This window comes from Corvus moneduloides, chromosome 2, assembly GCF_009650955.1.
Source record: "Corvus moneduloides isolate bCorMon1 chromosome 2, bCorMon1.pri, whole genome shotgun sequence".
In the NCBI taxonomy this organism is placed as follows: domain Eukaryota; kingdom Metazoa; phylum Chordata; class Aves; order Passeriformes; family Corvidae; genus Corvus; species Corvus moneduloides.
Window position 1 is genome coordinate 80,518,560 of NC_045477.1, and position 243,793 is coordinate 80,762,352.

The following is a 243,793-nucleotide window of genomic DNA, read 5'->3' on the forward strand; positions in this document are numbered from 1 at the left end:
CATGGCAGGCTGGTTGAAGCCAAGAGAGCTGTGACTTCCACAGTCCTTATGAAGTAGGCTAAAGAGATGTGCAATGAGTTTTGCAATGTGTTTGTGTGTTGCAATTTTAAAGAGCTGTATTATCAGATGAAATACTGGGAAGGCACAAAAATCTTTTCTGGTATGCAAAACAGGGTATTAGGAAAGTAATTCAGTAGCTTCTTTTCATTATTAATTTTCATTACATCATTACATTATGTCACAATATTCTAGGCAGTTTGGGTTACTTTGGCACAGTTGGACCTTCAAAATTTATAACATTCTTGCAGGTATATTCTTCATGTCAAGCTGTTTTCCCTCTGTCTGTACTCAATAACATGGCACAGTACTCAGAGAGAGTTATTTGCAAGTACTTTTAAATACACTCATTCAAAACTATTAATACAATTAAATAACATGAACTATGCATAGAGGGGGTTTGTGATTCCTCAGTTCTACCATGGTTTCTGCCCTTAATGCCCTGACATTTGGATAATGGCTCCTTTGTGTCAGGGCAGGACCTGGCTTCCAGGGCCCCTCCCATCCCCATGTCCAGGAGAAGGGCAGCCAGGGGCACCAGAATGGCTCCAGTCCTGGGCATTGGTCACCTTCCTAGGGATGGGGACAGGCTGTGGCCAGGCTCAGGCACTGGCCCATGGGCACAGATTGGGGTCAGGATCAGCAGGGCCCACAGGCAGGTACAGGCTGAGCTGCATCACAGTGGGGTGCGTGGCTCTTCTAAGGATCCAGAACCAAAGTTTTGTCTTCAGAGCAGCTCCCATGGGATGGGATGAGCCCTGGACATGGACCCCTCAATAAGGGATGTTGTAGACTCATAGAACCAGTAACATTGGAAAAGACCTCCAAGATCATCAAGTCCAGACTTGACTGACCACCACGTTTGTCAACTAGATCATGGCACCAAGTTCCACATCCGGGTATTTCTTCAACACCTCGAGGGACAATGACTCCATCAGCTTCCTGGGCAGACCATTCCAATGCTTGACCACCCTTTCTGTTAAGAAGTTCTTTCTGATGTCCAACCCGAACTTCCCCTGGCACATTTCCTTTCATACAGTCCCTAGTTGCCTGGGAGAACAAGCCGGTCCCCACCTGGCTACAACCTCCTTTCTGGTATCTGTAGAGAGTGATAAGGTCACCCCTTTTCTCAAGGCTAAACACCCTCAGCTTCCTCAGCCGCTCTTCTTACAACATTCTAGAGCCTTCACCAGCTCCATTGTCCTTCTCTGGACCTGCTCCAGCACCTTATTGTCCTTCCTGAACTGAGGGGCCCAGTACTTGAGGTGGGGCTTCACCAGTGCCAAGTACAGAGGGACAATCACTTCCCTAGTCCTGCTGGCTACACTATTTTTGATATAGGCCAGGATTATGTTGGCCTTCTTGGCCACCTGGGCCCACTGCTGGCTCAAAAGTGTTCTCACACTTTGCACAAACCTGAGGTCATACATGTTGGATGTGAGATGCCTTGGCCACGAGGGTAGGGTAGGGGATCCTGGACAATGTCTGATGGGTCCCAGGCCAAGCTGGGGGTCCCCATGGAACTGTTTCCAGGGTCCATGCGCATTACAGTATCCTGCAGTGGTAGGGAGGAGAAAAGAGATCCAGCAGGGAGGAATTGTGCAGCAAGATTGATTTATTTAATTATTTTACAAACTCTTTTATAGACTTTTTTCTTTATAGGCTAATTGGACAAAGGATCAGCCATCCCCTGGGTGGATTGGCTAGAAATCCTAAACATCCATTGTCAAAATATTTTTCTACTGTACCATAAACATAGTTCTACAAGGTTGAAGGTGTTCATAGTTTATAGAACTTCTGCTAATCTCTTCATGAGAGAGAAAAGTATCCCACGGGTTTAGGAAGAAGCAAGAAAATTCTTGCTAGCAGCAATATTGTACCCACACATGCATCTCCCAGGCTTGGAGTGGGGTAGGTGATATATATCCATTCCCAGTGGCCAGCTGGGCTGATATTGCTGGGGCATCAGTATATGGTCCAGGTCAGACAGTGGAGCAAGGGCCTCAGAACATCCCTGAAGAGCTCCAGGGGCATGGAGGGAACTGGAGCTGCCCCAGGTTAGTTTCTGGGCTGGGTGGAGGTGTTCAGATGCCACTGAGGAGGTCAAGACCTGGGCCCAAGCTGGAGAGGAGTGTGTGGAGAGTGAACACTCGGGGCAGGTGTGCTGCACTCAGAGAGGAAGGGTCAGCAGGTCCCAGGTCCCACAGTGCTGGAGCTCATGGTGGCCTGAGTTGGCCAGAGGGCAGCTGGGGCTCCCCATGGGGGTGTCAGGGCAGGCCCTCATCCAGGAAATGGGACAGCCCTGGGAGGGAGAGTGCCCAGTGTTAGACACAGCCCAGTGATCACTGGGGTCCAAGGTCAAGCTGGGAAGTCAAGACAGCAGGTCAGGGACAGGGTCCAGCTCTGGATCAGCAGCTCATGGCCCAGGACAACCTGGGCTGCCAGGCAGCAGGCACCGTAGCTCCATCGAGGACCAAGCTTAAAAGCAGATCCCATAGGGCAGAGAGGGACACCTGCCATGGTTTTCCCACAGCACCATGCTGGCTTTGAATCTCTTCCCAGTGGAGGAAGGGAGATGTGCACCATCAGCTGCACAGTTTGTAAGCTTGCCTTAAGCCCCGGCAGCCAAACCTCTGGGAAAGGTGGATGTGAATGCACTCAGGGCACTTACACAGGTTTTCTCAATGTTGAGTTCACTTTTATGACAAACTAATTATTTTTTCAGCGTTGTGCTGTTTTTCTTCAGTGTTTGTGTATGTCTGTAGCACTTATATCACAATATTTCTGTTACTTCCCTCTTTCCCAGCCTCCTTGCTTCTTTATCTGTGTTGCAATCTTTTAACTTGGCATGTGTCATCTATCACCTTGGCATCTGTCATCATTCAAAACACTGAACCATGGCACCCTGGAGCTTGTTCATGTCTAACACTACAGCTTCCAGTAATGCTATTGGTATACTGTAGCATAGGCTTATTCTAACAGCAGCTGGGTTTGATCAATTCATTCTATAAAAAACATGATCTCTTCATTGAGCCTATCACTTCATCTATGACTGTTTGGAAATTCTCAGCAAAGCACGATGACTTTGAATTTCACCACAGCTTTCAGCACTGATCAAATACATGATTTGTCCTATCATTCTAACTTCACTGCATTGTAGCTCTTTGCATTTCATATTTTTATGTAGACAAAGCCATTTTGGCTTTTTGCCGCTTTCCGCAAGTCTAGGTTGAGTGCCAACAGCAACAATACACTTAGTGACAGCAAATGTCTTTAATCCAAATAAGTTTGCTAGTGCCTAGTGTCAACAGCATAAAATAAGGAGCATAATATATATCATCCTAAAGTAGCATTTTCAAATCCATCTCTTATCTTTAGTGCCCAGTTAAGGAACATGATGAGAAAAACAAAGTTAATCCTGTGTGGTTTTATTCCCATACCAAACACTGATATGAATCAGTTGTTCAAAATCCCATACATTCTTAGACAAATATTCAAGAAGTACTCACGTAAATAATGCACAAGTGAGCAATTTGTCCTTTAAACAAGTAACAGAAAATGCTTTAAAATGTAACCAAGCATAGTTTGTACCTGCATAGGTATTAGATACATATATACATACATACATACATACATATATATATATATATAGTTATGTATTTTCCTAAATACATGTATACCTGAATTGTATAAAGTTAGTGTAAACCCTGAATAGTGTTACCTGCTGTATCCATATATTTGCAAATCAATCCTCCTAGTGACAAGGATATGAAGTTTTTCTTTCTCTTCTACAGCAGTATCATAGAATCATGTAATAGTTTGAGTTTAAAGGGTCCTTATCTAGTCCAAACTCTCTATAATGAGCTGGGACATATTCAATTAGAGCAGATTGCTCAGAGTCCCATTGAACCTGACCTGGAATATTTACAGGAATGGGAATATAAAAACTCTACTATTAGTAATGGGATGCTATAGTACAGAACACTAACATATTATTGTATTGTGACTGCAGTGCTCAATAAAAAGCAATAAATTTGGGATGAATATAAAACTGAGTTTCCCTTCTCTGTTTATGTCACCCAGCACTTCATGGTTAACAAGGTGAACAGCAAACATCTCAAACTGCAACTGTTTCATATCACTATAACCTCATGTTACCCTTCTGTTACAGTATATTATCAAATTGGTTTTTTCCTCAACTTTCCCAATTCCAGTGATTTAATTTTTCCATGAAATTCCTCTCTCTAGGTGGTGCCCCTTCAGCCTGTGCCTGCTTGCTTGGTTTCTGGGTTGCATGCATCTGGCAGAGACAGCAGAGCTTGGTGCTCATCTGGAATGCACCCTTCCTTCTTTCAACACCATCTCGTACTGCACTGCCAGTTCTCAGGAACTCTTTTTGTGTTTGTGTAATAGGACCAGTCATATTGCCATACAGCTGATCCCTTGCCTGACTGAATTTAGTAGAGATGTCTCTGGGCATTTGATTTCTTCACAACTTTGTACAATGTTTGCATTTCTTTGACTTCTCCAGAAGTTAAGTCACTAATTCTGTCTCTATAACTTCTAGTTTTACTGCTTGTCCAACTTCTCCCTGGTTGTTTAGGCCTCTCATAACTTCCTGGCAGTGCTCAGGATCAATTTGCATGGTCCACCCACTCTGCAGAGAACTTCTTTGGCATAACTCATTATTTATCTCATACATTGTTGTGTCCATGTTTCCTTAGGTACCTCCTTTGTAGAGCTCTCTTTTCTCTTATCCAGATAATATCAGGATTTATTTACACTTAGTTTTTTGGTTTTTTTTAAATTTTACCATAACTTTCTCCACAACTAGTTCAGTTTAGCTGTTTGCTCTAGCTGTGTTTGTCTTCACGAGGGAAATATATAGCCAGCAGCCAGATCTGTATCAGCATTGGGAACTCATCCAATTAAAAGTTTACAACAATTGACATAGGCTGAAGTAGAATTCACAAACTGAAAGCTACAGCTTACCTGTGTAAACATTCTTGCCCTGCTGCAGAGGTGTCAACTATATTTAAGAACTGGAATTGGACAGATTTTAAAAGATAGTAGTAAAAGGAATAGTGTATGTTACTGGCACAGTGTTCAGTTAAACAGAGACAGCAGTATGTCACATAATCAATTAGTGTATTTGTGGAGTTTGGGGAAAATGGTTTGACAAAGGCCTGTAGCAAAATGTTTTCCTTTTTCCACTTCGTATTTAAACAGTCCTTAAACTCCTGGCTGTTTTCCAATTTTTGTCTGTTCAGTAACAGAGGAAAAAGTTGTGATAAAATGAAAAACAGCATTAACAGGTTAACTTTCAACTTTGCCTTGAACTTCTTAAATGACTGATTAACTTATTTCCTGACAGTTTATAGAAGAAATGAGGGTTGTAAACAGGACTGCTTACTTCTTTCTTATCACTTAAGTATCTGTTTAATTTATTCATCACTCACACACTAACTCTCTAGAAACAATGCAGGGTGAAGCGCTTGTGACCATGAACTCCACAGTCATGCGCTAGAAAAGAATCAAGATAAAGGCCAAGAAACCACTAAGTCCTCCTTAAGCCATGAAAGTGTAGTCTACAGTTCAAGTGGTGTCTACAGGCACTTTCCACTAAAGTAAGCAGCCTTCAGTGTCCCACCAGAATGACAGTCATGAGTGTGTACTGGATGGGACCTCGGTAGAAAATGATCTAAGAGTGAGAAGGGGAATAGATTTAGGAATTTGTATTGCATTTTAGACATAGAAATGTGAGAGCCCTTCCCATGATAATAGCAAGATAATAAGTTTAAAAGAGCAGGGTTTTACTGAGAAGGCACCTCTGCCTTAGACCCAGGGCACTAAGAAAAAGACAAGCAGCCCTTTTCAGCTGAGCCTGAGTATCTCCTCACAGGCTATGTTGATAAGGAACATTACTGTGAATAGTGAAAAAGAAGAGTGGAGAGGGAGGGGAGAATGTTTGCATACAGTCATCCTTGCTTTTCCAGTCCAAATAAAAAGCTTCTGAGTTTGGGGGTTTTTTTGGTCATTCTGTTTGGTTGGCTTGGTTTTTTGGTTTGTTTGTTTGTTTCTTTCTCAGTAACAACAGTCAGGGAAAGTCCAGAACAAGGCCTGAATTTAGCATCAGATGTAAAACATGTCTTTGAGCTACTCTGGGTGCTCAGCCAATGTCACTGTCACTGGGAAGGTTTAAGAAAGAAACAAGATACCTAATGAAATGTCTTCTCAAGTATTCTGTGTGAATTAGCATAGTCTTTGACAAACAAACAAACGAACCCAAACCCACCTTTTTGTGTGGTAGATATATAACAAAAAGTAATCTCAGCTCTCAGGAATCTGCCTCAAAGCTGGACCCATTTCTGTATTCTCCTCTTTCAAATTCAATGAAAATATGTATGAAAGACTCCATGAAGTTTGACCCCTAGCATAAGAAAAATGTTACTGTGTTATTTGACAGCAATGCAAAATTGCTTCCTTCCTGTGTAATATTGTCCTCAACATTAAAACAACCTGCTATATTATAATGATGCTCTGTAGCAAACCCACTTTCCATGTCTTTCAAGCTGTCTGTGTTAATAAAAAATTTTCTATTCACTCTAGATGTGTGGGAGGTGAGCCTTCTAACTAATCTGAGAAGAAATTCCTTCTTGTAGCGTAATTTTCTGGCCTGTACAATCATCCTTTTGGGTCCTCCTTCTCAGTGCTGAGCCGAAGGCTGGTTAAAGTGGAAATATCAGATGACAGGACAGTCTCAGTGAAACTCCTCTTGCTCTTTACATGGAATGTTAATGATGTTTTAGCATTCTTGTTTAACCCTTCTAAGAGCTGTGAAAAGTCTACAGAAAAACTCCAGTGCCAAAGTTCAGCATGGCATTTTATCACAGCTGTAACAGGGAGAATCAACACTAGAAGTACCCAAAGGGGGGAAAAAATAGACCACTGTTATCGTCAAAAGTGAAGGTGTACACTCAATATTCAGGGTGATTTCATGTCACCAAATGGCATACACTAGCACCAAAGAGAAAAAGTTTGCTCCTTCTTTAGTGAGGAGGCCGAAACTACCAGAGAATCAGGAAAGGTGTAAACAGAGCTGGAAGCTGGAATTTTAAAGGAGGGAAGGCCGCACATGTCTGCAAAATTGTGTGTGGGTCCCACAGCAGTAATGACAGCATACTCAGGAACTGGAATTAGAATAGCTGTTTCAGTGTGGTGCTGTCAGTCCCAGCTGCTTTAAAGATGACATTTTATTAAGTCAGTTGCATACTTTGAGGTTTCTTCACGGCATGAGGTTGCAGGAGCTCAGTCAGTGGTGGGACAGATGTTTCTGCATTATGTACTTCATGCAGAGTGTAAGAAGCAGTACATTTTCTTCACTGACCAAGGAAAAAATCTCAGTGGGGGCTGCATGAGGCTCTTTCTGCTGACTGCTGCAGCTGCATCACTGCTCAAGGACCACTTGCTGTTTCTGTTTTTGCTCTAGATTTGCTATTCTACAAATATACCCACAGACACTACCTCCTCCAGTTTTAGAGCTGCTTGCATGGTGGCTGGTTATGCCTGAATTAATTTCACAGCCTTTCAATGAGTTATTTTTCAAGTGTTGTGTGATCCTCCTAAAATGTTATGGTAATCCGTTAAATAGCGCTGTACAGTTTGGACTCTGAACCTATTTTGCTAGACGAAATGGTTGTAAGTTTCCAATTAACTAAAAATTAAGCATTAACTGGAATACTTTAATTGAAAAAAAAAAGAAAACAATTAATTTTTACAATTAGAAATTAGTAAGTACTAGTAATTAGCTCCTATAAAGTTGTACCTTGACTTTCTTTCTAAACATTCGTAATGCCTAGGGCCTTTCTTAAATCACTCAAGCATGACAATTTCTTTCAGCCACATTAACTTTCTGTAGCAAGTGGTACTGAACTTGTTCAAGTATAATTTGCTTATGTTATGCCTTTTTGCTTACACACGTGACTGAAGTACTTCTCTCTCCACGCAGTGGCATTAGTAAGCCCCTGGTTTACAGAGAAACATGCTGGGAATACAGATTATAGCTTTCATATTTTGTTTCTGTGGGCTGGGAGCTGCTATTGCTGCTACTGCATCAAATGAGTGGAAAGTCACTAGTCGAGCATCATCTGTTATCACTGCAACCTGGGTCTTCCAGGGTCTTTGGATGAACTGTGCTGGCAACGCACTGGGTGCTTTTCACTGCAGACCTCACCTTACTATCTTCAAAGTAGAAGGTAAGGAAGCATAATTTAACTGGAACTTATGGAAAGCCATGTGTGCTGCAGGACATGAGCCTGAGGAGTAAAAGATTCTTTTGGCTCATGCAAGAGATTATGTTTAAAGCATTGTGACGAATATAAGTAAAGGATCTTCTCGGCAGAATATCAGAAACAGCTTTGTAAGAATGATATGTATTCCAAGAAAGACAGTAAGCTCTACTCTGTGGTTGGTAATATGTGATAAGTATGCTGGACATAGTGCTGGTAATACACTGTCAGTATCAAACCACTGTTAGAAGAGAAATGGACTAAACTGTCTTGCGGCTCTAATTTCCATGCCAAAAGGAGCGTCCTGCTTGCTGGATGGCGGGAAGGGGAAAGACAGTGAGGTCTGTGACAGCTATCGGTGCTCTTTTTAGTATCTGAATAAATCAGAGAGCAAATAACCATATCCATGAATACTGTGCAAATACTCATACTGGGAATTAAGTGCTAGTGTATATACTTGCTTGTACAACAGGCTAATATTTTATTTTAAAGAGAAAAGTGTGCTGTTTCAGAATGTCCATTTTAATGGAAAGTGTTGGATTTGTAAGCCATCTATCAGAATGTAAAAGCAAATGGAGGCTTCTTGCCTTATGTCAGAAACAGCTTTTCTCAGAGACAGGGGCTGACCATAAGTGTGCTGTGCAATGTGTTTTGTGTTCCTCTCTATGTGTAAAGCAGTAAATGAAGAGGTTTGATTTTTATTTGCTGCTAAGCCTTCTGACAGTAAGCAAAAGAGTATTTTCTGTGAAACTGTGTGTAAGCACTCGTGAGGGCCTGGGCAGAGGTACTGCTCTCCCTGGGGTGGACAGCACACAAGCAAGATGAAGTCAGACTAGAGTAGGAAAAAATGCATTAAGACACCCGTATTTTAGGGAGCCAGAAAGCACAATTCTGTTAAGATATTAACAGCGAGTGACTGAATGAAATATAAAATGTAGCATTGCGTGGTTGTTACCATATGGTATATTACATAGACATAGACTCACACATACATGGAAACATGGAAGCTGGGGGATGTTCCAGATCCTTACCTTTTTTTGCCTTTCATGCCCCTGACACATCAGACTACATGCTGTGACATACAGATCAACTCATACAGATGATTTTGAGATAAAATTCAGCATCATTTTTCTACATGTTTTGTGACGCCCTGTTTCAAATCATCACAAATCACACAGCAGATGTGAATGGATAAGAAGAGCTTTACTTCTGTTAAAGAATGCTGTTCGTCAAAAATTACTTAAAAGGCACAGAAACTCACAGATACTTTTGAAAAGTGAATATTATATTTTGAAAATAACCATTTATGTATTATTTCTGCCAAGATTTAAAGAAAGAAAATCAGCTCTTCTTCTCTGGCATTGTTTAAAGCAATGTCAAGTAACTAGAAAGTACCATTATTGCTATTGTTAGTAGCACAAAATCTGCTTTCAGAATAATCAGATGTAATCTATTTGCCACTTTGTATTGTTACTATTATTTTGATCACTGGCTGATTGAAACTTGAATAAACAGAATATGCATGTTATGCGTGCATCCTTTAAATATATACTTAAGCATCTGAGTAAGATTTTGCGTATTTGTTTTTTAGAGGAACATAGACAAGATGCTCACAAATTAAAGTATCACACTCTTGTTCAAGCAAGAGAGTAACAAGCTGCTGTAGTGACATTTAGGAAGTCTAATTTTAACTTGCCAGTGCATGCACCAGCAAAGGGTAATGTTACATGTAGCACGAACACTACTGGGAAAGAGTGAAGTATTCAGTTTGGAAAACCTGCTAAACATAAACTCCTGATAATCCAAGGAAAACAAGAGTTCAACAGGGAAAGGGCTTTGTACTCTCACTCTGTCATAGATTGTAAAACAATAAAATGCTCAGATTAAAGAAGTAATGAACTGTCATCTCTGTCCTCAGAGCTTCAATGTATCATTATAACTGACATACTGAGGCCAGGGAGGGCTGGCAATATAACTTTTCTTCTGCACGTTCATCTTTTTATGGAATCTATTTGCAATTTTTCCCATAGCCAAAGACAACTTACACAAGTTCCTCATTCCATTCCTATCTTTCCATTTTCTGTAGGTTACCCTACAGAAAGTATTAGCAGTAACAGCAACACTAGCAGTAACAGTATTAGGTTAGTGTAGTTAGTCACTTCTACTCCAAAGCAGATTCATTTGATTGTTAAAGGTTTAATTGCAATTTTTGTGAGGATTTTGCAGGAGAGGCTTATAAATGGGGTCTATGAAGTTTTAGGGGGGTTTTTTTCTGTTTTTCACAACAAACAAACCCAGATTCCAGAGGCCTTTCTCTGAGCAGGATTACGCTGCAGTCACAGGCAGTATGTAGATATTTACCGGAAGTGACTTTCAGCTCAAGGACTAGTCGTGCTGATAGGAGCATAGCCAAGGCAGTGAGAGCTCAGCTTCTGCAACCCAGCCCAAGTACAGTTGCTGAGGAGTTCATGTTTCTGGAAGTCTGGGTTAGCAGGGCCACACTGCTCATGGTATCCAAAGCTGGCTGGGCTGTTGCCAAATGTACATGTCCGTTCACGTGTACAGCCACAGTGTGCTCTGCTGCAATGACTGAAACATTCAGATGAAAGATCTTAGAGGGAGCTCCTAAACAGTAAAAGCATTGTAGCTGCAGTCATTTAAGGCAATGTTTATGGGAATAAGCAGTATCTTTTATTAAATCTACTGCTTTGGGAAAAGTATGCAACGAAGTCATTCATCAGATCTGACACAAATACAACAAGCTTCAAGCTAAATATTATCTGGGAACATTGTCTCTTCAGTTAACCTGGTTATGGTTATCAGAGCATCAGATACACACATGGAAATTGTATGATTAAAACCAAGGGACCCTTACTCACAAGCATAAACTCACACAGTCAATAAATGCCAGTAATTAAAATTAGCAGTGAGACAATATTGTTTCAAGATCAGTAACCTATGATTAGCCACTCAGTCCTTATCAGTAAGAAAGATCCACAAAGATCCTTCAAAGTGTGAGCCTGACAACTGAAAGTCTGGAACTCCAGAAAGATACTGACTTTTTACAGCAGAGTTTCCACCCACTCTGCCGCCTGCTAATTCCCCAGTGCTCCACAGGCAGTAGCTAACCTCTCTTCTCATTCCTCTCATGTATATAATTTTGAATTTTTACCATCACAGAACTATCCAAGAACGGTCTATTAGCTATCTAGAATGGCTTAGACACTTTATTTAGTTATTTTGACTTTGGTGATGTTACAGAGAGCTGTTTCTTTCACATAAAATACAGAATTGTAACTAGCCAACTGAGCTGTGTCCACATCTCTTTCCTACAACACTTCCTCAATCTGTCAGGACAGCTGCTAGCTTCTTCTATTACCGTGGGCCTAGGCCCTAGGGTATATCACCATGTCCCGCAGCCATAGGGAGGAGGAGGAGGGAAGATCCAGCAGGCAGGAGTTGTGCAGCAAGATTGATTGATTGATTTAATTATTTTACAAACTCTTTTATAGACTTTTTTCTTCGTAGTCTAACTGGACAAAGGATCAGCCACCTCTTGGGGTGATTGGCTAAAATCCTAAAACATCCATTGTCAAAATATTTTTCTACTATACCATAAACAAGACTTTTCAAGGTTGCAGGTGGCTTGGTTGTTTACATTCCCTGCTACCTCTTCTGTGAGAGAGAAAAGTCTCTCACGGACTTTGAAAATAGCAAGAAAATCCTCGCTAGCAGCATTTTTGTATCTACATTCTTCAAAAAGTTAGTTTGGCATTTTGCATGCCTTGCCTACAGCACTGCATCATGACTCCTCTGTATGTTCTGGTTTTCCATGCCATGAGTTCAGGGAGGTGTACCAGAAACTAGGAGAAATCTTCTTCCTTGAACCTTTTCTTTTTTGAGCCTCAGATCCCCTGCTGGCATCTTGTCAGTGCCTGTTTTGGCAGAGCCTGATGGGGCAAATAGTGCTTTCTTGAGGGTAGCCAATACAGAACAGGCAGTGCCCAGCCGTTCTGGGTCACAACAGCAAACAGATTCAGAGCTGCTTTTTATGACACTGCCACTGCAATGCAACTAAGCAGTGGAAGGAAGTTGATACAAGACAACTGCTGTTGCAGCACCTGTACCCAGAACAGCCTTGCGCAGTCAAACACCATTTGGGTTCACCAGGGTGTGGAGAGCAGTTCCAGTTGGGTTTCAAGGTGACGCTAGCAACTTTCCCAGAGAATTCAACCTTGAGCAAGAAAGGACTGACATGAGAGTGCCAGGGAAAATGCACTATCCATTTGAGTGGTGCGAGTCGACGAGCCAGCCAGATATACACATAGCAGCCAAGGCCGAAGAGGAGGGCACTTAGTGCTAGATCCCGCAGCGGCCAGCACCACCCTAAGTGGGCTTGCAGGGGTTCAGGCTGCATGAGGGCTGGGCACAGAGACTGTGCTCCTGCTCCCCGCTGCTTGACAGCCCCCCATGCCCTGCCCGCTGCCCCGGCCCGCTCCGGCCCGCTGGGCCCGCTCCTCTCTCCATGGTGCTGCAGGAGCGGCCCCGGGGAAGCGCCGGCCGTGCCCGGGGCTGGTGCCGCCCCGCCCGGCTGGGGACAGCCGGCTCCCAAGCTCCCTGGAAAGGCGGCGTGCCTCGCCCCGGCTTCCCCCGGGGGAGCAGCCGCAGGAGAGGAGAGGTTTAACTGTACCCAGAGCCCGGGCAAGCAGCAGCGCTTCTGGAGGTCGCAAGAGAGGGGGCCGGGCCGTCAGCCAGGGGTTAGTGACTTCAGCTATCATCAGGAAGGGAGAAATCACCGGGAAGGCTTTTTCTGGCTGATGGTCAGCCACAGGGGACTCTGCTGAAGGATGATCCCCGTAGTCAAAGGGACGGGGGTCGTGATTTGCAGCTGGTCGCTCACTCCCCAAACAGCCTCGGGGGGATGGGGAGGAGAATTGGGAAAAAGTAAAACCCGTAGGCTGAGGTAGGAAAAATTTAATAATTGAAATAAAACAAAATATAACAATAACAATAATAATAGCAGTAACGATAATAACAATAGGAAAAAGAGAGAGGAATAAAACCCCAGACAAAGAAGTGATGTACAGTACAAATGCTCACCGCCCGCTGACTGATGCCCAGCTCATCTCTGAGTAGTAATCAGTCCCTCCCAGATAATGCCCCCCAGTTTATATGCTGAACATGATGGTCTGTGGTATGGAATGTCCCTTTGGCTATTTTGGATCAGCTCTGCTTTCTCCCAGCTTCTTGTGCACTTCCTCACTGGCAAAGCATGGGAAATGGAAAAGTCCTTGACCTAGGGTAAGCACTACTTAGCCACAACTACAACATCATCGTGTTATCAACATTATTCTCATTCTGAATCCAGAACACAGCACTGTACCAGCTACTAGGAAGAAAAGTAACTCTATTCCAGCCAAAACCAGATTGTGAGATCCAATATTAAGGTTAGAGGAAAACGGTGCCAAAGAACCTTCCTGTAGCAACCAAATCCTTCTAGGAACAGTGCAAACTGAAGGGAGGTATGATTGATTTGTGTTCTTAGGCTGAGCCACCCCTCTGTTAAGCTTTTCTGCCTGGTGAGTACAGCATCCATTTGGTGACTTAGAAAACCAAAGTCAGAACAGCATTGGCAAACTTGTGTCAGTATGAAAGGAAATATACACTAGGATCAATATCTCAAATTTGGGAAAGGTGTCCATGAGACATAGACAGAACTCCTCTCAGACTTCTTTTAATGGCTTAATTCCCATGGCTTAATTTCTTAAAGTACTCTCCATTTTTCAGCAGGCAGAAGGATCACTGTTTGGACTGATTGAAATGCTGATTTCAGCAAGGGGTCTTTTGTACATGCGTAAGAATAGGATGTCAAATCTTGGTAATGAAAGGTTCTCCACTCTCACAGGTTCCCTCTCCATTGTAGCAGGTTATTTCCAAGCTCATGGCCTCTCTTCTGACATTAGATGACTGAGTCTGCTCTCCACTCAAACAAGATAGCCTAAAGCACGCTTGGCTCCTAGAGGAGGCTGGTAATGCACTAGAGGTCATGAAATGTCATGACTGTGTACAGCAAATACTTTTGGAGTCTGTTATATTGCATCTCACTGCCCCCACCCCAAAAATTAATGCATAAGTAAATTAAACAGTTCAGCCTAGGTAGTAGCTAGTCAGAGACATACTGTGCCTTATTATTAGGCTGGTTTCAAGTAAGAAAGGGAATTGATTCATATGCAGCAGAGCCATTCACGAAGTAGCCCCTGGCAGAACAGATATGAACTGAAGGAGGTGGCTAACTCCCATGTATCCAAGAGGTTTTTCCCACAAGGAGCTCCAGCAACAGCTTTGTGGTAGATACAGCACAAAATCCAGGGCTTTCATGGGACGCTAAGTTCCAGAGGAAGCATCCAGAGCCCAAGAAACCTCCCAGAGGCAGAACAACTTTGTGAAACCTGGATTTGTGGATCTCAGAGTTGACATATAGGTTAAAGATTTCGAGGTTTTCAAGGATTCCTGCTGCCATATACTGTCTTCTGTTTGAGCTCTTTGATTCCAAGATTTTAATCTGTACACTCTGAAAATCCATGAATCTAAACCACAATGAATCACTGTTTACTGCTGTTTACTGTGAAGAGTGTCTGGCTCTGGCCAATTACTTGAACAGAGCAGTCCAGAGCTGTGGGCAGACTGGAAAGAGATGTGCCTACTGGGGGATATGCAGCCAGAAAGATACAGAAAGGGTGTCCAAGAACTAGGTCTAGACTGCATGGGGCCAGATGGAAAACACTGAGGGTGGAGCCTCCACAGACTGCTGTCAGTTTTGGAGAATCTGATGGTAGGTTACAAAGCACAGATTCTGACCCTGCTTTAAAATCTTCAGGGTTCCAGGAAGACACAAGACCTTGCAGACCAGTCCTCCTTTTTAGCTCATTTACACCTGGCAATTTGACAGCATCTCTGCAATCCTCTTTTTGTGCTCTGAGCCTTTTGTCTTCTCACTGCACAAGGACGGAGGTTACAGTGCTGAGATTTTTTTCACTTTTGTCTAGATCTGGTATCTAGACAAGAGTAATGTTGCTTTTGCTTCTTTTCACTCATCTTTGTGATTTTTGCCACCCATTTGAAGAAAATCACTGAGGAAATGTGAAAGGTGGAAAGTGCTGCTGTTTGTTGATGTGGTGCAACAGTTCCCATGCAGCTGGTGCAAGGACAGGAATGCAAAGCTTGTTATTGGGGCATTAATAACAAAGCTCTTTCATCTTCTAATACTCACATCAGGATAGATTGTTATCTCCACTTTGCTTTTAGCTTTCTTTGATTACTGCTACATAGCAGCAGAGAGCATACAGCAAAAATGAATAGGACTCAGCAGTAATTGGTATGCAGCCAATCTCTTAAAATATCTCTGTTAAAACAGGTTTTGTACCCTGGTCTGCCTTGTGAGCACTGAGGTGGGTGAGGGGAGCTTTCCTCTGGCATATGTTGAGGAGCCAAAGGCCAGTGTACCTCTTCTTATCTTTTTAGCAGTCATGCTACAACCAGAGCTTCATTCAAAGTTCAGAGATACAATCCATTTAATTTTCACAAGTCCCTGCAGCAGGAGGGGAAAGGACACCTGGCAAAACCAGCTGTGATAGGCAGAGGGTAAGAGAAGGAGACTGAAGTGCTGAATTTGTAAATCATTAAAGCTGGTGATTTTGAAATTCACACTGCTGAGATTTAAGCTCTTAAATATTTAGTTTTCCATCATGGAGAGGTGCAAGGCAGAGGAGAGAAGCTAAGCAAATACCTTGAGAATAAGTATGGGGAAATGTAGGAAAAAATATATGTACATAAAAATCTCTCTTATGGTTGCTACACGGAGTTGGCTAGGCAAGTAAGAGTCACATGCCCATTGGTAGAGAAAATCACTCCACAGTCAATAGGGGTATTAAATCCCCCAATGCGTGTTACCCCATCTCTCATAGTACTTACACGTAGCTTTGCAGTGTAAAGCAAGATGCCAGATGAGCACAGCCATTTTGTTAGAGATGTGCACATGGGATTGCTCCCCACATCCCGCATGCATCAAGTCCTGCAGTGTCTGGTTATCCTTATAAGCCTTCTCTGGAGTGGGTGCCATGGAGCTCTGTGCTGGCTTAGAGGCTGGTTGATGTATGCTCTTTGGTGTTTCATTGACTCAAACTAAATCAAATGCTTGGAGCAGAGGTGCTGCGTAGGGCAACTTGGGGCTTCAGAACCCCACACTTTCAGGGTATTTATTATTGACTCAGTCCTGGTGTCAGTACTGTGAGGAATCTCTGGCTGTGCCCAGTAGATTCCTATAATCCATCCAATATTCTCTCTACAGATGACATTGAAGCCTGGGTCTCCTGTATGACTTTCCTCTTCAGGGATGCATTTCCTAAAACAGGAGAGAGCACATCACCCCAGATGTCTGTGCCTTACTGTAGGACATCCTTAAGTGCCAGAGCACTTCTCAGTTGCTGAATGGAAAACATTTATATTTTCAGTTTGGCAAAGCACATGCTGAAATTCAGCTACATGCAAAGTCCCCTTCGAACATTTCATTTCTATTTCCCCTTAAATACCTTGTGCCACTTACATTTCTAAAAAATTACCTGAAACAGTTAAAAAAGCAGAGGTACCAAACACTTCTAAAGACGATGCCCAAGTCTACTGACACATTCCTTTGGCAGTTATGTTTCTTTTTTACTGTTAGCTTTTCTAAAGATAATGTGTGTTAGTCTGGAGGTAATTAACCGAGCTCTAGTAAAACACCTCCTGAGAATTAACCTGTTTAAAGATAGACTTTTTAAACTCCACATCCTGAGCTATGTTGTACTATTGAACAGTTTTCTATAATCAAGGCTTCCCTGTGCTAGATTTTAAAACTGTACACCATCAGAAGGATATGTCACTAGTATTATTTTATAAGATTATTTTACTCCAAATTTTTAGTTCTAGCCCCCCAAAAAGTTAACCATACAGACTCTACTGGTGTTTAAAAGAGTACAATTGCATAACCTGACAGTCAAAATGAGAAGCAAAACTGAATACTTGAAGATTCTCATTCATGTGCTTTCATAATAATATATAATGGTTTTCTACCAGGTCCACTCTAACAATTTTTATATTCTCTATTACTTTGTTATCCAGCTAAGATGTGAGGCTACTCTTCTGCAGACACCAATCAGAAACAAAAATGTGTCTAGGGCTCATATTCAGGGCAACACGCACTGAACCATATTTCCAAAGGAAACGAGAAGTCAGAAGGTCTAAGTTTCCTCTGTAGATGGAAATCTGCCAAAATCTTATGTTGTTTGGAGACTGCCTTTTCCTTCTTCACAAATGAATTTCTAAACAATAACACAGAATGTCACATAAAAGCCTTTCTATTGATATTTCATCCTGTAAGCTGCAAAAGCAGAAACCAAACCCCAGCCAGTGAGAAAGAGTGAAAGTAACTCCCTGTCCATATCCCTGTGCGGTGTTTATTGGGTGATCAGGAGAACAGGACTCTCAGGATGTATGAACAGCTTCTCCACTGCAAGCTCGCCACGTGCCCGAGCTGCCCCAGGCCGGCATCCCACCCCAGCAAACATCACATCACATACTGGGCTCTGAGTCAGCCACCTTTGGATAATTACAGAAATAGTTATCTGACAAAGTGGGGAAAAGAGGTAACTAACTAACTAACTAACTAATTAATCATTAATGGCATTTGGCTTTTCCATATAATATTTTAATGGAAATGTTCCACCTTACAAAACAGATGATACAACTATAATCCAGCAAAATTAATGCAATAGACAATTTAACTTACACCACCTTTCAACATCTTCATGCCACACGTAATTTTGTTTTACTCAGTGGCTACTGCAAAACCTCCAATATCATGCCTATTTAATATTGTCCCTAGAAACTCAGTTCTTCACAGAAATGCAGCATTTTCAAGTGTCAGTGCCTTTGTACCTCAAAGCTCTGATTCCCTCCATGGCCAGGACACCCTGCACTGCCATAGCCATACTTTGGCCTGGGCTTCACTGAGGGTGCAGACACCCCCAACCCATGGCTCAGCTAACTTCCTTCAGAGCAGTAAAGCCCCCCTGCCCTGGCTGGTGGTGGTGGTCCCTCTTGAGGGGCTGTGCTTTGCAGACCAGGGAAGGAGGTAGAAGGAGAGGTGGCAGCTGAAGCCAGCAGGTTGCAGTGCCTGTCTGCAGGCAAACTGCTGCCCAGACGTGTCTGAGGGGTGCAGTGGGCTGCGAGAGGGACGGCTACACTGTGTGGTGACTCCTTCCCATCTCTCCCCTCGGCACACATGGAGCAGAATATGTGTTAACAGAAACAAGCCAACATTTCCAGCCAAGGTACTTGACTCAAGTCTGTTTGCCAAGTGGCTTCACTACCTTCTTTGGTTGAGGTTAAGAGAAATGTTGTTGTTCAAAGGAGAAAACAAGTGAAGGTGTTTTCCCCCCTCACCCTTCCTGTCTGCAAATTCAGGCATCTCTGGTCTGCAGTTCCTTATAAACAAATGAAGGAGCTTTTGTGGAGCCTGTTGATAAGGGGTACTCCACACCACTCCACATCCCACTGATTTTTATTATTATTTTTTTGTATGCAGTAATATGCAAATGTTTGAGTGCTTCCTAAGGTCACTCACTACTTGTGCTGCAGTGTGCTGATTGCTCTGGTTACTGCAGAGGCCTAAGGGCAAGCTCAAGGCAGCACAGGACATGACAGGTTGTCAGGGCCAGCTGATAAGATTTTCACCTATCAGCAAGGTCTATATGTGCAAGACTCAGATACAACCCAGTGAGAGGACAGTCAGGGAGATAGGAATGGCTTTCTCCTGGGAACAGTTTGCAAGGAGATAAAGCCCTTGCAGACAAGGAAAGCAAGTCTGGTGTACAACAGCTGGGTCGTGGGGCAGGAAGAGGGCTCATGAAAAAAATACAGGGACTGCAGCCGTCCAAAACACATCAGATCATTAGGAAAGCAGAAAATGAGCTTGTGAGGTGCCAGGCTCTGCCTTGACCAAATGGTGACAATTTGGCCATCACTTTTAGTACAAGAGGGATTGGACCCAAGTTCTCAATTTCAGCAAAGTCTACCCACTCATCTGGGAGAAATTAGATGATTTCAAAAAACTTGTAGCAGTTTAAGCAACAGAATGAGTGAGAGCTCTTGTCTAAGGACTCTGAGTGCTTTCAACCACCTGTTCTTTACAGTTTCAAACCTTGGATAATCTCAAAAATCTTTATCTAGCAACAGAGATCCATGTTGTGCCCCCTTGCTCATACACACTCACAGCGCATGGTTATAGTCCTTAATACTTGAAGAGAAAGCACTGCTGAACAAGGGACAGGAACTAGGAAGCAAAGAAAGGTATTTAAGACCTGAAACACTCCTGAGAAAGATCTTTAAAAGAAAAAGGAATTATGAGGAAAAGTCTGCTCCCAACCAAGAGTTATTTCTATTATGCAGTAGTCATTCAAAGTGGATTTTAGAGCCAGAGATTTTTTTCACTGGCATTGCTCACTTTTCTGAGTAAGTGAAAGGAATAACATTACTTCAGGGTCTAAAGTTCACTGTGTTACATCTGCTTTCACTCAATTCTACCAACAGCAGTATTTTTGAAATGGATTTATTTCTTTTTGTTTTCCTTTTCCCTCAACATCCCTGCAGCCTTACTGTCTCCTTCATGCCGCTACAGAGACAGGATCATAAATTAGGTCAGTGCTGTGTCTGACCTGGTAGTTACTTAGGTAACCTTAAATTTTTATAATCTATCCTCTCCTTTGCCTCAAAACATCTACCTTCTTTCTAAATAGCTAACTGGAAACTCAGCAGAAAAGGAATTCCCTCAAGCTTCCGGTCAGCTATGGGGGCTGTGTAGATGGACCAGCAGGGATCAATCCAATATCCAGGATCCTCTCAGTTGAAATCAGTCAATGCATACACATTGTATACACTGTTTCACAAAAGAAAAAAACAAACAACAAGCCTTTTTAAAATTAGTTTGTCTGTAAGATGTGAGATGGCTTCTGGTTGGCCCAAGCAAAGCCTCTGCTGCTGTTGTGTGTCCACTTTGGGTACTACACTTGAAGCATGATGCAGAACACTTGGAAAAGGCACACAGATAAAAGCATCTAGAATCCCTCAAGTTTATGAAACATGACCTATGAAGAACGACTGGGAGAATTGAAACTGTTTAGTCTAAAAAAGAGTAGACTAGCTGTAGGCACAGAGATAGTCTTCAAGTACGTAATAAGTGGCTGCAAACAGGAAGAGTATAACCAGTTCCCCATGTCCAGTGGTAATACCACAGGAAATGGTGAGACTGGATTACCACAAAGAATTAAAAATTAGCAGTTTTATCATTCTCCCCTAAAAGCAACTGCCTTTCTTGTCTGTCTACGGACAGCCTGCCTCTAACCCTTAGCTTACTTTTGTTACTCTGCAGTTGTTTCACTCTGTGATTACCTCCATTACCTGTGATATTTGTGATACCTGAATCAGCTCAGCCTTATACCCCATGTTCAGTTTTAGCTGCGAGAAGTGAAATGTTCCCCTTGATGTCCTCATCTCCTCTCTCCGGGACTCCTCCTTGCAGCCTGTTAAGGTGGAAAGCCATGATTCAGAAAATAAATTTATAAAGTATCTAATGCCCACTTGTCAGTAGCCTTTGGTTTACAAAGGTCTTTTAGTGAACTTCTGATCTGCAAAAACCAGTTGGTAGGAAATACTCTTGCACTTTTAAAATAAGTATTTCCTACTTTTTTTCTGAATTTGGAATGGGCATTTTGCTCTGTGATTGTCAAGCACTGAGCTCTGTGTACCACATTCGTTGTCCATGATTTGGCCTAGATGTTGCTGAGAGATCTACAGCCCTAAACAAAGGTGGCAAACTCACACTCATCCTATTTCACTTCTTTGTGCTAGTTTTACTGACAAACAATATTCTCCTAGCATATCTGAAAGAGTCCAAAACAGAAGGGGGGCCCAGGGGGCAGGGAAAGACAATATAAGCCAAACTCCTTGAAGTACTCAAGCTGTACTCAAGCTGTATCCTCCTTCTATCACATACAAGAATCTTGGATGGTATGGGTCCTACAGTTCTCCTTTCTTCCTGTCTGGGAAATGTTGTCCTGGTTCATCAGGCACCTGAAGCTGGATATAGATGAGGTGCTAAAATTGTAGCACTGGATCTTAAGCAGAGGTTTAGGACTTATCCCAGACCAATTTAAACAACAGTGATGTAAAATATTGTGTGTTAGCTAATCACCCTGTTATCCCCTTATAGTCAACAGGAACAGGGAATCCTGTCTCCTTCTGTAATATGTCTACAGCAGGTCAGAGGAGCGATCTAGACATGCCAATTGACAGTAAAGTAGGTGGATGGTTAGTGAAAGTATGCACATACTGGGCAGGATTCAAATGAATCCTATCCTGACTCAGAAGACGCCTGCAGGTGGATCCCCGTACCTCAGATCGGGTGGATGTAATTAATTCCTAGAACTTCCAATCCAAACCTGAGTGCATATGGAAGGCAATTTCCTTCTCTCCTTCTGCAGCTAATTTTGCCATGTTTCACATCTCTCCTAGTCTGTGCCTGAAGGGAGCAACACTTTCACCAAGAGCTGCTGCAGGGGCAAAACACTGTAGCCTTTAAATTGTCACCTCAGATCAAGGAGCCCCTCTTCATCCCACATCATTCAGTCTTCACTGAATACACCTTTATCTCACCAGGACTCAGACTCTCCCTGATGTGCAAAGCCTTGTCACCCCCTCTTTCCCCACAGCCCAGGTACGCCACTGAAATCCTTGTTCTTCTTTAGCTATAGTGTGGTGACGGGTGTGAGTATGGAAAGCATGTCTCTGACAGGCATTTGCTGAGACCTGGCATCTCACTCACGCAAGAGGTAGTGCCAGCTGTTCCAAAAACAGCCAGCCATGTATTCCTTTGATCAAGCGTTTACATAAAACATACTCTCTGTGCTCATGCGTGCACACAAATTCAAATTATCCCTTGCTTCCCTTGTTAAAGACGCTTCACTTCTTGAAAGGTCCTCCACAAATCCCAGACTGGTGGAGAAGTAGTTATAGTGGGCAAAAAGGCTAATCAAGAGGAAGAGCTGGTTAAGCTCAGTTTTTAAGGCTATATCATTACCAGGCAGCTGTTAGGAGTCAATGGACATTTTCATCAAGTGTTTAATAGTTAGAGTGAACTGAAACGCTATAAACCCTTTCCAAAAGAGCCCTTTGTTGAGATGTTGGCAGTATGTGTCTGGCTGGAGTCAAATAAAATTAGTCATCAGATAAACCAATCATGCCAGCTATGAGAGTGACACCAAAATAAACAAAATGTTTTAGTCAAATCCATGAAACAAAAGGAACAGCAAATCTCATTTAAAATTCCCCCATGTAATTGATGCATAATTAAGCTTCTAAACATGAATGCAAGTGTGCTGGTCCAGAGTATGTGACGATGAAGATTGTATCCTTGAAAGTAAATGGGGATCTCTGGATGCAATTAAAAGTAATTTTTGAGTTGCTAGTTCCAAGTTCCTACTGGCAAAATCCAAGAAATTCAAAGCGTGAGTAATTCCTAAATTACTGCAGTTTTGATGCCAGGGAAACTCCACAGATTTTGATGGAGTTACATCAGACTCAGGCTTCATGAGGCCAATGGAATTTACTCCTTTTAGAAACAGATTGTAAAATACTTTAAAAAGAAAAGGTCAGAAAAAGTTTATTGAAATACCATTCTACTGATACAACAACAAAATTTGGGGGATGTGCAACATATGGCAACATAAGTTGGGATAAGGTAACATGGGTGCTTTATCCCAAATGTGTTGCCTGAAGTAATCTACCTTCCTAGTCTAAAACACACAAACAGTCTGAACTCTTTTAAATTTTTCTTGTCCTAAAATACAGACAAAATAATAACAGCAATGTTCTTATAATTAGTCCACTTATCCTTATGATTAGCTCAATATATTAATCATTACTGTAATATAAAATATTTTTTTAAAGCTACTTCTTTTACCTGTGTCCTTATACCACTCCTCTGAATGCCTGTTAGTCTAGCAAAGGACACAAGTCCTGGAAAGGAAGAAGCAGGACATGTAAAAAACAAGCAGCGCAGCTGGGCAGCAGCTTGTGGGAGAGAAGAAGCACTGCTTTTAATTGTCTTGAGAAAGTTAAAAATGTTGTGAGAAAGCTTTTCTTATCTGCTTAGTGTTTGTTTCCCAATAGCTGCTATTTCAGCCCAATATACTACAGTTTGGGTGCTTAATTTCAGGTAAGTAAGCATTGCTGGCCTTGTGTATAGAGGATTCAATTCTCATGGGCTTCAGATGTCTGCACTGAGATGTGGCAATGGGACCAGTAGTAGTTCTTAATGGCTTCTTTTTTAGAGTAATTCATATACTATTGAATTCCATATCTAGGTTTTAATTCCAGCAATAAAATTATATTCTGTCTCTTGGAGGACAAAATCATATTTACATTGGAAAGTCTATGCCACTCTCATTTTTGCCATAAACCACAGAGACTTTAGAACTGACAAGGACTAGAAGGAAAATATAGCTCTGTAGGGTGCTTAGGACATTTATGAATCTGATTCTGCTTCCTGAGATATTTTCACTGCTCTGCTGTCAGCTGTATTCACATGTTTGGGGCTATACATCTCTCTGATGCAGTGTTCTGCAAAGGAACCAACCAGAGGCATTGTGCTTTATTTGCACTTATCAGGAACCACTGAAACCTGAACAAAAGCTGATTACATATTATTGGCTTCTAGGGCTACGTCCTGTAATTGGCACTGTGCAAACACAGAGCACAAAACAGCTCTGTCCCAGAGTATTTATAATCTAGGGAGCAAACTTCAAAAGAAATTGGTAGGTTTATGCCATAATGGAGGAGGAGGAAGGAGGTAGAAGAAGAGGATCAAGCTTGTTTGATCACAGTGCTTCACAAAAAGCAAAAGAAAAAAATTCTTTAGGATTGTTGGGGTTTGTAGGCTTGTTGTAAGGCTGTTCCTCCAGGGCACTGGGAGTTACTCCACCAGGCACTGATGCATCTCTTGCCTTGGAAAAATTTCTGTCAAAATCAAGAAGGTACAGCACCCCTCCTCTCCTCTTGAAATGTTTTATGGCTTATTGCTCTTTGTCATCTTGAAGAAAAGGATGAAAATATCCAGTTAGACTTCACTCAGAAATGAGGCAGAAGCCAGAATCCTTTGCCACAGCCGGACCACAGGATAGCAAATCACAGCTGTGACTGCAGCAGCTGGGGGCTTGGTGAAACCCCCTTCTCTCCAGTGCCCACAGGACTTGTGGACCTACTGGAAGGAGTCCAGAGAAAGGCCAGCCACTAAGCTGATCAGAGGGCTGTGTGGTGGTTGGCTGGAGTACCTGTCCTATGAAAACTGGAAGAAACAGTTGAGGTTGTTCAGCCTGGAGAAGGGAAGGTTCCAGGGAGGCATTACAGGAGCTTTCCAGTACCTAAAGGAGGGCTACAGGAAAGCTGGAGAGGGACTTTTCATAAGAGCATGAAGTGATAGGAAAAAAGGGAATGGCTTTAAGCCGATTGAGGGCAGGTTTAGATATATATCTAAAGAAGAAATTCTTTATGGTGAACTTCTTGAGGAGAGGACATTAGACAACAGAGATTTTCTGGGCGAAAGACGTCTTTAAATTTTATTCTATTCAAACAACAAATTCAAGGTTGAGAAGAACATGTGCAGGGAACATTTTTATAACTGTATAAAAACTAACATCTTGATCATACAAATTCTCAGTAACTATCACAAAGGCAAAAAGTCTCAGTGGAGGAGATTCCTCATATGCTGTCCCTTCCAAAATTTTTTGGGAGGTTGTCAGTTGATACAACTGGGGAAATGGTAAAGGTAGTTGTCCTCATTAGTAACACGCTCTTAATTGCATAATTTGAGACCTCTATACCATAAAACAATTTGGATTTTCCCCTTTGGTACAGTTCATGCATTTCACACTGTTCTTTTCTTTTTTGGAAAGTATGTTTTGATGTAGACACTGCTCTGGTCCTAATTATCTGAACAGGAATGAGATGACCTGGCCACTTATCCAAGCTTCTGTGTTATACCTAGGAAGAGACAGATAATTTCTTTGAGCTTGTATGTTGCCTTCTACTAATAATTAATTTATAGTATCATAGAATTATTGAGGTTGGAAAAGTACTCCATGATCGTCAAGTTCAATCTTCAACTTTTATCATCATCCATTACATGTGTATGACAGAAGCTCTTACATAGCCAGTTACAGCAGAAACTAGGGTCCAAGAAACAACTATTAGGGGAAGAACTTTATGTAAATACATCAAGAATTGCCCTCCTGGAAGGATTAAAAAGTTTGATGTGGTCCTCTAGGATAAACATTCCTAAAAATTTCATTTGGGGATCCAAAAATTACTGTCCACACAGAAAATCAAATCTTTCTCACCTACAGAGAAAAAGGAGAGGGAAGTGTCACTTTACTCAGGCACAGGTGTATCTTCTTTCTCCTGTTCCCTTTGCTGTTTATGCTGGCATGATCAATTGGACTTTATTTGGAAAGAGGAGTGGTTTTACAGTGGCTAATCCTTTTTGTCCTTGAAATGCCTAAGAACCTTGTTTATCTGTGGGGTTTTTTCCATGGATTTATTCCTATTTCTAGTGATTCAAAACATCACTGGTAAAAACCTAAAATCGTATTATTAGGATATTCCATCCAATTATGGCTGAGACATGTAAGAGTATACAAACCTGGTAAGGTTTCCACAACATGTAAAACATTATGAAGGTTTCTTTCCATGTTTCATTTGAAATGCTACCTTGCACAACCCTTGGATGTTAATGTATGTGATTGAAGTTTAAACTTCTACTCAGCACTCTTTAATCTGCTTGTAGCTTCCCTCAGCAATATAAGTGAAAAGGTATACACTGATATATACCTGATATAATTAACCATGTTTATGTAAGTTTGGAGTATAACATCTCATTTAAAAGGGCAATGCACCTCCCTTTATATGCCTGGGAACTCCGGGGGAGCCTTCCTTGGAGCACTGTGACCCATCATGTCTGGGGCAGCACCTGCTCTCAGAAGGGCACACAGGGGCTGCCAAGGAGCTAGGTGTAAATATAAAAATCATCTTACAAATAATGTGACAGAATTGGGAATAGTTTAATTTACATGCACATTGTTTCAATAGCTTGTGCTGTAGCTCTGCTAGCAATAACAGGGTTCCTATTTGCTTGCTGTGCTAACGAAGGATGAAAAGCAGCAGGTTCAGCACAGATCCCTGCAGACCACTCTGAGGGCATTGTGGCCAGGAAGGTACTGATGATTCAGTGAGTATGCCTTAGGGTGTTTTCAGCAAACCTCATATTGTTTTTATTGAGTGTGAAAACTCACGTTATACAACATTAAAGTACACCTTTCTACCTAACTGTCCTTCTAATCTTTTAGGAAAGAAATTAGATTGATTTGACATAGCTAATCTGTACTGATTTACACATCTCATCGTTGTTTTAAAGGTACTTACAAATAGTTAACTTCACTACCTGTTAAAAAAAAAATCCAATCATTGGTGCTTGGTGTTTTGGGATTTTTTTAAAACATTTGGCCCTATTTGTCTTTCTCTATGCTTCTGCCATCTAAAAATCCTCCATGAACCTGTGAAGGCTCCATCTGTGGCACAAAATAGAGCAGGGCAGGCTGGTAATCAGGATTGCTCAGGGCACACTCCAGAGCAGATATATGCTGGAGAGAAACAGTTGGTCTCAAACTGAGCCATAAAGTTTTACAACTGGCAACCAAGGTCCAATGCCTGAGGTCATTGCTCGGACCCTCTTTACAGAGAAGTATGCACGTGCTGAAAATGGCATTAACTTCTTTAAGACTACTTCAAACTCATTATCTCATTCCAAGCTGTATATAGGACATCTGCCTTGTCCTCATAAAACAACATCTCTGGTCTGCCAGAAGTGCAGCACATGAGCAAGCTGCCTTGGCAAGTTGCCCACTGAATAATTCCTGCCCCATCAACGTGCCCCCAAGATATAGAGAACGTAGCAAGGGCAGAGAACTTTACCCATAGAGATTTTGCTGCCATTTCTGATCTCCAAAGACCTTTAAAATAATTTTCTGCCTTTAAAACACTTTTTAGTGTGAAAAGAATGCTGCAAACAGGTGGAATTACACGGTCACACATACCACAGCCCTTCAAATATGTAGTATTTAGAAATCACCCTCTGAGATTTTGGCTCTATGCCTGTATGTAGGTATTTCTCAGACAACATTTTTGCCAGATCCCTCACAAGAGAGCAGACAGAAGTCAGGAACCAACAGGTCACATATTTACTTCGACTCATAGCTTATAACATGAGATAGAAAGGTCTCTCTTTCCAGACTTGCTGAATACCACTTGCATACTGTCCCAGATGCTCCCGTGGTTCTCTTTCATGCCCAACTCCTACTTGCACGATAACTTTTGAAGACTAAAGGAAGACTCCCTAGAAAACAAAGCAGCAAAGTCTCCAGACATGAGCAGATTAAGACAAAATAGCCCCGGTATCCTTCACTGTATGAGAGGATTCAGACTGGAATAATGTGAGTGATGTTCAAATCATACCCAGTACTGCATAGAGACATAGAGAACGAGCCAACTCACTCAGCTTCAGGTTTTGTTTAATAAGATCTGGCAGCTTGTTTTTGCTAAAAGCTTGCTCTTGATCTCTCCATGGATTCTTTGGATCTGCTTCCCTCTAAAGGCCATTCAGTGAATTACTGTATTGTCCTGAATACCAAGTCTTAATGTTAAATCAATTCTCAGATGTATTCCTTATCTGGAAAGGTGTTTGAGCTCTATGAAGGAGAGAAAGAAATACTTTCAGGGTTGTTTCTTGTTGTAAGACAGCAAAAAAGAAATAATGCATAAGCAAAGACAGATTTATATCAGCAAGCAGAGGTTTTAATGATAAAATCTATCTAAAAATGAGTGTCAAGCATACATGCTTTTGTAGTCTTTTACTACACAGAAAAGTGAACTGCGAAAGTGAACTGGTTTGTCCCAGGCAGCAACTGGGATCTGGCCATCCTTGCTCCCAATCCCATGCTCAGAGAAGTGATTCTTTCCAGATGGGCTGAGGCGTTTGACCTCTCGGGCATAGCTGCAGTATTGCTGCAGCTTCATGTGATTCCACATAAGGAATTTTGTCGTGTAGTAGAGCTTGGGCAGACTATGTCTTATATTAAAAGGTGAATTTTTCCTTCAGCTGAGAGGTTCAGATGTGCCATGAAATCTGAGACCTTTAATTGAGGTGTTGGACTTCCATTGAGCTCCGTGGGTAAAGAGAATCCCAAGCTGGAGTGGCATGCTAAGAAATTGGTCGTTTTGCCTGCTCAGTTAAGGGGAAAAAAAAAAAAAAAAGTTTAAAGTATACCTGTTTGTTATTTGGGCAGATCGTGGGAAACAGGACAATCCCTAAGTATACTAGTAATCTGAGTAATAATCATTGTCAACCAGCATTTTTACACAGCTTAAGCACTGTATAGTCATCTCTGGAGAGGAGAGGATCAAATTTTAGGTAACTGGAGTAAATGTCTCCAGTCCTCTCTGCAGAGGGAGCACAGGAAGTTACACTCCTGAATTAAATTGAATTAATCAGGGCCTTAAAGAAAGGTTCATACAACTTAGGCAGAAGGGAAGAATTGAGGTATTTAAACACAGGACATGTTAAAAGTCCTTAAAAGACCTGAAACTTCTGCAGGCCTGGCAAATATGGTAGAGAAGACACACATCCCCCTGTCAGGGCACTGGGAGGTGCTTTAGGACAATTAAAATGGCACTAGCCTTATATGCTTATGTACCTGAATTGATCGTTAGCTGTTTTGTCTACTGTAATTGCCCTAACCAGAGAAGAAATTATCCTTTGGGACTGCCTCTTCTCTCTCTGCAAGCTGTAAGAACCTGCACAACAAATTTGAGGCAAATCTTTTTGCTAAAGCTGGCTAAGCTGCATCCTGCCCTGTTATAAAGAAGTAGCAGTAGGGCTCTGTACTAGTTTGAAAACAAACCAGTGGGAGGCACCAAGTCAGAATAACAATTTAGTGGGGAAATTAAAGAAAAGGAAAAAAAACTGAAAGAAAACACTGGTTCAAACTGACAGAGTCAAGATACAACCTGAGTCCCTGTTAGGCAGGGTGGTGGTAGCAGTCTGGTAGAATGGTGGTTGCAGTCCTCTGAAGTGGTGATCCTATTAAAAAAATGGTCTGCTCTTTCTCAGAAGGTCCAGTGGTGGCTGTGTAGCTCCTATCACCTGGAAATCCAGTGGAAAAGTTGCCTCTGGTGTTCAGTCTCAGATTATATCCATGATGGAATGCTTGGTTCCTCCCTCTGGGTGGAGCATCTCACAATGGGGTAATGAGTCATGAGGCCAGGTGTTGATTAAGCTCATTAACAGAAGATAGTCCGGAGGGAGTTATCTCTGAGTCATGTGGCAGGACAATGATGAACCATTAACAGAAAGATAGTCTGGGGGGAGGAGGCAAGGAAACACTGCCCCACCTGATTTCAACAGCTCATGAGGATGGTAATAGAATACACTGCAACCCAGGACAGGCTCCTTATTAGTGTTTTAGCCCGCTCCAGGTGTAATATGAATTCAGGTGGCTCCCAGCTATCTGAGGTCAGGTTTTTAGAGACTGAAGTGTCCAGGTACCTTTGCCAACTGGCTGGGTCTTCATCAGGCCCTTCATCAACCTTGCCCTCGTTGTCCACTCTATGTAAGTTATTTGACTTACAGCATTTGTTTTGGATGTAATTAATTCGTTTGACCAAAATATAAATTGGCATGTGTTTCTGAGGACAGCAAGCTCCATAGATTAGCTTTTCCAATAGACAACACCCTTTTTTCATCTTCAAGCTGGTCCTAAACCCAGTTTTAGTGTTTCTTAAGACAGCTCACCTCTCCTTTATGTATCCGTGCAGCCTGCCCTGCAATATTCTGCTTGATGCCTGCTGTAAACAAGAGTACTGCCACGTATCTCACTCTTTCCGAGGTCAGCTCAAAGCTATAAAACCTATACAACTACCATTGCAAGGTTCAGATGTGAAAAACAAAATTGTATTGTATGAGGAAAACAAATGCTTTCATGTACTGTAAAGCACCACCAACCAGGTCACTTACTTTGATTTACATTTAGTTCTCCTGAAAGGCTGAAAATTTAATAGTATCTGGAGAACTGATGCTTGGAAAGTCAAGTAGACTCATTCCGCAATTCTAAATAATACAAGTGGAGTTTACAGTGTACCATCAAGGAGATCAGGCAAATCCATAGGGAAAAGTGAGCATGTGTAACAAATCAGTACCGTGTAGGCTCATTTTTTTATAAAGGCATGGAAAAAGTGGCAGAAGATCTCTCACATACCCAGGTCTCTAACCTGAAAGAGCAAACATGTAGCTCCTGCCCAGGAAGCAATGCACTACTGACTGTCAGTGGGAATGGAACTTGCCTTAGGAAGGACAGCTTTATGGGACCTTGTGAGAGTGAGGCAGATGGCCATTTTATGCTCTTGCCAGCACGTTTGCTCCTGTGTTCCTCCCTCTCATCAAAATGGGAATGAATCCCCATACCCAAAAATCTCCTGCAGTAATTTACAATTGTGGCGCCATTGAGAGATGTGAATCCTCAAAGAAGAAAACACTGTTCCTTGAAATAGAAGGTGAACTATTAGAGGGGACATTTAATTTGCCCCATAACATCTGAAACTCTTCAACACAACACAGAGATAGCTGAGGTATCTAAAAGAGAAAAAATGAAGAGTAAGTGGGTGGGACAAAGTTGAATGAGTCAGTAAAGGGGGAAGAAGTGATCCATTTTTTTTACTTCAGCCTGTGAAAAGGAAAGAAAATAATATGCAAGAAAACAAAAGCGATGGCAGAAGAGTAAAGCGTAGCAAAGGATTTTAGGTAGGAAGTTAAGCAGGTGAAAAACCTCTCCCTGCCCCACAGAGATGCCATGAAATGCAAATGAATACATGTAAAAGCCCATCAGATAGCTCAAGAGCACCATCATGGTTTGACCAACAAATGCTGAGGCCTACTCACATGGCAAATTTGCAGTAGACCTTGCCTGGGAAAAGCATTACCTTTAGGACAAAACCATTCACATTGGAACTTCCCTACTACCCCACCAAATGCCAAAGAACAGAACAGAACAGACATTTCCATACAGATCACTTTGGACAGAATACGTTTGTCTCAAAAAATTCCGACCAACTCCTTCCATTCCACACACTAAAACGTAGCAGTCTTGTAACAAGAACAGATCCAGAGCTACTCCCAGTGGTCACGTTAGAAGTAAGTGTTAATTAGCTCCCAGTTCTGCAAGTGCTGAGTAGTAAAGTTCTCACTCACCTGCCTCCCTCACCACCTGCCAAGTGTGAACAGCCCAGTACCACAGACCAGAGTGGCATCATCCCGCCAGCTCTGCCTCCCAAGGGTAGTAAATGATTCAGTGAACAAGAGCTGCCTGAATAGATACCTGAAGAGATGCCTGTAATTCAGTTGAGGGCAGTAAAAGGACATGCCAAGGCAAACACATTCCAGGTGACTTGCAACACCGTGTGAAATTTCACCCTATCATAAATAACACAGTAAATGTGAATGTTGCATTTCCCAAGGTACAGGTCAGACACAACCTTTTCCTTAAAGAGCAGACATGGAGGAAACGTATCACTGCTGCTTCTTAGCCCTGAAAGGCAGATCAGATGGATTCCTGCAGCAAGGATGACAACGTTATCCACTCATCCCACCTGCTGCCTCTGGGGTAAAGAAGGATGCTTTAAAAGCCATGCACTCTGGCTGTCAGGGCACACACAGTGCATTAATACCTGGGAAGACAATGAACAAAGGTGTATGCCTTCCTCTTTCCTGATGTGACCTTCTCACTGTGTTCTAGCTGTGCACAGTACGATAACTCCATTTCACCATAATTTGAGGCCATACCCTACCACAGGCATGAAAGCCAACCCACTTGGTATGATGAAAGCAGATTTTTTTGTTTGTGTCTCTACCTTATTTGTCAGCAATCAGGTTCAACCATCCATGGATGAAACAGGCATCACCTAAGAGGAGAGTGGCCACTGGGGCTGTTCACAGATAGGAGATGATGCAGGCAGTTGCCAAATTGTGGGTACTATGTGCAGTTCACCACTGGTCTAGAAAGTTGCTTTTCCAGAGGTGCACAGCCAGTCGCTCATTTCAACAGCACTACCTCTTGAGTTGAGCAGTGTTTAGAAGGTGGGGCTCACGTCACTAATTTTAGCAGTCTAAAGAGGATCAGAGGTAATCTTAGAGGAGACCAAGGCAATAATCTCAAACTCCTTCTGCGATAAGTGAAAGGAGACAGGGATTCCCAGAGAAATCTGTATGAGGTCAATGGACTGGATCACCCTCTGGAAGCATCCATCTACCAGACATGGAGTTTAGAGTCAGTGACTTAGGCTAATTCCTAGACCTGAGACAATGATGCTAAGACAGAGAGATCCCATTCAAAATGGTGGCTCAGGCTTGTGGTTCATAGGTGAGACCCATGTTTGTACTAAATTTCTTCATGGATTCCTCCCTATCCATAGCCCTGTTACTGAAGAGTAAGTCTCTCTTATAAAATGACCATATATCTCATTTTGCTGTGCCTTCCTTCCTTCATGCCAAAACACTCCTAAGAGCTGAGAGGTTCTTCCTCAGAGCTTGTTACTACTTCTCATGCCTGTATTTTCTGTGCCCACAGGCAGCGTATTCTGTAGTGCCAGACATTTCCATATCTCTTGGGTCCACAGGAGACAGATTCCTTTCCTCCAGGCTTGAGACAGGTTTGTTCCTCTCTTCTGCTTTCTCACTTTTTTCACCATCCACTCCTGTTGCAGCCTGTTCATCCCCATGCCTTCATGTTGCTTGCATGGAGTATTGGAGTGTAACAGACCTATTCCTCTGCCACTGTGCAGAGTTTGGGAACTCACAGGAAATTCAGTCCCCAAAGAACAGATTTTTCCCGTCCTTAGAAAGCAAGCCTACGTGCCCTGTTGCTGCAAGATCCCAGTAGCAAAATGTGTTCACTTCCAAGATCATCTAGAGTGCAGGAGGCCACACTGCCTTTCAAATTGGCAGGAGATGGGTCCCACCATTAGTTTGCACAGGCATGGCTGGGAGTGAGGAGCAGTCAAGGCTCCCTGGATGTAGAGCACAGGCAGATCTGCAAGCTCTCCATTTCAGGGGAACAAAAGATGCTTCTATGGATAGTGGGGGCTATTGGAGCTCTGTTAACTCTTGTCTTATTCAGTGCATCACACGTGGAATGCTGGTGGTTGCTGTAATACCCAGCACTGAGCAGGACCTGCATATAGGACCCCAGCTTTTGCTGATGCAAAAACATTGGGCATATCTATAGTTATTTTTGTGTAGTTGTGAGTAAGAGCAGCTCAGACCCAGCCTGCTCTTTGTGGAATGGCAAAAGAGTTGGACACAAAATGTTTATATTTTATTCCAGTGTTAGTCGTTTATTACAGCTGGGTGATGGGGGTCAGCCGCTCTGACCCAGGAAGAGATGACCGGTCCGGGGAGATGGTCCCAAAAGGAATCGCCTTCCCGAGGTCCAGTGTCTTCCCTCAGCTGCTGGCAGGGGAGCCCTTGCAGAAGCTGTCAGCTTTTTAGTGATATCAGCTCGTGATTTCAGCTCAGCTCTGCGGGGCAGCCTCCAGGCCAGACCAGGGAGAGAGACGAGAAGGCCCGTGTGGCTGGTTCCACACGAAGGTGGCTTTATTGTGGGTCCCCTCCGGCAAAGGGCAGAGCCAGGGACGAGAACCCTCTCTGAGCCACAGGGGCCCATTGGGCTTGCTTTTATAGGGATACAGGGAATCAGCAAGGGACCAATGGATTACAGAGGATCTGGGACAGACCAATGGGTTACAGAATGATCTGCATAGTGTCTCCCAAAGGATTGTGGGTCTGCCTTTCCTCGCAGTGACCACAGAAGTGGTTGCCTTTCCAGGGAGTCCTGTTGGGTGATTGCTCAATCTCCTTATCTCAGCAGAGGTCCCTCCAGGGCAGTGGCTGGGCGTACCCCACAGTCCTTTCTGCCAAATGATATGTTGGGTCTACATCTTTTCATATCCATGTGCTGCTCCATTGCTCCTCCCTTTTCAAGGACAGTTAGCAAAGGTAACGCCTGACAGCTCAGCAAAGCAAGGCTAGCTGTCAGTACCTTATCCAAGCTAGGGAGGAGAACTGGCCTGAAGAGCAGCTCATTTCACAAAACAGATCTCATTTTCTATTCCTGGCAAAGCACCTTTTCTTTCTGAGGCTCAGAATGCCTGGAGGGAACTGATTATTCCGGTGATCCTTTTCACACCATTGGCCAAGACTCTGTCAAAGATGTTATGACCAGGGTTAATACATATTATTGGTCTGTCAGCAGTGGAAAGAGTAGTTTGTGATCTTTGCAATTTTAACACAGAAAATCCATCTGATGGTGTAAGTCTTTATGTGCTATTCACTTACTGATACCTAGCCAGCATCCAGTGAGCTCCTGAGTGATCACACATCTCCACATGTGACCATGTCATATCAGTGGAAAGCAGATTCCCTGCAAACACTTCTGCTCAGAGTGTACAGACTCATTATATCAGACTCTGGTAACTACCTGCTCTTTTTTACTGTACCCTGCTTAAATTAGAAGATCGGAAGAAATGTCATTCAGCTGAATTGGATGAGACAATTCAGAGACAGGAATGTGCACATCCCACCTGGAAAGATGTCCACACTCCTTTCATCCTCCTTTTCACACATTTCATGTTTCAGACAATGAACCTCTCATATAGAGGGCAAACTATGAGCTCTCTCTTTTTTGATAGCCGAAATTACCGTTCTTCCAAGGTCAGACTCTCTGGGTCCAATCATTTTTTTCACTTGCATTATCCGCCTGCCACATTTGCTTGTTCAGGGAGATAAGGCATGTGATGTAACCCTGAAAAGAGCTTTTTCTTCTCACAAGTGAAATAATAATTGCTGTTTGCTTTCCTGTGACTGGGTAGAGGGTCTGATTGTGAACTCAGAGCTTCATGAATCTTAACAGTAATCGAGAAATGTCAGTGTAAAACTGCCATAATTGAGCTTGTATTTGGACTTCCCATGTTGTTTTCTGCTCTGGACTTTGCAGGTGAATAGATACCAATGTAAATTTGAAAAATAATAGAAGTCTTTATTTTCCTTAAGCTTCAGTGTATTCACTTGGAAATCATATTTCACAAGAGGCCACAGTCCGCAGTAAATTCACAAATCAAGAACCACATGTTCCAGTACTTGTAAGTGATCAGAAATGAAGGATTAGTCAGCATTTATCAACTCTGCTCTAGGGCAGTGAGGAGAGGACTTCACTGTACAAATGTCCTTTCTCCATATTTTATATGTACCAAACTTATTTTCCAGTAGAAGGTGCAAAATTCATCTCCAGCAATACAAAAGCACTACGTTCCTGCCAGCCTATATTTGTAAATGACAAAACCTTTTCTGACTGTTTCTATCTCCATTTGTAAATATGGGATTCGACATTAAAATATTTGACAGTAAAAAATCCCATCCCATGACATTTGCAATATAGATGACTCCATAAGAATCTGTCAATTTTGCTTCCTTTTACCGTCAGTAAAATGAAACAGGCACTCCCATTTCATCCTATATTTGTCAGCTGAGTAGCTCTCTAGACTCCTTTGACTATGGTGCATGGAGCTCCAATGACTAGCCCAGATGTGGACATCTGCACTTTGGCCATGCAAGTTAAACAGAATCCCACCTCTTGCATTTGCCAGGAAATGCTCTACAGTGACAGTGTGGAACAGGGTTACCTATAATGTGCTTATTGCCAAGCACTACTTGTCATATTGCATCATGTTCACTTCAAATTTAAATGAACTTGTGGAAAGTTATGATTACTTTGTTTGTGGGGCTACTATCAATGTTGCAATGCAGAGCAGAATGAAGGGTCATTTGCATTGAAGAAGTCTTGGCTGGCAAGGGAAGGGAGAGGAACAGAGGTGTCACTGTAGTTAGACCACATTGTTACCGATGCCAGCTGTCACACAGATCAATAACTCTGTTTATTCAAGTGTCATCAATCCATGTTACCATTTCCCATGGCCTTAGTCAGTGATCTTTAAACTTCACAGACCAGTGGATCTTGAGGAAGGGTTTGAAACGCAAAGTAAATCCTTCTTGCTAAGTTTTCCTCATAATTGTTCACATGAAAATGAACAAGCATGGATCATTATTCAAAATAATGACTCATTTCAAAGATGCAAATGCTGTGGAGTTTGTATCACCTCCACTGGATATGATACAATCTTCAAACACAGTTCTTCTGTGATTTATGCACTCACAAAGAGTTGCTTTCAGCTCGAAGATGTAACCCTGCCCCTTAAGCATATATGAAACAGTTGTCACACAAAACCACTTCTGTTAAAGTGTCTCTGCATGCTCAGGTGCAAAGCCAGTGTCACATTTCTAGCCATGGTTCAGCCAAATGGGGAGGTTACACAGTGAGCCCTCCATTGTCTCAACCTACAAATTTTGCATTTCTCTGGAGTCTCTGATTTGAAGATTGCTTCCCAGGCACAAAGGCATCTCAGCCTCCCCCTTGCTGCCAGTAGTATTGTCTTAATTTAAGAAGCAGCAGGAGTCCAAAAAAAGGCAGGGTCAAACCTCACCATCAGCATTTAGAGATCCTTTATGACATAGGCATCAGAAAATTGTTTGGGAGCTGGAGAAACAAAGTTCACATCTTCTTCACACCTTCAATAAAATACTCCACCATTAAGAAAGTAAATCTCTCATTGACTTGCCTCTTCTGGTGCTGATCCTTCACTTCTCTCATAAAAATAATAAAACCCACCAGGACTGAGCTCATAATCATAGCATCATAGAATCATAGAATCATAGAATCATGAAATATTCCGAGTTGGAAGGGACCCATCAGGATTATCAAGTCCATCTTCTGGCTCTGCACAGAGCCATCCCCAAGAGTCACACCATGTGCCTCAGAGCGCTGTCCAAAGGCTTCTTGAACTCTGTCAGGCTGGTGCTGTGACCACTTTCCTGGGGTGCCTGTTCAGTGCCCAACCACCCTCTCAGTGAAGAACCTTTTTCCTAATATCCAACCTAAACCTCCCCTGACACAACTTCAGGCCATTCCCTCAGGTTCTGGCACTGGTCAAGAGACAGAAGAGATCAGTGTCTGCTCCTCCACTTCCTCTTGTGAAGAAAATACTACTGGCAGTTGGTTTTGGATGTGAACTATTTAGGAAGCTGGTCATGAGCAGACATAATTTAAATAAGACTGCAAGTTTCTGGATGCACAGTGCAGAAATAATTGTGCAAACAAGCACCTGGCTGTTCTGAAGGAAGACACTAGGCAGAACAGGACTAGAGCACGCTGACATAAGCTGGCAACATCATCCTTCTAATAGAAAATCTGGCAAGCTCTACTGATGAGTACAAATTACTCCAAAATTAATCGCCTGAGAGGGTGATTATACAGGGCCATCATCAAAGCTCTGGCTATTCCCTAGCTTGCAAATATATTGGAAGAATAGAGCCAAGTCTCTCAAGGTGATGGAACACTAAAGTGAAAAGTATTGTGTTGCAACAGCACAGAGTATGCCCACAGAAATGCTAAACACTACCCTCAGTGCTCATCTGAGGATCAGGAAGGGCTTGAGATGACTTATCTCACCAGGCTGACTGCTGCCTTACAAGAAAAGAAGTGAAATCGGCTTCAAATGCTGTAAGTCATCAGGGAAAAAAACCTCAGAAACTCCTCTCTGTTCAGGGCTACTGCAGCCCTATCAAATACAAATGGACATGACTCAAGTACCTTACTTCCCTATTGCAAAAATCTCAGCTGTTGCACAAACAAACCAACACAGAACATCATACTTCTTTGTAAACCACTGTTTGAGTGAAGCTGACAAAAGATAGCAACCTGCAATTCCCAGCCAGCTCGTTTGGGAAATCTTCTGTCATGGATTACACACTGAAGCAAGTTCTAAACACAAACAGCGTGGAAGAAAAAAAAAGGATGAAAAACAAAATCCTAATGAAATTATTGTCCTGGTGGGCATTTTCAGGCCTGCAAAGCAAAGCTATAAAGGGATTACAAAGGAAGTACCTCTCTATTTTGCAAGTAAATCTAGATAATTCCTGATAAGGCTAATGAATATCTGTAATTATTACATGCTCATCCCACTTCTAGTAATGAATTTTCCTAGGGATACACAGGTAGTGGAAAGTAGTATGCAAGAATATCTATTGCAGAAGAAATTCTGGGGATAAAGAGAAGCCCTGTCATAGACACCATGAGTAGTGTTCTGTTGTAGATTTCTGTAAGGAAAGGGAAAAGAACAATTTCATCTGCTAAGGGGAGGGAGGGTGTATGTGCTGGATTATTTTAGTCTCTGCTTACCCTAAACCCTTATTTCTCTCTTGCTGTTTTATGAATTGGTTTCATCAGTTTGTAGCGGTAATGCTTATGTATAGACATGTGTATGTGTTTAATATCATTAAGAAAACATGAAACTGTGACTGGTGGGGTTGTTGCCAAATAATTTTTCTCCAATATCTAGGAAATAGCAGTTTTGATAAGAGCCTGATCTCTTCTGAGACTTAGTATAAGGCAGGGATATATAAAAATATTTGTATCAGATCCTTTCAATATAAATTAATAAATATATATATGAGTGTTCTTGTTTGCTGTGTTCTAACACGTGAGATTTTCTTTGTGAAAGACCAGTGGTTGGTGTTTCAGCCTGTTTGAAAACCTGCAGTGCAAATTCTTCTCTCAGAGATGTGCATCCTAGTCTAATGGCTCTATTTTATTTACTTGTGCATATTAATGTCTTCAATGATGCCTGTGCCACATAAAGGACTTGCGATAATTTCTTGGCATGATGAGTATGTGGCATAAATCTTTCCCTAAGCACAGGTACAAGCTTTGATGTACTCAAGGAAAGGCTTCCTCCGCTGAGTTCAAAGTTCAGAAGTTCAAAGGCACTTCTGATTAGAAATTAACCACAACACTTTACAAATGAGAAGGGAACAACCTATTCCACGCCTGAAGAACTTGGCAGGGGCCATTCCCACAAGTCAATAGACCACCAGCATGCCAAGAAATGTCTCACTGAAGAGAGGCCGAGTTCAGGGGCAGCACAAGCAGGAGAGTGACCTCTTACAGTCCTGCCTTGGAAAACACAGCCCCTTGGCTTCTCCACACCTTGTTTGGAGAGCACGTCCGCAACACAAGCTGTTACGTGCCTTTATTTACAGCGCTCTGTATCGCTCCAACCACACGGTAGATATCAAGCTGAATATCCAGATGGGTGCCCACCCTTGGGACATCATACTGGTCCCAGCGAGCTCAAGGAAATCTAACCTTCCTATCTTTTCTCGTGTGGCATAGAAACCCCTAAGCTGACAGACAGAGGCAGCGGGTTAATCACTGAAATGCACCTGGGCAAGGAGCCTGTTAGCAGACAGGCATGCATCCAAGGATGCTGCTGCTCCCTGCCGAACTCCAAGAAACACATCAGCACTTGTGAGGTTCTCAGGGCAACTGGGCAGTTTCTGCTTGCACAAGACAATTGCTGGGGGAGCCACTGAGGAAGATGTGAGAGGGGCAGAGGGCTGAGTGCTTCAGACCCGAGGATGCCCATATGCTGAGCCACTCATACCATGACTCACTGTGATGAGAACAGGCAGCCAACGTGTGCAAGTTAGGTGGAAGGCCTTGAAGAACCCAGGACAATACTGGGCTGGTGGAGCGGGCAAGCAGAGGCTGCTCAGTCAGCTCTCCAGGCATGAGAGAAATTTTTTGCTGAAAAAACACAGAATTAATTTTTGTTGAACACAGGGGAGGATTGCACTTTCCCTTTGATTTAACTGTGTCTTTTTATTTCAATGCTTTAAACTCAGCCCTCAAAACCCATCACGTCTTCCATTTCTCTGGTCACCCTGTGTAAAGCTGGAGAGTCACACATGCCTGAAGCTGACAACCTTTGGCCATCATTCCCACAGAAACAGTGGATTGACATAGAGAGAGCCTGCAAGCAGGAGAGCGGTGCTTGTGCCTTTGGTCTTACTTAAGCCAACCTCAGCCTGCAGAAATGTCCAGCACTGAGGCTTGTGCTGCCAGAGCTGGAGAACAGTTGTGGCAGAGGTGGGTAAAACCTCCTGCAAAGTGTAGGCAGGCAAAGGATTTAGAGCAGCCTCCGGGGCATACACCTGCTCAACAAGGATCCCAGCTTGAGTTTAGATCCTGTTTGGGATGGGAAGAAAATTGAAACTTGCTCAGGCATGTGATCCCAAAATCAATATTTTCACAGCTCAGGGCATGTGACGTGTCACTGGAAGGTGCCTGGTGAGGACAATGGCTGGCACAAAACTGCAGCTCCACACGGCTCCAGTGCACTCTGCCACTGACCAGGCTGCACACAGGCATCTAGGAGCTGATGGCTCTAGGTTTCCTTTATGGGCAGGAAAATTCCTCCCACAGATCTGCACACTTCCCAAAGCTGCCCTGTATTTAATGGGACTGGAGGGGGTAGGGTGGGATTTTTGACTGGCAATAGAATTTCATTTTTGTATTTTACATTGTATACTAAAGCACAAAACTTCACATGAACAGTATATCCAGCGATAGCACAAACACTTCCTCCAGCTAAATTTTAACATTTGTGTTCAGTTCTCTAATGGATGCAGCAAGCCTGTAGCTTTTGCATGCCATGTCCTAACTGTCTTACAAAATCAGGTTTTCTTGTGTGTATTTAGAAAAGTTAACAGTTCCCAGAATACCACATGAACAAAATGCTCTGGGCCATCTTTCCAAATAAATCCTTAATCCTCAGACATTACTGGAAGTAATTTTTGTCAATAGTGCACCATCCAGGAGAAAAACAAAGAGCAGTCATTAAAAAACCGAACATACTGGTGTCTCCAGTCTCAGTGTTTGGCATCTGCTGGCATTTTTATTTTGCTGGTATTTGTCAAGCAATTTACAATCAAAATCCACCACTTTGTTAACTGGAGACTTCTGAAACATTAATTTGCTGTTGAAAGATTTTCTGATTCCTGTCTACATAAAATAACTACACCAAATATTGGAAAAGAAAAGGAAACTGAATTTTCCCAGAGCTAGCACCAAGTAAAGAGGTTGCTGCATTATCCCATTTTCAAACACTATACAACTTTTTTGAAAACAAGAGTGTAGTGCAATATTTAAATCCATATAAAACCACCAAAATCAGAAACATGCTCAGTTTCCCACCATCGGCATGAGGCACCATCCAGTGCTGCAAACTTTCCTCATAAACTGCAACTTAAGCCAAAACTGTTTAAGAATTTCTCCTTTTCTAAAAGACAAAATGCATTTCTGATATGAAAAAAAGAGACTTTACATAGTTCTAATGCTGAATTCGCAAAAGTGTTTCTGCCCTTCTTCACCCGGCTTGCAGCTAAAGTGAATTAAAAAGCTGCAATGAGCACATAAATGAGCCAGTAAAATCAACAATCAGCTAAGAAAAGACACTTGAACAAAGAGGAAAACAAAGAGGAAAACAGAAGAAAACCCCACAGTGCATACCTGGATCTCTATTATCAGTGGAAAAGGCTTTATTTCTTTGCAAGGGCAATGACAAGGTAGAGCTACTGCAAAGTAATGAAAGAAAAATACTTTCCGTATGGGACCATGAAAACATTAACATAACAGGCAAAGCACATTATGTCCTGCCCTTGGCAAATGTCTTGTTGGCTACTCTGGACTGTGACCCAGCAAAAATAAGCAGTCCAAATGAATTTTTTCCTAGGTAATATAGTGCTTCATTTACTACACACAGTAGTGGACTGTTTCCTCAAGAGTCAGCATGGAGGCTGACTGAACATTGCACTGAACAAATAGGAAAACCCTGTGCTGGACCCAGATTGCACACAAAAATGAGCTGAAGTGTTGCTTGGTGCTCTAGAAAACTTCCAAGTACTTTTGATCCATTTGATTTTTGAAAATGCAGTGGTTTCAGTAGATGGGAAGACAAGGGGAACTTGATTGTGTCCCTCAGCACAAATGTGCTGACATTGACACCTATGGTTTAGGATATTTTTTTATGCTCATATCTCATTACTGCCACTTTTATTTGTGATTTCTTAAGCTTTGAAAATTTAAATTGGACTTTAAACCCGTTCTCTTTATCCAGGAGCCTCTACACATGGAGGCAATCCCCCCTTTTACTGAAGGGTTTTAACCACTTCTCTTTCAAATACACACACCACGTCAGAAACCAAATCAAACCTGAAGGATCAAAAGAAGCAGTATTGATGATGAATCAAATGCACACTAACCACAACCGGTTTATTGATTTTTGAATCTGTCACATATTATTTCCTTATTCCCTTTGTTTCTGAATTGCTTGAGCATGTTGATCTAAGACAGCTTTTAACTCCGCTTTGTCACCGTGACCTTTTTTGATCCTAGTCCATTTGCTCTCAAATTAAGTTACACTACAGAAGCTGCTTTGCTCTAGGTTGTGGTTTTCATGGTCTCAGTTAAATTAAATCTTTCTATTTGTCCCACCAGCTGAGACAACTGGTGCTTGACAAACAGTGGGGCCAGGGACAGCAAACCACAACACCCTCTTCATGGCACAACCATTCCCTGAGTAAATAAGGAGCCTTGTGGGAACTGGGGAGATAAACCAGAGGAAGGCATGTGGAAGAGCTTCCTTGCAGATAGAGACGCTGGTGGGAAGGTATGAGGCAGACGCTCATCTTCACCTGTCTCCCCTTCCTTCAAATTGGAAACTGGCACAAATGTGTGTTGAGGGCCAGGCTGCACCGAAGCAGGGCTAGGTGCAAAGAGCCTAGAGAGTAAATTATCACACCTCACTCATGCTCTGCTGCAGCTTATTTCTTCCTCCTCCAGGGTCTTTGCCAGTCACCTCACATCTCCTCAACCGCTCACCCCCTGTTTGCTGAAGCACACACTGAACAGCTTTGCTCCTGCATCCACTTGGGAAATGAGTCCCTCTTTCCCAGAAGCTCATCTCTTCTTCTCATCCCTGCTCTGATGTCTCAGGAAGGGTATTACACTGGCAGAGCTAGAGGTCTCTGTGGTGTGCCTCTCTTGGGGTTTTCTTTAGCATATCCAGAGGCATCCTAAAAAAATAACTAAAAGAAGAGGATGGCCATGGAAAAAAATTCCCTATGGGTAAACAGCTGATAAAGTAGTTAAATGTACTGCTGTTATGAACTGAAATACGCATATCTGTGAAAAGAAGATTTCAGCATGTGTGCTAAATAACAGGGTAGCAGGGACCACATGGAATCATGTTCTGGGCTTAACATATAATCTGTGATCATTAGAGCACCTGGGCGCCACTTAGAGCTATAATAAGCCAAATGCAGCCCAGTGCTACTCTATCTGCTCCAGCGAGGTAACAAAATCACAGGGTAGTAGAGTAAGCCAGGTTAGGAGGGACCTCCAGGGGTCATCTAGTCCAAAACACATCTAATCAGATGGGCTTGTTCAGGGCCATGGCAGTTAAGTCTTGAGCACCTCCAGGGAGGGACATGCCTCTCTGGGCAGCCCGCTCCCAGTGCTTGACCATCCTCCTGGTAAACAATTTGTTCCTAATACCTAATGGGAATTGTCTGCCTTCCGACTCGTGCCCCTTGTCCTGTTGCTGTGCTCCCCCCAGAGGGTCAGCTCCTGCTTCTGCGTGTCCTCCATCCGGGAGCTATCCTGATGCCTGTAAAAAATGACAGACTCCTGGATCTAGGTGCTCAGGAAACAGCCGAGGCCGGCTGTGGCACACATTGGCAGAGGACACACGCAGCGGGAAAGCATTCCCACTTCAGGAACACCAGTATCCAAACACTGTCCTGCTGCTCAGACACTGGTCAGGACTCAACTTCTTTGTCTTTATGGCTCACTGGCAAGGATCGCTTCTGAATACCGACCGCTCTGGAAAGGCATTTGCCTCTCTGCCTCCCACCTCAGTTAAATCCTTTTAAATTCCATTAGATACAATATAGTTTTATTTTGAAAACTTTCTAAAATTTTGCAAACTTTCTAAATTGCATTACATAGGGCCTCATGTTCTAAAAATCCACCTGGAGGTCTCCTGCCTTTTCACAGCAACTGCCTGTGCTTAGCGAAACTTAATTTGATGTGGAGGCCACTTCTGAGTGACGAGAGCTGCACCTGTGCTGTTGGCCAGGAGGAATGCACCTCCAGGAAAGTAGGAGATTCACTTCTTCACATTTCCTGCTGAGTTTGTTAAACAGGTTATATCTATTTTTGAAAGCATTGTATTACAAACTTTCAGGGACAACACAGGCTTTTCTCAACAAAATTGTGGTGAGCTGGAAAAAAAAGAAACAATACATTAATCACAGTGTCAAGAAACAAAGTCTGTAATGTCCAAATGCACTGAACAGAGAGAGAGGGAGAGGGGAAAGTTTATTGGCTTGCAGAATGCAATTTTTCACTCCTTTAAAATGCTCTGGATTGTCAGTTCCTATTAATTTTTTACTTTTTGTTATGTAATATATGAACTGCATATCTAAAAATCATTCTTGTCCTGGCAGTTTACAAAAGACATGCAGTAATTTAATTTAATTCCTTTTCCCACTACTTAAAAAAATCAATGATGGCAACCTCAGCAAGGACTGGTGATTATTAACTGATGTTCCCAATATGATGGATTTTTTTTTTTTAGGTGACACTGAAATGTTTCTTTGTTTACTCTCTTTTGAGGAAGAGGATCTGGTTGCTCATTTTTTAGGTGACACTTTGTTCTGCACAACGCAGAGCACCGTGCAAGCTCCTCACTTACAGCTGTGTTAATCTCCTCGAGTGTACGTGCCCGTTTGGGGTGCCTTCCCCAGACCTAGCACTGCCAACAGACCTGACCTTGCCCAGGTGATGACATTCTTATGAGCCTGTCTACGTTCTCCCCATGCCTGCCTACTTCTTCAATATTCAGATCCTCAGGGGAACCCTAGCAAACAAGGAAGTTGTCCTTCAGCCTAAGAAAAATTAAGTTGGGGCTTTTTCCTTTTGCACAAGTGCTCTAGGCACCCTGGAAATCATAACAGGGCAAAGCCAGGAAAGAGTCTCAAGTTGCCCAACCTATGCATGGTAAAATTACAAGAAAAATTACTCCAGGACAAAGGCATGACGACCCTAGCCTGCTTATCCTGGCTGCAGAACAAATGCTGTTGTCATCTGGTGTTTAACTTATGAGGCAATAAAGATTACTTGTGATTTTGATCCTGCAAGAGCTAAAATAATGTCTTGTATTTCAGACTTGAGCACAGAACCCTCTCTGAAGGGTTCTTCTGTACATGGCAATATAATAAAAGTTTGCACATTATAAAAACTCAGCTATTTATTAATATTCCGTCCTGATTTGTAAAATGTATGTAGTTCAAAAATCTCACTAGCTTGAGGTTGGTCCCTGCTGACTGGAAGCTAGCCAGTGTTATTCCAATCTACAAGAAGGATGTGAGGGAAGATCCAGAGAACTACAGACCTGTTAGTCTAACTTCAGTTCCTGGAAAAATTGCAGAGAAGATCACACTGAGTACTGTCAAAAGGCATTTAAAGAACAATGCAATCCCCAGGCACAGTCAACATGGGCTCACAAAGGGAAAATCCTGTTTAACTAATTTCGTATCCTTCTACGATAAGGTCACCCACCTAGTGGATGAAGGGAAGGTGGGGATGGAGTTCTTCTGGATTTCAGTCAGGGTTTCCGTACTGTCCTTCACAGCATCCTTCCACACAAGTTGTCTAGCTGTGGGATGAATGGATTCATGGTGTGCTGGCTGAAGGGCAGAGTCCAAAGGCTTGTAGTGAATGGGGCTACATCTGGCTGGTGAACAGTCACCAGTGGTGTTCTATACTCCTCAGTCCTGAGGGCCAGATCTGTTCAATATCAGCAATCTGGATGCGCAGGACTTGAACACACCATTAGCAAGTTTGCTGATGACACCAACCCGGGAGGTGCTGTTGACACTCTTGAGGGACAAAAGGTTTTGCAGAGTGATCTGGATACATTGGAGCATTGGGCTATGACTAATGGGATGAAATTTAACAAGTCCATGTGCTGGATTCTGTACCTAGGACAGAGTAATGCTGGGAACAAGAATAAACTGGGAGAACAGAGGCTGGAGAGCAGCCCTGCAGAAAGGGGTCTGGGGTTGCTGGTTGGCAGCAGGATCAGTGTGAGTCAGCCGTGTGTCCTGGCAGCCAGGAGGGCAAATCCCATCCTGGTGTGCATCAAAAGCAGCATCATCAGCCTGTTAAAAGAGGGGATTATCCCTCTGTATCCAGCATTGGTGCAGCTTCATCCAGAGCGCTGTGTGCAGTGCTGGGCCCCACAACTTAAGACCGAGGTTGACGTCTTTGAATGCATCCAGAGGAGGGCAACAGCTGGTGGAAGGGCTGGAAGTCATGTCCAGTGAGGAGTGGCCGAGTACTCTGGGCTTGTCTAGTTTGGAGAAAAGGAGGCTGAGGAGTGATCTCATTGCTCTTTGCAGCTTCCTGAGGAGGGGAGAAAAGGAGAGGGATGTGCTGATCTCTTCTCACTGGGATCCGGCAATAGGATGTGTGGGAATGGTTCAAAGCTGCACCAGGGAAGGTTCAGACTGAATATTAGGAAGCACTTCTCTACTGAGAGCATGTCAAACCCTGGAAGAGGCTTCCTAAAGAGATGGTTAATGTCCCAAGCCTGTCAGTGTTTAAGAGGTATTTGAACATACCCTTAGTACCATGCTTTAACTTTGGGTCAGTTCTGAAGTGTCAGGCAGTTGGACTAGATGATCATAACAGGTCCCTTCCAACTGAAATAGCATATTCTAAACACATACTAATATTTCTCCCCTGAATGTCATATTTATGCCCACGAGTCAATGAAACTTGCCACAAAAAATGAACCACAGGGATTGTTTTTATTAAAAAAAGACAGGAGCACCTTTCTTAAGTCCAAGGGAATAAACCCCATACTCAGCCAAATGACCCAGCACAAAACTGTGCTATTGCATTGACCTGATCAACTTAGGAACAGAAGAAAATGGAAATCAGTCTGACAGTGGTCTGAGAAACTTTCAAAAACTTCTGAAGCCATAACTTGTCCCAAAACACAGGAACTAAAAAAAAAAAAAACACCAAACCAAAACAAACAACAAAAAAGCAAAGCAAAGGCCAAGTCTTTCACACAAATCCAAAGGCAGAGCTATGGTGGCAGGAAGACAGAGGTTGAAGTGAGATACAGAAATGTCTTCATATGGATGTTAAAGTTCCTACCACAACAACAGTGAGAAAAGAGACCATTGTATCCTGGAAAATTGGAACATGTATTAGTTAAGCTCACGGTAAAGGGACTTGCAGTGGCACAAGAGAAAGAAGCTGAAAAAATTAGACAGCCTCACAGGTGAATGTTGTCCAATGTCTTATCCCTGCAGATTCTAGCCAGCATGAAGAAAATGCCACAGGGGAAGAGTATCTCTTGCAACTTCCCTTACTCTTCAGCCTGGGGTGAGCACTCAGCTGTGCATTACGTCATTTTGGGTTTGCATCACCAAAGATGAGATCAGAAGTGCAACATCTTGCTTTGATTTTACATGAGGAAGATGGTGACAACTGGACTAGTAACATAAAACATCCTCAAAAGCAACAGTGTCAGGAGATGAAAGGAGGAGCCTTTTCCTGAAGCTAACGCAAGTCTGGTACTCATGTGTACTGAGGCCACTTTTCAACATCCTGGATAGAACAGGGTTTACAAGGGAATTAATGTATAAATTAGCCCTGCTTGAAGGGTCCTTATGGACAAGCAGAGAGTGGGTTTGAGGTTGAAATAACTTCATCTGTCCTAAGCCACCTGCATGGGCTCCCCCTGAAGTCCCTGGCAGCAAACAGGTAGCCATCAGAGAGATGTGGATCCACAATGCACGTGGCAGCTAAGTCAGGCTCTGTTGAAAGCAGCATGGTCTGGGACAGCACAAATTGTTGTTGGACATCACAGCCAGAGGCTACAGCAGCTTCAGCAGGACTACCCACCCTCAGCGGGGGCACTCACCAGCCTGCCACTTCTGCTGGCCCTCTGGGAAGCGCTGCCTATGCTCTTCAGGAAGATCCTCTTCCTCTCCTTCCCAGACTCAGAGGCTCAGAATCAGAGGCTCAGACTCAGACCTAGAGGTATCCTGGATATGTTCCTATCCTTCAACACTCACTCCAGCCTTCTGGTTATTGCATGGCAGCACATCAAAAAGTTCTGATGGGCCCTGGTCAAAATTTGCCCAAATGCTACTCCCTGGATTCACCAAGCAAAGCAGTGTTATCAACAAAAGAATAGGTGAGCTTCCTATGTCAAGAAAACACGATGACCCAGGTTTGGACTCAAGTCTCCTGCCTCAAACTTGATTAGATACTAGTTGATAGCTTGGATTGATCTACTTTACCACCACCAACATAATTCCAGTCTGCAAGATATCAAAGTGAGATGATAGGAGAAAATATTCAAAAAATCTTTCTTTTCTTTTTCCCTTCTGCTGCCATGCCCACGATAACTAGACTATAACATCATTGAAATGGGACTTGGATCTATGGTCATCCTGGTATTCCAAAGTGAGCTCTGGCTACAGCCTGACACCGCACTGGAGGGTGGCTCACCTACTTGATGACCCTGCTTCTTTGCCCTCCTGGAGAGAGAAGAGGGCATCTTGGCACGGAGGTTGAATGGAGCTGTAGCACGCTCCATGCCCAATGCTGCTGTGCAAACAAGCCTCCTGCCTGCTTTCCCCTCTCCCTCTTCCCTGCCAATGCTGCTGTGCGTCACCTGCAGGTCAGAGAGTACCAAGGAGGCAGAGGGCAGGCAGAGAACCACTACGTCAGTAAATGCATCTGTGGACCCCCCTTTTATCCTGCTGGAGCATTAACAGATCAACAAACACCCTGTTCACACCTTGGATGTGTGTGAGCTCTGACACACATCCAAGGGTACACCTAACTCTGAGGGTTTTTTCCTTTTTTTTTTTTCAATCTAGGTCTGTAAGGTGATTACATCCGGGTTTGTGTCCACACGGCAAAACCAAAGACCATTCATCAGAAGAATAATGATGCAAATATGGCTTCTTATCCTCCAGTGATTGCCCATCTGGCAAAAAGTTTTAGAAAATGTAACAATAGTTTTGAAATAAATAGGAGGAAAGTAAAGACCGGCAGTGTACTTTCCACATCAATGGCAAATATACTACTGATGTGGAAAGCAAACAGCTTCAAACAAGAGGAGAAACCACTGTGGATAACTCTCTCGACCTGTGAGCTGCAGGCTCAAATGCCACTGCATTAAAACTGAGGTAGAAAATCCCAAGTTCATCACCTCACATTGCAAAAACAGGTATCAAATGCTGTATCATCTATGGCTGGATAATATCAGGGGGTCAACTGAAATTCAGAGGATTAAAAAACCTTGCAATGCATTTCTAAATCTTACGTCCCTGTAGGAATATGGAGCGCTCACGGTCGGCACACCTGTATTCTGCAAGCATTCCTCAAAGACACCCCCCTGGCAAGGCTGTTTGTGGCGAGGATGGCGGGGGGCCATACGGAAACAGATGCAAACCTGCAGCTACGGAGGAGATGCTAAGGACGCACCTTTCCCGCTGCTGCCACTCCCTCCCGACCCCCGCACGAGCACCTGCAGGGGAAGGGGAATCTAACCCCAAATTACAGGTCACGCCGCTGTTTGTTTGTTTGTTTGTTTTCGGGTCTGGTTCATATCGCCACCCCGGGGAGCGCCCCGCCGGACCGTGCTGGGGTCCGCTCCGGGGACCCCGGGGCGATGCCGGGGCCGGGCGGGGCGGGGGCGGCCCCGGGGCGATGCCGGGAGCTGCCGGTGCTGATTGGGCTGCACGGCCGCGGCCCCCGCCCCGCCGCGCTCGGCTCGGCTCGGCCCCGCTCCGCCCGCTGCTGCCGGGATCCCCCGCCCCCGGGCTCGCCGGGATCCGCCGCGGCTCCGCGCCGCCCGCCGCCTGCTGCCGGGCCCATGGCGAGCACGTCGGCGGAGATCATCGCGTTCCTGCTGACCATCTCGGGATGGGTGCTGGTCTCCTCCACGCTGCCCACCGACTACTGGAAGGTGTCCACCATCGATGGCACGGTCATCACCACCGCCACCTTTTGGGCCAACCTCTGGAAGACCTGCGTGACCGACTCCACCGGCGTCTCCAACTGCAAGGACTTCCCATCCATGCTGGCGCTGGACGGTCAGGCTCCCGCTGACCCCCACTCCGACACCTCCCCGGTGTCCCGTGTGCGGGAGCTCCCGGGGCCGCTCCCGGGCCGGCCTCGGCGGGGCGGGCGGGCAGCGGGGGTTCGGGGTGCGCCGAGCGGGGCCGGGGGCGGCGGGGACCCTGACGGAGGCGGCTCCCCCGCGGGCTCATGGGCAGGTGCCCCGTGTCCCCAGGCAGGTGGCAGCGTGCTGCTTGTGCACACCTGTGGAAGTGGGGTTTTTTCCTCCCAAAAACCTACTGGTTGAGATTTGTGCCCAAGTGTCCGTTTTGGCCTCTCGTGCTGTCACTACCTGCCTTTTTGTCCCCATCAGAAGAGTGTGTGTGTGGATTTGACACGAGAAGAATGCAGGCAAATTTTTCTTGCCGATTTATTCTCCGACTGTCGTGACATTCCTCTTTTTTATGGTTTTGCCAGCCATGCAACGGTCAGTGGAGAAGAACAAGCCTTGGCGTAGTTTTGTTTTAATTAATGTTCCTTTGCTGGTTTTGCTAAGCGGTTATTAACTCAGATGTAATTGCTTCATTGATAAATGACAGTGTAAAAGCTCGGGGCAGTCAGGGATGCAAAAGTATGCAGAAGGGATGCATAGCTTTGCTCAGCTTTAGGGCAGTATTATTTTGAAGCAAAGCTAAGAGTTTTGCTATAGGCCTTGAAACCAAAGATTGAGTTGGTGCTGTTTTTTTTCCCTGATTAAGGGGAAACATTTTTGCCCTTTAAGGAAGCTGTACTGAGAAGCTGGTTCACTGCAGGAAATCTTTACAATTAAACGTTTAGTTGATAAATGCACACCGATTATGGCTGGTAGAAACAGGAGAAGTGTGTATGTCATCCGTTTATAGGTTCAGCAGTGACTGTAAAGAAAGGGAGAAAGGTTTCTAAAATTATGGCACCTTTTCTAAGTTTTTATAATTATAAATTAATGCAATATGCAGTGTTCCAGTGGCTTTGATACTCACAAAAGATCATGCCTGCTGTTCACAGTTTGGCAAGACATCCCCTTTGCACTGGAGTCTGAGAAGGTATTTTGGTGTTAAAAGCTCTGATTAAGAGGAACGGAAGGTCTGTTAATCTAATCACTAACAGAGATTAATACTATTGTAATGGGGATTAATATGAACATGACGTTAATACCAATATCAGAAAACCTTTAACCTCTGTATATAGAAAGGGCTGAAAGAAGTCAAGATACCAAAAAGAGGTAACACAGGCAACCCTTAAGCATCACTATTGCAGGATGTTTCCCTCGGGTGAAGTGCTGTTCCCCAGACCTTCTTTTGACCCAGCCCCATGGAGGCAGAGGGATTTGCCAGTTCCTCCAAAGGGATAGGAGAGCTGGCTGGCCTCCATTGACATCAGTCACTCTGTGGCCAAGTGTAGCAGCTGAGAATGTAGTTTCCAGGACTGGGCAAGGAGCTGTGGTCTCTGTGCAGGCAGGCACGGAGTGATCGTTGGTGCGAAACCGTTTGGATCCCTTGAATCTATTGTTTAGCTGTTCTTTTAGGTCTGGTTGAATCTGTTTTCAGAGTAAGAAAAGCATAGTTACAAAGTATGCAGAATTGGGAACATTTAAATTATCAAGAAGACAACGACACTTGACAGCAAGGTCCTTACCACCCATTCCCCCAAATGCTTGTGCATTGAAACTTTGTGTGTTGGGTAGCATGTTCCACTTGGCCAAGGAATGAGTTTTCAACGTGCCTTGTGCACAGTGAAAGAGCCATCAGGTCATTTTGGACAGAAGTGAATCTGAAATGCACATCTGGAAGAGCCCTGTCCTAATCCTTCTGGCCAGGTTGTTTATCAGTAGTGGAAAGTTCTCAGCTTCAGTGTTTCTCGATAGCATCTCTAAATGCTATGGGGCCAGCTTCTGGTACCCAGGCACAAAATGAACGAAAGGCAGGCTGGAGGGAGGGTGATGTACCCCCCCAGCACAGACCAGGCACGCTGGGTTGGGTCAGAGGGGCAGCCACCGCAGTCAGGGGTGCTTTCAGTAGGTAGCCTAGCCCAGACTCCCCTCCTTGTGGTTACAGCTCTGCAGGGAACCTGTTAGCAGCTGACTGTGGGTGTGTATGTCCCCTCTTCACCCTAAACCTTCCCCTGTGGGGGAGTGCACTTCAGGACTGCAGTGTGTCACTCGTGGCTTAAAGAATTTCTGTCTCAACAAGTAGACAAATCTGCCTCAGCCCTTGTCTAGCCTCTCCCTTCGCTGCTCTTCCTCTTTGGCCAGACTTACATGTCTAAGGTGGATCTCATTCCCTGTGATTGGGAATGTGGGAATTTCCTGACTCCATCCTCAGGTGGGGAACTCAGAAGACACAAAACGGCAGATCTGGTTTCCTGTTTTCAGTGAAGTGTTTGTGAGCAGAAACAATAACCCTATAAAGATATATGTAGTGACAATATGTTGCTCTCCTCAAAATGGTAGAGCATGAGTGGGAAATTACTAAAAATATTTCTGTTCTCCCACGGAAATGTGGCTCTGTTCCACTTCTCCCTCACACAGATGGAGAGGATGTGCCTCACAGAGCAGTTCCTCTTCTACGGAAATATTTTTTTTTGGTCAAATCAGAAACCTCCAAGTGTTTCTGGACTTCTTATCCACAGAGACTGCTCAGGTCTTCCAGGGGATCAGAGGCAAAATGAGGGGGAAACAAATCAGGGTGTCACTGTGCTTTGAGCAACCCTGTCTATGCGAGGTGTCCCTTCCCATGGCAGGGGTTAGGAACTAAATGACCTCTGAGGTCCCTCCCAACCCAAACCACCCGATGGCTCTGTCATTCTACGCCAGTTGCTGGAGTTCTCCTGTGGAGTGCAGGAGAAGTCCTTCGTTCTTCAGAAGCAGTGTCATAGTTCAGGTCAGGGGTGCTCAGGAGATAGTTCCTCTTTACCCTTGTTTTGGTTTGTATCATGGAGTGGGCTTGGGCTGTCCTCTCCAGATTGCTGTGGCATGGCACAGCAGCAGGGCTGCCCTGATGGCTTTTAGGCCATCACTCCACATGAACAGTGTCCAGAGAAAATTAATTGTGGTCCCCTTCCACCTTTATGCCCTCCTGTAGAAGAAATCAATTTGGCCAGCTGTCATTAAGTGCTAAGCCCCACATTCTGTATGCAAGCAAAAATGTTCTTCCTGTCCATGGGACTTAAAGTCATTTCGGGTCTAGTTTTTGTGCCACTGTTCATGGGTGGAAATTTACTGATGAAACCACCTCCCCAAAAGAGGACCTATCAGTTTCCATGTTTCCAACAGTGGATCTGATGACCTTTTGCAAGATCAGAGCTGAACAAAAATTCAATTATGAGCTAAAAGAGGGTATTAGAGCTTAGAAAGACGTACAAAAGCAATGGGTGTGTACTTTTGGAAGGAATCTGTGCTGTATCTGTAAGGTAACCTCTTACACTTCACGTGATGCAGACTGCAAAATGCCACCAGAGGCATTTATTGTGAAAGTGGCAGTCCCCAGAACTTTGCATATATATTTTTTTGCATTGTGTCATATGATATGAGTATATGAATGCCTCCTAACTCTTTGTAAGCATGAGGCAAGTGTGAGAGCAGTGAGGCAAGAAAGATGAAGCTCTAACAAGATTAATTTGAATGCAAGACAAAACACATTTGTTTAAAAAAAAAAAAACAACCCACCTTGAAATAGGTTTCTCTTGGAATGCTGCTAAACATGACTTTATGAGTAATGCATGTTTGTCTGCTTGTCTGTTTAAAACACATGGCTTTTTGCTGGTTGGGAGCTTCATTTGGGTGGTTGGTATGTACATGACAAGTTTCCTGCAGGAGCTGGTGCAAATACAGTCAATAAAGGACAGGTTTTAGTCTTGAGTGGAGGACTGTGAAGAAATCCCTTTTACAGTCCTCTTCATTATCATAGAATCACAGAATGGTTTGGGTTGGAAGGGACCTTAAAGACCATCTAGTTCCAACCCCCCTGCCATGGGCAGGGATACCTCCTACTACAAAGGTTGCTCAAAGCCACATCCAGCCTTCAACACTGCCGGGGATGGGGCATCCACATCTTCTCTGGACAACCTGTCCCAGTGTCTCACCACCCTCACAGTAAAGAATTTCTTCCTAATATCTAATCTAAATCTCCCCTTTTTCAGTTTAAAGGCATTTCCCCTTGTCCTGTCACTACACACTCTTGTAAAAAGTCCTTCTCCACTTTTCCTGTAGGCCCACTTTAGGTTCTGGAAGGCTGCTATAAGGCGTCCCCAGATCTTTTTCTTCTTCAAGCTGAACAAGCCCTACAGGTCTTGGTGACCAATATAATCTTGCTTTCTTGAAAGCAGGAAAGAGGTTTAGTTCCTCCTACAGGCAAATGTTATACAGAGTTTGAATCTAGGATCTAAGCAATAGGAGGTTAGATTTGGTGAAAATGTTGATTTCAACTTTTCATGCTTCCTAATGCTCCTGTCAACCTAATGGGACTAATAGAGCCTTTTGCTTTTCCACAGTACTAGTGTAAACTGTGAGGTTTTTTCCCGTATATTTTGTTTTAAAAGTGTGTGCCAGTTGGCTGATTGCTGTGTGAACTGAAACAAGCTGTGCTGTAGCTGGCCTGCCGAATTCGGTGAATTATTTAGTGAGAAAGGTTATTCATTCAGCAGAACTGAGCAGTCCTCCAGTTCGTGCTGTTTATAATTGAAAATGATTTCTGAGTGAGCAAGTTAATTATTTCTTGCTGTCTCACTACCCTCTACCTATTTTAAAACTGTGTATTGACCTTCAGGAAAAACTGAATTTCAGCCCTGTGGTTACTTGCAAATGCTGGATATTTTGGTTGGGGTGAATATTTACTGGTTTTCCTAGGAGGTTCAGACATAAATAAAAGTTTGGAGGACCTCCAGGTAAACACGTTCATGGTTCAGCACTTTAATGTGTCAATTAGCTAACTAACACTGTCAATAAATTGGACCTGTCAAAAATAATAGCTTCCTTTCCAGTCTTCATCTCGTGCTTTACCTGTCTGCTACAAGAAATACATTACACACCACCTAAAGCAGCATAAGCCAACTTTTCCATGCCTATAGCAAAAATTAACAAAGCAAGGCTGCTGTCTTCAAACCTGGGTCTCACACAAATTCCTCTCTCTCTTCCATTCCAACATGTGAGCCATATGACAGTCACACTTATTTCATTGACTGTGTATTTCTTTAGCAGGTGGGCTACAGAAGCATGTTGCAAATGAAAGAAGTCCACCTGTGTGCCAGCAGATGTAGATAAATGCAGTAGGTTGTGTTCACAGATGGGCACCATAGCTCACAGGTTCAGTAGGCCTGCTAAAACGGAGTGTTGTGTGCTACAAATGGCTTTGTTGCACAAAGCTGTGAATCAGTGGGGGATTTAAAACATTGTTCAAGCATGGGGCAGTTGTCCTGTAGCTGATACGCCTTCAGCAGTGGCTAAAGGAGGTGGCAGTAAGGATAGCAAAAGGTGGCCAAGTGTCTGTGGTAGCCATCTGCATCTCAAAGCAAAGCCCTGCCAGCCAGACACAGATTTCTCTGTCATGAACGTATCCAATCTCTTTTTGTGTCTCTGTAAACCCTTAGTGTCCACACATCCTGTAGAAGGGAGTTCCACAGCTTCATTTTACAAACAAGCACACCTTTTGTTTTGAATCTCTGCCTTCTGTTTTCATTAGATGTCCTCTAGTTCCTGCTTTAATATATTGTTTTCTTACATATTAAAACTTTTATGCAGGGTTTGGTGGGGGTTTTTTGTTTATTTATTATTACATAAAATTTGGTGTAATAGGCAATGACAGTGTGGTTTAGCTCTCAACATTTCCACCCACTGGAGATCAAAGCAAAAAGAATGAATACCCTAATAGTGGGAGTTCACTTTCATTTTAACTGAGATGTAACAACAAGTTATGAAGAAAAACATCTTGTGATGGTTATTCAGCTGTGTAAGATTGCAGCGTTCCACCCTGTAAGCAGCGATATGAGATTATCACAGTCTTTCAATTACAAGATATTCCCGGAAGGGAGAAGAGGCCAAGCAGCCCATTGTCCCATTGAACAGCCCTGCCCTGGGAGGTCCCTCTGGGGGTGGTCTCGGGCAGCACAGCCAAATTGTTTGTGGCTGAAGCCAGGTGCAAGCCCTTTGTCCAGGTTTAAATATGTCAGTGATTTGCTTTATCCCAAGGGACTACTGCTGTCCATGGAGCTGAGTGCATGGCTGACTTCCTTGCAGAATGAGGGCCTTCTTGGCACATCCAAATCAAATCAGTGGCACATCCAGACAAGCCCAGGAAGGCCCAGGACCCCAGCCAGGGTCACTGCTGCCAGCCTCAAGGCTAGTCATATTATATCTGCAGCACACATGCACAACAAGGCTGATGTAAGACTTGCTTTGTGTGCACGGGGTGGCTCTGCAACCTGTGACAGCCCCTCATCAGACCATGTGGAGTTTCTCTTCTAAACCTCATGGGTACAACCTCTTGCAGATGCTACACCCGGTGTCATGGGATTATATTTTGGAGCCCTGAGTGTCACAGTATGTTTCTTACAAGCTAGACTCAGGTGATGATGCCCTGTGAAGGGCACACATCACCTAGAAGAACACACCCAGTAGTACAGTGATGCTGTTCCAGCCAAAGTCTGATTCCATTAACAATAGTGAGTGCCTGATGCTGCACAGAGAAAGGGGAACTATAGCAAAACCCGTCATGGTCCCAGTTCTCATATTAGCCTTGCTCTTTCTCTCACAGGTTACATCCAAGCCTGCAGAGGATTGATGATCTCTGCTGTCTGCCTGGGCTTCTTTGGTGCCGTTTTTGGACTGGTTGGGATGAAATGTACAAAAGTCGGAGGCTCTGATCAGACTAAAGCAAAAATAGCTTGTTTAGCTGGACTGATTTTCATACTCTCTGGTAAATATATACTTTATTTCTATCAGTTTGCATATTTGAAGTCATACCGGAGCCGCTTCTTTTCCACAGAAACCCGTGCACAATCCTCCATGACTTCGTTGACTTCAGGGTCAGGCCCAAACCTCTGCTGCCAGCTCCACTGAATGGTTTGTCTTATGCTTTTCAGGGCTGTGCTCTATGACTAGTTGTTCCCTGTATGCAAACAGGATTACGTCTGAGTTCTTTGACCCTTCTTTTGTTGCACAAAAGTAAGTACTTTCCTATACCCGTAAATCTTTCAAACAAGTAGACCTTACATTTCCGACTGTGCACCAGCGCCTGTTTAGGTAGAGAGCAGCTGCTTCTTCCCTTGGGCAGAGGAGGAGAGTGGGCTGCAATTTTACTTAATCACAATTTCTAACTGGAGTAACCAGGTGCTGAAATTCAATGAACAAACACTTTGCTGTGCAGTGACTGCTCTGCAATCCGTGTGCCCAGCTCTACTGCGGGCTGGCAGGGCAGCTGGGGTTAATTGGGAGTGAAGCCTGACTGGATGCCAAAGGTGCAGCAAAAGGATTGCACAAGACAGAGGGGCTCGTTAGGTGCATCATTTGATAGGGAAGGGAGAAAAGTATTTCCTTGAGCCTTTGATAGAAGTGGTTTCCATAAAGGTGTCAAGCACTGCGCAATCTTGATTCCTCGGGAGGAGAGGTTTCTGCAGGCTTGGTGGAATTTTGCTGGCAGATTTTCAAATCCAGGTGACTGAAATTTGGATCATAAACATTATCAGAACCCATGCTCTTATAAGCACGAACATAAATGCTTTGCCTACACTTGCAATTAAATTTGAGGGAGTGAATATTTATAGAATTTTAGGATCCATATCAAAAATAATGAGCATCCCTAAAGACTCCCTTTAAAGCTGTGCAAGTTCTCAGGACCTGCAAAGGAAGCAATCCACAAACCAGCGCTTGCATTTTGGATTGACATCTTAACTAACAAGTCTGAAAATGTTGGCTGTAAATTATAGCATCATAGACTTTCCTGTTTTACCTTCATACATGATGGAAACTCTTCTTTAAAGGCAAGGATTTTCAAGTTTTCTTGGCAGTGATTCCAGTATATGTCAAACACTGGGTATACGTTTCCCTGAAACCCAAGTAAGGGATCAGAAAGGAACCCTGAGCCTTTATGTTTCTCTTCGATAGAAAGAAAATAATCTGAATAAATAAAGAAAGAAAATAGTCTTAATAAATAACACTAAAGGGATCTACATTTGCAGTAGGGTTGATACTGCTTTTCCTGTGTTGAAAACAAGTTTGTATTCATTTTCTCCATAATTCTCCTATCGTTTCTGTTTATTTGATACAGTGAAGAGAGGATGAAAAGGGGTCCAAAAGAAAGAAGGATGTGAAGCTCTGTGAAGAAAATGGAGCCTGGCTATATAGACAGAAGTTAATTATTCATCAGGCTTACTGTTCTTAGTGAAAAATACCATGGTTGTTGCCAGAAAGTCCTTTTCCTACACTGTATTCCTACACTTGTTTGCTGCAAAAAAGCAGGCAGACCTCACAGTGGAATTTTACTGTGAAGGAATGAGAAATCCAGTTTAAATATTGAAATAATGGTAGTAAAACATCCTCTCCAGAAACTACCTTTTTTTCTGGAAAACCAGCACAACTCAGCTGTGGGCAGACATAATCATGACTGCAAAGATAAAGGCAGAGAGGAAATCTAGAAGTTTTAATTTGAGTTGTGCACAATGCATGTAGCTCATGCCATGACCTTGCCTCAGACTGAGCTAATGATGGCATTCAGCTCCTTCCTCTCTCAACCAATGTAAAATTTCCTTTTTGTTGCCATCTGTGAACCCTTTCTTTGTTACACATTGCAGGAGCATTTAATATGCTTTGCTGGTATATTATGGAAATTTGGTATTGTCTCTTCACTGAGAGAGGATTTCGGCCTTTTGCCTTTTACTGCACATTTCTCTCCTGAAGTTATTCTGGCAGTGTCAAAGACAGGCTTGAGATACTGTTGGTGGGAAACAAATGACACAAGATGTTCAGCATCTTGTTTCAGCCATCAGGATTTCCCTCCAGCCTTCTTTACTACTTTTAATTAATAGAACACTAACTCTTACAGTCTTTATCATTTTTGTCCCTTGCCACAGTTTGAACTCACATAATCATGATCATTCTTATTGATAAATGGCGTTGTTTATCCAAATTATCTGACCAACTTCCCATTGTCTCTTATAGAGAATTGCTTCCCTTCAGCTTTCTTGTCCCTGAATTGATGGTGCATAGTTCACAGTCTCCATTTTGATAGATTTGAATCTGTTCTTTATTTTCAAAGGATTGTAAAAATCAGACAATCAAAGTGTTCGTTTCCCCTGGGTATTTGTACTGATTTGGAAGGAAGGTATGAAGGTCTGCTCTTTATGTAAGCTGATATCCAGTCAGCTGATGAAGCTTCCACTGGTTTGCTTGGAAGTTTACTTCATGGTCTTAATGTGTGTGACAACTAGAATATTTTTCTTCTGTACTGATATTGTACTTCAGTTCTTTCACTGAATTATGCCTCCCCAGATTTGGGAAGAATTAGAAGAAAATCTTCTTTTAGCCTGCTTGGTTAGTGCAGCTGAAGGTGGCTTTCAGTTCTCTGCAATTGAATTCACATGGTCCTGAGTGGTCACCACCTCAAAGCCTCTTCATCAACTTCTCGCTCCCGCCTGAGCTGCCAGTGATCTCCAGTCAGATGGATTTCACAGACTGGAGACAGTGGATATGCAGCCACAGACTTCAGACAGTGACTGCTTTGGTTCTTGCAGCCTAGAGTTTTAAGACTAGAGGAGTATGTTTCCTGCGAAGTTTTCCATGATAAAGGGGGAAAGGGGAAACAGCAAGTGCAGAAATTTATTCTAAAAAAGCCTATCTTCTCCTTTTTCTCTTTTTCTGGAGGTACCAATGTTTATAAGGGTTTCTTTGTAGGGTAAGGTTTTTTTACGTATTAGATTTTGGTGGGCGGTTTGCATTGGCTTTTTAAATGCTGAGAAGATCACAGAATCAGAGGATGCCAGGTTGGAAGTGACCTCAAGGAGCATCAGATCCAGTCTATCTTGGCCACAGCATGGTCTAGATAAGATGGCCCAGCACCCTGTACAGGCAGATCTTAAAAACGTCCAGTGTTAGGGAATCCACCACTTCCCTGGGAAGGTTATTCCAATGGCTGATTGTTCTCACTGTGAAAAATTGTCCTTATGTGTCCAGTTGAAATCCCCAGGGGTAACCTGTACCCATTACCCCATACCTTTTCCATGTGACTACTTGTAGAATGGAGTCTCCATCTCCTTTTTAGCCACTGTTCAAATATGGAAACATGATGATAAGATCTTCCCTAAGTCTTCCTTTCTCAAGGTTGAACAAACCCAGTGCTCTCTGCCTTTTCCCACATGACAGGCTTCCCAGTCATCTTTGTGGCCCCTCTCTGGACTCTCTCCAGCTTGTCCACATCTATTTTGCACAGCAGAGACCAAAACTGAGCACAATATTCCAGGTGTGGCCTGACAAGCACTGAGTAGAGTGGGTGTCTTGGGGTGACTTCACCCCAAGACAGTGGGATAATGATTTCTTGATCTCTTCTTGATCATCTACCCAGGTGTTCCTGCAGGGTGGCTCTCCCTTCTGAAGTGTCCCCCTCCCCACTCACTTTGGTATCATCGGAAAACTCCATCAAGGATACACTTGATCCCATCATCCAGATCACTTGCAAAGATTTTTAATAGTCCAATATTAATCACTGGGGAAGTGTACTTGTGACATGTCGGTTTTAACAGGAGTCAAAAGACAGGTTGGATAAAACCCAGGGAGCCATACAGATGTTGATACTCAATTTAGAATCTTGTGTTTTTCTCCTAAGTACGAGTATAAATATCAGAAGGGTTGTTTTCTCTGTTTGAAGATGTGGAGGAAAGACCAGTTAGGTCAGCTCTGCAACTCATTGTCCTGGCAGTCACCCAAGATGGGTCGTATACACAATCTGTTTAATCATGGTATAGTAAAAAATGTTGCTTCGAAAGGTCAAACAATACTAACTACAAAGGCCGAATCCCAGGTCTTCTGTCTCAACTAGTAGGCACCAGTCAGGTACCCCTTTTCTACCCAATTCTATCAAATCTAGTCTTGGTTTCTTTTCTGTATGACTGAAGAGCTTCAGGAAGGGAAGATGGTGCTTTGTCTCCTTAAATCCCTCAGCCTCTGGCCAACCCTTTAGTGTTGTTAGATAAAAATGTGGAAACTTGTGTTTCTCACTTTCTAGGCAAATGATCTTGGCAAATAAGCTGTTACTGCAACAGCCTTCCTGGACCTTGGTCCAGTTCTGTTCTCCAGCACTGTGGTGATCTGCATCGACTTCTGTGGGGAGCCTAATCCTGGTCCACATACCTTAGGTGTGCTCTGGCAGTCCTATAGGGATGAAGGGATCCCCAGGATGGGGCTTACCTCACACTGAGCTAGTCCCTTTGGTCTGCCTTTGCAGATCAATAAAAGAGGTGCCTGGAAGGTGTTTCAGAAGTGCACTTTGAGTGTATTTCTGACATGTTGACTATAATGGGATCTTGGGTGATGAGCTCTGATGCAGATCTCTGCTTCTAATCAGAGAAACCCCTGTACTTGGACAGACAGAAATCTTGAATAACGTAAAAACTGTAGCACATGGTTGGAAATTAGAGCATAGGTAGAATTAAAGCTTTAGGGCTTTGGCAGATTTTGAAGTGAAACAGGACTGGGTGCAGGGTTTTCCAGGGTGAAAGGAGCTATGGTTCCCAGCAGTTTAAGTTGGGGTTTGGGTCCATAAGCCCCACACTGATGTTGAGGAAAGGTTCTGAGTCAGTTTCAGCTTAAGCTTGGTGTCTCCAAAAAGGAAGCCTGAACAAAGAAATCCCTGGGCCTTTATCCCCTCACAGTCTGTGCACCTGATCCTCACGTGCTCTTCACGAATCTTGCATGTGCCTCTTGGTCCACTGCTGATTTATGGTCTGGGGTCTTCTAACACCTCACTGGATTCTTTCTCCATGTCCATGTGGGCAGACCATTCATTGTTCTTATCTTCCAGCTTGGGCCAGCCTTGGGGCCCTCCAATGTCAGCCTGGTTATCTTCAGATAAGGGTTTTCTCTGTTTATTCCCCTGCTTGGCCTTTCCTGCTGACAAACACAGTTCATTTAAAGTTCACCTACTTTTTGTGAACAGGGCACACTTCATGCTGAGCTGTAAGCAAATTACAATTAAACTTAAGCCTACACAATTAATTGCTAATATTCTATAAGTAAACTTAATTTAATCCCCAGTAGCTGGGTATGGAGAATATTTGGGGGAATCAAATCCTTTTGTTAGCAAAGGATAATAAATAAAAGCTCTATTTCAATGATGTGAACAGAAAAGGAAAAAAGAGCCTAGAAGTTGAAGCAGTAGTGAGGCCATGAAGAGTCAGGTGCAAGTCCCATGGAGTGTTCTACCTCTGAGCTCCAATGTTTCTATTGCTTTTTGGCACTAAACCCCTGGGTCACAAATTACTCAAGCCTGGGTGCCCATAGCATGTAGCAAAGATATCATAAGTGTAGATTTTTGTCCCTGTGTGACTATTTCTTTTTTTCCAAAGTCTGTGCTTTACCTCTGGCTAGGCTCTCAAGAAAACATGGGAAAGTGATTTTATAGTTCCTCAGCCACTGCTCACCCTCTTGTGACCTATTATATAAATCACTGTGTCATTTTTTGGGTGTCTGGGCAATTTTTGAGTGTTTCTGCAGTGCCATTTTGTAAAGATACAAGTTTTTCAGAACAGCTGAGGTATTTTCAGTTAGATATTATGGTAATGTGGAACTGGGGCCTGTGCATGAACATGGAAATGTTCAGAACTAGCTGAGAAGCAAAACTACACAGTGTTGCAGTTGCACAGGCAAGCTTTTAATTGGCTGCCTCACCACAGTTCACAACAAATCAATTTAGTAGCATCTGCTCAAACAGTATGGACACCTGTTTGATAACAGTGGGTGGATGGGGGACAGGGGCCTGTGTTTTCCGTGCAGGATCCAGAAGTCTGGAGCAGATAAAGGTCTCCTTAAGGGGAAACTGCAGCAGAGAAAGAGCAAGAGACACACTGTGTGTTCTAAAGGTGAGGCATAAGAGACTCTGGAGACTGTTGGGCTGCAGCCCAATGTGGGTTATCCTAAAAGTGCTTTAAGAGTGGTACTCAGGCAAAGAGCTGGGGAATGAAGCAGACAAGGGGCAGCCATGGTTTGCTGCACATCTTGAAGCTCCAGCGTTAAGGGGAAAGAAAAGAATCTCTTCCTGATGCCCTTCTTTCCGTTCATTTACTACTGTTGCTTTAGAAATGTGGACTTAGCTTTGTGGGATAATGCTCCCAAAGCACCACTGTCTCCTCTTAGAGACAAAGAGCAGTTCCTGGCAGCAAACAGTTTGTGGCTGGCTCAGGCAGCAGAGGGGACCATTGCTGGTGACAGGGAGCTCTGCCCACAGACGTGTGGGGGAGCAGTTTCTTCCAGATAGAATCCAGCCACAGGGACTGGAGAAGGAGAAAGATGCTGGAACCTGTGTGTGCATATGCTTGTACCAGACACACCTGCGTATGTATATTCATATATTGCACATATGTGCATATATATTGCATGTGCTTATTATGTGCACGTATAAAATCCTCATGTTTCAAGCAGGCTGGTGTGTGGATAACGAGGGAGGGAGTCAAACAGATCCTGAGAGGGAAGCTTAAGGAGAGTTGTAGGCAGAATTTGTAGTCTCTGGCTCAGCAAAAGCCCCAGTCCAGCTTGGCTTGGGAGCCAATGGGAACAAAACTGAAACGGAGGAGCTGGTGCTGTAAACAGGCCAAAGAAAGATGTAACCCCACAGCAGAGCAATCCAGGAGGAGACGTGCAAAGGCCAGGCCTTTCCCTAACCCTAACCCCTAACCCTAACCCTGGCTGTGCAGGGAGAGAAGCATTGCCCAAGCATACTGCAGGGACAGAGTCTGCCTCCCGAGTCAGAGGGAAATAATGACAAGAACGTGGGTGAATGGCAGAGCTGCCGATTTTGTGGTGGATAATGTATGTGTCAATGGAAAGTTATTAGAGAAAAATAAAATATTTACTTATTGTATTCTGGAAATAACCCTGTTAAATGCATGCTCTCTTTTGTTAAATATATTTATTGACTTCTTGTAGGTATGAATTAGGAGCAGCTTTGTTCATTGGATGGGCTGGAGCTTCACTCTGCATAATTGGTGGCATTATATTCTGCTTCTCAATAGCTGAAAATAGTAATTCTGCAAGGTAAAACACAAGTTGTACTTACTGAAAGAAATCAATACCTATGCATTTGTACCTGCTATGTGTATGCAGTTTGATTACTGTTCCAAAACACTTTGTAATGAGATTCAGAAAGAGATTGTGTGGATAAAAGAAAATAAGGGGATTTAAGGATAATGCTCTGTCCATCATTAATGTAATTAAGAGCTATTGACTCAGAACAAATACTTGTGATATATATATGTATTTCATAAATTTACTACAGCTGGAAAACAGTGCATTCACTGATGTAGGAAAAGTGGTCAGGTCACTTTAGAGGCATGAATAGACAAGTTTCTTTGATCTCAAATCATCATATCGAAAGTGAGCAGTGGTGGCAGTGGGCCCTCCAGCAGCTGATGAGGGGTAATAACAAAGAGGAACAGCTGCAGGGAGTAACTGTTCACCTAGGATCTGCCACAGCTTTAATTCTTTCATGATTGTGCCCTAATTTACTTAGCTGTGAACGAGGGATATTGCAAAGACAGATGGCTGGAGTGGCCATGTCAAACTAGAATGGGAGCACAGAGACCAGGAATGTGCCCCCTCCTCTGAGATTTGCAGGTACATTCACATGCATTTCTTCTAGCTTTATTACTATAATGCCTGGATGCAGAGATGTCACTTGTCTGTGGGATGAGGTGTAAATGGTTGTTTTTTTTCTCTTCAGGAGGGGGTATGCCTATAATGGAGCCACATCTGTGATGTCATCTCGTACAAAGGTCCACAACAGTGTCCCTGACAAAACCCCACCCAAGCACTTTGACAAGAACGCTTATGTTTAGTTGCACTCTTGGAAGACTCAAAGCGTTTTAAACATGATTTTGTACGTTTCATTCAGAGTGATTCTCCCCACCCCAACCCCAATGTACTTACCACTAAGTCAATGACTTTTAAAAATATTAACTTGCAGCTTTTTACATATTGATGTAAATTTTATTATATAATATTTTAAGATTGATGTTGGTCTTGTAAAGTTTATACCTGGAAATCATGAGCTGATGTTGCATTCTTGAAAAAAAATAAATGATGTATTTACTAATTCAGTCTGTCATGTCAGCTGCTTATGGGAAGGGCATCACACCCATCATATTGGCATATTGCAGGAATTTCTGACATGGGTTCAGTGCTGGACAGAACAGTCAGTTGGAATAAGAAGAATAAGAAGAGGAGTAAGAAGAGACTGCATGAAAATAAGTATGGGATTTGGGGAAGCAGGAGAAAGTAGTCGGAGTCAATTGTTAACAAAACCAAACCTGTCACACGGGAGGGTCTCGGATGGCCTCAGCAGAGCGTGTGCTGAAAAGGACGATGACACGCCCTGCTGGTGACAAGGCACCTCCAGGGGTTGTTTTCCTTCCCTCCCGCCAGGCAGGCTGCTGGGACACCTTCGGCTACAAAACATCTCAAAGCACCGACCTGCAAAAGGGAAGGAAAAACCCCACGCAATTCCAGCGGGTCAGCTCTGCCAATGGCATTCCTGAAGGGCCGACCGAATAAAAGCAGGCAATACTGAACAGCACAGTTTTAGATAATCCAGATTGAATTACAACAGTTCAAAAATTCATGTAGTATTTTTGCTTTGTCTGTCCATAGAAATGTGATGGCTTTTGAGGGAGTATTTGTACAAGTCTATAAAAGAGAACAGATTACAAATAACCACAAAATGCTTTCTAGACCGAGTCCCTAAAATCAGACACAAACACAGGTTTGTCGTGAAGTTTAACTGATGGATCTTTGGAGTTTCAATAAAAATTGGTTATTTTGGGACAACACTGGAAATATGAAAAATGAATAGACCTATTTATAATGACACAGTAATGAAAAAATTTTGTATCTGATGTTATCTAAATTACGTCAGAACTAAAAAGTCTCTCAAGGTTCTTTTTGTTTTACATTATTTCTGTACTTCATTTCAGTTGAAACACTATTGTGTTTTTTTAAGAAGGCAGCCAATATGGACAAACCAGAAATATCAAGTACTTCTGCAACGGCAGATCAGTACTTTCCTTACTGCAGCTTGACATTTAATTTTTTTTCCCATTGTTGTCCTTTTATACTAAAAAAGACTCAACTCCAATACAAAGAAAACCCCAACAAACTAACTTCCCCATATAGGAGGCATTTAATGATGATCAGTTTTAGAGCTGAGGCTTTTTTATTTTCATTTGGTGTTTATTGTAAACCATGGTAGAAACTTAACAGTTTAATACATGGACAAATTTTCTTTAAAATGTTGGCAATTTTCTATAAAGTTCATGATAAAATACAAGAAAATATGCATTAAAAATTGTATAAAGTAATACTCTGCAGTATATTCTGTTCATTGGTTAACAGGCTTTCTTGCAAGACCAGTTTCAATCTTTAATGTAAACATTAGAGGCAAAATCTTCACCTCAGTGAAATGAGAGAAACTTTCACCACTGAACTCATGAGTGTGCTGGTTTGGGCTGGGGTAGAGTTGATTTTCTTCACCGTGGCTGGTATGGGGCTGCGTCTTGGATTTGTGCTGGACACAGAGTTGATAAAAAAGAGATGTTTTTGTTATTGCTGAGCTGGGCTTGCACAGAGCCTTTTCTGTTTTTCATACCTCCACACTGGTGAGGATATTGGGGGTGCATGGGAGGTTTGGAGGGGACACAGGTGGGACAGGTGACCCAAACAGACCAAAGGGATATTCCAGACCATATGACATCATGCTCTGTATATACAATGGGGGAAGAAGGAGGAAGAGGAAGACATTTGGAGTGATAGAGTTTTGTCTTCTCAAGTCCCCATTACATGTGATGGGGCCCTGCTCTCCTGGAGGTGGCTGAACACCTGCCTGCCCATGGCGGGCAGTGAATTAATTCCTTGTTTTGCTCTGCTTGTGTGTGTGGCTTTTGCTTTTCCTTTTGAACTGCCTTGATCTCAACCCACAAGTTTTCTCACTTTTACTCTTTCAAGTCTCTCCCCAGTTCCACTCACGAGGGAGTGAGTGAGCAGCTGTGTGGGGTTTGGCTGGGTTAAACCACCACAAAGAGAAAGAAGTTTGTCACTTTGTTTCCGAGTAGACATGGCCAGTAATGCATATTTCAATACTCTTTTTCAGAGTCAGACTGAAAGACACAAGAGCTCTGTATAGAGTATTCTTTGTTATTACAGGACCAATGAGAAAAATTACTGGGAAACACTTGAGGTTTTTGCCTGCATTTTGAAACCCAGCAGAGCCAAAAGCAGGATGTCCCATCAGGAGTGGAACAATCATATATCTGAAGAATCACTCCAGTCTGTTACAGTGACTAAGCTGCTTTTTAACGTGCTTGTATTATCAGCTTCATGAAGGCCTGTTAAAACAAAGAGACAAAAAAATTAATAGTTATTAATACTCTTTTGGGGATATTTTTACTTTGTCTATGAGACAAAATGACATGGTACGTGAGCAAACACCTGTGGACTTCAGGAAATCCCAAATTTCAACCAGTGAGGAAATGACAGGTGTTGATAATATGTAGACAGTTTCTCTCACAGAATATAAAGCACAGTACAAGCAGTCAGTGTCAACCTTACTTTCCATTCAAAAATAACCAGCAGTATCTTTATGTGACTGACACAGCTTTAACCTTTACATACATTGAAACGTTGGGGTTAGAAACTACTATATAAATTTTATGTAAGATTGAGGCTTTTACTTCAGCACTAGTTCAAATATTTATCTCAGCCTGGTAGGTCAGTTAAGTATCTTGAACAAACTTGAAATGTTGTTATTATTCTCAAGACAAAGCAAGTTCCCTTTTCCCTTGAATTTGGGAAGAAAAAAATTCCTGAATGATTTATTTTTAAGCTGAGGTTGAACTCTGATAATATTATGTTTTAAAATCTCAAATTTAAGTTGGCATCTCTGTATATTTACGTGTATGTGGTGTACCTATCACTAAGTATCATAAAAGTATGATATTTATATGGCAAAAAACCAAACACAGAGTTTTTCTTACTTATTCTTTTCTTACAAAACACCATCTATTGAATTACAATGTGTAATAAACTGTACTTAATCCTCCTCTAGGTGGGTCAGTCACTTGTGAATATGTTACCTTCCTCCTTTGGTGAACTCTTCTTGGGAAGACCCCATGCATGTACCACAGACGCAGCATTGGGCTCATTTTTCTGAACTGTCAATGCCTTCTGACTTCTATCATCTTTCATCAATAAAATGTCTTCCTCTACTGATGATATATCCCAATCATCTTCATCAGGTTCTGTGAGCTAACCAGGACAAGAAAAAACAGGCATTTTTCCTCTGTCTGTTCAAGCTGCGCTGAGATCTTTCCTAAACTCAACTATGTGAAACTGCTAAAGAAAAATGCACTGGCACATGGCCTTTATGACATCTATCACCACACTTTTAAAATCCACATTAATTCAACTACCTAAATGATATTAATTCACTGTTACCATTCCAAAACTAAAAATAGTTTGGTTTTTTTTTTCTAAAGTCAGGAACTGCAAACATTTGAAGTTCTGCCAGTTCTTTATCTGGCATAAACCTCTTTTTCATGTATTACGTGCCAGCCTTAAAAAAGGATTATCTTTTCTGGGATATTCCAGTGAGATGAAAATCCTTTAAGCATTAGAATGTGTATTACTTACATGAAAATAAAGATATGATATGCAAGGTGGCAGTTTACAAGCATTCTGTAGTCAAACGAGGAAAAAAATAATTTGGTAAAGGCCTTTTTAATTTAAAACTAATTTACTTAAAAAGAAAATGAAACAAGGAAAATTAAAAAAACCACATGGTGCTCAAACTTTAAATATACATTCTCCTCAAGATTCAGTGTCAGCATGTACAAACATTTTAATTAAGTGGTGGATTTGTATATTCAGTTCACAAAATGAGAGTCCATTCGAACAGATGAACCTGAAGGCAATGAGTCCATGGTCCTTCTTACCTCATCTGTCTGAGAACTAAGTATCTTTATTCAGCTTTAGAAAGAAGAGCTACAGCATTTCCCTATTTGTCAATCAGATGTGGCTTGATGAATTTGAGCTATTTTTAGAGAGTTTAAATATGGAAAGTGAACGATGGTTTCTCACAAAGCTAAAACCTTATTTCACTGGAGTCTCCCAGTATTAGAGTAAGGATCTACACGGTGCTTCCATTGCACAGAAGGAAGGTTCAGATGCTACTAGAAAACAATGTAAGGTATGTACACACTAGAGAAAAATCAACAAATATGAACATGTCGCATGTCTTGAAAGAAGGGAAGAGACTGAAGTAATGCTTTATCTTGCAACATAATTCCATTTTAACACTGCAAACTGTTTTTCAAAAACTGACAGATCTGCTCAGTGTGCTGTATTATTAACATACCAGGATTCACTATTGTGCAGTTTCAAATTATCTGCATTTGGAGGGTGTGGTAATGGGAAAGTCAGAGTCACATATATTGAGAAATGCTGGAGGAAGAGTTTCCGTGAACATTCACAAAGTCCCTAATTATTTTTAAAGTAAAAAATAGAGATAAACAAGTCAACCTTAAACAAAGTTCAGTTTTGATCGAGTGTAAATACACAGCACCAATCAAAACTACTAAATAGTTTTATTAACTCAAAGACTTATATAAAGATGTCTACATTGAAACATATAAATATGGGCATAGATATATGCATATATAATTACCAAAGCATACAAGATGGTGTGTTCTTCCAGGAAGATTCCAGAAACAAAGTAGCAATGCCTGCCCTGGTTTCATGAACTTATTTTAAACTCATCATGTCCATACAGGATACATCAGGGACACAATGTATTCTAAATTAATTATAGCAACAACATTTTTCATAAAATGATAGAAAGGTTTGGGTTGGATGGGACCTCAAAAGATCATCCAGTTGAACTCCCTCACCATGGGTAGGGACACCTTCCACTAGACCAGGCTTTTCAAAGCCCCCTTCAACCGGGCCTTGAACACTTTCAAGGACGGGGCATCCACAGTTTCTTTGGGCAACCTGTTCCAGTGCCTCACCACCCTCACAGTAAAGAATTTCCTCCTAATATGTAATCTAAACCTACTGTCTTTTCATGACAGTCTAATTTTCTGTCCAGAGGGATCTGTTCCATGATCTTTCCAGGCACAGAAGTGAGACTAACAAGTCAGTAGTTCCCAGGGTCCTCTTTCTTTCTTAAAAAATGGGTTTATTTTTTTTTTTTCAGTCAGAGATTACACCCAACTGCGATGGCTTTTCAATTATCATGGAAAAGTGGCTTGGTGACTATATCAACCAATTTCCTTAGGACCCTGGGAAGCATCTCACTGGGTCCCACGGACTTACGTAAGTTCAGGCTTCTCTGGGGGTCTCAAACTCGACCTTCTACCACAATAGGAGGGATTTCATTCCCCCAATACTTATGCTAAGGTTCAGGGGTTTGAAAGATGTGGGAAGGGAGATTATCAGTGAAAACCAGAGCATTTTTAAAACATAGATTTTAAGGCTTATTTTGCTACAGGTCTTTGCTCTTGAAGCCCAAATTCCTGAACACAATGGCCCACCATCTAAAGATCTTCACAAAATCCAGCCAATTTAACTGTGAACATTTTACAGTCTTATAAAATCTGACATTACAAAGAATTTGGAAGTAACACTGGATAGAAAATTGCACTGTAATAGTCATGTCTGAATTGATAATTTTGAGTCCAGTGTGATTTGCAGCTCCCACACAGTCAATGGACAACTTAGGTGTCATCAATGGCAATTACAAGGACACAGGCTAAATGTGATTATGCTACCCTCACTGCCAAAGTTAATTAAGACAATCACTCTTTTCTGGAAACTGAAATAGAAGTGTCACTGGTTTTGGGGGGAGTGATGAATTTCAGATTTAACTCACAGTCAGGAAGCCCTAAGGTATCAGTTTTATTATGGATAACAGGATTCTCAGTAATTATTATTTGCTAATTTAGTGAAAAAATGTTGTATTGAATGCTAGAACTAGTACCTGTCTGTCTACTTCAATCTAGTAACAATTACTCAGAGTGAAATAAAATCACTAGCTGCTGTTGACTTTGCATTTGGAGTAACTTTTGTTCCTTTTAAAAATTGTTCAGGCAAAGACACCAGATTGTGGCAAAATGCTTCACCAATTACAGAACTGTAAACTGAGGAGAATATGGGGACCTTAGGAGCCTGAGGGGTGAAGAATACATTGTGTTAGTATTCTGTTGGTGAACATAGGCCATACTCAATGGACAGCAACAGATTTGAAGTAGTCTGAAAGCAGTAGGTGATTGTGGATTGATGCAGAAGACCAATGGAATTTCTCCTCTCATTAAAATGTATTTATGAGATCCATATTAGATAAAGCTCTAGAAATAATGTTTTTAAATGTTAGATATACAAATTCCTTTATTCTTCCATCAAAACAAGACACTAGGAAAAAAAGTAAAGAAGGGCTCTCTATGCTGCTAGAATAGAAGAATGGTACTGATTGTGCCCAAACTTTGAGCTGTAGAGATCCAAAACAATCAAGGCATCAGCTAAATAAGCAGTGTGAATGAAGTCACTTGCCACTGGTCACTTGCTAGTACTTTTCTGTACACCAGTGCAGATGTACCCAAAAAGACTACTTAGCTGTAATTCCAAAACTGTCTCAGAGAATTAAGTTCTTTGCTGCATCAAGATGATTTCAGCATGAAAAGAAAAAGTAACATACATATAGTTCAATTGCTTAATGTAATAATGCTGCATACTAAAAGTGATACCTTCAGTTCTTTCACCTCTTCTTTCTTAATAAATGCCTGTGCAACATTAATTCCTCCAGCCGGTTTGTTCTTATTTCCATGGTTAGAAAGAGTCTCTCCAACTTGTTTGGCCAGTTTTTGAATAAATGTTCCTAAAATTCAGAAAAAAATTAAATTGACAGTTTCCATTCACAAGGAGGGACTTTATTATAAACCCCCTAGAAATCTTCCCCAAAGTAAAAATGAGTAAAAGAAGTCTCTCTGAGACAAAGATTGTCTCTTTTCCTGCATTTATATAGAAGAGCATGATACACATTTCTAAGTAATACACTAATAGAAACACATTAGCAAAAACATAAAGTGTACACTTATATATATATATATATATACACTCAAGACTAGGTAGTCTGCCTTCATTATGTTTTCTAACACAGAAATATTACCACGAAATGCAAAACCATGCACACTTGTTGAAACATCCATATACAAATGCAGTAAAAACCTTTAGAAGTTTTGGCAAGTGTTACAGTTTCTTCAGTTTTGTTTTCCTCCATCCCATCCGCATGGCTTTTGCCAGAAGTCTTCTGAAAAGCATGGACTGTGCTGCTTGATGGTTTTGACTGCTTTTGTAGTATCTCTGGTGTTCTATAAGGCTGTTTAACGTCATCTTCATCAGCTTCTTCCTCTGAACTGAATGGTGGTGTTCTAAGCAAAAGCACATACAACACGAGCACTTACTGGGTTTCAGGGGGTGCATCACCACACACGTTTAAGCTTCCTTGTATTTTCTTTTCTAACAAAGTGCATTTTGCTTAGTGAAAAAAAACAGAATCTCCCCTAAATTCTAACTGTCCAAAAAAAAAAAAACAATTTAAAAGAAAAATGACACTGCTAATTAAACTCAGAAAGTTATCCCAAAATGGTCTCTTATACACACAACTCTTTCCATTTACTCAACCATCTTTACAAAACAAGAGACCAATATAAAACAAGTCTTGCCAGGCAAACACAGATAGGCTTTCATGGATCAGCAGGTAAAGCAAATTTCAGGGTCAAGGAATCTGTGCCACAAAACGTCTGTTGTGACATCAGTTAAATGAAAACAATGTGGGAATTTTTCTTTGCAGGCAGTTGCAAAGTAATGTACCTGATGTGAATGGAACATGGCATATTGTATTTAATTTTGGTTGCAGTATGAAAATAGCAATAAACTGAAAAAATTAGGTCATCAAAGTCTTCAAATGCTTTTAACTCAGAAAAAGCATCTAAGAAAGAAACTAAAAGAAGTTATTGATCTTATTGAATATCTCTTTCTCGATCACAACAAAGAATACATATGCTGAAAGAAAAACATGTTATCTTTCAGGGATTATAATAAGACACTCAAATGGAGTAATACTTTAAACCAAAACATGAAATATGCAGCCCAGAGAGTGTTTATGATTTTAGCTTAATAATAGTTTTTGTGTGGCAAACATGAATATTCAGTCACCAAAAATGTCTTCTTCAAAAAGGCAAGGGAACAAAACATACGTGATGCTAGGCGTCTTTCTGGAAATTCCTCTTCCAAGAATCTTCCTGGATCTAAAAATAATGAGACAAGTTATTTCAAGACTGACAGTCCACTAAGCAAGCATAAAGTTTATATAGAAGTGTTGGGGAAGATGAAATAGGAAAGACTTATAAATATGATTGCCTGACAAAAGATTTTGGGAATATGAAAACTACAGGCAACATCGAAATGAAAGCCGCTTTTGAAATACCAAGTCTTAGTTATTGAACAACTGGAAAACAATGGTATGGCCGACTGAAGGTAATCCCCTCTTGATGGAACAATACCCTCTGCTTGCAAACAGGTCCAAGGGTCAGAGCAGACCCTACTAGCTCAGCAGAAGGGGTCCAAAGAGTAGTTTTTGGAAGTTAAGATGTAACACTCTATGGTAATATAAGAACTCTTATAGGCTGTATGTAAATGCTATAGGATTTGTATCTTGTATTAGATTGGTTAGTGACAATTAGAATATTCAGTACAGAAGATGATTTATTGTATTGTAACCAGGACTTCAGACATTCCTCACTACTTACACTTCCATTCTATTCTCTTGCTCTTACTTCCACTCTCGCTCTTACACTCTCTCTCTCTCTCTCTCACCCACTTACTCTCTTGCTTTCTTGGGCCTGCTCAGAGCTGAGTCTGGCAGCTCTGAGCAGTGCCCCAATACCCACGTCCTTTGCAATAAACCGCATGTGTCCCAAGACCTGCCTATAGAGATCTCTCGTCACCATCCGTCTCCGTCCCGCCCGTAACCTACATAGAAGTTATGTGAATTCTTTCCTCAATTCTTACAATTTAGGAAAAGTTCACATCAGCCACAAAAAACCCAAACCCACAGGACTGTTATCTGAGGTATGAGTGTTTTTAGAATGGCATCTCTTACTTTGGTTTAGAAACATACTCAGGGATGATTGGTCTTTGTCCAGGTGGGCGGAGAGCTGATGGAGAAAACTTTGTTGGCTTTTGTGGTGCGGCAGATGAGGAAACTCCCAATTGATTGAACTTGTGTCTTTCTACAAGAAAAGTTATCTATGTCATTCTTGCAAACAGTGTTTGGTATCTTTCATATTTAATTTCTACAATTAGAGATGTCTCTGCTGCAGGCTATAGTTTTACAAAAAAAGAAGAAAAAAAGTAATTCTCTTCTTCCAAGCTGTTCAGAGTTACCATGTGTTGGGTTAAAAAGTGTAGCAATTTGGCAGAAAATAAACCCCCTTGCTTTCTGTGATTACAATTGTATTGTTAGTGCTATGAACAGCTACTCTGCAGTTAATGTTTAGATAGATAGACAGATAGATAAAATGTGTATATATATATTTCTGGCAATCCAAAAGAAACACATATGTTGCATTTAATAGGCTGGCTCTTTAGAATGTGGCCAGACCTAGGGTTAATGGACTCTTCAAGCACCTGGTGTGGGGCCTGTAGTTACACGGTTTTTTTTGTAGTTACACAGGTAACAGGTGGAGAAGACCCCACAGAGGTTATGTGTGCAACAGAAAATGGGAAGAATGGGTTAATAACCTTAGGCTTAGACATTCCTACATCCAAGTGTCAAGGGCCCAAAGGTGGTTAAGTTCTTCAGAGACTGATAGATTAAAGGAGCCGCTTCTGACACCTTGGAAAAATAGTGCATGGCCAGAATCTCTCTAGTCTTAAAGAATTACAACAGTTAATGGGAACTTTAGGATATTGGTGCAAACATCCCTGGTTTCTCTATTATTGCCCATCCCTTATACAGTTTGCTCAAAAAGGGAAAATCATGGGAGTGGACTGAGCAACCCATGAAGCAGTTCCAACAGCTCGGTCCCACACCCCCCCATTGGCCCTACTAGAGCAGAATGCGGTTCTGTTGAGAATATGGCACTTACTGCAACTGGTTTCACACTGGCCCTTATGGACCAGAGAGATTGAGCCCCACTGCATTGAAAGACCCAGAACAGAGATATTCTGAGTTGGAAAAGGGACTTTAACCATTAGTCCAAGCAGTTAAACAAGTTGAGCCACTAACGGATAACCTGTCTGGACAAACCCTGATGAAACCTGTATTGTCTTCCCTTTCCAGGAATGATACTGGGAATGATGCCAGTACATCTTCACCAAAGATCAAGTTAACCATCTAAGGACTGCTTATCCTTGCTGTAGGAGCAACTACTGCCATCATGAACCAAATTTGGTTCACATATCAACAAGCTCAACTTGCAGGGTGGAGACCCTCACTTCTTCTATCCATAGAAGCTAATAAATATGGTAACTATAGCACACTCTGCACCACCCACACTTCTCACTTGTGAAATTTACTGTGGCAGCAAATATAAGGGAAGGAGATGAGGGCACTTAGCCCATTGAAAGTAGAAAGGTAACCTGAATGCCACTGAATTTAAAAGGGAATTTCAATCCTGGTGGCATCTAATCAATTTTACTTATGACCTCGTTAAGAGTACAGTAAGAAATAAAATGGACAGCATCAGTGGTCAGACCCCCTCTTCAGATGGTCACCCACAGCTACAGGAACTTTAAATAAACCACTTCACCCAGTTGCTGCTATGTTAATCCTGACTCTAATATGTTTTGCTCTGATCATAGACATGTATGTAAAAACCTGGATAATGATCTGTCAGAAACACGTAAGGTCTGGGTGTGGTATAATGAAAGGTGTGGGGGAGAGGTATGAGCAATTGCTCTACAAAGACCCCCCCAAAAATCCATTAAACAGGTGTGATAGGGGCGCCAAATTGAATGTGTGACTGTAGGCATGGTGTGGATAGTGTAGGAATGAGGCCTACAGCCATGAGATATACGATGAAGGGATTTCCATGAGATATGCCATGAGATGTGTAGCTAAGGGATTATGTGGCCATGGTGGCATGCTGAGGGGCTGGTAGGTTATCAGGCGGAGGCTGGATGACTCTTACCACTGCAGTCCACCAGGGGGGAAGAGGGATTGATGCTAAGGTGTCACTATTGGCAAATCTGTGATCACAAAATGAGACCAGACTTAGAGTGTAGCCCACACCATTGGTGCACCTGGGAACATGACCAGACTTACAGCGCTGAATTGGCTAAAATCAGAACTTAAGCCCAGCCGTACCCAGCCCTCCAGATCTGTGAGGATCATCTGGAAAGCAAGGGGGTTTATTTGCTGCCAAAGTGTTACACTCCCAACACAACACCATCTATCTTGCCAATATAGGAGCTAAGATATTTGCAGTTAAACACCATGTCAAGAACCCTTTAAAGAAAACAGTTTAGTTGCCCATAACTATATAGAACATTGATATGGAAAAGCAGGAAAGCAGCTTTACAGAAATGTAACCTTAAATAGCAGTTATAAAATGTAAGACAATGAAATAAACCCCAAAATCCACTGTTACCTTCACCAGGAAGCTGAACACAGGAAGCAGGTCTGCTAGAAGATAATGATTTCTCTTCAGCCTGAAAGCTAACTTGACGTTCAAGATGCTCTCGAATTCCGTGAATGGTGGGCTCTTGCTTCTCTTTGCGTTCTCTGGCATATTCAACAGCTCGCAAAATTTTATTTAAGCGATCACTTGATATTCCACGAACACCCTAAGGAAACAAATTGTATTGTAAACTCTTTTCGACTGCAGATATCACAAAGCTTGTACAAAAATCACAGAAGTTGGTAACACTGCTCACAAGTGTCGCTACATCCTCCACAGCTGTAATTTGATGGCCATCCTCTTGGGTTAGCGGTTGAGGAATTACACTTATTTAAAACACAGAAATTTAGCCTTGGATTTTATAGGTTGAGAACTGTAGTACAGGAGTGAAAGAGAAAAGAAGAAAAGTGGTGCAAAGATCATTCTTCTTTTAAATAATTCAATATCATCTTACTGCTTTAATTCCCAAGGATTCCAGCTTCTCCTCCAGGGCTTGCTCCAAAACAACTCGCAATTCTTTAGTTAAAGAAGGATCAGACTTCAGAGCATTTATTAAATAGTGGTTACTTCTACCTGGTTTATGATCACTTTTCTCAGTTTCTGAAATAAGAAGGAAAAATGCTTTTAAGAGATATTTAAAAAATCCACAGTACATGAGACAATTAAAAACTGCACTGAAGCATGCATTCTTTAGAAACAGTGTAGACATATATGTGCACTATTTATCTATATGGAGTTGCATGATTTTCAAAATCTTGGGCTAGTTTACAAAAGCCAGCTCACTTGGAAACTGTACCTCAGCACCTCGTACTCACCATTTTATTGTTCTTGTTACAGAATCATTGTAAAGATACGTTGCTGAATATTTAGCAACAAAGATCTTTATTTTTAGAATTGTACTTGACAACTTCTGATGAAGAAAGACTATCTTCTGATACTTAAGTTCTCTAAAAGTGGTATTTCAAATAAAAGCTGAATTCTAGCAGAAATCAGAACAAGAATACTACAAACTTTTTCTCAAGAAAAGCTTCAAGCAACATGATGATGTTCTCTGATAAAATCATCTACTGAAATTAAATCTTTGCAAAGTTGTAACTCTTTCCAAAGTCTTGGTAAAGACAAAACCTTAGTCTGGGGCAGACTGTTTCACAGAAAATACATGATGGATAATAATCATCTTTAAAAATCTTTCAAGGACAAAGTTCAGTGTCAAGTTTTCTTCTATGCAAGTCTATGACATCATACATACTTAAAAGCAGACAAAGAAGTTCCTATCTCTTTCCCTTGCTTTAAGTGTCAATAATGACTCTTATGTCAATAAAGAACTCTAATGCAAGAAATAAAGAACCATCTAGACAGATTCTTCCATCTAAAATGAAGACTGACATTTAAGTTAGGCCAAAGTATTACAGGGTCATACAGGGGAGTAAAGAAGCAAAACACACCCATTTAGAACTTGTCTATTTTAAAATTTTACTGAATGCCACTTAAAGTAAATGAAGCAATAATCTGTGGAACCATGATGGTTGCTTCTGTCTGGCAGTGGTCAGCAAAGCTGGCAAAGGGTATAAAACATCCCAGGAAAGCATGCTGTAAACCACACACCCAACTCCCCTGAAATAACAGGTAAATCTCGGGCAGGACTTTGTCTTTCCCCAGTATGCCTTACAGGACACCAGAGTCATCTACCAGCCAACAGACAAGGACAGGAATGAAGGCATAATTCCATATTTTATTTTGAAACAAATGTGCCACTTTTTGTATTTGTAAACAATGACAGCTTATTAGAAAGCAGCTCCTCTTACTTTTCATTTTTCTTTAAGGGAAAGACAAGCACCCTAAAGAGCAGACAAAAAAGTCTCAAGATGCACAAGTGACACATTAGGCGGTTTTGAGGAACTGCCTTCCCATGGGGTCCTGGAAATAACTATAGGTAATGAAAACTGAAAGAGAGTCCAGCTGCCATAGTATTAGATCTGTCTTGAAGAGGACATAATCAGGCTGAAATCTCATCTGGTTTTGGGAACTGTGTGGACAACTCAGTCCCTGACAGAGATGGAATTAAAACTGATTTGTCTGAAGAACTGAGTTCTAGAAGAGGCAAACAATTGGTCTCGAGGAAATGCAGGGCTATCTGACTATCCCAAATCAGGATGAGATGGCATTACGCAGAACAAAATCCTCCCAGAAAGCCATACATGAGACATTTTAAAGTGGAAGGCTCCCAGGAGCCTTCTGAAAATCCTCTCTCTCTCCAATGTTAATCCTTATAATAAAATAGATACATTTAAAATCATTTTAAAATTCCTAATTACTACATACTAATAAGGGGAACAAGACTATCCAGCATTATCCTAATTAATGACAATATTCATTCTTTCTAATTAACTCAAGACAAATCCTCTTTGCCAGAGCAATTATTTAAGGAACTGTTCTGTTATTCATCCCTAAATACTAGATTTAACAACTTTTGAGACAAGGGACCTTTCATCTGGTCCACTGTCTCAGCTCCTACATAATCCTAGAAAATAATGTTCCAAGTCACGAATTTTCACACTCTCCCTTACAAATGATGGCCATCAAAACCAAAAAAATCTTGGTCTATCTTTTCAGACTGCATTCTTTCTTTTTCTCTTCTGCACTTCAGGCCATGCCTTTAGGCACAGCAGAAGAAACAAAGACAATCCATCAAGAGAGAAGATGGCAAGCAAGAGAAATAGCAGAAGGAATGGCAAAAATGCAAGCAGTCTTTATTTCAGATTGTTCAGAGTCACTGGATTTTCCCTGGGGAAACCTCCCAACCCACAAATGTATTCAAACAACAATTTTGTTTTCAAAACACCATCATTCCTTTGAAATTTAAACTCACTGGCTGTAAGGTTCAAAACTGATTTTGATTTTCACACACGAAGAGCTTTTTGTTATTCAACTATTTGGTGTTTCACCTAAGGTACTGCTAGCTGCCTCCAGGAGAAGAATACCATGCAGGATGAACCAGTGCTTTCTGTTCTGTCAGTGTAAATGTGGCCTTCTCCAAGTTCTCCTTGGATGAGGCACAACAGCTGCCAATGCTGGGCTATGTAACTTTACTCCGAATTGCACAACAGTGGCTGAAGCTGTGGCTGCTTATGGGTAGGTGTAACTCAGATTACTTGTAAAAGTATCTGTGATGCATTTATGAAAGCTGGCAGCTCCAATCTCCACCACCAACTTCCTTTTACCTGAACTCTTCATCCTCTCAGGCAGAGTTTAAAAAGGAAGTGAGCACATATTGCAATAGTGTCAGCACCAAAAATTTCCTAGTGATGGGCTTTCTCCCATCAAACATTTTTGCTCTGCTTAGTTCAAGTGCCTTTAGACATATGGAATGTGCCTGCTTTGAAGAAATTAGCTAGATTCTCACGAAAACATTGAACTTGGATAAGGAAATAATAATATTTACAAGCAATAGCAAAGCAGAGACTGACACAAGCAATGTTCTCACCCAAATCACACAAATATACTGAAATACAATGAAAAATACTGTAGATACCAAATAATATCTTTTGTTTTCAAGAAACACATGCCAGTATATTTTGAGCTGAATCAATCATTACCTTTTTCCTCTTCTGAAAGCTCCTCTATGGGCTCCAGCATATGCACCAAGGGTGCCTGCTCTAATAATGAGGAAGAACAGGAACACCAGACAAAAAGGACAGAAGAAGGTCAAGGTCCAGAGAGGGAAAGTCAGGAAAAAAACCACCACACTGATGTCAACTTTCTTGACTGCTGACAACCTGCTTAACAATCACAAACCCACTACAACATGACTCTTTACTGCCTTGGGGGTACATTTTTGTAGAGGAGACTCTAATACAATAGTCACTTGTCTTGGGGTGACTTTGTGATGTGCATCCCCTATCACTGCCCCATGCCCAGGAATTAATTTTATGCCTTTCTGTGCCTTTAAACTGAGCAAAACTTTTTCAAAGCAGTTTGTAGCTTGTTCAAGGTCACACAAAGATTTTTTTTTTTTTTTTTTTTTTACCAACTGTGGCAGGAGAGCAGGAGGGAAGGGAAGCACCCGGTTTTGCTTTTCTTTCCAGCCAGCTTTTGGCAGTTTTTTTTTCCTCAGCTCCTTTTCCTTTGGAGAGTTGAACTTTTGCTTTCTTGGGACTTCATTTTTTCCCTTTTCTCTCTGCTGGACTGTTTCAACATCAGAATACATCGGGAGGAATTTCCACCAAGGCCTTGGCCCTGGAGGTGGGCCCACCACCCCGTCCCAGCTCCAAGGAGGGGGAGAGAAAGACTACGGAAGGACTCTGAAATTTTCCCAGGTTTCTCTCAGCAGAGCGGGAGGTTTTATTATTTAGCATTATTTTCCTTTTCCTGTGTGTTTGTTCAATAAATAGTTTTTATCTCTTTCACTTTCCTTCGAGGAAAATTTATTTTTTCCCGAACCTGGTGGGGGAGGGGTGGTTATAGCCTACCTTCTCTCAGAGCATGTATTTCTAGATTGGGCCAAACCAGCACATCACTTAAGGAGTGATTCTGTTGTCCAAACACAGGTGTATGGTGTCATTCCAGATACACCAAAACTTTAAGCCATCAGTGCAAGGTTGACTGATGTGCCACACAACTTCTGGAATGGCAGCAGTTAAGTCAAGTGGGGTATTTTTAGACATCTACAATGACAGGGCTGCCCAGGATTATGTAAATCGATATTGTTGTTCTTTTCTCATAAAAAGCAATTTTTAAAGATTTTAGAATATTGTCTATGTGCAATTTTATACTAAAAGTTTAAAAAAGACAAGTGAAATGGACAAAGTAAACCTCAAAAATATATGGAAAAATATATTAACTCAGTATTCCTAAGAATTATTAAGTACTGAGTTCATATGTGCAAGATAGAGATTTTATACATATATATGACAATTCCCAATAAAACCAATTTTAAAAATCTTTAATCACTCCAGCTGAGTCAGCTTCAGTACTATCATGTGTTTTAAAGAATTCTTGAAATGTCTCTGCTGAAAACAGCTTCCTAAACACACTGAATTTATCATTCTATAGGCTGTCAGGTACAATTTGCTTCACAAAAGTGAAGCCAGAGTACAGTTTATTTACAACTTCATAAACTTCAGATATAAGACATGCTTGAAAATCATTATATGCAGACCAATAAACATTCAGGTTTTTAAAATGTTAATATTCACCTTCTACAAATTAATTGGTACTAATGAAAACTAGAGCTTGAGTGCCTTCTAGGGTTCACAATAAAAACAGATACACAAACTGTACTTTCAGCATTCAATTACAGGCATTGTAAGAGAAAACAATTTGTTGGTCAATATTTTGGGCCTACATGCATTTGCCCTACCCTTCACAAAAAACCTCTTGCACTATAAATGGTTGTTACACTGTATGGGTAGAGGCAGAGGACGTGATGCTGCAGTGAGGATGCTCTTTGGCACTCCTTGTACTCCAGGTACAAACATGGATGCACTGTGACAGGTAATCGCAGTGAAACAAGCTTTTGGAGCTAATGACACTGCCACATCTCCAATATTCCCCAAGAGAAGGGGATTAAAACTGGTGGCATAAATGCTTGGTTATGGGAGCTGCTCTCTCCATGCCTTCCACACCTGTGGTGATATTCAGCTCCTCACCTGCTTTTCCAAGCCAGTTACCAGACTCAAGATTTGCTCCTGCAGAACTTCTACTAAATAAGAAGTTCTAAAAAAATGCCTCTTATACCATCACAAGTGATAACAAGATGCAAATATCAAGATATCTTAGGAAAAACTCTGAGAGACAAGTGGGCTTCTGGTTTTTCAATCTCTAAAGCTGTAAAATTTATCAGCGGCCAGAGAATTTCTAGGTACTGGAATGCAATCCTCCACACTACTGCTCCTGGCACTTTGCTGCTCTTCAGCAGCTAAGATTCTCCAAAACAATTTTCAGACACAGTTTGGAATCATTCCCAAGTGCCTGAAATGCATCTGTTTAGAAGGACAGAGCCTGAAGCACAGACGGAATGTTCTGAGAGGATTTAATTTAGCTCCATGGGCACCAAGGCTGCCAAGTTTCTTGGCTGGACTTACTGGTCAGTAAGGCAGTTGCTGTGTAGTTGGATTGAATCTATGCTTGTTTTACCTGTACTTTACTCAAATGCTCTCTGCTTAAAGGGGCTGACTCATCTCTGCACAAACCCTTGCCAAGTGACTTAATGTAACAGGAAAAGTCCAGTCCCCAGAACTCAGACCTGAAAATAGTCTGCTGATCTGGCATAAAGGTGCATGCTCCCCTTCCTCAGTGTACCAGAAACAGAGGAAATGAAAAACCAGTAATTACTAAGAACATTTGCAAGAGCAGACCCTCTCAGAAATGCACTACTGTTACATGTAGTACTGCTGTTCAGTGCATGGTAACAGAGGAGATCAAATGCTAAGGCATGAGAGAGTACAACACCTGAAAACACCAACTTCTCTGACATAAGAAGGCCTTTTCTTTCTCTTCACTGTACACATATTCTAAGAGGTATCTATTAAATATCATGTTGGAATCACAGGTAAGAGAAAACATTACTCTGGTTTATAGACAGGTGTGGAGATGACCCCCCCTTAAGGAGTCCTCTCCTTATGTTTACCAGAGATGTGCTTCTTCTGGCCATCTGATCAGCCATATTAATTCTAGCCACCATTAAGGCCAGCAGTGGCGTGTCTATCATCCCACATCTTCCAGAGTATCTCTTCTGCCAGCTAGTATGTGTAGAGACACAGACGGGATGTACAGGTTACCTTAACTTCTTAGTGGATAATTATGCTACTGAAAAATAATGTGCCCAGCATACTTTCAGAAGTAATTACCTGTTTTAAAATGTATTTGAAGACAATTTCTATGCAGGTGGAATAGGAAAATATATTTAACAATAATGAAGGACTCAGACTGTGTATATTTCATGTACATCATGTATTATTTTTCTGTTCTTATCTACTAGTTAAAAAACTCCCCAATATTCTGACAGTGCTATTGGGAAAGCAGTCTTCTGGCCAACATTTAAAGAACAAATCCCATCCATTTATTTTGAAATATGAAATGCTAAAGAACTTTTAGCCTTAACAGAAGCATTAAAATAATCTATGGTGTAGTGTCATCTACAGTAAGCACTTTGCACTTGCAAGGTAAAAACTTAGGAAAAAATGTAAAATTTGTTTTTTGTAAACTACTGCATTTCTTGAAGGTGTAAGGAATGTAAGCCATGGCTACACTCATTATATACTCCTTTAATTTACACTCAAATTACACATACAAAGAGCTGCCAGATTTAATCTATGATACCTGTAATTTGGACCATTATTTTTGAATTAATGCACTTCATGTGTTTTATTTTCCTAACTAATCAATATACAGCCACATACTGCACATAAGCAGCAGAAATACTAATTTTAAACCAATATTCCTAAGAATGATATTTTTTGGACACTTACCTGAGGCCTCTAAGTTAGGAGCCTAGTCACCTCAGACTCCTTCTACAGTCATCGAAGAGATACAGGCAACTTCAAAGAGCATTCAGATCTTAATTCACCTGAACCAAACACTGAAGGTGCCCCTTTTCTCTGTTTACTGTCTAGGAGGAGTAAGTACTTTGACTAAGTTTTCCTCACATGCTTCAGCTATGTCCCTAGTGGTAGCTGAGCCTTGGTCCACACCGTGTTTGTAGACTGAGATACAGGTTTTAATGGACAATCTAATTGGTAGCTTTGCTTTTTAACTACGTCTTCAATTCCACTGAATATCATTCACCTAATAAAGATTAAATATTGAACAAGTATCAACATTTCAAGAGTAATATAGGAGCCAAAACCTAATTTAAAAATATAATCCAAAAAACTAAATCATAATTAATCTGTTGCCTTTTTGTGAGACTGAAGTAATCTCTGAAAGTAAGACCTAAGTTGTATCTGCACAAAGCCCTACTGATAGCCCAGAAATGGACAGAAGAATGGTCTGCCAGGATGGCATTCAAGGAGCTCTACCAGCTCTCACAAGTCAGGAATGTTAACACAAAAACACCAGACTAACATAGTTATTCTCTTACTTTACACCTAAGATAACTCACATTTGTAACTTGGGTATCTTTTCATAACACAGATTTAAGATGTGCAGAACAAATATTAGGATGCAAAAGCTTCTGAGCGGCTTTGAAAAGTGTACTTAAGTTCTCATTAGAGAGCCTTTTCTAGAATTAATTTCAAAAAAAAGAATGAAGATATTTTATATGCAGGCAATTATAAGATGATCTGTGCTGAATAAATTTGTCTACAGGAGTTACCAGGAAGTGCTTTCATTTTCATAAAGGCATGAGATGCAGCCATGATGTCTTAATTCAGTAAGTCAATCCCTTGAGGAGTCCTGAAAACTTCGGGAAAGACACCATAACTTCTGCTAACCTCCAGAAAATTAGGTAGGGCAAGTTTAAAAAAAATCCAGAAGGGAAGAAAAGGGACAGACAGAGAGACCTGCAGAGATAAATAAAATAGTAATCAGCAAAGGAATCTGAAGGGAACACCTTCTTTGAGGTTTCATAATAAACTGATGGTGAATCTGTGTATCAACGGCAGGAGCAGCCTTTTCTATCTTGAGAAGTTTCACAAGATGTCATAAACTTCATATTTGAAGCAGCAAGAAATCATGAAAGATCTGAACGAGCTGATTTAAATTGTCAGAGTACAAAAAATACTAATGTTCACAGGACTGCTTCTGTCCTCAGTACAAATGAAAGCAAACGCACCAAGTAAGTAATGCTTCACCAACTTCGGGGCTAAGTCCTTAGCAGCAATGATCTTCATAAAACGTAGCTCTTAAATTCAGGGCAATTGCTAAGCTACATGCCATGAGATTTCTTAGCCAGAACCAGCACTACTGTTTTGGTGTAATGAGGCTGGCTTAAATGAAAAAGAATTAATTGCTTAAAGTGCTATTACTAATTCTCTATACTTAATATATTCTTACTTTTGTCTACATAATATTCATCCATATAATTTAGCTTAAAAAGCTACAAGCAATGAACTGCTAAACCTTGCATAGTTTAGAAAGAAAAAATGTTACCATAGAGTAATTAGCAATAATATGATCAATTTTCCTTTTTAAAATAATTCTTGCCATGACAAATATTTTGAAATGAGCACTACATCAGTTTTTCATTCCTCATCAAGTCATCGAAAGCTTGATGTATACTGCCCCTTCTCCACAGATGCATTTTCAGAACTTTTTCTAGTTGTCAAAAAAGAAAAATTATCTACATTTTTCACAGACAAATTCCATTTAGTCTCCCTGTGACAAGTTTAAAAATTAAGAAAAACAATTAGAAAAACCCATTATTTAATTATAATTCAAATTAATAAACTGTTTCTAAACATTTTGCTTGCTCATTTTTCATTACTTTCCTTTTACAATGAAAATAAAGAAGTAATTGATGGCAGAATATTGGTATGGTAACAACACTGTCCATTAATTTGTATACTGCTTTAAAAAAACCCAAACTATTTTCACAAAGTACAAAACAATGTAAATATAGCTCCAACCCCCCACTCCCCTTCTAAAGGATACCACAATGTCGCAAGTTAGAATACTTAAATAATGACCTATACATAACCACAGATATACTCTGGAAGAATTAGGACAAGATAACTGTCTATTTTGATTATTTCTTCCGTATTTTTACTCCATGCCTTTTGAAATCACATGGGAAATACTTTTAAACAAACATCTCCACATGTTTCCCTATACGAATTCCAGTAGATATATGTATGTATCCAGTTTATGCATATATCAGATAAGCATATTTTCCATTAGAAAACATTTTTTTTCCCCAGTAAATTTCATCTCAGTGCTTCAATAATATACATGCTAGGAAATATTCTCAAAATATTTTTATTTGTTTTTCATTTATTCTTCTCAGTAGTGCATCCTTATAATTACTTCATAGAAATTCTCAACACTGACATACAGCAAAGCAATTCAAATGATGATCTTTCAATATAACTACTCTTAGAGCTATGATTTGACAAGCAACATATCTGAGAAGAGAGAATGTTAGATTTGAAAGTACTGGATCTGGACCTATCAAAAAAAACTTACCATGTGTGGCAACTGATGGACTTGGTTTAGGTTCTTGAAGACGCTCTACAGGAGTGTTCACTAAAATAGCATAATAGTAAAAAAACCAATGGAATTGTATTATAGTAAACAGTAACAAATACAGATTCTTAGATGTAGCAATATTTAATCATATTTATAAAATAGGGGGTTTTTTACATTAATGGGGAAAAAATAAAATATTTACAAAGTAAAAACCGTTCCTTCAACACATAAAAGTACATCTCTATATATGCTTAACCATTTTAACACTTCTAGAATCAGGAAAAGAAACTACTAATTAAATCATCACTGAACTAGAATGGGATCATCTCTTTGGTCATGAGTGCATGCTGTCTTTGTGTCACAGAGAAGTCTTGGCCCAAAGCTACTTAGCCAAGACCAGCTTGACTGAGGCTTGTAATCCCCAGAGAGGATCTGCAGCATCCACACTTGACATCAATGAGTGCAAACCCTCATACATCTGTAGACCACATACAGGGTGTTGCCTTGGAGTGAATTAGCACTTCAATCCTACATTCCTCAGATCAGCTTGGGGTTAGGAGCAAATTTGCCTGTGTGCCATGGACTTTTACTTGTCTGTGCTTCTGTGTGAATGAGTATGACCAGCTACAGTTAAAAAGCCACATGGCCACGCTCTTACTATGCCTTCCTCAAACTAAACCTACTCCCTGCTGTTTGAATCAGTCCAAGCCAGTCCCTTGTTAGTACAGCAAAATGGTTTCCAAAAAGGGATCAGAATGAATTCACCTGTCATCACCTGTTGCAATAAACTCACTTCAAGTCACTGCAACTGCAGCATTAACTATATGGGTGTTTGTGGTGCAGAATAACATCCTAAAACACTATTATCACGTTTAGCTATTTGTAATAGACTTCAGATGTTAAAGCATTGCACAGACAAAAAATATCAGAGTTCTAACATTCTTTGAACATCTGTGTCTTAACTGACAAGTTAATCAGTTTTGTCTACTCTTTCAGTATTTTCCCTTTTGTGAGTTCTGCAGCCTAAGGACAGCTAAGCATGAAAAAAAAAAAATTAAAATTACACTTCATAAAGCAAATCCAGAAGTTTTTTATGTAATACAAAATAGAGTTTTCTATTTCACGTCTCTTCACTACTCAAGCAATCAACTTTGTATATTAGAAGTCTCTACAGCTACAAAACATGATCTTTGTAAATCGTGGCATGGAAACAGGTAGGTACCCTGTGAAAAACAAACACATTTCCAGGACTGATTTTATTTCAGTATTTTGTTAGTCAAGTTCATGTCTATATTTCTTTCAGCCAGGCTGCAGAAATCAGAAACTAAGTCTGTTTTTTCTTACAGTTTGTACTCACCATCATATGTTTTAACACTTGGAGATGGTTTTGTGGACAATTCTTTTATCTAAAGGAGAAAACACAGATACATTAATAGATACAAATGTAAAGGATCAATATCTAGAATGAACATTTAGCATAAAATACCTAGTTTCAGTACCATTCCATAACAGAAATTATTGGTTATGATTTGGAGAGAAAAATACTACTTCTGTGCTCAATGTATATTTTGTTCATGCTTAATGAATGCTTTTTGTCTTAATGTGAACTCATGCTTTGTATATCCTGCTATTACAAGATAAAAAGTAAAATGAGAACAGACTTATGGGCCACTTAGCACTTCAGAGTTTCAATACTTTCTTCCTCAGCAATTCATGTTCCATTTTGCAAGCCTAGCTTCCACTCTGGGGAAACACTGGAGTGTTTAATTACACATTGATTTTAAATGCATGAACAGTTCTCCTTTCTGCTTTATTGTTTTGTGTATTTGACACCCCAGTACAAGCACTGAACTGACAGAGTAAAGGAAACACGCTGGCTGTAATGTGATCTAAAGAAAACAGGAAACTTGTGAATCCTATATCATTAAAACAATATTCTGCACTCCAGTTCCCCAAAGAGAAGAACACAATTCATGCAAACACACAGTCAGTGTCACGTGGAGTTGGCACAAGATTTTGGACTCTGATCCTCTTTTATTTATCAGTTTGGTTATAGCCAGTAGTGCTCCTATTTATTGTCCATTAAGTTTGTATTCTGCAAAAGTGTTTGCTATTTCTCAAACCCTTCTATTTTCCAGGAACTGAGAATGTAGATCTGCACAACTGTATTTCACAAATACCAAATTTGGATCCCTCTGAACCTATTATACATCTGTGGTCATATTTTTATCTTTCAAAGGTCACTTTATTGAAGGAAATTCATCTATGATTAAGTCGTCCATTTCTCCAGCTATCAAATTTGTTAAGGTGGAGATGTAAAAGCTATCATTTATCTTTCCATTCTTTAAGCATTCAAGTATAGGTTTAACATTGATCTCAAGCAAAATGTGTAAAATCAGGTGTTGATTACAAAGAATGCTTAAAGAACTCCATCTAATAGCGGAATAGGCCACATAATCGTGCCATAGTCTAAACTCCAGACTATTCAGATCTTCACCCACCAATCACCTCAAAAAATCTACAGTTATGTTTCAACAAAACCTTATTTTAGGCAAAAACAATTCATTCCCAAACATAGAATCATAGACTGTCTCAGGCTGGATGAGACCTACAAGGATCAAGTCCAATTCCCTGCTCCTCACAGGACTACCTAAAACTTAAACCTAAGAACATCATCCAGGCATTCCAAGAACTCTGACAGGCTTAGTGCCGTGATCACGTCCCTGGGGAGCCTGTTCCAGTGCCCAACCAAAGAACTCTTTCCTAATGTCCAGTCTGAACCTCTCCTGCTTCATCCCATTTCCTCATGTCCTATCTCTGGGCACCAAAGAAATCAGTACCTCCTCCTCCACTGCCTCCCTTGAGGCTGTGATAAGATCACCTCTCAACCTTGTCTTCTCCAAGCTGACCAAGCCAAGTAACAACAGCTGCTCCTCCTAAGCTGCCCTCAAGACCTTTGATCATCTTGTTTGCACTCCTCTGGATGCACTGAAATAGTCTAGTGCCCTTTTTATACTAAGGCACCCAAAACTGCACACAGGACTCGAGGTGAGGCCGCAGCAGCACAGAGCAGAGTGGGACAATCACATCCCTCAACCAGCTGGAGATGCTGTGCCTGATGCCCCCCAGGACACTCTCAGGTTGGCTCTCCTGGCTGCCAGGGCACTGCTGATTCATATTCAACTTGACACCACGTCAAACCCCCACATCTCTTTCTGCAGGACTTCTCTCCAGCCTCTTGTTCCCCAATTTGTGGGTATAACCAGGATTACCCCATCCCAGGTGGAGAATCTGGCACTTGGTGTTGTTATATTTCACATGGTAATATTTTAAATAATTATTTTCACAGTAATGAATATGATACTTCATTTCTAGTGTGAGAAGTAATGTATTTTCAGATTTCAAACACTAGATCTCATTATGATTACTTAGTCGCAGATTAAATCCTTTTCACTATAAAAAATTTTTGGTTTATTAAGCCTCTCTTTCTCAAATGTGTTTTAATTCCTGGTTTACATTCCTGTGTCTCTTTTCCAGATCTACTCTTATTTTTCAACATGATTTCCAAAGGGTAACCAAAACACTCCAGCAATACTACTACAAACTGTGAATATTAAACATGCAATCAGAGATACATCAACACCAAATGCCAGCGTAGTGTTTCTCTGTGTCCTGTGCTCTCTGAAACAAGAGTGTTTCACAAAACAGACCTGAGTCTTCTGATTAATAATTAGATCATTCTGCTCCTGAAGCCTCTGCTCCAATTCTTCTATCTTCCTCTTGTAAAAGATGTTATTTTTGTTCAGGTCTTCTCTCGCTGATGTTTTAATTGTCTCAATCTGTGACAGTAGCTAGAAAGCAATCAGAAGAAAAGTAATATCATATTAATACTATACAAAGTATTTTAATGCTATAAAGTTTAAAGAAGCAAGTGTCACTCTTAGATACTTTTAACTTAGACACTTTCTGTATGTATTATAAAACAGTTGTCTGGATCACTTTTTAATTACACAAGGAAGACTACCAAAATCTCAACACAAAGAAGAAGACATACAAACACATTGCTGAGATTGCCTAAAAATAAGATTGCAGGAAAAAGTGTATAAACCTATAAAAAAGTTTTAATTATAAATAGTGTCAAATAATGATTCTTTAAAGAGGTGATATGTGAATTTGTATAATAAACCTAGTATATTAACTCTGAATGTGGAAGAAAAGGAATATTATTTAGGTGCACCATCCCAAAAGTAATACTTACATTACTCCTCCCTTATTCTATTCTTGCACTGTATGTGGGTGTATCTTTAACTACATCCTTTTTGAGGACTGTTCCATGGTTCCTCCCCAATGTTTTCTTGCCAGAGGAGGAGAAGCATTGGTCAGACCACTATGATCTGCTCAGTTCTTACATGGTCACGCAGATGAAAGGAAAATGAAAGGAAAAGAAGCAAGAGAAACAAAGCAGGAAAGAGATTAAAAAGAAATGCAGACATAAAAAAAAATCTGAGGAATAAAGCTTTGTATAGTAAAATATATAAACTGATGCAAAATAAAATGCCATGGTGTTTTTTCCTGGAAAAGCCGTGCAGATTCTGGATTAGAAAGCTACAACAGAAAAAGCAATAGAGAAGTGATAGAGAGGAGAAAAAGAAGACTGAGACATATGCCATAGGTCCATGGTAGCAGCAGGTACAGGGTGGATGAAAGCTCCATGTTGGCAAGTCATACCTCAACTATTCAGCCTACCCATGTAACACGGAAAGTACTGTGTAATACAGTGGTCACAGAATCAGCTGTAAACTCTTCAAAATACAGATACAGTTTCAGTTTTCTGTCAGATTCTGAAATGATAAATTCAGTTTCAACCCTGGCCTTAACTGAAACACCAAGATCCTACCGTGAAACACCGAGATGATAAATACAGCTAAGAGGACACACTCTTACAAACTCTTGATATCTAGCAGATGTACTAGAGCATATCAAGAACTACTGAGAGGGCAATAAAATAAGAAAAACGTCTCCTTTAGGCGTAAGCGGTTTGCTGTGCCACTTACCACAGACTTTTCTGTCTCATGGTCATGACGGAGGGCTTGTACTAAAGATGTCCACTTTTTTTCCTGCATAGAGGAAATCCATGTTAATTCTTGTTAACAACACACTTAGTTCGATATATGCAGCTTTATTTTTCTAATAAAGCATAAATACCACAAAGATGACAGATTATATGAAATTTGAGTAACGCAGTACTTAATGCCCAGAACAGTTATCAGCATGATTTATATATCTGAGTGTGGTTTTCCTACCAATCACTCTAGAAACTGTATTTGCTCTTTGATTTGTATATGCAGTCACAGTGAGTGAGAAATACACAAGCATTTTGATGTATTGACATGCATTAATCTGTGTATTAACAAAAAGAGTAGTAAGAACAGGGGGTTTTCCCTCTAAATAACGTAATTTTGAGCACTCATTAGCAATGTATTTTGCGTAATAATGACAAAACTCCAATATTAACATATGAGTTTTAGAGCGAAGCCGATTTTCTTTGATGAAATAAAAAACCCATAAAGCAAAACTAAGTTTTGCACATCTTTGAGCAGAAGTGACCAAACTTCTGTACAATACCAGCAATAAACAAAGACCTCCACATCCCAAAAACCATGAAAAAAAAAAAAGACACAGGTTGGCAAATCCTGTCAGAAGGTTTCCTAATTTTCATCTTGGGAAATGGAATATTCCAATTTTTCAGTAAGAGGCCTCACAGATCAGTAGACATAAATGCTTTAATTATTAGAGACTTCTGGAATTGAATTGCCTCCATATTTGGCAAAGATAGATATATTTAATCATAATACGAGAAAATCAATAAATAACAATTACTTCATTTATAAAGGATAAAGAAAATAAATCCTTGCTTGCCATTATATGGATAGGATTAAATAGTATTAAATTTTTAAAAACAGCTATTTTTGGCATTGAGAAGAATGAAAATTTTACTTATGGATTTCATATCCAACTCAGAGATGAACAAAAATAAAAAGAACACAAGTAATCTGTCAAAAGCAATACATTAAGTTACAGTGTTACCTGTTTGTCCAGAAATCTAACCACATTTGGATGATCCTGAAGACGCTGAGGTTTCTCCTCTGTAAATTCATGGCTGTCTTTCAGTGTTCCTAAATTGGATTTTTGTTGCGTATTGGACTTTTGTAATTCTAACAATTGCTAATAGAAGGGAGGAGGAATACAAAATTTTCTTTAAACACAGTTATGCAGAGATTGCATCAGGTACTTCTCCCATTTCTCATGAGTTCAGCATTTATCAAATTTCACATAATTAATAGTATCTACATCGAACATAAATATGACTTGTAAAAGTACACAGGACCTAGCAGCTACAAAATATAAGCTACTCTGGTAATGCCATGCAGATTTGTTCTCAGCCATAGTTTTATGGTTCCCTTCCTAGTGAGCATTTCCAAAGCATGTATTGAAAACACACAAATTCTGTCAGGACTATAATGCAGAGGTTAGCTTCCTCCATGACACTTATGAGAATATTAACATAAGGATACCTAACATGCAGCAACCACAACAATATCTACTAATCCATAAACAGGCATTCAAAGGCGGAGGAGTAAAGAAAAACTGACACAGTTGCTGAAGGGATCAATCATTCTTCTAAAACAATCCTTTAAATTACAAAAAGCACAAACCTGAAATTATGTTAATAAAATACCAGTACACAAAGATATAGCTGTGGCTACCATTCAATCATTATTTTTAGAGTTCTGTAGGAAGACCTTTACAATGACTATATCACATTTCAAATACGTGAAGTTCACTGCCATCTACTGTAAGGGATTCATGCCTTAAAATGTTAGAAAATTTAAATTGCTTACGTTTTCTAAGGTTGAATTTCTTGAATATAACTCTTTAAGCTCTTTCATAAACATCTCTTTCACTTTTTCTATTTGATCAGCCAATTTCTCTCTTTCCTCATCTTTCCATTTATGAAATGATTGTAGGATTTCTTCTTCTTTTGATTTTTGCTGTTCACATTCCTGAAATTGTTAAAAAAACATTATTTGTTATTTTTCCTCACATTCAATACAAACACAAGCTCCCAAACTACATGTGGAACGCAGTCGCTTTCAATATTTGGGAAATATTGTGACATCAAAAAACATAAAAACCACCAGTTTTTCCAAGAATTTGAGGGTAGCAAACTATACATTTTGCTAGCAAAACAAGTATGCTTCAAAAAGTTTTGGCAGTTCATTATTTTTCACTGAATAAAACACAAATGACCTTACCTGGTCATATCAAAGATCCACTTAGTTCAGCATCCTGTTTCTCACAAAGGCATTAAGTGTGTAAGTAAGAAGATTAATATTGGGGCAAGCAAACGTGCATGTTCTCCTTCAGTCTCCAAGTTGCTAACTGTTTTCAGAGGACTTCTTCAGCCTGATAGTTCTGTGAACTTCAGCCTGAAGTTCTGTGACCTTCATTAACTGCATAACTTTCACTACATTTCTCTTCATACACTTTGCAGTCATCCCCTGTGGCTGCATCACCTTTTGCAAACGAGCTCCACAAGCTGCATGAAGAGCCAAGTACTTTTCTTGTTGTTGTTTGAATCTAGCTCCTGCTAGGTACATTTGAAGGATTCTGAGCCCTGAACTGGAGCACAGAGGGAATTGTTCATCACTACTCTGTGTAATTCATGACTTCACAGGTATCTCACCCTCTATCTTCGTCAACCTGTTGTTTCTTTTTCAGACTGTCAACTCTCAGCATACTCAGTCATTCTAAATACTGACTGATCATCTTTGTAGCCTATCTCCGTAACTTTTATATTTCTGTCCTATCCTTTTTGAGATGAAGGTACGAGACTCATACACTGTATTTAGGCTGTGGCTTGCACAGGGATTTTTCAGAATAAGTGGTAATATTTGATTTTCTTTGCTAGCTGCTACAAATATTTCCACAGGACTATGTATCACAAGCTTAGATCTTGCCCTTCAGTAATAGCACTCAGCTCAGAACCCAATTAGAACCATTTTATCCCCATATACATTTACCCCACTTTATCTGTTAGATTGCTTCAACCATTCCATTACATAGTGATGCATTTTTATATAGATCTCAAATAGTTTAAAGTTCTGCATTTCACTGCCCAGGACATACATATTTTTTTAGGAAACACATCTTGCATCACAGCATTCACTCTGAATTTGTTCCCTAACTATAACATGCAATCACTGTACAACTAGGAAGAATAGGATCATCTGTATCCTTTCATCATGAAGGAGCAGAAGGGACCAATAATAGGAAGCATGGCAGTTTATATACAAATTCCCTTCAGTAGTAGTTCTCCTAAAAAAACCCCAACATGGGAAAGATCTTCTGTTGTTTCAATCAAAAGACGGTAACATTATGACACCCGAATTGACAGTGGATGTCAGTAATGGCAGACAAACTGTATCCAGTCACACTTCACATTTCTATCTTCCCTGACATTGCAGAAAAAAGAGAAGTTTTGAAAGCTTCCTGTTGTGTAAGACTGCAGACTGTAGCTTCAGGACATTTCAGGTAGTCCCCCTTGCAGTTAGGAGTCTCAGCTAAGACAAGTGACTTCAAAAGAGGCCCCCAAGGCACCAAAAAATCTACACTGCACTCTTATGAATACTCCAAGTTCCATCTCATAAACAATGCTTCAGGGGCAGGAGGAATATGTTATAGATGTACTTCTCAAAAGCTACGCACAGAATGAATGAGTAGAATACCTTCCACATGTCCACATAGGGCCAAGGCCCATTATTCTGACAGTACCTGCACTCCTAAGTGAAACTCAACCAGCTTTTGATTTGGTCATTCAGTACTTTTGAAAATGGAAGCTGAACAGTTCCAAGAAAGGGGGAACAAGAGGACTGAAAAAGAGAAGTCTGAAGCTGAGTTCAGGGAAAGAAACACTCCATGTTTTACAGAGGATCAGGGTTTCCTCTGAAAACAAGGAAGAAAATCACCATCAATCATTGAATATCAGGTTGGAAGGGATTATCCTCCAGGATATCCTTGTCTAGCTGAATCTTGAAAGTGTTCAAAGTAGGGAAATCCAGCACTTCTCTGGGTTGAGTGAACACAGTTCAAAGCGCTAATTCTTTTGAGACGTTCACATTACTTAGTACATATTACCTTAGACAACCTGGCCAAATTAGCCTGTTGTTCAAACTCTAACTGGGACTTGGTGAGCTGCAACTGCTCCTTCAGGTTTTCAATCTCATCCTGCAATTTTTCTATCTTTCCTTTCCTCTTCTGTTCTGTTTGAAAGAAACACAGATTTTAAAAAGGTTTGTTGCAATTTCTGGAACTGTGATACTTACTGCAAATACATTTCTAGTGTTTCAGTAACATCTTCATGTAGTGTGACTTTCTTAGACCCCTTTCCCTCCCACTACCATGACTCTCCATAGATGCTTTTAAATACATATATTCTCTGGACTGCTAACTTATCCTCAAATACTTGTACTACTGACATGTGAAACTGTTTATGAAATATTTACATGAAAAAGTGTTCTATAATCTAATTTCAAAGGAATCTAAGCCAACACAGGGTCATAAAAAGAATGTATGAAGGACAAAGTGAATCTCACTTATTCAATTCTTTTAGGTTACATTTATTCTAAATAACTTTTGTAAGGAATCCACTTGGAATACAACAAATTATTTATGTGAAAAGAATTGGGAGAATATCAAACGAAAAATGTTAAAATATGCACAAGTCACAACAATCTTCAGTTGTGAAACATTTCATCAATTTACCAAGTATTTACTGGCCCATCATCTGGGAATCTGAGCACAATGCAGAATATTATTCCAGAAATAACTGCATGGGGTATTTCCCCTGCAGAGCCATTTCAGGCTAATCCTTTTCTACAACAACTACTTCAACTGATTCTGCAGCATCTTCCACTGTCATTTTTATCAAGTGTAAGGTGCCCAAGAGCTTCTTTCTTCTTCCAGTATATTCACACTTCCTCAGGTGCTTACTCAGACCCCTTTCACTCTTGCTGCTGTTTTATTCAGCTGACAAGCTACAGTTCAGACCTCATTAGATCCTTCCCACTTTTCTCCTCTCAAATGATCCTTTTTTCCTAACTTGTTTGTAATCACTGTTACTTGTCAATACTTGTTAGCCCTTAGCGATAAGTATGCAGCCTAGCAGGAAGGAAAGAATTTAGATATGAATGTAAGAAACTTTGAGAACATTGTTTTTCAAACTAAACATCTTCCAGTGAAGAGAGAAAAAGTATGCAAGTTAGTGGTAAAGCAACCTTGAGTATCATAGATAGATGAAGTTAGACTGTTCTTAACAGTTTCTTGCTACATTTTACAGTCAGTTTAGTTCAGGAGAGCCAATTCAAACTGATTTCAGGCAGGGTGGATTATTTATGTTTTAAAAATTCATATACATCTACAAACTTTATTTTCCTTAGTGCAACTTGTTCATTTTACCCACGCCTTTAGAACATACATGCCTAAAGAGAAATTGTGCTCTGAACTGTGCAACTGGCTGAAGTATTCAATGGAAATGCTAGTTCGAAAAGGTGCTGCAAATATGGCACACAGGTTTTTGTTAACTATTTTCCAGAGACTGAAACATATGTTGCCCAATACATTTAATCAGTCAGTGGCACTTGCATTCACACAAACTGGTATCCGCCACCTAAAAATGGAAAGTAAAAAATATTCTTCCAAGTTACACAAAATCATGGACTGCACATCCTCACTATATTTACACTTTTCTAAACTACCTCTCTTAATTTTTTTGATAACATTAAAGCACATACCGATCTCAGACTCTCCTGGATGACGCCTTTGAATGTGACTTTGTAAAAAGGAATACGTCATAAAAGCCTTTTCACAAAACGGACACTAGAAAAAAAAAAAGCTAGTTAAAAACAGATTAGTAACATCTTTTTGGCAAATAAAGTTAAGGTTTTTAACAGGTTATTACATTTTGCTCATATGTCAAAAGAAGGTAACTTTAATAAATTCCATCTCACAAGAATAAGGACTAAAATTCACATGGTACCCAATTTCTGTAAAGTTATCAGTACATTTGTGCTATCTAAAGTTTCACAGTGATGGTCATGAGCAAGAATCTGATTGTGCTAGGCACTGTACAAACTGAACAAAAAAGACTCTGGCCAAGCAAGTTCAAACTCAGATATAAACCACAGACAAGGACTCATATATGTAGGTAGAGAACTATAAGGGAAAGGTATGACAACCCTCTTCAGCAAAATATACAGACTCCAGCCAACTAGCAGCTCAGGTGTTCTTAAAATTCATTTAACACCACAAAGTAGAGCACCACACAGCTGGAAAAAAACCAATAAAGATGGGTTTGAGCATATGAGTTGTAAGATGGCAATACTCAAAGGATATGTAAAATACTCAGACATTTCAACCACGGGGAGGTAACAGTACACAATTTTGTAAGAAAAGGTACATAGCTACATTAATATGCTACCTAGAATCCTTCTGAAGTACAAAGTTGTTTCAATTTCTGTTTCTATAATTTACTTATTAGTTTTGAATTTAAATTTTAAGCCAAATTTGGATCCCACCCTTTTTAAAATACCCTTTTGTTCACCTTCAAAGTACATTCTACTAATGTTCAGAATATATTAAAAATAGACGGGTAGTACAAGGACAGAAGCTACATCTACAAACTCTGTAACATACTTCAAGACCATGCATGAGGGCCCCTCACCACTTTAGGGTCATTCATTACCTCTGTTGATGCCTTTTCCTGGTCTTAAAATCAAGAATCAAACACGGTTAGAAGGGAAAAAGGGGTTTTACCTCGGTATTTATTTTAAGGATCCTTAGGTGCACACGTCCAGGTGGAATGCGCTGAAATGCACACCGCAATGCACACCCACAAAAGATCTGGTGTATCATTATAGGTTTTACTAATTAGCATATCTATCAAAGATTCCCCAGTGAGAGGCTCGAGTGAGCCCCCCTTCCCGAGGAATCTCCCCCTGGATGGTCCTATCTCAGTTTACAAAATGTGTTCTGGAGAGGACCTTGGTGTCTGGGGCTTTCTGATCCCTAACTACAAGGCTTCTAAGATGTTAATCTCCTAGCTTAACAAAATAAGTCTAAGAATGTAGGCTAAAAAACGCTAAGAATACAAAAAGCTACAGAAGGTATATAAAAGGGGTATAAAAGAAAAGGCAAAAAATCATCATGGCATCACTATCTCTACTTTTTTTCAAATCAAGACATTTTAACAAACCACAGGCATTCAAATAAGTCGTTTTTCCTTATCGGTGTGATATGACTGTAAGAAACCAAGTTAACAGATTCAAGATCTTGTCACCATAATCAATGCCAGAAGGAGGATCTGGGAAACTACAGGCCTGCCAGCCTGACCTCAGTGCCTGGCAATGCTCTGGAACAGATCATCTTCAGTGTGATCACATGCAGGACAACCAAGGGATCAGACCTAGCTAGCATGGGTTTAGGAAAGGCAGGTCCTGCCTGACCAACGTGATCTTTTTATGACCAGGTGACCTGCCTAGTGGATGAGGGAAAGGCTGTGGATATTGTCTGCCTGGACTTCGGCAAAGTCTTCAACACATCTACCATGGCATTCTCCTGGAAGAGCTGGCAGCCCGTGGCTTGGAGATGTGCACTCTTTGCTGGGTTAAGAACTGGCTGGATGGACGGACCCAGAGATTGTGGTGGTGTTGTATCCAGATGGCATCTGGTCACTAGCTGTGTTCCCAGGGATCAGTGTTGGGGACAGCCCAGTTCAATGTTTATTGATGATTTGGATGAGGGGATTGAGTGCACCCTCAGTAAATTTGCAGACAACACCAACTGAATGGCAGTGTTGATCTTACAGAGGGCAGGAAGGCTCTGCAGAGGGATCTGGATAGCATGGATCAACAGACAGAGGCCAATTTTATGAGGTAAAACAAGACCAAGCACCAGGTCCTTCACTTCAGCCACAACAATCCCCTGCAGTACTACAGGCTTGGCGCAGTGTCTGTAAAGCTGCTCAGTGGTAAAGGACCAGGGAGTGTTGGTCAACAGCTGCTGAACACGAGCCAGTGTGTACCCAGGTGGCCAAGAAGGCCAGTGTCATCCTGGCTTGTATCAGCAGTACTGTGGCCAGCAGGACCAGGGCAGTGATTGTCCCTCTATACTCAGCATTGGTGAGGCCACACCTCAAATCCTGCGTCCAGTTCTGGGCCACTCACTACAAGAATGACATTGAGGTGCTGGAGTGTGTCCAGAGCAGGGCAACAGAGCTGGTGAAGGGTCTGAAGGGTAAGACCTATGAGGAGCAGCTGAGGGAGCTGGGGGTGTTTAGCCTGCAGAAAAGGAGGCTCAGGGGAGACCTTATCACTCTACAACCACCTGAAAGGAAGTTGTAATAACACAGGGGTCAGCCTCTTCTCTTCTTCTTGTTGACAGGACAAGAGGACTTAGCCTCAGGCTGTGCCAGGGAAGGTTCAGGTTGGACATCAGAAGGAAATTCTTCATTAAAAGGGTGGTTAAACATTGGAATGGACTGCTGAGGGAGGTGCTGGAGTCACCATCCCTGGAGGTATTCAAGAAATGAGTGAACACTGCACTTAGTGCCATGATCTAGTTGACAAGGTGATGATCAGTCAAAGGTTGGACTTGATGATCTCAGAGGTCTTTTCCAAACTAAATGATTCTGTGATTATATGAAATTCCCAGATTTCATATTATATTTAAAATGCTGCCACTGGTAGTTGGGTAACCTATAAAACACACCTTTCAGCAAACACTAAAGCCATGAATAATTAAGACAAATTTTGTTGAATAAATGCAAGACCTAATAAAAAACCAAAATAAAGTGATATAGTACGGCAGCAAAGCATTACTGCCAACCAAGAGGGAGCTTACAGTGTAACAGATTGCACATGATTTACAGAATTAAATTGGCTGTGAAATAATGTTATCCATTCAAGCACAAACTTCATGTCAGTTTGACTTGCTGGTAGTGAAAGCAAACTCTTACTGCAGGAGACAGGATTAACATAGGGAATATTTAGGTTTTGAATTATGCAACACTTCTTGCAACTACTTTTCACAGTGTTAACCACAACATCACTTTATTCCTACATTGTACATAAGAATGTAAGATTTCTGAACAAAATATCAAAAAAGTGAAAAATATTATTTAAAATTAAATTTGTATTACTCACATGAAGGTAGTGACCAACAAGTCTTAAATTTATGACTTGTAGGTATCAGTTACCATTTTACAGCAGCATTTCATGGTTAAACTTATATTGATGATGGATTAAAGGCATCACATCTGAATTCTTAAACAAATTTACATTAACTATAAAGCGTACCTCCACTAAAAGAGGCAAGTAACAGGCATATTTGCAAAACATCCAGGACTTTGAGGGGATGGAATCCGAACTACCCTCTCAGGAACACCAGTAAAACCCCTATTGTCTGTCAACCTAGATCAGGCAATATCATGGTACAGATAAGTATCACACAGCTGCTGTTTACTGATCACACTGCTACCCTGCATTTACAAACACTAGGAAGAGTTCAGTTTATCTCTGGCATTCACACTCCTGAAAACACTGTAGGAACTTCAGGTATTGTTGAACATCATTCCCTGAACTCATTTTTCTCATGTGAACTTAAATAACTTCTAGAGAAAAGAAATTACTAACAGAGAAGAAAGAAAGGGGGAAGGTCAGAAGTTTACTTTATATGAAATCAAATTACAAATGGGAAATAGATTTCCATGTCTGTTTTACTGCAAATGCCATTGAACAGATTAGTAATGAGACAAGTTCACTACCATGTTTTTCAGCTTCCACAGAGACAGTAGCACACTACAAATATTTCCCTAAGACTTGATAATATTTGGAAATCACAGTATGAGAATTATTTAAATTTACACATAAAATGACACATGCAATCAGTTTTCTTTTGCAACACAGGACAGACAAACTGCTTTGTAAGTTGTATAAAGGTTTTTTAAAATAATACCATTTCAGCAGCTTGTCCTTGAGACTAATACTTGAATGCATGAACCTTGCCATATGTACAGTTCTACTCCCGGGGCATAAGGTACCTTTTCCCTTACATAAACCCTTGAGCCAACTTAGTTGATGTCTTAAATATTGGAACTTTGCCTGTAACTTTAAACATACAGAGACAATCTGAAATCATGTCAAGTCTGTGTCCAGTGTACTCTTTAGATTTCAGATTACATTTGAAGATGAAAGTTGCATTCCTGAAACCTGTTGGAAAATGCTGAAGCTGAAAAATACTTAAACTACCACACCACTGTAGTGAGACAAAAAACCCTCCCAATAAAAACAGTGCCGTGACACTGTCAGTCAGAACAGCTACGTAGTAAGGCTCCTAAGGAAGACCCTTCAGGAACAGATTGTTGTGGAATCAGAGCTGAGCTAACTCACTGAAGCTCTTTACCATCTTGCCTGAGTCACCTCTGAGTCACGCACACCAGTAGAAACTTTATGCCTGAAGAACATCAGTGCAGGTCAGTGACTACTTGCAGACAGTACATTACTGCTCAGCATCGGTTCTGATGTATTTGCCCTGTGTGTTTTCTTACCACGCAGTTGACAAGACAGAGAGCAACACAAAGTAGTAATATATTTATCACAGGTTTTGTATGTGTGTGTATCTGACATTTCAGATACATCTAAAGCAAATCCAAAAGTAAAGACCACTTGTTTGTAACAAGAGGATTCGTTAAAGATGATGTAGCACTCTCCCAAGAGTCTCTGAAACAGACGGAAAACAAGTGGAAGCAAGGCACTTCCCTTTGCAAGGTCACTGGTCCTTGCAGTTCCAGCCTTTCACCCATCAAGCGACTGTACCCCAGCAGAGTGGGGCTGCTCTGCCACCCACCCCAGCAGGCTCAGAGCTGGCAAGGTGTGGGTGACTGGGCCACCAGGCCCTCTCCTCTCACCTGGTGGTAGTTGGCTCGTGCCTCCAGCATCATCTGCTGGGTGCTGATCATCTTCTTCCTCCGCCGGCACTCCTCCTTGAGCCCCTGGATTTCCTGCATGCGCTGGGCCACCTCCTTGCCCAGCTGGTCGCGCTGCGCCTGTGTCTCTCGCAGGCCCTCCTCCAGGCTGCCGAGCTGGGCGCTGAGGTACTCCTGGGAGTGCAGCAGGTACTCGGTGGAGAGCTGCGCCAGGCGCAGCAGCTTCAGCAGCAGCGGGTCCGCGGGGCCCTGGCAGTGCGGGCAGCACTCCCGTTCGGCGCTGCAGAAGGTGACATGCTCCAGGTGCGCCTGCAGGGCCGCCACGTCCCCCTCCCGCGACACCCGCTCCACGTCCACGGTGCTCAGACGCCGCCAGTCCGGGTTCTCGTGCCGCGCGCGGAACTGGAAAGCGGGAAACGCCGCCGGCCCTGCGCCGGGCCCGGCCGCCGGCGGGTGGTAGGTGCGCTGGGAGAAGGGCTGCGGGAGAGAGACACGGCTCAGCCCGGGCCGGCGCTCCCCGCCCCGCCGCCCGCCCGTCCGCCCATCCGTCACGGCGCTCACCATGTCCGGGCTCCGTCCCTGCGGCTTCGCTCGGCGCCGGCGTCCTTCGCGTCGCTATAGCAGCCCCGGCCTGCGAGGGGGAGGCGGCAGTGACGCCGCGCTGTGCCGCCTCCCTCCCGCCCGCCCCGCCGCTCCCCGCCCCACGGCCCTTCGGCTCCGTGCTCGGCATAAATCCCGTCCCCTTCTCCCTCCCGGCATCCTCCTCCCACGACGCCTCCGCAGTCTCCGGGCAGCGCCGCGTTAAGGAGCCCTCTCCCGCCGGTCCCGGTGTTCCCCCTGCCCGGCGCACCGTACGCAGCGTATCCTTTACCATCTCCACACGCTACTCGCATCAACAAACATCTCCTCGGCTCCGCTCTTATGTATATGCACCCTTAACACAGATACACAGCGTATGCTTTCTCTCTCCACGTTCCCTTCATTTCTGTGAAGTCTGTACATGGCACCCTGCTCGCACGTTCACTGCATCAACGTGCCTCCCCACCCTGTGTCTCCTCCGTGCTGCTCCTGACTCAAACCTTTCACACACCACCATGACTTACACTCCTCTACCCCTGTGCTGTCCTATGCTCTTCTCCAGCCTCGCCTACTCATCTTTCTCCCAGATGTGATGGCACCTGTCACCTCCCCACCATCAGCATACATACATATGTCGTTTCTCTGTACATCTGCTTCACGCTGCTGCACCCTCATGTCCCTCAGCTGGTAGCTCTGTGCAATCTCTCCAGTGCAACTCCATACCCCTCCCACACACCAGCCTCCTGCTGGGTGCTTTTGAATACCTTCCTCACCTTAACACAGTCACAGACTTTGCATTCTTCTTCCACATGCTCTCCTCACTCATCAAATCAACATACCTCTGCCTGCTAGCACCACACACCAGACCTGCTCTTGCAACCACACAACCCTACAACCTTGCCACATCTCTCATTCCTGTCTCATTCTACTGATCCCAAACACTTCAGCCTCATGAAGCACCTCATGGCTTGTGTACATCACCTACTTCACCATCCAGGCCCAAATACTTTCTTCAAGGCAATCCAGCTGCCTATATCCCTGCCCCACCACAATTCCCAGTACTCCCCAGTTTGGTGTTTCCATTGCTCCTGCTCAGTTGCTTCAAACACTGTTTCTAAGCAGGAGCATCTTTCTCCTCCATCATACAAAATTACCCTATTTCCTCACTCATCCTTACCACTCTTCTCCAGAAACTTGCTCTTCCTGTTACCATTTCTTAGTATTTCAAGTCCCCTATGCTACATCTGCCTTACTGCCATGTATACCTCCATTTATATCATTACTGCCATTTATACCTCCCTAACTTTTCAGTCTCTTCCACACATATTTCAGTTTCTCATCCTCTTGGTCATTCCTAGATACATATCTCTCCAAGAACATTCATGCAATACATATCTGACCATACACTCCATTCCATAGGTTCCTCGACATCATATATTATAGACTCACAGAGATGTTCTCAAGGGACCTCTCATGATCATTGTCCACTCCAAATTTCTGCCGGACACTAGTTCACATCACCTGTGGCATTTAATATGAACAGACAGTCCATGACCTCCCCGTACAACCTGTTGCATGTCTGTGCTCTCCTCCTGATGAAAACTTTTTTCCTAATATCTCACTAAGTATCTGCTGTTACCAAGATTAAAAAATGGTTTGAATATTTTTGCAGCAATTGTTCAAGTAACTGTAGGCCACTATCAGAGTGTCCCTTTTCCTTCTCTCCACCACACTAAACAAGCCCAGCTCCCTCAACAACTTCTCACAGATCATGTACTGTAGATCCCAACCATCTTGTTAGGCCTCCTCTGTTCTCTTTCAGCTCCTCCACATAGTTCAGATCACCCCTTAATATCTCCCTTCACCTCCTAAGAATGTGTAATGAACCTCACCTCTCATCTGCATTTTTAACATTGCCCTCTCCAGTATAAACAGTAACATGTCTACCATTAAGCACAAATAGAACTACTTCCATGAAAATACCAATAATGTTGCTACATGCACCAACACAAGCATCCTTACAAATTACAAGCTTCTAGTTTTATGTAAGTTTCCATGTTGGTTGTTGCTTTTTGGACCTTGAACCTTAAGCTTACTGGTCACACTTTACTGCAATACCCAAGATTCAGTTCCATTCAGATTCTTCCATCACTTACCATGCCACTTGTTTTTAATTTAGAAAGATACTGTGTGATATTTGCAACATTGCAGTCTTCTCCTGCAAGGATGACATTTTTGCCACCTCCTTTTCCATGAACAGGGTCTCCAGCAAATTGCTACCTTCAAAGAAATCTATTTAACTTCTTTTTATATATATCGAATATAGATCTGCCTGGTTTACCACTGAGCTTTGCACTGCTCAGAGTCCTGAAGTAAGAAAATATATTGCTAATCTTCTTCAGAGCTATTTCTAATATAACACAGATTCACTTCGATTTAGTGTATAAATACACTTACATTTATAAGCAGCTAGATCTTTTAAAATGCTGAAATACTGGCTACTGTCTAAAATGTTCATGCCTCAAATTCTTTAAAACACCTTGAAAAACAGGTATTTGAATATTTTTTTCTAATCAAAGGAACTGTTAATTTACACGTAACAAAATCTAACTCACAAAGATCTGAGCCTCATATGTGCTGTATCTATTTGACATAGGAGAAATTTCTTTACATAAAAAACAAGTGAGTTTTGCAAGCTACCAATTTGTGTGTTAAGCAGAAGGAGCCTGAAAAAGCACACATTAAATATGGGCCTTTCACTGACAGATGTATGGGTTTAATTAGAAAAAAGTAACCAAACATTATTTAAAGCCAGCAAAGTAAACCAAGCCTGAGGACAGCTTATTCTCCTCAACCAACATATCTAGTCAGGAATATCCATACAAATTTGCATGCTGCTCCAACTAAACCCGCTTTAACTGAATGTGACCTTGCAGCGGTACATCATCTATACATCATACAATGGTCTTTGTTGGAAGGCACCTTAAAGACCATCTAGTTCCAACTAGCTGCCGTGGGCACGGACACCTTCTAGTAGACCAGGTTACTCAGAGCCCCATCCAACCTGGCCTTGAACACTGCCAGGGATGGGAGGGGCACCACGAAGTTGAGAAGAGGCTCAAGCTGCCCAGGTATCTCGATGGAGATAGAAAAAGTACGGAAGGACTGAGGCGGCCCTTTTCGATCTCTTTTTCCTTTTTTTCTGCCGGATTTATTCTATTCTGGGAGTTGTGCCCATGAGGAATTCAGGGTCATCACCCACTCGCGAGGCCCCCTCGGTCAGGGGAGGCGCCGCCTGCTCCCCCGGCCACCCCTCCCCGCCGGGGCGGGCGGCACCGGAGAAAAGCGGCGCCTCGCCGCGGCGGTGCCCGCGGGCCAGGCCCGGGCCCGGCATTCCGGGAGGCGGCCGAGCACGGCCGGGCCTGCGGGAGGCCCTGAGCCGGGCTCCATCTGCCTGCCAAAACCTCCGGCTCCGCTTCGGAGCGCGGCCGCCTGGCCGTTCCCTCCCGCCTGCCCCCGGGGAGAGGCCCCGCCGGGCGCTGCCTTCCGCCACCCTCCTGTGCCCCGGGTGGGGGGAGAAGGGGAGACTCCTGCGCTCACCTCGGGCTGCAGCTCCGCGGGGCTCGGCGGGCGCCGCCGGGCGCGGAGGGGCGGCGGGGCTGCGGCCGCTCCCGCCCCGGCCGTTAGCGGCGGTGCCGCGGCGGGCGGGCGGCTGCGCCCCGCCGGCCCCCGCTGGGCCCGTCCCGCGCCGGCCCCGCTGCCCCGAGCCCACGGGTGGCGGTTGCGGAGGGGCCGGCGGCCGGGGAGGCGAGGGCTCCCCCGCTGCTCGCCGAGTCTTGCTCCTTGAAACCTGCCCGGCAGATGTTGATGCCCAGGCGGGATGTCCTTTGTCTTGGTGCCGTTCCGAGCCTCTCCGACCGAGAAGCAGCCTTTTCTCTTCCTTTTTGTAAAATGCAAGGGAAGTTACAACAAGCTTTGGAAAGGCTGCCTTTGGAAATTCAAGGCACGTTTTGCCACGCAGTCACCGAAGACGACACGTTTAAACCTGTGGAGCAGCGAGCTTCTTAGCGGGATGGGGAGTCCCCGCCGGCGCGGGGCGGGCGGCGCGGCAGGGCAGCGGTGCGGTGGGGGCAGGAGCCCGCCTGCTCGCCAAGATGGATGGGAGGTTTGGAGAGTTTCAGGGTCCCGTCTGCCCGCCAAGATGGATGGGAGGTTTGGAGAGTTTCAGGGTCCCGTCTGCCCGCCGAGATGGAGGGGGGCTTGGGGGTCGCAGGAGCCCTCCTGCCTACCGAGCTGGATGGGGAGCTTGAGGGGCTGCAGAGGCTCTCCTGCCTGCCGAGATGGAGGGGAGCCCGAGGGACTGAGCGTAGTGCTAACTCCAGCGGGAGAAGGTGTGGATCTTTCATGAGAGTTTCCTGACGTGTGCAGGAGAACACCATGTTCCAGTACAAGGATAAGGCCGGGAGTACGCTTTCCTGCAGGTATCTTAACTGAATTAATGTCAGGTGAAGTTCTTACTTTCAATGAAAGTATCTGTTGTATCATGCAGGTAGAATCATTCCTACAGCTACAGACCACATCAGATCCTTCTGCTTTTATTCCTCTTCCCTCTAAGGGTTTTGAATTGTGTTTTTTCCGTGATAAATGCTGTGCAGTCTTTGTGGCCACAAAGAAAATTTCAGTTTTTATTTTATAAATTACGCTGGCAAATTCAGTGATGGAGGTAATCATTAGACATTTGCAACACCTAATCTTAGTTTAGGAATTCCATTTGGCCAGGGATACACCATTGTGTTCTCCAAAGTACACAGACTTACTGAGACACCAATCTACCATACTGAACCATGAAATTCTGTTGCGACAGTGTACATGTGGGCAGATATGCTGTGAACACCAGCTTTAAGAAGAGAGAATAATTCAGGTGCTTCTGTTTTTGATGCTCCAAGGGTACCTCAGCATACTCCAGTCACTAATGGGTGTTCAATCCAGAGGATCAGGCCAGTCTGAAGGAAAACCTGAACATGTGTCAAATGTGGACATCCAGTCCTCAGTACTAGTGACTTTTGCTTCTGCAGATCTGTGTCTGTTGGGCTACTAAAGCAGGCATTGCCAGAATAAGATGCTTTATGAAGGCTTTAGTGTGGTAAACCTTAATTAAGAGAGGACTTTGAAAACCTGCAGTGACAGTCACGGCCTCTCTGGGTCAGGCCTAGAGGCAAATATGCAATGCAAGTTGGCGAGCGCTTTATGTGAATGGTTGGAGCACTCAGAAAGCAAGATGCACAAATGCAGTCCCTTGGGTGCCCAAGAAATTTTATACCCCATGCCCTTAGAATGCCCTAATGGCAGCACCACAGGCTGTTCAGCATGCCTTCCAAGGATCTCTCTTGCTATGAAAGTGGTTTTTATATCAAAGTAAATGCTACCTGTGTGAGAAAATGCTAGAAATGCTCTTCAGTTGATGAGGGGAGTGGTGTATGAAGTGTGCTGCAGAAACATGTGGGTTTTGGTTGCTTATTCTAGTATCTGTGTAATACAAAATACACAAGCAGGCCTTGGATGAGAGCTATAACCAAGATTTCTATGCTGAAGAGGACGTCTCTCACCCTGTAATTCTTTCACTCTTAATTTGTTCCAGAACTTGATTAATCTTTAATTACTAGCTGTAAGTGGTACAGCCTCACTTGGCAAGGGTGAGTATTCTTTAACTCACATTAGTGCCGAGTTCTACCCTTATATACACTGGTGACAAAACTACTCTCCTAAAATAAGCGTGGATTTACTAGGAGAGGACCAAGAGCATTTGCAAGGTATTTGTGAGGCTCATAGAGGGCACCTGCAACTGGAGAACACAAAAATGAGAGTGTTCTGATCGTGGGGTGAAGTATGATGACATCTTGGCAATGGCTATTTGGGAAATGTCCTGAGTAGCAGTGGTGTCAGTGTGGGTCAGCTGCACAGTGCATTGGTCAGGGCAGGATTTAGCATCCACCCGCCCATCCCACCAGCCAGCCAGGAGCAGGGCAGCTGGGGCGGGGGGGCACCAGGGCAAGCCCCAGCCCAAGGCATTGGGCACCTCCTGGGCTCAGGGAGGCTGGGCAGGGCAGGGCTGTGGGAAGCTGGAGACTGACCCTTCTGCAGTGTTGCTGAGGGGCTGACATGGGGTCCTGGGCCCTGGGCACTGGGGGAGGCTGGGCAGCGGCAGCCTGGCCTGGCAGTGTCCTCAGAACACTGATGTGGTGCGTTAGGTGAAAAAGTTATTGGTGGATTTTGTAGTATGGAGGAGGACTACACGTGTGCTACAAGATGTTTTAATTTGAGAGAGGGCAGTGGAAAAACTGTCTTGGGAGCTGAGAAACAGACTCTTCAGTAATCTCTCTCCTACAGCGCTCTCAGAGTGACGCATACAAGTAATCATTAACTCTGGTGGAAAGTTGACTTCATCAGAATGGTGCAAGTATAATAATGAGTCTAGCCAGATTCTTAGTTTATTTAATCTTTTCCTTCCTGCCAGTTTCTACCATGGCATGTTTTTCAATTTTCAAGCAAGTGGCTGTGTGGTGCTTAGTTGCTGGCTGGGGTTAAACCATGACAAATACCTATAATACTTCTATTTGTTCAAACTTTCCATCATTCACTGAGGAAATGATTTATGTATTTTTGTCACAGGAAAACAAAATATTTAAAAGAAAGGTAGAATGAACCACTCTCCTGACCCTTTTGTGTCACCTCCTTCATTCCAACAAATGCCACCAGCCACAATTAAGCACTTTGAATAGATGCTGCTCCATGTATTTTGATAAGTTTTATTTTCAAGTTCGGGTGCTTCAGATTTTTTTCAAATTAAACCTTTTTTATCTTCAAATAAAATAGTTTCTCTTAAAAATTTCTCTTCTTGTAACAAGTCTAGCTGGATTTTACTGAGATGGCCAGTTCATTTATCTTCCTTTCTTCCAAACTTGGAGGGAATTCAACTTAACTATAGAGAAATGTCTGCAAAGACACTGAAACCCTTGATACAATTGCAGCAATAGAAAGGTCACGCAACCAAATACTTGGATTTTAAGACTTAGCTACCTCTAGGTGAATTTTTAATGGCATATGTTAGATATTTGTTCTTTTTCTAACAACTACATTGTACTTTTTCACTGACTGGGCTATAATAGTTTTTGTGGGCAAGAAATAAACTCTATGAGAAAGGAAAATAAACCACCATCTCTCAGAACCTAAGTCACAAAGCATGCAAGGGCAATGTTTACTCCACCTTCCCCCCCCCCCCCCCCCCCCCCCCCAATATAGTGTCAATTCTGATACTCAGAATTTAAGGGTATGCTTTGGGACTGGGTGTCCTCTCAGGACTTTCAAAGTCCTGCATTCAGCAAAACTCTTATTTCTGAAAACAAGGAAATGAAGTGTTAATCAACATAGCAGCCACTCTGCAGGATCTGCCCAAGCTCTGTTGTCTTCCTTAGGTTGTACTTGTCTGCAGATTGCTGTGCTGGGTGGCAAGAAGGATTAGCTGGAACAAACTTGTGAGTTTGAGCAGAGGTAATGTATAGACATAGATGGTCTCTGCTTGGTCTCTGGATATCTGGTTCTAAGAGAGATGCGAGATGCCTCATTTCCTCAGGCCATCGTTGCTGCCCCGGCAAGGTGAATCTGTTGTCTTTTGAACTGTTAGCAGTTAAAGGGTAAATGAAGTCTTTTGATCCTGCAGTTGGGCGTGTAAAAGAGGATGCTGGATGGCATCACAGGCCAATGGCTTACAGGACTTGTAAAACTCCTCATGAGGGGTGTTCTGTTGCCAGTGGCTTGAATGAATAATGTCTTGAGAGTGGAAACACCCACTTAGGAAGGAAGAGTATGGAGATGTCTACTAGAGCAGGCAGAGGTAAGGCTGCACACATACACGCTCTAAATTCTGGTTAAAGTTCTTGGAAGTGCGAGCTTTGCTTGTTTGGTGTTTTGGCAACATAAAATAAGAATGAACACCTTCAGTGATGGCACAGTACTTTGTCAGTGGTATTTTTCACAGTTTGTAAAATCAGAGACATTCAAGAGAAACAAAACAGCTTGCTGGTGTCACAGAGGTTTGAAACTTGGGAGTTGAGCTGAGAAAAATATATGTAATTAATAATAGGTAAACCAAAACTAGCTTCAGGGAAATCAAAACTAATTATGCATAGACTGTATTTCAGAAATGGCTTCAATCAAGAAACAGGAAGAAGCCCTTAATGTTAACATTTTTCATATATTTTCAAAACAAAATCCTCTACTTCAGAAAAATAACAGTATCTCAATGTTTGAAGCAAAGTTTTTTTACTTTCAGAGTAGCATTTTAATTGAAATATGTTCTATGCCCTAAAAATAAAATACATGTTTTAATAGGGGCATGTTTTCATAATAAATGAAATCTTTTGCTCCCTTGTCCTAGACAAGGCTGGACCCTCACAATCCTTTTCAAGTTCAATGACAAAGATCAGCTTTTCCAAGTGCAAGTTTAGAGCATGTAAATTAAGTTCTTGTGTTGAACTGCAGGCTGTAGGAGCCTTTTTGTTTCTATTTACTGCAAAGGAACCCAGAAAAAGGGATTTCCCCACAATTCACTCCTGTGAACACCAATCCAAATGTGAAATTCCCAAAAGATGTGGCTAAATAAACAAGAATCCCATGTTAAGCAGATGTACACTACTATTTCATTCAGCTCTGTCACAGCTAAGTTTCTGACAGGGATGTACATAGGTGAGAATAAAAACAAGGTACAAGGACTGAGAGACCTCTTACAAGAAGTAGTCCTGGGAGTGCTACCTTGGTTATCATCCTCTCTTACCTCTTCCTTTTTTTTCATGCTACATTGTGCATGCAACACAACAGTCTGCTATATTGCTTCTTTTCCTGGGTCAAGAAACTTTTGTTAGGGTGGTTTTGGAATTGAGATTATTAATGAAATTGCATCACCAAGCATACCAGGGTCCTCCACAGATATAACTATTTCCACCAAATGTCACCTTATTCAGTTCACTGTCTCTGAAGAAATGAGTAGCTTCAAGAGTCATTCCTTGCTAATTGCCTGCCTCTGATGTTACTATGTATTACCAGCAGTAACTCAGGAAAAATTCCTTGGTTTTTGGTCTTTCGAGCACTTTGAACACTAGTGTAGTCTTTGTCATCTACCCTCTCCCACCAAACTCAAGACTTCTGAAGAAACTTGTTTCTAAAACCAGCCTAATTTTTATGAATCCCTTTGAAAGCATTTTTACATTTCAGCTATATTGCTTTGCTATTTTTCAAATTCCAAAATACAGAATGATAAAGTATCCTGAGCTGGAAGGATCATTGAAGTCCAATTCCTGGCCCTGCACAGGACAATGCCAAGGGTCACACCCTGTGCCTAAGTGTATTGTTCAAATGCTTCCCCAGTTTAGACTTGGTGATGTGACCTCTTCCCTGGGGAGCCTGTTCCAGTGCCCAACCTGGTTAAAAAGGTTTCTGGGTGAAAAACCTTTTCCCGATAGCCAACCTAAACCTTCCCTGACCCAGCATCATGCCATTCCCTCAGGTCCTGGTCACCACGTTGACGTTTGTTCCTTTGAGTCTTTCTCCTCTTCTGCTTCTGAAATTGCACGAGGGATCATGTGTAGTGGGTTGACCTTTGCTGGATGCCAGGAACCCACTAAAGCCTCTCTATCCCTCCCCTTTGCAAGTGGACAAGGGAGAGAACATACAACAAAGGGTTCATGGGTTGAGATAAGGAATAGGAGAGATCTGCTCATCAAGTACTGCCACAGGCAAAACAGACCTGAATTTGAGATGTTAATTGAATTTATTCCTAACAAAAGCAAAGAAGGATAATGAGAACTGAAATAAACTTTAATAAACACCTCTCCCCCATCCCTCCATCCTTCCCACACTCTACCTCCTCCTCCCCCCAGTGGTTCAGGAAGATGAGGAATGGGGGTCATGGTCAGTTCATCACATTGTTTCTGCTGCTGCTCAGGGAGGGGAGTCGCACCCCTGCTCCAGCATGGGGTTGCTCCCACGGGAGGCAGCTCTTCATGAACTTCTCCAATGTGAGTCTCTCCCATGGGCAACAGTATTCCCTAAACTGCTGCAACGTGGACCACTCTTCCAGGGGGTAGAGTTGTACAGGAACAGCCTGCTCCAGTGTGGGTACCCCATAGGGTCACAAGTTCCACCAGCAAACCTGCTCCAGTGTGGGCTCATTTGTCCACAGGTCTGCAGGCCCCTGCCAGGACCCTGCTCGGACCCTGCTCCAGCACAGGCTCCCCCCGGGGTCACAGCCTCTTCTCAGGCATCCACCTGCTCTGGTGTGGGTCTTTTCCATGCAGGGACACAGCTTCTTCACCATGGTCTGTACCACGGGCTGCAGGGGAATCTCAGCTCTGGCACCTGGAGCACCTCCTGCCCCTTCTTCTGCACTGACCTTGGTGTCTGCAGAGCTGTTCCTCTCACATGTTCTCACTCCACTCTTCTCTGGCTCGATTACATCTGCACAGTAACTTTTTTTCCCCTTCCTTAACATGTTACCACAGAGGTGCTACCACCATTCCTGATTGGCCCAGCCTTGGCCAGTGGCACATCTGTCCTGGAGCCAGCTGGCATTGGGTCTGCCAGACATGGGAGAAGTTTCTGGCAGCTTCTCACAGAAGCCACCCCTGTAGCATCCTTGCTACCAAAACCTGGCCATGCAAACACAATACAATGTGGTAAAGAACTTTTTCTCCCATGTTTATACTTAATATCTAAATAATATCTTTCATGGTTTTTATGGTCTCTTTCAAGAATAACTAATTCTGTGCACATGGTGGCACTAATAGCAGAAAGTGACAGTGATAAATTCTTTCTCTTTGAGCAGATAATTTTGGAGTGGTGGCATTACACATTTATCTTTACATTACTGTGTCAGCTGAAATATTGACCTTGGCTCTGTATTTCAGGGCCAAGGTAAAGGACCAAGAGCTTGTCAAGCATCTACCCAAAAAAATACTTGATGCTTTAATCATATGACTTTAATTTTGCTTTCAGGAATTTGATACTTGAACTTTTATACTTGGTATTTCAGTATGAAATACTGAGTTTTCTTTAGCTTGTTTGCTCCTCATCTTGTTTCTAAGGGACCATTAAGTGTATCGTCATCCTTGGCATTATTTTCAGTTATGTTATGGGGTTGAAGGTGTAAATTCCCCTTTCATACTCATTTTATCAGGCTTTGGTCTAATACTTTTTTCTTCAGGTAAATCAAAGGAATTAATTTACGGTAACAGTGATTGTCTGCTCAGTTCAGTTTTAGGTGTTCATATTTTGTCTTGTCCACAGTAAATAGAGTTACCACATTGTTTCTTACGCTGAAATCTTTAGAATGTTATCAATTACTAATTCCACATCTATAATTTCTTATATTATTTCAAGTTCTTATTTCTGAAGGTCTTCTGCAGGTAAAATTTCTTGGTGATACCTTGGAAGCATCATGTTCCAAATGAAATGCTCAAGAGGAATAACCTACTTTTCTTTTTTTTCAGTTTGTTCTTTCAAGAAAGCTTGTAAATTACACCAGCTAGGGTTAAAACATAATTTGACCATGCCTGCAGAATGAAAGAAGAAATTTCTATGGTTGTCAAATCAGAATTCAAGCCTCAAATATTTTATTTCCTCAGCAGAGAAGGCAGGTTACAACCATCCTTCCCCCCACCAGGTTCGAGAAAAAAAAAAAAAAGAATTTTCCTTGAAGGAAAGTGAAAGAGATAAAACTATTTAACAAATACACAGGAAAAAGATACTGATGCTAAATAATGAAACCTTTCACTGTAGAGAGAAAACCTGGGAAAATTTCAGAGTCCTTCCGTAGTCTCTCTCTCCCTCTCCTTGGAGCTGGGACGGGGTGGTGGGGCCACCTCCAGGGCCAAGGCCTCGGTGGAAATTCCTCCCGATGTATTCTGATGTTGAAACAGTCCAGCAGAAAAAAAGGGAAAAAACAAAGTCCCAGGAAAACAAAAGTTCAACTATCAGTCTCTCTCTGGAGAAAAAGAAAGCCAAACACTGGCTGGAAAGCAAACTGCTTCCTCCTGCTCTGGCCGCTGCAGAAGCAGACAGGTTTTATCTCTGTGTCCTTGGAACATGAAAACAATCTGCAAACCACTTTGAAAAAGTACACTTTTCTCTCTCCCCTTTCAGGCTCAGTTTAAAGGCATAGAAAGGCACAAAATTAATTTCTGGGCATAGAGCAGCGATATGGGATACAACATCATAAAGTGACCCCAAGACATTCCAGCCCTTATCCCATATCGTTGGCTCAATGCCCAAACTAATATATTCTAACTCTACACACACGCATCAATACATATATATATATGTATATACAGCTATGTACAAACAGTGACAGTGACACTCAGCAAGCAGTGGTATACAAGCATTCCACATTACAGGTGGTTTTCACCCAACAATCGGATCTCCTTGTGGTACACAACTTGTTGTTCCATCTTTCTGCATTACCCACCATGTGCAACCAGGTTCCTGAGCAAAAACAACCCCACGGATGGGTTTGTCTGTACTCGAGGCAGAATTTATCCAAACAGTCTTTCCTAACAGACCTCTGACATGCACTACTGGGACCTTACCTCCATCTACTGTTTGCAGGGATTCAGATTGGGCTGGACCAGCTCTCTTGGTGGAACCTCAGGTGTTAAGTAACCAGGTGGCCTTTGCTAAATGCTGTTCCCAATTTTTGAAAGTTCCCCCACCTAGTGTGTTCAAGGTGGTTTTCAACAATCCATTGCACTGTTCCACTTTGCCTGCAGCTGGTGCATGGTAAGGGATATGGTACACCCACTCAATGCCATGTTCTCTAGCCCAGGTGTTAATAAGGCTATTCTTAAAATGAGTCCCATTGTCAGATTCAATTCTCTCAGGGGTACCATGCCTCCACAGGACTTGCTTTTCAAGGCCCAGGATGGTGTTCCGGGCCATAGCGTGAGGCACAGGGTAGGTCTCCAGCCATCCAGTGGTGGCTTCTACCATTGTGAGCACATAGCGCTTGCCTTGGCGGGTTTGAGGCAGTGTGATGTAATCAATCTGCCAGGCCTCCCCATACTTGTATTTGGACCATTGCCCACCATGCCACAGGGGCTTCACCCACTTGGCCTGCTTGATTGCAGCGCATGTCTCACAGTCATGGATCACCTGGGAGATACTGTCCATGGTTAGATCCACCCCTCAATCTCGTGCCCACCTATAGGTGGCATCTCTGCCTTGATGACCTGAGGCATCATGGGCCCATCGAGCTAGGAACAACTCTCCCTTGTGTTTCCAATCTAAGTCTACCTGTGACATTTCTATCTCTGCAGCCTGATCTACCTGCTTGTTGTTTTGGTGTTCTTCATTAGCCCTACTCTTGGGGACATGCGCATCTACATGGCGGACTTTCACAACCAGCTTTCTTACTCGGGCAGCGATGTCTTTCCACTCTTCAGCAGCCCAGATTGGTTTTCCCCTACGCTGCCAATTAGCTTTTTCCCACTTTTCCAGCCATCCCCACAGAGCATTGGCTACCATCCATGAATCAGTGTAGAGGCAGAGCTTTGGCCACTTCTGTTTCAGCAATGTCCTGGGCTAGTTGAACAGCCTTGAGTTTAACGAGTTGGCTTGATCCACCTTCTCCTTCAGTAGCTTCTGCATCCTGTCATGTGGGATTCCATACAGCTGCTTTCCACTTTCATTTCATCCCTACGATGCGACAAGAACCGTTGGTGAAAAGACCATAGCGTGTGTCTTCTGATGGCAGTTGGTTTTACGGTGGAGCTTCTTCAGCATGTGTCACTTGTTCTTGTTCTTCCTTATCACTGAGACCAAAGTTTTCACCTTCAGGCCAATTTGTGATTATTTCCAAAATCCCAGAGCAATTCAGTTTTCCGATACAGGTGCGCTGTGTGATGAGAGCAATCCATTTGCTCCATGTGGCATTGGTGGCATGGTGGGTAGAAGGAACCTTTGCTTTGAACATCCACCCCAGCACCGGTACTTGGGGTGGCAGAAGGAGTTGTGCTTCAGTGCCGATTACCTCTGAGGCAGCTTGGATTCCTTCATAGGCTGCCAAGATTTCCTTCTCTGTTGGGGTGTAATTGGCTTCAGACCCTCTGTAGCTTCGGCTCCAGAATCCCAGTGGTCGACCCCAAGTCTCACCAGACACTTTCTGCCAAAGGCTCCAGGACAGACCATGGCTCCCGGCTGCAGAGTAGAGCACATTCTTCACTTCGGGTCCTGTCCTGACTGGGCCAAGGGCTATGGTGTGAGTGATTTCCTGCTTGATTTGGGCACAAGCTTGTTGCTGTTCAGGGCCCCAATGGAAATCGTTCTTCTTGTGGGTAACCAGGTAAAGAGGACTCACAATCTGGCTATACTCAGGAATATGCATCCTCCAAACACCTATTGCACCTGGGAAAGCTTGCATCTCCTTCTTGTTGGTTAGTGGAGCCATTGCTGTGATCTTATTGATGACCTCGGTGGGAATCTGATGCTGTCTGTCTTACCATTTCACTCCCAGGAACTGGATCTCTTGAGCAGGTCCTTTGACTTTGCTCTTCTTGATGACAAAACCAACTTCCAGGAGAATTTGGATGATTTTCTCTCCTTTCTCAAACACTTCTGTTGCAGTGTTCCCCCACACAATGATGTCATCAATGTACTGTAAATGTTCTGGAGCCTCATCCTTTTCCAGTGCAGTCTGGATCAGTCCATGGCAAATGTGCTTCCACCCCTGGGGCAGTCAGTTCCAGGTATACTGCACACCCCTCCAGGTGAAGGCAGGAATTTCTACCGAGACCTTGGCCCCACGTTGGGTGCCACTAATTATTTGTGCTGGTTTGGGCAAATTTGGAAATATATCCTCTGAGAGAAGGCAGGTTATGATCATCCCTCCCCCCACCAGGTTCGAGAAAAAAAAAGAATTTTCCTCGGAGGAAAGTGAAAGAGATAAAACTATTTAACAAATACACAGGAAAAAGATACTGATGCTAAATAATGAAACCTTTCGCTGTAGAGAGAAAACCTGGGAAAATTTCAGAGTCCTTCCGTAGTCTCTCTCTCCCCCTCCTTGGAGCTGGAACGGAGTGGTGGGCCCACCTCCAGGGCCAAGGCCTCGGTGGAAATTCCTCCCGATGTATTCTGATGTTGAAACAGTCCAGCAGAGAAAAAGGAAACAAACAAAGTCCCAGGAAAACAAAAGTTCAACTATCAGTCTCTCTCTGGAGAAAAAGAAAGCCAAACACTGGCTGGAAAGCAAACTGCTTCCTCCTGCTCTGGCCGCTGCAGAAGCAGACAGGTTTTATCTCTGTGTCCTTGGAACATGAAAACAATCTGCAAACCACTTTGAAAAAGTACACTTTTCTCTCTCCCCTTTCAGGCTCAGTTTAAAGGCATAGAAAGGCACAAAATTAATTTCTGGGCATAGAGCAGCGATATGGGATACAACATCATAAAGTGACCCGAAGAGAGTCCCTAATATAAATTATTTATCCAAAAATGAAACAATTTGAAATAATTTGAAGCAATGAACAACTGGGCACATACGGGATTAGATTTACTGTGGTAGCTGAGAACATCGTAATTTCATTATGAAAAAAGAGGAAGACAAATCCCCCAAAAATATTTGTTAGATTGCATGCTGTCCTACATGGTCTTTCAGTTTAAAAAACCACAGTCATAGAATAGCCTGGGTTGGAAAGGATCTTAAATACCATCTAGTTCCAACACCCCTGCCATGGGCAGAGACATATTCTACCAGACCAGGTTGCACAGAGCCCCATCAAGCTTGGCCATGAACTCTGTCAGGGATGAGGCATCCACAACATCTCTGGAAAACTTGTTTTAGTGTCTCGTCACCCTCACAGTAGAGAATTTTTTCTTAATATCTAATATAAGCCTACTCTCTTTCAGTTTAAAGCCACTTGAGGGTGGTCACAATGTGCCACTGCTGGACTCAAGAGACCATGAACTGTCACCAATCCCTTCCATTACAAAGAGCACAGGGACTTGTGGTCCTCTTGCATCAAGCAGAACATCACCAGCAGGGGAGGTGATTGTCCTGCTCTGCTCTGCAGTGGTGTGGCCTCACCTTGAATGCTATGTGCAGTTTTGAGTGCAACAACATAAGAAAGACATTAAGCTATTAGAGGGTGTCCAAAGAAGGGCCATGAGGATGAAGGGCCTTGAGGGGAAGCCATACGAGGAGCAGCTGAGGTCACTTGGTCTGTTCAGCCTGGAGGAGACTGAGGGGAGACATCATTGCAGTCTACAACTTCCTCATGAGGGGAACAGGAGGGGCAAACACTGATTTCTCCTCTGTCTCATGACCAGTGCCAGGACCCGAGGGAATGGCCTGAAGTTGTGTCAGGGGAGGTTCGGGTTGGATATTAGGAAAAAGGTTCTTCACTGAGAGGGTGGTTGGGCACTGGAACAGGCTCCCCAGGAAAGTGGTCACAGCACCCGCCTGACAAGAGTTCAAGAAGCCTTTGGACAGCGCTCTGAGGCACATGGTGTGACTCTTGGGGATGCCCTGTGCAGGGCCAGGAGTTAGACTCAATGATCCTGATGGATCCTTCCTAGCTAAGGAAATTCTGTGCTTCTGTGATAAGGCAAGACTATTTCCCAGTCCGATTTTCATTCTCCGTAATTCTCTGGGCAAATTGTTAACCATTTCTGACTCTCGGGGTGTCAAGATGAGCAGAGCGGGAGTGGGCAAAGAGACATGAGATGAAATGTACATGGAGACAGGCACACGCCGAGCGTGCCCTTTCAGCGGGCGGCCCGGGGCGGGGCGCCGCCATCTCTGAAGAAGGCCCGCGCCGCCATGTTTAGTGAGGGCACCGGGCTCACGTCCGGCGCCAGGCGGGGGCGGGCGCGCGCGGCGCGGCCAATCAGCGTCGCCCACGACCCTCCCCGGAGGAGCTGGAGCTGCCGGTCGGTTGGGTCGGGCCCGGAGCCGCCACTGTCGGGACGGGGGGCGGCGGCGGAGGAGGAGGAGATGGTGTCCCCCGCTGCCTCTGCCGGGCGCCTGGGCTCCGTGCTGCCCTTCCTGCTCGTGCTCCTCGACCTACAGTACCAGGGTGAGCCGGGTCGGGGTCCTTGTGGGAGTGCGTTGAGAGGGGGGCTGTGCCGCTCCCGTCCGCGGCCCACCGGGGTTGGGCCCGCGGCCGTGGTGGGTGGGAGCCCTCCCTGCGTCCCTCCTGCCGGGCTCTCGATCGGGGCTGCGCGGTGTCTGCCATGGCGGCGGGACACACTCACTCCCCCCCCGCCTCCCCCAGCCCGTGTCGTCTTGAGGCGGGGGAATATTTCGGGAAAGGGTGTGAGGAGGGAGGTACAGCGCTGCCACCTCATCACGCGGGGCGAAGGGTGCGTAACGAGGGCACCGCCGCTGCCGGTGACCTGTTGGGGTTTATCGGAGTTCCCGGGGGTGCGGTGGCTCTCTGTGTGTGCGCTTCGCGCTGCCCGGCCTGCTCGCGGGCGGGCTGAGGCTGCCGCCAGCGGCTGTGAGGCCTCGGGTGCCGTGGTGTCCTCGAGTGGAGCTGTGTGACAGCATCGGCCGTTCTGTGCTAGCCGTGCATTTCTCGCTCCGGTGTGGATTTTGTGTCGTTCCTAAGTTGAAAGGCTTCTCCAGTGGCCTTTCTCAGCCGCAGCCAGTATTAGTACCACACTTAGAGATTCGCTGAGGCTTTTGATGCTTGCGTTGAATTTGTTCCGTTTTTGTTTTGTTGTTATGGTTTCTGTTGTTCTTTTTTTTTTTTTTTTCCCCTCTCACCATTAGTATTTGAAGTTTAGCTTATCTGCGCTTTGTGCAGCTTGTTTACTTTCACAGTACCCTGTCAGCAACACCTGTGTAACCAGACTTTTATTCACAGGCGTCTGTTAAATTTCTAACTCTGTTATACAATGCTGGTTACAGTCAGGGTTTCACCTGAGGGACGTTCTTCACTTCCACGTCCTTCAGTTCCACTTCCATCTGGTGGCAGATGGAAGTGGAACTGAAGCTGTCAATAGTCAGAAAAAGTCTGTGGGCTTAAGTAAAATAGAGGTTAGCCTTAAAAATTCAGTTGATATACTAAATTAAAGAATAGTTCAGCTGGCCAGGTGGCAACAGGAACATACTGTGGCAAAGACAACTCTGCATTAGACCATGTACTGTGGTGTCAGATTGCCTTTTTTTTTTTTTTTTTTTTTTTAATATGCATTCTGGTAATGTTAGAAGACAAATAACTTGTGTCAGAGTATACTGTTGGGTTTTTTCCCCTGTGAGATTGTGGTAGTGGTGCTCCTGCTGAGGGTTCTTTGTTTAGAGTTGCCAGCCTATTTCAAGTATGTGGTTTAATGGCTATTTGGGCTTACCACATTTCCTAATTTGGGGGACATTTTCTGAACTTCAGCTAATAAAGATGTAGAGTACAGTAATAGAATGAGAAGTGGTAGTACTGGATCTTATTTACTGAATTTACTAACCTCTTAGTTCATGAGTTAATTTTTCAGAATGTGTAGTTAGAGAAGTTTTTGGGGGATGTATGTTATTTAAGTATCTAGATTTTATTTTTCCCCATGGATATTACTGGTCTTTGAGCTCAAAGGTGTTCATAGTCACATTTAAATTCGTATCTTGATGTCTTGGTAATAGAAGTCTGCCTTGTGTCATCTGATTCACAAATATGTGAAAGAGTTATTCTGTATTAACTTTTGTATCTTACGGTTGATGTCAGTGAATGCTATTTATATCTGGCTGGTAAATACACTCAGTAAAAACGTTTTTGATTCCTTCTCTTCACCCCAGTTTGTGATGAATTTGGCACAGATCCTCTCTTGGGAAGATTAATTCTTCATTGCTGTTTATCCCCACTAATCACAACAAAAAGAGGTGACTGAGGAGGAATAAAGGAGAGTTCATTTTCCTCCTCATAGTAGAAGAATGGAAATGTAATATGGGGAAGAATAAATGGGCTCTGAGTATACAGTGCTAAGTTAGTTACTGTCAGACCACAAGCATTAAGTGTTTCTTTTCCTCCCCCCACCTTTTGTTTTCACCCTAAGTTTGGCAGCTTTTTTTGTTTGTTTGTTTGTTTGTTTTCTTGGCCCCAAATAGCAAAGGCTACTTGAGGGCGGGGCTTTTTTTGTCTGCCAGTCTTTACTGTATTTACTAACTTCCTTTGCAAAGGGAGGGAGCAAACACTTGACGGGTGGAAGTTACACATGGCTCAACTGGATACTCTGAGGCTCCTTGTAAACCTCAGAACTGTTGCTTCTGAAACTGTCGTTGCTTGCCCACGTCTTACTTAGTTCAGTGTAGTTCTTGAAAATCACGTTTGCAAATATACCCAAAGTAAAAACCAAACCTGTTTAAAAATAACAGTGAACTTATGATTCAGGGTCATTCTTGATAAAAAAATGTTGCAAAAGCAGGATCTCCCACTTGGCTGACAAGATAAGGCAATCATTAAGCTCCTCTTTGGGGGGGAAAAAAAAGGTTGAGATGAATGTCATTAAGATTAGTGACATGCATGCTGCTTCTTTGTCGTTGAAACAACTGGTTTTGGTACACAGTGGGAACTAACTCTGTTTATTTTCATAGTCTTGTTACTCGGCTTGGGAACAAGATTTAGAAAAAATAGGTGAAAATTCTATGGGGGGGGAAAACAGGCGCATGTAGGCAAATGTAACATCTTGAAACTGTTCTCAGGTTGCAGGGCTTTCTTGAGTTTTTTTCAGTGTGGATGGGACCGATTATACAAGGATAGTTGAAGTCTGTAGACTTAGGTGCCTATGTATTAGCCCCAATTATTCTAGTAAAACAAAAATCCTACTAGGAAGTTAGAATTTATTTGAAGTGAGTGTATTTAACTGGAAAAACAGGCTAGCTGCACCTGCTTATCTTCCCTGTTCCTTCTGTTGTCCTTTGCGCTGTCAGGGCTAGTACCAATTATCAGGGAATAATTTGGGGGTTTGTGTTTGTTTGGTTTTTTGGTGTGGGTTTGGTTTTTGTTTGTTTTTTTTTTTTTTTGACTCATAGTCTCTTGCCCCAGTGCAAGGACTACAGGCTCTGAATTTATCCAGAATATTTGACTTAATTTGACAGCTGGGGCTTGTGTGTGTGGTTGTTTGAGGCCCAAGGTGAATGCTTAACAATTAGGCAGTCTTTAAAAATGATATTCAAATTAATATGCATGGAAGTTTTAAAAAATAAATGGTATGGTTGCATATCTCTTGTGTAAATTTAGTTTCTTGGTGGAGCATGCAGAGTTTCTTCAGCTGGGCCCTTGGTATGCACCTCACCAATGTGTATCTGTTGGAAGGAGCTCTGTGGGGTGTTTGGTGTTTTTTTGCTCCTGCTGAACTTTAGTTCTTAGGTTCATTCCCAGACCAAAGAGTGCGTAGATACCCAAATAGGTTGCAGAGAATTTGAGTCCTTGGACTCCTGTGCTTGTGTTACCAGGTTTTGGATGTCTACTGTGGGCTGCTTAATTTAGAGCAATTGTTTGCCTACAGCCAGAAAATGAATGAGCAATACATTTCTGTGAATAAACGGCCCAACTATCAGGTCAGTGCAGAGTGTTCCTGAGTAGTTATGGTAAATGTCGCTTTTCATCATGGTTAGGCTGATGATGCAGGCTGTTTTTGGAGATTCATGCATCAATTTATGATGTTCAGCAACTTGCAGAGCCAAGATATAATATATGGTTTAAAGTATGTCAGGTATAATTAGTCTTGCTCTACAGGGAATCTACAGTACTTCACAATTTGCTTTATTTATCCGTGTTGCTCCTGCTGTTATTATTTATTTGCTATCAGTGGGCACCTTTCTCATTTCCTTTATTAATTGTCTTCATTATTTTCAAGGAAAAAGATGGCTCTTCCACCTAAAATATTATGTAACTGTAAAACTGTACTGAACATAATGTGTTTGAAAGACACCAAATTGTGTAGGTACATCTTACTGTGGAAAAATGTATTCTTGGAGCTATCCTGATGTGACTGAATGTAAAACAAGGATGCTTGAGACTGTGGAAATTGAATGTCATATTTGGGTAGATGGAAAGCTCATGAAAGAGTAATTTACAGTCCACTTCGAAGATAAAGCTCCAAACTGACAAGTTTTGAAAGATTTCAGCTATTTGTGTGTGGGGAAACACAGGAGGGATGAAACTTAAAGGTTTTTGGTTGGTATTAGGTCATGTTAAATGCTTCGATCTGTTCATGGTTCGTTACCTGCTTTACTGCTAGCATCCTTCCAAAGCAAGGGAAATTTGTGGTGAGGTTTTTTCCAGTTCTGAGTCTTTTCATTGTGTTTCCGATGCTTGCTTGTTATGTAAAAGGACACTGGAATACTTGATGATCGAAGCTTTAAGCTAGCGAAGCAAAATGGGCAAGGAAGAATGTCCTTTTCTGCTGCAAATTGGACATTCACATAAAATGGGAATACATTTTTTACATACCTAGAATTTACTTTAAAATGTATTGTTTAGTAAGATCCTCAAATAATAATTATTCATCATGTAGACAATTTTAACTCCATCTATTTAAACAAAAAATATTCACTGGAAATTTGGGGCTCCATGAAGTAATTTCTATTAATTAAAAAAAATTAATTTTCTATCATTGTTCTAAAACAAATAATTGAGTTGAAGGCCTTGAATCCAGCTTGCTGAATTATTATCATTCTTTTAGCAGACAGAACTTTCTCTAGTGTATACAGAGGGGATTTTGTTCATTTTAGTTTAGACAGCTCAAGGATTTTCTTATAATGTGGAATTAAAAGAATTATGAGCTGTATAATGGGGTAGAAAAGAAAAATTAAGATTCCAGGTGTTGAGAGCTCTTGGGTCTAAAATCATGATTTGGTGATAAGAAATTACTGTTCTTTCATTACAAATACACTGTTGTTTAGCAACCTTTCAGTGTGAGAAGTTTGGATATACTTTCCCCTCAATCACTTGTACTGTAACATTTTTATTTGGATTTTAAGAAACAACTTCAAAGTGCTGCTGCATTTTTGTATTTAAAATGAATTCAAATACCTATCTGAATTAGCTCAGTGCAAAACCTGGGTGAAATAAGTTATAAATCATTGTGTTTTAATGTTGTAATGTGCTTATTCAGGATTTCAGTATATTACCTTGCTTAAATTTAGGTATAAGGTATCCTCTTAATAAATGAAAATTTTTCTAGTGTGAAAGTTTTTTAATAGTCATAAGCTGGCGGGTAATTTGTAGTCAAATTCTGCCCTGATCTGAAGACTGCTGGAAGCAGGGCAAATGAAAAAGCTCTTGCTGAGTTGATGTATGTACAGCATGTACTTGAACTCGACTGCTCATTTCTTCTCAACAATAGTCTTTCCCTGTTGGTTGAGCAGCAGCAGTTTATTAGCTTTAAACTCAAACTGGCACTTCAAAGACTTAAAACTTAAGTATGTTTTTCATGCTACTGGTTAAAGGGAGAAGGTGTGAGAATTTTAATTGTTTGTCAAAACTTGCTATCTTGAAGAAGTTTGCCCTGGAAACTATGAAGATGAGACAAAAGTGCAGTAGATGAGAAGCCAATCTCTAAGTAGCCGAACAGTTCTCAGTTAAGTATTAAGTTACCATCAGGGTCATGAACTTTTAATTTAAAGCCTTTGTGCATTTGCTGCATGTGTATGTTACGAGTGCTTTTCCAGATTCTTCTGAAATTGAAAGTCAGAGTATGTTACTGAATGTGTAGATGTGTATTTGGTGCCTTGTCACAAGGGGGTGCAAAACAATGTTTTGTGTACTCTGACACATCCTAATTGGGACGTGCTATGAGGTTATTAGGCCTGAAGGGTGCTTTACAGAATCTCAGAATCCATTAGGTTGGAAAAGACCTCTGAGATTACATAAGGTGCAGGAAGATGCAACTTCTGCCTCTGTCAATAATGGTTTGTTACATGTATTGTGTTATCACTGTATGTGTTTGGTATAATCAAACTGGTCATTCAAAACCTTGATCTTTTTGTTTTTCTTTAAGGAGCTGAGTGTGGAATAAATGCAGAAGTAGAAAAACAACTTGAAATGGGAAAGAAATTATTGGCTGCTGGACAGCTGGCGGATGCTTTGTCTCACTTTCATGCAGCTATAGGTGCGTATCTCAGGGAGGTGATTCTTGTACTGAAATACCTTTGGATGGGTTTTTCCCACTGTTTGCTTCATTGAATATCCTGCTTTCTTGCAAGTTGCATTCCATGAGTCACAGAAGTTGGGGTATCTATACAGCAGTTTGGACAGAAGCCAACAGAGATGCAGTAGAATATTTATGCTTAGGTTTTGATAGAAGAAAACTGTTAAATTAACTACATGATAAATAAACATGTTGTTCTGGAAGCTAGCTGTATGAAAGGAATTATAATTGGCTCTGATAGTATTTGATGAGGTATTTCCCTGTCTGTCTAATCCCATCAAGATCAGGTTTCATCTTTATGATGTTTTTCAAAGTGTGTCTTTGAAAGGCTGACTTTACCCGTGCTTTGTCCTATCCAGTGCTGTAAAAAATCCAATGTTTAAAATAGTTGCTCTCTCTCTTCTTTTTTCTTAACTGAATCTTGTAGTGGGTGATATCTCAGTGAAACTGATGCTGCAAGTTTGGTAGTAGAGAGCAAAATTGTCCTTCTCTTGTACTCAACTAGTGAGTTCATTCTTGTTTGGTGTTCTGCATTTTCAACAAACTACAAAGTTAAATGTTTGCTTTTAAGAATTTTAAAGCAACTTTACTGATTAAAAACCTTTAATTGAAGCATAGACAGCACCAGTAAAGAGCAGTGTCCATTAACACTACAGTTTTTTAATTTCATGGTGTGTTTTTTTAAGTTGTTTGACTTTGTTATAATGTGTACAAGTGCATTTTTTTCTCTGTGAAAATAACATTACTGAGATGTTATACATTCATAAGTCGTACTTTTTTTATTTATGCCTTGGTTTAATAGTGAGATGTAAATGAAACATTGGTTGTTTGAGTTATTAACATTTTCTTTGCATTCTCCAAGACAACTTCCCTTATATAAAGGGAGTGGAGGAGGCAGTGTCGGTTTTTTTTTCTGTCATGGAAGCTCCTTTTTCCACCTAGATGCAGTCTGTTACTCCTTTGGTTTGTGTGTTGCTGCCAGAGCATTTCTGTGGGATCTGTGCAGAGTTAGCGCTACAGTGTGATTTTCTCCTTTATTATTGGTTGGCAAACTTGAACTTGGATTTGATGAGGAGACCAGTTCAGTCTCTGGCTGTGCAGTTCCTGGTGATGGTGCAGAGGCAGCAGTGGTGTGAGCTGGGATGACAGTGGGTACCTGCATGGGTGAAACCCTCTGCCTTGCCAGCTGTGCTGGAGCAGGTTGTAGAGCTATAGTGTGACCACCTCAGTTGTGACCTTTATGGGATTCTTGGTTGGATGCTGATTTTAGCCTGATTGCCTCATTTTCATCAGACTACTTCTTGTTTGTATTTTGCCTTTTTGAAAAGATTTTAAGCATGATTTGCCAACTGTGCTTGTGAGGAGGTAAGAGTTCTTTTCTGTCTGTACTGCATTGTTGTAGATTGTGAGGTAGATAGAGCTTTCTGTCTTGCCTCAGCCAGTCTATTTTTGTTTTTTCTGCAAACATCTAAAATAGATGAAAGTTACTGTCCATATTCTCTCTCTTCAGTTAAATTTTCAACTCTTTCTTCGATCCCAGCAGCTGCCTTCTGTCTGCATAAGTGTCAATTGCTATTCATTACTGTTTCTGGAGTGCTGAGGCAAAACTATCTGTCAGATTATCATCTGGTGCTGGAATGGGCTTTCTGTGTTAGCTCTTTCCTACATTTCATCCTTTGTGTATTAATAAAGTTCCTTAATTTCAGCTGTCGATTTGTACCTAGCCTCCACATTTAGGACTCAATGCTCTTTTTTTTTAAGGGTAGTAACATTTGAGTTTACTTGATGTTTGCAATGCTGACATAAAAGGAGGGATACAGCGTGGGAGTTCCTATTAAATTTCAGCTCTGGAGATTAGCATTGTCAAGACATACAGGCCAAGACATTGTAGAGGAAGAGTGCAGATAGCTTTTTCAGTGAGAACTGAACTAGTGTTTTGGTAATGGAGGTGGCCGGCTATGAAACTTGGTTACTGATCGTAAGATTTTTGGTAGTGCTATTTCTTCCATTTGTTTTGAAGTTCAGCTTTAGCCTCAGATGATGTGAGGAAGAAAAATACTTCTGTTCCTCAGATATGGATGTTCTTGTATAAAAATTCTGGATTATTATGTTTTTAATAGCGTAGTAAAAGGTTTCCTGTCTTCCAGCATAGGGTTGTTTTGGTGGTTTAAGTTACTTTTCCTTGAGAGCCCACAGTAACTGTCACCTGTTTTTGTGAAATAGTGCATGAAGAAGAATGTTAAGAAAATTATTCTTTGTTTCAGAGACTGATGTTTGCCTCCTGTATAGGCATATGTGTATGTGCTAGCTTGGAGAGTGTTAAAATCTCTGGATCTTGGAATTCTGATCAGCAGACAACATGAAATGGGTGGGCCCTGAAGTTAGCCTTCAGGTTTTGATTGTGTGTGTGCATTTGTCTGCTGGTGAGAGGGAATGTTGGTGCCCACTAGTTGCTGCTATTTCAATGAATGATACCGAGAGTTTGTGTCTGTGTTGACATTGGACTAACATATTAGTAATTTTGGGAATATTTGCATTATCCTATATGGTGATCAGTGCCTGGGCTGGAAAATGATGAATTAACATGCTTTCAAATGTAGGCCTGCAGCTGGAGGTAAAGCATTAGTATGTAGTGGCTATTCTGTATAAAGCTGAAGAACATGTACATATTTGACCTTCACTCTTAATTATTTGGCATTTACAGTATTTCTGTAATCTTTATTGTTATATAATTAAACTGCATAGAAAATACTGCTTGCGTAATGTTGCAAATTTTATGTCTTATTAATGTATACCATTGTTTCCAGTGGCATAAAAGTCTGATAATATATTTTTAGTCATTAGAGTTCCACTGTACCAGAAATTTCAGTAGCTTTGAGATAGTGTTCTGATTACTGTTTGTTCATTTGCAGAGGGGGACTCTGATAACTACATTGCTTATTACAGAAGAGCCACAGTGTACTTAGCCATGGGCAAATCTAAAGCAGCAATTCGCGATTTAAGTAAAGTGGTTGAGTTAAAGCAGGACTTCACATCAGTAAGTATTACTGGAATTGAAGATCGTTCACATGTAAAGAAAAAACTGCTTTAAAGAAGGTTTGGGGTTTTTTTCAGACTTGGCTCAACAGGAATAGAGAATACATCATCCCTCAGAGGGTTTTGAAGAGGATAAAATAATAGCAGTGGTGTACCTGCCTTAATTTGCAGCTATGCTGAGTACAGTCTAGACAGTTATTTGAACAACTGATAGTTTTACTAAGTTCATGGATTTATACTAAACACTTTTCTTCTCTCACTTGTGGTTATTCTGTTGTTCACCAAGGCTGTGCCATTTGAGGCAGGGAGAAGAGAGCACACAGATGCCTCTGGGTTTTTTTCTGTCTTAATCAGCATTAGATTTGAGGTATCTCTTCTCCACAGGAACTGTCCCAATCTCACAGAATTCCTGTGTGATTGTTGCAAGTTCTGATTGGCTTACCTTTTCTTGCTTCTATGTACTGTATGTGGAGACTGCCTCACTAGTTGGAAAGTGATGCTGGAATCCTCTCCAACTGATTCACCTCCCTTTCTTGTGGGCCGTGGCGTGTATAGTTCACAATAAAGGAGCAAATGTTAAATTCACTGTTATATGAAAATATTATTATTATAAATCAAAGTCTTCTAAATCATTAATTTGTCTTTCTACATAGCTCCTATTATTCTGAGAGTTTAATGAAATAATTAAATATGGGAATCGTTTAGTGTTTATTATTTCTGCTATTTACTTAATCTGTAAGCAGTTATAATCAGGAAAGTGGTGTAAAGTCAACATTCACTTCGATTTGTGAAACTTTTCAAATGAGTTCTTTCCATAAAAACTGTCTGCTTTTTGTCCCTCAGTTCTGGTGCAGAGCAATTCTTTACCATTAAAGAGGTGTTACAAGAACATTATTAAATCAAAAAGACAACAAATGGGTGTCATGATCTCTGTTTCAGCTTGTTAGCTATACTAAAATGAAACTTGTGTTCATACTTTGCTCAATTCCCATTTGTAAATAAAAAGTTATGTTTCATTTCAGGCAAGATTACAGAGAGGACACTTACTGCTTAAGCAAGGAAAATTTGATGAAGCAGAGGATGACTTTAAAAATGTGGTAAGTTGGAGACCAGTGTTGAACAACGTCATTACTTTTAAGTTTGGGTTCTGAGCCAAGGTCACAGCTCAGTTTTGATGCTCTATAGAGTATATGGTATCTAGGCCTGAGTTTGTCTTTCCTGTTCTTTGCAAGTGTAGTAGCTGAGCAACCTTGTGTGAATAAATGACCAATTAAGTTGCAGTATAGTGATGCAGATGAAATGAGGTGTTGCCTGAAACTGTGTAGCACTTTGGAAAGTTTTCTTTGTGTGTGCCTGACACTTGATGATCTCTGCTTGCTGACAGCTGTACTAGGGAGCAACCTGCATTTAGAAATAAGTGACATGGGACTCAAGTATGTAGTTGAACTCTGGTTTACATCACTATGTTGATGTCTCCCTGGGAAATCACTAGGGGCATCATGGATCAAGCTTTGCAGGTTCCTGTCTCTTTTTACCAGTTGCAAAATAATTGTTGGCTCTTAATTTAGTCACTGAGCAGTTAAATCAGTATGTTACAGTGGCATCCCTCTGTCTGTCTTCTAATCTGTAGAGTTCTCAATCTTCATGAGTGTCTTGACAGTACTTTCTTTCCATGATCAGGAATCGTGCAGTTTCCATATACACCTAGTTGGATATTACCCACCTAAAACTCGCTTGGGCAGTTTTTAGTTTTGATGGATATTTTGTGCATTTCAGCCCTATGCTGCAAAAGTAAACTGATCTAACCCCAGAAAAAAACTCCTCAGAAATGTGAATCTTGGTTTCCTCTCTATTGCACAAAATTAATGTAAATATGAATATAAATAAGATTCATTCTTCATTCTTGCTTGCTCTTCAAGAGTTGCTAGTTTGAACAGCTGGTGTGTCCCTTAAGCCAAAATAAGAAGAATTTGCAATGTAACAGGTGCTGTCTTGTTGGCTCTCTTTGAAGAGAGGGATGGAAAAAGCAGTCGTGTGGATGCAGATGTTTAATGGAAATCTTACTAGTGAGTGTAAATGCAGGACAGCTGTGAGGAATGGCTCTTGCAGGTAGGAATGCATCAGGCAGTTCTTGTGTCTGTAGCAGAGCTCCAGCAGCTTGTTCTGAAGTTCACGTAGCAATGGCACCTCTGGCTGCTTCTCCCTCAGTAACTTTCGTAGGAGTGTGTGGTCTGGTAGCAGCACTGCCCTGCTGTTTGCAAGTGTGGGAGAGAGTCATTCAGCTTGGATTAACTGAGGACACAGTTGCTGCAGTAGCAATTATGCAATGCCAGTGTTGATTTTGAGTTTGTGCGTGCATCTCTTTGCAGTTACTGTTTAAGTATTGCTTAATGCTGCATATGGAATTGTTTCTCCAGTCAACTGTCAAGAATCTTTCCCTGTTGCCAAACCTGCTGCAAAAATTTGGTTGCTGCCTTTGGTCAGTCAAATGGTTTCAGTCCTCAGTCAGGCTTTAAATCTGAAGTAGAAGAGAGTTTCTTCTCAGAAACTGATTTAGGAAAATAGCATATTAGTCCTCAATCTAACTTCCATTTTCCTTTGTTCTATGAACAATATTGCCTGTGTACTTGGAGAATTGTCAAGTGGTCTGTTTTGAAGAGCATAATTTTCAGTTAAGTGCAGTATATTCAAGCAAAATGAGCAAACAATATTAAACTAGTAATTTGTAATAGGTTAATTTGGAGAGTGGATTAAATTGTGCTAAATACTTTGAAATCTTTAAGTAGAATACCTGTTTCTTTGAGAGGTTTCCTTTGTTTTGTAAATCTTTCAGATTTCCCATCCTTTCTCTTGTAGTCATGTTCCTTAAAAGGGATCCCTACAGTTTAAGAGATACATTCATTTTTGAGGGAGAGAAAGCAAGAAAAATTTAGTCCGTCTAAATGGAGGGAAGGATGACAGGCAAACTTTCCCAGCTTGTAAGACCAGTGGGTTTGTGTAGAACTTAAAAAAACATTGAAACTATTCTTTATATCTAACAGTAAACCTATCCTTTAACGTATACTCATGAAAAGAAAAGAACATTCATGTCCTCAAATTCTTTCTATCTAATTTCATAGTGTCAGGGAAAAGTTTCATGATGAGCACCCTAAATATTTTTAAATGATTGCTAAGCAGTTTCTTTGTATATTCCTGCCTTCTGTGGTGTGTCAGTACTGGCTGTCTTATGAGGCAGTGCTAGTGTGAGAGAACAGGCAGTGGGAATGCCTAGCTGCAAAGGATGCAGTATTCCCTTTTGGAGCAGAGCCTCTTGAGATTCCAGCTTTCATCTGTTATTTTTAGCTATAATTTTTTTTTTGTACTCTGTACTTTCCTGTTGGATGAAATTAATCACGAGGCTTGGATAGAAGGTGTGATTCAGACTTAGGCCTTCACATATTAAGCAATATTGCATTTCTGGAAACGTCTCCTTTTGGCCAACAGATGGATCAAGATGATGAGATTCTTTACATGGGCCAGGTTTTCCACATGGAACAAGGAATAAGCAGACTTCCTTTGGTGATTTTACAAAGTTGTTGCTCATACTATATGAATAGTAATTATTTCTCTGTTACAACTTAGGTTGAGTGTTCGTATGCTTTAATATCAAGTTCCTTCTGTTTGGTTTAGCAGTTTCTGATTAATAGAAGTCAGCAGGACAGATCTGTGGGTGCATCAACACTCGTGTCTAAGGCCTTAAGCCATGAAAGCCTTGGAATGTTCATTTTATCTGTAAGCATGTGATTTTTACTGAAAATAAAAGGGATATTGGCATACTTTGGTTGATGGAAGGCCTTCTGGAAGGGTGACAAAAGCAATGCAAATCTTGGCAGCCCTGTGTATATGCTTTACAGTGTTGTCAGTGACTACTTATGTTATAGAGAAAACAAAAAGCATTTGAGTTGGTGGATTCTGTAGAAGGTACAAGATTAGAGAGAACTTCTGCCTTGTCTATTGGAAAGTGAGGAAAGGGCCGAATTGTTACATTTCTTTTAAATTCTAGTCTTTTTTAAGACTGACTGTAACACTCACAGTTGCAATTTATTGCAGTAAGTACTGTAAGTTGAGGTGTCCTAAATACACAATTCTGTCTGCCTTGGAAGAACAAACATTTCAGAGCTCAAAACTGAAGGCACAGCTTCCAGCTCCACTAGATGTCAGCCAAGACCAAGTGACTGAACTCTGCGCATCTGCAGATTGCTTTCTCATCTAAACCCTTGCTTGTTGCAAAATATGTTGGACAACAGCTTTCCATGGTTGGTTGATGTGTGTAATAATACTGTTTTGGATGTAGGTGGGAGAGGCCATCTTATGGCACTGTAAGTTAACCTCTTTTGATTAAGTTGCTAGGCAATCTTGGGTTGAGTATTTGAGGCTCTCTTAACCACATCAGAGTAGCATTAGATGTCTCCAAATACACTCCTCTGTGGTACAGTGATCATCTGTAGCGTCCCAGCTAAAGAAGAAAAGATATTTGAATATTTCCTTGGTTTTTGTTGGGTTTTTTTTTCCATCTGTCTGTCATAGCTGTGTTACCTGATATATTACCAGTGCAGGGCTTTCCTCTGTGCACTGTCCTTGAGTGCATGGATCACTTGATCTTAGGTACCACAAACCATGGAGGTTCCCTCCAGGATGTTTTTCACAAGCTCAACAAACAGCCTTCTTTTTGCTTTAGTTAACATTACTGATTTATGGATCATAGCAATACACTAATTACTTACTAAGAACTTACGAGTGTATATTTTCATCATACTGTAGCACAGAAACACTCCATGACTTTGTTTGAATGATACCTTGAAAAATTTCCCCTTCTTTAACTGGACATGTACTACCTAAAATTACCTAGGATGTTTCACTCAAATAGTTTTTATTACTATTGGACTTGCCTCCATGACTGTGACATTGCTTTTCATATTCCACTGACATTTTCTCCAAATACATTGCAAAAAACATACCATGAGTCTAAGGAGTGCAGTGTTACTATTAAATGGAAGTGTAAAGCTCATCCATAGCAAAAGCTCTTAATTTTTAAGAAGAAAATGCAGAGAAATTAAGGAAGAAATCAGACAAGTCAGCTGGAACTTCGGAGAGTTTTGTAGACTTGGTAGTTTTTAAAATTACAGGTTCAGAAATTTGCCTCTGCTACAAGCTCCAGATTTTGGGGGGAGAGTGGATGCACAGCATCAAGGGTTTGTAGGCAGAGTTCTAACCAGAAGAAAAGCTTTATGAGACTTACATTGGGAGTCAGCCTACAAAGAAGAAATCTCTTTGATCACGTTGCTCTCCCCTTGCTGAAAGACAGTGTAGGGAATAAAGGAGAATTTTCAGGCCTAAGTACAACTTGATTTTGCCAGGTAAAATGAAAAACTGCATAAAATTCAGAAAGATTTATACAGAGGAATTGAACACACAGCGTGGGACCTGTGCATGATTTTGATGTAGCATTTAGGCACTTTCCTTTCATATGCTCAGGTGTTAGAACCAGGGGGAATTCTGGTAAAGGACTTCTGAGGGCTGAAGTTGAATTACATTAGAGACATAAGCACACAAAAGCATGTATTTCAAGAACTTTCTGATGAGAAAAAAGGAAGAGGCCACTTCAAGATAAATGAGGAAAGAAAAAAGTATTAGATGTCTTTGAGCGACTTTAGTTCACATTCTGTGTATAGGATGCAAGATAATGCAAGTTTTTATTTAAAAACAAACAAAAAATAAAGTCATGCTGATCTGTCCCTTTTTAAATTCTGAAAGTCATTCTGATCAGCAACAAGTGTGAAGCCAGTGCTTCATTCAAGCTACAGTAATGCTGCAAATGACATCCTGGCTTTGCAAGGGAATGGCTGAGATTCTTTCTGGCCCATATGTATTTTCCTGGGTGATAGTAAAGTTGCATGCAAGATCTTTTAATTTTCTTTGAAAAGATAAAACTGTGTAAATGAAAAGAGGCAAGTACAATGTAACCACTTCTGCTGGCTCAGAGGGAGGGGTTAGAGAAATGAAAGTCCTTGTAGACAAAACTTTAGACTTGTTTAAAACGACATTAAGAAACAGAATGCGTGAATGTCTGGCTGAGCCTTTTTCCTAAGCTGTAGTCTCTTACCCTGCTGCTGTAGCCACTCTTTGTGAGGAAAATGTAAGAAACACAACTTCACAGTAATAACTGTCTGGAACATGTTTCATTTATTTCTGTCATGAAGTTATAAATATGTGTAGTGCTTAAAGTGTGAGATGCGATTATGCCGCGTGGTTACACTGTCTGCTGCAACTGAGGAATTCAGTGTTTAGTAACTGCCTGCAGAGGTGAATTAATTAGTCTACAAAGGAGAGGTCCACAACTTCCAGCAGGTGATGGGGGACTGTGACTGTTGTGTATCAAGTGTCCAGTGGTGAATGATCAAGCACGAGGAATTGGATTTCTCTGACTTCTGACATCTTGCATTGAATCTCAAAATGTTTCTTTCTTCTGAAGTTTAGAGGTAGAAATGCTTGCAGTGGAGTTTTGAAACTAATTTTGCTTTATTTGCAGCTTTAGTCAGTTCTTCGTGATACGATTATTAATGAGACTAAAAGAGATCCTTGAACAAGCATTTGAGTCTCTCTCCTTGTTCATGTTTGCAGCTCAAATCCAATCCTAGCAATAATGAGGAAAAAGAAGCCCAGACTCAGCTGACAAAATCTGATGAGCTGCAGCGCCTGCATTCACAAGCATTATCTGCCTACCAGCAAGAGGATTACGAAGCTGCTATTTCTCTTCTTGATGAAATCTTGGCAGTAAGTGTTAAGTCAAATGGTACTGTGAAAGGAAAGTAAGAGCTTCTGTCTGACATCTGTGTGTTTTTGTTTAATAGTTCTTCACTGATGTGAAAATAACTTCAGTGTAACTGGTTTAGTTTTGCTGAGCACCATGGGTCTGTAGTGATGTTGGAGAGTGGAGAAGGCTGAGCACTAACTGCAAAAGAAGTCAAAATAATAGTTTGTGTTAAAGATACTTCAGTGAAACTTCTGTTACAGATAACTTTTTTGATTATATTTTCCTATTTTTCTACAGTTTGGTATTGGGGAAGCTGGGAAAAAGGTTTTCTGAAATCAATGAAGTTTTGCCAAATACAGGAGTTGTAGGTTTTTTCATCTGGATTTTTCATTGCATATATGCAGACGGTTTTTGTCTTGAGAAAATGAAGTCACAAAAGACAAACCCCACAAAATTAAAAATGTATATAGCTAGCTGAATTTTCCGCTTATTCCCTAGATATCTGTATTTGTTGAATCTTAATTGGTATAGACAGCCTGATAGTGTAAGCATGAATAACTCAATCATGCGGGAATTCTGTGTGTCATATAGATATGTACTAAAAGACAGCTAACTGCTATGACTCTGCTCATACAAACTGGTGCTGTTGACTTGGAGTTTACAGCCTTGGAGCTTTTGGTGAAGAAGCTGCCACAGTGTGGGCATTGGTTTATGGGGAGGCAATGTGGAAAGGCAGAAAAGCCTCCTCTAAAATGATAGTTTCCAAACAACTGATAAGACACAGATTTAATTCCCTAAACCAAATTTTGATAGGCAGTTCCTTATGAGTAATTATTTTTGCCTTACTGTGACATTTTTGCCTTTCTTTATTCTTAAAATCCAGATATTAAGGTCAAACTTTGTGGAGCTGCATCTTACCCACAGGCTTCTTCCTAGAGGGCAACCGACAGCTTGGACCTTGCTGTTCATTACCTCTATTCTTTTGGAAAGATACAATAATTTATGATTCTGGTATCTTCTCCTGGAGGCTCAACAGAGTGTCCTAGTTTAAGCAATGCCAGTAGATTTAATTCATCTCTCTGCATGAGTTCATTGAATCATTTACAAAATTTTCAGGCCTTTGTTTTCTATTTGGGCAGGTGCATCACAGCATCCACCAGGAAGCAGAGATGCTAATTTCATGAGCTCTGCATGCAGCTTGAACCTTATGCTACTGCAGTTGGCAAAGTGAAATTAAATGGGATTTTTCTTTTGGGGAGGAAAAGAAGTGAAGTGTTATGGACCAAAAACAAGCTTTAATTTTGATTTCTCAAGGTTTGTGTTTGGGATGCAGAGCTACGGGAACTTCGAGCAGAGTGTTATATAAAGGAAGGAGAACCAAGCAAAGCCATTAGTGACTTGAAAGCTGCTGCCAAATTAAAGAATGATAATACTGAAGCCTTCTATAAAATCAGCAGAATATATTATCAGCTGGGGGACCATGAATTATCTCTCAGGTAATTTTACTATTCGCTGTAATCATTATAATTGAGACAGAAAATATGTAGATCTTGATAAACCATGAAGTATCTATTGTGTGAGGTTTGGATGGAGAAGAAACTGTGGTCTAGATCTGATAAAGGGAGTTCCTTTCTAGAAACTTAAGAATTGGCAGTGAAGATACCCATGTTTATTCTTGGCAAGAGCAGCCATCAATGGTTCCAGGATCTTGTTTCCTTAAACAGAAGCCAGAGTACCTGTCCATCAGAGTTGCTTAGAGATGCTGTCTTCATTGTATTTCTCCATCCTACAAGGAAACGCTTCTCTAAACTTCCTTTAGTGGAGCCTTTTTTTAACCTTAAACCTCTATTGAAGTTAAGTTTAAGATGCAAACAGAAAATGTATACTTTAAGGTTACAAGCTTAAATATAAATAAAAATACAGGAGCATCCAAGTATGAAGAGCTCGAGGTACAGAGCTGTTTGCCTTTCGTTCCTGCAGACAGTCCTGGATAACTTTTTGATAATGCCCTATCCTTTTGTTCATACTAAGTTAAGATCTTACTCCCATATGTCCCTAGTCAGTCTGGCAGATAACTGCCCTTACCCAATCCAGACTGTTCAGTTTGTACTCTGTGCCTAACTGCAAAAATGGTGCAGCTTCCTTTTGCACAGAAGTGGTTTCTCTGCCAATCATAATTTCAGATGTGCTGCCTTCATCTCCAGAATCCTTCCAATATGGTTTCTGCCACAGAATCCCTTCAATAAGGTGAAGAGAACTGAAAAAGCCTGAGCTTCCTGCCTTGGTGGATGGAAGCTGCATGTGATTATAATTGCAAAAATTCATTTTATAGCTGGCCAAAAGTAAACATGAAAGTAATTGGTTTGCATTAGGCATCCCCTTTCCAGAGCTTACTTAATCTTGTGAGCTCATAGGTCACTTCTGTGATGCCTTTGGGTAGCTGGCCATCACTTTGCACAGGGATTTGAAGTATAGGTGGTATTTTCGTTACTTAAAAAGTACAATTGAGAGCACTGTTGAAGAACAGAATGGAATCAGAATGAAGGGATAAGCCTCTTTCCTGTATTCTTACCTGATACCAATATTTTTTTGCATAGTGAGATATGCTAAGAAAGAGTTCTATAGCTCCTGGACTTGGCTGGGTGCTTGCTCTTGTCCTTCCGTTAGTTTATTCCGCTTACAGGCCTAATTATTTTCAAATAAGAAGATATTTTTGTCTGTGTTTAGGAACAAAATAAAATTTTGTAATCTCTTCCTGAAATTGACAGCGTGGTTGTGCTATGATGACGATGGGATCCAAAACATTTATTCTTTCATATGATTGCATTCTGGAGGGGTTTGGGGTTTTTTTAGACTTTTGGCTATTTTGAGAGATACTTGCCCTAATCAGAGTCTGATTAAACATTCTTCACAGTGAAACGTCAGGCTCAGGCTTGGCTGAGTTTCCATCAAGGAGGTTTGAGTCTTAGCTGAGCTTTATCTGTTTGAAGCAGCACAAAATACACTTCAACACAGGAACTTTGTAATATATTTGAGTTACAGTTGATGGTAATTTTCATATATATTTATCTGAGAACTGCTGAATATAATTTTTTTCACAGATTACCATTTTCATTGGCTCTTTAGTCAGTTATTAATGTAACATTTAATCTTTAATGTGTTTGGCAATACAAGAGAATTAAAACCAAAACCAGATAAGTATCCCTATGTTTTGGAAGACTCTTGCTAGTCTTGCTTTATATTAATTTTTGGATGAAGGGAGAGATTGCGTGAAGAACTCAAGTGTTCTGAACAGCTTATATATGCTGCATTGTGTCTCTAGGTGAAATTTCATGATATGTGGTGACCTAGTTTTTTGGTTGGTTTTTTTTTCCCCCCCTGCTTCTCCTTACCTCCCTGTGAAAAGTGAGGTCCGGGAGTGTCTGAAACTGGACCAAGACCATAAGCAGTGCTTCTCTCTCTATAAGCAAGTAAAGAAACTCAACAAGCAGATCGAGTCAGCAGAGGAATTAATCAGAGAAGGCAGGTAAGTATTCACTGCTATATTAAAGAAAAAAAAAAGAAAAAACCCACAATTGAGGCACCAACGTACTGATTGAGGAGCTGATTAAAGTGATGCTTTTTGCATGTGTCAGTTGAAGTGCATAACTGAGCACAGTTCTCAAATTACAATTAAAATAAATATTGACTTGCATAGCAACAATTCTATTCTGATTCCTTCTGATGCCACTGTCTCCCCCTTGCATACTTAACTTCTTTCTGCAGCAGGTGGTAAGACTGGTAAGACTCCTGGGATGAGAGTTTTCAGCTGTCATATAATATTACTGAGCACTGATGAGACCACACCTGAGCACTGGGCTTCCCAGTGCAGGAGAGATGAAGCTACTGAGAAAGTCCAGCAAAGTTCCACTAAGATGATGGAAGGACTGGAGAATCTCTCTCCTGCAAGGAAAGGCTGGGGTGGCTGAGAGTATTCGCTCTGAGACTTCTCTGCTACAGGGTGATTTCATCAACGTATCTGAAGGGAGGGTGCTAAGAGGGCCAGAGCCAGGCTCTGCTTGATGGTGTTCTGTGACAGGATCAGGCCAGTGGGTGCAAACTGAAACAGGAAATTCCCTTGGAGCATAAGGAAATGTTTTTTACACTGCCTTGTTTCCCGTGGTGCAGGTTGTCCAGGGAGGTTATGGAGTCTCCCCACTTTGGAGTTACACAAAAGCATTTTGGACACAGTTATGGGCAGATTTCTAGAGGTGGCCCTGAGTGGCAGTGGGGTTGGACCAGGTGATTTCCAGAAGTTCCTTCCCACTTCAGCTATTCTGTGATCAAAGGACTGTATCTTAAGACTAAAACCACCTACTAACTCTACTACCTTGATGGTAGAAGTAGTTCTGACCGATAAGCTTTTTTTTTCTTTTATGCACCCTGTTAAATGATAGACAGTGCCTCTGTATTCTTGTAGTTCTTGCTTTACTTCAGTTTTGTGTTCCCAGGCACATGACATCCAGCTGTAAGGATCCTTAACGAATCATTTAGACATTGTCAAGGTGGCTTTTTTAAATGAAGTACATCAGGAATGTGAATAAGCACAACTGATGCCAGTTTTACTAAGCCAGAAGTCTGTTGGGACTCTTTTCACTTACTTAGCCAGTATCAGCACAGTTTCAAGGAGTCTGAGAGCTTGCATTTCTCCAGCCTGTAGCAACCCATGGGTTCAATCTCCCTCTTGCATTTTTAGGTAAATGTTCTAATCTGTTTCTTGCTCAAACCATGTAACTTTAGCATTTTGAGATCTTCGTAGCAAAATTACGCTTCACGATGTGACTTGTGAAGAAGAAAAGGAGAAAACATGCCTAAGTAAAGCTGGCATAAGGAGCTTTTTTGTATCTCTGTGAATACACAGAATCACACACAGAATCACTAGGTTGGAAGAGACCTTCAAGATCGAGTCCAACTGAATAGGTACCTTCTGTAGTGTGCAGATAGTGCAGTGCTCACAGCAAGACTCCAGACTGGGTCTATCTCAGGTATCAGAGGAGGAGATGCTTATTTTGAAGTTCAGAGTCATGCTGGACAGGAGGCAAATCTGGAGACTCTTGGCTGTGCACGGTGACAGATGGCAGTCGTTATCTTCTGCATAAGCCTGACACGCCTAATGCCTGCTCTTCTGTATCACAGCACAGAAAAGGGAATGGGGATGTAATTCTTGAAGTGCCTGCAAGTTTTCTTCATTCTGTCGTTTTACACCTTGCCTTTAAGGCTATTCAAGTGAAGGTCTTTTGCTAGAAGAATGGGAAAATATGTGAATTTTAAGAATTTTAAAATAAATCGCAACACCCTAAGATAGTGATTACATTTCATGATATTATGCTTTATGATTTGAACAGGTATGAAGATGCTATCAGTAAATATGATTCTGTAATGAAAACTGAACCAGAAGTCACAGTTTATTCTACTCGTGCCAAAGAAAGGATCTGTCACTGCTTATCAAAGGTAATTCTGCTTATCTCCCTCTGTAAATGTCTTTAAGACAGACACAAAACAAAACCCCCACAACTACATGAGTTTTATTTTACTTTTGCCTCTCTAGAATCAGCAGGCTACAGAAGCCATCAAACTTTGTACAGAAGTTCTGCAGCTGGAACCAACCAATGTGAATGCCCTGAAAGACAGAGCAGAAGCTTATTTGCTGGAAGACATGTATGAGGAAGGTACAGTTGTATGCCATTGGCACATATGTTTTTGTGGACGTTTAAAATGTAGTCAGTGTTTCAAAGCCTTTTCTTTAACATGCACTTTTGATTCTACACTGTGTTATCCTTAATTAGCGCTGGTAGTTGCAGATTTACAAAAATACTGGGTGGTAATTTTGTCTTGATTAGTGTAAGTGGAATGTACTTGTTTTATCTACACCAGAGTTGTCTTTACAACAGTGGACTGTGTTCAGGATGTTTTATGAGACTGCGCAGCTTACTCACCTCAGACATGTTTTATATAATCAGCAATGTCAGAGAATTGCGTTTAGAGGTAAAAGGTAATTAAAGTTAGGGTGATGTAAATCCGTTTTAGGAGCTTCATTTTTGTGTCTTGAGATGGCAGGATGAAATAACGCTGTTCTATTCCCTAGCATGTGCTGAGGGCAGAGGAACTTAACAGCCATTGCTTCTCCTTCGTGAGAAGGAGAAGTTGCTCGGAGAGCAAACTGATTCTATTCCTGAAGGCTGCATTTTCCATATGGAGTTTCTGTACAATGCATCCTATTACACGGAGTGATAGAAATGACCTCTAAGATTATCAAGTCCAACCATTAACCCAGCACTGCCAAGTCTACCACTAAACCATGTCCCCAAGTGCCGTATCTGCATCACTTTTAAATACCTCTAGGGAGAGTAACTCAACTCTTGCAAATTAGAGGGAAGAAAAGTTCTGCACAAATGCGGAGAGCCAACCTGATCTTGTGCTGGGGCAGATGCCTCCCCGTTACAGGATATAAGGAAACAGAGAGGACGTGCCTGGGATCTGGGAGAGGTTATTTCTTGTGTCAAGCCTGCTGGCCTTGGCCTAGCCTGGTTTCAAGTTCTGCTAGAGCAGAACTGTGCTTCTCCAGGTTCTGTAGCATCTCCCGTGCCTTCCTCCTGCCCTTGACAGCAGTGAGGTGGTTGTGGTTACACTCTTGCCTTCCAGCAGAGCCCTCATCAGCAGCATTACAGCCCATTAACGTTCATCTGCCTGAAGGTGTCTTCATTTATCCTTCAGTTTTAACTGCACTAAAATGATGGCTGATTTCTCTTTGCTGTGGAGGACACTAGAGCAATTAAAATTGTAGTCTTATATTTAAAGGGGCAAACTCATTCTCATTCTTCCCTGAAAAAATTTTTCAAGCTGGAGGCACCTATTTTCCTGTTAAAGGTAGGAAAATTTCAAAGTACTTGTAATTCAGAACTTTGAAGGCAATTATTGTTAAGTGTTCAAGATGCAGTTCACTATGTATAGCTGAGTTCATCAAATGGTTTTAATTACTTCATAATCACATGAGATCCAGGGCTTGTCTACAGAGACAGATGTTTAATGACTCCATTTCTGGCATACCTCATAAGTACAGGAGTCTATCTGCCTAGAGCACAAATTTTGTCAAAGAAGGAAAAAAAACTGCCTTGGTGTTTCAAAATTGGTCACAACGTACTGATTTTTTTCTGTTTTCTTTTTTTTCCCCTCCCCACTCTACTACTGTAGAGGTTTCAGTAAGAGCATAAACTGGTTCTGTTATTTCTGTAACAGTCTTGGCATGGATGTAGGCTGTCTGCAGTTACTCGGGATTTTTTGATGGGTAATCAAATCATTCCACATGCAGAATTAATCTGTCTCCATTTTAAAAATGCAGGCAAGATACCAAAACCAGTGAAGTTTTTGAGAGATACAGTATAATTACCTATTGAGAGATCATGAAGATTCTTGTATTGAAATAATGAGAGTTAGATTTGACTGAAGTATTTAAGTTGAAAATGACACTGGGAAGTAGTTGTTCCTTTCATGTCAGAGCAGCATGAAAGGAAGCTTTCTGAAACATTAGGCTGGTAAGAAGCAGCAGTGGCTCTTCTGTTTGTTTGTGAGGTACTACTGCTTTTAGAAATTATGGCTCAAAATATTTGATTAAATATCTCACCTGACATACTAGGAATTAGTAATAAGTTTCCTGGCTTCATAGCAAACTTCTTGTGGTCATGAAGCTGCCATCCTGTTCCACCTGCTTCCAACCCTCACCTCGCAGACGGAGAGAGCAATTAGCCCTCTGAAAGATGAAAATCCCTGCACTGTAGTGTGCAGTCAAAATTAGAGAGCAAAAGTGCAGTGTGTACTTGCTGAGTGTACTGGATGAATTCCCTCTGCAGTGTGCAGCACTGAAACACCTTCCTTTGTGCGTAATGCTTATAGTTCTTAAATAAAGAAGCTGATTAAGAGAAAAAGAAGGGAAATCCGATACTGTCATGGCAAGTGGTTGACCCCTGAGCAGGTTTCCCACAATGGTGCTGTAGGTGATGTGGTGCTCGGTGAAGCCGAGCAATCTGACCTGCATTTGGCAGGATGTTGTGCTGGCACCTCCCAGTATTACTGAAGCAGATTAAGTTCAGTGGTGCTTAAAATTACTGGAGCAGTAAATCAGCATAATGAAATCCTTGCATTTTCACTGCTTTTATTAGTTTTGATGGCATATATTGGGCACACTCCTGTTTTGGGTTTTTTTTTTAATGACTGGACAAATTATTAAAAATACCAGTAGAAGGCAAAATTCATTAAGCAGCAAAGGCAGTGTCCTGTGATGTGAAAATGAATAGAAATTTTGGTTAGTTTGTAGTAGCCTAGGAAGTTGTTTGGGCTCTGGTAATACTTTTTGGAATAATTTTTTTTTTCAGTAACTGAAACAAGATTGTGGTGGTATCAGATGTCTGGGTAATACAAATTCATTAGCACTTCCTGCTGTCTTGCTCAGAAACAGTGAAAAACAAATGTAACACCTGCTGAGAAATAGCATCTGCTTGGAAATAATCTGATGCAAGTACTTTGTGTAACTTGAGAAACCTAAGAGACTTGGATCTGCAAATGAGACCTTGAGGATTATAACGGTGAAAGAAGTGCAGTCTCATTAAAGACTTCAACTTGCTTCCTTGATAAATTTTGATATTAAAGATTATATAAACTTGGTGTCTTAAGCACTTGCAATAATAATAGAATTTACTTAAAGAAGTGTAGACCTTAAATTTCTTAAAAATTTCTTCTCTTGCTTTCACTTCTGAGAAATGCAACTCTTGAAATAAAAGTGAGAGCATGCCTTGGGAAAAAAACCATAAAATACAACTGTCTGCATATTATGCATGCAGAGGTGTAAAAAAGCACAATATTTGCCTTTTGCTAACAGTGTGAACTTAGTGGTAGTCTGAAATCTGTCTTTATAGTCACTAAAGAGGAAGAGACTTTCTTTTGTGTTGATTGAGTACAGACTGGGGGAGAAGAATAAATATTAAAGACTCTGGTTAATTCATCCTTCAGTTGAACAACAACGTGGGACTAATGTGCAGAGGGCTTTTCAAGTATTAATTGCTGAATTTTTCTTCTTGGTTTCTTTCCTCCTCCCAGTCCTAGATGCTCATTATGTTCATCCTTGTGACTGAAGTAACATCTAGAGAATGTTGTGACCTACATTGGTACCCACCCTTCTCTTTCATTTCCCACGAGTGTGATGAACCTAAAGAAAGTCACCTAATGCATATGTGAACATGAATTTCTTCTATTCCAAGGTTTTCTAATTTAGAAAAAACCCCCAAAATATGTCAAGTTGAAACAAAAGTTTTGCTGTTTATATATGGTAATAACAAATCTTCAGTTTTGTTGAGTTCTTTAAATGGAAGTTTGTAGAGTTGTGTAACCTTTTTTCATTGACTTTTTTACAAAAGCTATTAAAGACTATGAGACTGCTCAAGCCAATAGTGAAAATGACCAGCAGATTCGGGAAGGGCTGGAACGTGCCCAGAGAATGCTGAAGCAATCACAGAAGAGGGATTACTATAAAATCCTGGGAGTAAAAAGGTGAGCTATTAATTCCAGAGATGATGATGTGAAAGGTGGTTATTTAAACCAGTACGTTTAGGGTTGATCACTTGAATTTGTTCTGCTGAGTGTTAATTTTTGTTCTGTATCTTTCTATCTTCACTCTTCTGCTGTACTAATTTTTAGTGTTCAACTTGTAAAGTAGCATTTGTTAACAATTCCTTTAGAAAGAATGGAAAACAACAGCAGGAAGAGAGGAAATAAATTATTTGGGAAGAAATTCTTAGTATAGATCCTGAGTCATGTGAATTAGTTGGGGAAGAAATGAAGACTGCCAAGAATTGCTGAAAGTAACAAAAAATTGTGGCAGACTGAAAGGTATCAAAAATCCTTCTGCCATTAACCTTGAGAAACCAACAGCTTCCCCTGCTAATGAAGAGCAAACAAAGTTCTGAACTAGTATTGGTTGTCCTTCCAGTTGTGAACTAATTTGATCTCTGTTTTTTGTTGTTCACCTGATGTTAAATTCCTCAGACTGACAGCTGTATTCTGGGGAGTCACTGGCAGTAGCATCTTTCCGAGGGAAGTAAACGGGTGGTGAAGGAGAAAGTGAGGAACCTTTGTTTAAGGTTGCAACTTGCTTCCTTTGTTTTGTGTAAAGAATCTTCAGTGCCACTTGCAGAAGGTTAACAGCACCTCATAACTTTCCTGATGCCCTTAATTAGTGTCTCCGTGTTTATTTTAAACTTCATTAGTGTGTGGCATATAAGCAATCAGAAAATGAAGTTACCATAATTTTATTCATCCAGAAATGCTCGAAAGCAAGAAATCATAAAAGCTTACAGAAAGCTGGCATCCCAGTGGCACCCTGATAACTTCCAGAGTGAGGAAGAAAAGAAGAAAGCAGAGAAAAAATTCATCGATATCGCAGCTGCTAAAGAAGTCCTCACTGACCCAGGTAATGATGCAGTGCCTTCATTTTTTTAGTTACTTTTTTTGCATCAAGGTCAAAACACAAGTGTAAGTCATAAGAAGCACTGCAGCTTCTATGCTGCTTTCTGCCCTTACCCATCTTGAGAAAGCAGTGCACTAATACTTGTATCCAATCTGTTGCATGAAGTCATGTAAATCTGGAATTACTATGTTTCAGTGACTTTTGTTAAAATGAAATAAAAATTATATTTTGAAGGTCTCTTCTAGGGATATCATCTTGTAGAGATTTCCAGGATTGACAAACTCCGGATATGCTTATATAAAGGATATGTGTATCTTCTTCTGCCTCAAGTGCTATTACAAACTGCATTTAGATTATAACAGCAACTGAAGTATTCCAGGAAAACCCCATTGTTACTGTGCCATGATTCCACCCTGGTTTTGTTTCCTCCAGAAATGAGGCGGAAGTTTGATGCGGGAGAGGACCCACTGGATGCGGAGAGTCAGCAGGGCGGCAACAACCCTTTCCACAGGAACTGGAACACATGGCAAGGATTCAACCCCTTTGGTTCTGGAGGAGGACCATTTACATTCAAATTTCACTTCAGTTAGAGCCAAGACTGTTTCTGGTGGCTGCTGCTGTTTTTTACTTAATTCATTGAAAAATAAAAAGTCTCTCAGTTCAAGACCCAAAATCATAATTTCTATAATGTTGTCCTTAACCCAGAGTCTTACTACACTAGAAGAAAGCTCCTTTTTTACTTTCATTGGGTTTACTTTGTGGTGAGCTTGACAAGCTCACACTGATGGGGGTTGTGCTGCCTATGTATTTGCTGTGGATATGCAGGACTTGTTTATTCCTATGGATGGAAAAACCAGTAAGATGCTACTTAGGACAACACTTAAATTTAGAACTCAAGTATACGCTTAAAGATAAAAATGCATGTAAATATTTTTCTGGATTGGGGCCTAATAAACGTGGCAAGGGTAGTTACAGTAGTCTCTACATTAACAAACTGTTGGTTGTGCTCAGCAGAATGATCCATCTCCCAGTATTTTTAAGAGGAAACCCAAGTGACCACCTGCTGGATTGGCGTTGGCAGTGACAGAGGTGGGGAAGAGGCTGCGCGCTGAACCAGTTGCAACAATCGCTCTGGAAAAAGAGTGCTTGGGAGTACCTGTATCTGAAATACCTGCTCACTTTGTTGTTCACTAATCTGAAATTAATTGGGGTGATTTCCTTGGTGGAACCCTCAGCAGTGAGGTGGGGGTGGGTGGAAAGACTTGCTTTTCAAAACACTTCTTTTTTGAATGTGATTTGGGGTGTTTATTTAGGTATGATTTTTGAGTAGTTTGCACTTTAACAAAATACCTGCTTGAGATTTGAGCAGAAAATTTTATGTGACATTTCCCTGATTCTGCAGCAGTTTGTTAGTTCTGTACATAAACTCAGAACTGAGACAGCTTGTGAGGCAAGTGTACTGCAGGAATATTAATTAATTAATACTAACTCCAGCCTTAGCATGTAATACAACTTCACTTCTGCTGAGTGATACAACAGGGAGTTAGTACTACATGAAATTGTAGTAATTTTATGTTATGTGCAAGGTACTGCAGAGACAGCTGTGTGCAAAAACAGGGATTTGCTTCCCACTAGCCAAAAGTCTGTTTTTATTTTTTCTTCTATATGCACGTACTTAAAATGGGTTTGGTGTAGTTGGTGCAACTGTGTGAATGCGCTGTGTGGTGTTACCAGGGCTGTAGCTGGTAGGAGTGAGGAGTCTTCTCGTTCTGTAACTGCATCTGTCATAATTACTGACATAATTACTGAGTTTCATCAGCAGCCATTTTCTTGGAATGCAGGAATTACAGTTTGTCAGTGTTCTCTTGATTGGATTTTAACTGGAAAACAATAATCAGTTGATAGGAATCTTCTCTCGCTTCAACTCCTGGCACTTGAAAACCTAAGCAGCCTCAGTAAAACAAATGATATTGGCAAATAAGGCCTTCAGTCTGAAAGGGGGCTTTTCTTACTGTAGATGAAGTTGCTGTTGAAGCAGAACCCTTGGCTCCTGCCTCAAGTACTTCACCACCATAATTGCAAGGCCATGTGGCTTTGTAAAGTGTTTTTCAACAGCAGTTTAAAGGTCAGTGTTCACAAATTTATCTTCAAACTGAGGAGCTTGTATAGTGGTATCTAAAAATTTATGATACAAAACCACCCCACTCTCCACTGTTGCATGTTCCCCAAGTTGAATGACTTTCTGCAAGTTCAGCTTGTGCTTTCGACCTGTTGGAAACGTTTTTGCTTAAACTGTTGGGGATGCTCAGGGCTGTTCAGAGGCTGGCATGGCTCTGAGGGGCTGGGGCTCAGACACAGGAACTCACTGCACAGTGAGGAACCTGCTGCTCCGTGGGCTTGGCCTCTGCACCTGCTGCTTGCTGGCAGTACCTAAAGCTGGGCAAGTACCTGTGAGTGGTGGCTGTCCCGTGTCCCCCTGCAGCCCTTGTCAGCCCTGTGCCCCTGAGGGGCTGCTGTTACGTGAGTATTGAATGAGCCGCGTGAGCTATGTGTCTGCTCTTGTACATGCAGGAGTGGCTGCGCTGCGGGAAGTCACAGTAAAGACCACAGACAGCTGTGCTTGTGGGTCGGGGGAGTGCTGGGAATAAGTCTTCTTTCAAAGGACTGCCCTTGTGCAGCTTTAAAAGCTTGAGCTGAGAGAATTGTTTCCTGGGGTTTAATTTTTTTCTTCTAGAGAAGGAATAAGATGTTCCCTCATGAGTAAATTCTTCATACAAGGCACTGATGTTGGAGCAGTGTCGCTTTGTTCCTCAGAGGCAGCAGCACAGCTCTGCTGTACACCGGGAGCATTCAGGAACAAAAAAGGACCATGTGCATTTTGAAAATGAATGAATGGAAATGGGAAAACTACATTTTAAGAACAAAAAGGCTTGAATGTAGTCAGTAGATGCTGATTGCTGAATGCATGATTGCTGTTCACAGATTCCTTCTGTGGAAGACAGGTTCTTGGAAACAATAGCAAAAAGTGACAGTGGGGAACAAGGCTTTCCTAGTATTGAGCAGCTGCTGTTTACAGGAAGTGTTACCACCCCAGTGCTGTTTTGAAGGGCTTTGAAGTGTTCTGGAAACACAGAAAGACAAAGTAATGTTAAAAAGAAACCATTTCCCTTGCAAGGCTCTCCAGCTCCGGCGCTGCATTTCCTGACGTGATTCTGGAACATGAAGCGCCGGTACCCTGCTGAGTGTTAATGGTGCAGGCGACACGCAAGGAGGCTGAACTCGCCTTTTTATTTATTCGTGGGTGTCTGTAGTGCAATGATGTTCAGTAACTGAACATTGAAGTAAATGTCTCGGTAGTTTGTCAACCCTGAGATGTGCATGAAGCAGCGTTACCATAATTGGCTGTATGTAGATGCAAACTTTGTGGAATTCTTTCAGTTTTAATAAACTAGTTTCCAACTTGTTTTAAAATGAAGGTGGGGGGAGCATAGTTGGTACATGCTTAATACTGGTATAATAACTGATCAGTATTTAAAGAGATTCAAAGTGAATTACAAACTGAAGAGCTCAAACTTGTGACATATGCAGAAAAAACAAAGCTTGTTATTGTTTCAGTTTTCAGACCAGCGTTTGGAACAAGAATTATCCTTCTGTTTAGGGCTGTGATTTATAGGAGCTTTGCTGGAAACTAGCCACGATAGCATAGCAGGTTAGTTGTATTTAAAAGTGCCTTATTGTAAGGTATTGTTTGCTCTGTAATCCACACTTTTATCCATAAAGCTGTAACAAAATAAATGGGAGAATAATTTTTTTTTTTTTTGCCCTCAGCAAATCACTAAGTAGCAGTTTCATGTTTTAAGAAGGATAAGTAAAGCTAGCCAGAGATTTATCAAATGTTTCAAATTATAAAATGTCTTTATATGGAATCATAAATCTAAAAAGCAAGAACTGTTTTTTCTAGAACTGTGGGAATTATTTTATGGTATTTTTCACAATAAAGATATTTATGATGACAAGAAAGCACTGCTATGTATTTGTCTTCCCTTCTTTCCTCACCCTGCTCTCCAGGTTTGAAGTTGGAGCTGTGCAGAAATGCACAGGGCAGTTCTGCAGGCAGGGGAGGAGGAGGCAGCAGCCACATTCTGTGTGGAAGAGAACCCTGGATGTATAGAAGTCAGGTACAGCAACTGTAGAAGCCCTGTTGAATGCTGATTTCACCACGAGAACAACCAGCCCGCGGAATATCCGCAGGGAAATGGTGGATTCCCCAGTGCTGGACACTGAAATTTGCCTGACTGGGTGCTGGGTCATTGTGTCTGGACTGTGTTTTTGCCAAAAAGGCTGGAGCAGGTGATCCTTGAGGTCCCTTCCAATCCAGTATCCTATGGTTGCATGAAGTCTGAAGGAAAGTACTTGATTCAGGGAACAGGTTAAAAGGAACCTTACTGAGAAATACTTTTCATCCTAAAGCTCATCAACAATACTGCACTAATGCCCGGTTTGTTCATTTTCTGTTAAACTTACCAGCTAATAGCAAAAAGATCAAGACATAGAAAAGACACTGTAATAGGAATATAAATTGTAAAATCCCTTCATTGGAATAGTTTAAATACTCCTTTGCATATTTACTGAATTGTCCCATGTTTTGGCAACATTCTAAACCAGGATATGTTCCCTTTCACAGGGCAGAGCACAGAGACTGGAAATAAAAAATAAGCTCTCTCTGCACCTCAACACCTCACCCTACAGCAGATGCCTCGTTCTGAACATTGCTGTTGCTTCCCTGCAAAAACACTCACAGCTTGAAGACATTTGAGGACTTGCTGCCATTCTTTTGCTTTGGACCTGTTCACCAAGTCAGGAATGGTTATTGTGTAATACTAAAAGGGAGAACAGAGAATAATCATCTTTTTTTCTCCAGTGGTACCTTTTAATATTTTGTACAACATATACAATCCATGGATTTAGTATTAAAAATATAATGATATGCTAATGACTCAAAGTGCTGCTTTAAAAAGTAGTGAATGTATTTGTGGGACCTTTCTTATTTTATAAACCGTTCTATATCTCAAAGAGCTTTCTTTGAAAGTAGTATTTTATGCAGAAAAAAAGAAATACTGTAGAACATTTTTTACAAATATATAAAACACTGTAGAAAATTGCATGAAACCTTTTACATCTTCAAAATATCTCCAGCAAATTACATTTATAAAATTATATTCTAACCATTCCAGTAATCTCAAGGAAATAGTATTTAAAGAGTTATTTCTTTTTTTAAAGCCAGTAGAGGTAATCCAATTTTAAAAAGAAGCTATAGAAAATGAACATGAAATCAGTGCATGAATTAACCACTTTTTATACTGCATAATACTCCCACACAGATAATCATAATTAAAGAGAATTAAGGTTTCTTAAAGAACCTTTAACTTCTGTCCTAAAGCAAGTTTTCCAATGTGTGCTTCAAGCATGGAATACCAAGGCAGATCAATGTGAAATGCTGCTGCAGAGTCAGGCAGCAGGGTGGAAGCATAAGCTTAGAAAAATATTTTGAAAATAAAATAAACAGTTGAATAATGGTTTGGGGTTTTTGTCCTCTGATATGGAGAATCAGTTATTTCCTTGTTATGCATGGAATTTATAGTAGTGCATATGTATCTGCTGAGTCAATTACAAGTCCATCTCTGTGGTATAAAAATACCAACTTAAAGTTTATGTTCAAATATATTTGACTTGCTGCATGATGCCCTGATGTAATTAAGAGGACAAGGATAACGAAACAGCTCCTGCACTGAAATGGGACAGAGGTAAAGAGAACTGACATTAGGCTTTAGTGACTGTTGCTATTGGGTTACACAGGAAGTATCCCACTGGGTACTTCATACAAAGCAAATCCCTCAACAGGCACCTAAAAATCTGTATGTGACATGTTAAAACTGTTTAAAATACATAAAGGTGAAACAAAAAATACAGTAAGCTGTACAAAAACCTGCATGTCTCACATTACTTGGTAAAACGGCTTGAAAAATACCAGCAACATGGGATTTGAAATACTTGCTCTTACAGTAAGAAATTGTAAATAACCAGTACCTGATGACAATGACAGTGGATACAAAATAGGCTTCATTTCTCTTATTGTTTATTCAGTTATTTGCTGCTATGGAAATAATGTGCAACTCATTGCTGATTCACCCACTCAGTGCAAATTACCTGGTCTTTTATAATTCCAAGCATTTAAACTGGAAGACTGCATTAAGTTGTTCTCAGAAGAATGTATGGTCTCATCCAATCCCAGTTTGAAACCAGCACAGCCTGAAGAACAGGGTCTGTAGTTAAGGCATTAGATTTCAGTTTAAGACACAAATTCCCCATTTTCAAATATGTGTATTGCAGGAACTTTGCCCTGCAATTTTTCTGGGATCAAAATGTCAGTATCCCATTAAAGCAACGGTTTTGTGAATACAGGTTGAGAAAATTACAGGAGACACCACTGATAGTCAAAAAATACTCATGTATTTTATTATTTTCAGTTAGAAACAGGATGATGATAATCAAAAGTGAGTAAAAGCAGCTTTCAGGTACTGACCTTCTGATGCAATGGATGCTCGTTGGAAAATCACTTCAACCAAAACCATAATGGAATTTTATCACACACTATTCAAGTGGCCAAAAGGAGCCTAAGAATCAAAAATTAGTTTTTAAAATCTGTAAATGTGCAGTAATCCTGCATAGTAAATGGGAAGTGTCATTCCCTGCTTTAGCTCCCACGTGGACTTATCTTTGTGTAGTCTAAATGACACATGTTACCTTTTATGAAATTCTTTGTGACCACAGCATTTCTCTAGGGACAAAACTATGGGCATATAATCAAAATTTTTGATGTTTAAATACATCAGCCTAATGCATAAAACAGTTTTCAAGTACATATTCATTGTGTGTGTGTCCTCCCCCAGACTGACAATGCTGAACACATCTTTCTTCATACTCCAAACTCCTCTGGGAAAACTGTACTTTAAAGAAGGAAAAGAAAAGCAAAGCAACAGGGAAAGCTGCTCCATACTAGTTAAAAAACCCCAAACCCCCAAGTACCGGTGGATTTCCCATTTTTGTATTGCATTTAAAATGTTTTAAATAACACTTTAAGTTATAAAATATTTGACTTCACATTAAAGAATGTTGCAAATAGTGCCAATATAACAGCTGTAAATTCCGTTCAGTCCTTCCCAGAAGACTCTGGAGCTGTCACCATTGCTGGTCACGGGCTGTGCTAAAGTTCATCGTGCTTGAGACCTGTAACCAAAGGGAAAAAAACCACACCAAAAAGAGTTACATAAAGACAATGCCTGGGTTTGTAAAATGTCGAGAAAGCCCTTTACTTTCCATTTTTTGTTAATCAGTCAGTTGAGCAACAGGGACTTTATTTGTGGAGCCTTGCTACAAACTGACTGTAAGCTTTCACAAAGAGTAAAACCCACTAAGAATTCTTTATTAGGAAAAGTGAATTTGTTCCTCTGCTCAAAACTTTTAAATGTTTATCTGCTAAGTTTTTTCTTCAACCCTGGGAGCTGAGATCATCTTTTCATTTTGTTTCACATCACTCCAAGAAGTCAAGTGGGACTTGGATTTTTTGGTTTTGGGTTTTGTTTGTCTAGGTTTTTCATGCTATTTAACTAATTCACTTTAAAACAATTTTAGTTAAGAAAACCCCAAAACATAACAAAACAAAAAAAACTCAAACAAACAAAAGAAACCAAATCCCCTCAAACTAATCCAAATAGAATTTAGTCTAGTGCAAAAAGGCCTGGGTAGATAAGCGTGCAGTGAGAGATGCAGAGGCAAATTAATACTCAGTTCCCTACTGCTTAATAGACATGAGCTTTAGAGTATCTAAGTGAAGTCTAAGCTAATGTGCTTTGTTTAATATTTGTGGCTGAAATGTGTGACTGGTGGTCACACATTGTGTTTGAGGTCCAGGCACAGGACCCCACTGAACTTTCTCTTAGATTCTGGCATGAAACAAGAGGTTTTGTCCTCTCAGTGTAACTCCTGTGTAAAGAAGCATCACATGACTGTCAAACCCCACACCATTTCTCTAAGAGCAAGGGAAATTACACAAACACAAGATTTGTGCCTACTGACCCCAATCTTAATTTCAACTATACTAATATTTAATTTTTAAAAGCCAACAGCTGAATATGCATGTAAATTACCTTTCTGAGATGATGACGTTAGATTTTTCTTCTCTCTCTCAATTTGCTGTATTAAGTTTCGGATCTCAGAGTCATAATCAACCCATTCAGGAACTATCCGGGCAGCAGCCTTTAGTTTTGGTTCTTTGGTTTGGGGGTTGTTGCACTGAAAGTTTAAAACATGTTAGATGTAAACAAACCAAATGTGAAAATAACACCTTTTCAGAGAATGTAGCTCCAATGAATTGTAAATACTTTTCTTTTCCTGACTATATGTATAGCACAACACTACTAAGATTTAGACAAAGTTACCCAGGGAGATACAAGATTCACATTAGTATATTGAAACTGACCCTGAGGTGGGTTTTGAATAGAGAGCACCAGCCTTTAGTGCACAAAGCTCATTTTAACAACTGTAAAGACACAAAGAAAACAAAACTATTTACATACTGAAAAGTCACACCAAGTCCCAACTACCTGTTTTTCTTCCAAATTGTATCTAAAGCATCACAAACTGTGCGTGTGTGTGTTGTCAAAAAATCAAAATGGGGGGAAAAATGGGATGGGGTAAATAATGACAGGAAGAAGAATTTTCTCTCTGTTTCTATCCCCAAAGAAAGAAACTTTCTTCTTCCTGAACATGGATAGTCTCCTGAGCACTACACTTTTTAAGCTTTGCTTTATCTCCTGTTTACAGCAATGAAACAGACCAAGAACACCATGATAATGTTAAGTCAGTGGGCTCTGGAGGAACCTTCTATATGGGGAGCGATTGAGCTCACAAATGCCCAGATAGGTAACAGCACTTCCTCACAGTCCCAGTAACTTGGCTGACTGTGGAAAAATTATAAGGCGAATATGTGGATGAGCATGAAAAGCCTCAATCCTGTCCAGTTAAGAGACAGCAATACTTAATTCTTTGGTACAGTCTTCAGCTCTAATGTAAGCAAACTTGTACAGAGCAAGTGGGAGAGATCTCAGAGGAGAAAATGTTTCAGGGGAAGAGATGGAGTGTTGCAGTGCCTTCCAGCAAGGCTGCTGCCTTCATGACATGACATACACTTAACCTCAAAAGCCCCAGAAATCACAGCAAAGTTGTTAATCAATAGAACTCATTTAAGTCAGGATCAACTCACCAGGTCTATTGTTTTAGCCTTTTTCTTGGACTTATCATCACACCAGGTTTCACACCAAAGCCACTCCTGAGGGAGAGACTTAATGGCTACTTGATGAATCATATTATTGGGAAGATCCTGTACAAATTTCATAAAATCATAAATTAGCATTGAATGTAATGTAACTGATTATCAAGCTGCTATTTAAAAGTATTTTTCCTATTACCATTTCTGCAAATTGTTCTTACATTTCCTTCTAAGTGCTCACCCAGTTCTTTTCCAAGTAGATTCAACATTTGGTCATGCTCATTTTGATGGCCAGCTCCACATCTCACTTGTCAAGCAATTTTTTCTGGTCCTTAAGTCTGTCCTCCCTTAGCTTGACATGAGCAATACTTCTGTCTGATACCCCTGGCTCAGATACTGCCTGTCATACTATAAATACTACTAAAAAGCAAAACTCAAACCAGCTTTCCTTTCCTTAAATTAAAAACAAACAACTCAAAAAAGAAATAATATAGAATTACGCCACTACTTTAAATTTAGATGACTTCTAGGAAAATGGCTTCCAGAAACATGAGGTTGAGAAGGAAAAGCTTTTAAACTGCTGTTCTGGCTATGTTCCTTACTTTACTTCTGGGTTTTTTGACCTTTATTACATAGAGTCAGGTAGTCTCATCATGAAGCCTCTGAACCAAGATCTGGCTGAATGCAGGGAACAGCATTTGTAAATGAGAACAACCTCAGGCAGTCGCTCACTGCACATACTCTGGGGCCAGAGTTACAAACAACAGGGGTCATAACTGGTATGTCCACTTGTAAGCTCCCTCACATGTGCAACCCTTACATTATATTTTAAAATAAATGTCTCATTAGAATAATAAAGTATTAGTCACATCTTGTTTTGCCCGTTCACACTGCTAAACGTGACAGAATAAAATAGCACATATACATCTTTCATAATGCAGCAATAACTTCACTCAAATAGAGACATTAGTGCAGAAAGATTTCATCAAATATTAGTACACAGAGAGCCAAGACATCCAACATTAATTGAAATGCTTTATTTTTTGAAAAACTTTTAATTTTTGGAAGATCAAAAAATAGTTTTTCACCATTTCAATTCCAAAAAAAGAGAGACTGGTTTTCTGTTGTGCCTCTCTGACATTCTAAATGAAATCGCAATTCCTGAGTTACTACACTTCTTTTAGAAGCTGTGAATTTAACAATTGTTACGTGGAGTAAAAAGTAGAAAGTCAGCTGTTAGTTTCAGCATTTCAAGTAAACAAAAAAAGAATTAATACAAAAAACCCTCTGAACAAAATTACTGTCCTGGAAGTCTAGTTTTTATTATGTGTAATTTTTTCTCCCTAGGAGTTCTATACTTATTCTCCTTGGCATTTAAAATCACCATTTTCCCTTCTATCTACTTCTCTTTTGTGGTTTAAGAACCTTAACTACCACCCATGAAGATGGCACTGCCAGCAGATTAGCAGAGAGCTGAGATTGCTGCTTCTTTGAGAAGGGCAGTGAGCACTCCAGACAGGTCTTTAAAATGAAAATAGTAATAAGAGTCATAATGCATCCTTAGCAGTGGATGAAAGCTCTCCAGGTCTCAAATACATTGCACTGTGGTTTGTATTTCCAGCAGCATTGCTGTATTTTGTGTAAGAAGTGGCAACAAAGACAGCAAGTAGTTCCTATCAATACAGTCAAACCAGATTATTATGAAAATGTTACTTTGAAATATTCACTTTCCAAAGTGATTCCAATTCCATTCTGCCAAGATTTAGCTACCTTAACATCTGGTCCTCAAGTGGCTTTTGATTTGATCCAACAGTCTTAGAAGAGTTTTATGCTATCATGTATTAATGCTGTAATTGGAAAGATAAGAATCTTAAAATGAGAAGTTTTCATATTTTGAGAACTTGGATAAAACCAATTTTCTGAAAACCAGCATTATGGTGGAAACCCTGTAACCTCTGAATCTTAAAAGGTCTTTCTGAAAGGCATGTGGGTAAGACTGTGTTTGGGGAACACACAGCTCTATCACATCAGGACTCTGCATGGGTGATCAGGGCCAGTAATCCATTCTGTTGTCCACAAAGAGGGGAACTCTGTTGCTGTTAAATCAGCCTTTTGCTCTCAACATTCAGCTAAAGGCTGCTCCAGCTCCAGGTGTCCAGTCTAGTTTGAGTTTTTAGTGTGGTTGTATTTCCACTTTTCTTTGTCCAGTATCATAAGAACTGCTATTTTCAGTTTTTACTTTCATTTCTGGGAAAAGAACCATGTGAGTGGCAATAATGTCCTTATGTAAGAGAAACTTGCTCGGAGAGCAAGGGTGTGGAAAAGCACTGAGAAATGTGGGCTTTGCTACTGTGGGATCCTGTTGCTGCTAGAGGCAGGTAAAAATCTTCTGTGCTTTAGTAATTCCACAAGGAAAACACCAAAAGTAGGGACAATTTCACTTCTGAAGTCTTCTGAAGTTCACTCAAAGTGAGACAAACTCCATGGTCCACCCCAGGGTGACCATGTACAGCCACCACCAGAGTGCATTTGCAGTTAGCTTACAAAGGAAAATTAAATTTACGTTAATGGAAAAAAAGAAGAAAAAGGAAACAAGCTCTTGCTAAACAAGAATATAATTACCATTATCAGAATATACAGTTATCAGAAGAACACAAATGCACACAGGACAACTACAAATAAAGGTGAAAAGTCCTGTATGTTGGGGTTTTTCCTCATTTTTAAAATTAAAAATAATCATCAGTGTTCAGTTTTCGGAACTGTGCTCATATGCACACCTGAAAACAGGCTAAAACAGCAGTAAATGGGAAATAGTTTTGGAATTATATAACATTTATGTTGAGATACAAGATACTCCATGCATATTGAGAAAGATGAAGAGAATAGACCCAAAAATGCTTAAAGCCATATATACCTGATCTAGATTTGACAGACTGTTTGGATCTTGACTAAGAGCCTGGTACTGGCCCCGAAGCCTGTCTCCAGCTGCAATCTTCCTGAACTTCTTCAGATCCACAACATACAAGGCACTAAAAGGATTAAAAAAAAAGAACTAAGATTTCTGGGGTTTCACCTTCTTTTTGATAACAGTAATAAAAGTAACAAGGAAGTAAAACATGTTTCCATTCTGAAGGGATATTTTTCTTTATTAAGTGGCTGAAGCTACCATAAGATAGTGAAATCAATACGTCATCAGAATTCCTGCCTTATTCATCTCTTACTGAGAACGGCTCTTGAATGCCTCAGTGATCAGCACCAACATCCAGTTTTTAGTCAAATGTACAGGAAGTGTGTAAGGGGTGATCCTACCTGATATGGTATTTCCTTTTCCCGAGGTGTGATGCCCAGTATCCCGATTTCCAGAAGCGGTAGCCATCCATCTCTCTGCGGCTATCACAGAAAGGAGTGTATCCGTAGGGAGCTCCATTGAGGTCTAGGTCTCTGAGTTCTTTCAGGTCACTTCTCACAATCTAAGTAAGAAGATGTTTATTTTTATAATTTAATACTGTTTCCAAGGTATGCATATGAGGGTAGGTATTGCAGCAGGCTTCACAAAGTTTCATTTTAAAAAAACCCCTGAGACACTACAACAGTGGGGTATAGATAAAGTATTCCAATGGGAGATACTTACTAAATTATTCTTCAAGAAAAAAAAAAGTTTACTATATTATTAACAGTGGTCACCTGTGCAACACATTTATTGAGCAAATTAAATTAAACTGGCAATATATTTTTAATTCACAGACCAGTGTTTCTGGTTGCCCAATATTAAATTCCTTAATTAAGAAACATAACTTTAGAAATCTCCCAGTCATGTCCCTTCTAAAGAATCCTTCCTATGTGTTACCCAACTTGGGCGCTCCAAAATTATTGCATCATTTGAAAAATCCTTGTATCTAATGGTGAAGTATTTTCAAAAAGGGGTTATAATGACATTTTACAAATGCCCTTTATTTGCTAATCAACCCTTCTTCCATCAAACCCCACTTACCTAATTCATCAGAGGTAAGAAAGAGTTTTAGCTATTTGGGAGCACAGAGAAGTCATTACAGTAGTTAGGACAGACAACCAGTGTTCCCAGGCAGTGTATCCAGATGAAATTGCAGAAAGTTGCAGTCTGAATTGCTACACCTAAATTTCATTTATTCTCAAGCTTTGGAAAAGGACCAAAATACATTAGAATTTGTCCCAATATTTTTAATAACCTTGTGATAAACTCTTCAATGTCTCATCTGAGACAGCACTTTGCCTTTGAGTATATTTTACAATATTCATTCCTGAACGAAGGACCGCATACAAATTTAAAATAGAGACAGAATTAATCTTGAAGAATTTCAGCCATCCAGAAGTCATTCAAAAGGTCCAAATCACCTCAGACTCTGGCCATAGTGCAGAATTCCTCTCACAATCAACCCAGAGATTGAATCACTCCAATATGCTTACAGTGAAATGCACCTTTAAGATCACACACATCTCTCCAAGTGCCTTTCTCTCTCCACAGACAATTTAGGACAACTCAGTGTAGTGAAATTCTTAATGCCCACACGACTGAAGACAAGTGAAATTCTTGCATTTACATTCTGCAACACCACTGGTTTAGTTTGGGCAACTGCAACAGTCTTACGAGACCAACAGCTGAGTAAAATGGCCACAGAGAATGAAACTAGATCAATTTAAGCCCGAATTAATTCCTCATACAGTTAATATACCACTATTTTTTCTTACCTGGTCAGCATCAACAAATATTATTTTATCCACAGCCAAAGGGAAAAGAACATCCAAGAAAAGAATTTTGTAGCCCCAGATAATTCTTTGTTTTTCTGTCTGTTGATAAAGCCAGCGGGGCCACTTGTACTGTACCAACTCATACTTGAACCCATATTTTTTAGCCATGTGAGGAATTACATCCTAGAAGAAGAACAAAAAACTATCAGGTGCACATATATGAGACACACAAGGACTCAAAAGGAAAAGAAGTGAATGTTACAGGGCAGCTGCAGCTGTGCTGGCCTTACTGACTGGACAATTTATTATTTTAAAATGTTCCCTTGGTTTTAGCAGTATCCTCAGCTACACCAATAGAGAAAGCATTTCATCAGAAGAGAATAAATTATTATAATTTATCACTGGGCTTAGAGTTCCAGAAGAGAAGAACCTTATACCTAATGCTTTTAAAACTATTGGTATTTAATAGATTCAAGGATCATTTTCCACTGTGAAAATTTAATTTGAATGATATAATTAGTCAATTGTAATTTTAAAAATATTACTTAAATTTTTAAAGGAAAAAAAGAGGAAGACTCTTCTCCTACCTTAAAAGTTGGGGAGAGATAGTTTTTCAGAAACCAAAATTTAACTGGTGTTTTCGTATGACGTAGGACAGAAAGCATCATAATTCTGTGGAAACATAAGTCTACAATAAACAAACAAATACACACAGGTCATTAAATTTCAACTGCACTTAAAAAGTACTAAAACTCTCTAAGTATAAATTTCTTTAACCCAGTTTAAGTAGAAATTTCTACCTATTTCTAATTAAAAGCTTTAAAGAGCACGTGTTCAAGGGCACTTTGAGATGGCCTTATTTGATCCAGATTGGCTAAGCAATAGTAGAAAGAACAATTTCAAAAGTGGATCTATTAAAATGTTTTATTCTAAGAGAGGTGCCTGACAAAATTAGAATAATGGTTACTACCTTATATTAACTTGGCTACTGAAATAGCCTGGAATTATTTTAGAATATATTGGTTGAGTTTAATAGGTTGCTGAAAATAAAAACACAGAGTGTAAGTCAGATCCTGTTCAGAAAATCCTTAGGAAGAATTACACTAAGAATTACTATTTTGGGTTCAATTACTTTTCTCTATCATGGCCTTTGTTTGGTGCAACCAGAGAGATAAGCAATGTCTTAAACCTTACAAGAGGTCAAGTCTGACTTAAAAAATCAAGATATAATGAACTCGAAAATAAGAAAGCAGCAGGTAGGATGTTTTAAGATCCCTTTTTCTCCTTTAGAGTAAATGTGTCTTTCCCTTTATGAAGGTGGTTGAAGGAAAGAAACACAATGCTCAAAGTTCAGATGACTCAGCAGTCAAATCACTAAACGTGTGCTCAGATCATAAAAGTAACAGAGATGGTTGTGAACAGATTAGGCAACACTGTAAAGGATTCCTTAAAAGCAATCACTGCTCATTGAAAGAGCCCTGAGATCAGTAAGGCCATATGTGCATGTAGTAAATCCACAGTTTGGACTAAACACAAAGAGATACAACTCTAATGAAGCCACTTCTGGTTTGTCTTTATACAGAAAGGCTGAACTTCACCTTTTATGTTTGGACTTCACACATGAAAGACATTTTCTGTCTTCAAAGAATAACGGTATTTTTGAACATCTGTATGTTGAATCACTTTGTTCTTAAAGATTAATTTAGTCCTCACTGTATACAACTTTCCAATGTTTTGAGAATTTACCACTCAGATGTTGTTTAAAAAGTCAGTTTCTTTAGATTGCTTAGTTTTACGAAGAGAATTTAGAGTATTGCTATGAAATTCTTGTTTCCCTTTTAACCTTTCCTTACCTTAAAAAACATTCATATATGAAATTCTTGTTTCCCTTTTAACCTTTCCTTACCTTAAAAAACGTTCATATAAATGGCCTGAAGCAACAGAAAATATGTTAAGAATATCACTTTTCTTTTCCTTCACATCTGTTGGAATTTCTTCTGAAAATCTAAGAATTATTATAAATAATTACATAAAGTAAACGTTCAGCATAAAAAAATCCTACTAAATTACCATTAAGTTCATAGGGAATCAGAAATAAGAAAATACACAAAAGAAATACACATTCTACAGTAAACAAATACACTTACATTCTACTTCCACTGCACATGCCTATGATACCAAAAATCTTTTGGGAGCAACACATCATACCCAGTCACTTAGGACAAACAATGGCACTACAGCAGTCTTCAATATTTTCATTCAAACAAAACCCAAATTTGACAAGAATTCCACGTTTTATCAAAGTTAAAAAAAAAAAAATCAAACCAGAAATACACACAGACAGAATATCTGTAAAACTGGTAATTTTTAAAATCGGACACAGTTGTTTTCCAAGCTTCACCCACATGCATTCTACATCCACATGCATGCTACAGAACAACCAATGCATATTCTGGAAGTGAAGGAGGTCTGCACAGCCCCATAAATGGTTAAACTGACTATATCCTCTAAGACTGAACATAAGAAAAAGATGGCCACATGAGGCCAAATCACTTATTTAGCCCAGGGTTGTCCCAACAGCAAATGACAAGGCTGAGGAGTTGTAGCCTTTTCCAGAATACTCTCATAACATTCAGTGGTCTCTGGTAATGGGATTTCCCAAGTGTTTCTTGTAACACTTGCAGAATTCTTCTTCAAATTAATCCAATTCCTGTCCCTATAAGAGGTATGTTGTACAGAGGTTTCTGTTTCCACTGCACAGCATTCTTTGCTAGCTTTGAATACGTAAGTCTACCAGGACTGGTTTTTAATCTGCCTTCCAGCACACAGAGCCAGGAGGAGATGGTGGCTGCAGTCTCCCTCAGGCACTGCTTCACAGATCTCAGAACTGCACAGCCAGATTGGTTACAGTATGGCTTGATACTGTTGGAAATTCACCTCAACAGTATTTTTTGTGAAGTGAGTCATTCCTCACACACTTAGATTGCATGAGTCACTCCTATTACTTTTTCTTCTGGTTATATCCCTTTTAAAAGTATCCTTTAGAAAGTGTAAAAATAAGTATCCTCATAATCTTTAAGAGCAAATGAGACAAGTCTCAGATCTCCAATGTATTCAAAAGAATTCAGATCACTCCACTAATACAAAGCTGAAACCTCAGAAATAGCTGAGAGGCTGCAATGTGTTTAAGTGGTGTGAATAATCTTTTGAGACACCCACACTCTTTTCACTCAGGCATGGTGAAAGAGAGAGACATCAGTGGAGTGGCATTATCTGCATGGTGTGGCATCTTCAAAGAAGACAGACAACCTCTCAACCAGCACTGAACTCTCACAGGCTGAACAGACTGCAGTTCCCAGGTCCAAGCAGTCTGTCTCCTTTCTTCCTGACTTTTTGTCTCATGTCTTATATTTAATGATAGCAGGACTGAAAGAATATCAAGCTTTTTATAATGCAGCCATCACATGCGAACAAAGAAAATCAGGGTTTGATGCAAGGATCTTGAACATATTGATTCTGCAAAGCTTTACAGAAAGCAGAAATCTCCCAAAGCTGCTGGGTTGACCTATAAGGTCACGTGGGAAAAGCAGTCAGCTGGAGAAGGGCAGCTCAGTTTTGAAAATGCTTGGGCAACGTGGTGTGCACAACTCCCATGTTAGAGCACACGTGGGGTTCCTGTAGTGAACATTGTGCTGGTGGATATTGTTCTCATTCTGGGATAACAAAAAGGAAGGGTATTTGACAATGTCCTAGATGGCAACAGGCTGACAGTCAGCCTCAAATCCTGCCTTTGAGCCACAACCTTGAGTCACTGGGAAGAGCAAATAAACTTCACTGGGTGAGTGGCTTCCTTGGCCCAGCCAAGCTCAGAGCCTGATGAATGCCACTGTGATAAAAGGCAAGACCTGGAAGATTGAGAGATCTCTGGCCTTGTAACCTTCTTAGAGGGAGATAAGATTTTGATCACTGCACATACATCCTTTGATGCAGCCCATTAGAGGTGGGAAGCTTGAAGTCAATGAAAATCAACTAACATCATTCTCCAAAGGAGGCACCTTTGTGCAGCAATGTGGGTCCACAGCAAGAGATTTTTGAGAGCTGTAGCATAGTTGTCTGGGAGGGTTTCTGAATCTAGTCAATGTGAGTACAAACTGACAGTGAGGAAATCTAGGTTAGCTATTAGGAAGAAATTCTTTACTGTAGGGGAGGTTAGACACTGGAACAGGTTGCCCTGGGAGGTTGTGGCTGCCCCATCTCTGGCAGTGTTCAAGGCCAGGCTGTTGAGGCTCTGGGCAACCTGGTCTAGTGGAAGGCGACCCTGCTCATGGTGGGCAGGTTTGAGACTGGATGATCTTTAAGGGCCCTCCCAACCCTTAACATTCTGTGATTCTATCATATTGTAACAGTAAAACCATCTGTGGATAAATGGAGATAAACGTAAAATCAGCAACAGACTCTCAATATAATTCTAGGTCTGTAGGTACTTGTGGTACAAGAGGCCTTATCATGAGATATTTTAAAGCTAGAACAGAACTCAGTCCTGGATCTACCAAGAGATGTGTGTGTACAGGACCGACTTGAGCCAACTGATTACTAGATAAAGTAGAACTGCTATGCCTTTTCTTTATTTTCTTTAGCAGTCTGTGACTGATAACCATTGCCCAAGCCACTAAAAACTGAAGAAAACCTTTTTTGAATCTTGTTCAAAATGGCAAATTAGAAATATTACGAAGTTATTAGCCTGAAATGTAACACTTGAGATGCTTATTACAGTTACTTAAAGAACTTGAACCTTAAAGAAAAAGGTAAAAACACTACTTGAGATTTCATAAATTATGTCTAGTAGCAGACAAGCAGCATTATTTTGATGTTCAGTTTGATACATCTGAGTATGACATAACTGGCTGAGAGTTTCACATTGAGACTGATTCCCTGCCACAGCAAAATGAAAAGTAACAGCCAAAGGATAAAATGAGGAGGAACTGGAAGTACAAAGGAGGGATTAAGAAGGGGATAAAAAAGGAGATGTACAAGACATTACATCTTATCTTTCCCCCTTTTTATTTATATTATAAATCCCTTGGAGAGTCTTTTCATACATTTGTATCACTATCAAGTAAGAAAATTTACTTGCTATGAGTAATAATAAACATGTCCTGGAACAGTTGAATTAGAGGCAAATTATGCATTACCTTGTAACTGATTCCGTATTTCCTTTTTTTTCTGTTGTTCCATCTGTAAGAAGCTCTTCATTCACTTTATCAGGCTTTTTCTGTACCTAGTCAGTAAAATAAATGCATTTGTGCAACTTGGTAAGGTAGTTGATAGTAATTACTACTTGCATTGTGATATCTAACTGCGCTGTATTAACTGGCTACAGCCACTAACAAGGTGATTAATAAATCAGTCAGCATGTTCAATCCCTCTGTACATCTCTATGCTAACAAGAACTACAAGTGTGGCGAATTTTATCTCATTTTCCTCCCCCATGAGTTTGTGATACAGCCATTAGCTGGCAGAAGTGTAGCACCTCATAGTGGAACTTACCTGAGAGGAAATTGTCATTCTCATAAGCCCTTCACAAGGAGAAGGTGACAAATTTGTCACTGAAACATAAGCTCTCCCATCCAGCTTAAGCAATTTCTGCTGTCTTATCCAGATGCTTATAAAGGCTCAAGATTAATTTCATTTACCACCTCAATTTCCTTGATTAAAAGAAATCTAATTGCTTTTGAGAACCAAACAGCTTCTTATGCCCTGAATGTCTGAACATACTCGATTCTAATCATATTAATTTCACATGTTTATACTGTCAAGCTAACACAGATTTCTGTTGACACTAAATCATGAGTCTTTTTAGCCAGCGCTCCTGAAGCCCCATCCTACAGTTCACTGAAGTGTTTCTAGAGTTCAACGGAATGGCAGAGCTTAAGTATTCCAGCTGTAAACTTAATACCACCTTTCACACAGAATAATATTCCTATTTTGGCTCAAAATAGGGAAATTAGGCACCCTTTTACCCATTCTCTGTGGTTTAAAGGCAGGCTCATCATGCTCCAGAGTTTTACACATTTTCTCTCGGTTCTGGAAACTTTCAGTTACAGGACTGGGGAAGAGACTCATATCTGGTGTTTTAAAATATTTACAAAATACTGGAAAATATATAGAATTATGAGGATCTTTCTCCTCAATATAAGTGGTGCTTAATTAGATGTTTTTGATACATCTAATGAGAGTAATGGATTTTCATTTACAAAAATTTGGCAGCTTAGGGTAAAATTCAACACACCTAATTTTGACTTCCACTCTGGTATCTGGACTTTGTGTAAAATCTCTCCTAGGTCACTGGAGAGAAATGGATGTCTCAAGAAGTCATTCTCTTGGTTTAAATCCATGTATGAGCTGGGATGAGTAGTCCTTTGGACTCTCTCCTGGTAAGCAGAGAGAATTTAAGTCACCAAAACTACACGCTTGGGCACCTTGAGCTAGATGAGATAAATGTTATCTATGTTTAACAGCTATTTAACAAATCTCCCACACAATTAGTATAACCTGATTGGATCAAATTAACTACATTAATTTGCACATCCTTCTCTTTAATTATACAAAATCTAAATTATATATTTCAGTATACATATTTCAATTAAATATAGCCTGAGACACATAAGCAAAAGTCATATTTCACATATGGAAGCACTGCATACATACTTGAACTTTGATGATTTTGCTTCTGAAGTTGTTTAATACCACAATAACATCTGTCAGGTCAGCTACAGAATCTGTTCCTTCATGGCTGTGAGGAGGAAAAAAACCCATGCAAATGTACTGTCTCATTAAAATAAACATTGTTACTTGGGTTTAATCAGAGAATAAGGTTTAGAATTGCTGATATCTATAAAAAAAAAATTACTTGCACCTAATTATATTTTAACTTCAAAAACTTTGAGTTTTATTCATCACTGGACATTAACCACAGTGGTAGCCCTTACTTTTTAGTTTGAATTTTCACAGGAAATTTACCAATCAATGAAAAAACGCAGTAACCTAGAGCCAAACATACTATTATGTATTATAGAGATACATATTACATTCAACTATTAAACAACAATTTATTTTTCAAATATGGAAAACATCTTAAAAATTGCTATGTGATGGCATTAAATGTACTTTTAAAATAGATCTGCTTAAAAAAGTATAGGGAAAGCTTCATCACATTACTGAGATATTTAAGATTGGCTTTCAACTGGCAGGCTTTGGAAACTGTACCCCTGAAGACAAGGCTGTGCAAGCACCACATGAATCTCTGCCTTATTGAACATCAGTTTAAAGCCATTCAGGTGTCTCCAAACTGTACTGCAGTCCACAGAGTAGCTAATATGAAAAATGTTACTGTCCCTGTTGTTGTTACTGTGATACAGTATAATAGCAACATAATTTTCAAATTTTCTAGCTTTTACACATCAATAGCCCATATATTTCCCCTTCAATCCCTTAGGTCTTTTATCAGCATTATGTGGGTATCAGTATTATTATTCCTCTCGCTAAAGCTACCCATACAAAAAATGGGTTTAAGAAAGTAATCTGCAACCCCTTAGGTTTCATTTTCTTTCCCCTAGAAAACAAAAATAGTTAAAACTGGTTTCAATGTGTATCATACCACTTACCTAAACACTGCAGGATTTCACACACTCACCTGAATTTTTTATTTAATAAATTTTTTGCAAAATGTGCCTGTAATCACTAAGTCTCATACAGATGGCCTATCCTTCCACAAAACAATGTTTAGGATTATCTGAACTTTTCTACTCTCTGTTATAGTTTTATTTTCACACTTTTAAAATATCATACATATGCACACCCAGCCAACTACAGTCTTTTTATCACAGGGATGTACAGTGCTCAGATTTGAATTCCATTTTAAATAAAGTGTATCACTAAAAAGTTCTAAAATGGTAAAATTAGATCCAAACACAAACTGCTGATAGCAGCAGCCAGTTCCCATTTTTGCCCCCAGTGTTTACACAACCAAAATTTTCACTGTTATTCACTCAGTTACCTCAAAATCCCTATGCTATGCGTTTTGCAGGTAGATAAAGAGGATTCTGCTGATAAAGAGGATTTTCCAAAGTCTTTACAGTATTCTCAGAGTGTTTGGTTTGGATGTAAATTCAACAACATTGCTTTGTCTCCCTAAATCTCCTTCACGGATGCCTCCCTGTGGGCTCCATCTTTACTGAGAGCCAACTGTTTACTCTGTGCAGAACTCAGTTTGATGAATTTCTGTCCTACTATGAAAAACCTTTTTAAATCCAAGCAAAACATCTTGCATACTGACAGCACCATTACATACGTAATAATAGCTACCTTATTGTTATGCAATTGTTGTCAAAAGCTAAATGTGTTTAGCAGACTGTTTATGCCACAACTTTAACATCTTTCAAAACACTTTTAATACAAATACAAGTAAGTACCAATATAATACAAATTGTAATTTTCCATATGGGGAACAAAAGAAATTGCATTCAACAAATGGAGATCCATTAAAACCTCAAGTCCAAGAAACAAACACACAACTCCCTGCCCAAATTATAAAATACAGAACTTTCAGCTAAGCAGTCTGCATGACATCAAAATATAATAAATTATATCTACTTGCCTTTTTACAAAATAAAATATTCATCAGGATTTTATGTATATCTTTAGCTATAAATTATTTTCTGCAATCTTATCTTGCAGTACCTACTTGTTTTCCTACCAACATCAAAGTTCCAACAATAAGCAGTGCTCAGATTATTGCTGAGTATAACAATTTTCATTTTCCTAATATTCATAGTAACTTATTACTAAAAAGTTGATTTAAAAGCGTGACTGCATCAAAATAATGACCCTTGTTAGAAGCAGTCTTCAAGAAGAAAGAGGCAGTTTATTTCAAATGTTGTGTACTTACATAAAGTAAAAATAAATTACTTGCAACTACGAGAGAAGCAAATAAGGTAAGTACTGCGATGCAGAACATGCTGTAACTTCAAAGTCCTGTATTTCTCCTAAAACCCTATTTATAAGTAGAGGACTGTGCCTCAAAGAAAACAGGTCCATCTCACAGTTCAACAGGAGAGGGTATGACTCATATATAAGGATGGAGAATATACTGCAATACCTCTTGGCAAAATTCCACCCTATCAAACAGTTGCCTGAGTTCTTGATAGCAACTTCATACGATTAATACTGTAAAAGAAATATCAAAGACCCTGATGCAGCCCCTTAAACATACTTTTCCTGCTGTACTTTAAGTCTACAGCTTGTAATAATGAAATGAAGTAAATTGTATTGTTTAGATTCCTCATGAGGTATTAGTTTTTCTGACTTAGCTGAGTTCAATTAAGCCTGTTTGTGTTACATAGGGAAAATGGGCAAAACCCCAGTAGATCATTTAAATTTCCTTTGATCCAGCCTAGAATGTAAAGTGATTTTGTTTCATTTTTTTTCATTATTTAACTCAACTACACCTCATTACATTCTTTTTTAAAACCATGCTATCTTACATAAATCACTTTATATTTCTTAAGAATTAAATGCTAAATTAGACAAATGGTACAGCTACAGTTATCAGAGATTAGGTGAACTTCTTAGAGTAAGGACTATGTTCTTCTGCTTTTTCAACAGATTGTAAGTGAAAAAAAAGAAATTGAAAATTGCAAACAAATAGAATGAATCTAACATCCCATTAACATTTCTCCCTGTAACACTGATATTAATGTATTAACTAAATGTTCAAAACCACAAAGAGGTTCATCAAATTTTTTACTTTTTAATAGCAGCTGATGAATAACAACATATAGAACTATGTATTCCAGGGCTTCAAGTAATAATAAATATTTTATAAGAAATAGACCTATTTCAAGCCACACAATTACTTTGAGGGGGAAGAGAGATAACAGGAAAAAGGAAAAAAAAAGGAAGAACTGAAGCTGAAATTAAATAAGCAATACTGGTCCTCTAGAAGGGATTAGATCTAAAGCTTCAAGAGAAAGCTCTCATATGTTACAGATCTATGCTGTTACATAAAACATGGGGAAAAGGTGATTCTCCTAAGGAACAGTTGGAATGATGGTGAGCATATATATTCCTTTATATGAAAATCAACCATGGAAATCACGTATCTAGAAGCCATAGAGATGTCAAATAAATGCCAGTTATGGGAGTACAACTTCTCTTCTATGTACAGAGGTTTCTCCCAAGAGAGGAAAATGTGGCACAGTCAACATGCAGCCAGGGTCTCAAAATGAGGGGGGCTTTTATATCCTAGGGTGGAGTTGTAACCACAGTGATTCTAGACTTAGACAACTAAGAAACACTCAGAATTAATTGAAGAAAAAAGTCTGGAACTGAAATGAATATAATTCTCCTGTTAAAAAAAGATGCCACCTATAAATATACTGCATTCAGAGGCACCCTCAGGGCTGAAAAAAATTATGAGAGGGAAATTCATGGTACCTCCTCCAGCTGATCAAAATGCCTCTGGAGAGCCAAGCTCCACTGGGCATACTCTTGAAATTACATGTTAAGTATGTTGGGAATGACAAAATACTAATCAACAAAACCATGAGTGATATTTCTACAGAATTTGGTGCAAGCAATTGTGTGATAATGCTAACCATGCATGGAACTGACAGGACAAGTGTCTGGTAGCTGTGTAACTGTTTAGTAAGAGACTTAGCTGGCATCTAGTCTAGCTGAGCAGCTTAGGTTTATTATGTATTAGCATACTGAAATACCTTCAAAAACACATGAAACCATCAAACAACAACAATATAGGAAATAAGGTATCCCTTAAAAAACTTTAAATTATCATTTGTATCTTATACTTTTTTTAATGCTATCTTTGCTTATTTTCCTTCAGTATTGTCAGATCTTTTCAAAATATGCTGCACTTTCAGAATCATTTTTATTTCCAAATGATGGATTCATACTTACGAAAAAACCTGATAAATCTCTTCAGATCTTCCTTTACGCAATCTGAGTGTCCAAGCACCTGGATTTGCTTTCAGCTGAAAATACCCCTAAGTAAAAAAGACAGGCACTTCTTGTGGTTGCATTTCAGACTCAATCATCTACATATACAAAAATCAACTACCCAACATTTAAACTAGGCCTGAAAGAAGTGTCAAGTGATGCAACCAGTTATCACCTTTCCTGTATGTCCATTTTAATACCTTCCAGTGCTCTGCTTATTTCTAGCTGAATTTGAGTTGGGTACAGAAACTCTACCAAGGACAGCAAGTAAGTGAGCAGCAAAGAAATCAATTATTGAACTGACCCTAAATCGAAAATCTTCTTTGAAACTCAAAATTTTTGTCTGGAACAGCTTTCCAAGTCAACACAGTTCCTTCCCATTTTAGGAACAATGCAGACAGCTATCTCTATGTTAAAGTCAGACAGAGAAAGCTTTGAAATGTGAAGAGTTGTTAGAAGTTTCATCAATGCCAAACAGCAGCTACTGCTGAGACCATATTCAGTACTTGTGCACAAATCAAAGATTCACAATTTATTAAGCATTTCATTCCTTATGATACAGTATTTACAGAGAATAGAAAACAGCAGATAGGTAAGAGGTCTTATTCATCAAAATCCTTCCCTATCAAATTCCCTTAGCCAATAGAAAATAAATCTTTCACTTCAGAAGTCACATGGTCTTCTGCTCTACAGACTGCCGACATGAAAAATAATTACTCTGCATGATGAGAAGAATTCTCAGATGTGGGTATGTCCTACAGAGGCTCTAAGCACTTACCTGAAGCATCTAAAATAGGAGCCTTCTTTTGCCTGGATCATTGTGTAACAAAAAGGGTTATTTTAATCACAATGTGAATCATACCTTACATTTGTCAGGGAATCTCAGCCTGAATATAAAACTACCTTCTACCACCTACTAGAGGCAATTAGGCTATCAGTTTAGGCACTTCAGGCAAGAGTCTAAAATTAGGCTATATTCAAACCCATACTGGGTCACAGGAGAGGAGCAGGGGGAAAGCTCAGCAAACTAGATGAGCTCAGCTCCAGGTTATGCCTGTTACTTTTAGCATTACTAAGCTTGCAACACAGAGAAATAGATTTAAAGAACAAGATGCTCATGAAGAATTCTCACAAGAAGAGCGCAATTGTACTGACTATTCCTGTACTAAGTACTTACAAGGTTGGCCATCACAATAGTATCAACCATGACAGGATTCTTCTTTGTGCCCAGAGTGAACTGTAACCCTCGAGGAGGTTGTCCAGTTGTCACATCAAAGCAATGTCCTTCAAGCAATATATATTCCAGTTCATACTCTGCTATAACCGCCCCTTTTATCTATGGAAGGAACACTTCATCAATAAATTATGTCACATAACTATGTGGGAAAAGCAATATATTACAGTCACAAACATGTTGCGTGGGGTTTGCCTCGAGGTAACTTCCACAGTCAAAAAAACCCCAAGAAAGGTCCATCCAGCATGAACTTCACTCAATTATAAAACAGGTATCCAAGACAAAGAGGAAGGATCACTCTCTGGAGGTACCTCCCCTCCACTGGCTGTTGAGGAAGCTGAAGAACTTCTGCTTTGGTAAGGTAAATCCCAGCTTTATTTTCACAATACAGTTTCCAAACGCTCAGCTTTGGTCAATCAAACACCCTCAGTATTTTGCACAAGCTTATTGACTCAAATAAATCTAATTACTTTGGAGATGAGGGATTAAAATGTAATAAAATGCAATTAAATAATAATTGAAAGAACTGTGAACTAAAAGAGGGTGACGTACATTTTAAACTACATTAATAAACAGTAATGAATTCCAGTTTATATGAGGATTTACCTAGGTTACAAGAACTAGGAAACACAAAGAATCCTTTAATTGCTTTACTTTTATCTGAAATGTAGTATTTCTCTAAACACAAAGCTCAATTTAGCAGGTAAATTGCTTTAACTTGTACTTTGCATTCTGTTCTTTTTCTATTACATTGCTTTCCTTTAAGACTTGTCTTATTTTTTAAGAGAGAAAATGAAAAAAAGATGATGACAATAGAAATGGTAAAATATTGACTAAATAATCAATTACCAAAGAAAGTAATTCCAGAGAACAGACACAAGACAAATCTCACAACATTTCAACTTCCCTCTTGAAGTAGAAGGGGCAACACAAGTTTTACAGTGTTTGCAAACTATTACTTACTTCCTGCAAATGAATGTTATCAAGATCACAGGAACTGTTCACTGCTTCAACCAACCAGCTTTCAGGAGTGATCATGTTTAAGGTCAAAAGAGGTGATTCTGGCAATTCTAGGAATTTTGCTACAGGTTCAGAAGGAAGGTGCTTGTTGATCCCATAAGTTAATTCTGGTTCCAGAACAAGACGATAGAAGCTGTTAAAAAAGAAGGGTGACAAACCCCCAATTTTTATTGAAATACAAAGTTCAAACATGAAGGTCTTCTAAAATATTTCCAAATATGGTGAATATTTACCAAGTATGATGGTGTTGGAGGCAAAGTAGCTCACTATTCTCTTAGAATACCATCAGACAATCCCTACAGCATATTGAATGGGCTGGTAGACACACACAGATCTATTCACTTTTGGTAATTTTGCTGTGGACATGCCTGTTTTCCATCAACACTCTAAAGGCTGTGAAAGTGAATACCTAAGAGATGCATCTAGACATCTCAACTGTGAGCAGCCTTGAATTCCCAGAATCTGTATCACTGAACTAAGTAGAAGGACTAATCTCTATTGGATGTCACTAGCAGCAGCAAAGACAGACCAAAGGAAAGGTAAAGCTTCTCTGTTCCTCTCCAGCTCTTCCCCCATTTATTCCACATGTAAAAGTTCTCCCATGGACAAGGAAAGAACCAGGCACTAAAACCTGAAAAAGTGCCCAGCTTCAAATGCAATCAATGATGATCACACAAGACACTCAGAAGACTGATGATTAAGACCCTCTTGTGGAATAGGAGATGTGATGTAATTCCTCTCAAAACGAATAAAAAGTAAGGACCTCTGTTTTGTGGGCAAGTGATTAATTCTCCAACCCACTGGCTAAAGGACAGGCACTACCACCAGCCTCTCTCATAGGTAATTAGTAATACAGGTGTTAGGATTATAGGTAAAATACCTGCCAAGGAGATGGCTTGTGCTAAAGCATTTGTCTTAGAGGGAAAGGAATCCTCTCCAGGGAATTAATTTCAGTGTAAATGTCTATCACTGAATTAGTGAATCCTGTTTTTTACATACAGATAAAAGAAACTTCCATTTATGGCAAATACATTCAGTCTATCATATTCTCAATGAAATATAATGACATCTCAAATGCAGACTGTACATTTATTCAGATGAATTTAATTCTTAAGAGTACTGAATCTGTAAAATTGATTACACAAACAGTGGGCTGTAAAGAAGCCCATTGTTAGGAAGACAATCTCCCTCTGCAAGTTTTCACAGGCCTAAGTGAATCTCCATTGATTTCTTTAAGGCCTGGTCATGAGAGGTGCATTTGATGGACTAGATCATTCCCTGTGATACCATGCTTGATGCCTTAAAACAAGAACTCCTCTAAACAAGTGCAAACTGCTTAGGTAACATTCAATGAAAAATGAGTCAACAAAAAGAATCCAGAAACACAAAGCAATGTTCACTTTTTAAGAGAATATACACCATTAAGGCTGTTTTTTCAAACTAAGCATGAGAAGCTATGAACTACTCACCTCTTCAGTGGCACTTCAGACAGCTTAGATTTGCAGTTCAAAAATAACCTGAGTTTCATATTGATAATGTCCCTGAGTACCTACAGAAAAAAAAAATCTCTGTAAAAAGTGGTTCTTGGTAATCACCAAACTTTGAAAATAAGCCAAAGTTACCTTTGTGACATCCTGCCATTTCTCAAGTTTCAACAGAAATCTCAAAACTTTTAAAAGATGTAAATATATTTGTATATAAAGGATATTGTCAGATACTCTAAATAAAGGTATGACCTTTCCTAAAACTGCATGATTTAGCATATGATATTCTTGATAGTCAAAATATTAATGTCTTCTCCTACTGATGCAGTTTTCTAAAAAGCAGCTATCCCCATTTTCCAATGCTTGAGTAAATTAAATTATCACCCTTGTTACATTGTGATTTTAAAGCACTTGAAGGTCTCTAAGTACAACATAATACCTTTTATTCAACAACCAATCTTAAAACAATTACTTTCAATCTTATTAAAATAGTTGTATATGGAAAACTGTTACATATAGTAAAGTTCAGACCACTATTTTAATATTACTTAATAATTTTAAATGTCAACAATATATTAACAGCGTATTAAACCATTCAATTAACTTCAAAACATTTTGGTAAGTTAACATTTCTATTTTTTTCCTCTCAGTTTCTTCATCTGTTCATTTCTAAAACACTAATGTTCTGGATGTTGTTATATAGGAACCATAATATTAGGAGGGTATTTTTTTCTTATTTTTGTGAGCAATCTGTTTTGCTTAAAGCTAACAAAGTTATTAATTTCTTTAATGCACTCATAAAAACCTTTATCAAGTTACCATCATTTCTGTGGTTTCTGATACAAAGTGCTTATCTGAAAGCATAAAGCAGCTGTGCCTACATTTATGGATATTAGAAAAGCCAATAAGATATAAAAGCTAAGTTACAATACCAATACTAGTAAGGCTAATATCTAAAATTACTACAATGGCAAATAAATTTGGAACAAAGCAAGACAATAGTCATCATTAAATCTCTCTTTTATTATAACTGTAATTTTTCTTTCCTCAGTTCAACTCATGGCTTACACACATTCTTTACTACAATGCTGTAACTTTACTTAGCCCTAGGGACCTGTTCTATTCCTAGTTTCTTATTCTCATCCTTTGTGTCACCTGAATACCATCACTGAAAAACTACTGAATAAAAAATAAAGACTAGGGAATAGCATATTTGTGTGAACAAGTGAAGAAGCAGGAAATGAGAACCCAACAGCACTGGAAGCATAAGAAGGAAAAGCACTACATGACATAAATTTAAGACCACCAAAATCAAAATAGATGTCAAAGTGACTCGAATACCTATCTATCATTCAGAATGAAGAGAATGATAAAAACCTGTATTGGACTTTACCTTCAAACAAAACAAAACCCTCATCCCATTAGCAAGAATGATTCTTAGCAATCTGCATTGATAGGCTTTTGTGTAGACTGAAATTATCTTGCAGAAGGCTGACGTATCATTCCAATTCATCCATGAAATTTAGTACAGTACCCCAAAAAAATGCCATTCTTAATTAACATTTCAAAGGAATTTAAATAGGAAATGACAAATAAGACAATAATTCCTTTTCTGTGTGTTTTTCAACAATACAACTTCTGAAATACTGAACTTGGTTCTATTACTTAGGGCGTCTGAGGACACCAAAAACCAGGGCATTCGAGTCAACACATGAAAATGGTGACAAAATTAGGAAGACTCTTTTATAGGATACTTGAAGAGTTCAGTCTGTTTACTTTAAGTCAGAAAATTCAAAGAGCGTGGAAATTCAGTTCAGGAAGCACTGTAAAACATGGCTGAATTATTTCAGGAGGCCTGAAAATTATTCAAGAGCCAGTTTTATTGTGCATGTGCACAATAAAAAGTCATTTGCAGAACACTTATGTGAGTTACCACAACTCATCTGAAGAACATTAACTCAGTAAACCATGATTATTGAACCAGTCACTTGGAATTGTTTATGAACCTCAGCATAATACAAAACATCTGCACTGAAAACAAACTTATAATAGAATCTTCAACAGAACTGGCAAAATGATGAGACCATCAATGCTTACAGCATGGATCTAAACAAAAATCTGTAATTCCAAGTCTGAGTTTAACAGTCAGGTTAATTAGCCACTGGAAAAGCTCAGTAGGAGCTCTAATCTCTACTCAACTGCTTGGTAATATTTAAATTAGGAATTGATTAAAAAATTATTTCTACTTCAAATACTAATTGTTAGAAAGAAGTCCTGCGGCCTGCGTTATATAGAAAATCAGACTAGACTATCAAAAGGGGCTCCTTCAGGGATTCCTGTTACTTCAGGGATGGAAGAAGAATTTCTCTCTGAAGATAGAATGAACAAATGACTAAAGGCAAAAGATAACTGACAGGAAAAAAATAAAAGGCTTGATTTTTCTCTCCACACTTTTGAATTACTGGATACTTACTGGAACAAGAAAAAATGGTGGATGATCCTATGAGTATGTCGAATAATTTTTCCTCAAGTTTTTGGTGAAACATGAGGAAAAACCCCCACAACTCTTCGATTTTGTCCTCTGTTTTAGCAGAAAGAATTTCTACTTTTCTCACATCAACTTAAGAGATCACCCTTCATAACTTCAGGACTAGTTAGCTTTTCCATATATTCTGCTGAGAACTTACGTGGTCCAACCATGGTAAAGTTATGGCTGGCATTTAAATATTTACAGTAGACAGTGACTCTGCCTCGTCTGGAAATACTTGATGGTGAAGTCTGTAACAAAAATGGAAGGTGCTACCTGCCTCACTCTGGAGAGGATTGGAGCAGTTCATATGATACAATACAGTACATATTTTAAAAACAGAAAGCAGCTTTGACTGAGCACTCATTCATGCTCTGATTCATACCGTGCCTCTACCCTTAAATTGCCAGTCTTTTACACTAAGCAGTAAGGTTTGGATTACAGCCAACCTAAAGCTATTGACACCTCTCTCAATTTCAATCCCACTTAATATGAGTAACTTTTTGTTCATATTTTTAATAAAAAATACCAAAAGATTTATTTGAAGTGACTATTAAGTGACACAAAGTAATACAATAGAGTAGTCTCACCAGGGTGAAAAAACCCCATCATGATATGGACATATTCAACACAGACTGGGGCAAGAATCATATGTTCTGCCATGGTAGTTACTCCACAAATTTTGCACCATGAATAGTTACCAATATAATATACTTGGCTCTAATCCAATTATGTAACTGAAAAAAGAGCCCTTAAATATAAATATATTCTAGCAATTCAAGTTTCTAGTATTTAAGTCACCTATATATAGTAAGCTAATCAGAAAGGCATTCATTTAAGGACTTTGAGTTTGGGGCTTGCTGCATTTGCATGTCTGTTTTGTTTCTACAGCAGGAGATGTTGGCTTTCCAGGTAATAATAATATTTACATATATATATATATATATATAAATATATATATAAATATATATATATAAAACTTTCAGGTGATTTTTCCTTATTTAAAAGATATTATTAAAAAGTTTAATTTACATTAAAATATTTCTGGCTTGTTTACTTTCAACAGCATTTCATTATTCTCTCCTAAGGGTTGGCTTCTTGCATAAAACTAGAGCTGCCATGAATGAAGCAGGAACTGCAATAGCTGAACAGCTTGGGACACCATGGGAGTCATTTGCCCAAGCATGCATGAGGGAGCCTGTTGAGCCCAGAGGAATGGAGGTTTCTGCTCTGAGCTATAAGGTCCTTGATGTGATTCATATAATAACATGAACTTCTGGATAAATGGAGAGTTTCCAGTCCATTTCAACATGAAAATATTTTCATTTGGTAATATCAAGCTTTCATTTTAACTGAGAATGGTGAAATGAAAGGCCTGGTTCTAGAGAAAAGCTAGTATTCTGGAGTCTTGAAATAGCAAAATTTTTTATGAATTTAAAAAAATGTTTTACTTTGCTCCACTATATGAAGAGTGAGTGGATGCTTCAATATTTGATATAAAAGGTTATGAAAATGGGCGGGGGGGAAGGAGAACATCAATTAAAGAATTTATGAAACTTGCATAATTACTGCAGGGGGAAAAAAAAGATAAAATAGGATGCAGCAAAAATCAAGTTGGAGGCTTCAGAATTGTAAAAGACCACAAAGTGAAGACAAAATTTACATTTTTAAGGGAAATATAAAGGAACCTGAGACAGAGTGATATTCTGCAGTAGGTGAAAGAAGAAAATAATTTTAGCAGCTCTGTTTTTAGGACAGTTTCCCTTTAGAAGATCAATAACTACACACAATGGAAGTCTATCTAGATATACTTGGTAGCGTTAATTAACTGATAAATATCCCTCCAAGAGCTGAAAGGCTTACAGCCCAATCTTCTTATGATGATATTACAGGTCAGATTTAGACCAACTCATTTAGATGCCTTGGAAAGCTAAGGTGATCTGGGTTTAATGGAAAGAAGCACCTCCTAAGTGCTGGTTTAATGGAAAGAAGTACCTCCTAAGTGCTGGTTTAATGGAAAGAAGTACCTCCTAAGACTTTGAGATGCAAAAAATTATGTACACAATCTCCTCCTTTCTTTCTATTGACTGTATAGAGCACTTACAGACTCACTTTAAGAGGACTGGGGCATTTGAATTTTACTTGCAAATAAGGTATTCATAATGATGAATTAGGTCATCCTCAACTTCTTTTATGAATTAAAATAAGTAAACATATTTTAGAGGAAAAAAAAACCAAACCAAATTTTGTTTACCCTTTACTAAACTGTATGTGGAAATCAGAACAAGTTTAGTAACAACTGAACTACAGAGATGCAAATTAAAAGAAATGACCAGCATCTTACAATCAATAACTGAGTCATCTTCTGTGCCTCTCTTGTCAATGGATCCACAATAGCAACAACATCATAGAATGGGTCATTCTCTTGGGGCTCGACTTTTACTACGCTGTTAAAAAAGTATTAAAAACAAGTGACATGAAACTCTAAACTGAATTTGTTGAAATGACAAACTTTAGACATGAATTTGCAATATCAGAGGCACTTAAGATTTTACTCCTCAAGAAAATATTTCCTTCATTTCAAGCAATAATCATGATTTCTCCCTGTGATACAATTAGGCAAGCTAAATGTGAACAAAAAATATAGCATTAATCTACATACATCTATACTGGTTATTGATTAGATACATTCTCCAAAACAAAACTATTAAAATAAAACACAGTAAGACTTAAAAAAGGGCCTTTTTGTCACTTGTCTACAGTTCCCTTCATAGAGATCTGGAATCATTGGATTAGACAAGTAGTGGTAGTGACACAATTTAAAAAGAAAAAAAAAAGGGAAAAATGGCATCTGAGAAGTGTGAAACTTGATACCTTTTTTGCATTCCAGAAAATAATTCAGTTTGATAAACTTGTAGACTAAGTCAAGCAAACCCTAGTTAAAGTACTCTGGATCTACAGGAAGGAAATGTCAGTAAACTTCATTTTAAAAAAGAAAAAAAAAAAAATCGTATGCTGTAAATACAGAAAAGGGACTTTCTGAACTTGTTTTCCACAAAACAAATGGTAACAGCACAGCACTGACTATTGCTAGTGTAACTTTGAAAAAGGGGTCAGCCGCTTAGAAAAGGCTACCTCTTAGAAAATATTTCATTCCTGCTCTCAACAACAGGGACAGCCCTTCAGCACAGCACACTGAAGCACCTTTACTAACAAAAATAAGTAGGGATTCACAACCAGCATGACAAAAGTTTTTATAAAAATTTGTAATTTGATCACAGTTCTTGTATTATCATACGTCCTTTTAAAACATGTACCATCTGCTCCTTTTTCAGCAAAGGGTAAGGTTGGAAAATCAATAGGTACTACTAATGAATTTGTCAAGAAAAAGGTAAAGATGCATTATGCTGTGGCAGATGAGCAGGCTGTTCACACAAGAATTTTAAAATTAGAATGCTTACTCAAGTTTCCAAAGACTCTATGTAATCATCATTACATTCAAATGTTAATAAAAAAAATACTCTAAGTGCATTATCATGACAAAACTGACCTGTGCTGTTCTTTGAGCAACTCAACATCTTGTCTCATCTCTGTTTTAGGCAAGGAAGACAGCAGGGCATCTATTTTCATAATCAAATCACTGCCACTGTATTAAATAAGGCACATACAGTTTGGTTTTCATTAGAGAAGGAGTAAAAAATTAACATTTTAATGTCTTTCTCTTTGTATAAGGGATATTTAGAAAGCCCACATCCCAGACCTGGACGCTAAGGTGATTAACACCTTGGGACCTGTAGCTTTGAGTTAAACCTTTAGCATGACAATGCCCAAGAACCACTACAGCCTTAGAGCTTTTGAAATGTACACTTCTTAACTTTAAGAGATGCAGAATTCAGAGTTATCATTCAGCCTCACAGCAATTATTTTTTTCAGTTGTGGGGTCTTCAAATCTGTGTAATTTGATGAAAATGTGGGGCTTGGTCCACAAGGTGAATTAAACCTAAATTAACCACAAGTTTTTATTAGTCACAAGTTTGCCAAAGAGATCTGATTCAGAATCAAGAGAATTGAGTATATGATGTCAAAATCTGCTGACATTTATAGCTCTTTATTCCTTTTTTTTTTTTTTAATTTTCCCATTTATGACAACATCTAGAAAGACATAAATGACCATGTTTCAAGTTGGCCGCATCTTTATATTTTTTCTATTGGAATTTTAGAAATCTAAGTTCTATTTCAACGTTGTTAAGTTGTAATATTTGTCTAAATACAGTTTGTGTCTCACTGCTTATCTCCTTGAGTTCTATCTCTTGCTGATTTTGTTTATCTGGCAATGATTCTTTCAGTTGTGCCAGTCCTTCTAGGTATCAGAAGTGATACTCAGAAAGTTGATAGATACTGTAAGAAGAATATAATTTTGCTCTCTTCTTTGTACACAAGCTGTAGCCTTAGACTAGAAGATGGCTAGGACTCATCTCATCTTTACACTTCTTCAATGAACAGATGTGTGAATGTTGTTCAGCCTGATGTCAGGGCACAGCATCTGCCCATGCCTTTACAGGCTCCCTTACTAACAATTCCCAAAGGCAGTGACTTCAAATATTAATAGTCAGATTGGGCTTAAGATGCACTGTATTTTATCAAGCTTATTATTATTCTTTACAGTTACTCTTATGTAAACAAAGCCTAGCAGAAATTGTTTACTGTTAGCTGTACTCTTGGTTGTAAGTACAGTCAAAGTAGGGAAAGTATTTGGAGTAATTCAGCAGAGCTGCACACATGTTATGGGGCAAGAGAATTTTACCTTTTACTACTGTTTCCCATCTCCTTGACAACAGCTTTAATCTTCTCTGCTGAGGTACTGTATGTTATCTTTTCCAACAAATTAAAGTCTTCTGCAGAGAATTCATTTTCATCTAAAGGACCCAGTACCTTAGATAGAGAAAAAAAAATGTTAAGTGTAAAATGTCTCAATAATGCTCTGGCTGTAAGTAAAAATAAACGAGTATTTTAAATGAGTGCATAATATTCAATATGAAACCCCAATCCCCACATACACCAACACTATTAATTATAAAACTAATTAAACTTTATAGCAACTATGCAGAATTGGATTTTTATACTTATGTGACTATAGTTAATCGTCAATCACAAAGAATAACTGCAATGGAAACACCCATGCTATTTTTCATTATACATCCTTCTGTTAAGGAATATACTATTTAGAAATAACAACTCTAAGTTTAAGAAAAAGCTCTCTTAAGTAAAATATTTTAAACTCAAATTACTACTTGTCTACCACACTCTTTAGTTGTTTAATTCTATGAACACAATCTTCTTCTAAGACTTGTCAAATGAAGCAGAATGGATAGTAAGGAAGAACAGGAAAGGATACAAAACGCATAATAAGAGAACACACAGGATTACTACACTTTTTGGTGTCTGAAGGAAAAGAAAGTGCCTTGGAGTCCCAGAAAATAGCTTTGAGGATGTTGTTTGGATTTTCTACTCAGTCTATCAGGCCAAATTGACCCAAGACAACTTCAATAGCCGACAGGGCTCCCAGGATGTAGAATGTCATGATATAAATTTGGTGTTGAATGCCTCTCTCCCAAAATTCAACTGTTTTCTATAAATGAGAGGTTATATAACAAAATTCCACTTTTGATTTTTTTATTAATAATGTATAAGATAGATGAAACCATAGTGTAATTATGAAATACTACGGTAATTTAGTAGAAGCCATACTTAAAAAAATTAATTTGCTCATAAAAGCAAAACTTCTGTGATGAAATAGCAAGAAAGGAAGGATATCCCATGTCTTTTTAAAAGTAATCCTTTAAAGTGAAAGCACACTTTCAGAGATATGAATACACATTATTAAATTTATCCAAATATTTTAATGAAACTTTTTGCCCAAAACTTAAAAGATATCTTATTTGAGCTTTTTTTAGGCATGGAGAATAGTAATATTAATTTATAAAATAAATTCACTAACTTAGTTATGAGGGAGCTGACATAAAAAAGCCAACAGTTCCTTAAGGCTTCATCAACAAAAATGCTTTCCGTGTGTTTCTTAGTGGTATTTCAGTTGCATCTCAGAAGCATTTAGGATGCCTAAGAGTAACCCAACTCACAATTTAAAGAGTTACCAGTAATGAGATGCCAGCATAGTTTTCTTTCTGTTTCTTTCTAATAGTGTAGGAGTAAATCAAAAATAGAAGAGTTAAAGAGTAGTTTGTAAATTGTACATTTGTGATGTAAGGCACTGACTGTCATTTAACAAGCACTAAGTATGGAATGCAACATCATATTTTTTGATCACGCACCATCTACTTACAAACTGTAATAAAGGCTACTGGTTTCAGCATATACATACAAGAAATTGAAACAACAAAGTTGCTATACTTTTATCTGCATATTAGGAATTAAGACTATAAAACAATATTTATAAAAATGTGGTGTTTTAGAGCTTGAAATACTAACCTAGTCAATGTAATTTATATATATTTATTTACATGGCAAAATAAAGGTAACTTCAGGATCAAAAGTTATTCTTAAAAACCACAAATAAGAAATCAGATATTAACCTATTTTGAGAATTTAGCCAAATTAACTCTAAAATAGCTGTAGGAATGATATACACACATAGTAGCTTCAATAGAATGGAGCTAATGAAAAAATTAGGAGTAAAGCAAAATAAAAAAGCAAACATTCATACCATTCTCTAACAACTGTCTGAATAAATGGGAAATCAATATAATGCATTTTCTTTAGTTTGAAACTGAAGTTTCAGAAGTAAAAAAAAAAAATCCTACAGAAAGATTGAGAGACTTAATTTCTTTCTTACCCTGCCATTGCTGATAACAGCCATTTGCCCAGGAAGCAGCTTCAGAACCTCCTGGCAGAACAGCTGGTGAGTTTTAATTAAATCCAGTCCTAAAGTGTTGTACTTCTTCTCAAAAGTATCGCCATCCATTCCCTAAAGCAAAGGTAAAGCACGAGATGCTGGAATGATTCAGCAAAAATAAATTTTGTAACAGATGAGGAAATCAACGGTTTTCTTCAAGTTATGTGGTAACCAGAAATCAAAGTAAAACATCCACCTCAGCTTCAGTGTAAGCACATGATTGCTGGAGTGGAGCCACAGTCTCACACCCATCTAGAGTGCAGTCTGTACCCTGGGGCAACTGTGAATAACCATGAGAGCAAAGCTGAGCCTGAGGTTAAGCAATTTTTTCATGATCCAGCACAACAGCTGCATGAAAAGTAACACTCTCCATTAACAACTCAACTGTATTCTCACTTCCAGGAAAAAGATATAAAAAAATTCGTAATACTCTAAAAACCTAACAATCATTCTAATATGGTCAGTGGATACAACCTGAACATGTTTTTGGGGAAGCCAACATCATCCAGAAAGACACATAACAAATTCATGTTCAAAGTGGGGCAAAACACGACCAAAACTTACACTGGAACTGTGCCTCACCTATCAAAATTATTCTGATATGTATATCTTCCATTAGTAATATACTGACCAAGCAAACAGATTCATTCAGATACAATTAATATAATGACATAAATTAGTAACATACTTAGCATACACAGCTTCATTAGAGACCTTTATGTCTCTCAAAATTTATTAAACAATGAAATAAGAGCATGACTCAAAAATATTCCTTTTCTAATATGGTTCCAGAGAGTTCCCTTAGTCTTCCAACTCTTCTGCTTAAAAACACTAAAATGCACACCTCTTTCTGATGGAAAACCAGTAGTTAGCAGCTGTTATTTCATAACTCACCACCATTCTCATTTAGTCATAATTTTCTCTGAAGTCTAAATTCTTGAAAAACATTAATATTGCAATTTTAACTAAACAAAAGAGCTATTAAAAAAAATCAACAATTAAACTATTTTGGTCTCAATTATTTGGTACCCATATGCTAAATTTTTCAGTACTCATATTTTCTCCATTTAAAGAAATTCTCTGTTCTTCAATCACATAAAAGTCATCAAAAATCCAAATCTGCTTGAGCAAAAACTGTATATGGGTTATAAACTTCACTGGCATTTGGCCAAACACTGTTATTCTCAACATCTCCTTACATTAAAACATATGTAAAATAGAAAAGAAAGTAATCTAATTTAGTTTGCACTCACTGGGATGAGGAATTTAACAATTTTAGTTCCAGCTGCAAGGGATTTTGCTGTCTCTTCCTTACTGAGTTTACTTAGGAAACTTTTTAAGTTGCTGTTGTTTTGGGTTAGAAAAGCAGCCAAAATTCCTCTTGCAACGGCTGTGTTATCTTCCTTTATTTTTGATGAAGGATTGTTCAAAATCCCAACTCGTGTATGACTGCTTGTTTTCTGCAAAGAAAAACACAGAACAATAAGTAATTTTACAGTTCCATCTGCTGTTACCTAATGTATTCATATCAATTATAACTATGTGAAATGCCCTTAAGTATTTAATTTTTTGCAGCTATTTCTCTTTAGAAAAGATACATCAATGACTAATTCAGAACAACTGTGAGTAAAAATGTGATTAGTAAGGATTTACCTATTTTGTGATAAATATTTTAAATAGAAGTGTTAAGTTTTTTTAATAGAACAATTGCTTTTGAGCATTTTGCAGAAGCATGTTTTTAACGAAGGACATACACAAGTGTTCATTTACAGACTTCAGAACTAGTTTTATAGATGTCTTTCTACTTCACAAAAATTATTGAACTAAGCATAAAACAAATGAAAGAGAATTTATCCACTTATCACTCTAATCTTCATCAACAGAAAAATCTTTCACTTGCTAGTGCAGTGATGCCACTCAAATTTTACCAGAGAATGGGATGATTCTAAGGTAGGATCAAATAACATCACAAACTGAAGAAAAGGTAAATGGACTCCACTGCAGGAAGGAATAAAAAAATAAGGAATGCAATCACTGGTATTCAGCACTGGAGAGGCTTCCACTAAGTACTTCCAAGATGGTCAGAAAACTGAGGAAGCACTGAAGAATCTGGGCTTGCTCCATCTGGCAAAGAGAAGGCTATGGAGAACCTGAATAGCAACCAACAGCTACTGATGGGGGAGTAAAAAACACGACAGGGCTAAACCCTTCCTGGTAGCAGCAAAGGGCACAACAAGGGGTAACACTCGCAAATTTTGGCCTGGCAGAAAAGAACTGTAATGTGAAGGCTGTGCAACACCAGAGCAAAATGAAAAGGGAAGGGACAGAGTCATGTCCTTGGAGATTTTCAGAAATCCTTCAAACACACCTATAGCTGACCTGATGTAATGAAGGCAGTAATTCCACTTGGAGTGGGAGGCTGAACTGGATGACCTCAAGAGGTCTCTTCCAGCTAAGACAGTTCTAAGCTTTTTCCAAATGAAGTAAAAATCTATCAGTAGTTTTCAAGATAGCTGGAATAGCTAAAAGTGAATTTCCTTCAGCCATTTTTCCACCCAGATTTTTGCATGCTTTACTTCAAGTGCTGATGGCAAGTCATGAGCAAGTGGTGACTGCCAAATCTGCTACTATCAGAAATTATACTATACCCTGACTTGAGAAATAAAAGGGACTAGAGAGGAGTAGAGAACCTCAATACAAATCAATGGACTTCTAAAAATACTGTTTCGGTTTTTTTCTCATGAAACTCAAAAATCACTGGACTAAGAAATACATGAGGTTTACCTAATGTTTTGGGTTTTTTTCCCTAGATTCTCCTCACCAATGCAAGAGGACTTGGCCAGGTGGTTCTCACCTCTTAATTGGGAGCTATGGCACATTTCTCCTTTTGAAGACGGTTAAAAAATGAAGCTACAGAGAGAATACATCTGTCAAGCCTGAGACACAAATCAAACAGTCCAAGAAATTAAATGCCTTCTGCAATAAGGACTTGTACTGCATATTGTTCTTTATCTTTTTAAAAGCCTCTTTCTAAGACACAGTTGTTACCACATACTTTCTGCAACATACCAATTTTCTAATTCCCTCAGGGTGGTTCCTATTTCATTCTTGATTAGAAAATCTAGATGCATTCCCAATTTCAGTTTAAGTACTCTTTTAACCTGCCCCAAACAGAGGGTCTTTTTGACATTTATATTGATGTGACATTTATACTTTCTAAAGTATATTTATATTTTAGACATTCATACTTTAAATCCTATTATTAACACAAAAGAACTTAAAAATAAGCAAACTCATAAATGTGGATGATCCTCCTAGCATATTAAAACACACACAAAAATTGATCTGTCTCAGAAACACAAACAGCACAGGGAGAAATGGTTGCTTCATGGCCACAGCTGTGCCACATAATACAGGAGATAAGTGCTTAATGGTTCACATCAACAGGCAGTATCCTAAATGCCTTCCCAGTAACATTCTGGGCTATCTGATGGGAGTAAGTCTAACTGGGAAGAAATTCACCCTTTTAATACACAGTGTCACAGTTTGTCTCCTGCCTCATGAGTCCATGAACAAAATGGAAATTTCCATGCAGGAATTACAAAACAAAAGCACAGTCTCGTAAGTCTGCACCCGATCAAAAAAAAAAAAAAAAAAAAAAAAAAAAAAAAAAGAGCTGTTACACTTTTATTTAAGAGTATGATTTTGAATGTGCAGAGACAGTTGTTAAGAACATATTCATAATAACTATTTTAATAAAACCTGCTAGAAACTCACCAGGCTTTTCAAGGCATTAGAAAGCAGTTGCCTACCAGCTGGCTTTTCAAAATCAGCAATAATCCAGATAGTAACAGCATATAATGCATCCTCATCTGAAAATTAAAGATAATCCTGTTTTACATTCTGGAGAATCTTCTCATAACTAATGAAAAACAAACCAATTCTGTTTGTCATTTCAAAATTTATGTGTATATTTGACTGCTGTCTTCCACTGTAAGAATCCTTTCCCCTCTGAATTGAAATAAGATTCTTAGAAGGTAATTTATCATTTTAATAGGAGGGAGGCACTAAAATAGCTGATCCATTGTTGCAGCACTTAAACAAGAAGGCCCTAAATAATTAGTTCCAATTAACAAAACCCGCTTTACCAGAGGTTACTTGTGAACATTTGATGGAGGCTGAGCATATAGCTAGCAATGAAAAGAATTAAGTAGTTACAGGAATGCATAAACTAGGCCAGTCACTTTCCCTGGCAGCAAAGGGAGAGAGTCCTTCAACTAAAGGCAGGAAAAAACGTATCATTTCTGGACACAAATGGGATTATACTAAATACAGTCCAAGGAAAGTAAACTACTGTGTAAGTGTACACACAGAAAATGTCTGTTTTTCTTGCTCTGTGGTCTCCTGTTCTTTACTTGTCAGAGAAGAGCAATGGTAAATGAAAAATTTTGCAAAATTATCTGTAGAATATTAGCAGTCTACTCAGGTCTATCATACATCCCCCAAAAAATAATGCATATAGCCTGAAATTTTCCAAGGTTCTGGTGAGATGCTAGGAAAAGGTTATTATTAATTGTTGCTGTGGTCTAGAGAAACACACTGGGCAGAGAGATTTGAAATGTAGATTCCATCTTAAAGGTTATAGGTTTTACACAAGAGACCTCAATCTTAGAAATAAGTCTACAGATTGAAAGCCACTCATTTGACAGCTTACTGGGATGTCCCTGTGGTTGTAGACACAGAACCAAGTAAGAGCCAAATAACTTTATTTTAAAGAAATTTAAGTGTTTGGCATTTCTTTCTGATAATGAATTAAGTAAAACTCTGTAAATACCACATAAAAATCACTGAATGAACAGCACTTTGTTAACAGGGTAATTATGTCCCTTGATGGACTCATGTAAATGAGCAGCTGTTAACTGTCTACTTCTAGAATTTAATAAGGCAAGACCCCATGCAGCATTATGCCCCCACTGCTGTAATTTCTTCTCTCTCAAGGAAAGGTACTTGCGGATGCAATAAGAATATTTTACGTCAAAAAGTATTTGAAATGTACAAAAACATTTGAGGTTTAATAAAGACAAAATGTATAAATGGGTTATAATCCATCAGATTATATATAATAGAATATAACTTCTATTTCTTTTCTATAGAAAGCCAAAGGCTCATATAGCAAAATTAAACCATCTAACTAGAGGAAAAATAAGGAGATACTTAATACATTAGAAACATAATAAATTATTCCTTAAATTTAGAAATACCTAATTTTGGCATAGACATACAAACTCTATTCATTCTGCAGTTGATAATACTGCAAGTAAGAGTAACTTGAAAACCGAACACACTCCAATATCTTCAAGTAAAACCATATTAGTATGGAAGCTGAGTCTATCTTCAAAGCTGCAAAAGTCTTGTAAAGCCTTTCAACTCTATGTCTGTAAAACAAAAACAACTAGCCACAACATCCATCCCATTTCAAAGCTACAAAAACTAAAACAGCTACCCTGTTACTTATAATTCATGTTTACAATATTCAGATATGCTCTGCTTCCCAAAAGAAGATACTGTGATACTGAGAAATGTTTAATTTATATGGAATCCTTAGGATATTGACTTACTTGGGATATCTTACTGGTAAATTTCAACAATTTGTAATAGCCATATAAAGACAGATAGATAACCTATAAAGAAAATTAATTACCTTTTTTTGTTAAATACTTCATGTTATCTGAGATTACAGCACTTTTATCTTGTGAATCCAAAAAGGAGAAAGTAGAGAAGTCTTCCACATGAAACGGAACTGCATAATGTAAACCACAAATTATTAGATTTATAAAAATGAAAACAAAACTGAAAAACAACCCACAAATCATAACAATATCCAAGAAAAGGAGTTACCAGAGCTGGATCTGAAATGTATGTATCTTCTTTCTGCTCCAAGAATACTGGGGTTTATACGTGAAACTACATTGTTCTGATCCATAAGAAAATCCACTGCATTTACATGATCATCTAACAAACCCTGCAGTAAGAGAAAAATGTAAAATCTGTACTTTTAAGACAGATTTTCAAGACAAACAAAGACCAAGTATTTGTACAATCTTTCAACTGAGCTTTAAGTTTCTACATACACCAAGTTATGGACAATGTCAGGTCAAAACCATACAAATGTGACACAGGTAGTTATTTCAAAATATCAGATACAGATTTTTCAATGAACAACTGCAGTACATTCTCAGTTTCTGGTTGAAAAATTCCATACAATGACTACGTGCTTAGCCGATCCTTCAGCCTTGAATAATTTAAATATACTGTTTCAAAACCACGACCAGAAATTAATGTAACAATGTAATTGCAGGTGTGATAGTATTAATTTCAAGCCATCTCATTATAAAAAACTTTATATATAAACATTACTGAAACAATTCACTGTCAAATATTTCATCTTGCACTCGTTCAGAAATCTTAAACATACCATGAACACTGCCCGCTGGAAGGAGCCACTGGCATCAAAAATCCTCTGAAGAATAAGTGTCTCCAACTCTGCTGCATCCATCTCCTCTCTGGTAAAGGGCACGCCATTAAACAGCGCTTGAGGCAGCGGGCCCAGGCCACTCTTTTTATAAAAGGTTGCTCCTGCCTGATCAAATCAGAAATATCACAGGATTAAAGAGACTGTGGCTGACTGTAGTAAAAAAATGAAACTAATATCAAGAGAGGATGAACTCTAATCTCTAAGCACTCTTCACTGTCACACCTTGTCACGAGTAGCAGAGACAAAACAGAAAGTGCTTGGAAACCAACCAGGACAGATGGGACTCATTTGTCAAACAAAATGACAAAAGAAATTATAGATCCATATACATCATTGTAAACTTTTGCTTTATCATCTTGCTGAGAAATATTCTTTTATTCTGCTTAACATTCCTAGCAAGTAAAAATAAAGCAAATAACATTTGGAGAAGAACCCTGAGACAGTCAAAGCTGCTTTTATCAAAGAAACCACCCTAGAAAAAAAACTCAAAAGGGTTTTGTGTTTGTAAGTCAAGTTTTACTTGGTAAGAAAGCAGAAGAGGCTAATTTTTCCCCCAAGTGAAAAAATCCATGAGACAAACAGAAATAAAGATGTACTGTAAGTAATTCCCCTTTCTTATTCTGCATCCCTTCACGTTTTCTTTCGGTGCCACTTTCTGAATGGCTACAAACTCTATGGCAGTATCTATGCTTCCATCTTTCTGCCATCCTGCTGTCTCCTTCCTGGTCTTCATCACAGGCCCACTGTCCCTGCTTGTATGGAGGATTGCCTCCTGGTGGCTGACTAGTTTTCTTCCTTTAATATTCTCTATGGGAGATTTTCTTCTCCTAACTGTTTCCAGGGCACATTCAAACTGCCCTTCTATATGAAGCCTCCAGGCTTCATTCCAATGAGGAACAAACACTGTAAGGCACACAGCGCTCTTTTCTGGCTGCCTCAAAGCATCTTTTTAAAGAAACATAATACACATTTTATAACAAATCCTAAAAGGAAATGAACAAAATGGAGTCAGAAACAAGACTATATAGATAGCATGGCTGAAGACACATATAGGAAGAAGGTATTTTATATATGTTTTAGCAGAAAACTGATTACTCAGTCAATTAGAGATAAAAATGTGATCTCTATAGCCTTTAAATTAAAATCCATAGTTGTCTTTCCCAAAGGAAATTATAAGCAGAAAGCACAGTTAAAGAAAACAACGATCCACCTAGAAAAAAGGCTTCAGCTCCTTATCCAGACATAGGTAAACAATTTCTACAGCATGAGGGAGACCCCTTGACATGCCTACTAGAAAAACACTTGTGGCTCCTGAAAGGAGCAGGCAAGAGTAAATTTTCATAGTGAGAGTAGTAATGCAGAAACCTTTACAACATTTCCATTAATGACTGAATGGTGGCTGAAGAACAATTTGACTCAAAGATGCTGTATTTACTTGCTCTAACACTTAGCAATCCTTCAGCTTAGTAAATACACTGAGTTGTACACTGCAGTATTTCATACTCAACATAGGTCTCAACATACCTGCCTCCCTTCATCATATTCAGAATGAACATCCAGGATAGTCTGAACATCAGCACGGGGGTACTCACTTCTAAGAACATCTTTCACATCATCTACTGTCAGAACATTTCTGTCCTTCACTTCATGGTACATCTGTAAAAATTATAGCAGAAAGAAATTAAAAAATTTAGTAAGTCGTCAAACAGAACTTGATAAATAGAAGTAAATAAACAATAAGTAAGTATAATCTTTTGATAGTGCTCTAGCAAATTTTATATTGGTATAATTTTACATAGCTTTTATTGCTATACTGCAGTTTTTATACTGCTTTAGTAATTATCACCATTGAACATATGCACAATTTTTTATCAGAGCACTGTTCTGACTGATCTATTATTTTACCTTTAGTCTAAATCTGAAGTGGCAAAGGAAATACAACTATGTGAGCTGAATGTGAAAGGTTATTCCTCTCTACTAATTAGAGAAGCAATTTAAATTCTCTTTATAAACTACCTAAAATGGGTAGTTACCTGAATTCATATTAATCCAAGCCTAAACTAGTCAGTAACACTTTTGTCTACAGTGGTAATTTTTCCTTACCAACTTTATCTTATTTCAGAGAATAGTAATTTTATTACTGTCATCATATATAAAATTAAAATTTGAAGAGAAAATTATTCAATCCATTTCTCTTCAAATGAGGAACAATATTTTCCTCTAGCTCTGAGTATCTCAAACCTTTATTTTATTGCTTCTATTTTTGTTATCTTTCAATTATATTTATCATCCCCTCCTTTTTATATTATGGAACAAAGTAAAGAGAGAAACACAACGTTTTAAAAAGCACACTGTAAATTATATTTTTTGATCTAGTCATGGATAATCATCACCCATGCATGTCAGCTCCCTAACATTTGTGGATTTCTCTTCCAAGGTATTCCTGGTTACTTCAATTCCTTTCATCTTAACCTCTCTAAGTTTGTCCATGACACCATGACATTTTCTAGGCACTAAACATAAAAACAGAAAAATGGAAGAAAAATTGTTATGCAGAAATACCATATTCTCTGACACAACTTTTACCCACAGAGCCTTTACATAGATGGCTCCCTTTTTTTCTCCTCCATTCATCTCTCATCTCTGAAATTCCTGTCTTATGAGAACCTGCATTCTCTCGCAAAGACATCCTGTCTCATTAAGCTGTAAGCCTGGAATATTTTTGTTTTCTACACCCATGGACAGGCTCAACCATAACCAAAAAAAAAAAAAAAAAAAAAATTGTGTCTTACTGTTTCACTGCCTACACTGGACAAAAAGAAAAGGTTTTTCAAAGCTTATAGGACTGCCAAGGTGACACTAAAATCCCTGAACTCCAAAAGACACAGAACACAAAGACAGGCCCATTACGTTAACAGATATAATACAGAATAATTTTTCATAAGAAAATACTGAAAGCTGCAAGGCATGCATCTACTTTTTTACATTATTGAAGAAAGCCTGTTGATAGGCAAAATTACAATAGCAAATTGGTTTCTGGAAGAGGAAAGTATTTCTGCAAATAATTCTATAGTATATTAATGCTGTATATGTTATTAACATTTCACTTCTGCGTAAAGTAAATGCACACATCTCATGCTATCACAAGACAGCAAGATCCTAAATATATAAAATTTAATAAATTACAAAACAGAAGTAAATAGCTGATTTCTTGTGCAAGAACTAACATTAATTATTGACATAAAGGCCTGAGAGATGTCAGATTCCTCTGCAATGTAATTAAAAGTTCTCCAAAGAGCTACTCCAGCATCTTCATTTCCATCAATTTCTTCTTTTGTACTTAAAATGAAAACAATTCCAATTCTACAAACAAACAAAAAGAGATCATACACTTTAACACAATATCTGCTTCACACACATTCTATGACAAATATAGAAGAACAAAATGTTTGCATTCAAGTGATCTGCTAGCATGGAAAACCCTGTACCTGGGTGGTGTTTCCATGACTGTGTATGGCGACACAGGATACCAGCCATGCATCCTTCATCAGCTCTACAGTATGCTTAGGTTACCAACTATGTACTGACTTTACATATGCCTTTTAAAGCTGGCAATAATTAAGACTTCTGTGAGTCAATAGGGTTTAATCACACTACTTTCTCTCCTTACCTGCATGAAGGTTTTGATTCTTTACATTCTTGCCACCATCTCTTAATGACTGGAGTCTTTGTTTTAGTCTGGGCATTGTCTTTCATTTTTCTGAAAGGGCTTTCTTGAGTAGATGCATGAAGACATGCTGGGGTACCGATGTCCCATCATAAACCTGTGCCACTCCTACTAGCCCTTCTCTTGCCTTTTGAACCTTTTGGGGCTTCCACCACCCTGACATGGCCATTCTTTTTCCAATCACAACAGTTTTAAACACATCTACTACTAATCCCTAAATTTCCATTAATTTAAAGAAATCCCAAAGAAATACGAGGCTTGAGAGGTAAAAAAGCCTATTGGAGGTGGTGCTTTGATACCATTTGCGTGTAAAAAACCTGGACTGAGACTAGGCCATACTATCTTTATGGTCCCTTCCAACCCAAACCTTTCTGTGGAAACACACAGAACACTGCAATCTGTCTTCCATTACGGTTTTGTAATTGAATGATGAAAAATAGGAAAAAAAGAAGATCAGAACTAGTAAAATTTTAAAGGAAAATGAAACAGCTGTAATTTATTGAGGACACAAAATGCCATTTCACAGGAAGATTTTAAATATTTAACATGCAATTCATCTTGCTGAACTTTGGATATCCTTCTCTTTTAAACTGTGGAAATAAACAGGCATTTCTGAGAGCAATTCATTTTTTCTTGTAACTAGGTATCTCAGATCAACCAGACTGTACCTCAAAAGTGTCCATGTCTCAAATGATGGCTAGTTCAGACTCAGGCAACTCACTTTTAGGAATTCAAAACTCGATGAGGATAATCTCACTTTGGTCTTTTGAGTGTGTATATCAAAACAACATTAGAAAAAGCAACCACAATTGAAAGAACTGAGTTCCAAAAATCCCTTGAAAGCATGTTTTACTTACAGAATATTTTGATTAGAATGGAATTTCACAAGGGCACCCAGTGGGACTATTTGAGAAGATAAGTTTTTATCAGACCTTTGCAGTTCATTTTACACACATTCAGGTATGCTATCCCTTGCAATCTGTTTGCTTAAGAATACTTAATACTTGAGTAAGCTTGACACAAATGGGTAACCAATGGGCCTTATTAGAATGTTGTTGCATTGGCCTTAATTTGAATTCACATCCTTGTCTAGTACAATGGAAGATGAAGAAGAAAAAAGGAAAGCATCCTTATTTAAAAATTTTTCCCCAAGACTTTTATTTTTCCTTACCTCAGTGGTACATCATGATGATAGAACAATTCTGCCAGCTTCATATAATCACCAGTACGTTCTTGGACAGGGTCAACAAAAAGTACCTAAGAAGAGAAAATATATCCGGCATCCAATATTTTTTCTTTATGTCTGTTTTTATTTTTTCTTCAGACATAAGATCTAAACAAGAACATTAATTTCCAAAGTAGCTGTATGCCCCAGCTGTTTTCAATTTTTAGAGCATTCATTGTAAGAAAACATTAAGAGTATAAATGAAAATAACAACTGAATTAATGAATTTGGACCAAATGGTGATAATAGGATTTAACCATTTACTGAACTTCAAACCAAGTGATCCCTCTTTTCTCCTTTGAAAGGGTCTGCGCCATTACTTAATTTTTATTAAGAAACTCCATATTTATTTTAGAAAGATATAATACCGATTTTTCTGTTACTTCTTCTAACAAACTCTCTTCTGTTGTGAAAACCAAACAAAAACAAATACACAGAATATTTTGGCTAAAAACTTTAAGTAGAGTGGAACTTTGGGAAAGAATTCTTCCTTCCTGTCTCACATATCTTTGTAGTCACTCTTTCACTTGGTGTAGCTTGAAGTATAAAATCATATCTTTCAGGCATACATAGAATCTAAAGCTGGGATGTGTTTGCATAGGCGAATTATTCTTATGTAGATTTAATTGTGACATCTGTGCCTCATATATTCAACTTTGTACTGCAAACTCCCCTTACAATTTATCATATTTGCTAGAGTATCTAAAATGAAGCAGAATAACTTTTAAAATTTTGAACACTCCAGATTATAGTTAAATGGTGTGTTGTAGATTCCTACAATATAGCTTTTGTATTTAACTGTGAATATGTAATACAATCTACTTCAGATTACACATCTTATGCTTCATTATAAACATACTTTTTTTATTACCTACTGCTTGTATTTTCATTGTCGTTTATACACAAACTTCGCATCACTGCAACCAACTACATCAAAGACAAAGGGATCAAGTGCACCCTCAGCAGCTTTGCAGGGAACACCAAGCTGAGTGGTGCAGCTGACACACCTGAAGGATGGGAAGCCATCCAGAGGGACCTGGATAGGCTCAAGAAGTGGGTCCATGGGAACCTCACGAGTTTCAACAAGGCCAAGTGCAAAGTGCTGCATCCAGGCTGGGGCAACTCCCAGTTTATCAATACAGGCTGAGGGATGAACAGATTGAGAGCAGCCGTACCAGAAGGATTTGGGGGGTGCTGGTGGATGAGAGGCTGAACATGAGCTGGCAATGTACACTCACAGCCCAGAAACCAAACATACCCTGGGCTGCATACAAAGCAGCATGGCCAGCAAGGTGAGGGAGGGGATTCCGTCCCTGTGCCATGGTAGACACCTCATGGTGGGAAACCCCATGTGGAGTGCTGCATCCAGCTCTGGGGTTCTCAGCACAGGAAAGACACGGACCTCGACTGGGTCCAAAGGAAGGCCACAAAAACAGAGGGCTGGAGCATCTCTCCTATGAATATAGGGAGACTTACAAAAAGGAGAGAGGTTTTTTACCAGTTGTAGAGACTGTAGTGACAGAACAAGAGGTAGCAGTTTTAAACTCAAAGAGGGCAGATTTAGACTGAATGTGAAGAAATGAGGGTGGTGAGACACCAAAGGTATCACAGGGGAACTGGCTGCCCAGAGAAGCTGTGGATGGACCACCATTTAAATTGTTAAAGGATAGGATGGATGAAGTTTCAGTCCCTGGTCTTTGTAGGAGGGCTGGACTAGACAACTTTTAATGGTCCTTTACAACCCAAACCATTTTATGATTCTATGGTTCAGAAGATCGTAATTTTAATTTAATTTTAATTTAAGTCAGCAATAGCTGCTTCCTTAGCTTACTAGCTGATGCAGACTCCTATTTGCAGAAGAAAAATTAAGCTACAAGACATTCATAATTAGTATGCTTTATAACTTAAATATTTTTATACCTCAGTTCACCATCTCTAAACCATGGACAGCTATCACCACCTTCCCTCATTCTTTGATAGTAGTGAAATTTCTATGCGTAGTATGGAAAGGAACAAAAAACTCTTGACTGTGCCCAAATCCATCTGCGAATCAAACTAATAGCCACATATGACTGACTAGATAAAGCAATATTCACTACTGTTAACAGATCCACATAGAAAACTTACCTTAATAATAAATTCAGCATGTGTATTTTTTAATAAACTATCTGTCCACATACTAATATATACTCTATGCAAAAAAATTAAGTTCTCCAAACTTACCAAATTATATAAATTGCGTCTAATCTCCTGTAAAAATCCAGGAAATGTGGGTTTTAGCAGTTCCTGATAGCTTGCAGGCCATGTGCTATAGCTGTGATCTTGCTCTATATTATTAATCCACTAAAACAAAAAAGGCAGCCATTTAGAAAACACGTATCAAACACTGAGAAAACTATGTGGGCATAATAATATCATAAAATGTCTCCCTTTTTTTTGTTAAATAATAACAGAAAATAGATTCTAAATTTTATCTTTTTTTTTTCTTTTTAATCGAACTGGTTTTTATCTGCAGTACACAATAACACTAATACTGAATGGAAAAGGAAAGTGGACCATTTGTACTGTGTATAAGGATGTGAATAAAACCATTTTTTTTCAAGTGTGGAAATTACTTTCACAATGTAAACATCATAACAATGTATCACACAGATGTGTGTAACACAGCATAACCATCTTGCAATCCAAATACAGTATTTATCTGCAACCTGCAGCAACAGCACTTCAGATAGATCAAAATAGCCAATTCACACGTGGCTGATTTGTTCCTCTAGTCCTTTCTGTGCAAGCCGTGGCAAACAGAAGAGTGAAATGTGGCTCTTTCCAGTGCAAAAAATAATGTTTTAGTGCCTTTTCCCCTGGCATATAACCTTTGTAATGAAACCTGTGTAAATTTTGAAGAACGGTAAAAGTCACAGTCATTGAACAGTTAGAAATAATATTTAAGTGGCCCACAATTCACTTATCATACTTGTGAAGTACACTTAGAAGTCTTGCATAATTTGAGATATTATGTAGTACTATGTAGCTACATTAAAAGACAAATTCTATAGTTTGGAGTGTGCGACTACTCTAGATACATTTTTCTTTTCTTTTTAACATCCTAGATCTTAAAATTTTAATAAGGTATGAACTAGAGAAAATTACTCATTAAAAATATTGAAGGGATATTACCCTCAAAAATATTTTAAACTGCTAATTGATATATGGCCTTATGCTTAGTATTTCAATTGCAGTACAAAAAAATATAAATTGTCTCATACAGAGAATTATCAAAGATGTAATCTCTAAATAAATGTTTAATTACTTACTATTATTGAAGAGTGACGAATATCTAGCACATAATTATTATCGGTAGGATGTATATGCAACCTCATAAATTTACTCAGTATCTCCCCTTTGATGCCAAGTTCATGAAGGCCATGCATCACTTTTCCTTCCAGTTTAAGAGTCTCTAAGATACTTTTTCAGGAAGATAAAATACATAATGTCTACATAGAACTCTTTTCATGACATAAAAATAATTTTTAAAACTGAAAACAATCTTCATGTCAATAGTCTTAGAAATATTTTTCCCCTTATATTCTCCCACAGCCTAAATTTAGAACAGTATCAGTTAATAACACTGTAAGTGTACGTCTCCAACTCATTTCAAAACATAATTACAACAGATTATACAATTCTTTTATTCATTCAGATCTATTCTACATGAAGCAATTTTATCCATCTTTAGTAAGAAGTGGCAGGACAGCAGAGTGAAAGGTTTCTTGCTGCACTGTCCTGCCTGAGGCAGAAATCCAAGCTGGGGTATCCTAAGAAGCAGCTTTGAATGCGAGTTAAGAAGCAAGCAGCAAGTGATAGAGATACAGATGAACTCTAAGCCTGTATCATGGCAGAACTCAGGAAACAGCATGGAGGAAACACCCAGCCACACCCTAAAACCTCCCAGAAGACCCAAGGGGACTCTGGAACATCTGCTGCAACCTGAAAGTTCAAATTTGAGAATGAAAAAAACCCTGAAGTACTCCACAGCAGAACACAGCTGGCAAGATTTTGTGACTGCCTTCATGTCTGTATTTTCCTGATTTTTAAGTAATAGGAATATGAAAGCATTAACTTTCTTATTTGTAAAGTGCTTTTCACACCTTTTGACAAGCACACATTAGATTCCTTCCATTTCCAAATTAATTTTACATGGTGAGTTGTAAAATTATAAGCAAATTAGAAAACATATTCCAAGAGAAAAGGCTATTCTCAACTACTTATACAATGACCATACTCAAAGCAAAACAACTGTAAATCAGTATTCCTCCTACTGGAACACTTCCTTGTCCCTAAAATTTAACAGATGAGACTAGGACCATGAATACAACTCTCCAGTATTAGTAATTCTGTGACCTTACCTAAAGGGATCATGAAAATCCAGGTCAATATGAAGGCCATTTAGAAATAAACGTGCTTCTCCAGGTTGAATTCCAAGTGTTTCATGAAAATGCTAAAAAGTAAAAAGCACTGCTTACTTATTTAGGTGTATGTCTACATTAACACATATAAACACCCTTAAGTAATACTGCAAAATATACACATTAAATCTCTTCCACACAATTTCTTCCTTTATCTGAGTGTTGGAAAAAATCCTGACTACATCTTTTATAAGTGCTACTTAATACACTTCAGATGTACGCATACAAATGAAAACAACCTACCTGTATGAGGCAGAGAAAGAGACACATTCTCTGTGTTTGCCAACAGAAAGTGAAAACACACACACAACCACATACAGAAATACAGCTTGTAAGTTTTTGAAAAATTATTCCTATATATCCATTCAGCAAAGGGAGATCTTACATATGTCCCTCAGACCTCCACTTGAAACCAGCTTTCTCAATAAGTTAACATCTCTCAATTCTGAAAAATGCGTAGTTGAATTGTTTCAGGGAATTAGGAAAAACAGACTAGAAACTTAAAAACTTGTCTAACAAAGGGACCATGGAAAAAACACAGATGAGAAAGGGACAGCATAGCACATCTTGGCTCGGCAAAGAAGAAAAAAGATCCATAATAAACAAATACAAGAGGAAGGAAGTATTTAGGGAGTAAAGCATATCTTATCATTTTCCTTCAGAGGGTTCTGAGGCACAAAACTATATTGTAGCAAGGTAAGTGACAAGAGCAACAACAGTAGTGTATCCTAACTCATGCCAGGAGGAGCAATCAGATTTCCAGATCTGCCTTAATTCCCAACAGAGAAATGGAAAGCACAAAAAATACACAAAAAAACCAAACTGAGAAAGATGTATTTTTTTTCCAATTTAGCTCCCACTTGCTAAACAAAGTAAGTGTGAACTAAAAATGTACTTTAAGAAAAGCATGCCTACAGCAAGCAACTCAGGCTGAGTATATCACTCCTGTTATAAACCTATCACTAGACAAATGAGAGCAAAAATGAGAAAACATTGAAAACAGTATTATTTCTTTAAAGCAGTGTGGTTATGTTCACACAGTTAAATATAAGTAGGAAATGTAAATAGGAAAAGAACCGAGCTGAATTGTAGAATGGTTAAGGTTGGAAGGGATCACAGTGGGTCATCTGGTCCAATCTCCCTCCCCAGACAAGGTCTTCCTAAAGCACATTGCACAGGATTGTGTTCAGAATTGCATTCTTGAATATCTCCAATGAGGGAGACACCACAGCCTCTCTGGTCAGTCTGTTCCAGTGCTCAGTCACTTGCACAGTAAAGAAGTTCTGACTCATGCTCAGGTGGAACTTCCCCATCCATCAGTTTCTGCCCCATTACCTCTTGTCTTATTGCTCAGCACCACAGAAAAGAGCCTGGCTCCATCTTCTTGACACCCTCTCTTCAGATACTTACAGACATTGATAAATCAGAGGTGAGATTAATACAGCTTGATGCTAGATACTCGATTGTTTAGAAGTGCATCCACTTTGTCATAAAAATGTTGACGGAAGGAATATTTAGGCATCCAACACTAGAATTGAAGGCTGATAATAGTCATGTAGTATCTTCTTGCTAAACTGCCAGCAGATTATTGCACTGCAAGTTGTGAGTTCTGTTTAATGAGATTTCATTTTTTCCTTTTATCTATAGCTGTTGCTTGTCTATTTCTTGGTTAGGTATCAACTCATTACACTTAAATCATCACATCTTTCAACTTTTAATAACTTTATTTCCTCTCGTTGCATTTCCTATTCAACTTTCATTATATTGAGAGGGAATCATCCAGTTACACACAGCATGGGATCATATCTCTCCTGCTGCTAGATGGATGTACTGCAGTTCAAGAATGCACATGACAATTTATTGTGCTCAAGCAGCAGTGTTCAGGAAGCTTCCTCACTTTTATTCAACAAAATTTAGCTTTTAGCTGTCTAAAGGCCTTTAGACTACAGGAAGGATGTGACCTCGCATGAAATTAAAACTTAGAGTGATACGTGCATAAAATCCTCTTAATGTAGTTAATACATTAATGGAATCATAAGAGTGATTCAGCCAACCAACCCCCCCAGATATCCTTTATAATTTGTTTCAGATACAGTATCTTGGACTGGAATATACAGGTGAGGCAGAAGGGGATGGATGTCCCTGTGGATGCATCTGCCAGACCTGGGTGCCTATCTCAGATGGCTTGTAGCATCTCAAATGACATCAGAAATTCCAGTTTAGGCAACTCAATTTTGCCCCATAAAAAAACCCAACAAGACATTGACTGAGCCAAATTGTTTACATCCATTAGCCAAATCTTCATTGTCATAACTGCTTACATATAAACAGATTTGCCTAAGTGCATACTACTTCATTTCAATCCAAATTTTAAGTTACTTCTCCCAATCCCTATATTTAGCAATTGACAGTTTAATTCCTGACAGACCTTTTTTTTTTTTTTTTTTGCATTTTGTAGTGGAGGAGTGTAGTTTTTGACTGAGCAGTTAGTTCTGACTTTTGTGTTAACAGAGCTGCAATTAAAGAAAGTCATTGTAAAGACTTCATCAAGAAACAGGAAAAGTCCTGATATCAACATTCATACTCTGGAGCAACTATTATCACCTGGGATGTATTTTGCTTTATCCTGACTATAATCCTAACAATAAAGAGTCATAGGAAAAAGTGTATCTTGGGTATGTAGAGAAAGCAATGAAGTGCAGAGACTGATGTGTCGCTGTTGTACCAAGAAATGGCCAGAATCACGACATAAGTTCAAGGAGAAAAATAGAACTATTTTATTAAATATATACCTTTGTACCTAAGAGAGCATGGTATGACTGGTCACTTGTTCAGCCACCCCCTAGAGGGACTGGCTGAGGTTCTCCAACACCCATTCAAAATATTTTCTCTAGTGAGCCATAACAAAACCATGCAAGGGCAAGATAGAGAGTTAGTTTACAAAATCATTTCACTGTTTCTCAGCTAAAGCATGAGAAAGGAACACTTCACAAAATGCTTCAGCAGCTGGAAAATTCCTCTGCTCCTGCTTTTTAGCATCCACACTGATTTCCTCTCTTCAGCAAAAACTACAGGACTTGTCACTACTGCAAGAAACAAGAGGCCTCCATAATGTTGAGCCAACTCTAAGATCTTTGTGAAAACCCAAGGACCAAACATGCACACTGCACACAGGAAAGCTGAACAGCTCAAGGAGATGAACTGCTGAAATATATGAAATGTCTTATCAATATACCAGCCCCACCTATGGGCAAAAAAAGGCCTACACAATTGTTTGCATAACCATTTACAAAGATTTAACACTCGAGCCTGTCACTATTTGGGCAAGAAATCCTCAAGACTGGAAAGCCTTATATAAGTTTTGCATAGCCTAGAATTTCAAACCATTTATGTGGTATTTTTGCTACCATAGAGATTACAAGCTCTTTATGAGAAGGCTTCACCACTGCAAGAGGGACATTGTTCACTTCCACTGTTTTGGAAAGAAACTGGAAAAGGTATTCCCCTGGAGATACTAGCCTTGGCAATGCAAGAGGAAAAGGCCTAAAGGGATACAAAGCAAAACAATACATGGAAATGTTGCAAAAGTACAGGAGTGACATAAGTAAGGTATAAACCCCTTTCACTACAGTGGCTGGTCAGTCTTAACACCATATGAAAATACATATTCTGAAGATCAAGGCTAAGGACAGTGCTATGGATGTCATTTCACATGATCAGTCCTACAAGCATGGTGCCTAACATTTAACTGCAACACTCAACTTGAAAGAAAAAATCCAAACTGAACAGACAGACACCATGAATTCTACAAATATTAAATGGTGTCTCAGAACAAATGTCAGTGCAATCAAAATCACAGGAACAAGGACTCCTCATGTGGTACAAGAAACAAAAGATGAAGTGAATCAAGGATGAAAACAAAACCACCATCTACCACAGATGATGTTCAAAACACCTTACAGAATACTTGCATGTGTGATTCTGAGAGTATGGAAAGCTCAAAGTTGGCATGTGCTGACCATGATACAAGCAGCGAGCCAAGATTCAACAGCAAAGCTATAAAAAATGTAAATAATAACCTATTTTGCTTTCCCAGCACTCAATTTGTGACTCAACTCAACACTCTGTGAAAATTGTTTGGCCTTGCCTAATTTTGTAAAACCAAAAGAGAGAACGGAAAAAGTTTCACTAATAGCAAAAAGTGAAATACTTGAATTGCATAATTAAATGTTACCTGTCTCATAACAGATTTTTAGATCAATTAGCTGTTTTTCTCTAACAAAAAATGTGAAAGTTGCTACACTAAAAAAAAATTTCCAAAAGCAGCAGTACAATAGTAGTTCAAATGTCCACCTGAAGAAATAAAAACAAACCTTCTGATTTTCTTCTATTTCATTTTTCATTTTCTTGTCTACAGGTACCCTTGTCAGTGATCTGTTAAAATAAAATATTTGTATCACTCAACCACTATATTTTTAAAAAAGCATTATTTTATGTCTAATTGGCATTTTAATTAAACATCCAATGCACTGTAACTGAAGAATGCTGTAATTAAGTCTTAAAAAGAAGAGTAATGCAGTATCATAAATACTGAATTTTCAAAACAAAAATTGCTGTTTTACTCTAGTAAACCCAGGTTTCAAATTCAGGCTAGGTTTTTTTGCAGTAATATCATCAACATATTTTTTACCACTCTCAGTCTTTCCTCATGGTTTGTGTTTTTTTCTGGATATATATTATAGAAAAGTAAGTTGTTTGGTCATCTAAATTATTACCTGAATACATGCCATATTTGTATATTTTAAGTTAATATTACTATCTCCATGGTATTCAACTTTACAGCAGGGAGAGCCATGGATTTTTCTGGACAAAGGCAAGGAAAACATGTAAAGAATGACCACTTTAAAATTAGCGGCAACTAAGAAAAAAGATTTGCGGATTGAGACCCTTGAAAATGTTAAGCATTCACAGACAAAGTTTTAGTTTCCTTAATCATTCCACCTTTTGAAAATAATACACTGATTTGTGTTTTTTACCTTTCATGAATGTTCTGGAAGACTATTTCATCTTCCTCTGCCACAGTGTATTGCATGCGAAGTTTTAATTATGAGGCTTATCTAAAAATACTTCCAGAGGCAAATTAATCTCTCCATGTTTTGAAAAAACCTAAAACATATTAACCTAAATCTGACTGTCCTGATAAATGCCAAAATAAATATTCTAGTTGCCTATATGAACATTTTTTTCAAAACAGGGCTGTACATGTTTTAGCGAATTTGTGTAGGGCTTCAAGAAAAACTGGAGTCACCTTAAAACTGTAAGTTAACTAAGCAAACCGAGAATGATGCTGCTAAGCCAGTTCCAAGCTTTTGGATAATAAAGCATTTAATAATACAAGTCCTCACCTGAAACTGATTTAGAATAGATCTTGCTAGTATACTCCACATTTCTCACAATATGGGAGAAATAAGACATAAAATCAGTTTACTTTAAATAACTATTGAAGCTTTCCAGGTGACCAAAGAGAGATACTGTAGGAGCAAACAGTATGATTTCCAAGCTTGGTTTTAGAGAGCTCTGAAGTAAAAAACAGTTCCAAAAATACTTTAAAAAAATCTGAATTTTATCATGCTGAACTCAACACAAATAGTAGGGCCTGTAACTCTCAGAAGCAATGCCTCATTCTGCACAAAGTTGATTAAAAAATGCACAGATAAAAAGGACAACTTATATATTTCCAAATGGCTCCTACTGTGAGTAGCTAGCAGAAAAATAAAACATAAATGTGAAAATAATAAAACTATGGAAAGGAAAATACAAAGCTGGTCCAACACTACCAAGGAAGTAAAATATCCATCAGGAAAAGGTAAGCTTTACTGATAGCTGTTCTAGTAATAGGAAAGCAATTCAAGGAATCATTAAATAGCTCCTTGTTCATGCATGGGAGTTGATGATGCAGAATTCTAGCATAATTTTATGGAGAAAGTGTGATGGTTGATCCTTGAAAAGGACACCCTACCAACCTGAGGTAACAAGTCTAAGAATACCTGTGAAAGACATCTGCTCACTTTGAGTTCTGTCATTTGTTCAGAACTTCACAAAGTTTTTATGAATGTTTTTGCAATTGTCAAGTGCTACAGACTCTAACTAAATGACTGAAAGTAAATGGATACTATTTATCTTTCTACAAAGAAGGAATTCACGTAGGAAAAGAAGGCACATTCATGTAGGAATGTTCTTGAATGACCTTAAGGTTGAAATATTCTCTATAATATAATTTTACTCATCTTTATTCTTACCTGGAAGAACATGTAACCGTGCAGTACTTAATGTTGAGGGGAAAAAAGGAAACCTTTCACATGGTCATAATGTTAAGATGTGTGAGTGATTAATAAATAGCAAGTAACAGAGCATTACAATAAGTAATTATCTGCTCCTTAAGAATGCAATAACATGACAAGCATACAACAAAACAATGATGAAAAATACCCTACAAAATGAATTATCAAAATGTTGCCATGACATATATCAGTTGGTACACTGTCTACATCTGATGACATTTTGTAAAAATCTACCTCAGACTAACCTTTTCAACTGGAAATACTGAGACACAAAAATACAGGTGGCAAATTAAAAAGCGAAAGAACATTTCAGAGGAATGGTATATTAATTTTTTTTATGGCCTAAGGGAACCCCATTTTTAAGGAACATACAGTATTTTACTTTATTTTCCTAACTACAGTTCAAAATTTGTATACAGCCTTTTTAATCCAAATTTTGTATAATAAAAATGGTTGTTTTCATATATAAACTGTCTGAAACTTACACAGTTTAAAAATACTATCACTATAATGATCAGCTATTTGTCTAAAATGACTAAGCAATCTCTTCATTTCCTGTTTATTCTAGCTTTTTTTTCCAAACTACTATTTTGACTCATCAGGTTAAGCATGATTAGACTATTAATGATATATATTCTGTGCCCTACTTTTACACAATGCCCCTTTAAGTTGTCAACGCAGACCTACTAAATTTAAATTATTTACATATATTTGTAATGTCTCATGTTAGAAATAACATGCTAGATTAGCATGCTAAAATAAATCATGCAGGACAGAAACAGTGATTCCCCTTTTAATAATTTTAAAGTCTTCTTATACTTTTACCTATAAAATATTTGAAGAGTAGGTAAATTGAACTCTCTAATGCCACAAATGCACAACAGGAGTTGGAGTAGAATGTAACAATTTAATGACTTTTAAAATCAATGATTTAAATGTCACCTGGTACACTCCAAAATGACTTTTTTCTGTCCTTTAAAGACCAGAACTGGATTTGAAGTTCAACATTACGTACACTTCCACTATCTCCTACTGGAAAGCTGAATTTTCTGACTGCTAATCTAAGTGTAAACTTACACCATAGTATTTCATAATAATCATGCTTCAGCCATTTTAAAAGGCGTTTTGCTTCCTTGACACAAGATGTTACAATGGTAGTTTTTCCATTATGGTGTAGATTTTCTCTAATAGACAATCAGGGGTGACAATGAAATACTGTGATAATTAAACAAGAGTAGCAAAATGTGAAAGCACGCTGAGTTAAGAACCTTATTTAGCATCACATTTAATTCAGTAATTCAAGCAAATATTGCTGATAGGATTACATGAAGAACTTACTAAGTATGAAGAAAAGCATTTCTCAATTTTAATACTACTGGCTTACAGGAAGAACAGTTTTTCATATTAGGACAGCTAAAATCAAGACATGTCCATTTATTTAATATTTATCTTGATTTTTTATTAAGTAATCTGTTATGGAAGACAGATCTTCCCCAGTAAGAACACTAATATACAATAGCCAAGCTCAACAGCAATGCTGTGCTTAATGTCTGTGGATCCCCACGGAATTTATTAATAGTATTTTGCCTCATTCCCACTGTGACTAGTTCTGCTACTAATTCAACAAAAGTTTTCACCTGGGAAAGTATCAGTCCAGTAAAATCCATGAGGACTAAGTGCCTGAAGGATTAGCATGTTTTCATGGCATCTCCTTCATCAGACAGGAAACATTTAAGAGACTGATCACGAGCTCTCCCTGGAGTTACCTTCTACTCAATGACATTGCCTGGAATCTATCTAGCAAGCTGTCAGACATGAACATCTGACAGCAGGATTTGGATATAAACCTGTATTACTGTCATTACAGTCAAATGCAAACAGAAAAATAGCATTTGGGAAAAAAGAAAGCTTAAGTATCATACCTGGCTCTTATTGGGAAGTTCTGAGCAATGTCTTTCATTACCTTTAAGGCATCATAAACAGGGGTAGACATAATTCGAGTAGCTGCTTGAAAACTGAGATCTAGAGTGGGGGGAGAAAAATAAATTAAAAAAAAACCACTGGAAGTATCACTCAATCATAACTGCCTACAATCAGGAAAGTGTTCCATATCCATATACACATTCTCACTATTAACATATTTTATGTTTCAATTATTGATTCAACAATTAAGAAGTGACATTATTAAGATTGAAAAACTGATCACATGAAAGTTGGAAATACTAATTTCAGGCTTTTCTACAGAATTCTGCTTGAATTTCTTGAACATACACATTGTATATGTAATTTTGAAATTTACAGAAACACACTGAAAAAACCCAGACCATTCATCACAAAGTATTATGCCATCATCAAAAGGGTAGTACCACACTCAAGCCTAGATACACACCAATCCACAGACACCCATAACTGCAGGAAAGAGCAAGACCTTTCCAGACCCAGGACTTCACAAGTTTTTCAGATAGCAGATATATTTAATGTAGAAGGCTGTGCTGAGTATGTGAATTGTACAATTTTCAAAAGGAGCAGCAATTTCACAGAGCAAATGGAGACTTGTGAATGAAAAGTCAAACTACTGTCAAATTCCAATTCTCCTAAACACCTAGCACAATTTTTAAAGGTATCTCATTTTCAAAACAAAGTAGATTTTCAGATAATGGGACAGCTTAAAATTAATTTGTCTATCCACTGAAAAAACAATGATGGAATTCAGTTAGCTATCTCTGGAGCCTAACTTGAGCGTGACAAATTTTGACATGTAAGACTAGGACAAATCCAATTTTGGTACCCATGGGGTACTGGCCAAGACAGGCAGTAATATACTAGATGCCTCCATATACCTTGTATAGATCTGCATAACTAACTCGGGCAATGATGGTTTTTCCTCATAATTTTCTAGTTAAGACGTTTAAGCAAAAATTGAAAGCCTCAGGTTATTCAGTTTGAGGAAAGCTGATGCTGCATATAGTAAGAAGTGCTGGGCAGAAATTCATAGAGAATGCTGCCTAGTAAAACCTTGCAACATCTTCTTGAAGCAGTAACGAATTAAAAAGATAAAAAAAAGGCTGAATCAAAGTGGATAAGACATTCATAGTTCAGCCTGATAAGGTACTCCTTGGCTGAAAAAAACAGGTGAGTGAGAGGTGGAATGTTAACTTGTACTTCTTAATACTTTTAACAAGAAGTATAAAAAGAAATAACTCTTAAAAGTAGGTTTCAACAGGCACATAAGTTGTGATCAGTTGAAGCAACAACACCCAGTTGCTGCCGTTACTACAGAGAGTGAGGAAGCTGTGAACTTGGGTCATACACTTAAAAGCCTTCATAAATTGTTTCCATTTTACGCTGAACAGCTAGGATAAAAATACTCAAATACCACTGAGGCCAACTGACATCTTTTTACCTTGGTTATCTCTGGTCAGGACTGTCACTTACAGACCTCCCCCTGCAGCACCCTAACACAGCTGAGAGCACAGTGTAAGGCACCTTGAGGAAAAAAAGTACTTACTAATTACTTACCTAAAACATAAAAGCTCTTGAAAGACAGCTCTTGAATGGTGTTTAGGTTCATTTATAAATAGAAGTATGCCCTATAGCTGAAGTAGTTTTGCTTAAATTTAGTTAGATTTTTACTCTGAAGCTAATTAAAGGAAATCAGAGAGAAGCTGTGCCATTAATTCAGCCACTATAATTAGTCATTAAGAATGAACTAGAGAAAGCACCCTGTCATGTCAGCAGTAAGGGTATCAAAACAACTGCACCAAAAAATGTGGGGGCTGAAGACTGAAGATCCTGAACCATAAGCCACTACAAGTCGTCCTAACATAAATTATCAGCATCCCTACGCTTAATTACTTTCAATGCTAAGAACTGGTTTCTTGGGGAGCAGCACCAGTTTCCTTTTATATATATAGCCATAACACCACAGAAAAGACCACCACTAAACAGAGACCTTGTACTGGCTTTTGAAGGGAGACATTAAAGGACTGAAGTTTCATGGCTGCTTCTGCTTTAGTATCAGCCAAGTGGTATTCAATCACACCAAAAGAAAAATAGTCAAACCCACTATTTTCTTTTTATTTGCAAAGTAGATTTCTCAGCAGAACTTTAAAGCACTGTTTTTCAATTGTTTTTAATTTCGGACAAACACAAATCCTGCAGGTGAACTTCATTGATAAAAGACTGCAAGTGAACTACAATTATCCCACATAGCTAGTATCAGACTGGACATTGCTAGCAGACTCTGTAACATCAGGGTCCCAAAAGAAACTGAAGCTCAGATTGCTCAGTCTCCATCACTGCTCTAATATATAGGCAAACTTACTTTGATCAGGTTGTTCTCTAAAACTGAAGAATATAAGGGGGAAAATTTAGTTGTGTAAACTTAACTGTCGTGACATTTTATGAGAGATTTATATTTTAAGAGCGATTTAGAGTTTCATTCAAGCTACAGAATGTCCTGCAAGTCATCAGCACAAAAGCTTTCCACAATTGACATATTTGTTTTCCTTTTCTACAGGAAAGCTTTTAAAAGCATGTTCTTTTACTTGATATTATATAAAAAAAAATGCATCAGTGTGAACTCCAGTACATTGACAGAATTTACAAATTAAAGAAAACAAGCTGTCCTAACATGTATTTCATTCCAACCCAATAGTTATGTCAAAATGGTATCTTTTGCCTGACCTCTAAAAAAACCATCAAAACCAAGTTTTTATACCTGAGATGACACATCAGGCAAAAAAGCAGGCAATATATCTCCCCATCTTATAAAATTACTTCAATGTTCCTTTCATTTCTAGCATACAATACAAGGTATCAGCACATGCCTTTTAAATACTTGAGGTATTGCAGCCTTTTTATGAAATGATGCCTCTTTTTAAAAGAAGCTTTTATCATAATGTCAATACATTAAAATAACAAAGGACTATTAAACAGAGTATTGTGTTAATTAAAATTAAAAATGCAATACATACCCTGTAACTCCCAAACCTTCAGTGGTTCCATGTTGTTAGTAGTTTCAATTAGATGCTTTTTAAACTCTATCAGATTATTTTTCAGATCAGGGTGCATCTGTCTACAATAAAACATTTTATTTCAAAAAAGAATCAATTATGTCCATCAATATCTTATTTCATCCACACTACTGCTCACAGCTAATACTGTATTCTTAGGATAACAACCAAAAATGAAAGTTTTAACTCATTCTTGAAACAAAAATATGGATTTGGGGTGAGAAGATGATTTCTGAGGGCTAAACCCCAGTTAAATAGAATCATAGAATCATTTAGGTTAGAAAGGATCTTTAAGGTCCTTAAGTCAACCATTAGCCCAGCAGTGTCAAGTCCACCACTAAACCATATCTCTAAGTGCCACATCTACCCAGGGATGGCAACTCAACCCCTTTCCCGAGCAGCCTGCCTCAATCCTTGACAACCCTCCCTGCAAGGAAATTCTTACTAAATACCAGGAGTTAAATTATTTCGTAGGGATCTGTCTCAAAATTTATAAATTTATATGGAATAAATGAACTCAAAGATTAGGCAGTATTAACACACCATACAGGTAACTTTTTAGTTTGTTTACCATAGGATGATGTATACCTGTGTATCAACTGTGCTATATATTGACTGTAACTGAACACACTCTTTGTAGCATTAACTACAAAAACCATAGGCAAGACAATGTTGAGAACAAGTTTTATAAATTGATACCTCTGACAAAAAATCAATCTACTGAGCACACAAATCACCAGTCAGACGTGAAGAACATGGTACAAAAAAGCTTAGCTATTTGTTTTGAAAACGTAACAGGTAGGTGAAGAAGTTTTGAGGGCAAATACTTCAGCCTGCTACAAGATATCCTTGAAAAAAAAAATCTTCATTAGATTTCTAAACATTTTATGTCTTCTGCTTACATTTCTAACTATTTCACAGATGAGAAAAGTAAAACTTTTGACATGGCTGTAACAGAGGGACAATTTGCAGACTACTGAAATATCTATTTTGCCTCCTGTATGAAAAGGAGAAGAGAAAAAGCCAATGAATGCAGAAACAACGTCAAAAAGTCTGAATAATTATCTGACAGCTTCACAAATCAGTCACAGTGGTGAATCAAGAGACTAAGTATAGCTAAACCTAGCAGAATACAAGAAGAATAAAGCTCAGATAAAGATATGGCATAAGCAACTGGGATTATCTGGTGTGCAAGGTCTCAAACACATAGGTGAAACAACAGGGAAGCCTCAAGATCTGGGTGTACTTCTACCTCAGTGTGTTTGAGAACAAAAAGGCAGGAAGGGGATGGGCTCTCAAGAGTTCAGACAGAATTAGCAGCTCTGAACTTTGAGACTTAAAGTTTAGTGACAATATCTACAAACAAGTTTATTTTTTGTTTTAAAGAGAGAGAATGATATCTAGAGAAGACCCACAGACTCAAGGGTTTTTTGCTGAAGTAAAAAATTTATGATTCACTGTATGGATCTGTTACAGGAAAAGGGAAGCACTTAGGATGACTGCAACCACAAAATGAATCCACCAACAGAGGGCTGTAAGGGGCGCTCGATAGGGTAACATTCAATTTCATCTAACAGACTGAAGCTTGGAAAAAAGAGCTCCTGCTGGAAGAGAACACAAACTCCAGAATAAGGTGGTACCTACAATAAGCCCATCTTCCTAGAAATATCACTCCTTAACTCCATGAAATGCAATATCCTTCTGAAAAACACCCTATGGAGACACAGCACAAGGGTTTGGATTTCTTGTGCTACTCTTGCATTTTGAAAACCAACATTTTGATTCTAATTATCTAACAAATGTGAAATCACAATGTTCTAAGTTTTTGTGAGTGTTACCCAGACAGATATTTTTAATTTAAAAAGTTTACTGTATACAGTCTAAGATAATTAGAAAACTAAAAGCAATAAATTGAAATTAACAGAATAAACAACCATTGTATCTTTATGTTCACAAGATATTAAAAAAAAACCACATAATTTTCACCACATAAAGTAATTTCCAACATAAATCTCAATTCTTCTATTAAAAAAACCCAACTGGTTCAGGTTCCAGAAACAAATGTAAAAGATTAATTATAACTTGTATCATCTCACTTTAATTTGCCAAAGAGAAATCCTTGGACATCACTTTCCTCCTCCTCTTCCTCATCGTCCTCTTCTTTTGTCTCATTTGCTCCTGAACACATAGTGCACGTGGACAATATAAGCCAAGAAAGTTATTGTTTTATTATGTTTTTATGAATTATAAAACAGTTACTAGAAGCATACAATCACAAAGTTGTCATTTCCAGATGTACTTTTAATTAGATTTATACTTACATATTTTGGCATCAGAATTAATTACTCTACAGAACTTTGCAACATTAAAATTAATTTTTTAATATAACTCATTGAGTGGTAACAATTTTTTTATAAAATTAAATAGATGTGGTTAAACAGTTCACTTCCCAAAATAGCCATTTCTCAGTTTGATTAAGTGGTAAGGTATAACTCTTATCAGTCAACTACTACCAAATTTACACCTGAAAAGCCTGATGACCTTAAAGCACTTGAATCTCCAGCTGGCATTTGATGTAAGTCAGGGATCAGTTTCTTCCCCTTTAAAAAAACTAAACTATATTTTGACACGACTCAAAGGTCATTAAACCTTAGTCTTACCAAAGAGAGTTAATTTTCCTTTTACCTTGTAAATGTCCCTGCAAAGTAATTTCTCTGTGTCACCATGCTGTAGTTACCACTTTCTGTAGTAAATGTCTCATTTCAATATATTGTAACATGCACCAGTCCAAATTCTATGGTACATCACATCTTTCCTACAGAGGATCGTGAAAGGATTTCCACAGAAATTCAGAAAAAAACCTCTCAGCTCCGAAACACGAATGTGTAGATACTGTAGTTATTAGTATATGAGAGATGCCAACAATCATAAAGTAATAGAAGTACAAAGGTTAATCTTAAAATTACTGAAAGGAAGAAGACTGGGTTGTGTTTTGAAGACCCACAGAAAACAACAATTAGAGGTTAGGAAAGTGGACTGTATCCTAAGCACAGATCTTTACAAATGTTCACATATATTTTACTTTCTTATTTCCTAATACCTGAGAATTCCTTCTGTAGAAACAAATTAAGTATAGCCTTCAAAACACTAATGACTGAAGATTCTACAAGCTAAAGATTTTAACACATTTTAATAGCATTTCCAGTGAGGTATCAAATCAATTAAAAAATCCACATACCTTTAATCTGTGTGTCATCTACTGCTTTATATTCTGTACTCTTTATTGCAAGTTCCACACCATATCCAGATAAATACATTTTCCGGGAATTTGGTTTCTGCTTGATGATATTATTTTAACAGAAGAAAAAACATAACAAATGTATTTAAAGGAGATTAACAATATCTAATATTGTAACTTTAAAATGTTATGACATTTAAGTCATTACTTAAATTCATCTCTCAATTCAAAGTGCAAGGCATACTGACAGTCCACTGAGAAGGCATGTAACAAAATGTGCTGATGTCCTTTATCTCCTGCAAATCACAGAAAGGCTGGTCAAAATTGTAGTCCTTTTACACAATACAAGAAGAGGGACTAGAACAGCCAGAGTTCATAGCACCCTATACAATTATTGATGCCTTCCAACTCACATTTTAAACTGTTACTCATTTCTTTTTAATCTTGCCAGACTTCCAGGATGTTAAGAGGAAATTCTCTCTTTTTGCATCAGACTTATTCTTTAAAAAAGTTTTGATAAAACAATTAATCACTTTCTGCAAGAAGTATTAAGAAAATGTATTAAAGTATCACTGCTAAAAACAGGCTGCCACTTACCAAAAACAAACAACAACTACTTCTAACTTTGAAGCGGAAATTTGACATTCAATAGTATAATTACACAAAGCATACTTATTTCTGTATACATGCCCTAATTTGCCCCAAATGTATGAAAATCCCCTTTCCAAAATGCAATTTGCACATGCACAGCAGCAATTTCTTGAAAGCTTTAGCTCGCAATTTCTAAGAATCATTGTGTACTGAGAATCCTCCAGCCCATGAGTGAAAACCCAAGGCTGGGGGCTTCTCTGTCCATCCTCTTAGCAAATCTCAAGACAGAGGGAGCAGAGAGCACTCTATAAGTAGTCTCAGTGACATTGGCAAAAAAAAAAAAAAGAGACAGCAGAATGACCGTACCTCTTCTGTTATCAATGCTCCCTCTTCTGGAATTTAATGTAAAAAAGGAGGGAAAATCCATCTCAGTGGGAACCAAAGAACAAAAATGGAGGTTGTGAGGAAGGAAGAAAAGGGAAGAGAGGTCTGAAGAGAGAAAAGGTGCAGGCAAGAAGACAACACGCATTTTGAGGGACCATGATGCATAAGCCAAGCAGAGCAATGAGACATTTAATATGCAAGTAGGCATTTGACTGAAATAAAAGAGCATAAAAGAACAAAGTTCAATAAAAATTATATCCCATACAACTTAGAATTCAAGACTGGTTTCCTCAATTTCTCTATTTCATTACTGTGAGCAAACAACTCGAAGTCATCTGCAAACTACGTATCTCATCTCCCTGAAATGCCTGGTCTACATATATTGCAGCAACCTCTCACTCCATCAGATTATTCTCAGATTAGTCACACTGTTTAAGAGCTGTACTTTGAATATAAATCACAAAACCCTTCCAAAAATCAAAACTGGGGAAATATAGTTCCATATACTGGTATTTTTCTTGTTTTGTTTCAGGGAGAAGTGAAGAAAAGAATTCAGAAACACTGTGTTTCAAATAGTCACACCATGGAACACAAACATTTTAAAACTGGTCAATGATGCCGGCCGTGATAGCCCACACTGCTGTATCTGAATGAACATATGAGATTACATTGAGAATATGTAAAAATATAATTGGTAATTTCTCAATTTGATTCTCTATTCTACTTTCCATTTTTCTAATTCTAGTTACTATGTTCAGCCTGCTGCACCAAGATTCACCAAGATCTTCGTACACTGTACAAAATCCAGACATATAACCAAAAAGGAGGTATTTCAAGATCAGTGATGCAATCAGTGCTTGCATGCAGGATTGGTAACATTATCATGCTTTCCCGCCCTCACAGTTTGTATTAGATGAATTATTTACCTAGAAAGTTTTAACACTAGAAAATGTATTGCACATAATTTAGGCAAATGCAAAAATTAATGTAGAAAGTGTGTATTGTCAAAAAGCAAGCAAAGCAAAGACAGAATACTAACTGTTTACAGAAGCAATGTTGATTTGAAACGCATACCTGAACATAATGCCGGAGAACATAAACAATTTCCTCCTTTTGTGCCTTCTCAGATAAAATCTTGTGGAATTTGACAAAGTCTTTTGTACCCATTTCTGCATATAGAATAACCACTGGGCCATCCTCTTTAAGAGTTGGGAATTTATGGTCTACCTTGAAAAGATATGGCCTGGGTCTGGTTTTAAAACAAATAGTTGTGATAGTATAAAGTCAGAAAATTAATTAAAACAGTGGCAGTTTTTCTACTTCATAATTGAAAAAACTAGTAAATGTTTATATGCTAAAAGTATACAAGCCATGTTAAAATCATCACAAAAAATCAGGATTGCTCACAAACCCAGAACAACAAACTCATGTATAAGAAACTGAAAAATCAGCATCAACTATAAATAATTGTATTTTATTAAATCACAACACAAAGCATATAAAAAGCATAGCACTTGGAGATTTTGTGCATCAGTAACAGCTCGAAGCTTTCATTTGAATGATACATTACATCTGTTAGAGATGCACAGAGCAATCAGGGAAGAACAGTAGCAGAGGGAGATTCTGTGAAGTTTGAGAAAGCTGGTAACACACCTGGAAGCTAACTGTTTTGTACTACTGTGACACCACTGAGCTCTGTTAATTCAGCTAATTTTGCAAATTTTGACTGCCTACCTACCCTCGTAACTGAAAATCATGACTAGAAAAGCTACACTGCAATGATTTCTTAGATGACTAAAAACATCTTTTGAATAAAACCTGGGAAAGATGGAGAAGTAACAGAGGATATGATTGAGTAATACACTCAAGGTACTAATTATTGATGAGCACACTTTTTCAAAGTTGCTTTTGCACAGACAGTCAGAAGACCAGCAAACTCTCTCCAAGCATTCCCAAGGCAAGTTAGGAAACTCTTAATACAACACACAGTACAGAACTGTGTAGTAGACACTCACTGAAGAGCCATACTGGAAAGGTGTGAGCAGAACGCCACAGTTTCTGTCATGCAAATCTTAGGAATATCTTCAATATAAAAAAACATAGAATAATTTACACTGCAAAGGTAACCTTTGGAGGTAATGTGCTGCAAACCCTCACTTCAAGCAGGAGCAATTTCTATGAGGTTACTCAGGGTTTTAACACCAATGTCCTGTGTAAGTTTGGTAGGTATGCAATCAAGGACCTCATCTGTAAGGCAGAATAAAAGGAGGGGCCCAGTTTAAGAATTAACTTGGGTGCATGTAGCCAAGTGTCACAGAAATATCAGGCAAGCTGTCCCACTGCTATCACAGGACAAGGCAGAGCAAATAGGTGAGATCTGGGAGTCTGAAACCACTCTTGAATGAGTAAGCTCTGTGAAAGAACTGATCCAGATTTGCCCCAATAAAAGCATACGTGTGAGATGTGACTTGAACAACTTCCTTCTCATAGCCAGAGAGACAAGAGCTGCCACAGTCATGTAGAGAGAGGGAAACCTAAATCAAGGGAGCTTCTCTCTTCCTAACCACTTCTACCAACCAACCAAGGTGATTACTGAGTACTGCTATGATTGAACAGTGACAGTCTCAAAGGAAGAATTTCAAATCACAGTGAACATGCTTCATAAAAATATTGAATGCTGCAGTGAAGTAACACTGCACAGAGCTCTTCTAATGACCTTGGGTTCAGAATTAAAGTGTTCAGCCTTTGTAAATCCAAGATAAGCCTCTGCTCTCTGTTTCTCTTCAACACTGAATAGTAGTGACAAGGAATTGATTCTCCTGCTCTTAGAACTGAAAGCTAATTATTTCCTGCCATAAGAGATGCTCACAAGAAGGCTGCCTGAAAGACAAGGAAGAACAGCTGGGCAGACAAAAAGATAAAAAAATGACACAGATGTGGAGTTCAGCACTTGCTTATCACTCACTAGGGTAGTACAGGCAACCGTATGCTTGTCTAGATAATTGTCAGGATAGGATGCAGAAGCAATGTGATAAAAGACAGCAAACATGTACTGACAAATGTAAGATACTGATTGTTTTCAGCAAAATGTGGCTCCATTTAATGCTTCTGCTCTTCACAGCGATAGTCCCAGAAATCTTAGTGTGTGTTTTGGACAGTTAGCAAGATAAGCAATCCCAATCATTTAACCACAAGTACTTTGACACATCCAGAGCCCTTGAGTTCTGGAGCCATTGCAGCTCCACACAAAATACTTCCAATTAGAACCACACAGTCCATTGCAACGTGGCTGAAAGTGCAAAAGACAAAATTACAGTCACTGCTGCATAAAGGACTGGAAAAAAAAAAAAAGCAAAACTTTAACCTTGACATGCAGAATATTTGGGCTCTCCTTAGTCCAAAGAGCCTGAGACTTCCTGAATCTGGGCTTGAGATGATGAATCCACGCAAAAGAATGCTGCAGTCTCTTCTTCCTCTTCCAGTGAGATTTGAAACTATCAGTCCCTAAAATCAGAACATTTCTAGCATCCTCATCCAAATACGGTGAACAACTGAAAGCACAGCTTAAATTGGCCGGGCTTAATTGGAAGAGTCATGACAGACAGAAGACAGAGAATGGAACACAAAGGAAAATACTCTGAAATTAAAAAAAGAATCAATAAATCAAAAAGATCTCTTCTATGAAAAGACATAAAAAGAATGACTGGTTTAGAGCAATCACCTGCAAGATGGCACACTGTCCCATATATCACTTGTTCACCCTGTAAAAAAAAAGGAACAGGAGCACAGCCCTATCTTTATCACCTAGCCTAAATATCACCAGCATAGGTGAAAAGCATCTGCTACCCAGAGTACAAATGGAACAAGTGTACAAGAGTACAAGTGGAAAAGACTACCTGAACATGTGAAGGTGAACATGTTTTGCTCATAGTCTAGCTCCAGGTATTCTAAGTATTTGAGTGATACAACTACTTTTGGGGTGGGGAGAAGGAGGGAAAATTTATCAAGATTTTGTCCCTGCAGCTCTGAAGGTTGTGATATGACTGGTGCATGCAAAGCTATTGAAAATAGAAGACAAATCAAATAAAAGAAACTTCTGTTTTATTGCAAGTTCTTAATAATTTCTAGAAGTCTAACTATCTCAAATCTGAATAATTCAGGATTCTATTGTTTAGTATTGTGATTTTCCAGAATCTTGTACATTTGGAAATAATATCTCCAGAAACGAGAATGTGCTGAGTCTAGTTAACTGCTTTAAAAGATTACTATATTCAGACATTGCAATAAAATGTTAAGGTCTCATGATGCCTTAATATATGGCCACAAGAATTTAACAACATTTTTAATTATTTGTACTATATTTTGGCTTTTACCTAAGAAAATAAGAGATATTTGTTAGAAGAATGTAATAGTTAAAAATGGGAAATTGTGAACTAGACAGTGAGATGCTTTTACAGAAAGCTTGGCTATTGAATAAGCAAAAGAAAATTATTTAGTAGGTAATTGTATCAATGGACTTAGAAGACACCACAAATCATACATGTAGAACACAAAATTATTTTCAGAAGCGACCAACCCCAAAGAGACAAATTTATAGGTTTTCATTGTTTTTCCCCACAATTTATATTTGACAGAAAGCAAAATCAAAGAAATATACCCTACTAAATCATCTTTCTGCTCTGCATGTCTCCATGAAGTGCCTGAGGGTATGGACGCTAATGTATATTATGGTGACCATGGCGTGGGGCGGGGGGGGAGGAAAGAAAACAAAAATTACACACAGGTCTTAAAGAAACCCACAAAATAATATCTTTTTTAAAAAGAGAGATTAAACATTATGCTTTCATTATACTGTTACTGTTGTTTCGATAGGTTCTATGTATTTTACTTCAGAGCTCAAATGAACTCTGGACTGATGCTAGTTACCACAGGACAAAACCTGTGGAAAGAGTTGATAGGTACAAAGTCTAACACACGGTGAGGAAAGGTTATGCCAGCTGAGGTAGACTCCTCTTCTACTCATGTGCCAAGCCCTTGCAACGCAGAAAAACTCAAGTGCAGTGACACTGACTACAGAATCTGTCAGCAGAGTACCACGTCAGACGTGTGACACTGAAACTTCGTATAGAAAGTACACTGTAACTTAAACTTGACTATCCCATGTTAAAAAAAAAAAAAACACACCAAAAAAACAGGAAAAAGTACAAAATTGTCCATGTGATTAGGGGACCAAAGCTCTATGATTTTGTTTTAAAACCTACTTTGATTCATAATTGATGAATTCATAATACTAAGCTCTTTAGTAATCTATTTTTCCTGCTAAACCAGATCATTGTATTTACCTCTTAGTAGCCTTCTTCAGCAGCTTTTTTATTTCATTAGTCTTACAGGTGTGCTTCTCATGGATAACCACAAATGCACTGCAGCCTTCTGGTGGAGGTTCATCAGCTGCAATCTAATATTTCAACAATTATACTCAACCAGAATGCTTTGATTGCACTTCAACTTAAACTCACATCCCTTTGATTAAAATAACAGCTGCCATTAAGTTGTGTTTCTAATTAAGCCCATTCAAAATTGGGTACGTGGCGGGGGGGGGGGGGGGGAAGAAAAATATTAAAAGATTAAGACCCTATGCTCTTTGTGAGATGTAGTCTATTAAATGCAGTCATACTCCAGAAAATGAAAGTACATTTATGTTCTGTAAAGACAGGACTGAGAAATCTCCTCCACAAGCTGAAATCACTGCCTGTACTTTGAGATATTTTTAACTTTAGTTGCTATCAGCAATCACGTTAACATACAAAGATTAAACTTCTAAACCAACAAATCCCAAACAAGTAACGTCAATTTTTGATTCTCTCTCTTTCCCATCTCCTGCCTTTTTTTTTAAGCTCTACTCAGCTATTCCAGTATGAAGTGGGAATTGTGACTGCATGTCAGTGACTCTGGATTCACCAGCTGAAAGATAAAAACAAAAAGAGTCTGAGAGTATGATATTCCTCCAGAGAACACCTGCAAAACTCCCTAATTTTATTATAGCTTATTACGTTTCAGAAACATGGATTTCTCACTTTATCTTAAAGGTGGCATTGCTAAAGGAGGAGTAGCAGTTTTAGGTTTAGAGGCACAATGAATTTATGTCCACTCACTTTTTCATTAATAAAGCAGATTTTTCTATTTTTCAACTTTTCAAATACTAAAACAATTAGAAAGATGAGAAATCCACTAAATAACAAATATCAATTACTTAAAGCTACAGGAAATGTCCTACTCTGGGAATGTCTGAATTCCCACAGGATTATTTGAAGCAATGCAAAAAAATCCCCATGACCTGAATTTTAAAAAATGAACAATTGCAAAAAAATTCTACCCTGAAAGGAATGCTAGCCTTATAACTGAATATGAATATTTGTTCCTGTCAATATAACCAGCTTATAAAGTATCACCTTCATCATGTTTGATTCCAAATAATATTGGCATATATTTTACTGAGCTCTAACAATGAACATCGTTTAGCCAAAATACCTCATTCAATCATGTACCAAATATATCAGGCAATACTGTCACCTGCTGAAACATCTGAACAGTTGGAGAATAAGCCCGTATGGAAAGTGCAAACTTCAATAGATTGATTTGCAAATTGGATAAAAATTGTCCTGCTTTCTTCAAGATTAAGTTGTAATAGGAGTACTCTGAATCTGTTGAAGACAGAAAAAACAAAAAAGACAAACTTTTAGTATTTAGCCCTAAATGATGTGACATATCTATCTGCACTATATAATAGACAAGCACTAATGCCAGTGCTGCTTGCCATTCGAAAGTCTTCAGTGTTGTCCACCAGTAACTGTTCCCTGTCCTATGAATCCAGAGGCCTAAATAACATAAAAACAACAGAAGAGAGTTCAATAGCACTAATTAATATCTAAATTATTTTCAGCAATATAAAAACCCACTCAACAATAATGTCTCTTGAAAAACCTATATGGAAAGTCCTGAATGGAGCATTATTTTACAAATAATTTACTCACATTTAGCTTGGAAACCCTCCAATCATGCAATTTACATAAATAAAAATCTTCTAAAGGTGTCATTCTTTGGGCTACTCTCACATATTCTATTTCTTCCTTAAAAATACATGATAAACAAGAGTATGAGAATGGATGGAACACGTGAAGTAGCTTCCCCCCTCTCCCTGCATATCCTGTATTTTCAAGGTCAAAATTAGGACTCTGACTAAGAAAGTAGGTGGATGGTGGCTGGGAATGACAGAAGTGATAATATATCGAGAACATTGGTTGGAAATAATTAACCTTCAATTCTCATTCTAGAGGCATATTCAATTTTCATAACTAAGCAGCTCCTATCCTCTCATTTTCCTCTTTACAACCCTGTCGTGGTTGTAAAAAAAAAAAAAAAAATCTTCTTTTGCTCTTAAAGCCTCTAGTATCTCCTTTCTGCCTTCTCCTCCTTAAAACTCATTATTTAGAAAGGCTGAGTTTGCTGTAATTCACTAGAAAAAAACCCTAATATTAGGGAAGTGTGTAAGTTTATAAAAGCTCCTCCTCATGAATTCTACATGATGTCCTCATTTCAGCAGGGGTAGAGTTAATTTTCTACCTAGTAGCTGGTACAGTGCTGTGTTTTGGATTCAAGGAGAGCAGAACGGTGATAACACACTGAAGTTTTAGTTGTGCCTAGGTAGTGCTTACCCTATGTCAAGGACTTTTCAGTTTCCCATGCTCAGCCAGTGAGAACGTGCACAAGAAGCTGGGAGGGAGCATGGCCAGGAGAAGCTGACCTGAACTGGCCAAAGGGCCATTCCATACCATGAAATGTCATGCTCAGTATATAAACTGGAGTGTTGGCTGGGAGTTGTCAATCTCTCCTTGAGGACAGGCTGGCCATCGGTCAGTGGGTGATGAGCAATTATATTATGCATCACTTGAGAGAACTTTTATTCCTCTCTCTCTTTTTCCTGTTATTATCATTATATTTCACTTTATTTCAAGTATTAATGGTTTTTATCTCAACTCACAGGTTTTACCTTTTCCTAATGCTCTTCCTCATCCCACTGGAGAGGACAGAGAGTGGGCATGTGCTATTTAGTTGCCGGCTGCAGTTAATCCATGACATATAATTGTTACTGTCTTACATTCAATTCAATCGATGAAAAACCTATGTTCTCTACACCCACACATAGCCCTGGCAGAACCCAAATGGCAAAAAGCTGGTGAAGGCTCTAGAGCACATATCCTGTGAGGAGCAGATGAGGGAGCTGGGGGAGTTTAGCCTGCAGAAGAGGAGGCTCAACAGTGATCTTACCACGCTCTGCAACCACCTGAAAGGAGGACGTAGCCAGGTGGGGGTCAGCCTCTTCTTCCTGCCAAGTATTGACAGGACAAGAGGAATTGGCCTTAAGCTGTGCCAGGGGAGGTTCAGGTTGGACATCAGGAAGAATTCTTTCACTGAAAGGGTGGTGGACCATAAGAATGGGCTGCCCAGGGAGGTGGTGCAGTCACCACCCTTGGAGCTGTTCAAGACATGGCTGGGCGGGGCACTTGGTGCTATGGTTTAATTGGCAGAGTGGCAATTGGTCTAAGGTTGTACTCAGCCTCCAAGGTCTTCTCCAACCTTAATGATTTTGTGATTCTAAATGAGATAAATTTGGCTTCACATGTTGAAAACAGTGAATATAAAAATTTGGAAGTAACAAATCCTTCCAGATTGAAACTTTTTTTCAATAACTATATTTTTAAATTTTCTTGAAATTATCTCCACAAAAAAAATTAAATCTGGAATTTCTGCCTCCCCACTCAGCCCCAAATAACATCCTATTGAAGACAACGAAGAGCCATTAAATATATGATTCTAAAAGTTCTGCCTCAAAATATTTTTACCACAAGTCTTTAAATTTTTTGGCTTACAAATTTCATCTATGCTTTCACTGCTGTATTTAAAACAGCTGACATTTTTTTCCTGGAAGGTTATTATGACAACGATGATTTTAATAAGTAAAAAAAAAAAAAAAAAAGTTTTTTTGTCTGCCTTCAAAAATGACTGTACAACATTGACAAGAATATATTTACCAAATCATGATTCACTCCCACTACTTCAACTTCTATTAACACTGTTGGCTTCACTTAGAATACAACTGTGCTTTAAACTTCACCGAGATACATGAATCCATGTCAAATGCTATATGAGCCACCTAATGCAAAACCAATTTTTAGAGTTTATTACATACAGAGAATATTCTGAGATGGAAGGAACCCACAAGAATCCTCAAGTTCAACACTACAGTGGACTTAAGTGAACTCTTAAGGCCTGCACATGGATTGAACCTGTGACCTTGGCGTTATTAGCACACCATGCTCTAACCAATTGAGCTAATTTTAATTAATCAAAACTATGGCTTGAGCTTTGCAAATTATTTTCACATAGTATTGAATCCTTGATATTTGGTAACTACTTGCCCTCCAAATTCATTTTAACCTTGCCAAAAGAGTAGAAGTCATAATAAGTTTCTTAGGGCATTACAGGCAATCATGAAGAACCAGATTTTTCTGGTTATAAAATCCTGCATGACAGCACATTACCACTAAATCATTAAAAACATAAATTTAAAAGTAAGTAGAAGAGATCATGTTAACAGGCTACAGCTCCAGACATCTGAATGCACATCTATGAGCTTTATACCTGTGAACTTTCATCCTAGCCATGAGAAATACAGCCTAGCAGGCAACAAAACCTGAAAAGCTCACTCTGAAGATGCCTTAATTTGTCAGCTGAAAAGCTCTCCCAGCTCCTGTAGCCAAATTGATCAGATTGACTACAGCAAGAAATGAACAGCCAGCTAAGCAGACTCACATTTAAAAGTTGACATTTACTATCCACAATTTACAGCAGTATCTTTTATCACAGGTAAGTTAAAAATAATTAAAAGAGACAACCATGGCAGTCACCAAAGATAAGAAAGTATTACAGCACAGCTCCTCAGACCTCATGCACACACAGCACAAAATTAATCTGAATATATGCTGGTAACCCACAACAGAATTCAAAATACTAAGGCACAGGAGGTAGGGAGAATAAATATAAGGGACATAATTAATCAGAAGAACACAGTGTGCTGGAATAATTTTTTTGTGGGATGGAAGTATGAGGATTGTTCCAACTGCATAGCTACGTATGTCTGGATCCACAGATCAGCTAGCAAATTAGAGATCCCCGGTAACAGCAGTTCAGGCAATCACTGGCCAGTAAAATCTCTATGCCATTCAAATAAGATGCCAGTAAAGAGGGAATACTTTATTTTATTGCATTATTCATATAGAAATGCCATGTTTGTGAAACTGATTCCTCTTGAATCTTTAAGGTTTATATACACATAAAAAATACTTGTCTAATTTAGTTCTGAATAATCTGTAGTCTTCTAGATTGCAACAAATAATTTGCATGATTGTTGTTTATATGAAATATACCGTTGCATTTTTTTCAGAGAAAATTGTTTCCAAAGAGAAAATATATTTGTGTGTTGGTTTTGTTTTGGTTTTTAATATATATTTATGAGGCTGCTGAAAATTCAATATATAAACTGAAGCACTTGGAAGACAGTAAACACTCGAGCGATAATTAGTCGGCAGGGAACTGGCTACTTACCTTCCCTCAGCAATCATAAATTAACCTTTAGGGATATAAAAGCAGCAGCAAGTTTTAAATGCCATCTTCAGCGTTTTTTAAGTGCTGGTTTTAGTATGAAATTTTTGCAGCTTTGATTTCTTTATAACATACCTGCAGCTCAAAATAGCATCACCTGCCTTTCCAAGTATTTCACAAGCCTGGCAGAAAATATGTTGCACATTAAGTAGATATAAACAATGTTGCTCATGTTACCTGAAGACCTCCCATTAATCTAATAGTGTATCCCATCACTAACCGGTTCATGTTTTCCATATGGTACAATCAAGATGCTGCCCAAGTTGATTTGCGTTCATATCAAAAAAAAAAGTTAAAACCACCAAATACATCACCAGACTAAATATTTTACCAAATTCCATATACATAATTCCTATCAAATCCATTAAATTGCTACAAATATCACAGCTAAAGAGACCATTAATAAACCTAATTTGGTAATGCTAAATACTTTAAATTAGCAAATTAACAAGACATGTTGATTATTCTAAATTTAAAACAACAAGTTCTGAGAACTGATTAAAAAAAAAACACTGAAAATCATCCAAGGGAGGATTTAGAAGGAAAAAAGCAAGCTACCCTATTTGATTTAAGTTGCCTTCTAGCTTTAACACTTTACGACTCTTCTGAAACATTCAACGGTGCATTGGGATACAAATCTATCATCCAATTCCTTCATAAACCCAAATTTTCAGCTTCAAATCTAGGAATTGTTTATCTTGTATGAAAATGTTTCTATTTAAACAAACAAACAATGCTTTTATTTCCTGCTTATTCATCCTGTCTGCTCTTGGCATCACTCAGAACTGAAAAGCCAATTGCCCCAACCAATCCTTTCTCAGCCAGATCCTTTAATTTACACAAGTAGTTGTTGCTACATCAGTTTTAACACATCATGAACATCCTTCTACGTCAATGTGTCATGACATGCAGCAACTAAGAACCCATTCCATACCATATAGAGAACCAACTTCTCCTCAGAGGTAAACTATTGCACACCTTGCAGTAAACTGTGCCACTGCAGTTTTGCAGCACCAGATTCTTCACTCAAGCTGACCAGTTTATTGTAAACATCTAATGCAGACTTCCTGTTCATAAAGAGCATCCATTTCCTTAGATTAAGACTACCCCAACTACGACTTCACTTTTAGGAAAGCCACTTGGTGCCAGAACTTCAAATTTTCCTGCATTCTTGTCATAGGTATGTGTTGGCCATAAAGATAAATATACACATCAACTGCTCAATATGCTTAATTAAAGTAGTATTTCAGTACAGTGTCAAGGTTCCCAACTGCCAGCATCTAACAGTTCATTGGCATGATAGATCATGGAAATCATCCTACTGTAATTTATTTATTCTCAATCACAGAGTTTATCCAGGTGAAGTAGGTATTTAACTAACAGCTAATTTCAACAGACATCTGTGTCACTAATAATAAATGTCATTAAAGCTTCAAATTCCTTGGAAAGCGTGTCCAAGCAAGCAGAAAATAGATGGCTGATAAAAAAAACCCCCTAACACATCATCTAATACAGCAGTCTTACCCCAAGGCAATGCCAACTGCATCTAAACCACTCATAGAAAAAAAAGGGTAAGTTAAAAGTGACTTCTGGAGGTCACCTCACCCAAAGTGTTACTTAGAGATATAATTTCAAGGCTTGACTAGGCTGCTCAAGGCCTCAAGCAGTAGTATTTTGAATTATCTCAATGAATAGATTCCAGAGCCCCCTGGAGCAGTCAGCTGCAGTGTTTACCCAATGCCATAGCAAAAACATTTTCTCTAGTATCTAACCACAATCTCCATGTTTCAACTTCTGCCCTTTTTTTTCATACTGCTGTGTACCTTCAGGAAGGTTCCACTTTCTTTGCACATTTCTCTGTTGGGAAGCTGAAGATACAACATCTCTCCTTACTCCTGTCTTTCTCAGGTTCACAGTTCTCTCAGACTTTCCTCAGAAGTCTGCTCCAGCTCCCTAACAACTGCATCTCCTAGACTTGCTCCAATGATGGACTCTTGTCTTTCTTTTCACAGGGAGCCCCAGTACTCCACAGTCTTACAAGTGCCACATACAGTGGAATAAACACTTTCTTTGACCTCTTGGCTACACTCTTCCTGCTGCAGCCTGGCATGTAGCCAGCCTTCTCACTGTTTGCAAGGATCCCCATTCTATCTCTCAGAAAACCACTTTCTAGTCAGTCAGCACCAACATTATGCTGTTGCTGAGATTATTCCAGCCCATGTGCAGGGAGTAAAGTGCCTTTGCTCAATTTCCCAATGTTTCTGTTGGCCTGTCTCTCCAGCCTGCCAAGGTCCCTCTAATTACAGCCTTACCTTCCAGCTTCTCCTCCCAGTTTTGTGTCATTCAGAACCTCATGGAGGGTATAACACATGCCACTGTGCTGTGTGCTGACAAAGACCTTAAACAGCATTAGTCAACAGCACTTGCCTCACCAAATGCTACTAGCAGCTGACCACAGGTCAAATTCTGCACCTACTTCCATCTTCCATGTCCTCATGCCTTATACAGAATATCTTTTAGCAGCATGCACCACCTGGGCATTCTGTTCTCAGTGACTCTCTGGTTTCATACTGGAATATACTTCTAACCGTGAGATCATCATCTCACAGTAACTTGGAGTGTTTTTTTAAATGTTTCCAGTTGATACTCTACAACTAAAATCACAGTTCTTTATACATTTTCTGCTTGTACTTCTTCCATTCTAAAGAAATGATGAGGAAAACACAGGGATACAGTAAAGTAAAACATCACACTATACTTGACAAAAGCCCATCATGCAATCAAAAGCAGCAACATTATGTTTACCATACATGTCCCTGTTCCCCTCCTAGTAATATTTTAAGTCTATTGGCTGCTTTGGGCACTGCTGAGCACTCAAATAACATTACCACATGCACACCACCACCGTTTTTAAAATTGTATTCAGTCAGTCACAATTGTTGAAATGCTGTTTCTCAAGTCTTCTCTCCCCTATACAACATTTTTCATGAACCTGCACTTCTCATTGTCATTTTCTGCAGGATCTTTCTACAGTTTGTTAGCTTTTGACTATTAATTTACCATTTAATTTCCCTCAAGTCTCTTTCAGCAGTAGTGTTAGGTGCTCACACTCCTGACTAAAGAGTTGTACTACTCTGTAAGTAAAGAGCAAAATGAAGCAGCCTTACCTTCTGAAGCCTTTTTTACCTTGTTCATCTGTTGACCTACCAAGCAGGTCTAAGACTGACCAACCTGGTGTAAAGCCCTGTAGGTTTCCCAATTTTTCATTACCATGGACATTTCTCGTAAACTGCTCTCCAAGGTCTCTTCTGGCGTGGCTTTTTATGGTTCTTTTACTGGATTTTATGCTTTGGTCTTCTCTCCGAATTTTTAACAACTTCGGATTTTTCTGTCTAATCATGCAAGGCTTTTTTAGTCCTATTTTGTCAGTGATAAACCTTTATTCTTTATTATCAGCAGTACTGATGCTAGATAACAGTCTCCATGCCACATACAAGTATTAAAGCTTTTCTGGTAATTCTTTAAATTTTTCCTTTAGCTAGCATTCTCATTTTAGTTATTTGTGTGATTTTATGCCCTGCAAGTATCCATCATACAGAAAACATGAAGTCTCAATATCCTATAAGCTAGTCATGTAAGCAGGTAGGTATCTTTAATCTTTACATTTCTGCTCCATATTGTAAGAACAGTTCAGTCCATGTCATCTTCCTTTTTTTTTTCTTAAACTCCTCTACAAGTACTGCTCTTAGGGGAAAACATGCTACAACTTTCTGAAAGAAACCTACCTAGTAAGCAAGAATGGAAGAGTCAGGCTTGACCTGCCTGGAACCAATTAATGTGTTATGTTTAAGTTAAATACAGCACAACATAATATATTAAACACCAGCATGCTATTTAACTTACCTCCTTGCTTGTAAACTGTTAATTCCCGTACAGTTTCCAAGAACTGCCAAAACTTCTCATTACCATCTTCCGCAATAAATTCACTGTTTAAAAACAAAAATTATTGTCCATAAGTTGACTTTGTTCAAAGGTGTACCACAGTAAAAACCGTCAGTTGTTTAAAATAATAAATACCCGTCAGGAACCAAATGTTAGATATTCAACGACTAACAACCATCTCCGTAGCATAAACACTGAACTGAGCTGTATTTTGGTCAAAAGATATTTTGAACAAAGTACAGTCATCCAAACTCAACAATCAGAGCTGTAAAGCATGCAGACTGTTCTCTTGATATAGAAAACCCCCAAAATACCCGCTTTATTTTTCCACAGATATTCCAATATACACTTACAGATTAAATCACTTCAGTACACCAATTTTATTTCATAGTAGCTAAATATACAAATAAGAACACGCACTCTGTTAGGTTATAGTTTTTCATTAAATTACAGGCTTTCATCAATGACATCTACTTTGCTGTGCAGGGAGGGAGACTGCCAATCTCTGAAACCCTTTCAAACATGTTAATCCTTACAAAGCATAAAAGGTGAGGTTTACTTTATTCCAAATACCATACTTCCTTTTTTTTTTCCAAACTGAAAGAAGCAAAATTTAGTTTAGATATACAGAAGAAATTCTTTACTGTAAGGGTGGTAAGGCACTGGAACAGGTTTCCCAGAGAAGTTGTGGCTGCTCTATCCCTGGCAGTATTCAAGGCCAGGCTGGATGGGGCTCTGAGCAACCCGGTCTAGCAGAAGGTGTCCCTGCCCACGGCAGGGAGGTTGGAACTACACAGTATTTAAAGTCCCTTCCAACCCAAACCATTCTGTGATTCTATGATCTACAGATAATATTTCTAAGGTTTGTGGTTTTCCTTAAGGAAAGTTGCTTTCCCTCCCCCTGCTTATATCTACCAAAAACTTCCATTTGCCAGCATGACTATACTGTTTTCTAATCTTTACTTTGGAAATTTGCCTCTCCTTTGATTACAGAAGCTGCAGTTCTCCCTTCATGGGTGTTCTCCAAACAACAGTAAGTAAGTTTAAAAGCAAAACAAATTTAAGCCAAGTGGGCAGGGGAGCCACAAGCACCTAAAACTGGAAAACATCTTCCCTTCCAAATATGAATCACAGAGTGGTTTGGGTTGGAAAGGACCTTAAAGATCATCTGGTTCCAATCCCCTGCTATAGGCAGGGACACCTCTCACTAGACCAGTTTGCTCAGAGTCCCCTTCAGCCTGGTCTTGAACACTGTTAGTGATGGAGAATCTACAACTTCTCTGGACAACCCGTCCCAGTGCCCCACCACTCTCACAGTCAAGAATTTCTTCCATACATCTAGTCTAAACCTACTCTCAGTTTGAAGCCATTCCTCCTTGTCCTCTCGCTGCATGCCCTTGTAAGAAAGGGTCCCTCCCCATCTTTCCTGTAGACTCCCTTCAGGTACTGCGAGACAGAAATCAGGTCACCCCAAAGCCTTCTCTTCTCCAGGCTGAAGCTGTGATGACAAGTTAACAATACCTTTTAAAATACCACCGTGTTTCACATCTTCACTAGTACCTTTATAATCAATTAACGTGCAAACTACTTGGGGGCAGACGAAGATGTTGTTACTCAGTGGAAGGCAGAGATTGTGTAACTGGCCCATTACAAGTCCTCAACGCAGCGACCTGCAAAACGCCTGAGCAGTTTAAATACGAAGCCGCTTGTACAGCTCCGTCAAAGCGTGGGAGAGCCTTGCCACTGTCCACAACACTCTTCGAGGCGAGAAAGCAGTTCAGCCTCACATCCGAGGAGTACTTTAACACACCCTCCGATAGGGAAAACGTGGACATCCCCTTCTGACAGCCCTCCTTCCAGCTCAGTGGAGGGAAAAGGGGGTCTCTCCACCTTCCTGTCCCCCAGGAGACAGACGGGACAGGGCGGCCGCTAGCAGGAGGAGGAGAAGGAAGAGGAGGAGGCTGCACGCACCTCGCCTCCAGCAGCAGCGGGGTCGCCGGCCACTTCGCCGCCAGCCGGGCGGTCACGGGCTGTGAGGAGGAGGCCGGAGCGGTGCCGCAGGAGCACGGCCGGGTGCACAGCAGGGCGAGCAGGAGCGCCAGCGGCAACAGCAGCGCCAAACCCGCCATGAGGAGCAGCGGCGCTCAGGGACGCCCAGTCCCGCACGGCGCCGCGGCCCCGGCGCGCGCCCCGCCCACACGGCCGTGCCGCGCTCCCACTGGCGGCGCCGCGGCCCCGGCGCGCGCCCCGCCCACACGGCCGTGCCGCGCTCCCACTGGCTGCGCCGCGCCCTCGGCGCTGCGCTATTGGTCGGCCCGGAGGCGCTGCGCTATTGGTCGGCCCGGAGGCGCTGCGCTATTGGTCGGCCCGGAGGCGCTGCGCTATTGGTCGGCCCGGAGGCCAAGAGCGGCTGACGGACCATAAATAGCGGGGCGGCCGGCGCCGTGACACGCGGCGGCAGGAGTGCGCGTGCGCAGGAGCGGTGCTACCGCTGCTGCTCTGAGGCGCGCCTGGCCCCGCCCGCTCTGCCGGTGGTGGGGTATCCCCGTTATTTTTTTTTTTTTTTAGTTTTTAAGGTTTCGGGTTGTTTAGTGCAAGTATGATTTACGTAGTGTGCCCTTAGGCTTGGGTGGCGGTGGCTGCAGGAGGCTGAGTAGGGACATGGCTGTGTCCAAGGACAGCAGGCGCCCGCCCTGGCTCTCCCCTAACCTCCCGCTGGCCGTGTCCTAGCGGGCTGCTCTCCCTCGGCCTTCAACAGCCTACAAACAGTGGTTAAAGTCTTACTCTGGGTGAGCTGCTTCATACATAATATACATATACAGTTGTTCCTCTGAGAGGAAGGTATTTAATTTCCTCTTCCTCCAAGTTTTCCAAACCGACTTCTATTTTGAGGTGTGTTTTGTTTCCCGTCTGCATGGGTTTTTTTTCCTCAATAAGCATTAGCTTCACAGGAGCCCTGCCTCTACTTTCTGCCTAACTTACCTTGGAATTTTCAGACTCACGTTCTCTAATTTACTAACTTTTTTTTCTGTTAAAAATCTCCGTAGTTAATTCCATTTCCTCAACAAAGCTGCCACCCTCCCTCAGTTTTTCAGACCTAAGAGAGGCTGATGCTGCTGGAGCTGTGTTGTGGGATGCTAACGCAGAGTAGCTCTGCATAGTCGTTCATTGGAGAAAGAATCCCCCAGCTGTATTAAAAATAGGGGGTATTGCCTTTTCCAAAAAATGACTCATGGAAGTCGAAGCTGAAACCTGGAATATATTATTGCTGCATACACTTTAATTTCTTTTGCACACAGTCATCTCCTGACTGCTCAAAGTTGCTTTGTGGGTGGTGGGAGCCAGTGAGGGCATAACTCCAGGGAGCAGGCTATGTATGGATCGTATAGTTTGGATGGTTAATGTTCATCTCAAATTATGGTAGTTCAAAATGCATTTGATGAACTTAGTAGAACTGACACTACACTTGTTCTGCGCAGAACAGGCCATAGCTGGTTTATATTGACCATCTACCAAAAAACATCCCAGCCCAAGTAATCCTGGGGTTAAAGGAGCTACAAGTTGCTTTTTTGATGTTTCTTCAAGCAAAACTGAGATGTACTTAGCACATTCCCCATGTATATACATTTATCACGCATTTTTCGTATCTCTATGTGATACAATGTGATGATGGATGCACCCACCTTACCCTAATCTATCAATTGCTTTTCTGTATAAAGTTGCTCTGTTACCTTTTGGTTTATATTGATATTGAAGAGGCTGCTATTGTTGCTTAAATGTGAACTCCTAAGCTTGCACTTGTTTCATCTTGAGCTGTGACAATTTATGATTTTCCATACAAGAAAAATAAAATCTCTTGGCACTGGCTATGGAAATATAACTAGCTTTGAATTCAGTGGCAAGATAAAGTGGTAGCTCTGAGTCAAAGGTCAGATCATTAGTCTGTGGTGAAATACCGAAAAATAGCTAGTGCAGTAGTTTTCTTGAGAAAAGATCCTTTCTGCTTAAATTCAGAGATCTCCATTAGAAACAGAGTCTCTCTCTGCTGAGATATCTCTCTCTCCCATTTAGGGTTATTGTATTTTTAGGGGCCTTAAATTTATGATCATAGATAGGTGAAATGAAGTTGGAAGGGACCTCAGGAGGTTTCTAGTCCAGCCTCCAGCTCAGAACAAGGTTAGGTTTGAGGTCCAGTCAAGTGTTGAAAAAAAATCCAAGGCTGACACCTGCACAACCTTTCTGGGCAACCTAATCCATTGCTTAAGATGCAGTTTGGATTGCTCCTTGGAAAGAAGTACAGTGTTGTAAGAGAACATTGCATTCCTTATAAAAGCTTTTGCATATTTATCAGTTTTTCCTTTGCTTTAGTACTTTAACTACATTCTAGCCATGAAGAGCCAGTACACACTTAAAAAAAAATCTGTTTCTGTGTATTTGACAAAGGCAGATATTAATCTGCTAAGCAGAATGCAAACCTAGAAGATGGAGAGCAGACTTAATCTTCATTTCTACAGCAGAATTTTATGTAATTAAGTATTTCAAATAACACTTGGCCATTCTTGTACATACATTCCACATATATATGTGTGTGTGTCTGTGTGTGTGTGAAAAAAACCTTAGTTCTCTGAAACCATTTTTCAGCAGAACAGAAAAACAATTAGAGCCAAAATTTAAAATTATTCATATCACAGCTGTGCAAATAGGAATTGATTATCATAGCGGTTTCAGTGTGAATAGAGGGAGTGATTAATGAACACTTCTCAGTAAGATGCAAATGTTTTATAAGTCACAGTAAGCTATGTCTATTTTATAGAAACAGTAGCAATAAGTGAAAATAAGTTGAGTTTCATCAGCATATTCAGTTACCTGAAAATAAAACTTTATTTTCTTAACAGATTGAAGACAATTTTCCTGGTGAAAGGCTCCCTTTCTCCCTAACTTGGAGGTAATGTAAATGTCAAACACTAATCAAAAGATATTCCTGTTACGTGGTTATTAATTGGTGGCCTCCTGAGCAGTAGCTGCTGGCATCCTTTTATCTAGTGTGAGACTGGAGGCCAATCTCTTTAGAACTTGTCAGTGTTACTACCATGAAGGCATTTGAGGTGTTTCCCTGAAAAGACTAAGGATGCTGTACTGCATCGCTTTTTTGTCCATTACATTATAGGCCAGCCATGGTTATTTCATTAGCATATCTCATAGTGGTATTCTGGAGCAGACCATGCAAAATATGTTTCATAGTCTGTTAACTTTTCATTTTGACTTACAGGGATGAGCCAGTGAAAGAAAAATTGATGCGGGAGTAATATAAGCCTGGTTTCAACAGCTCACAGAATCTGCTCAGTGGCAACTTTCTAGCAATAAGAATTTATGCTGCTTTGCCATGCCCACTCATACAGCTGCAGTGATAGCAAATGGCCTGCTGCCAGAATGCTTCTCTTTCCAACTTTTAGAAAAAGAAAAAGAGAAAAAAAGGAAACTGAAGCAACATTTTGCTTTGTGAAATAAACATAGGAGTTACAGCCTCTTATTTAAAATCATCCTTCTCATGATCTGGAGAATATACTTCCTGGACCAGGTCAAAAAACTTCCTTCAAAACTCTGGGCATGTCTGTACTGTGTAGTGGAGAACAGTAAAATGTGGTCATAATGGGGAATGCAGCTCCATTTGGATACATCAGCTCAAGTTCATAAGCAATGCCACTGCTCTGCTGTGCCAAAAACCAGTGTGGTTTTATTGATTTTTTGATATTTTGATATTGCCCTGGCTCCTACTATGCCAAATCTGATTAACTAAATGCACCAGTGGATAAAACCAGGGCTTATGTATTATGTTGCAGGGTTTTTCTGAGTTTGTCTATGCTAAAGCATAGCTTGTTATTCCTGGGTCAAGCTCATCATGTAGCATGAATTGGCACTTCTGATGACGGCTGACAATCTTGGTTGCTAACTGGCCTGTGCTCATAATTAATCTCTTATTTACAACACCCTGTGAGTTTCTTGGGTGTTGAAAAAAAGAACATTTTTTCTTCTTTCTCTAGTTGTAAGTTGTGAATCTGTCTATGTACTCAGTGAAAGGAACACAGGTGATACACTGCTGATACATAACTTAGCCTAAAATGAACAATGAGGTTGTTAAATCACCATTGTTGATGATTCAAATAATAGCCACATACTTGTATTTTAGACATGATTTTTCACATGCAACTGTTTGGGAGATTATAACTTCAGAAGACAGAATATTTATACATAGAACGCACAGAGTTGAGTATTTCTACATTAATTGATAAGCTGGTATGTGCAATGAAGTGCCTTAGGACAATTCTGGCCACATAGTGCTACACCAGCACCAAAAGAGACTTTAGTGTAAAGGCACAGGTGTATTCACTGAGAAAATACACTATTTCCCAGAATAGGGTGGTAGGATTTGAACCTGGAGGCCTATTATGTAGGGATCAAAAGGTGCTATTGCTACATGCAAGGTGGAAAACATAAAGATAAAATACCTGTACCATGAAGTATATCAGTGATTTTTCCTTTTTAGTCAGATCAGTGAGCAGAGTTCTGAATCTTTTCCAGAATGCCTAAAAAAACCTAAGTTGGGAAATTAGCCAGTGAGTCCTGAATGTGCACTCAACCAAGTCACCTTTGACAGAAGCGAGGACTGCAGAACCATGACGTACTGTCTACTTAAAGCCAAGTGCAGTTTTTCTTAGAACAGACTCTTCTATCCTTTTTAAACTGGGTCAGAATTGCAATTGTATTTCCACCTGTGCGGGGTGCAGAGTGCACCATCCAGCGTGCTCCAGTGACAGCATATGCTGGGAGGCAGGGTTGTTTGACAGCAGCTCCTGGCTCAGGCTGAATTACAGACTCAGCAGAAACCATTGCCTTGCAAGGAGGCACAGGCTCCTGAAGAGGTAACTTGTGCAGTAACTCCCTGTTCCTGGTTCTGCATGGAGCAGCATTTGGGTTGCAGCAGAGCTGGCTGCCAGGACCAGCTGGCTTGCAGGCTTTGTGTGACTGAGCAGCTGGAAGGAGAAATCTTGTGTTTATTCCTCACTTCCCACTGAATGTTTTGCTAGCGCACCTCTAATGCAGGAATGAAAACTATAATGCATTTCTTAAAAGAATCATAGACTCATAGAATAGTTTGGTTCAGAGGGACCACCAAAGATCATCTAGTTCAATCCCCCCTGCCATGGGCAGGACCGCCTTCCACTGGCCATTATTCAGATCCCCATCCCTTCAGACCTTGGATATTTCCCGAAATGGGGCAACCACCACCTCTTGGCCAACTGTCCCAATGTTTCACCAAAGAAAAACGACTCTCCAAACCCCTGTGCATTGTGTTGGTCTAATTTCAGAATGGTGACATAGAATTACACCTGTCTTTTATGGTGCTGTGACTCGTGACTGGACAAGGTGCTGAGCAACCTGAGGTGACTTTGAAGCTGGTCCTGCTTTATGCACAAGCAGAGCAAGCTGGCCTCCAGTGCACTCATCCAACCTAAACTGTGTGCTGCGATTTGGTGTGCTACTTATACAGAACTCGCTTTGCACAACTTGCTTAGCATTTTTAGCTAAAGTTGCTGAAGTTGTAGGCTGCAAGCTGTGAACTTTCACCTAGATATTTTGAACATATGTTATGGTCAAGTAAAAGAAGGCCCCCAGAGTCAGTTCAAGCCAGAAGATAAGGAAATTGCAATCATCAGCAGAAGCTGCAACCTTAGGGAGAAGAGAAATGGCCCATCTAGAGAGAGTGAAGGGACCCAATGAAGAATGGGAAGACCTCAGTCAGAATCACAGAATCATGGAATGACTGGAGTTGGAAGAGACCTCTGGAGATCATCTAGTCCAAACCCCTGCTAAAGAGGTTCACCTAGAGCAGGTACACAGGATCATGTCCAGGCAGGTTTTGAGTACCTCCACAACCTCTCTGTGCAGCCAGTGTCAGTGCTCTGTCACCCCCACAGTAAAGAAGTTTTCCTTCTATTTAGATGGATGTCCCTGTGCTTTGCATTGTGCCCATGATGACCTTAATATTACTACTGGTCCAATCAGTTGCATGAGGGGTGGGAAACTTGTAAGGGTATAATTGCCCAGCGATTTCTTTGTTCAGGGTCCTTTTTTCAGGGCACCCAGTGTGAGTTGCAGCACTATTTATAAAAAGGACTTCATAGAAGAGTCTCTTTCTGGCTTATTGATTCAGTGAAAGCCTTGTTGAATGCTGTTATGGTGGCTGGCATGTGTAATACACATAACAACTATTCTGTGACTCTTTAGGGTAATTTATTTTAATTAAAAATTTGTGTAGCTAAAGCAAAACAGAACAAGCTGTGCTGCTTTATTGTGTGAAAAATGATGGATTTTTTTCCAGTGGAACAAATTTCAGTGCTGGTTTTCAGATTTTGCTTTGTCCCTTCTATCAGACTGTCCTTTTGTTAATGTTAGAAGCAGACTAGTAGATGAGTTTCTCGTCTGTCAGGGGTCATTTCAGCTCACTTCCCAAAGTGAAAAAGAATACTTACGGACAAGTAATATAAAGCTATTCCTTCCAGTAATTTATGCTAAATATCTTTAGAGGGAAAATAGAAATATTACTTTTGAATTACGCAAATTAATATTTTATGTCCTTTTCAGTTAATCTGAGTATATAAAATTTTCAATTTTTATGATTTACACACAAAGAGAATTGCAATCCATTTTGTGAAAACAGCTTTAAAAATCAATGTAAAAAATAACAGTTACATGTAAATGAAAGAGAAGCAAAAAGTGCAGCCACAAGCTCTTACAAATATAATGAAAATTAATTTATTGCTCAAGATTTTTAGGACCCTCTGTTTCTAAACCATTAAGAAGGTCCTTCAAGTGTAATCCAAGATGGATAAGGCACATTTCCATGCATATATACATGATTTTCCAGGCAAATGTATACAAAAGGAACACTGAGAATTAAAGCTCCCAGAAGGAAAATAAAAATTATGATTCCCATATCTCTGAAGTCAGCATGCTGTATCCATCAGTAAATTATAAAATGCGTGCTCTAAAATGTTCATAAACCATGGAAAAGTAAGGAATTACAGGTTTTTTAGCACTGGAACATACACATATAAATGAAATTCCAGATTTGTATTAGCCTAGTATATTTCTTTCTCTGGCACTAGCCAATCAAAAACCCAAGGAAGTGTAGTCCCAGAGAAATAAGGAGTCACTGAATGCTTAAGTGAAAAGTTGTGGTTTATATCTATATACAAGGTGATAAAAATATGCATATTTCTCGAGCTTTGCACCTGTGTATTGAAGTGATTGCACATAATTAGCAATGTGATTATCAAATATGTTTTCGCATGCCGCATATAATTAGACTTACAGAAACACACTACATTTAGAATATTTTAATGTAGATAAACTTTGAGGGCAAAAATGAAGTGTTGTTAAAGAAAAGCAAATTGTTTAACCTCTGATGTGCCAGCTGCTGCTACCTCTATCTCCTGTATCCTTCTGCTGGTAAGAGTGGTGGGATGAGCTTTCCCGCCCCCCTCCCTAGCGCTGCTGAAGGAGCGATGTGCAGCTCCAAATTATGGGACACTGAAGACACAGAAAGGAAGAAAAAGAGAAGGAAGGCAAGTGGATTAGTGCTGGATGCACGCTATCTCGATGCATCCTCTTTTGAATAACTTTGTCTCTAAAATAAAATGGTCATTATAAAGAAAATAAAATGGTCACAATTCTACGTGATTACCAGAATTAACACCTCAAACTAGGGGAAAGTTATGTTTGGCTATTAAATTGTAATAAAGATAGGTTTCTCTCTGGAAACCATGGCTTTATTTTGGTTTCCTGTTATTCTTTGGTCCTGATTTCCTAGATTAAATTAAGTTAAATCAGAAATACGCTGCTTGTACTGGTTATTCACATTTATATACTAAATGTATATACTGCTGTTCATATTATAATTTTCATAACTGGCAGTTGTCAACAAGAATTTACTATAGTATATTAGGCTGATAAACTTGGGCCTTCTGAAAGGATTAAAGTTAAATGATAGATCTACTCTGTGATACTAAAGAATTGAAAAGTGAGATCCTGACTGCTGGAGGCCCCAGGAAGTTTTTTCAAGAGAATCTTTCTAAGAGTCTTCCTTCCAAAAGAAAGTGTAAGCTCCTATTTTCCCCCCAGTTTTGCTATAAACTTGGGGTTCCCAACCATGTTAATAAAGGAATGCAATTATAAAATATCTGGACAACTTGCATCCTACTATTTCTTAGCAGTTGGGAGAGATGATAATAATTGTGCTAAAAAGTCTGTATTTAAATAAAATACGTTTATAGCATATGAATTTTTACGTTAGAATCATAAATTCAGATATTTTAATGCTTGTTAATGCTCCGTTATGCTTGCACAAATCCATGGATGAGGCTACAGGGTTGCTAATTATTTTACAGATCAGATTCTGGTATTTCACTCACCATCAATGGTCTGCAAGCCATAGTGTGACTACACTGCTGTGGATCATCTCTGTCTTCTCTTAGCAGTGCAATTCTTATTTTCTTTTGCCACAAGATGACATACAGTGTTGGTAGTTTGTAGGTACATGCTTCTCACTAAACCACTTCAGTGTGAGGTGCCCTTAGACCCCTTGGTCAAACAAGCTGCTTTGACCAATCTGTATTTTGATCTCCTTTTTCTGACAGCCGAAGAATTATTCCCTTATTTTTCACCAGTTCTTAATCTGAACACTCCAGCAGTCTTCACCTCAACTCTCCCTCTAAATTTACAGTTTATTCATCTGAAACCTGTCACAGTGTTGAACAATTTTTCTTCCCTCTCATATTTCTTACGTAGTCACTGGTCTGTTACAAATGGACTGCAAGGCCAACAGATCCTTCCCTCTGCTGAGGCTTAGGAGAACTATTTTTGTCTTGACATTTGCTGCCACAGATTGCCATTATAGGTTAAAATTCCCAGTTCTCATGGTAATTACAGCTCCCAACATACTTTAATCCAAGATCATAAGATAAATTAGTGCCAGAGATGGATGTCTCATACGGAGACTTCAAATTGAGTATGAGTTTCTAACCTGTCACCTTCAGTGCTAGCGACTTTTCTGCACTGTCACTGTTGGAGGTTGGCCAGACTTGAGGTAATAGGAGTAATTCTGCTGCAGCCTCAGCTGTGAAATAACTTAGATCACTTCAGCATTAAACCTGAATTCCTCTCAGCCTTTTCCAGAAGTTCAACTGACATTTAACTGATGATGGGACCAGTATTCCACTGATCTTGGGAGGATAATTTAAAGAATAAATATTACCATTCCTATATATTATTAATACACAAAGAGAAAACATTAAATCTTTGTATGGCTGTATGTTAGGGAGGAACCACTGATTACATGCCTTTAGGTGCTTACAGAATGATAGTTAAATAAGAAAGAGTTAAGAAAAATCCCCAAAGAA

At 39.7% G+C, this 243,793-nt stretch overlaps 4 protein-coding genes and 1 long non-coding RNA gene across 11 annotated transcripts; 3 read left to right on the plus strand and 2 right to left on the minus strand.

The window, feature by feature from the left end:
* The first annotated feature begins 50,451 nt into the window (after positions 1 to 50,451).
* CLDN10 (claudin 10) lies at positions 50,452 to 66,770 on the plus strand. The gene is made up of 5 exons (XM_032100055.1): positions 50,452 to 50,736; positions 57,487 to 57,648; positions 57,815 to 57,896; positions 64,863 to 64,970; positions 65,656 to 66,770. Exons 1-5 carry the CDS (start codon positions 50,517 to 50,519, stop codon positions 65,768 to 65,770), a joined length of 687 nt encoding a protein of 228 aa, XP_031955946.1. The 5' UTR covers positions 50,452 to 50,516; the 3' UTR covers positions 65,771 to 66,770.
* A 350-nt stretch (positions 66,771 to 67,120) lies between these two features.
* On the minus strand, positions 67,121 to 108,064 carry DZIP1 (DAZ interacting zinc finger protein 1). 4 transcript variants are annotated; one of them, XM_032100053.1, is made up of 20 exons: positions 108,009 to 108,064; positions 104,391 to 104,460; positions 103,812 to 104,306; positions 98,641 to 98,725; positions 96,986 to 97,110; positions 94,690 to 94,851; positions 93,875 to 94,012; positions 92,842 to 92,904; positions 91,498 to 91,638; positions 89,145 to 89,193; positions 87,785 to 87,844; positions 81,259 to 81,318; positions 78,117 to 78,262; positions 77,633 to 77,828; positions 75,160 to 75,271; positions 74,237 to 74,287; positions 73,206 to 73,408; positions 72,725 to 72,855; positions 69,059 to 69,230; positions 67,121 to 68,311 (listed from the first exon to the last, which is right to left on the minus strand). In XM_032100053.1, exons 2-20 carry the CDS (start codon positions 104,391 to 104,393, stop codon positions 68,229 to 68,231), a joined length of 2,475 nt encoding a protein of 824 aa, XP_031955944.1. In that variant the 5' UTR covers positions 104,394 to 104,460; positions 108,009 to 108,064; the 3' UTR covers positions 67,121 to 68,228. The 4 variants fall into 4 exon arrangements, with proteins under 4 accessions (XP_031955944.1, XP_031955941.1, XP_031955945.1 ...); XM_032100050.1 differs by having other exon boundaries at positions 75,142 to 75,271; XM_032100054.1 differs by lacking the exon at positions 81,259 to 81,318 and having other exon boundaries at positions 75,142 to 75,271.
* A 13,279-nt stretch (positions 108,065 to 121,343) lies between these two features.
* DNAJC3 (DnaJ heat shock protein family (Hsp40) member C3) lies at positions 121,344 to 151,936 on the plus strand. Its single transcript, XM_032100060.1, has 12 exons — positions 121,344 to 121,525; positions 127,440 to 127,550; positions 130,502 to 130,626; positions 131,648 to 131,722; positions 137,286 to 137,438; positions 138,733 to 138,914; positions 140,825 to 140,944; positions 142,803 to 142,908; positions 143,006 to 143,126; positions 146,865 to 146,997; positions 147,768 to 147,916; positions 148,346 to 151,936. Exons 1-12 carry the CDS (start codon positions 121,444 to 121,446, stop codon positions 148,501 to 148,503), a joined length of 1,515 nt encoding a protein of 504 aa, XP_031955951.1. The 5' UTR covers positions 121,344 to 121,443; the 3' UTR covers positions 148,504 to 151,936.
* A 2,465-nt stretch (positions 151,937 to 154,401) lies between these two features.
* UGGT2 (UDP-glucose glycoprotein glucosyltransferase 2) lies at positions 154,402 to 234,521 on the minus strand. 4 transcript variants are annotated; one of them, XM_032100057.1, is made up of 39 exons: positions 234,306 to 234,521; positions 232,296 to 232,378; positions 224,244 to 224,374; positions 223,016 to 223,128; positions 218,748 to 218,922; positions 216,699 to 216,795; positions 215,557 to 215,638; positions 213,422 to 213,522; positions 210,368 to 210,467; positions 206,478 to 206,538; positions 202,045 to 202,136; positions 200,953 to 201,103; positions 199,865 to 199,984; positions 197,588 to 197,673; positions 195,917 to 196,052; positions 194,214 to 194,345; positions 192,630 to 192,794; positions 192,053 to 192,176; positions 191,856 to 191,954; positions 189,932 to 190,026; positions 187,408 to 187,614; positions 186,095 to 186,226; positions 184,049 to 184,176; positions 182,795 to 182,890; positions 181,589 to 181,691; positions 176,703 to 176,782; positions 175,177 to 175,366; positions 174,157 to 174,315; positions 172,941 to 173,026; positions 168,675 to 168,759; positions 167,159 to 167,244; positions 163,873 to 163,971; positions 162,554 to 162,638; positions 161,967 to 162,149; positions 160,551 to 160,711; positions 160,156 to 160,270; positions 157,236 to 157,352; positions 156,121 to 156,265; positions 154,402 to 155,200 (listed from the first exon to the last, which is right to left on the minus strand). In XM_032100057.1, exons 1-39 carry the CDS (start codon positions 234,461 to 234,463, stop codon positions 155,178 to 155,180), a joined length of 4,581 nt encoding a protein of 1,526 aa, XP_031955948.1. In that variant the 5' UTR covers positions 234,464 to 234,521; the 3' UTR covers positions 154,402 to 155,177. The 4 variants fall into 4 exon arrangements, with proteins under 4 accessions (XP_031955948.1, XP_031955947.1, XP_031955949.1 ...); XM_032100056.1 differs by having other exon boundaries at positions 216,699 to 216,798; XM_032100058.1 differs by lacking the exons at positions 223,016 to 223,128; positions 224,244 to 224,374; positions 232,296 to 232,378; positions 234,306 to 234,521 and adding an exon at positions 217,656 to 217,681 and having other exon boundaries at positions 218,748 to 218,812.
* Positions 234,522 to 234,725: 204 nt separating this feature from the next.
* LOC116439945 lies at positions 234,726 to 240,023 on the plus strand. Its single transcript, XR_004238347.1, has 2 exons — positions 234,726 to 235,123; positions 237,230 to 240,023. It is a non-coding gene; the product is annotated as an uncharacterized LOC116439945 (long non-coding RNA).
* Positions 240,024 to 243,793: the final 3,770 nt, after the last annotated feature.

Coding starts and splice junctions, on each gene's coding strand:
- CLDN10 (XM_032100055.1), top strand. CDS start 50,517: ATGGCGAGCACGTCGGCGGAGATCATCGCGTTCCTGCTGACCATCTCG. Junction 50,737..57,486: donor ATCCATGCTGGCGCTGGACG/GTCAGGCTCCCG, acceptor TTTCTCTCACAG/GTTACATCCAAGCCTGCAGA. Junction 57,649..57,814: donor ACTGATTTTCATACTCTCTG/GTAAATATATAC, acceptor TATGCTTTTCAG/GGCTGTGCTCTATGACTAGT.
- DZIP1 (XM_032100050.1), bottom strand. Junction 78,263..81,258: donor GCTTTCAGAAGAGGAAAAAG/GTAATGATTGAT, acceptor TTCTTATTTCAG/AAACTGAGAAAAGTGATCAT. Junction 68,312..69,058: donor GAGTTCACCAAAGGAGGAAG/GTAACATATTCA, acceptor TTGTTTTAACAG/GCCTTCATGAAGCTGATAAT.
- DNAJC3 (XM_032100060.1), top strand. CDS start 121,444: ATGGTGTCCCCCGCTGCCTCTGCCGGGCGCCTGGGCTCCGTGCTGCCC. Junction 142,909..143,005: donor TCTGTCACTGCTTATCAAAG/GTAATTCTGCTT, acceptor TTGCCTCTCTAG/AATCAGCAGGCTACAGAAGC. Junction 146,998..147,767: donor AAAATCCTGGGAGTAAAAAG/GTGAGCTATTAA, acceptor TTATTCATCCAG/AAATGCTCGAAAGCAAGAAA.
- UGGT2 (XM_032100056.1), bottom strand. CDS start 234,463: ATGGCGGGTTTGGCGCTGCTGTTGCCGCTGGCGCTCCTGCTCGCCCTG. Junction 224,375..232,295: donor AACAGTTTACAAGCAAGGAG/GTAAGTTAAATA, acceptor TGTCTTCAACAG/ATTCAGAGTACTCCTATTAC. Junction 174,316..175,176: donor ATAACATTCATTTGCAGGAA/GTAAGTAATAGT, acceptor TTCCTTCCATAG/ATAAAAGGGGCGGTTATAGC.